The sequence below is a fragment of the Aquarana catesbeiana genome, linkage group LG03, assembly GCF_042186555.1.
Source record: "Aquarana catesbeiana isolate 2022-GZ linkage group LG03, ASM4218655v1, whole genome shotgun sequence".
Classification (NCBI taxonomy): Eukaryota; Metazoa; Chordata; class Amphibia; order Anura; family Ranidae; genus Aquarana; species Aquarana catesbeiana.
The window spans coordinates 191,192,199-191,477,096 of record NC_133326.1 but is presented as its reverse complement, the minus strand read 5'-3'; the positions used below and the strand labels follow the sequence as shown (position 1 = coordinate 191,477,096).

General features: G+C 42.6%; 1 protein-coding gene across 1 annotated transcript; it reads left to right on the top strand.

The window, feature by feature from the left end:
- Window positions 1-92,312: 92,312 nt before the first annotated feature.
- On the top strand, window positions 92,313-211,606 carry LOC141131882 (chloride anion exchanger-like). Its single transcript, XM_073619672.1, has 21 exons — window positions 92,313-92,365; window positions 95,883-96,119; window positions 104,038-104,177; window positions 124,199-124,309; window positions 128,003-128,175; window positions 128,271-128,435; window positions 130,121-130,273; window positions 138,098-138,180; window positions 158,482-158,629; window positions 158,773-158,886; window positions 162,661-162,738; window positions 173,430-173,525; window positions 176,039-176,145; window positions 184,704-184,773; window positions 184,866-184,958; window positions 185,035-185,130; window positions 185,488-185,718; window positions 204,091-204,145; window positions 207,550-207,695; window positions 210,308-210,373; window positions 211,583-211,606. Exons 1-21 carry the CDS (start codon window positions 92,313-92,315, stop codon window positions 211,604-211,606), a joined length of 2,439 nt encoding a protein of 812 aa, XP_073475773.1.
- The last annotated feature ends 73,292 nt before the right edge of the window (window positions 211,607-284,898 follow it).

The following is a 284,898-nucleotide window of genomic DNA, read 5'->3' as shown; positions in this document are numbered from 1 at the left end:
TATTCTAATCTTTTCTATTCAAATTCGAATTCATTCTATACGAAATTCTAATTTTAGAAGCCATCTTCCGAAATTCGAATTTCGCATAGAATTAATTCAAATTCGAATAGAAAAGTTTAGAATAGAATAGAAAAGAATAGCATAGAAAAACAATGGAACAGAATAGAAAAAAAATATAATATATATATTTAACCATCTTCCAAAATTGGAATTTGGTACAGAATGAATTTGAATTCAAATAGAAAAGCTTAGAATACAATATATTATATTTTTTTCTATTCTGATCTATTGTTTTTCTATGCTATTCTTTTATACTTTCTATTCTATCCTAATCTTTTCTATTGGAATTCGATTTCATTCTATACGAATTTCAAATTTCGCAAAATGGTTATATATAGTTTACTTTTTCAAATTCAGTTATTGTTTTTTTCGAATTTTATAGTTTTTTTCGAATGTGGTAGAAATTTTTCGAATTTGACAGTTTTTTTCGAATGTGGTAGAATCTTTTCGAATTTGACAGTTTTTTTTCGAATGTGGTAGAATTTTTTTGAATTTGACAGTTTTTTTCGAATGTGGTAGAATTTTTTCGAATTTGATAGTTTTTTTCGAATGTGGTAGAATTTTTTCGAATTTGACAGTTTTTTCGAATGTGGTAGAATTTTTTCGAATTTGATAGTTTTTTTCGAATGTGGTAGAATTTTTTCGAATTTGATAGTTTTTTTCGAATGTGGTAGAATTTTTTCGAATTTGACAGTTTTTTTCGAATGTGTTAGAATTTTTTCGAATTTGATAGTTTTTTTCGAATACGGTCGAATTTTTTCGAATGCGGTCAAATTTTTTCGAAAGCGGTCAAATTTTTTCGAATTCGAATACGAAACGAAACGAATTCCGAAAACGAATGTAATGAATGCAACGAATTTAACTAAACGAATTAAGTTAAATAACGAATCGAAACGAAACGAAACTAAACAAATTTTTTCATCCTGCACATGTCTAAAGAACACCACTAATTTTCTTCAGGTAGCTTTAGGTGCACACTGTGCAGAGGACACAGTACACTAATGGGGCATACACACGGTCGGACTTTTCGTCTACAAAAGTCCGACAGCCTGTCCGACAGACTTCCGTCGGACTTTCGGCGGACTTGCGGCGGACTTGTGGCAGACTTTCTAATGAACGGACTTGCCTACACACGACCACACAAAAGTCCGACGGATTCGTACATGATGACGTACACCAGACTAAAATAAGGAAGTTCATAGCCAGTAGCCAATAGCTGCCCTAGTGTGGGTTTTTGTCCGTCGGACTAGCACACAGACGAGCGGATTTCGGGGTCCGTCGTAGTTACGACGTAAAGATTTGAAGCATGTTTCAAATCTAAAGTCCGTCGGATTTGAGGCTGAAAAAGTCAGCTGAAAGTCCGGGGAAGCCCACACACGATCGGATTACCAGCCAGCTTTAGTCCGTCGGCGTCCGTTGGACTTTTGTAGACGAAAAGTCTGACCGTGTGTATGCCCCATTACTGTAAATACTGTAGCTTCCTGCCTGTGGTATTAATAGGATCAGAAGAACACCACTAATTTTCTTCAGGTAGCTTTAGGTGCACACTGTGCAGAGGACGCACTACACTAACTTGTAAATACTGCAGCTGCCTGCAGTACTGTACTTATAGGATCAGAAGAACACCACTAATTTTCTTCAGGTAACTTTAGGTGCACACTGTGCAGAGGATGCACTAAACTAACTTGTAAATACTGCAGCTGCCTGCAGTACTGTACTAATAGGATCAGAAGAACACCGCTCATTTTCTTCAGGTAGCTTTAGGTGCACACTGTGCAGAGGACACAGTACACTAACTGTAAATACTGTAGCTGCCTGCCTGTGGTATTAATAGGAGCAGAACAACAGCAATTGTCTCCAGGTAGCTTTAGGTGCACACTGTGCGGAGGACGCACTACACTAACTGTAAATACTGTAGCTGCCTGCCTGTGGTATTAATAGGATCAAAAGAACACCACTAATTTTCTTCAGGTAGCTTTAGGTGCACACTGTGCAGGGGATGCACTACACTAAATTGTAAATACTGCAGTTGCCTGCGGTACTGTACTAATAGGATCAGAAGAACACCACTAATTTTCTTCAGGTAGCTTTAGGTGCACACTGTGTAGAGGACGCACTACACTAACTGTAAATACTGTAGCTAATAGGACTAATAGGATCAGAAGAACACCAGCAATTTTCTTCAGGTAGCTGTAAATACTGTAAAAACACCTGCCTGCCTAGGAAGAGAATGACAGGAATGGATCTAGCTAAACTGAATACAGTGTATATATATATATATATATATATATATATATATATATATATATATATATATATATATATATATATACAACACCTAGGATGCATATATACATATATATATATACACAATACACTGTAAGTGCAGCTAACTGACTCACCTGCCTACTCTATCTAACTTATATCAAATGACACTGTCTCTCTGTCTATCTATCTCTCTCTCAACGCCGAAACACACTACACAGGGCCGCCGTGCAGGCGGCAGTGTGGGGCATGTACTAAACCCCCTGAGCCATAATTGGCCAAAGCCACTTTGGCTTTGGCCAATTACGGCTCTTTGTACAGACGGCGCTGTGATTGGCCAAGCATGCGGGTCATAGTGCATGCTTCACCAATCATCAGCCAGCAATGCACTGTGATGCCGCAGTGAATTATGGGCCGTGACACGCCACCCGAATTTGGCGTGAACGGCCCATATCTTTCGTAATTCGGCGAACGACCGAACACACGATGTTCAAGATGAACATGCGTTCGATTCGAACGTGAAGCTCATCCCTAGTGATAGGTACTCGGGTACTCAGATAAACTGTGACAGGTACTCATATGGACTGTGACAGGTACTCAGGTACTGGGGTACTCAGATGAACTGTGACAGGTACTTTGATGGGTGGTGACAAGTCGTCTTTATTGGGGGAGCAATCAGTGTGATTGTTGTACACTGTAAGCGGCAGCGGGATGTTACTGCAATCTCCTTCTCACACACGATCTGAACCCGGTAACATCTTGTTACCGCTCTGTGTTTACATTTAGTGATTGGCTGTGAAAGGATCACAGCCAATCACATGGTAAACAGCAGCATGTTTTTAAAGCAAAGTAATAATAGACAAACCTTGCGAGCCACTTACGGATAAATGCCCAATAAAATATCAAAATAGTATATAACCAATCCTGTATATCCAACCAGCTGCAAACACTCAATCACGTTTCATAATCGTGTAAGTAACAAAATAGAAAAAATGTGTCTGCGCTAGATAAAAATTAACATTTCAGTAATAAATACAAAAATAAATAAATGCGTAAAAAAGTGTTATAGCTAACCAATAATAGATAAAATAAATCAAAAATAACCCTAAGTACATAAACTTGTAAAGTGCTCAGTGCTATATCAAACATGCAATATAAGTGCTCAATCAGGAAAAATATCAAAAAATTCAATATAAGTGCTCAATCAAGAAATTGAATAAAATATAAAAGAAAAGAAAATATCTTCTTGTGAATCTAATAAAGTCCAAGACAATGTGCATCCAGAGATAAAAAAGTGCCCAAAAACATCGTCCATATTCAGTGAAGTTCACACATCTTTCCTTCTGAAGGTGTATCACCATAAAACGTGCTAAAGTGTCTTCCAGCGTTCCCCACAGGCATATATGCTCACCTTCTTGCGTGTGACACAGTGATTACACTCTGTCAAAACAAGCTTTGGAGACACTCCTGTGCTCTAATGGAAACCGCTGTGTAGACCTCCAATGCTCTCAATCAAGATTAAATATGCAAAAAGAAAAGAGACTCCATAGTGCAACATTGCATGATGTAATAAAACGTTTTATTAAGAAAAGACTATCTCCCCTTGCGGGGGTACTCACATATTGTGGGTGCGTTAGTGCACCATCCTACATAGATTAAAAACGGCCGATCTCGTGGTATGGCGTGCGGTGCGGTGTATCATTCGAACTCTCCCTCTCTCTCTCTGCTGACAGCTCCGTCCAGGGGAGGGGCCTGGACGGAGCTGTCAGCAGAGAGAGAGAGGGAGAGTTCGAATGATACACCGCACCGCACGCCATACCACGAGATCGGCCGTTTTTAATCTATGTAGGATGGTGCACTAACGCACCCACAATATGTGAGTACCCCCGCAAGGGGAGATAGTCTTTTCTTAATAAAATGTTTTATTACATCATGCAATGTTGCACTATGGAGTCTCTTTTCTTTTTGCATATTTAATCTTGATTGAGAGCATTGGAGGTCTACACAGCGGTTTCCATTAGAGCACAGGAGTGTCTCCAAAGCTTGTTTTGACAGAGTGTAATCACTGTGTCACACGCAAGAAGGTGAGCATATATGCCTGTGGGGAACGCTGGAAGACACTTTAGCACGTTTTATGGTGATACACCTTCAGAAGGAAAGATGTGTGAACTTCACTGAATATGGACGATGTTTTTGGGCACTTTTTTATCTCTGGATGCACATTGTCTTGGACTTTATTAGATTCACAAGAAGATATTTTCTTTTCTTTTATATTTTATTCAATTTCTTGATTGAGCACTTATATTGAATTTTTTGATATTTTTCCTGATTGAGCACTTATATTGCATGTTTGATATAGCACTGAGCACTTTACAAGTTTATGTACTTAGGGTTATTTTTGATTTATTTTATCTATTATTGGTTAGCTATAACACTTTTTTACGCATTTATTTATTTTTGTATTTATTACTGAAATGTTAATTTTTATCTAGCGCAGACACATTTTTTCTATTATGTTTTTAAAGCAGCTGTTTTTGGCTTCAGAAGTTTTTTTCTAAAGTCAATAAACTCCCCATCATGTTATCCTATGTGTCCATGCACACATAGGCTGTTATCAGCAGTTTTTGGCTGGGGCGTTTTTTGGCTTTAAAAAAAAACCAAAACCAGTGGGTATTGAGAGGAGTTTTTCAGCTGTAAAAACGCTTAAACGCTCAAAAACGCGGCTCACCACGTTTAACATTTTTGATCCATTAAAAAAAATAAATATATGTTTTTTTTCAACATAATAAAAAAAACACGCTAAAACACGTTAACGTGGAAAAACGCTAAAAAACGTTATTGCAAAAATGTTAAAAAACGTTGAAAAACTCACTGCAAAGCTACTGGCATTTTTATAATATTATTTTAACATCCAGTGTGCATGAGGCCTCATAGGCAGTGACAGGTACTCTTTATGGAAAGATCTGGGGATGCCCCCTCCCGCTGCTTGGGGATAACAACTGAGTGGCTTCTTAGCTGCATCAGTTGTTATCCAAAGAAAGCTGACCGTCAGCTCTACAAAAAATGTCCATGGGCCGAGTGCAAGTGAATTCATCACGTGCACTGATGGGCTGGACATTTAGTGGCGGCGTTGCCGACCCCTGCCCTATATAGTCCAAAACAAGAAGCCCATCAAGTTTAACCACCTCCCGCCCATCGTATAGACAATTGATGGGCCCAAGGTGGCTCTCATTTTCTGGGACGATGTCATATGATGATGTCCCGCGATCGGCAGCACACTGTGTCCCTGGGACACGGCGCATCCCTGATCTCGGTAAAGAGCCGATGACATGGCTGAACAGTGCATTGCAAGCCCTGATTGGCTGAAGCAGTGAAAGCTTCAGCCAATCAGGGCACAGGGCACTGTCAGAGTCATGATTGGACACTGTCATCATGACTTTAGCCAATCATGGCTCATTCCCGCCCCACAGTATAAAAGTATTCTTTCAATGGCAGCCATTTTCAGTGTGATTTCGGCATGGAGAGAGATAGAACAGGGCTCTGTTCAGTGCTATCAATTAGTTAGTGTCAGTCTAGGGATAGTGTGAGTGTAGTAAGGAGGACCATCATTCAGCTTTGCATAGTGTGCAGCTAGAGTAGGGACAGCTCAGATAGTTTCACTGTAGTGTAGTGAGACCATGTCATTCATACATACATTAGTGTGGAGTAGGGACAGCTCATAAAGTTTCAGTTTAGTGTAGTGCGACCGTATCGTTTTGTGTGCGTTACTACTAGTTTAACGCCATATAGTTTTGCGTGCGTTACTACTAGTTTAACGCCATATAGTTTTGCGTGCGTTACTGCCAGTTTAACGCCATATAGTTTTGTGCATTACTACCAGTTTAACGCCATATAGTTCTGTGTGCGTTACTTCCAGTTTAATGCCATATCCTTTTGCGTGCGTTACTGCCAGTTTAATGCCATATTGTTTTGCATGCGCTACTGCCAGTTTAACGCCATATAGTTTTGTGCGTTACCCCCAGTTTAACGCCATATAGTTCTGTGTGCGCATTACTGCCAGTTTAACGCCATATAGTTCTGTGTGCGCATTACTGCCAGTTCAACGCCATATAGTTTTGTGTGCGCTACTGCCAGTTTAACGCCATATAGTTCTGTGTGCATTACTGCCAGTTTAACGCCATATAGTTTTGCGCGCGTTACTGCCAGTTTGCGCCATATAGTTTTATTTGCGTTACTGCCAGTTTAACGCCATATCGTTTTGTGTGTGTTACTGCCAGTTTAACACCATATAGTTCTGTGTGCGTTACTTCCAGTTTAACGCCATATAGTTGTGCGTGCGTTACTGCCAGTTTAACGCCATATAGTTCTGTGTGTATTAATGCCAGTTTAACGCTATATAGTTCTGTGAGCGTTAATGCCGTTTAACGCCATATCATTTTGCGTGCGTTACTGCCAGTTTAACACCATATCGTTTTGCGTGCGTTAGTTCCAGTTTAACGCCATATAGTTTTGTATGCTTTACTGCCAGTTTAACGCTATATAGTTTTGCGTGCGTTACTGCCAGTTTAATGCCATATCATTTTGTGTGCATTACTGCCAGTTTAATGCCATATAGTTCTGTGTGGATTACTGTCAGTTTAGCGCCATATTGTTTTGCGTGCGTTACTGCCAGTTTAACCCCATATAGTTTTGTGTGCATTATTGCCAGTTTAACGCCATATAGTTCTGTGCATCACTGTACGTTTGGCGCATTATATTGCAGTATATTATTGTGTATCCGTGGAGTGTCTGTGTAGAGTGAGTACTCAAATTAAAGTGCACCAAACACCTCTTTACAATGATTTAAGTGCATTTACGTACAGATTTCAACTTCCTCTTCTCCCTCCCAATAATGTCTGAGAGGACAAGGAGAGGCAGACGTTGCCTTGGCACTGTAAGGGGGCCAGCAACAAATGAGTTCCCAGCCAAAGGTGGATGTGGTGGTCAGTCCTCAGGCAGGGCATCATTTCCTCTGTTTAGTGAGTTTGCCCGTGCTATACAGCCACAGCATGCAGAGGAGGTGGTGGACTGGACCTGAACCTACTGAACCTTCCTCATCCTCCTCATCCTCTGTCATGCAAGTAGAGACAAGTGTGCAGTCCCCTGCAGTTGCCAGAGTAGAAAAACTTGCCTCCTTGTCCACATCTATTCCTGCCATAGCCCCAACATCAGCCATTGAGGAGTCAGCTGAGTTATTTGACCATAGCGTCAGCCACTTGTTCCTTGATAATGCCCAGCCATTACTGGATTTAGATGTTGGTTCTGAGGTTGAGGATGACAGGAACATGAGCCTAGCAAAAGAGAAGAACACTGGTAGACAAATTGGCATTCATGTTCCCTAAGCCGCAGAGTATTGCCAAGTTGTCTCCAGTGGTAATGATGAAGATAGAGGAGATGGAGATGATGATGATGAAGACGATGAGGTCAATGATGCGACTTGGGTGCCAGATAGAGCAGAGGAGGAAACTGAAGGTGAGGAGGCACAACCCCAAGGAGGCCGAAATCAAGAAAGAGTAGAGAGCAGCCACTGTTGCTGTCTGCAAACTGTGTCTCAGGCACATCAAACGTGGCAAAAACACCAACCATTTGGGTACCACATGCCTAACAAGGCATTTAACATCTAACCACTCAGCCCGTTGGCAAGAGCACCTAAAAGCCACACAAAAGGGGCACAAATCTGTCCCTCCTTCTCCTCTTCCTCCCCCACTTCAGTCTGCCCCTGCGATACCGAGTCATTACCTTTCAGCAGCTTCCACTGACAGGGATGATGGTATAGAACAGGGTGTCCCAGGTCCTAGCAGCACATCTACCAGCAGCACACCATCAGCTGTAGACTGTAGCTGACAAATTTCTCTGCCCCAGTCCCTGCCACCCACATGCCCAGCATCTGAATGCAAGCTTGTCAAAGCTGTTGGACCTTCAACTTCTGCCTTTCAGCCTGGTGGATTCTGCCCCCTCCTGTGAATTTGCACAATGTGCTGTACCACAATGGCAGGTTCCCAGTCACTACTACTTTTCACGTAAGGCCGTTCCATCTCTCTACCATCACGTGAAAGGGAATGTTCTGGCATCGTTGGGCAAAGCAGTCAGCCGTAAAATCCACCTTACTGCTGACACGAAAGGATTCAGGACAGGGCTCGGTGCTGCAGCTTGTTGTGCCCCCAAGTCTCCATACAGCTGGTGTTGATGATGCCAGACCTGTGAGCTCTACCCCCTCCTCCTCTTCCTCCTCCTCCGCCACCTTCATGCCCTCCTCTGCAGAATTGTCCTATGAACATCAGGTCCCCCCTAAGCGTTCAAAGGGCTATTCCCAGAGCCAGGCTAAAAGGTGCCATGCAGTGCTTCAACTGGTGTGTTTAGGGGACAGGAACTCCACCGGAGCAGAGATTCTTGCAGCTCTGCAGGGACAGGCCCAGATTTGGTTCACACCACGCCAGTTGGAGCCAGGAATGGTGGTGTCCGATAATGGCTCAAACCTCCTGTCCGCCCTTAGAAAGGGAAAGTTGACACATGTGCCATGCCTGGCACATGTCCTCAATTTGGTGGTGCAGCATTTCCTAAGTACGTACCCAGGGTTGCAAGATGTACTGAAGCAGGCCAGAAGAGTCTGTAGCCATTTCAGGCGGTCATACACAGCGATTGCTCGGTTGGCTGAAATTCAGTGGAAATTCCACCTGCCTGTAAACTGCCTGATTTGTGACATGCCCACCAGGTGGAACTTAACTTTGGGAATGCTGCAGCGGCTATACATGCAGCAGAGGGCCGTAATTGAGTATCTGTGCCAGTACGGCACGATGACAGGCTCAGGCCGCATCTGCTTTTTTCCCCATGGCAATGGCTGATCATTAAGGATGCATGCACTGTATTGTCACTATTTGAGGAGGCCACAAGGATGGTGAGCAGTGACAGTGCATGCATCAGTGACACAATCGCTGTTGTGTTCCTGCTGGAGCAGACTCTGTGTGGCATTATGGACAGGGCACTGGAAGCAGAGCAGCAGGAGGAAGAGGAGTGGGCCTCTCAAGGCCCACTTTATCCAGACACCATCATTCCTATGTCACAGAACACACAAGAGGAGAGAGGGGAGGAGAATGAGGAGGAGAATTCTGGCACTTTCATAGGCTTCGAAGAAGAGGAAGACATGCGTCAATCTGTAAGCGATGGCTTTCCAATCCCAGGGCCCTTGGGAGTAGTACATGGCTGGGAGGAGGAAGTTCCAGATGCTGTCATCCTGAGTGACCCCGAGGAGTCTGCTTCTCAAGCCTCTGCAAATTTGAGGCGCATGGTCAACCTCATGCTTCAAAGCCTGCAAAAGGACCCAAGAATACGTAGCATAAAGGAGAAGGATGATTACTGGTTAGCAACCCTCCTTGACCCCCGTTATAAGGGGAAAGTCTCAGAACTCATCCCGTCCCCACAGAGAGTGCAGAAGATAAAATCTCTTGAGGACACATTAAAGAGGATTTTATTGAACGTTTCTCCTGACTCCAGTAGGTCAAACTCTGGTGGAAAACGTCATTTTGAGTCTTCTGTTGGTCAAGAGAGGAGCGTTGGAGAAGGCGCCCGCCTAAGTGAGGCATTTCGGAATTTTTTTAGTCCTCGCCGCCCAGGGCTGTCAGCTTCCACATCCCATCGGCACCGTCTGCATCACATGGTGGACGATTACCTTGGGGCCAAAACAGAGATGGAGAGCTTTCCAGCTGACGATCCACTGACTTACTGGTTCATGAGAATAGACCACTGGCCAGAACTTACCCAGTATGCTATTGAGTTGTTGGGCCGCCCTGCATCCAGCATGAATTCAGAACAGGCATTCAGTGCTGCAGGAGGTTTTGTTACTGATCATAGAACACGCTTGTCCACAGACTCCGTGGACCATTTGACTTTTATAAAAATTAATCAGTCCTGGATTACCAGCTATGAAGCCCCTGATACTGATATCACTGATTAAATCTTTTTGGGATGTGGAATCTCTGCAGGACTTCGAGGCTGCCTAGCTTTGAGGGTGTTCCATCATTTCATGTGGAAGAATAATTTTGGTATAGGTTTCAAGGCACAATTAACACCCAAAGAGTACATTTTCTGCACCTTTTGTGTACAGGTGCATATCATTGCAATTTTTTACAGCAAGGCCAATGCTTTCATCAAGAGTACCTCTATAGGGTTACGGTGGGAAGGCACCACCGACACCCAAAGACCAATTTTTCAGCACCTGTTTGACAGGTGCATATCACTGCAATTTTTTACAGCAAGGCCAATTCTTGCTTTCATTGAGAGTACCTCTATAGGGTTACGGTGGGAAGGAGCCCCCCACACCCAAAGAGTAATTTTTCTGCACCTGTTTGACAGGTGCATATCATTGCAATTTTTTACAGCAAGGCCAATTCTTGCTTTCATCAAGAGTACCTCTATAGGGTTACGGTGGGAAGGCACCATCGACACCCAAAGACCAATTTTTTTGTACCTGTTTGACAGGTGCATATCATTGCAATTTTTTACAGCAAGGCCAATTCTTGCTTTCATCAAGATTACTTCTATAGGGTTATGGTGGGAAGGCGCCACCGACACCCAAAGACCAAATTTTACGCACCCGTTACTTCTATCCAAAGTCAAAGTGACACCAGAATGTATGTTGCTGAGCAAAATAAAGGCAGCTTGAAGGGAAAATGTCCCTTCAATGCTGCGTACACACTATCAGACTTTCCGGCAGGAAAAGTCCGACGGAATCTTTTCATCAGACATTCCGATCGTATGTGGGCCTCATCGAACTTTTCTTTTCGAAAATTCTGACAGACCTAGAAATAAAAAATGTTTTAAATCTTTCAGACCGAATCAGTTCCCATCGGGAAAACCGTTCTTCTGTATGCTGTTCCGACGGACCAAAAATGACGCATGCTCTGAAACAAGCATGAGATGGCAGCTATTGGCTACTCGCTATTGAACTTCCTTTTTCTAGTCCCGTTGTACGTAACCGCGTTCTAGACGGTCGGACTTTGGTGTGATCGTGTGTAGGTAAGACAGGTTCAGCGGAATTCCGTCGGAAAAATCTTCAGAGTTCATTCCGATGGAAAAACTGGTCGTGTTTATGTGGCATAAGGGGACCCCTGAAGCACTATATTGGAAGGAATTTTTCATTTTTATGCTTTCTCACTTTAAAAATCAAAAAATCACTGCTCATTTAAAAATTATGTTTTTCACAAATTTTTTCTTTTATTGATACATGTCCCCCAGGGCAGGACCCGGGCCCCTATAACCATTGTATGCCCAATTATCAAGCTATCTTGACATTTCAGGGCCTCCGAAACTGGGTGCTTGGTATCCCCATACTCAGGAGAAGCATCAGAATGTATTTTGAGGTGTAATTTCACATATGCCCAGTGACAACATTATGTTTTCCCGAAACTTGTGGCAAAATATAAAGTATTCCATGGACTCAACATGCCTCTCAGCTTGGGGTGTCTACTTTCCAAAATGGGATCATGGGGGGGGGTTGTGCTATTTTAGCACCTCAAGAAATGAGATAGGCAGTCATAAACTAAAAGCGGCGTAAATTCCAGAAAATGTACCCTAGTTTGTAGACGCTATAACTTTTGCGTAAACCAATAAATATACGCTTATTGAATTTTTTTTACCCGACAAAAATGTGAATGCTCTTTACCTAAATTAATGACTAAAATTTAGTTTACTGTATTTTTTTATAACACAAAGTAGAAAATATCATTTTTTTTTCAAATTTTTCAGGTCCTTTTTTGTTTATATCACAAAAAATAAAAACCGCAGAGGTGATCAAATACCACCAAAAGAAAGCTCTATTTGTGAGAAAAAAAGGACGCAGATTTAGTTTGGGTACAGCATTGCATGACCGCGCAATTACCAGTTAAAGCAGTGCAGTGTCACATTGTAAAAAGTGCTCTGGTCAGGAAGGGGGTAAAACCTTCCGGGGCTGAAGTGGTTTAGGGGGTGTGGCAGGGGGGTGTTTCCAATGCCTACATACTTTTGCTAATGTATGGTGGGAGTTTCCCTCATTCCCATCTCAGAAAGTTGGGAGGTATGATGGTCTCCCGCTGGCAGGCAAATATCTAGACAGAGGTGCTCACTCCCCAACTCCCTTGTTGCCAAGAGGAAGAACTTTCCCAGACAGTTTAATAAAAATCATATCTCCACTTCTCCTACTGCTCAGTGCCTAATAGGGTCTGTATTGTAAGGTACCTATTCATCCCATTATATGGCTGCTTTTTTAAACTCCCAAGATTCTCAGCATTTTGCATAGCTTCTGACTGGGCTACACAGCATTCCTTATGAGCGCCTGTAAAAGCACTCTGCTTTCAAAGACAACTGGTGATTCCGGTGCTAAATCCAGCAGGGGCCACAGAAACTGTTGAAGCTAGGCTAGCTGTTTTGAAATGGCACTGGGATGGTTCTGGGATTATCATACCTCCTAACTTTTTGAGATGGACATGAGGGACACCTATCAGCAAAAGTATGTAGGCATAGGACACACCCCTTGCCACACCCCCTTAAAGGAGAATTGTACAAAAAAAACAAGATTGGTTAAACCCACAAGTGCTTTTTATACCACTACTATTCCTTTATATTGGCTTTTGGAATTTACAAATGCAGCAATTTAGAAATTAGATGAAAGGTTTAGCACTGGAAAACACTTTTTGATAGATAAAAAGTGCATTTTATATACAACTATATAGATCAGACCAAAATGATGAACAAATGAGGAGGAATGAGTGACAAAGGGACATTGCTCCAAATCAGGGACTGTCCCTCCAAATCAGGGACATTTGGGAGCTATGGGTTATTGCCCCCCTAAAACATTTTAAAACAATTCCAGGGACTCAGGCCTCATACACATGGAGGCTAAAAACATGCTGGCCATAAAATTCCTGCCCCTAAGGAGCTGCAGGGCCACCGTGTACAGCATATGATGTTGTGTTTAGTAAATAGATACCAAACATGTCAAGATTGCACACGCCTGTTAAATGATGACAAACTTTGGTAACGATACCTAAAATTGTCCATAGGCAACACTTTAAAATCCTTTACAGCTTACCAGTTTAGAGGTAAACAGAAGGTCTGGTGCTAGAATTATTGTTTTATTTTATTTTAGGAGTTGCACATCTTTGCCACACTCCCAAACACAAGTGTAAATGAGGCTTTTTTTTAATCAAATTATTTTTATTTTTATTTTTTATAGTTATACAAACAAAAATCAACAAAATTACTAAATATTAAAAATTATCAAATAGTATATAAAAAAAGATAAATAAACACAAAACAAGGAAAAAAAAAACATAAAACATAAACCAAACAAACCTTGCACCTCTCATACTAAAGTGGCATTCTCATATAATAGCCAAAACATAATAGGAGCATAAATACAATTTACTCATCCAATTAAGCTCCCCTAATATCAATCATCAGACTATGGTAGCTTCCTCCCTGCAGCTTCATCTTATCTTTCTTTCACATATATTTTTATTTTCTTCTCATCCACTTCCTTCTGCCTCAGCTCGTTATTCCCATCTACTGTATCTCCCTTGTTTTTACTCCTCTCTATTAGATAAACCATCATAAAATTCGTTACTAGGTTCTATCCACCATGACCATATTTTACCAAACTTTTGAAGTGTACCTCTATGCTTATATGTTAGTTTTTCTCTTTTAAGCATATAGTTAAGTTTCTTAACCCATTGTTTATGTGTTGGAGGATCAGCAGATGTCCATATTTGTAGGATGACTTTGCATGCTAAATATAACGATCTTGTCCACATAGTGTACATCTCTACAGGTAATGCTCCATCAGGTATTATTCCCAATAGTGTGAATTTGGGCATCCCTGTTATCTCAGTAAGGCATAGTATGTTTAAAGTTGTGAATATTTTTTCCCAATAACGATGGATCTTCGGACATCACCAAAGCATGTGGATAAGAGAACCATTAAATAAAGAGCATCGTGGACATAATGATGTGTTTTTTCCCCAAGCATGGAGTTTTTCTGGGGTGTAATGAGCCCTATGTATAATAAAAAGCTGAGAAAGCCTTTGAGAGTGCAAGAGGGATATCTTGGGAAGTATTTCCAGGGCTCGTGTCCAATCCACCTCATCTAGATCCTGTATATCATCTTGCCACCGGACAAAACTATTTTTATGTTTTTCAGAGTTCTCTATTTGTAGGTTGGAATAAAGATCTCCTATTAGTCTTCATTTCCTACAGGCAGTCGAAGTTGCCTTTGTTAATACTTTAGAGTGTTCATACTGTAATTGAATTTTTAACATATGAGTTTGTAATACATGACGTATTTGAAGAATTTTTTATTTGTTAACTGATAACGGTCCTTTAATTCATTAAAAGACAGTAAGACATCCCCTTCATAAAGCTGGTACAAAAATGTTATGCCTGCCTTTAATGAGACTTAACGCCCCTTTTACATGATTGGTCTGATCGGGCCTACGCTTCAGTTTTTCAGGCGGACCCAATCGGACCCTCTATTTCCCTCTGTGGAGTGGGGGGTGTAAACTGACTTGTGTCCATTTACACCTACCTACCTTCAATCCGATCCACTAGAAAGTAATGAATAGGGATCCATTCCCCTTCTGTCTAGGCGAGGGTAAACCAGACATCCCAAGTCTCTCGCGAGGTGTGGGAGTTTCCCGCATTTCTGCTGTGGCTCCCGGACACCTGCAAGCGCCTCCCAATATCCTGGGAATGATTGGTGCAACGGGAGGGACAACTGGGAACACCGATCTCCCTGTATAGCTTTTCGGTTGACAGCCGCTTCTCCTTCTCTCCCTCCCTTGGCTTTTGGCTAAAAAGCTATTCATGGAGATGGGTGTTCACAGCTGTCCCTCCCACCGCATCGATCTTTCCCAGCTTCTCCCTGTGTGCTGCTCCTCCGGCCGCTCCTCTGGCCCCCTGTCCTTCTCTGGCCCCACTCCGTGTCCTTCCCTGCCCCCCTGTTCTCCTCTGACCCCCTCCATGTCCTCCCCCGCTCCCCCTCATTCCCCACAGCCGCTCCCCTCCTCTCCTCTCCCGCCAGCTGCTGGGGGAGATCTGTCAGGATGAAGAGCGGCGGAAGGGACCATCATCTCAGCCTCACCAATGCCCATCAGCAGTGGTGTATTTACGTTACGTTATTTAGGTAAATACACCACTGCTGATGGGCATTGGTGAGGCTGAGATGATGGTCACAGGATTTGTTTGGAGAACCGAGCACTGAGTATGGGAGGCTGTTCTTTGAGGATCCTCATCTTCCGGTGTCTCTACTAGTGGATGAAACAGCATTGCAACGACCGCTGTCTGCTCTGCCATAAGCCTGCTTTGACTCCGAAGCCGCTGGCTGGTGAGTCCACCACCTCTGGTAAGAGTATTTTTTTACCTATCCCTATCTACATTAGCAGTTTGACCAGCAGAACATACGGGAACCATCCCTGCATTCCAAAAGAAGCCTCATTGGTCAAGTTTCCAGTTATATTTCTAGAGGACTTTTATTTGAACTCTCACTTCATTCTCATCCGGGCTATAGCAAAAACACCATTTGCATGGATGTTGTTGCACTTATATTTTTACATTTCCCATTTGCACTTATTGATTTAATATACATGCACCTGAATGTTGCCTGTTATGAGTAGGCAAACACATTTGCAGATCCGCTCATGAGCACAATAGATGTGTACCCACAATTTCTAGTGTTTCATATACTTGATTTTAATTTTGGCACTATGTTTTCTTTCTCCTTTTTTCTCCTTTTTACGTTTTAACTAGACACTTAATTAATATAATCTCACAGAGATATTACTTTGGGGTTAACGTAACTAATTTTCCATTTGATTGTTTTTCATTGGATCTTGTTTGTAATACACATTTTATATGTGGGATTATATGAGTGACCACTTCACGGCTATACTCTTTTTCCATTGCGTACAATTATTATTTACACACAGGATTAGCGAAAGTCCTGTTTTCATCAAACACCTTATTGGGCTAGATTTGGCCCCCAGACTGCTATTCTGGTGGGTCTTGCTCAATAAAGAACAAGTCTTTTTTAGCGCCACACTTTATTCCTTACTATCCTTCAATGATCATTATAATTATCATCATGTTTCATCACACAATACAGGTGCTGTGGCTCAAATCCTCTGTACTGCAGGGCCGTCTTTTCACATGGGCACACTGGGCAGTTGCCGGGGGCCCCACTTTTCTGGGGGGGCCCAACCTACCCAGCATCCCCAAAAAGCCCCGGGTGTCGAATTTCTCATTAGGCCCGAGTGTAAACATCCAGTGATTGGTGGGCAAGCTGGGGACGTGCGGCCGCAGTGAGAGTGGAGCTGTCAAATCTAAGCATCTAAACACTGATATCGGGGATGGGCGGGGCCCCGCCCATCCCCGACATCAGTGCTTAGATTTGACAGCTCCAGGGGCATACCAAACGGGGGGTGGGGGGGCGCCCCAGGTGCCACACATTGGGGGGTGTCAGTGGCCGGGTGGCATTTCTATGGGGGTACTCTCTGCACCAAGGTCGGGTGACACTGTCTGACAGAATCCTGAGGGCCTCCCTGGCTCTGGCTGCTCTGTTTAGTAGTTTTTTTGTCAGCTGGAACACCCCAAGCGCCTTGGCCAAAATAGTATGGTCTGATTACTGTTTTCCCTGGCTAGTTCCACCCACCACTGCTGAGCAGCCAATCATTCATCATTCAGCGCGGCAGCGGCTGCTGTTACACACTGTGTCCACACAGTCTTCCGGAGTCCGGACCTCCCCAGCTGAAGCTGAGAGCACGAGGTGAGCTGGTGATAGGGGGTGTGTGTGGGTTGTGAGAAGAGGCTGGAGGAGTGTTTGTGCCTGCCCTGCCACCCTGACTGTGCTGGTCTGACAGAGAATGGGGGGCAATTGCTGTGTCAACCACCACACAGGTATAGGAAGCTGACCTGATAAGGGGGGTTGCAGAATCCAGACATGTGCTATTTACAGGTTGCAGAATCCACACATGTGCTAAGTACAGGTTGCAGAATCGAGGCATGTGCTGTATACAGTTTGCAGAATCCAGGCGTGTGCTATGTACAGGTTGCAGAATCCAAACATGTGCTATGTACAGGTTGCAGAATACAGACATGTGCTATATACAGGTTGCAGAATCCAGTTGTTACTTGTTACAGCGCGGCCGCCGAACACAGACCCAGCCAGCTCCGTGATACACAGGAGGAGATACCTGCTGTGTGTGTGTTACCAGGCGATGGTGAGTCTGTATTAATTGGCACAGTGATGCTGCATTCATGGGCACAGTGAGGGTGCAATTGTGGGCACAGTGAGACTGCATTCATGGGTACAGTGAGGCTGTAATGGTGGGCACAGTGAAGCTGCAATGGTGGGCACAGTGAAGCTGCAATGATGGACACAGTGAGTCTGCAATGGTGGGCACAGTGAGACTGCAATGGTGGGTACAGTGAGGCTGCATTCACGGGCACAGTGAGGCTGCAATGGTGGGCACAGCGAGGCTGCATTTACGGGCACAGTGAGGCTGCATTCACGGGCACAGTGAGGCTGCAATGGTGGGCACAGTGAGGCTGCAATGGTGGGCACAGTGAGGCTGCATTCATGGGCACAGTGAGACTGCAATGGTGGGTACAGTGAGGCTGCATTCACGGGCACAGTGAGGCTGCAATGGTGGGCACAGCGAGGCTGCATTTATGGACACAGTGAGGCTGCATTTGATGGGCACAGTGAGGCTGCATTCATGGGCACAGTGAAGCTGCATTTGATGGGCAATCGTGCGTGATTGTGCAGTTAGGGCCCCAGTGCACTGTATTGCCCAGGGCCTATAATGCTCTTAAGATGGCACTGCTGTACTGTGTGACTATCATGATGATGATCACATTTGGCTGCTGTATAATTCATCATAGGCAACAGCCAGGTCATGGCATGGGGGAAAGGTGTGTGTGTATATTCAAGTACTGTACCTTTTCTGAGACTTCTCTGCAGACGATCCCTCGGTGTGGACTGCTGACTGCTAGGTCTGTGTGTCACAGTGTGTGAAAAAGGGGTGGATGGAAATGGACTGCTGCCTCTACTCGCTGCACCGATTGCTGCCAGTCTGTCACTGTTCTTCTGCCACTGCTCAGCTGGAGCTCACTCTCTCCTCAGCACTTACTTGTTGAAGGAGGCAGGCAGTGAGCAAGATGATATCACTCTGCCAATAGCACTGTGAGCCGGGACTTTAATTTAATGATCTGCAGCACTTGTCATTGTATACATCTGTCTGAGGACTGAAAAAGGAAAACAAGTCCCCTATCTACAGTCTCCCAGGCCCCTCTGGGTGAGAAGATGGGGCTCTCCAGCCCAGGGAATATGAATTTCCACCTGGGAGCCACGGGAAACAGCATTATTGCTCACAATATGCACGGATAATTATTTTTTATCCATCCACTAGGTGGTCCCTGTGCAGGTCCATCTGAGGCCGTTTGGCTTGTGTGACACCTTCACCTGTCCTATATATACCCCTGTCTCACCTGATACAATTCAGTAGGATACTACGCACAATCCAATAATAGGTATGTGATTTACTGATATCACAAGCTCCTATACTATCCTACTATCCCTATATACATAAATATGAGCATGACGTTTATGCCTCGCTGAACCCGACTCTCTCCTTATTTGATGCCAGGTGGTCCCAGTGCACATTTGACGACGCCCCTCCGGTCTGATCTCTGACGCCCCCTCTCCATCTCTCTCGTCATCACTCTTTGGGGCTATGATGTATGCCTACTGAAATGGCACCTGAATGAATTTTCTTCATGTTTTTATTTTCTGTGACCGTGTTTTAGCCATGAGTTTGAGGACACTGTAAGTACTGCATGGAAATCCACTCTCTGCTGTAGGAGTTGCCTATAACAACATTCAGATAGATGTTTTAACTTGATTTTAATTTTGTAGCCCATACCCACACTAACTGCAAAACTATCACTGAGGAAGGAGCCAAGTTACTCCGAATCGCATCGGATCTGTTTATGCAACTTTTCTTATAAATATTAGACAGTTTCTGTATGTAAAAATCATAGTGTGGTAAAATGTACCTAATTTTTTACGATGTATTTGATAATTACACATTTTTCGTTTTTTTGTAAATTTAACTCGATAATAAAATTTAAAATTTTAATGAAAATACTGAATACTCTCTTATGCCTTTAAAGTCCCATTATAGAGGGGGAATTTCATTTTTTCCACATATCCCAGGGATGTGGCTTTAGTAAGCAGATATTTGAACCTCCATTTTTTTTTTTTCATATGTAAGGAAAATGTACTACTGAAACTTGAAGCTGCACGCTGGCCAGGTCCCCTGGGTTAAGTGATGGGGCCTGGTCCCCGTACAAGAGGCCCGGTAGTACCCCCTTATCAGCGGCCCTGCCTAAATCCCAAGAGTACAGAGTTACCTGGGATCGTAATTCAGGGTTAAAAACATGGAAAAATTTCCCACTGGGTTTTTTAGCAGCAAACATGAACAGATATATATTATAAAAAATTAGTTATTACATTATTTTGTGAAAAAGATTCAATTGTACAAAAAACTTTTTAAAAAAGGGGCTCTGGTCAATACACATAAAACGGGGTACCCAAAATTGATGGTGACATTATACATCATAGAAACAATGTATTACAAGGTAAATTACACCATGGGATGCATGCGAAAACCCCAATGCATTTCAACCCCTACATTTGTGGTCTTCTTCGGGGGGTTTTCATCATTCTGGAGGATACATCAAAGAAAAGGTTTTCACCATTTTTACATTTAAACATTTTCAACAAGAGTAGAAAACGACTTCATGTGTATTATCATATATAAAACATACATTGCTTTATGTTTATAATGGTATATTTACCCCTCAAGTAGTGGACCTCCTATAACCAGAGACTTAAAAATGATTGTATTCAAGTGATCCAAGACCTCCGCATTCCTTCTCAGTGTCCACCTAGGTGAGCCCCCAATCCGCAGGGCTTAGAAGGAGTCACGTGTTATGACCCCAGGTGGGGGGAGGAAGTGAAGGTGAGGACACCTGCAATTTGTAATTTAGGGGATCAGAGTAGGATAAGTGGGTATTATTTTGTAAAAGTGCTAATAGTGGCTGTAAGTCCCAGGGATTGTATTGAATTAACCAATTGCAGTGACTCTCTATAATACTGTGTTTAACTACTTGCCAACTGGCCCATAGCCGAATGACAGCTACAGGGTGGTTGCATAACTCTGGGAGGGCGTACAGTGACATCCTCCCAGAATCCCGCTCTCGCGCGCCCCCTGGAGCGCGCACCCGGGAACATCTGTGACCTCCAGGTCCGGGGGACCCGGCGCATCACAGATAGCGGCCGTTTACCACGTGATCACTCCGTCAAATGACGGAGCGATCACTTGTAAACAAACTGGCATCATGTCATGACGCCGGTTCCTCTCTCCCCTCTGTGTACTGATCGGTACAGTGTGAGAGGAGAGGTCGGATGGCAGCAGCGATGTGGGCTGGATCTGTAGTGCCCACAGCGCAGCTCTACGACAATTGCAGTCACATCCAGCCATCCATGCTCAGCCATCCCTCCATACTCTGTAATACCTGCAATACCCTGCAATACCCTGCAATACTTTGCAGTACCCTGCAATACTCTGCAATACCCTGCAATACCCTGCCATACTCTACAATACTCTGCAATACTCTGCAATACCCTTCCATACCTTGCAATACTCTGCAAAACCCTGCAATATTCTGCAATACTCTGCAATACCCAGCAATATCCCGCAATACTCTGCAATACTCTGCAATACCCTGCAATACCCTGCAATACTCTGCCATACCCCGCAATATTCTGCAATACTCTGCAATACCCTGCAATACTCTGCAATGCCCTGCAATACCCCGCAATACCCTGCAATACTCTGCAATACCCTGGAATACCTGCCATAGTCTGCCATACTCTGCAATACTCTGCAATACTCTGCAATACCCTGCCATACCTTGCAATACTCTGCAATACCCTGCAATACTCTGCAATACCCTGCCATACCCTGCAATAATCTGCAATACCCCGCAATACCCTGCCATACTCTGCAATACCCTGCAATACTCTGCAATACCCTGCCATACCCTGCAATACTCTGTAATACCCTGCAATACTCTGCAATACTCTGCAATACCCTGCCATACCTTGCAATACTCTGCAATACCCTGCAATACTCTGTAATACCCTGCCATACCCTGCAATAATCTGCAATACCCCGCAATACCCTGCCATACTCTGCAATACACTGCAATACTCTGCAATACCCTGCAATACTCTGCAATACCCTGCCATACCCTGCAATACTCTGCAATACCCTGCAATACTCTGCAATAACCTGCCATACTCTGCAATACCCAGCCATACCCAGCCATACTCTGCAATACCCAGCCATACTCTGCAATACTCGGTGATACTCAGCCATACTCTGCCATACCCAGCCATACCCAGTCATACTCGGCGATACCCTGCAATATCCTGCAATACCCTGCCATACTTAGTCATACTCAGCCATACTCAGCCATACTTGGCCATGCTCGGCCATACTCTGCCATGCTCAGCCATACTCGGCTGTACACGGCCTCTGTATGTGGCCAGGCTGTAGAAGTCTCACACATGTGGTATCGCCGTACTCAGGAGGAGTAGGAGAATCTATTTTGGGATGTCATTTTTGGTATGTACATGCTATGTGTTAGAAATAGAAATATTGTATAAATGGACAACTTTGTGTTAAAAAAAAAATGTGTTTTAACCACTTCCCTCCCGCCGTCATATGACATCCTTGACTTTGTGTGGGGAAATCTGAATGATGCCTGCAGCTACAGGCATCATTCAGATATAAGTTTTTCATTCCCTACACCATAAGAACAATCATAGCAGCTGTTCCGCTGCTTGATCGTTCTTACGGGAGGCGAGAGGGGACGTCCCCCCCTTCCGCCGCCCTCCGGTGCTTCTACCGACTCAGCGCTACGATTGAAGCCAGGGTGTTTTTTTATTAACTTTATTTCAGGATTCCCAGCCTAGAGGTGAGATGTAAGGTCTTATTGACCCCATATCTCACTGTAAATAGGACCTGTCATGCCATATTCCTATTACAAGGGATGTTTACATTCCTTGTAATAGGAATAAAAGTGATCAAAAAATGTATTTTTTGGAAAAAAGTGTCAAACTAAAATAAATAAAGTAAAATAAACAATAAAAAAAAAATAAAATTTTGAAGTGCCCCTGTCCCCGTGTGCTCGCATGCAGAAGCGAACGCATACGTAAGTCCCGCCCACATATGAAAACGGTGTTCAAACCACACATGTGAGGTATCGCTGCGAATGTTAGAGTGAGAGCAATAATTTTGGCCCTAGACCTCCTCTGTAACTCAAAACATGTAACCAGTAAAAAATTTTATAGCGTCGCCTATGGGGATTTTTAAGTAGCGAAGTTTGGCACCATTCCACAAGCGTGTGCAATTTTGAAGGGTGACATGTTAGGTATCTATTTACTTGGCGTAACTTCATCTTTCGCATTATGCAAAAACATAATTTTTATATAATTTTAATTTTACTGTTTTGTTTTTTTTTTCCTTGTCAAAAGAAGTTTATTGAGTATACAATGTTATAAAGATACATAAATATACATAAAGTAAGTTTACAAGGATCTATAAAGTAAGCTCATTGTTTTACAGTAGGGTTTATATAGGTAAATATCATGAAATTTCAAATATTAAACATTGGGTTCACGTAAACCTAAATTAAAGATATATATCATTTCCTTAGTTACTTTTGTAGGTATTTAAATGATTTATACCTACTATACATATTGTTTACAAGTAGAGTGTATATAGGTCAAATAAGTTCTGGTAATGAGCTTTAATCGTAAGGTGGAGAAAAGGAAAGAGAAAGAAGAAAAAGGGTTGAAAGGTAGAGGTATGGTCCACAAGGTTGTCCCGCTCGTCAGTTTATTATTCTTTTTAGTTCCCTTTGAAGCCTTAGAATGGGTGTCTCTGTAAGTCATTTAATCTGTTACCATGGCAACAGGACAGAGTCATTGAAATTTGACAGGAACTGTTGTTTTATCCAAGGATGCCAAAGTTTTTCAAATTTTGGAATTTGATTTTGATCGATGGCTACCATCTTAGCATGGGACATTGTATTATTCATTCTGTGAATTGTTTCTGCTAGTACCAATGTAGGAGATTTCCATGCCTTGGCCACTGTTTGTTTTGCAGCCGTTATTAGTTGGATCATAAGTTTGAATTGAGAGAGTGTTAACCATTCCGGTTTTAGATTAAGTAAAGTTAAATATGGATCTGGTTGTATTATTTTTTTAAATATTTTAGATGCAATCACGAAGACTTCCTTCCAGAAGGTTTGGATTACTGGGCACGTCCACCATATGTGTAAATATGTGCCTATTTCTGGGCATCCTCGAAAACAAAGAGTTGAGGTATTAGGTGAATATTTTGCCACTCTAGCGGGTACAAGGTACCAGCGAGTTAGGACTTTATAATTTGTCTCTAGTGCCAAGATGTTGGGTGAAGATGACTTAGATGTGAGCCATATATTAGACCAGTCTGTGTCTTCTAAAGTTCGTCCCAGGTCCTCCTCCCACCTCTGAACGTAAGAGGGTCTATTAAGATTTGCTACTCCATATAATTGATTATAAAGTGATGAAATTGTACCTTTAGCAAATGGATCTTTTGTACAGATTGATTCAAAAATGGATAATTGGGATAATGGTGTATCCCCCTTTAGGAATGGTGTATAGAAATTTTTGATTTGGAGATATCTAAATATCTCAGAGTTTGGTAGATCATATTTTTCTCTAAGCGATGGGAATGAAAGGAATGATTTAGATGCTATGAAGTCATTTAGTGTCTGAATGCCTGATGTTGTCCAAGCTTTAAAAGAATTTGGGTAGATCCATGCCGGATAAAAGGCCGGATTTCTGATAAAAGAAAGGAGAGGATTGTGTGGAGATTGTAACTGATATTTGGTTTTTAGTTTATCCCAGAGAGATAAGAAGTGTTTAGTTATGGGATTATGAATTTTAAAGCGGTCTTTAGGATCAAGCCATAATAAATTTGATATTAATAGAGGGTCATTTTCTGAAGCCTCTATAAATACCCATAATGGGATTTCCTGTTTTGCATGGTATTTGGACAGACTGGCCAAATGTGCTGCTCTGTAGTAGTTAGTAAAATTAGGGTATCCCAGGCCTCCTTTATTTTTGGGAAGATGTAGTGTGTGTATAGGTATACGTGGTTTAGAAGAGCCCCATATAAACGAAGTTGCTCTTTTTTGTACTATTCTCAAAAAATAGGAAGGAATTGGAATAGGGAGGACTCTGAATAGATAAAGCAATTTGGGTAGAATAGTCATTTTGATTGCATTAATCTTCCCTATCCAGGATAAAGGAAGTTGCGACCATTGTTTTATTAGATTTGTGATCTGTCTTAATACAGGAGGATAATTGGTTGAGAATAAGTCAGAATGAGATGCTGTTAAATGAATTCCAAGATATGGGATTGATTTTTCTGCCCATGTGAATGGGAGTGCAGTCCTAGCCGGGATCAATTCCATGTTTGTGAGTGAAATATTAAGCACTAGGCATTTCTTAGGATTAATCATAAGGCCGGATAGGGCTGCAAATCCATCAAGAGCTGGTATTAAGTTAGGACCAGAGACCTGTGGTGATGATAGAAAAAGTAATATATCGTCTGCAAATATACATAATTTGTGTGTAATACCTCCTACTTCAATGCCAGTTATAGTTTGGTTTGTTCTGATGTATTGGGCCATGGGTTCGAGTATAAGGGCAAATAATAAGGGAGATAATGGGCAACCCTGTCGGGTACCTCTTTCGATATTAAAGGCTTCAGATTTGTATCCAGCATATTTTATATAGGCTTTGGGTTTATTATATAATGCTTTGATCCATGTTAAAAAGTGGGGTCCAAAACCCCATTTTTGTAATGAATATTGCATATATTGCCAGGATACTGTGTCAAATGCCCTCTTAATATCGAGAGATAGAAAACATAAAGGGATTTTCCGTTTTTTAGCAATATGTGCCAATAACACTGCCCTGCGTATATTATCGCCTGCCTGTCTATTTGGCATGAAGCCTACTTGATCTCTATGTATTAAGTTTCCTATAATGCTATTGAGGCGTTTTGCTATTATTTTTGCTAATAATTTAATATCGAGGTTTAACAGAGAGATAGGCCGATAATTCACACAGGAAGTATCATCAGAAAGGGGTTTTGGGATCATACAAACAATTGCCATTAGTGTTTCTTGCCGAAAAGAATGTCCATCTAGAAGTTTGTTAAAAGTTTCAGTGAGAATGGGAGAGAGTATTTCTGAGAATGTTTTATAGTATAAAGCCGAGTAGCCGTCTGGGCCTGGTCTTTTGTTAAGTTTTAGGTCTTTTATGGCGTTAGCAACTTCATCTATAGTTATAGGCTCATCCAAACTGCTTTTTTGATTCTGAGATAACTCAGGTAAGGTTATTTTTGAGAAGAAGGATTCAGCTTCTGTAGGATTAAATTCATTGTTTGTCTTGTATAAAGTTGCGAGATGTGAGTGAAATTTATGGACTATTTTAACTGGATTACAAGTGTAAACATTTTTTGATAATTTCAAACGTATTGGTTTGAAAGATTTGTTAGTTGAATTTAATGCCCGAGCCAAATATGTACCTGGTTTGTTTGTATTCATGTAGAAATTGTGTTTGGAGCGTTTGAGGGATTTATCAACTGACTCAGTGAGAAATAGATCGTATTCCAATCTAGATTTTTCCAGATGAGATTTTGTACTCTGAGATGGATTATCTTGAAATGATATGTAGCCTGCATTAAAATTGAGTTCTAGTTTTTTTGCTAGATTTTTGCGTTCCCGTTTAAATAGTGCCATTTGTCTTTGTATTGTACCACGCAAGACAGGCTTATGAGCTTCCCACAGTGTTATTGGGGAGATGTCTGTTGTATTATTAATTGATATGTATTCCTTTAAAGCTTGTTCAATGGCCATCTGATGTAGTGGGTGTTTGAGCATTATGTCCGGTAAGTACCACGTTGGGTCATGCGCTTTTGGTATGGCTGAGGCTATAGTAGTGTATACTGCATTATGGTCAGACCACGGAATCGGAATTATATCTGATGCAATAATTTCTGGTATCATTCCTATTGTTAGAAAAATATGATCTATTCTGGTGAAGGTTTGATGAGGGTGCGAGAAATAAGTGAATTTCTTTTTCATTGGGTTACTTTCTCTCCATGAATCTACTAGATTGTATTTGGAAAGAAGTTGAGAAAAAGGTGATCTAGAGGTTATTTTGGATGGTGTAAAAGGTGATTTATCTAGAAATGGGAGGAGGACCTGGTTCGAATCCCCACACATTATCACTGTTCCTATTTTGTGTGTATTAATCACTTGTAATATATGTGAGAGGAATGGTGTAGGTTGTTTGTTAGGAGCGTAGTAGGAAATCACCGTGATTGCTGTATCCATTATATAACCCATGAGTATCAGGTATCTACCTTCTGGGTCTTTAATTTCTGATGATAAGGTGAATGGTGTGGATCGGTGAAATGCAATTAGAGTTCCCCTTTGCTTGGTACAGGCAGAAGCCGTGTAAATTTGTTGATAAAAAGGAGAAATATATTTTGGAGTAGAATCTTTGGTGAAGTGTGTTTCTTGGAGGCATACTATGTGAGCCTTCTTGTTATGGAAAGTACGGAAGGCTTTGGTCCTTTTTTGAGGGACATTTATTCCCTGAACATTCAGGGAAAGTATATTCAGTGGTGCCATGGCAATAGATCAAATAGTTTTGACTTACTTTTTGTTATGCAGAGCTGACTGCGCAGATCATCCTGTGTGGACTGAAGAGATGAATAGATAGAAAAGAAACCAGTGAATTCTGGAGTAAAGAGTAAACAAAAAACATATGAGATTAGATGATACATTGTATAAATTATTTTTTGCAAGTAATCACAATTTACCCGTGAAAGAGAATAAATATCTCTCTCAGGGGAATAAGTGCCTTCGTCACACTCCCACATAATATGGTTGGGAGAATGAGGAGGGCTAATGGGGGTACACGGATCTTCCGCTTACAGGAGAGAAGTGCTATGTCAAAAGACATCAAAATGATGTTTCATTAATTGGAGTGCAGAATATAGTTTTTGTTGAAATTATTTATTCCAGGGTGGTTGTATATGGTTAGTCTTGCCCTAGGCTAAATAATTCAGTTAGAAAGGTACTGTTAATAACTTTGGTATTGATGAAGATAGTTTGAATTATTTTGGGATTTTAACCCTTTTAGAGTAAACAATTACATATTTTATTCATATGTAACTGTTTAGATATGTTAACTCATAAAATTGAGGTTATATTGCTTCAGATTAGAATAAACAAAAACATAATTCTAGGAACTAGTTAGGTAATAATATATTTGTGTTAAGAAAAGAAAGAAAAAGCTTCCATTACTTCTGGATTATTGAACATATTTGTCCTAAAAAGTAATAAATCTATTGTTATTACCTGATAATATATAACTGAACAAGAATTTCCTTATTTCACTTATATATTCTAAGGCTATATGAATCAGAAGTAATAAGAAATATAACTGGAATGTAACATGATCCCATACAGTGTGTGACTATCAGAATGCAGTTACATTCAGTTATAAATATAGGTTTTTTATAGAGAACCATCTCTTAGTATAATAAATGAAGAGATATCAGGAATTAGGATGTCAGTCCATTGAATCTTCTTGGTCCATGGATGATGTGGCATAACGGCCTCTTTTGTGAGAATGATGATTCCCATTTTGTTCTGAAATTTTCTGGGTGCTGCCTGAAAGTGAAGATGACGCCATTCTTCTGCATGTGGGAGTGTTGCTGCTTGTGGGTTCTGTCAGATTTAATTTTAAAAGGGTTTGTTGTAGTTCATCTGCTGATCTGCTTCTGTAAATTGTACCTTGGTAGTTAAATCTGACTGAAAAGGGGAAGCCCCATTGATACATAATGTTGTGGCGTTGCAGTTCCATTAGTTGGGGTTTCATGGATCGTCTTTTAGTAATAGTAAGTTGGGATAGGTCAGCAAAAATTTGATAATTGTGTCCTTGAAAATTAAGTTCTTTTTTTTCTCTTGCAGCAATTAGTATTTGTTCTTTCGTTCTGTAATAATGAAATTTTGTGATTATATCACGTGGGGGTCCATCTTTCTTTTTGGCTGTGAGGGCTCTGTGTACTCTGTCCAGTTCTAAACGTTCAATAGGGATATCTGGCTTTAGTTCTTGTAATAGAGCAGTAATAGTAGATTGCAGGTCTGTCACAGTTTCAGGTATTCCCCTTATGCGCAAGTTTGAACGTCTGGCTCTATTTTCGTAATCTTCGAGCTTAGTTTGAAGTATTAAATTCTCTTTTTTTAATTGTTCCAATTCTGTTATATTTTCTTGGGTTGTAATTTCAATTTCATCCATTTTTATTTCTAAGGCTGCGGTGCGGTTTCCCAGCTCTCTTATTTCTTTGGTTAGGCTTTTTGTTATTTGGTCTGAGGTTTGTTTTAAAGCCTTATGAAGCATCTTTTCAAATTGTAATAATATTACTGGGGATACTGAGGAGGCTTGTGGAGAAGTTTGTGAGAGGATTTGTTCTGTATCTGACTCAAATGGAGAGTCTTGCTGTGACATTTTTTGTCTGTGAGAGCGCCCTGATGCTGTATCTTGTGAGGTGACTGGAGCTGCTTCAGCTGCAGTGAGTGCCTGTGAGCTCTTTGTGAGGTGATTTTTATTTCTGCCACGGTTTCCTCCCAGTACCATATTTCCTGCCCAAACTTTCACAGTTTGTTCCCTGGGGCAAAAATGTTCAAATGGATACCTTTTGAGCCTGCAGGCTCCGCTTTGTCCTTCTCTTCTCTCCTCAGCGGTGTGGAGCTCTAACAATGCATGTCTGCTCTGCTAGGCTCCGCCTCCTGCCCCTCCGTTTTGTTTTTTTTTTAAGCACAAAACTTAAAAAAAAAAAAAAGCGTTTAAAAAATTGCTGCGCAAATACCGTGTGAAATAAAACGTTGCAACAACCGCCATTGTATTTTCTAGGGTCTTTGCTAAAAAAAAAATTTGGGCTTCTATGTAATTTTCTAGCAAATAAATGATGATTTTTATATGTAGGAAAGAAATGTCAGAATTGGCCTGGGTGCTCCAGAACGCCTGAAGGTGCTCCCTGCATGTTGGGCCTCTGTATGTGGCCACGTTGTGTAAAAGTCTCACACATGTGGTACTGCCATACTCAGGAGTAATAGCAGAATGTGTTTTGGGGTGTAATTTGTGGTATGCATATGCTGTGTGTGAGAAATAACCTGCTAATATGACAATTTTATGAAAAAAAAAAGAAGAAAAAAATCTTGATTTTGCAAAGAATTGTGGGAAAAAATGACAACTTCAAAAAACCCACCATGCATCTTTCTAAATACCTTGGAATGTCTTCTTTCCAAAAAGGAGTCATTTGGGGGGTATTTGTACTTTTCTGTTAGGGTCTCAAGAACTTAGATAGGCCATCAGTACTTCAGGTGTGATCAATTTTCAGATATTGGCACCATAGCTTGTGGACTCTATAACTTTCACAAAGACCAAATAATATACACCAATTTGTACTTATTTTTACCAAAGATATGTAGCAGTATCAATTTTGGCCAAGATTTATGAAGAAAAATTACTAATTTGCTAAATTTTATAACAGAAACAAAGAAAAATTCATTTTTTTACAGAATTTTCATTTTTCTTTTATAGTGCAAAAAATAAAAAACCCAATGGTGATTAAATACCACCAAAAGAAAGCTCTATTTGTGCGAAAAAAAGGACAAAAATTTCATATGGGTACAGTGTTGTATGACTGAGTAATTGTCATCCAAAATGTGAGAGCACCGAAAGCTGAAAATTGGTCTGGTTAGGAAGGGGGTTTAAGTGCCCAGTGGTCAAGTGGTTAACATTTAGAGAAATGCTCATTTATATATTTATTTTAGAGGGAGAAAACTGTTTAAGTTTACCCCTTGTAATGAATGAATGAGTGGCCCCTATAATCAGATAGTTTGTTATACTATCATGTGTGGGAGTGCAATGTGTAACCAGTGGGGAGTATAATGTGAATCATGGGAATGACAAAAGGAAGGGGAAAAGTGTGTAAAAATTAAAGAGGTTGTAAAGGTTTGTGTTTTTTCACCTTAATGCATCCTATGCATTAAGGTGAAAAAACACAAACCTTTACAATCTGGCAGTCACCGCCCCCCCAGCCCCCCGTCTTACTTACCTGTACCCCTTCATTCAGTCGGTGGGGAAGCGCTGTCTCTCTCTCCACGGGCTCTTGGCTCTTGATTGGATAGATTGATAGCAGCGCAGCCATTGGCTCCCGCAGCTGTCAATCAAATCCAATGGCGCCATGGGGTGGGTCTGAGTCCTGCATTCGTCCTCTATGGATGCCGAATGCTGGACTCGAAAGTACACCCACAAGGTAATCCCCCGGGAGAGCGCTTCTCCCAGGGGATTATCTGATGCGGGGAGGAGCCGTGAGAGCCACTGAGGGACCCCAGAAGACGAGGTTCGGGGGCCACTCTGTGCAAAACGAGCTGCACAGTGGAGGTAAGTATGATATGCTTGTTATTTTAAAAAAAATTACCCTTATAATCACTTTAAAGAGTGAAGTACTAAAGGGTGAAGTGCAATGTATATGTACAGAGGGTGATATGACATGCACAAGCAAAAAGTGAAACTAAATCTGAATAATGTGAGAATTAAGTGTGTGCTAGTGGTGATGCTGCAATAAGTGAACAAAAAATGTGCAGGTGTGAATAAATATAGATATAAATGTACTTTTGATCTTAAGGGTGTAGTATAGAATGCCAAGCCTGGCACAAGTGTAGGCGCTCATATACAAGGTTCAACATGGGATGTTAGAAAGCCAATCTATATAGGAAAATTAGTACGAGATATAAGTAATAGTTGGTATGCTAATCATTCAGCCAGTGCATCAAAAATACCACTTACCAGTCTGCTTTCCTCTCATAGTATGAACGCTGTTAATCCTCCAGGGATCACCTGCAGATCCACTAGGAGGAAGTACTGTAGCTGTTGAATACCCTCCAATCAATATTAATTTGAAGGTTGCAGGTGTGGACTCCCCTTCCTCCCAACCCACCATAGTGGCTCGTGCCGCCAAGTGGCGGCATCAACATGGCCCCCTCTGCATTCCGGAAGGCCGATCCACCGTTGTCCTCGCCGCAAACCGCGTGATTTCAGTGCGCCACGCGCATGCGCGGCAGGGGGCCGCGTACCCGCGTGACATCACAAACACGTCCGACGGCGATCACGGGACACCGCCAGTACAGTGTGGGCTCCCCCCAGTGGACAAAGGCTTAACTGCAGGAACACATTAAGGGAGAATCGTGAAGAACATAGCCCCCCACCGTGTAGGGAAGCCCACCCCTATGTCGAAACCTAGACGAGGACATCAAGAACAGAATGTCAAAAGGATCTGTTAAAAAAACAAACAAATTATACAACAATTGCACAGAATCATTTGCATGATATTACAGTCTTTGATTAATACACTTTTGTTCTTCATGTATTATATTGGGTTTTCCAATTTTTTTATTTTAATATGAGCAATATATAGAGTGCATATATCCAAAGAAAGGGATGGGAAAGAAAAAAGGGGAAAAAGAAAAAGTACAAGAAAAGGTTTCTGAAGGAAATGTATTATTATATGTATATATATGTGTGCAGTCCAAGGACAACTTTCCTGGGCTGGACATTGATAAATACAATTTATTGTAAATTCTACATTCATTTTCCCCATGGAACCTAGCTAGCTTTTCCTGATACATAACCTTTAAGAAAGGGTGCATAAGAGATGGACTCATTTAGGCCCGAAAAAACGGTAGCCCTGATTCCAAATATCCATCTTTGTTCATGTTGGAGTAATGCTTTATTCCAATCACCACCTCGATCTGGGATATGAACCGATCGAGGAAGATGAAGGAAATTTTAGGCATGCTGTAGTTATGCTGTAGGGCTATAGACATGTTTGGAGATTCTGCTCCAATATTTCTGCTTGGTTTTGCCTATATAAAATGCCCCACAGTTACATACTATCATGTAGACAACACCACACATTTGACAATTGCCAAAATGCTTAGTATTGAAAATTTGGCCATTTGGAAGAAGAAAGGTTCTTTCTTTTCTTATCTGAGAACAATGGGCACAGTTCCCACATGTTTAGGTGCCATAAAGGGAACAGTGTTGTTTGTTAGGCTTTTTCTGATATTCACTTTTGACTAGCTTATCTTTTAGAGAAAGAGCTTGTCTAAAGGTAATTGAAGGAATATCGGGTAAAAATTGTTGGACTTTGTAGTCATCTGTAAGTATGGACTTTGTAGTCATCTGTAAGTATGTGTTTCTCTCATGTTGTTGAGAGAAACACATAATCATGCACATCGAGTCAACATTCTTATCGCCCTTTGATTTATGTTTGAACAGGAGATCTTCCTGTGTTTGTTGGACCGTCCTATTGTAGGCTTTGCTCAAGCAGCTACGCCTGTAGGCTCATTCAAGCAGCCTGTTCTGAAGTTTTCCAACTTCTGATTAAAATAATATTTCATTGGAGCAGTTTCTCGACAAGTGAAGGTATTGTCCATAGGGAAATTATTTTTTTCAGGGGGATTGGGTGAAAGCTATCTGCATGTAACACTGTGTTTCCAGCAGTGCTTTTTCGGTACAGGGTACTGTTCAGATTGCCTATCTGATTCCGATCTATTCGAACATCCAAAAATGTGACCAACTTAGCATCATATGTCATAGTAAATTTGAGGTTGTGATTGTTGGCGTTAATTCGGTTAAAAAACTCAAAGGGGGTGTTTAGCTGGCAGTTCATTGAGAACTACAAGCCGGGGGGCGCATGTGCGGCAGCCTGAGGTGAAGGTAATGTTACCTTAGAGCTCCGCTCCTCTGGAGTTTTCATCGGAGGACTACAGGTCCCAGTGAACCAGCAAGTATCCCAAAACTGCAGAAAATCCTACCTAATACTGTCAGCTTCACTGACAATGGTCTTGAGAGCTCCTAAAATAATAAATTAAAGCAGGAAAAACAAAGGAAACGGCACACAGGCTGGCAGCTGGAATGGCGGCGGCATCCTCTCCCCCACAGCACAGCTAAAAAGTCACACACTAAAAAATCTTTACCTCACAGTCAGCACAGCGGTGAATACACTGGAAAATCTTTACCTCACAGTCAGCACAGCGGTGAATACACTGAAAAATCTTTACCTCACAGTCAGCACAGCGGTAAATACACTGGAAAATCTTTACCTCACAGTCAGCACAGCGGTGAATACACTGGAAAATCTTTACCTCACAGACAGCACAGCGGTGAATACACTGAAAAATCTTTACCTCACAGTCAGAAGACACAGAAGACACAGGCTGCTAACGGTGAGTCTGAGTCTGAATATGAATACTGTGAATTACAAGCTGCTACACAGTCTGACATCTTCAAAAAATTTGAACGTATGCTTCAGAAAGCCCTCAAACAGACTTCTGATCATATAACTGACAAACTGACTAAAGAAATTAAAGAACTAGGTCAGAGAACAACTGACTTAGAACTGAGGGTTGATGAAATTGATAATTTTACACAGAACTACATGTCTGAGATGAAGGTACTAAAAGAGGAAAACCTTACATTACAAAATCGTTTAGAGGACCAAGAGAACAGAGATCGTCGATCGAATCTGCGAATTAGGGGAATCCCTGAATCTGTTCTAGACCTGCAGGCTAATATCACGGCGCTCTTTCAAGAATTATTACCTGGAACCCCTATTGACAGGTTCAAAATGGATAGAGTGCATAGAGCGTTAGCCCCACGCAAAATAAATGGTCCCCCGAGGGATATTATAGCTAAATTGCACTTTTACAGAACCAAAGAGCATATACTAACAGCTGCCAGAGGGAGAGAATCTCTTAGCTTCCAGGGCAATACCTATCAACTCTTCACAGATTTGTCCCCACTAACGGTTGCAAAAAGACGTGCACTTAAACCTCAACTCCAGGTACTCCAGAGAAATCAAATTTCCTATCAATGGGGATTTCCTTTTTGTCTCAGATTTACTCATTTGGAAACAAAATATGTTTGTCGCTCTTCAGAGGACTTGAAATCAGCCCTATTTGATATGGGCCTAGCCGAAGCAATCTTACCAAATGACCAGTCTCATAGGCGCTCAGCTTTTCGTTCTACACAGCAAAACAAAGACCCAAAATCCAGCTATTCCACATCTTTCCATCAAAATCTTAACAAGCGAGGTCGATATGAACATTCACCACCAAACAATGAGGATTCAATGGACTGACAATCTAAGCCAGACTAGTTATTTGTCCTTGCTACTTTTTTCCAGCACAGTATGCTGACAGAGTTAATAAACTGGCCATATTCATGACTAAAATGAGTTATGGCTACATACTACTGTTATGTTACAAAAATTTTTTTTTTTTTTTATATTAACTTTTTTCATTTTTTTTTCCTCTCAAGTTTTTGAACTTTCTTTTTTTGTAACAATTTAAGCGAAATTTTTCCATGATAGTAATGGAATAGTTCCTGTGGTCCTCCGATGTTTTACATCCCTTAGGAATTTCTTGTTGCCCTTTATTCCACCTAAGGACTCCTACCATTGTTATGGGGGTCTCTATTGGTGGTCCCGGACCCTCTCAGAGAGTTCTAAAAACTCTCATGAGATGCTCCTACACCCTATTATTTAGCCTTTATATACTGCTAAATTGTCTTCATATTGGGTTTGTTCGATTCTCCTCTGCTTTTTTCTTTTTCTATTCTATTGCTTCTTTCTTTAATCTTTGCTATTCCCTCCTGACTCTCGGGTTGGTGATCCTGGCTCTCGGTGAGTACTCTGCTTGTTATGCTATAATATTCACATTCGTTGTTTTATGGCTCCTATAAATATCTTGTCATTAAATGTACAGGGGTTTAATACTCCACATAAGTGAACCAAGGCTTTACGCTCTTTTGCTATGAAAAAAGCTAATATTATATGTTTGCAGGAAACGCATTTTACTGACAAAGTTTATCCCAAATTTCTTTCATCATCATATCCACAATTCTATACTGCTTCAGCTATGCTTAAACAGCGCGGAACTCTCATTGGTTTTCACCGTTCCACTCCGTTTAACCTTGTATCCAAAATAACAGACCCTGAAGGACAATATGTTCTCCTAACAGGATTTATTTCTGATAATCCTATTACTATTGTGTCTTATTATGCCCCTAACAAACGCCCAACTGCTTTCTTATCCCACCTTTTTCAACTTATAGAAGTACATAAGTTTGGTACTGTTGTTATTTGTGGGGATTCTAATGCTACTATTTTCCCGTTCTTAGATAAATCTCCCCCTGGACCTACCACAAACTCAATAAACCTAACTTTTTTCAACATCTACTCACCACTCATAGCCTGGTAGATACTTGGCGAGAGATGAACCCTATTAGTAGGCGCTTCACTCATTATTCTTATCCGCATAACTCTTTTTCACGAATAGATCATATTCTAATCCCATCAAGTATGCTACCAGAAATCATATCATCCAAAATCATTCCTTTTCCATGGACAGACCACTGCGCAGCATTCATTATTGCTTCCACAATTCCTAGATCACACGATACCACTTGGTGTATAAACGATTCAATTCTGACCCACCCTTCTCATCGTGTTGAGATTGAAAAAGCACTTTCTAATTACCTAAAATCCAATGATACAGACGATGTCTCTGCTATTACATTATGGGAGGCACACAAGGTAGTCATTAGGGGTAGACTGATACAACAAGCAATTAACCTTAAAAGAGAACGCAAACTGTTGTTTGCAAAACTTGAATCTACCTTTAATGATTGTCATCAAACTTTTTAAACCTCCCCGAATGCTACCAACAGTACCAAACTAGAAAAAGCCCGCCTGGATCTAGACCTTTTTCTTACTGATACCGCAGATAAACTTATAAGTAAACGCCAGTATGTTCAATATCGCAGGGCAAATAAACCTGATACACCTATGGCCAGAATTTTAAAAAATTCACAACATATACATACGCCTATCAGATTGAAAGTATCCCGGGAATCTTACACTAGTAACCCAGTGAAAATACTTGAAATTTTTCGCTCTAAGTTATCTAAACTATATTCTTCTGCCTCAAATTTTGATAAAACTAAAGCAGACACACTGTTCTCCAATATCACGCTTCCTAACCTTGATCAACAACAGAAAGATCTTCTTGAATGTCCAATTACAGATACTGAAGTCCTTAATGCAATAAAATCTTTCAAATTACGTAAAAGACCAGGCCCAGATGGATTTTCGGCAACATATTATAGACAATTTGCATCAATCTTAACACCTGTCTTAACTAAAGCCTTCAATTTGATCCTTAAAGGTAACTCATTTAGAACAGAGACTCTCACCTCTATAATAGCAATGATCCCCAAACCACATTCTGACTCCACCTCCTGGACTAATTATCGTCCTATATCCCTCCTAAATCTCGATATAAAATTAATTGCTAAAATTTTGGCCACTAGACTGAATAATATTATTGGCCTACTAATCCATAAAGACCAAACAGGCTTTATGCCTAAACGCCAAGCTGGAGATAATATCAGGAGAGCACTCTTACTTATTAATGCGGCTAAAAGTAGACGAATCCCAGCTTGCCTTGTATCCTTAGACATAAGGAAAGCATTTGATTCGGTTACGTGGCCTTATATGTAATATGTCCTTGGTAAATGGGGATTTGGAAACAATTTTTGAACCTGGGTCTCATCCTTATACAATAATCCTAGAGCATATATCAAATATGCAGGCTATAAGTCAACAATGATTGATATCAAAAGAGGCACTAGACAAGGATGCCCTCTTTCCCCTCTACTTTTTGCCCTAATAATAGAACCCCTGGCACACCTTATTAGAACCAATCCTGACATTAAAGGTATCGAACTAGGTGGTTATCACCATAAACTATGTCTCTTTGCAGATGACATTCTCATATTTTTGTCTCATCCCCATATATCCACCCCTAATCTACTAAAAACACTAGATAATTTTGCCCAAATATCAGGACTACATGTTAATCCAACAAAATCAAATGCATTAAATATTTCCTTATCTCAATTAGAACTTCAGCAGGCACAAACTTCCTTACCCTTTACTTGGGTTCCAAAGCAGCTTCCATACCTAGGAATAAAACTCACAATCTCTCTTAAAGACCTTTTTGCAGCAAATTACTTACCCCTCCTTAAACAAACTTCCGGCTTCCTGAAACAATGGGCTCTTCTATCATTGTCATGGTTGGGAAGGATTAATGCGGTAAAGATGTCAATCATGCCGAAATTCTTATATTTATTTAGGGTACTCCCTATTTCTTTACCATCTTACTTTCTTAGACTTACTCAACATAGAGTTATGTCCTTCATTTGGGGTACCACCAAACCTCGTATACCTAAATCTACGCTTTACCTTAATAAATTGAGTGGTGGTTTGGGATTGCCCAACTTTTCCTCCTATTTCTATGCTGCACAGCTAGCACTTATACCCAAGTATCATACTTCTGTAGAAGCTCCCCTATGGGTAGCTATTGAATCAGTGGAAAGTGACCCTATCTCAGTGGCAAATATGTTTTGGCTCTGTCCTGATAGAATACATCTTTCTAATCCTATCACGAAACAGACCCTAGCAGTATGGGATAAATGTAAATTTTCACATAATCTTCAATCAACACATAATCCCTTGCTTTCATTTCTTAATAATCCAGCCTTTTATCCTGCCTGGAAATTCCCAAAATCATTCTCTGCATGGACCTCTATGAACCTGACTCGTTTATACAATCTTTCCTCGACTAAAGCTATTTATACATTTGCTGTACTATGTGAAACCTTTGGGTTACCTAAAACTGAAATATTTCGATATTTACAAATTAAAAATTTTTATGAACCACTTCTTAGTACAGGCTCAACTCTTAATCAAATGACTCAATTTGAGCGGATTTGTATAAGTGATCCACACATTAGAGGACTTATCTCAATATTATATTTCCAACTTAATATGATATCTAGTGAGTTTCTACCCTCATACACAACTAAATGGGCACAAGATATGAATCGAGTGTTTAATAAACAAGATTGGTCAAATATATGGTCAGCCACCAAAACTTCCTCTTCAAATTGTTTTTCTGTAGAAACTAATTACAAGGTTCTAGCACGCTGGTACCTTGTACCAGCTAGAATAGCTAAATTTGTCCCCACATATTCACCTAATTGCTTTAGAGGATGTGACACAGCAGGAACACATTTTCACATATGGTGGCAATGCCCCGTAGTTGAAAAATTCTGGAAGAATATATTTCTTATGGCTTCTAAAGCCCTGAAAATCACGATTCCTCCAGATCCTGCAACGGCACTCCAATTGTTTATCCAACTTAGCACTGCAGCTAAACAAATGATTGCCAAGGCGTGGAAGTCCCAAAATCTAATTCTTGCTGAAGCTAAACACAGAATGAACAGAGCACTTTTATACGCCAAGATGACAGCTATTGAAGAAAATAAAATAAATAAATTTCGCAAAATTTGGCAACCATGGGTTAAAAACTACCTCCCTACAGATTTTGACCAATCTCTGTTGTTACCACACTAAGATATATATCATATTATTACTGAAATATATATTATATTTGTATACCTAATGAGAGCTGGATCATCATCCCAGGAAACTCTCTTTTTTTTTTTTTTCTCTTCTTTCCTTCTTTCCATCTTTATCTCTCCTCCCTCTCCTTTTCTTTTATTATTTCCTAAAATATTCCTATGGATACTTAGTCTAATAACTTGATTTATTTCTCTAATCTTACATCTAGAATCCCAACTAGTGTATAGTAAATATGGTTGTAAGATATCTCTAAAATTACTTTATTTTATTAACTTATTTATTTATCTTTTTTATCATACTGCAAAGATCTTCTGATGATTGATATGTATCCATGTATTGTATCATTTTATTTCTTCTTCTGTGAAAACTCAATAAATATATTTAACAAGAAAAAAACTCAAAGGGGGTCTCTTCAGAGCCTTCCCATATGATGAAGATGTTGTTAATCTATCTGAGCCAAGTAGAAATATGGCCCAGGTACTCGACAAGATCCTCACCACTGACAAGGGACCGTTCCCACTCCCCCAGGTACAGATTGGCATAGGATGGGGCACAACATGTCCCTATCGCTACGCCCTGCACCTGGAAGTAGTGGGAGCCGTCAAAGGAAAAATGATTGTGATTTAGAATTCAGTCCAATCCATTCAGAATAAAGTCATTAAGTGCCCTATCATATCTGGAACCTTGTTGTAACACCTTTTGTACAGCTAATAGTCATATCCCATGTGGGACTGAGCTGTACAGGGCCTCAACATCAATAGTGACCAATATGGAATCTTCAGATAATGTTAATTGATTATTAGTCTGCAAAAAATGGATTGTGTCCTTTATAAATGATGGTAAAGCTACCACATATGGTTGCAAATACGAGTCAATAACCCTGCTCAGGTTTTCAGAGATACCTCCATTACCGGAGAAAATCGGTCATCCTGTAGGACAAGTGTAATTTTTGTGAATTTTGGGCAAACTAAAAAGGTAGGTATTTTGGGATACTTTGTTCTAAAAAACTCATATAGATCTTTGCAGGGCTGATCCTGGGTGGGTGCGCAGGGTGCACAACACCCAGGCGTCGCAGGGGAGGGGGCGCCAAAGTGCCAGGGCACCATCAGTTTCGAATGGGCACCTCCACCGCCCACTCACCCACCCCTGGCATGCCCGCTGCAGTGTGCACATCTCCCCCCCTGTATAGTCCGTACGAGGAGGGAAGAGAAGGTAGGCACCTCCTCCCCATGTCCCCCTTGTGTCCACCCACAACCCCTTCATGTCTGGAAGGGGTTGTGGGTGGGAGATTTCAAAGCAGCCATCCCAGTGCTCCAGTCCTAATGCCGCTGCCTGTGCCTCTGAAGACAATGCAGCATTGCAGCCCTGGATGAGTGATCTCTCCCCTCTCTGTCTTCCCTAAATGTGCCAGTGTTTCAGCCTCCCATGTGGCAGTTTTCCAGCCTCCCATGTGCCATAGTCTTCCAGCCTTCCATGTGCCAGTCTTCCATGTGTCATAGTCTTCCAGCCTTCCATGTGCCAGCCTTCCATGTGCCAGTCTTCCAGCCTCCCATGTGGTAGTTTTCCAGCCTCCCATGTGCCATAGTCTTCCAGCCTTCCATGTTCTATAGTCTTCCAGCCTTCCATGTGCCACAGTCTTCCTGCCTTCCATGTGCCATAGTCTTCCAGCCTTCCATATGCCAGCCTTCCATGTGCCACAGTCTTCCAGCCTCCCATGTACCATTCTTCTAGCCTTCCATGTGCCATCTTCTTCCAGCCTTCCATGTGCCAGCCTTCCATGTGCTATAGTATTCCAGCCTCCCATGTGCCAGTCTTCCAGCCTTCCATGTGTCAGTCTTCCAGCCTTCCATTTGCCATAGTCTTTCAGCCCTCAATGTGCCAGCCTTAAATGTGCCATAGTCTTCCAGCCTTCCATGTGCCATAGTCTTCCAGCCTCCCATGTGCCATAGTCTTCCAGTCTTCCATGTGCCATAGTCTTTCAGCCTTCCATATGCCATAGTCTTCCAGCCTTCCATGTGCCATAGTCTTCCTGCCTTCCACGTACCATAGTGCTCCTTCCTGCCTCCTATGTGCCATGGCGGTCCTTCCTTCCATGTACCATAGTGATCCTTCCTGCCTTCAATGTGCCATAGTGCTTAGGGTGTCAAAAATCCTTGCACCAGCCCTATTGCAATATCAGGTGGGTGGTGGTGGGAGCGTGGCGCGGCAGCATCCTCTGGGTGCAGGCATCTCCACATGATGAGTGGGTGGCCCCGCGGAAGGAGGCTGCATCCGCGTGGAAGGTAAACATAGAGGGCAGCTGGGAGCCCAGGGAAGAGAAGAGCCTCACAGCCTCCTTAACCCCCAGAGCGGCGTTCAGAAGCATCCTTGGAGTCTCAAAGCCTGGACTTCATCTCCTCCAACCTCCTCTCTGCTCCAGCATCAGTAGTGAGGCCTGGAGGACAGGGACAAGCGGAAGGCGCAAGCTGCCAGGGAGCTGCTGGAAGAAGCAGCAGAGCACCTCCCTAATCAAGAAGGTACTGGGCATCATACACTGATACAGACCTACCTGCAGATACAGACTGGGATGGGGGGCAGAGGAGGGACTGTGGCTAGGGACAGGGCTAGGGGTCTCTCTCTCATCTCCCCCATCTGTCAGCCGCCCTCTCAGCCACCCGCTCTTTCTCAGCTCCGCTCTCTGTCCACCAGCCTCCCTCTCTCTCTGCCCCACCTCTGTCTGAGACCCTTCTCTCTTGCTCAGCCATGCTCTCTCTGAGCCTGCTCTTTCTGTCAGCCCCCCTCTCTGTCAGTTCTCCCTGTCAGCCCCCCTCTCTGTCAGCCCCCTCTCTGCCAGCCCCCCTCTCTCTCAGCTCTCTCTCTCTTTCAGCCCCCCTCTCTGTTCACCACCCTCTCTGTTAGCCCCCTCTCTCTCAGCTCTCTCTCTGTCAGCCCCCTTCTCTGTCCACCACCCTCTCTCTCAGCCCACCTCTCTGTCCACCACCTTCTCTCTCAGCCCCCTCTCTCAGCCCATCCCTCTGTCTCAGCCCCCTTTCTCTCTCAGCCACCCTCTCCCTGAACTGCTCTTTCTCAGCCCCCCATGCTCTCTCTCAGCCCCCCTTCTCTCTCTCAGCCCCATCTCTCTCTAGTAGAGATGGAGTGCTCTGCAGTATGTAGAGGGATATCTAGGGGTGTAATCAGGGTAATGGTATCTGGGAAGGTGTGATCAGGGTGGGGTGGGTTATCTGAGGATATGATCAGAGTGGGGGTATCTGGGGGTGTAATCAGTGTAGGGGTATCTGGGTGTATGTGATCTGGGGGTGTAATCAGTGTGGGGGGTATCTGGAATTGCAGTCAGGGTAGGGATATCTGGGGAGGTGTGATCAGGGTGGGGGGTATATGGGGGTATACCATATACTATATGGGAGGAGTGATCAAAGTGGGTGTATTTGGGGGGTATGATCTGGAAGTTTGCTTATGGGGGGAACCCAGCCATTGTAAGTTTTAGTTGGCCTCAGCTGCCTGTGGCCAGTGAGGGTAAGCGAGGAATGCATAACCCCACCCCCTCATTACACACTGCCATTTAGTGGAAGTTCAGCACAGCTCCATTTACAGTGGTATGTGACATTCTTCACATTGCGCCCCATCACTTTACAGGTGCACTGTGAAGAAGGTACCAGCTCGGTTTTAGACAGGGAGTAGCAAGAGGATGGTGCGGATGTGTTGGGGGGGTGGCAAAATGTACCTTCGTCTATGTAGTCAAAAATCCTTGCACCGGCCCTGAGTGCCAGAGTGCTCTCCTCCCTCTTTCTCTCCTTGTGTATGTCACACACATCGCACAAGCTTTGGTCTGAAGTGCCCAGCAGTGCTGTAACAAATTCCCGCCTCCTAGACTGACTCCTGTGATAGACAGAACATTGATCCAAACAGAAATTGAATCAGTGTAACTTGTACCATAGGAGCCATGAGCCGGTCTAGGAGGCGGAACTTTGTTACGGTGGCCGCCCAGGCGATTCAATTACAAGCTCCGTGACAGCAGGAGATTGCCGCTCTGTGTGATCCAGGGGGACTGGTAGACCGAATTTAGTGGGTACTGGTAGGTTGAATTTTGTGGGAACTGATAGGCTCAGGCGTCTGTGACCCTAGGATCGGCCCTGGATCTTTGTTAATTGTCCCATTTCTATGGGCATTATCCACAAGGCTATAAAATTGTTGGTTAAATATGTCTATGTGCCTGAAATGGATAATTTTATACCAGTGCTTGTTGTCTAAGATTACCTGACACATTTGCTTATATGTAGTGTTGTCCATTAGGACAACGTTACCGCCTTTATCTGATGGTTTTATTATAAGTTATTCATTATTGCATAGTGATTCTAGGGCGTGATTTTCATCTACAGACAAATTTTGTGGAATATTCTTATTGCAAGGTATTTTAGCAATAACTTTAATGCTGCCTACACACGGTCGGATTTTCCGATGGAGCGTGTAGTCGGAAATTCCGACCGTGTGTGGGCTCCATCGGACATTTTCCATCGGATTTTCTGACACACAAAGTTGGACAGCAGGAGATAAAATTTTCCGACAACAAAATCCGATCGCGTCAATTCCGACCGTGTGTGGCCTGTTCCGACGCACAAAGTGCTACGCATGCTCAGAAGAAATTCCGAGACGGGACAGCTCGTTCTGGTAAACTTAGCGTTCGCAATGGATACAGCACTTTCGTCACGCTGCAATGTTCAAAATGGTTTAATACAGCGCACTCTCTTCTTCTTTATAATGTGACAAGAATTAAGTCGTTTTGCTGCTCATATTCACACACACTTCTCACAAACTTTTATTTGTGTTTTTTTAGTGGGATTCCCTGAATATATTGTTATTAGTTGTCACATCTGACAGTTTTATATATTTTTTTTTTTTTTTTTGGATTTTCTGCCTTTTTTTTTCTTTAATGTTTTGATTTTTTCCATGGCTGATCTTTGTTCAATGTTATTTTTATTTTTACTCCAGAATATTTTTGGGTGTGTTTTGTGTGTCAAGTTACCCCAACACCATTGATATCTTTTATTATTTAATCTCAAGGAGATTGTTTGTTGTTGGTGTCCCTTGTTCATTTCACATTGTATATTTGAAATGTACCTGAATCCTCACAAACCAACTGTCCTTTTTGAAGTAAAACACATAGGAGAGTATAATTCCAAACAAAAATCCTTTATTAAGGGCTCAGAACCAAACAAAGAAGAAGGCAACACTGGATCAACAGGAGAAATTAGCGAAGCCTGGGACCTCCACGGCAGACATCAATTCTTGTACATCAAAATTGGTGGCCTGAGGAGTCCATATGTAAGGGAGGGCAGTCTGGTCCAGAATTCGCAGAGATCCGGATAGCAGCAGATGACATCTGTGTCCCCAGGCTGTGGTACCACAAGAGGCTGCATCTTTTGGCCGACCAGACTGAACCCAGGGCAATCACTGTCTGGTCTTCCTTCCACACTTCCTTCCGGGCTGTGGCTGTGCAGTTGGAGATGTGGCAGGAGGAGGAGGAGGACCTGGAGGAGGACTGGGAGGACCTGGAGGACCTGGAGGAGGACTGGGGGGACCTGGAGGAGAAGGAGGAGGAGGAGGAGGAGACCTGCAGGAGGAGGAGGAGGACCATCCCAAAGGTGTGTCTGAGGTGTCATTTGGCCCCTCATACCTTTCTCAAGAGCCTCCAATATGAGCGCCTCACACATGACTTGTTGGCCCTCCTCCATCCTCTGCATTTTATATGCAATGAAGGCAGCAATGTTCTCCTCCATGGTGTGGGGTGCTCCCAGGACCTCTGTAGCCCTCCAAAAGAATCCTATAGCAGCTTCCTCTAGGGCACTCCTCCTACTGCCACTTTCTCTTTTCAGGGGGGTGGAGGGACCTGCAGATCAGCCAGCCGGCTTGGCCCGGCCACCTCCTGGCTGAGACTTCCCTGTGTATGAAAAAGGGACATGGTTGTAATGTTTTGCATCATCAATCACAATCCTAAATTAGTACTTCCAACTAACATCTAGTTAACATCATTGATTGGACAAGCAGAAATATTTAGAGGAATGCTATACCTGGCTCAATCTGGGCTCCTCTACATGTGGCCTGGAAGGCCCAGGTTGGGCGTCAGAAGCCTCAGCCGGGGGGAAGGAAGCGTGGAAGGAAGACTGGAGAGGGATGACCTGGGTTCAGTCTGGCCTGCCATAAAATGCAGCCTGTCATAGTACAACATCCTGGGGACATAGATGTCATCTGCTGCTCCGGATCTCTGCGAATCCTGGACTTTCTTGCGCTCCCTTAGATATGTGCTCCTCAGGCAACCAATTAATATCTTTAAATATGTGATGTCTGCCGTGGGGATCACCTGCGTCACAATTTCACACAATTGCACCAGTGCTGCCTTCCTCTTTGTTTGGTTCTTGAAATGGGGGTGGTTAATCTTCCACAGACAGGGCAGCTCCCGTAACATATCTATGAATACTGACATGGAGTCATTATCTTTGAGTAGCATATCCATGTTCACTGCAAGACACAACACAAGACAAAGCCTAATGTCAGACAAAACTCTCCTAATCTTGTTACAGCATAGGCCTCAATCTAGAAGCAGTATAGGCACAAGTTTGTCTCTTACCTTCGTTCTTACGATCGGCGCGTCCAATGCTCCTTCCTCCTCTCACAGATCGTACGTAATACGCACGAGTGTTACGCTTTATACACACTGCGCATGCGTGTAACTCCGCCCGCCCCTGACGTTCTTTCTAGTCTATTCCCCGCCCCTTTTCGTTCGGCGCAGTGGGTGAAGAACACATGGCGGAGTTACAGCAGGTGCATGCTAATTCTAGCAACGAGGAGGAGGAGGAGGAGGAGGAAAGCCCGGATCCGGACACGTCCCGATCCAGAAGGAGACGTTTTAAGGCCACAAATATGTCCTTTGGGGAGATGTTGGAGATGGTCGACATCATGAAGAAGTCCGACTATGACGGAAAGTATGGGCCTTACCCCAACCCCAACATCAGAAAGGCCAAGATCATGGCGAAAGTGGTCAAAAGCCTTCACAGGAATTTCGGAGTACGAAGATCTAAAGATCAGCTCAGGAAGCGGTGGTCGGACCTGAAATTGAGAGAGCCAGAGCAGTACCGAAAGATCCGGAGAGTGCTGCAAAAAAGTAGTTGTGCTGTGTTCCTATTCTTTCTGTCTTTATTACGTTTGTGCTGCTCCATATGCTTTGATTAATTGTAACGTTTAAAAGGGCAACTTTAATGTTCATGGGCCCATTATTCGTTCGTATCAAACATTTTTCTTTCGGCCTCTAGAACACCATTGTTTAGGCCACATGCATTTTCCTACATTTTTTTTGGGCCTACTTGGATGCCAAATAGTTGTTTGTGTAGATGGGTTTGTTACTAGAATGAAATGCAAACTAGATTGTGTGTAAGGAGAGGACACTGAGCAGCTGTTTTCACATCTGGACACTGGAGCACTAGTGTGGGACACAAGAACACCATTTTTATTAGGGGGCCACACAGGTGCTCCAGTGTATACTATAGGGGGGTCTCCATCTGTGAAGCTTGTACTAAACAGGTAAAGTATTGCAGCTTGACAAAGGGCAATAAAAAAAATACATCTTGGAACTCGGCTAAAATTGACAATTGTACCCCACTTCCAAGCAATGTTTCCTTTTTCTAGTTCTGCCATCAAATATCTGTGTGCTAATTATACCATTTTTGTTTTACATAGGGGAGAAAAGACTCGGAGGACACCCCTCATCCGAGGAGACCAGAGACCCCCCACCTCTGGAAGAAGGGGAACTTACACCAACACAAGCTGAGCAGGAGGAAGAAAAGGACGTGGTGGAGATTGGCACCACAACAGGTGAGTGTCTGCGACCACAGGCTCAGGTAAAAGAGATGGATGGTGGCAGATTTTTTAGACCTGTTTTTTTTTTCTTTATCTCTTTTTAGGTGATCGTGATGTGAGGGATAGAGAACGCTTTACTTCAGAAAGTGCCCAGATCCTGATCGGGGAGATCATGGGGTGTAATGCCAAACTGCAAAACATCCAGCAAAAAATCCATGATGTTATTAAAAAAAATAACATCATTGATGTTTTGGGGTGAATTTAAAACCCCACAAAATCACTTTTTGTATTGTGGTTCAATCTTTTAAATTTTTTGGAAATGTTTTGAAAAGCCAAATTTGGAGGATGCACACAGTGTGCCAACATGTGCTATCTGCCATCACGGGAGATCAATGGACGCGTTTTGGGGGTGCAACCCCTTCCTCAATTATAAAGTCGCGTTGAGGAAGGGCTTGCTCCCCCAAAACACGTCCCTTGATCCCCCCTGATGGCAGATAGCACATGTTGACATTGGTAAATTTGTGTGCATCTTCCAAATTTGGCTTTTCCAGGGGTGATTTCCCCCCATCTGAACGCTATATCAAACCCAGTTCCTAAATACTGATGTCTGATATAGCCTTCAGGTTTTACCTAATGTGAACTTTGTAAGTTCAAGTTTTTTGTCTTTCTTGTTGCTTTTACACAGGCCTGTTTTATCTGAAATTGACATTTCCATTTTTGATAATGCTACTGCAAAAATTGTTATACAACAAATATGTTGGTTTGTTTTAAAAACCTTTGGTAAATACACATGTGATTGTGCAGGTATAAAAAAGTGGCTTACTCAAGAATGTGTGGATTATTGTCTCAACACTACAACACTTTTGGTGTGATGTAATAGCTGTTTTATGCAAAAATGGGGGTTATTTCCTAAGGGCAAATCCTCTTCGCACTACAAGTGCAGTTTCAGTGCAGTTGCAAGTGCACTTGTAGTGAAATGTGTTTTTGCATTTAGGAACTAACAGACAACAGTGCTTTGTATAAGGTTACCCAATCACGACATTTTCTGCACTCAAAACATTTATGTCAGGGTCAGCTAAAACAAACACAAGCAGTAAATGTCCACAAAGTTTTTCTTTTTTTTTTTTATTTTAAAAAGGCTTCACATATTGTCTGGCATATTGATAGCCCCCTACCCGCAAAGAACTCCAGGTAGCGTAACCGGACATCACGGGCACTCAGGGAGGGCAAGCCAGGACGGCCACTTTCAAGTGCTGTCAGTGTGGTTTGATGTAGGATTCCGGCCTCAGGCCCAACTGAGCCAGCATAGTTGGCCGAATGTTTCCGTAAAAAGTTATGGAGAACACAGCACGCAAGTATTATATGGTTCAGTTTATACTCTGCCATATGGATAGGTGTCAGAAATAGGCGGAACCGGCTGGCCAGGATTCCAAATGTGTTCTCCACCACTCTTCGGGCTCTGGCCAGCCGGTAATTAAAAACCCTCTGTTCCGGGGTGAGGGTCCTCATCGGGAATGGCCGCATCAGGTGGTCCCCCAGCGCAAATGCTTCATCAGCAACAAACACAAATGGGAGTCCTTCCACATTGTCCTCTGGAGCTGGCAAGTCCAAGCTGCCATTCTGGAGACGCCTGTAGAACTCCGTCTGGGCGATGACTCCACCATCGGACATCCGGCCATTCTTCCCCACGTCCACATACAAGAAGTCGTAATTAGCCGACACCACCGCCAACATCACTATACTATTAAACCCCTTGTAATTATAATAGTACGACCCCGAGTTGGGTGGTGGGACGATGTGGACGTGTTTCCCATCAATTGCCCCTCCGCAGTTAGGAAAGTCCCACCGCTGGGCAAAGTGGGAGGCCACAGTCTGCCATTCCTGTGGCGTGGAAGGAAACTGTTGAGGAAAAAACAATAAACATTACTATTTTTACTCGGAAACATGGCAAGCAGATTAGACACAAACATTATGGGGCAACCTCCAGATAGCATTTATTAAGGGGAATTTAACAAGGCCAAAGTATAAGGTACACCTATCATATTCCCCCTCCCCCCCCCCCTCATGGGCCATTTCTAACATTATGGGGTGTGTGGAAATCTTGGACAGGTAACCCTCTTCACTTCATTGAGAGATGAATGCCTAAATAATGGGTCTTACTTGGAACAGCCCCTCCTTAGTTACACTATTGGCAGACCACTGGACAGGTAAGAAGTGTCATAATACAAAGATATAAATACACACTGTACACATTTGAGGACATTTGGACATTATGCTATTACCTATAAAGATAATAATAGGATACAAAAACTTTAAACAGTACCATTGGAAAGTATACAAGCAGGCCCTTGCACTACATGCTTTGGGTAATTCAGCCATAAATCTGACCACAAAAGAGATGGGTATAGTGTGTATGGGTTTGGCAAAGTCAGCAGATAGATGATTGAGCATAGAGAATTGGGATCAGCTGACTTAGCAGTTGGGGGAGGGAGGGTTACTAAAAATTATTTTGGGACACCACAAAAAAAAGCCTCTGGCACTCTGCCTGAATTTAAATCAAAAATAACATTACCAAACATTTTAGGGGGTGTTTGGGGTAAAGCACTACTATGGAGCAGAAAAAATACATTGTTAAGTGACTACATTAGGTGAATATAGGCCAGGAGACACCATGCTGGGGAGGTTATTGAAGGGCAAATATGTATGAAGGACATAAAATAATAATTACATAAAAATCCAGCATGCATGAGGACAAAGGGGACATTCACAGCATATTCCAAGCATGGTAATTAGGGAATGAGGAAAGAAATACAATATATTATCAAACATTAAAGACAATAAAATGTGATATAAAAGGATAAAAATCTTACCTTCATATACTCCTTCTGCAGGACCTGGATGATGGCAGAACAGGTCTCTGGGATGATGATACCCAGAGCCTGGGGGGAGATGCCTGTCGAGAACTTCAAGTCCTGCAGACTTCTCCCTGTGACCAAATACCGCAAGGTAGCGACCAGCCTCTGCTCCGGAGTGATGGCTTGCCTCATGCAGGTATCCTGCCTGCTAATATAGGGGGTCAGCGAAGCCAACAAACGGTGAAACACGGGGTCCGTCATCCTGAGAAAGTTCCTGAAATCATCAGGATTATTCTCACGGATCTCACGGAGCAAAGGCATATGAGAGAACTGGTCACGCTGAAGCAACCAATTCTTGGTCCATGAACTCCTCCCCACCCTGTTCATGGACTGGACTTGTGTCAAGGTCAGGACCCCAACACCAAGCCCCCGCACAGCACGAACCCTACGAGGAGTACGCATACGAAACATGGCTAGAAAACGGTCGGCTGCTCAGAACAAAGTAACAGAACGCACTGAAGAACAGCAAGGCCTGTGAAGAGCGACCTGAAAAACAGCAACGAGCAGGCAAGATCACACAGAAAACTCTGATACGAACTGACTGCACGCACTGAAGAGCAGATACAAACCCACAAGCACAAACTGAACGGCAGAAAACGATCTGAAAGCCACGAGTCTGAAAAAGCGCGAATCGTCTCTCAACAAACTTTTACTAACACGAGATTAGCAAAAGAAGCCCAAAGGGTGCCACGCTTGGTTCTGAACTGGCCTTTTCTAGTCTCGTCGTACGTGGTGTACGTGACTGCGTGGTTGGCGATCGGAAATTCCGACAACTTTGTGCGACCGTGTGTAGGCAAAACAAGTTTGAGCCAACATCCGTCGGAAAAAATCCTAGGATTTTGTTGTCGGAATGTCCGAACAAAGTCCGACCGTGTGTACGCCCTATAAGAGTTTGTTTTAGAAAGGTGGCCACACTGGGATTGGTATTTAGTGAGGGAAATTTTGTAGAAGGTTTTTTGAAAAGGCTAATGGGATTTTGGGTAGATTTATTTACCTCTTCAAACAGTTTGTCTAAATCTAATTGTCGATTAGGTTGTCTGAGTTACTCTCCTGAAGGAGGGTTAGGTCACGTAAGGCCTTAAATTCTCTCATGCTGTATTTTGACCAGTCTGTGGCATCTATATCTTTATTGCTTGTTTCGTATTGGCATTTTAGCATCAATTTGCAAGCAAAAAGATGAACGTCAGTCACAAGTTCAAAGATGTCAAAATTGTGTTGGGGACAAAAGCTCAAACCCTTTGATAGTAGTTGGGTTTCCGCTTGGGTTATAGCATGTGACAACAGGTTGATAATGTTTAGTGATTGTATTAGGTCCGAGTTACAAATGGTTCTATCCCCTTCCCTCCCTCGTTGGTCTGAGTTGAGCATGCTCCCTGTGTGAATTTTAAAGTTTTCTGAGTTACTATACGTTCAATGGGATTCGATGCTCTAGTGGAGACATTGGGAGCGTCGGAGAGTGATGAATCGGAATCTCCCATGGCTGCATTCGAAGACTGACCAACTCTCAATGAAGAGGAAAGGTGTTCATTGGCGTTCACCTGATGCACATAATCAGAATCAGTGTCTACAGTATGTTTTTGTTATCTTGTTTGAAGGAACCTGTCAGGGAATCAACAGCAGGAGAAGGGCTCTAGGACCCAGCATCTCTACCAGCACTTATGGCAGGAGAAGGACTTTAGGACCCAGCATCTCTGGCAGGAGAAGGACTTTAGGACCCAGTATCTCTACCAGCAGGTCACATGGGCCTATATAAGGAAGTCTGCTGGTGTCTGCAATTGCTGGTTTGTCTTCAGCTCCCCCTGTGTTCCTGTGCCCTGTATTATCCGCTGATCTGATCTCCTGTGTACCAACCCGGCTTGTTTTGACCTGCTCTTCCTGATCCTCTGGCTTGACCCTTTGGCTTGCACCTGACTTCCTCCTACCTGCTCCCAGCATCTGACACCGGCCTGGCTTTTGGACTCTGCTTATCTTGCTCCCTGTACTAAGACGCAGCTGATCTTAGGTCATTCTGATCCTGGACTGTCTCTCTGTGAATGACCCCTGGCCTGGCTCCCGGCTCCGCTATTCAGTTATTCCACTGGACTCTGTCTCCTGGACCTTTCAAGCACGCCTGTCCCCAGCAACCCGGCACCCGTGCTTCTGTGGGCACCACACCTGCTGTTCCACCTTCAGTGGTGTGCTGCGCTCGGCCGCAAGGGGAGCCCTCCCAGCATCTCGCCCTCCTACCAAGTTACTGATAGAACCTCTATTGTTCCTACTTCCTTTTTGCCATCCAAGATCTCGATTCTTGGAACCCTGGCTGTGATTTGGAGGGAGGGAGTTTGATTGGGAGGTGGGATTAAATTTATTTGATGGAGGGTAATCCCATGTTTGTTTTTTCGGGAATTTATTGTTACTAACCCATTTATATGCTCTCCCTACTGAGAAAGAAGTTTTATCTCTCCAGAATGTGGTTTCTTTCTTTTGTATAATATTCTTGTTAAATACAGATAAATGTTCCTTTAATTTAATTTGCAGTTTGGAGTATAGCACAATGTCCTTGAATGGGACCAGCGCCAATTCCACAGTGCCAATTTCTTTATCTAATTCAGCTATTTGGTTGGTATATTCTCTGGTGAGTATAGACATCATCTCTTGTGAGCAATTTTGCAGATTGCTCTCCCATTCCTTTTTACATTTCTCGCCAATTTGTTTGAGGTTGGGAAAAATCTGGATACGTAGCCCATATGGATACATTTTTTCCTTGATATAACGGTCAAAGGATTTGGTGTGCCAAAAAAGAGCAGACTTTTTTTCTAAAATTCTATTTAGTTTTTGAACAAGAGAGGAGATCTGTGTTTCCACTTGATCCCCTTGTTCGAAGTCAGTTTCATAACCAGACATTAGATTAATCCATTCTTCACCTTGAAAGTTACTCCAATTTATGAAATACAAAAAGAGATATATGGTACTTGGAGTGACAGGAAATTGTAGCTGGTATTTTTACACACACACAATTGTAATGCTCATATTTTAGCTCTCATGTGTTAAAAAGGGGGGGGGGGGGTGTTCAACCACCCAAAAAGTGAGAGTCAGAGGAGTTGCACATCCCTAAAGACTGAAAACATGGAAAGATTCTCCACTGGACTTTTTAGCAGCAAAAATTAACAGATATCTATTATAAAATATTTGTTATTTTATTTTGTGAAAAAGATTAAATTGTACAAAAGACTTTTTAAAATATAAGCTCTGGTCAATACACAAAAAGTGGAGTACCCATAATTGATGGTGACACCATGGGATGCGTGAGAATATCCCGATGCATTTTGACCCCTACATTTGTGGTTTTCTTCGGGGGGTTTTCTTAAGGGTGTATGGAATAGCAAAAGAGAATGGGACTTGGACTTTTTAGGCACAGTCAACAAATATTTTATACAAAAATAATTTTATTTTAATATAAACACATAAAAATACATGATCTCTAAAAACCCACGTTGATATTATGATACATGATATACACTACCGCTACTGCACAGAACCAACAATAACTACAAGGAGACAAGGAGATGAGTAAAAGTAATTCCGTATTATGTATGAATCCAGGAGTGTGGTTCAAAAACAGGTAGACGGTATAATGATGTTCAAATAAAGACAATTCGCTCTACATGTTGCGCGCTTATTGCGCTTCTTCAGGAGTTTTTATATTGATTATCAAAAAATGTAAGAAAAGAACATGTATTAAAAAAATGCATAGTACTACAAAACAACAGAATAACAATGTCATAAACATATGACTCTCTGGTGTAAGACAGTAGTCCCAGAACATGGGGCATAAGAATAGAATCAACTAGATGGCTAGCATTCTCAGTAAGAGAGCCAATACCCGTGACCATAGGTCTACCGGGAGGTAATAATGGGTGTTTGTGTATTTTGGGTGGGGCGTAGAATGTTACTTCCCTAGGAATACGTATGTTTAGATAATTATAAAGATCTTGGTCAATGAGGCCCTTCTGATGGGCAGAGCCAACGATAGATAAGAATTCAGTTTTAAACTTAGCAGTATGGGTGGCATTGATACATGCATACCAGTCTTTATTACATAGTATGTTCATAACCATTTGTTCATAGTTCTTTTTTGTCATTAGAACAATTTTTCCTCCTTTGTCCGCTGGCTTAATTACAAGGTCGGGGTGGTTCTGCAAATTATGAAGGAGTAAGATTATTCGGTTTGGAAGCAATGTCCATGCGTTTGATATCGTTGACTGTGCCCATCAAAAAGGCCCAGATATTAGGGTTTGTCATGAGGTCAGGGAACCGTTGAGATTTAGGTTTAAATTTAACTGAGGATACAGGAAAAGGTAAATGGCAATCTAGAGTGGTCTGGCTCATATCATCAGTAGGGTCATTTTCGTCTAGTAACAACATCAAATCACGGAGAGCTCGAAAGTCCTCCATAGTATAGTGCTTGACTGTTCTGATATATGTTTATCCTGTAAAGAACAGAGACGATCCCCATCAAATAGAAATTTGTATGTGAGATTGCGTGAAAAAAGATAAATGTCTTTAATGGCTTCGTACCTATCTATCTTAGTTGATGGGCAAAAACTTGATGACATCAAGACCTGACTTTACTTTAGAAGTGGGGTGGTCAGGTGAATCTGAAAATTTGACTGTGAAGGAGTAGTTTGGGTCATATGTGAATCCAGTGTACTTTGTCTAGTAAACATTTGTAACTGTGCCACTGGTGGTATATGCATCAATGGAGTGTGAGAATGTTGCTGTAAATTGTCGAGAGTAATCGCACAAGAGGGGACAAGTTTGTTACTAGCTGCCAGTGTAGCTACACTAGCTATAGTGGAAGTAAATGGTGTTTGAGTCTGTGATTGTGATTGGGGGTTAAGCATATGTATGGCTTATAAGGCCGTGGCACCCATATAATTCATCTGTGAGTATCCACCAGCACCATTAATTTGAGAGTCACCATGTACAGAGTTGTGATGATTTAAAGAGATATCTTGCGTAGGGGGGCGTTTTTTAGAATAGGATGTAAAAGACCCGCCACCATAGTCCTGCTTACGTGCTCCTTGGTGAGTATGAGGGAACGCTGAATGTCCTTTCCTCGGTGCTGACTGTAAAGGAAAAAGAGAAGAGTCAGATTCTGTGTCATCATCAGTTGTAAATTGATTTTTACTTTTATTTTTTGATGTATGATAATTAGGCCTGGAGCCTCTGTTTTGAGTAGGACGTTGCCACGATAGACAAAACCTTCAGAGAAGGCTAGCCTGTCTTTGGAAAGTTTGTTTTGTTTTTTGTAGATAATGTCTTTAGTGATTCTTGTAACATAATCTTTGATTTCTTGCCAACACTTGGTATATTATTGAGTATGATTCTTTAAACTTTCATTTTTAGATTGCAGCATGAGAATATCTTGATCTAGAGTGTTTAATTCAGATTGATACTGAATAATTAGTACTTTCATTAGATCTGTGCTGTAATTTATAAGTATATTCTCCCAGGCTACTTTAAATTCTGGAGTAGTGTTTTGAAAGGAAGGATAGACCTGTACTCTCACACCAAGCGGGCTTATATTTTCATGAACATATTTATGTAGAAATTCTATATGCCAGTGGAGATCCGCTTTCTTTTTTAATAACCGTTTCATTTTTGCCATATATTGATTTATACCAATTTCCTGCCCTGTATCAACATTGCAGTTAGTTTGTATTTCAGTCATGTAGCCCATCCAGGCTGAGCCCACAAAGTCCATGTTTTTAGAAAAAAAATTATTAATGACAAGAAAATATAGAAAAAATGTTGAATAATTAATGATATCAATAATAAATTACTACATTACACATTTGGACCTAGGTTGCCCGCTCTGGGCTTATGCCTGTATGATCTACATACGTGTTATATCATATTATGCATGCCCCCATAGTATTCTGGTTTGTCGCCTTCTTTTTGCCCGCACTAGAGTCGCTCTGGTATTGGCCACCCTGGGTGTAGATATAACAGCATACTATATGTTTATGACATTGTTATTCTGTTGTTTTGTACTACTATGCATTTTATTTATACATGTTCTTTTCTTCCATTTTTTGATAGTCGATATCAAAGCTCCTGAAGAAGTGCAATGAGCGCGCAACATGTAAAGCGGATTGTCTACCTGTTTTTGAACCACACTCCTGGATTCATACATAATACGGAATAACTTTTACTCATCTCCTTGTCTCCTTGTAGTTATCATTGGTTCTGTGCAGTAGCGGTAGTGTATATTATGTATCGTAATATCAATGTGGGTTTTTAGAGATCATGTATTTTTATGTGTTTATATTAAATTTATATTTATTATTATAATAATAAAATTATTTTTGTATAAAATATTTGTTGACTGTGCCTAAAAAGTCTAAGTCCCATTCTCTTTTGCTATTCCAAATTTATAGGATGTGGCACTTTACACTGATGCTGTATCCACAGAACCACTCTGTGGCTTGATACAATTAATAATTTCATTCTTAAGGGTGTAGTATAGGTGTCAAGCCCGGCACAAGTGTAGGCGCTCATATACAAGGTTCAAAATGGGATGTTAGAAAGTCAATCTATATAGGAAGATAAGTACGAGATATAAGTAATAGTTGGTGTGATAATCATTCAACCAGTGCATCAAAAAATAGCAGTCTACCTTGGTAAAATGTGACTGTCATGAAGCTTGGAATACTGAAGTATTTCTCCTTTGATTCTATTATACAGTGGGGGGGTCTTCTGCCCTGTTTTAAGGGTAACCCTCTCTAGACGGCTCCATGGTCTGGAAGGAAGGCATTGTTCTGTGTTTGACTGTTTGTTTATGTACTTTAATTACCCCCCTGGGGCTTCTCTGTGTCATTACACATATCAGTCCTCCTATTCAAGCTATCGGACCAATCCCTGCTGACCCTGTTTCAAGTCCTCATTTGCATGGCCAAGAGGACCTAATTGAGGACTAAAGTGTACTTTACAATTGACCAATAGGAAAGTGGTTGTTGGGGGCGGGGTGTTCAAACTGCTGTGTATAAAAGTGTGTTGTGTGCATCCAATAAAAGTGAGATTCCTGTTTGAACTTACATACAGCCTGCCTGGTGTTTGTTCTGAGCTATCACAACTGGATTCCATCGGCACATAGCTGTAGTTCGAAATACCCGGAGCATTGGATGACCTTACCATCAGACGTTGCGATCTGCAATCTGATTCAATAACCACAGAGGAGTGTCGGGAGAGTGGAACCGAGCGAGCAGGGGCTCGTTACATTGGTTGGCAGCGGTGGGATTTGCTCTCCAGTTACTGAGAAACTCCAAACCACCACAGTGAATGACTAGCTATGCAGCCTGCAGGAGAGCCACGCTGAAAGACTTACCTGAGAGCCAGGGAGGGACTGGTGGGATCGTGCTTCCTTGCCGTGAACACATCCAAACCATCACCTGGATCCAAGGTCCAGATAGCAGGAGAGGAGAGGTACAGATACGTCGTCATGGAAGAGGAATTCAGAAAGAGGTTGCGAGAGATGCAGATACAGCATAGAGGATCAGTATCAGAGCAGGTCCTGCTGGAATGGTTTGATTTTATCCGCTGCAAACTCTGGAAGGAAGCTCTAGCCCGTGAGCAGCGACACCAGGGAAAAGTTCTCCCCTGCATCCATGTAAGGTACTGGTTGCAGTATGAAGTGCGAATGCTGTTATTGGGGGAACAGTCGAACCAGGAGTGGACAGCTGAGTTAAGCAGGCTGATCCGGGCAGAAATGCGGTTGGACGAGAGCTACAGAGCCCTCCAGTGGTATTTAGCCCAAGTGTGCCCGTGGACAGCGTATGACAGCCCCACGGAAGGCTTTGACTACGATGGCCTGGCATTGTTGTACTGGAGGCTGTCCAGGGACCCTGACTTTGGGAGTGATCGAGAGTGGCGTTTGGAGGAAATAATGGAGCACAGAGAGTGAAGACTGAATGTCTCGGAAGTGCACTGGGCTCAGGAAGATTTGGAGTTTCTGGCCGTTCAGGAATGGGAGCTGGAGATCGCCTACAGACAGCTGCTAGACTCTGCTCAGCAGCAGGGTGGGGCTCCCTTTGCCTAGGACTATCAGGAAATACCAGTTGACAACTCTAAAATCCTGACTTAAGAGTTGACAATGTGGTAGAGTAACAGTGTGCTTTGCCAACCTGCCCCCGCAGCTATGGACGCGGAGGTCTTATGGCGGATGGAGCAAGTGCTGACTGACCTTGATGAACCTGTTTCTGCATTGGATGATCTTGGATGGAGGAATGTGCCTGTCCAGTAGAATGCCAGAGAATCGGCAGTGGAAAATCTGGAGATTGCTATCCCCAAAGCTGAAGTGCTGACAACAGCGCAGAGCTCTGCTAACCTCTGCCCATCACTGATAGCATCTTCTGGGTTCCACGGACAGGAGAGGGTGAACCTTTATCCCCAGACACCAGTTGCAGAGACATGGGATTTGATAAACTTTTCTGCTGAGGAAGAACAACCTGGTGAGCCTCCAGCAGAAGAAGAGCTGTTATTAGGGCCAAACTTCACTGTGCTCTGCCCAGCACCAACAGCAGTATCGGTGGAGTCACAAGGAACTTCCCCAGCTGAAGCGCTGGCCATCGGACAGAGGGGCCAAGACCTCTGCCCCACTTCTGTGGCGGTTCCAGAGGCTCAGGTTGAAAAGGAGGTGGTCACTTCCCAGCAGCAGATCAGGATACAGGGGGAGAAGGGAGAGGAGGTGTTCGTCGTCCCTCCCCAACAGTTGGCCAGGGTGGAGGAAGTAGTCTTTCCTCCCCAGCAAAGATCTGTGCACTTGGGAAACAGTACCACAGACATATCGTTCCAACAGCCAGATGAGGGAATGGAAAAGGAAGCAGCTGGCTCACCTCCCCAATGGCAGTTACACAGTTTGGGAGTGGAGGAAGCCAGCCTCCTGCCCCAATGGTTAGCCAGAGCGGAGGATGTGGAGTCCCTAGCAGAAGTGCTGACAACAGGGCAGAGTGCTGCTGGCCTCTGCCCTCAACTAACAGAAGAGGGAGTTTCTGTGGTAATGGATGGGACTTCGGTCTCCACTGACACAACCCCAGAAAATGGTGCGACACTGAGACAGGAGGATGTCAGCCATGCTTGGCAAGCACTGTGGGATTTTCACCTACTAAAAGTGGATGGGACTTCAGTCCCCACTTGTATACCCCAGGGATGCTGGGCAGTCGGCCCAGATCCTCAACAGCATGACGGAGTGAGCCCAGTCACCCTGTCTTCTCTCCAGCGGCTGAAAGGACTCCAGGGAGAAGGGCCAGTCCAGGCCTGTCCCCAGTGGTGGGCATGTTCTCTGAGAGAGGCAGAGGTTGGCTGGGTAAGTAATGCTCTGTATGGAACAATTTGTTTGGGGTACTGTGTGGGTACAGGCATTAGGGGACTGGAACTATGGACTAACTTCGGAGTAAATCCGTCTGGGGTCTCCTCCTGTGTTAGTCATCTGCCGACAAGGGAGAAATGTGACAGACCGAGCTAGGACAGAGGCTTTTGGAGGGGACTGAATGCTAGCCTCTTGCCGACCGATCGTGGGCCCTGGCATTTGGGGGAACGGTGCTCTTTGTGAGCTGTATGCCTGAGGACCCTTGAGGTGGTGTTACTTTGGATTCAGGTCCATATCCCCCCAAGAGACACAGACTCTGGGAGCCCTGTATTTGCCATATTACAAAGAGTGACTGATTCATACTATGGGAACTTTAAGGCTACTTTTCCAACATCCTCGAGTTGACCCGTTCGGGGTCCCACTGTGGCTGTTGGACTGTTTTCCAGGGGGGAGCTTGGAATACTGAAGTATTTTTCCTTTGATTCTATTATACAGTGGGGGGGTCTTCTGCCCTGTTTTAAGGCTAACCCTCTCCAGACGGCTCCATGGTCTGGAAGGAAGGCATTGTTCTGTGTTTGACTGTTTGTTTATGTACTTTAATTACCCCCCTGGGGCTTCTCTGTGTCATTACACATATCAGTCCTCCTATTCAAGCTATCGGACCAATCCCTGCTGACCCTGTTTCAAGTTTCCATTTGCATGGCCAAGAGGACCTAATTGAGGACTAAAGTTTACTTTACAATTGACCAATAGGAAAGTGGTTGTTGGGGGTGGGGTGTTCAAACTGCTGTGTATAAAAGTGTGTTGTGTGCATCCAATAAAAGTGAGATTCCTATTTGAACTTACATACAGCGTGCCTGGTGTTTGTTACGAGCTATCACAACTGGATTCCATCTGCACATAGCTGTAATTCGAAATACCCGGAGCATTGGATGACCGAACCATCGGACGTTGCGATCTGCAATCTGATTCAATAGCCGCAGAGGAGTGTCGGGAGAGTGGAACTGAGCGAGCAGGGGCTCGTTACAGTGATCGACTTAGCATCATGTGTCATAGTAAATTTGAGGTTGTAATCGTTGGCGTTAATTCGGTTAAAAAACTCAAAGAGGGTCTCTTCAGAGGCTTCCCATAAGATCGGGATCAGAAAGGCAATCTGAACAGTACCCTGTACTTCTGGAAACACAGTGTTACATGCAGATAGCTTTCACCCAATCCCCTTCAAAAAATCAATTGCCTATGGAGAATACGTTCGTTTGCGATGAAACTGCTCCAATGAAGTATCATTTAAATCAGAAGCTGGAAAACTTGAAAACAGGCTGCTTAAACGAGGCTACAGCCGTAGCTGCTGGCGCAAAGCCTACAATAGGACGGTCCAACAACCACGGGAAGATCTCCTGTTCAAATATAAATCAAAGGACGATAAGAATGTTGACTCGATGTGCATAATTATGCGTTTCTCTCAACAACATAGACAAATCAGAGAAATCATCCAGAAGCACTGGTCCATACTTACAGATGACTACAAAGTCCACCAATTTTTACCCGATATTCTTTCATTTATCTTTAGACAAGCTCTTTCTCTAAAAGATAAGCTAGTCAAAAGTGAATATCAGAAAAAGCCTAACAAACAACACTGTTCCCTTTATGGCACCTATCCATGTGGGCATTGTGCCCATTGTTCTCTAATTAGAAAAGAAAGAACCTTTCTTTCTCCAAATGGCCAAATTTTCAATCCTAAGCATTTTGCCAACTGTCAAACGTGTGGTGTTGTCTACATGATGGCATGTGAATGTGGGGCCTTTTATATAGGCAAAACCAAGCAGAAATTTTGGAGCAGAATCTCCAAACATGTCTATAGTATGGAAATCGGAAATAGGTATCTCCCTCTAGGCAGACATGTAGCCCTACAGCATAACTACAGCATGCCTATGTTGTGGAAAATTTTATGAAGATGTATTTTAATGTATTGTCATAAGTCTCCCATTGTTTGTTCTCTCGCAGCCCGCTCTAAAGAGCTGACTGGGGCAGACTGACACTGGTTGAGTCCTGTTTGGTAGTGGAAAGCTCCTTGGAGAGGTAGAGAAGTGTTTGCGGAGTGGGGACATTTTCTGCCAGCTAAGGGCCCCTGTGCAATGCACAGAACGATCATCTGGTGGGGGTGTGTACGCTCTGCAAAGACATTATCGGTTTAGTGGATGTGCGCTTTTGTCACCCCTGTATGCCTGATCAACATATTTGGGATGCCATGACGTACACCTGCCGATAATCCCTCATCCACAAGGACAGTAGAATAGTCCAGGTATGCATTGTTCTCTGGAACAATGTATAATAACAATAACAATGTATATAATCAGCAGAAATATGAGAGTCTTTTGGGTTGTTATGGTTGGAGACAGAGTCAATGTTTGAAAGCCATGTGGCTTCTAAAAACATGCATGCACCCTGTCTCTGCTCAGACACGCCCATAAGACTCCTGTAGTCATTGTTCATTGGTTGTTGTATTTTCTTATGTTGTTAAATCCTTATATGGTCATTTCCTCTGTTGTTCATTTCCTGTGAGGTCACAAACTTTGTAGGAGGCGTTTGGCTGTTGGTGGCAGACCCTCAAGTTTGGGACTTCCTGTTGATGTGTAAATAAAAGGGCTTGCTGGCTGAGAAAAAGCAGCCATGCTGAGATGAGAACGTAAGAATGCGGTGATGTCTGTTTACTGGGGAATGGGGAACCAGAGGGGAGACATACAATCAAAAGATAGGTTATATCATTAAGACGGAAATGGGTGCTTATTAGCACAGGAGATATGGCTGTGTGCATAGCTTACAGTCAAATTTCCCCAACACCTAAAATTTCCTTCACCGTCCTCGATCAGGATTCATATCCAAGATCGAGGCGGTGATTGGAATAAAACATGAATGAAGATGACTCCAACATGAACAAAGATGAATATTTGGACTCCAGGCTACTGTTTTTCCAGTCCAAATATTCAAGTCCATCTCTTATGCACCCTTTCTTAAAGGTTACGTATCAGGAAAATCTAGTTAGGTTCAATGGGGCCCAGGAAAGTTGTCCTTGGACTGCAGAAATATATATACATATAATAATACATTTCCTTCAGAAACCTTTTCTTGATCTTTTTCTTTTTCCCCTTTTTTCTTTCCTACCACTTTGGATATATGCACGCCAAATATTGCTTATATTAAAATTAAAAAAATGGAAAACCCAATATAATACATAAAGAACAAAAGTGTATTAACCAAAGACTTTAATATTATGCAAATGATTCTGTGCAATTGTTGTATAATTTGTTTGTTTTTTCAACAGATCCTTTTGACATTCCATTTTTGATATCCTCCTCTACGTTTCTCCATGGGGGGTGGGCCCCTGCCTTTGCTCGGCTTCCCAGCACGGTGGGGGGACGTGTTCTTCACGACTCTCCCTTAATGTGTTCCCGCAGTTAAGCCTTTGGCCACTGGGGGTAGCCCACACCATGCCGGCGACATGCCATGATCGCTGTTGGACGTGTTCGTGACGTCACGCACGTGCACTGCCCCCTGCCACACATTCGCGTGACGCACTGATGTCACGCAGTTTGCGATGAGGACAACGGTGGATACCGGGGCCCTTGGCCTTCCGGAGCGCCGAGGGGGCCATGTTGATGCCGCCACTTGGCGGCATGAGCCACCATGGGGGGGGTTGGGAGGAAGGTGAGTCCACACCTGCAACCTTCCAATCAATATTGATTGGAGGGTATTTAACAGCTACTTCCTCCTAGTGGATCTTCAGGTGATCCCTGGAGGATTAACAGCGTTCATTCTATGAGAGGAAGGCAGAGTGGTAGGTACTATTTTTGATATCTATTTTTGCACTGGCTGAATGATTATCATACCAACTATTATTTATATCTCATACCAATCTTCCTACATGGATTGGCTTTCTAACATCCCATTTTGAACCTTGTATATGAGCGCCTACACTTGTGCCAGGCTTGGCATCCTATACTACACCCTTAAGATCAAAGGTAAATTTATATCTAAATTTATTCACACCTGCACATTCTTTGTTCACTTATTGCAGCATCACCACTGGCACACACTTCCTTCTCACATTATTCAGATTTAGTTTCACTATTTGCTTGTGCATGTCATATCACCCTCTGTACATATGCATTGCACTTCACCCTTTAGCAGCCTCACTCTTTAATTAATACACATTTTTCCCCTTCCTTTTGTCATTCCGCTGATTCACATTATACTCCCCGCTGGTTACACATTTCACTCCCACACATGATAGTATAACAAACTATCTGATTATAGGTGCCACTCATTCATTCATTACAAGGGGTAAACTTAAGCAGTTTTCTCCCTCTAAATTAAATATATAAATGAGCATTTCACTAAATATTAGTCGCAGTATTATGGAGAGTCACTCCAATTGGTTGATTCAGTACAATCACTGGGACTTACAGCCAGGAGCCACTATTAGCACTTTTACAAAATAATACCCACTTATCCTACTCTGATCCCCTAAATTACAAATTGCAGGTGTCCTCACCTTCACTTCCTTCCCCCTACCTGGGGTCATAACACGTGACTCGTCGCAAGCCCTGCGGATTGGGGGCTCACCTGGGTGGACACTGAGGAGGCATGTGGAGGTCTTGGATCACTTGAATACAACCGTTTTTAAGTCTCTGGTTATGCGAGGACCACTACTTGAGGGGTAAATAAACCATGATAGACATAAAGCAATGTATGTTTTATATATGATAATACAAATTAAGTAGTTTTCTACTCTTGTTGAAAATGTTTAAATGTAAAAATGGTAAAAACCTTTTCTTTGCTGTATCCTCTAGAGTGCAAAAAAAACCCAGAAGAAGACCACGAATGTAGGGGTCGAAATGCATCGGGATATTCTCATGCATATACCAACAGACAAAAAATAAAAAACAAAAAGACTTCTACACACCCTAAAGAGTTAAACTACAAAAAAGATATTTATTGCTTTAAAAAGCTATGTACAACAATTTATTAGCACAATGACCCAAGATCCTCCAATAAAATCCAACCCTCCCAAAAAACTGCATGTATTCCTTCATCATCATAGAAGGCCTGGCCATCACTGCTTTTGTCTGAGACTGGATCTCCTGGGCCTTCTCTGAGGAAGAGAAACAAGACCCCGATCCATGTCGAATTGTACTCCGAAATACTCCAACATTTGGGTCAGATGCATCTGGCTTTTCCTAAAATTGATCAACCAACCGAAACAAGCTAGTGTTTTGCAAGTGAAATTCACATGAACTAGAAGGAGCTCATTTGACAGACCCTGAAGTAGCATGTCGTCTAGATAATGGAATATTTGCACTCCCTTGACCCTGAGAGTCGCGACGACAGCAGACAGTAGCTTTGAAAATGTTCTCGGAGTCGTGCAGAGACCGAATGGGAGACATTAAAATTGAAAATGAGAGCCTTCTACGGAAAACCTGAGAAAGCGATGGTGAGATGCATCTATGGAAACATGAAGATACGCATCTGCCAGATCGATGGAAGCCATCTAGTCTCCTGACTCCACAACCGAAATGATCATTTCCAATGACTCCATTTTGAATTTTGGAACCTTCATGTAAGAATTCAGGACTTTGAGGTCAAAAACTGGTCCGAGGGGAACATACTCTTTGACCCAATTTGTGCCTTGGAACCAGAAGGATTGCCCTTGCTGCCAACAGCTCCTCTATATATCGCTGCAAACATTGCTTCCTTTCCAAATCTGTAGGAAGTTCAGTTTCTACGAACAAGGTCTGAGGGGGCCTTGTTCTGAACTCGAGATGATAACATGATCGAATGACGGCTACAATCCAGGCATCCTGTAATTTGTCCGCCCAAACCCCCTCCGAATTGGGCTAGTCTTGCTCCTACTTGAGAGGGTTAAGCGGAGACACCTTCAGAAGGACTTATTTGAAGCCTTAGGAGCTTCATGGCCCTGGGCCTGGAAGGTTTCTAGAAGGTTAAACCGGCTCCCTTCCACTGTCTGAAAAACTGTCTATAAGCATTGGCCTTTCTGAATCCTTCTTTGGATCTGTTAAACCGAAAGGGCCGCTGTTGTCTTTTTCTTTTCTGCGGGATTAGGCCAGATATGGCACCGGAAACCCGCTGAATTACTGATTCTAAGTCTTCCTGAAGAGTAGCTTCCCGTTGAATGGAACCGAACACAGACTTTGCTTAAAAGCCTTATCGGCCGACCAATGCTTCAACCATAAGGCTCTGCGGGCTGTGACAGAATGAGCCATTATATTTGCTGTCATCTTGACCTGGTCGACAGCCACTTCAGCCACAAACTCTACAGCAGTCTTAAAAAATGCAAAGGAGAAGAACTGCCACTTCCCAGACTTTCATCCGAGCATCCATCCACCAGCTCCGCTACCCACGCTCTAAGGCTGGATTCACACCCATGCACTCCCAGCACTCCCTGCATTCCGCAGACCCGCACCACAGAACGTGTTCCATAGGAGACAATGGTAAATGGACGTTAGTGCAAATCCACAAAAAGCACCAAAAACGCACAGGTGAGAATCCAGCCCAAGTGCTGCTGCCACAGAAGTGAGTGCTACCGCCGGTCTGCAGGCTGCTCCGGCCAAACTATACAACCTTTTTAGGTCTGCGTTTATTCTGCGATCCATAGCATCCCTAAAAGAGACCGAATCCTCCTGCGGAAGCGTAATGTGGTGGGCGAATCTACGTAATGAAGCATTCAACTTAGGCGTAGTGTCCCAAGGGATACAGCTTCGATACTCTATTATGCACATTGAGCTTCTTCTCAGGCCCCATCCAATCATCATCAATACTTCTTTAATTTCAGAAATGAATGGGAAGGAAGGTAACGATTTCTTTAAATACGGGTAGTATCTTTGCTGTTTCTTTGGAGGCAATGATTCTACCTGCCACTTCATCGCATCTTTAACAGCCTCCACCAAGGGGGGAACTAGTGCAAAAATCAAATGTATGTGATTCCGAGACCATCTCAGTCTCAGATGGATCCAAATCGCTATCGATTTCAGAGTTAAAACGCACTGAAAACACATGATCTGAATCTGCAGATGCTGAAGATACAGCAGGATGAACAGGATTTCTTGAAAACACTCTTTAACCCTTCCTTGACTGCGTGCTTAATGTAGGATTTAACCTGGCGTGCTTTCGCAGCATTGTCCTGAGCCGCCTCCTTGAAGCAAGATGCACATACCCGCTTTCCTCTGAGGACCTCAGTTGAGCAGGCCCAACAGGATCTTTCTTCTGCCTGGGCTGGCAATGAAGACCTATCCGAAGGAGAGGATCTTCGTCCGTGTCTGCACCAAGGTTTGCTCTTTTTAGAGGCTTTCTGATGTCTTGACCTCTCTTGGCTCGGGTCCGAGCGACTAAAGTGAGGTAAAGGCGAGGGAGATCTAGAATACTGTGACAACAGGCGTCTATCCAGCTGCATGCGACTCTGCGATTTGTCATGTCTAGTCCCTTTTTTACTCCTTTGAGACTGGAATGCTGATTTGGAACCTCTTTGCGGGTGCTTATCCCGCACTGGGCCCTTCTCTCTGTAAAACACAGAGGATGTGCTTTCTTTTTTAAAAAATAAATAAATAAATAAACTTTTTTTTTTTTTAAAAAACAAAAAATAAATCAAATAAACAAATACAATTAAAATAAACTTCTCCATCCAAATCTTCAGTGCTAAGGCAGCTAGGCAGGCAGGCAAAATTGCTCAGACCTATAAGGCACAGGATAATAAAAACACTCTGACAGACAAGTAACACAGCAGTAAGTAATGAGAGTCCTGGAAGGAGGCTTATGCTGGCCATACACTATACAGAAAATCGGCCGAACCCATTTTCAAAAAAGAACGCTCGGTAATGACCGCAAACGATCACGCCATCAGGTAAGTAAAGATTTTCGATCGTTAAATCGTTTATGAACAGCAATGTATCGTTTTTTTCGTTCGTTTTTTTCATTTATAAAAGGAAGTGTCAAAATGTGTTTGACCTCTGTACTGTGGCTTCCTGTGTTTGACGAGGAGCAACATACGTTCGTGCGTACGTCGGAACGAACCCTCTACCTACAATATGGATGTGGATGAAAGGACCATTGGCATAGTCATGCTTGGAGTGATGGCTATACAACAAGCAGAGGAACCCATAATCAAAAGGCGAAGGTTATGGAGTAAAGAGTGGCTGAAGAACCGGGATGACTTCTCTCATATGAGATTGGTTCGAGAGCTCAAGGAAAACAATCCAGATGACTATCGGAACTATCTGAGGATGCCTGATGAGTCCTTTCAGCTCTTATTGAGTAAAGTGTCACCCCTTATTACCAAAAAAGACACAGTCTTAAGACCAAGCATCCCAGCAGAGCAGAGACTGGTAGCAACACTTCGCTTTCTGGCAACTGGCCGAAGTTATGAAGATTTAAAGTTCACTACCGGAATCTCTGCCCAGTCACTTGGCCGCATCATACCAGAGACCTGCCAAGCCATTATAAAGATCATGCAAGAGGAATACCTAAAGGTAATGACACACTGCTTTTATTTTGAACTCTCAAACACTGTACAGCTTGCTTTGTTTAACTTTGATTTTAGAAGTTCTAAACATATCAGTAAACTCAAACTAGTTCATAATATGTCAAACTGACAAACATAACATATTTAAACCCAAATGTATGTTATTCACAAAGATGTGTACTGATAATCATGTCCCCAGTTGCTTTGTTGACGATCCTGCTGTGGGAATGGTACGTGCCACTGATGCATTTGTTGAGGTACTTGCAATGATTGTGGGTGTGTGGTTTGCAATGATTGTGGGTGTGTGGTTTGCAATGATTGTGGGTGTGTGGTTTGCAATGATTGTGGGTGTGTGGTTTTGTGCTCAGCTAAGTGTGTATTTGTGGTCAGCTCCCCCCTTAACCCTTTATTAAGAAGTTGAATGAGTAATGGTTCCAGTAATTGTTTTTGGTCTTCTGACATCCTGCGCATTTTCTTTGCTGCAAATGCACCCAGGTCATCACATTCATCCTTCTTCTGATTTAACGCTGCAGATGCTTGTAGTAGAAAGTTGCCTGTTGCATCTTGATTTGTCTTTCTCTTTTTGGTAATGCTTACTGGTGGTGATGTGACAGTTTGTGTTTCACTGCCAAATAGATCCTGTATAATAAAGCCAATTGTTATAATTTTTGGACAATTAAGCCTTAAAATTTTTTTTAACATTTATTTTTATCTTTGCACAGCTGCCATCATCTGTGGAGGAATGGAAATTAACTGCCAAACAATTTGAAGACTATTGGAATTTTCCAAACTGTGGTGGTGCCATAGACGGCAAACATGTTCGGATAATACCCCCAGCAAACTCTGGCTCATTCTTCTACAATTATAAAGGCTACTTTAGTATTGTCCTAATGGCAATTGTCAATGCCAAGTATGAATTTATTTTTGTTGACATAGGGAAAAATGGCAGAAATTCGGATGGGGGAATAATAGAGAAGACCTCTTTTTTCCAGCACTTAAAAAATGGACTTCTACATCTCCCATCCCAAGAGGACACAGTTGAAGGTCTCAACTTCTCATTTGTTGCCGATGACGCGTTTGCGTTATCTGAGCATATTTTAAAACCTTTTGCCCTCAAAAACCTGACACCTGAGCAAAAAATTTTTAATTATAGGTTATCTCGTGCTAGACGAGTAGTTGAAAACGCGTTCGGTATTATGGCCAACCGTTTTAGAATATTTCACACAGCAATAAATGTAGCCCCCCCAAAAATTGACACAATAGTCCATAGTTGCTGTGTGTTACACAATTTCTTACGGCGTACTAGCTCCACGTACATGCCCCAATCCCAGTTGGACCGGGAAGATACTTTGTCTGGGGATGTCACGCCTGGTGAGTGGCGTAATGACACCGAAGGCTTATTAAACCTAGGCCGTGCCCCACCACGTCTCTCCAGTCAAGTCGCTCGCCAGAGTCGCATTGATTATATGCACTATTTTCTGGGTCCTGGAGCAGTAGATTGGCAAAACAATGTCTAAATGCTATGTCAATTTGAGTGGCTGCATTTATATATTATTTCATTACTAAATACAGATGTCATGTAAGATTTTTCTTTAAATAAAAAAAATTACCAAGTTACATGTGCTTTGATTTTTGTATGTATTCTCTTCAATTTTTAGTTTCAGATGTGTATAATAAAACATAATATTCTGACTTTACCTGACTGTCTGCCATTTCGTCAAATGTTCCATCTTCTTCATCTCCTGAAATATTCTCACTGATACTGTCTAAACTTGACACAGAGGGTCGTGCTTCCTCCTGGTCAGTCAGAAAACGTAGACTCTCGAAATACCACAGGCGTGGCACATATACTTCATCTGCACCTGCACCAGATCTTTTGGATTCATTAATTTTATTTAATTCTTTTTTGAAGATCGTACGCAGATTGGCAATTTTTTTGGTCACATAGGATATATCTGCTTTTGCATACACAACAGTGCATAGTTCCACTAATTTAGTATACGCTTCTTTACGTTTTTGACGATCTGAGTAGTCTTTGGAGCGCACTTTCCATAGACATGTAAGGTCTCGGTACATTTCAATGAATTGTGGCAGGAAATGTGGTGATGTAAATTTGTCCACCATTGCTCCTGTAATTATAAAAAATGCTGCATTGTTCAGTTGCCAAACTACACCTAACAATTAATACCCTATAACTATTGTACTGGTCTGCTTACCTTCAGTTCTTCAAAATCTTCTGTGTATTGGCCCGTGTAATCCTTTTGTCTGGTCAGTGGCAAGACAACGTTCTGTTCAGTGTGTGTTAAGCACCATACACACGATCGGACCTTGTACAAACTTTCCCGTTGTTTTTTTTTGGAAAAAGGGCCTTGTCTCTCTGAACTTGTATTGCATGCAGACGGTCTGACGTTTAGGCAACAAACACGAACGTAGTGACGTTACAACGTACGGATGAAACTTCCAAAGAAGACGTTAAATTCTTCGGCGTCACGCTTCGGGCTCCCTCTGCTAATTTCTAATTATTATACGTTTGGTCAGTGCAGATTCGTGCGTTACTTTGCGTTTACAACCGTTTGTAAAATTGTATGACAACCAGCCATGTTACACAATCCTAGGAGAGAGTGTGTTGTTTATGGGCTTGCAGTTCTTGCTGTGACTCTAGCCCGGTCCAGGAATAGTCAGAGTAGTAGGATGAGGATTATTTGGGCCAAAACTTGGCTACTTAATCATGACCAATTTAGCCATATGCCCTTGCTGCGTGAGCTGCAGGAGAATAATCCAAATGATTCTCTGAATTATCTCCGGATGACGGACTCCTGCTTTCAGCAACTATTGTAATTGCTGTCCCCCTATATCATGAAGCAGGACACCTGCATGAGGGCTGCTATTCCAGCAGAGCAAAAGCTCATAGCTACCTTACGTTATTTGGCGACAGGGAGGGGTCCCCAGGATATCAAGTTTACCACTTGGATCTCTCACAAGGCTCTGGGAGAGATTATTCCTGAGACATGTAGTGCTATTATCCAAGTCCTGCAGAAGGACTATATTCGTGTAATTTTTTGTATTTAATATCACCTTCGTGTTTTTCTAAAGTATTTTATAAATTTATTATTCCATCCTTCCCATTTTTGTAATATGCTGTGAATGAATGCCCTCTTTGTCCTCATGCATGCTGTAACTTGTTGGTGGCCTACATGCATATTTTCCTTCACTAACCTCCCCAGCATGCTACCCTTGGCCCACACACACCTAGCCTAGTAACTTAAAAGTGTATTTTTTTCTGCTTCATTTTTAGGTTTACCACAAACACCCCCTAAAATGTATCCCAATCTTATTCCTGTCCTATAAATTCATGCAGAGTGCAAGATTCCCTTTTTGGTTGTGCAAATACTTATCCCCCCCCCCTAAAAAAACACCCAAAAAACAGTCAACCGATATAGCTACTCTATCTGCTGATTTTGCAAAACACATACATAGTATACCTTATTTTTTTAGGTAAGATTGCTGCCTAAATTCTCCAAAGCATGTAGTGCAAGGGCCTGCAAGATTACCTTCAAAAGGTCAAAATGATACGTTCGTTATGATGATTATGAGGGGCTCACACCATCCCTGTGCTGTGCTGACTTCCTGTGTTTATAACTTTATCATAACGAATAATCCTAATTAACGAACATTGTAATTATTTTGTCCGATGTATGTCAAAATGTGTATAGATTTGAACAATGTGCCTTCTGATTTACGGATTTGCCCACTTCTTACCTGGCCACTGGCCTGACAATGTTCTAAAGATAGATGGTCAGGCAAAATAATAATTAATTTTTCATGCATTTAGCTCTCATGGAAGTGTAGAGGTTTACTTGTCAAAACCAGCTACCAATTCAACTCCCCCCCCCCCCTTAAAGTTTAGGAATGTGCCACCAGAGGGGGTGAGGGAGCATATAATTTGAATTTAGCCTTTTTTGGATGTTGGGATGAATGGACGCCACTCTGACGGAGATGTGATGATACGTACTGAATTTTAGGATCGTATACAAAAAGGGACCTTAATTTTTCCAAATGCTCTGGACAATATTGAGGTACTAAATTTTGTCTTTGGGGCAGATGAGGCTACATTGCCTCAGAGAAAAGTGATGAGCCTTTTTCCCGACCAGCTCAATAGGCTGTGATGCCAGCTATGGCAAGTGCATGTGCTGGTTTGGGCTCCCAGAATGCCCGTCTTGTCAGTGAACAATATATGGACTACTTTTTTACTTGCTGATTAATTATTTAACTTCTTAATAAAATGAGATTTTCAAGGAAATACTGTTGTCTGTTTACTAGCTTTGCAAATAGCCTTGATCTTTTTAATTTTTGCCACTAGTGCAAACCAACCTGATGTGCAACATGAGGTGACAATCTCACTTTGAGCTAACTATTATATTGTGCTGTGTCTCAGCTACACACATTTTAGAGTAGACTGTCAATGTAACCACAGCAACTTAACAAATATACTGGTATTGAGCACTGAAATAAAAAAACACACATTGTTTTTTTAAAAAATGTTTTTATATGTGCACATTCCTGTGCGTTTTTTTCTTTGTACAAACAGGCATATTATCAAACTGAACTTGTATGACAACGACGAACTTACAAAGTTCAACATTAACAAAATATGTAAATTTTTTGGGGAATTTTTTTTTTATATTTTTTTTATATTTTGTGTGTAATTATTTTTTGATAATAATTTTTTTTTTTTTTTAATTTTTATATCATTATTTTTTTTTCATTTTTTTGGTCATTATTTTTTTTGGAAAATTTTGTTGATTAGTTTAGAAATTTTTTTTTTAATTTTTTTTTTTTTTTTTGAATTAACAAACAGAAACAATAATTTGGACATAATCATGCAGCAGGAAATGAAGAACATGATAAATGTTTATGGACGTCAAAAGTGTTTAGATTCTACCCAAAACATCTATCATGTCCTTCATTTCCTGCTGCATTGTGTTAAGACGAGCTCTCATGGCATCTATTTCGCCATTCCATAACATGATCTGAGCTATGAGCCTTTGGGCGCTGTCTGCTGTAAAGTGGTCAGGTGGCTCTTCCACAACCAGAACATCACCTAAAAAAGTGAGAAAAAACATGTATTTAGAAATATGCAGGCATACATAGATTACCTGAAGCTGGGGTGTCAGACACTCACCTGGTGAGGTACAGGCTCCCACTTCCCCCACCTCTCTTTCATCATGTGTGATGCTGGTGCTGGGTTCAGGTTGGGGGTCCCAGCGATGTTGTGGCTCCCGGCGATGTTGTGGCTCCCGGCGAGGTTGTGGGTCCCGGAGATGTTGGTGGTCCCGGCGAGGTTGGGGGTCCTGTTGACCCTGTTGTCTGCGTCTTTGATTCCCTATGAACAATTAAAAAAAGGTATACTTAGCACACATATATTTATGGCCCGAAATAGGAATATGAAACATTGCTTTCAAGTGGTGTACAATTGTCTGTTTAGGAAGAGAACCAAGTTGAAGACATGAAACCGAGCCCTTTCTTTGATGGCCTTCTCCATCCAGCCTACCCTACCGCATTTGGGTCGCACGCAATATCTATGCTTCTTGGTTGTTAACCATTTTATTGCTCTCTCTATGTATTTAATATTGTGAAATAAAAAGTTTTTAATTTGACATTCTTTTCTCTTATTGACCTGGAATACTTTAGCACCGCTATAATCCCCTGTCCCTTTACTCATTGGTTATGATTAAAAAGACCTTTGACCCCAAATTCAATACTTACCTTTTTGTGCCAAGTTTTTATGGTGTCCCACACTAGTGCTCCTGAGTCCAGATGTGTAACCAGCTGCTGTGTCCTCTCCTTACATTCCACTGAATCTATTTATCAATTAATTAAAATTTCAAAGACATCTAGACAACAATGTCTTTTAAATTCGTTCAATCACATAAATGATCATGACCAAAACAGTCATAAGCCTACATCAGTTTAAAAAAGTCGTATTCATTGGCAAACGATCACTGTTGGTCTTTACGAACGTTATTTCCTACCCGCGAACGTTATTTAACACCTACGAACATTCAGTATAACAGTCCAGAAAAGCACATGGAGAAGCAGGCAAGTGAAGAATCATAAATGGGACACACAAGTACTTACTTTTTCGAAGTTCCTTCCTTATTTTGAGGTACTGATCTGGCTCCCTGTTTTTCAAGTCAGACCAGCGCTTCCTCAGCTGGTCCTTCTTTCTATGGACCCCAAACTTCTGCTCCAAGGCCTTCACCACATCAGTCAGGATTTTGTCCTTTACCAAATTGGGATGGGCATATGGGCCATGTTTCCCATCGTAATCTTGCTTTTTCAAGATTGAAACCATCTCCACCATCTCCTCAAATGACATGTTGGTGGCCTTCCTGGATCTGTATTCTGACACATGTGTCTCCGCCATGTTTGCTCCTCACTACGCACCGAAGAGAAAAGGGGCGGGCAATATTCAAGAAAAAGAACGTCAGGGGCGGAATTTCAGGCATGCGCCGTCTATGTCAAGTTAACACGCGGTACGAACGAATGCGTGATGCCGATCGGGTAGCGGAGTTTTCACGCCTAGATAGTGTATATCAATCAAACGAGCGTGTGATGTAAGATTACGTTCTGTTTGTGTGCGAGACAAAGGCAATCCGAGAGTCCCCGCGAAAAGAAGCTGGTTCAAAATTCTGTCGCTACCGTTCGTAATTTTTAATGACATTTTTTAATTTGAAATGTCATTTTGCTCTCTGACTGTTTTAAACAGGGGAAACATGCGCCCCTTTACAGGCATACTATAGACACCCCCCCCCATGGTACTAAATTTAAAGGAATATTACACTTTTATTGTTTGACTTTATTCATTATTAAAATCACTGTTCATGAAAAAATGGGTGTTTTGTAAACTTTTCTGTCCATTCATACATGTCTCCTGGGGCAGGACCCAGGTCACCAAACACTTTTTTTGGCAATACCATGAATATAAGCCTTTAAAATTACCACTTATAATTATTCATGTTCAACTCCCTTAGACTTTAATGGTGTTCACGTGTTAAAATCAATTTTTGGCCTGTTCAAATGTTCTGTTGCAAAACTAACAGGGGGGTGTTGGTCTCATCCCTAATGGCAATTAGCTTGCATATTATCTCTTAAAATTATCACTTTGGAATTCTACCATAGACTTTTATAGGTTGGCAAATTAGAAAATGTTGTATAGGGCACACTGCAAACAGCCCCCCCCCCCACAGCTGCCCTACTGTCAATGCAGCGTGACCTGTGCCACATACAGCATGACCTGTGCCCAATACAGCCTGGTCTGCCTGTGCACCATACAGCCCCACCTATGCTGAGGAAGAGGTAAGCTACTAGGATCAGCAGAGAGCAGGATTGGCCACTGTACTAGCTTTCATTTGAATTTCTCCTCTTCCCGGGGCTCATCACATAGCCCCACCTCTTGGCCCGACGCCTTTGATGACGTCACATGTCCCGCATTGGATCGGCGTTCTATCAAATGCACTGGCCCAAAAGGTGGAGCTATGTGATGTGAGCCCCGGGAACACTGGAAGTCCTAATGAAAGCTCTTACATCGGGCAATTCAGCTCTGCTGATACAGACAGCTCGCCTCTTCCTTTCCTCTCTCTTCCTCTGGCTGGGAAACTGTGCCGGCGGTGCTCTTATCCTCACTGGGCCCCACTCGGCTGCGGGCCCCATAGCGCCCGCATGGGTCAATATGGTGGTAGTTACGACCCTGAATGCATAGTAATTTTTTTGGGTTCAAAAAGTGAGTCCCATATCAATAGACAGCAGTGGCCAAAAAGGATTAGGACAAGAATGAGAAATGCTGGAGTCAGAATGATCTTCTTTCCTATTTGGATACATTACAAATTAAAAAGTCATGACATCAAAATTGTTGATGAATGATGTCCAAAAATTAAAATGATGTTGTTTTTTACACACACAGGAACTTTAGAGCCAAGAAGAGCCTGGGCCCAGCAGCCAGACAACAGGATCCCTCCCCTGCGTCCTCCCAAAAAAAGGGCCAGGAAGAGCCAACATCTGGATGAGGCCACAGCTGAGTTCTTAACTAGGGCTACCTCTCTGATAAACACAGCACCCGATAGTGCTGAAGGGTTTGGCAGTTTTAATGCTAGTAAGCTCCGTGAGCTTGACGCAGATCAAAGGGAGCTATGTGAGGCTCTAATCATCCAGCTCTTCAGCAAGGCCAGGAAACAAGAGCTAACCACTAAATCTCATGTGTGTCATTTGAACAACACTCCTCCACAACAAACCTACCCACCCCAGCAAGCCCACCCACCTGAGCAGCATGGTGGTCAGTGGCAAAAGCAGCCCCAAGGATCCACAACAAGGCCACTGGTGTGGGGAGTTTAGGGGCTAATAATTTAGCAGGTTGAATTTTTTGATTTCAGTATGATTTAATAAGATATATTTTTTCTTTTGATGTGTATCGTTTGCTCTTTTTCTTTTGAAATTCTAATTTTTAATTGTGAGGACAGAGAACATGTCTAATAATTTTGTAAGTTTATTTATGTTGTGAAGGCCTTAAAAAAAAAAAAAAAAAAAAAAAGGATTGATATCACTAGAACACAAATCCTAACTAAAATATGTTTGTCTGTACTCTGTCAGTATAACCAGCAAAGCAGATTTATTCTTAAGCCATTAAAAATTCGCGATGGTCCTTGCTTCCGACCATGCGTGTTTGTACTTTGGACTAAAGTCCGATGGTATTTTGTGCACACACGATCAGAGTTTTGTTGACAGAAAGTTTGTCCTTTCGTAGCCAACAAAAGTCCGAATTAAAAAATAATTTGTCCGATGGAGCATACACACGGTCAGATGTTGCTCCAGAACTGCTAATTTGCATGTTTGTTGTCAAAAAGTCCGATCGTGTGTGCGGGCCTTTATATAGTTGGTGTTGACGATTGGTCATGACGTTTGGACGCGAACGTATTTGACACGAATATTTCCCTTCCGGGTTAAATTATTTTCAACCATGCGCAGTAGCAACCATTCGTTTTTTCACGGACGAAGAAAGCATTAAACTTGCAATTTATCGTACGTTCGGCAGAAAATTTCCAAACTTGCCGTTCGTTTTTTTTCCACAAAAACGTCACAAACGATTATCGATTTGTGCCCATTAACTTGCCGAAAAACGAACGAAGTGTCTATATGAACGATTTTTCGGCCGATTTTCTGTATAGTGTATGGCCAGCATTACCAGAGCAGAGTAGCAGATTGATCAGCTGGAGGCTGAGATTAGCCTAGAGCAGTGGACATCAATCCTTGATCGCATGTTCGACTGTTCGTCGAATTACGAACATTATGGGCAGTTCGCGCCAAATTCGAGTGGCGCGTCACTGCCCATAATTTCACTGCGGCATCGCTGGGCATTGGTGGCTGATGATTGGCCAAGCATGCACTATGACTCGCATGCTTGGCCAATCACAGTGCCATCTGTACAGAGAGCCGTAATTGGCCAAAGCCAGGGTGGCTTTGGCCAATTATGGCTCAGGGGGTTTAGTACATGCCCCACACTATATAAGGCCGCCTGCACGTAGATAGAGAGAGAGAGAGAGACAGTGTCATTTGATTTAAGTTAGAGTAGGCAGGCGAGTCAGTTAGCTGCACTTACAGTGTATTGTGTATATATATACATCCTAGGTGTTGTATATATAAATATTATTATGTATTATAAATATTACTACATTTCTTTGGTAAAAAAATAACCCAAATCAGTGTATATTATTTAGTCTGTGTGAAAGTTATAGAGTCTATTGTATATATACTGTATATTTGAAAATTGATTAGTCCTGATGTATTGACAGCCTGTCCCATTTCTTGAAGCCCCAAAATGCCAGGACATTACAAATAATTACATTACAATGACCTCTTTCTGGAACATAGATAATCCAAGGTATTTAATAAAATGCATGGGGAGTTTTTTGAAGTTGTCATTTTTTGACACAATTTTTTGGAAAATGAAAAAATTAAATACAATTCAGGGTTTTTTTTTTTTTACTTTTTTACATACTGACACTAGTGTAAATCATTTTTTATTCAATTCTTTAAATTTCTTTTTTTTTTTTTTAAGATTTTTTTTCTTTTTATAAGATTTGTTTTACATACTCTCATCAGAGTAGTTCAGTGTCCCCATAGTGACACAGAACTATTCTGGCAGGCGGTTATCAGGTTTTTTTTTTCCTTTTTTACACTGTTATTACTTATACCAGTGATGATCACTGGATCACTGTTATAAGTGAACATTTTAACTGTCATGAATGGCTTTCATTCATGGCAGCTTGCGTACTATTGTGATCTGTGATTGCCTACAGCTAATCATATACTATATAGAAACAAATCTATGCTAATGTGTTATCAAAAGTAAATACAGCAGCTGTGCACTAAAACCTAAACATCAGGTCAATCAAAAATGTACGTCCTAAAAGTGCAGCGCTAAATAAAATGACCATGTGCAAAACACCATACTGTATATGTCATAGTGCAAAACCTTGTGAACAGTGAACAGAAAATCCAATCAACATATTATTCGATCCAAAAATGTCCTTATGCAAAGTTCAAAATATATTATAGTGCAAAGTTCATAAATTGATCACTAAAGTGCTTCTGTGCAAACAATTAATGCAAGCCAGTGTCCCACACTGGATAGATCGATCCTGACGGCGCAGTGCTCAGACATTCACCGTTGTGACACCTTCACCATAAATCAGATGGGGGCTTACCAGATCACCAGGGATCTTCCTTACTCAGGAAGATTATTCAGCGCTTATTGGGATCTCTGATCCTCAGATGGAAATCCAGAAATGTTCCCCCACCAGCCTCACTGTCTTCCCTTTATGGTGACAAGATGATCCAGCTCACTGTCTCATATGGGATGGATGAATCCTCAGAGTTAAAATGGGTAAAAAACAGGGAGACTCCATAGTGTAATATGGTCTCAAGCGTTTTATTTTAAAATCAGTGCACTTACGTATAAAACAAAAAATGATGCTGGCTGTTAATCTCTCCACTATAGCCAGTGCTATCCTTCAAACAGTCATACTGTAAATTAAAAAAAATGCAAAAAGCATCTGTGCAGCAGCGTGTGTGCATTGTCCCTATGATCGTTCACCATAAGGTGTGACACCTAATGGTGAAGGTGTCACAACGGTGAATGTCTGAGCACTGCACCGTCAGGATCGATCTATCCAGTGTGGGACACTGGCATGCATGAATTGTTTGCACAGGAGCACTTTAGTGATCAATTTATGAACTTTGAACTTTATGAATATAATATATTTTGCACTTTTGCATAAGGACATTTTTGGATTGAATAATATTTTGATTGGATTTTCTGTTAACTTCAAAGGTTTTGCACAATGTCATATATAGTGTTTTGCACATGGTCATTTTATTTAGCGCTGCACTTTTAGGACATACAGCTAATCATATGGCACAGGGTTCGGTGATTGGCCTCCATACCATGTCATAGCTGTGGGCCAATCACAGCATCGCAATAGTAAGCAAGCAGTCATGAATGAAAGCCATTCATGACTGTTTTGCTTATATGTCATCATGTGATTGCTATGATTGGTCATAGCAATCACATGATACCCCAGCCCCTCACAACACCAGTGTGCATGTGGTAAGAGATGTACCAGTACATCGCTTAGCCTACAGCTGCCGCCTGCTCACATTAAATGTACAAACTGAACTTTGCTTGCCTATGCCTGGTGACAGGGTCACAATGCAGGAGCACAATGGCGAAACAGTTGTCACCCTATAACAGGGAAGGGTGTTCTTAGCATGAGCTGCAGATTTAAAAAAAATTTAAACAAGCTTTGGTATTACACTAATATGGTAAACCTCCTATGAAATTTAAGATATTGGATGTAGAGTGGTGCATGTTTCTAGTCAAGGCAAGCATATGCATATTTCTCCAAAAGAAATAAAAGAAACACCCTATTCTAATAGATGGGATCTTACTGAGAAAGGCCAGTATGCCTATTGTTTTTTTTTTGTTTAGTATAGATGGTATATTGCATAGTAAAATCTTCACACTGATCCCATTTTATTCTGATCCCCATCTTAAACAACCCAGTTTTTTGACTCTAACTTCAATTTTTACTAGACTTCTAGTCTGATTGACCCCATCAAATTTAGAAGGCTTATTATATAGACCAGTTCATCCAAAAGTGATATTTCAGATACAAAATGAGCCCGTGAGATGGGTCATCCCCTGGCTTTGTATATGTTTTGGATGCCCAATCAATGAGATCTGTCTGCTACAGCTGGCAACTCTGAGCACTTGGGACTTTTGGGAGTTGCCATCCTCGTCTGCATTTTCCATCTCCTGCTTTATTCTCTGTAGTATAACATAAATTAAAAATCCAACAGGTTAGGTTAGGAACACATTTTTATTAGGATTTGTATTGATTCTACTGTACATTCATAGGCGTGCGCACAGGGTGTGCCAGGTGTGCCTGGGCACACACTACTCACCCACAGTTGCCAACTGTCCTGGGTGACATGCACATTACTGGAATGAATTTCATCCCTCTTACCTCCTCCCCCAGCAGTTTTAGGTGCTCCCAGCTCTCTGGAGGACTGCAGGAACAAGGCCTCCTCCGTGCTTTCTTCTAGTATTGCAATTAAGTTTCAGTGTGCAGGATGAGGATGCGCCAGCATTGGAAATCGTGCTGGGCCCGCCTTCTTCTGGTGGTGTGTCGTCTGTGCGCTGAGCAGAAGAAGTCAGAGGGAGTGTGTGCGGACTATATGTATATATATATATATATATAAATATATGTATAACTATATATATATATATATATATATATATATATATATATATATCTATATAAATCTCATTAAAAATGTATGCGTTTGAGCTTTGGGGTGCACACCCTAATGCAATAGGCTGCGCACACCTATGCTGTACATTGAGTATTATTTGTTCACATTTTTAGCCCTACTCATGATTGAAGCAAAAGCAAATATTCCTATAGTATCAATGGGTGAATGGTCATAAATCATTTCCTTGAATTCCTATGTTGTTATAAGTACATTTATAAGGCTGACTAACAAGGAAAATGTGGCTGTAAAATGTTTTATTGATAACAGTGGGATTATATCAGCATTTGAAAGATGAACAAAGAAAACCAAAATACAATTTTCTAGAACACATCAATGATTTCACAGAAATGCGATACTGTTGGGTACATATTAACTGAAAATTTATTACTTTAAGCCCATTGTACTAGATTTCCATTCTGTAAAAAGCAAACATTTGTGTATTTAAAAATATACCATATATAAAATAATATTTTTATCCTATGACTATTACATCTTATTTCATATATTGGCATGGTGCAGTAAACATAACGATTTGCAATTAAGTAAAAATTTTGGCATCATTACCAATACCATTGTCTTATGAAAATATATTACATTTTTTGGTAAACAATTAACACTATAATCAATACACTGAGTTATTACTATTTAAATGTATACAAATGATGGTTGCATTTATGGATGATAATACTGAAGTCTAAGGGGTTGATTTACTAAAACTAGAGAGTGCAAAATCTGGGGCAGCTTTGCATAGAAGCCATATAGCTTCCAGGTTTTTTTTTTGTCAAAGCTTCACTGAACAAGCTGAAGTTAGAAGTTGATTGGCTGCACAGCTGCACCAGATTTTGCACTCTCTAGTTATGGTAATTCAACCCCTTTCTCTTGCCAAAACCTCTTTATTTGGTGCATTCTATGCATTAAGGTAAAAAAAATACATTCTCTGTGCAGCAGCCCCCCAGGCCCCCTTATACTTACCTGAGCCCCATTGTGATCCAGCAATGATCACGGGAGCCTTGGCTCTCCAGGGACTCTCGTTCCTCATTGGCAATTTGCTCCCACTGCTGTCAATCACAGACAGCGAGCCAATGAGGAGAGAGAGGGCACAGGGCCGAGCCATGGCTCTGATTGTGAATGGACATGCAGAGCAGCGGCTCTGGAGAGAGCCTGCTTGAGTACCCCCATAGCAAGCTGCTTGCCCTGGGGATAATTCGGTGGGAGGGTGGGTCCAGGAGTGTCGGCGGGGGACCACAGAAGAGGAGGATCGGAGCTGCTCTGTGCAAAAACACTGCATAGAGCAGGTAAATATAACATGTTTGTTATTTTTTTTTAAATTGCCTTTAATATCACTTTAACTTCTTAGATTCCCATTTTAGCCATTGTGACTTGATCGATAAAGTGCAGTCCATCACCAGCTCAAGGACATACACTCACTAGCTACAGATGCCCAAAGTCTGTAAATTTTGGCTCAAACAGCATAAAACATGCATGAATGGATGGATGGACCAATCAAAATCCTCAAAGCATGTCTCTCTTTGAATCAAGATATCTCATGGTACCATCATCTTGTCATATACCCAACATGGATGTTCCAAAAGAAATCTAAGTGGTTGTAAAACTTTACAGACCACTTTGACCTACAGGTAAGCCTAGATTAAGGCTTACCTGTAGGTCCAAGAAATATCTCCTAAACCTAAACGGTTTAGGAGATATTTGTAAAAAGACAGGCACCACTGTCTACGGCGCATGCGCCATAGACAGTGGCGCACAGGTGCACTGAGCATGCCGCTGAGCATGGCGCTGCTAACAGCGATATGCTGTTAGTGGCGGCTCATGTGCGCATGCGCGGGAGCGACGTCATCACGGCTCCGGCCAATCACAGCGCTGGAGCCACGATACCCGGAAAGAAGATGGACGCTCCGTAGCACAGGGGACAGCGGTGACATCGCAGGCTTCTGTGTCAGGTGACACATAATGGGCTACTATGCGCTGCGATGCATAGTAGCTCATTATGCTTTACCTTTGCAGGGAAACAAAGAGGAAGTAAACCCATCAGGGTTTACTTCCTCTTTAAGTACACAATAGTGTAATACTATAAAAACATTTTTCATTTATTAAAATTGCATTCACAATTTTTGTAGATGATAATTTTGTTTGCATTCCTGATAGGCAACTTTCCTAGGACAGATACAGTGGATAATAAAAAAAAAAACAAAGATGGTTCTATCCCCTCTATACTCTATACAAAACTAAATTAAAACTTTTGGCTAGAGATACACGATAATATTAACGTGGTATTAAACCTAAAAACAAACATCAATGTATTATAGTGCAGCTTATCAGTACTTAGATGGTGGCTGCATTTGTTTTTAGGCTTTTTTTCTTTTAATTAATCCCAAGGCAAATTTTTAAGATACAGTTACATTCAAAGAAGACACAATAAGGAACGGAAACAAGACACAATAACAGGCAATAAAATTACCATCAACAGTAAATTAATAGTAATTAACAAACAAGTTAAAATTAAATTAATGCTATACTGTAATAAGCCATACTATCCTATTAAAACACTCCATATAAAGGTAGTGGCGGCTGGTGCTCAAAATTTTTTGGGGGGCGCAAAAAAGTTTTAAAAAAAAATCATCAATTGCAGCCACTGTGTCATCAAACACTGCCACTGTGCCCATCAAACACTGCCACTGTGCCATCAATTGCAGCCACTGTGCCATCCAACGCTGCCACTGTGCCCTTAACAGCTGCCAATGTGCCAACAAATGCTGCCACTGTGCCATCAAATGCTGCCAATGTGCCCATCAAATGCAGCCACTGTGCCAAGCGCTGCCACTGTGCCCATTAAACGCTGCCACTATGCCCATTAAACTCTGCCACTGTGCCATCAACCACTGCCACTGTACCATCAAATGCTGCCACTGTGCTCATCAAATGCAGCCACTGTGCCAAGCGCTGCCACTCTGTCCATCAAATGCTGCCACTGTGCCATCAAATGCTGCCAGTGTGACCATCAAATGCTGCCAGTGTGCCCATCAAATGCTGCCAGTGTGCCCATCATATGCTGCCAGTGTGCCCTTTAAATGCTGCCAGTGTGCTCATCAAATGCTGCCAGTGTGCCCATCGTATGCTGCCAGTGTGCCCTTTGAATGCTGCCAGTGTGCCCATTAAATGCTGCCAGTGTGCCCTTGAATGCCCCCAGTGTGACCACCGCCCCTTCGCCGCCTGCCTGGCACTTACCCTGTCTTGGTGGGGCAGCGGGTGATGGCGACGAGCGGGATCCTTCCTGCATCTTCTGCCGTTCTCATCTCCCGTCCTCTCCTCCTGATAGGCGTCCAATAGCGGTGCCTGTCATTTCAGCCAATCAGGTAACAGACCCGGGCAACTAATTGGCAGAGAGGTGGTTTAGTGTTAGGAAAGCGAATATTTATTCGCTTTTCTAACACACAGCTGAGTGACCTGCGAGTGCCCAGCATGGCGCTCGCAAGTCACCTTTTTTGACACCTATTAGAGCCTATGGATATGATCAGGTGCCTCAAAAACACCCCCCCGCCGCTGTAATTCAGACACCCTGCGCCCGAAGAGGGGCCGGGCGCCTGAAAAGGGGGTGGCAGCGGCGGTCATAGATAGATTTATGCAATGCATGAATCTATCTATTGGTGATAGAGGGGTGGCTGGAGAGAAGGGGCAGTGCCCATGCACCCTTAATGCACAGGCCCCCACTGCATACAGAAGAGCATTGACCTCCACAGACTCATAAAACATCTTCAGCATCATCTGGCAGATGTTATAACACCGACCTCAGCCTCCTCAAAAAGTAAAATCGGCTTTGGCCCTTCCCATAGAGCACTTCAGTTATTACTCCGGACAAGTTTATTATCTATCTTTTCCCCCAGATAATTGTAACTACATCCACACGAACTCCTCAGATAGAAAAAGGGGTCACTGGTGCATTTCTTTTTCTCAAATCCACAACCAGCTCCTTTATCTTAGTCACGTTTTTATACAAATGACTATCCACACACCATGTGACAGAGTTCCCCACCACAGTCCTATACTCAGTCTTTTCCCCATCCCTAATACATCCCACTACTGCAGAGTCATCAGAAAACTTCTAAAGATGGTAATTGGTAAAACTCTATCTGGTAGCTGAAATCAGTGCTATAGACAGTGAGGAGAAAGGGAGAATGAACTGTCCCCTGTGGAACCCTAATAATGCTGACGACCCTATCTGACACACAGTCTTTAAAATGCACATACTGTGGTCTTCCAGTCAGGTAGTCAACAATCCGTGACACTAGGGAGGCGTAAAAAAACATGACCCTCAGTAGTTCTTATAAAAAGAACAGATAATGGGGGTTATTTACGAAAGGCAAATCCACTTTGCACTGCAAGTGCACTTGAAAGTGCACTGAAAGTGCACTTGGAAGAGCAGTTGCTCTAAATCTAAGGGGTAGATCTGAAATGAGGGGAAGCTCTGCTGATTTTATCATCCAATCATGTGCAAGCTAAAATGCTGTTTTTTATTTTCCTTGCATGTCCCCCTCGGATCTGCAGCGATTTTACTTCCTAGTGCACTTTCAGTGCACTTTCAAGTGCACTTGCAGTGCAAAGTGGACTGTGTTTCCAACAGGGGGAAGCAGAACACACAACAAAGGAGGAAGGATATCTAGTATGAGAAGTGAAAGGCACTTGCCTCAACACTGGGGGGTTGATTTACTAAAGGCAACTAGACTCTGCACTTTGCAAAGTGCAGTTGCACTCTGCAGGTGCAATTGCTCCAGAGCTTAGTAAATTAGGTAAAGCTTCACTTTGCAAAGAACACCCAATCACATGCAAATAAAAAAACAGCATGTTTGCTTGCACGTGATTGGATGATGGAACTCAGCAGAGCTTCTGCTCATTTACTAAGCTCTGGAGCAACTGCTCTTGTAGAGTGCAACTGCACATTGAAAAGTGCACAGTCAGTTTGCCTTTAGTAAATCAACCCCAGGGTGTCTATAGCTTTGTGTTAAATCTGGGGGAGTCAAGGCAAGAGCCACCAAATTAAACCTATTAAAAAGCAGTTCAGTTAATTTGCCCTCTCCACACTTCCCCCATCTATTGATCCTACAAATAAGTCTGTTACTTTTCAACAGACCAAGATTACATGGCAGTTAGAGCGTTTAAACAAACCATTTAACACTGACAGGGGTACTTTCAATGGCCAGCTTTAATTAGTTTACTATGTAAAACCTTTATTCTAAAAAGGAAAAACATGTTGTTATACTTGTTTTAAAAAGAGTTAGTGCTGCTCTCACCATTGTGATACCTTAAGACAGAAAGTGTTACTGGCTGAATCACCGGGTGAAAAGAAAAGAAAAAAGCCTAAAAAAAAGAAAACAAATGTAGCCACCACTTTTTAGGGATTGGGCAAACAACAATATTTTGCTCCAGGGGCGTTGCTAGGGGGTGGCTATTGGGGCTATAGCCCCGGATCTTGGGTCCATAGCCCCGAGTCTCTTGCTGCAGGGTCTCTGCCTAACCAGCGGGTTGCAGGCTGGCTGCATGAGAGAGGCTGGAGGAGAAGAGATAAGCGAGCGGGCGGACGAGCAGAGATGACATCTCTCTCTGCCTGCTCCACATCAGCGCTCTTCACAGCCGGGCCTCTTCAATTTGGGAGTGAGGTGCGGCGAGCAGCAGAGAGATGACATCATCTCTCACTGCCTGTCACACATCAGCGCTCTTCCACCCTCACAGCACGGTGGAGTGGAGGTCACATGCTTCCTGTCATCGTGGAGCTCCACTTTGCAGCCAGACCCCCTTGCTTCAGTGTCGGAGGTGCAGCAGGGAGCAGCGAGATGACATCATCTCTCACTGCCCGCCCTGCATCACCACTCTCCTGCTCTCATTAAATGGACAAGTGCTGTCAGCCTGCCACCAATGCAGCGTCAATGCACATTTGGTAGCACTGGCTGGCATGGCAAGTTACAATCCACATCAGGTGGCAAGTGACAATCTGCAAATGGTGGCAGGAGATGTGGCAATCTGCAAATTGAGCCAGGAGACATGGCAAGTGACAATCTGCAAATGGTGGCAGGAGATGTGGCAATCTGCAAATTGAGCCAGGAGACATGGCAAGTGACAATCTGCAAATGGTGGCAGGTGACGTGGCAAGTGACAATCTGCAAATGGTGGCAGGAGACGTGGCAAGTGACAATCTGCAAATGGTGGTAGGAGATGTGGCAATCTGCAAATTGAGCCAGGAGACATGGCAAGTGACAATCTGCAAATGGTGGCAGGTGACGTGGCAAGTGACAATCTGCAAATGGTGGCAGGTGACGTGGCAAGTGACAATCTGCAAATGGTGGCAGGAGACATGGCAAGTGACAATCTGCAAATGGTGGCAGGAGATGTGGCAATCTGCAAATGGTGGTAGGAGATGTGGTAAGTGACACGCCCAGGGCTCCCACTGATTCTGCAGTATGGTGAGTTGATTCACTTCATTATATATTAGAAGGTAACAATAGAATAAAGCACTTTAATCACCCTGACACCATATCAACCATGGTGCCATGATGATTGAAGCGCCAACACCAGCCATCACCCGTGAAAAATTGCTTAGGTCTCCCCCCAAACCCCCCCCCCCCGTGGGCATGCAAAAAGGTTGGTGATCGCTGCTATGGGCTCTAGCCCCAGATCTTTTGCAGATCTAGCAACGCCCCTGTTTTGCTCCAACAATTATTCTATGGTTTAATGCCCATGGTCATGATCAAAAAATGCCCTATTAGATAACCAATAAATAAACGTCTTGACTATGCATGTCACAAACTTAAACAAACATTACATCATCCAGCGTGTATATCTATTAAAGGAATCCCTGGATTATACTATAAATGTATTCAAAAAATGTTAATTTTTGTGTAATTACTACTGATCATAGAGTTGCAATTACATGATCATTAGATTTAAACACACTTTTCACATTTTATTTAATAGATTCATTAGATTCATAAACAGAGGTATGTCTGACTTCTCTAACTAAAAAGAACATAGCTGAGGCCTCCCATGTAGAGCATAAATCCCAGCAACTACTGTATATAATACAGCTGTCCATATGGGAGTTGACACAGAGAAGGAGACACCTTTACTCCAAGATCCCAAAAAACTGTGCAATTCCAGGGGTTGACAGAATATACTGGTGTCAATTCAAATGTAGCTTTGTATGCTAATTGTTCAAAATTGTTCTGTTACTTTGCATGCCTAAGGCAGGCCATACACAGTTCAGCAGGAAACGGACGAAATTCAAACCGCGTATGGGCAGGCTGAATGTACCAAGTTGATCGATCGATCAATTTGGGTACAACCAGCATGCTCAATTATACCTGCAATTGTTGCTAGTGTCTGCTATAGCCACTAACAATAATCACTGTCTTCTCCCGGAGGGGACGGCTCCCCCCGTACCCACGCCGTAAGAAGACAATGGCATGGCAGGAGTAATTCCCGCATCAGCACTGTTTATGTTAATGGGAAAATCAAGCAAAAATGTGGTTGCAGGAAAGAAATTCACTCTGTATATGGCCGGCCTAAGTCAACAAGTCACATTTAACGCTTCATTACATTTCACACAAGTAAAAATGGGATCCATTCGGTATTGTTGATATTGTGTAATTATCATACTTCATATTATTATTATTATTATACAGGATTTATATAGCGCCAACAGTTTACGCAGTGCTTTATCATATCCCAGATGAAACATAGGGTTTACGATCTAATTCCAGGTATCAGCAATACAGCATTATGCAGCAGTTTAACAGAAAAAGAAGGAAAACTGTACTGGTATCTGAAGTACAAAGCCAGTAGCTAGAATGATTTTTTCAAATACAGTCAGTCTATTATAGCACTGTTCAGTATCAACCAGCAATTACATTTTCTGTTCGGCTACCTCGTTTATTCTAAGTACTATCAGGTTCTTCAATCCTTATCTAGTGTGGCGTAAGAGTTCATGTAGAATACAACATTACATCATAATATAAACCCAATGTCTTATATTTTGCTATTTATAACAGTCTATAAATGTCTTCCTGCACAGTACAGACAGGGTTAATCATGGTAAACGCAGCTTTCCAGCCTCCTCACACCAAATAGAACTAAGTAGATGTTTTTCTTTCTAGAATTTTTAGAAGAGAGCATCTAAAAAGGTAAGCTGTAATGTTTTTGATTTTGTTTTTTTATTTATGATATTTGAATGGGAACATGTAACAAGTAGAAAGCTGATAGTATCCCAATTTTGCTGCAAAGGTGGAAATACCCTTTAGGTAATCAATCTGATGTGATTCGCCTTTGCAGCATGAAAACAGAACATATCATGTAATTCTATACTATGTAGATGACTCTCTCCAAAACAAAGTGTGATTTCTCTCTGCTGTGTCTTTCCTCTACTATCGGCATGAGTCACTGCTGATGGGTTTTCCTGACGCCCTGTGATTGACAGCCTCAGCTGTGAATGTTTCTTATGTGCTGAGTAGAGGGAGATGTGTCCCTTTTCTCCAATCCAGGGTAAAATTTCACTGAACTCTGTTCTCTATCTGTGCAGTGTATTTGTGGCATCATATCCACACCCTCTGCTTTCTGCTGCTGAATTAAAAACATTTGATCTGTGTGTATTACAAGACTGTAGAAGACAGAGGGCTGCAGATAAACAGGTACAATGTATGCAGGGAGATATGTTTCATCTATGTGTATCACCTGAGGCTAGTCACTTCACTAGGTATATGAAAGGCTTTACAACAACTGTAAACTACATTTTCATGTTGCGTTGAGTTTGTCCATGCTGTGTGTGTGTGTGTGTCTGTCCAAATCATTATTGGATGACATACAGCCTGATGGGGACATGACCTTAAACCAGCAAGAGGAAAGTTCAAAACTAACCTTTGAAAGTATAATTTTTCTAAAAGAGTAGTTGATGTTTGGAATAGACTTCCAGAAGAGGTATTGAGTATGTCAACAGTAAGTGGATTCAAAAATGCTTGGGACAAACATTGATCAAATATCAATCTATACCAGGGGCGTATCCGGGGGGTGGCAATGGTGGCCTCCGAGAATGTGGGTGAGTGAGTGGGCGGGCAGTTCCGCGGGTGAGAGAGCGGGCAGGCAGCTCCGCAGGTGAGAGCATGGGCGGCTCAGTGAGTGAGCAGCTGGACGGCTCGGTGTGTGAGCGGGCTGCTGGCCAATCGGGGAGCCGGCGGGCAGGGGAGCAGAGAGATGACATCATCTCTCACTGCCCGGCCCCCGCCCTGCATCCCTGCAGTTCTACCCTCACTGTGCAGGCAGCCGCGGGCAGCAGAGAGATTACGTCATCTTTCTGCTGCCTGACTGGTAATCTGCTGCCTGACTCTGGGACACAGCAAGAGACCACCTTAGCAGGAAAGTGGCACAGCAAGTGACAATTGTAGCAGGCAAGTGACAATCCGCAACGTGTGTCAGATGACAATCCGCAACGTGTGGCAGGTGACGTGGCAAGTGATAATCCGCAACATGTGGTAGGCAGTGCTTCCCTAGGCCTGACTAAACTCATGCACCCTCTAATTTAAATACAACCCTACCCTGCCCCACCCCTAAACACGCCCTCGTAAGTTATCTCATGAAATTACATTGTTAAATGTTTTATGCAGAATTAAGTTAAAAAAAATAAATAACAACTTTTGAACAATATCAACATAAAGCCCATCAGTGCAGCCCTATCAGTGCCCATCAATGCAGCCTTATCAGTGCACATCAGTGCGGCCCATCAGTGCAGCCTTATCAGTGCCCATTAGTGCAGCCTTATCAGTGCCCATTAGTGCAGCCTCATCAGTGCAGCCTCACTCTGCCAGAGACAGAGAGGTACACGGTGCGATGGGGACAAAGAGGGACGCTGGGGACAGAAAGAGAGGGATGCAGTGCGATGAGAACAGAGGGGGACACCAGGGACAGAGGGTCGCTGGGGACAGACAGAGAGGGATGCAGTGCGATGAGGACAAAGAGGGATGCCGAGGACAGAGGGATGCAGTGGGGACAGAGAGGGATGCTGAGGGCAGAGAGGGACGCAGTGTGATGAGGGTAGAGAGGGACGCAGTGTGATGAGGGTAGAGAGGGACGCAGTGTGATGAGGGTAGAGAGGGACGCAGTGTGATGAGGGCAGAGAGGGACGCAGTGTGATGACAGAGGGGATGCAGTGCGATGACAGAGGGGGACGCAGTGCGATGACAGAGGGGGGCACTGTGCGGACAGGGGACACAAGTGAGGGGGGGACACCATGGGGGAAGACGAGGAGAGTATTATGGGTCCTCCTGAACCTGTACTCGCTCCCCTCCCATGGTGGCGACCCTGGTGTCTCTAGACTCCTGTAACAAATAAAGTACACAGCCTCACCCCATGACTGTGATGACACCGCTCACGGCACGCTGCTCCCCAATGGCCCCTCTCTCTTTCCTCCTCCTCCTCCTATCGTCACAGCCCCCGGGACGGGGAGAAGATGGTGTTGATGCCACGCGGAGGAGTGTAGGCGGAGCATTAGGCTCCGCCCACCAGAAGTTACGTGCACCCGGTCTGGCCAGTCATCAGCCATCTTATGGGGGTTCCAGTAGCTCCCCTCCCCCGGCCAAGTATACCGAAAAACTTCCTATTAGCAAGTGCCGCACTACAGCAGGCCGATGTTGCTGTATTTGTATGGGAGGCGGCCGCGGGAGGACAGGTTGGGGGGATTTTGTGATGGGGGGGCGCCTTTTTTGCTGCCCCCTGCAAAATGCTGCCCTAGGCCTGGGCCTTATTGGCCTAGGCCAAGAAACAGCACTGGTGGCAGGTGACGTGGCAAGTGACAATCCGCAACGTGTGGCAGGTGACGTGGCAAGTGACAATCCGCATTTGGTGGCAGGCGACGTGGCAAGTGACAATCCACATCTGGTGGCAGACAAGTGACAATCTGCATCTGGTGGCATGCGACGTGACAAGTGACACACTGAGGGCTCCCACTGATTCTGCATTATGGTGAGTTGAACTATTTCATTTTATATTACAATGTAATAATAGAAATAATGCACTTCAATCATCCTGACACCATGACAACCATGGTGCCGGGATGATTGAAGCCAACACCAGCCATTTCCCCATTAAATTGCCCCCAAAAAAACGTATTTTCTGGCAGTGCCCCTCCCAAGACTAGACTCTGGATACGCCCTTGATTTATACTCAGCAAAGTTTAAAAAAATCATATAAATAAAAAAAAATTTAAAAATGAGGCAGACTTGATGGACCCCTTTGTCTTTCTTCTGCCAAAGACAAAAGTATCTATAAAAAAAATAGTCATAATAGATGGAAATGAAGGAACAGTGTGATGTATGATACTACCAAAGAAATATGTTAATGTTTATTCTCCACACTTACATCCAGGTATATATCCTAAACCATTTAAAAAAATGCCTATAGTGCAGGCTTGTTTAAGTTGACATGCCCTTAATGACAAAGTATTATGGAGCTTGAAAAGAAATAATGATAACTTTCTAATAAATCGTTTTTTGATTACAACCTTGTGAACTCAAAGTTCAAGAGTAGACAGACTTCTTGTATGTTAAAAATATAAAGTTAATCATTACCTTTCTGACAAAATATGGCAACACCTCCAACATTATATGAAACACTCTTTAATGAAAACCATCCAGTTCTTAGTGGAATACCAAGAAAGGTAAGCAAATGGAAATTTACATTGGCTTTTATAAAGTGTTTAAGGAAATGCTAGGTACAAATTTAAATAGAATAAGTAACACTATATTAAGCAATTTTATCGCTTTATATTACATGCTATTATATTATATTTTTCATTGATTCGTGGTTATGTGAACATGACCTAGCATTATTGAGCCATATGTTGGCTACATACCTAAAACACATAGAATATAATAATGCAAATAATTTTGTCTTACTAAGTTATCTTTATTTAGTAAAACACATTTAAAATAATTCAAGAGAAGATATAACCAAAATTCTGTATAATTCTATTTATTTCCTTATAGGATTTGCTATTGATAATGTAGTTTTCCTCCACCATCCTCTGTAACTATTACTATTATCATAGTTTATTTATCTAAATAGCATCTTTAATTTAGATCATACTATAAGAAATTGCTTTATAGTAGGGCAATTTGTAAATGCATATTAGTAATCATATAGTGCTATGAATAATAGAAGTATGAGGGTCCTGATTATTAGTGCTTACAATTTAGAAATAAAAAATATAAATATAAAAATTTATAAATAAAAAATGTTAAAAATACATAAGAAATATAAAGTCCTATTTGTAAACCTGTCACACGTGTGATGCAAGATCATGGTGTTCTAAATCAGGCCGAGACAATAAAAAATTTACCTTTACTTTTTAAATCCATGATGCTGTTTACCAGTAACCAGCAATGGAAAGTCAGCAATTACAAACATTCTGCTTAAATTATTGCAGATTATTATTATTGTCACTCAAAACTCTTCTGTGTTTGAATGTTTTAGATAATTTAACACACACTATATTGACAAAAGTATTGGACCGCCTGCCTTTACACGCACATGAACTTTAATGGCACCCCAGTCTTATGCCCCGTACACACGGTCGGACTTTGTTCGGACATTCCGACAACAAAATCCTAGGATTTTTTCCGACGGATGTTGGCTCAAACTTGTCTTGCATACACACGGTCACACAAAGTTGTCGGAAAATCCAATCGTTCTAAACGCGGTGACGTAAAACACGTACGTCGGCACTATAAACGGGGCAGTGGCCAATAGCTTTCATCTCTTTATTTATTCTGAGCATGCGTGGCACTTTGTCTGTCGGATTTGTGTACACACGATCGGAATTTCCTACAACGGATTTTGTTGTCGGAAAATTTTATAGCCTGCTCTCAAACTTTGTGTGTCGGAAAATCCGATGGAAAATGTGTGATGGAGCCTACACACGGTCGGAATTTCCGACAACAAGGTCCTATCACACATTTTCCATCGGAAAATCCGATCGTGTGTAAGGGGCATTAGTCCGTAGGGTTCAATACTGAGTTGGCCCACCCTTTGCAGCTATAACAGCTTCGACTCTGCTGGGAAAGCTGTCCACAAGGTTTAGGAGTGTGTCTATGGAAATGTTTGACCATTCTTCCAGAAGTGCATTTGTGGGGTTAGGCACTTATGTGGACGAGAAGGTCTGGCTCACATTCTCGCTCTAATTCATCCCAAAGATGTTCTATCCGGTTGAGGTCAGGACTCTGTGCAGGCCGGTCAAGTTCCTCCACCCCAAACTCACTCATCTATGTCTTTATGGACCTTGCTTTGAGCACTGATGCGCAGTCATGTTGGAACAGGAAGGGGCCATTCCCAGTCTGTTCCCACAAAGCAGGGAGATGAAATTGTCCAAAATTTCTTGGTATGCTGATGCCTTAAGAGTTCCCTTAGCTGGAACTAAGGGGCCAAGCCCAACCCATAAAAAACAGCCCCCCCACCATAGTCGCCCCTCCAACAAATGATTTGGACCAGTGCACAAAGCAAGGTTCATAAAGACATGGATGAGCCAGATTTGGGGTGGAGAAACTTGGCTGGTCCTGACTTCAACCCGATAGAACACCTTTGGGATGAACTAAAGCAGAGACTGCGAGCCAGGCCTTCATGTCCACATCAATGCCTGACCTCACAAGTGCGCTTCTGGAAGAATGATCAAACATTCCCATAGACACACTCCTAAACCTTGTGGACGGCCTTCCCAGAAGAGTTGAAGCTGTTATAACCGCAAAGGGTGGGCCAACTCAATATTGAGCCCTACAGACTAAGACTGGGATGCCATTAAAGTTCATGTGCATGTAAAGGCATGCATCCCAATACTTTTGTTAATATAGTGTAGATACACAAATACTACAAATGTTGATACTATAGATCAACATTTTAGAAAAGCGTTTAGTGTGTTAATGAATGCCTTTAACCGCTGAAGGTGTTTGTTTATGCCTTCTATCACAAATGCTTAATAATTGTACACAATGCCCAAAATCAGAAGCATCAGTTCCAGTAACGTAAATATTAGCATTGGGTCTGGTTAAATAAATAACATAATTAGAGACACAGATGTCATGGGTACGTAGTAGTATAGATTGTGAAGAGAAGTCACCAATAAATAAGTAGGAGAAAATTAAAAAGTGAATTGGGATGCACAGTGTAAGAGAATGCAAACATAACAGATAAGCTAGAATGCAAAAGGGTTTCCTTAAGTGGTGTATTTTCTAAGGGAAAACTTGAGGTATTCATAATTATAAAATGGTCTGATACATGGAGAGAGAGCATTCCAGATTTAGGTACAGCACAGCAGACTTTTATGTCATGACAATCATTAGAACTGAAGAACTGATTTGGACAAGCTGCAAAACGTCCTTAACATTACGGAGCATGTTTACTTGAATGTGGCTGACTACTACTAGTTATACCATGACCTCGATACATGAGAACTTTCACAGACACATTATGGTTTTAAATCTGTAAAAATCTTATAAAGATTCTCATCATAATAAATCGATTTATCAGTATTTGAAATAATATAAAAATACAGTGGATGGTACATCTTTTCCTACCTGATTCCACATTGATGGTCACCTACTTTCTTTTCTACTCGTACATACGGTAAGACATTGGTCTCTTATCATTTGTGCCTAACATGTCTATATAAATATAGTCTGTACATATTGTCCTATCCCCTTTTTTCCCATTTGGTAGTTCCTTTTTTATATTCTATTTAGAAGTTTTAAAGATCCTTCCCTATAGTCCTTCTTATTTACCATAATTTTGCTGTAATTATATCTTCACCCTGTGGCTTGTTTTATTCCACATGTTAAATGATTTACAGTATAATGCAGCATATAACCTGTGAGTGTAGTATTGGATGTTTATTGTCTGAGCTCTTAAAGAAATATTCACAGGCCATTTTGTCTGTTATTTTCCTATTGAAAAGTGGAATCCTGAGGTTACCCAATAAAATACAAAGCTTTACCATGTGCCAAGATTAGTATGTATGTAAAAAAATGCTTACCTTAATGATAATCATATGAGTAAAATTAGACAGTTGATATATTCTTACTAGAGTTTAGTTTTGTTTAAATACGTGTGAACCTTTATTAAAAGATACTGCTTGGTAATTCAATACTTTACATCTATTTACATTGTCTTTTCTTGTTCTATCATAGAACTACAAAAATGAGCAACATCCGGAACTGGTTTGATAGGAACAATCCATTGAATCGATTCAAAAAAGGAAATGCCAACTCTACAGAAGAACCTCCAGCTGAAAAAGCGAAGATACCTTTGGAGAATAAATACTTGGTGGCCAGACCCATCTATTCAGACGATGGCTTCCATGAACAAAATGAAATAGTAGACAGACATCACACCTCCGTATTAGACCATTTAAAGAGGACATGTGGGCAAGTAACACTTGATTATACTGTGAATAAAAAATCTTTGTCTACTAGGAACGAATATATTTAGATATCAGCAATATAAGCAAACGTGGTTTGGTTTTTTTTTGTATTTTGAGATTTTTACGCTGGATTTTTTTTTTCTTGTAACGCACTGAAATATGAAAAACATTACCTAGCAGTTTCAGCATTTCCTAATCTTTTTCCCTTTCTTCATTTATCTTTGGGTCAATCACCCTTGTGTGCCCCTTAGGCAATTCACTCATTGGATAACATTTATCACTTTTTACTAAGAAAGGCCAAAGATTGCTTGTGTGTATTATTATCCTTATTGTCTTATAATATAATAACATTTGATAAACTATGCTTACCCAGTTTACATTTCACTCCATAAATTTATAGGTCCATGTATGAAAGAAGGTAAGGGAAGATCTCATACTGTAAAAACTTCCAGCCAAACTATTAATATAAAAAACAATGCATAAAACTTGCATTTGATGAGTTTTATCAGGACTCCTATTATCCTGAACACTGAAAGAAAACACGGATGATGTTTATAATATAATTTTAGACTAGGTTCACAGTATTGCAGGTCCTGTATGCCATGTTTGCGTGGGCACAGCAGTCCATTTAGTGGAATGGGCTGCTGTTCCTGCGAGAAATGCAGAAAAAAGCTTTCTAAAATGCACCGGCAGAGCAGCGGGTGCATTTTGACCAAGAAATTTTGCACACCCAAAAAAATGCTACATTTTCAGATGCATACGTTTGCCATTAAGCGCATTTTGGCTGTGGGTGCAGGAATGTGTGTGATTTGTACCCGCAATAGTGTAAACCTAATCTTGAAATGGTTTCTTTTCTTTCTCAAAGATATTGCTTTTGCTTGGTTTATGTAAAAATAGAAAACATAGATTTAGAGCTAATGTTTGCATGTATATGAATTTTGTGTACATTATATTATTATATATTGTAAGTAAATATCTTCACAAAATGAAATTTGAAATCTGGGGAAATTAAAAAACTACCTTTGCAGTGGGGATTCCCCCTGTACTGCAAAGTTTAAATGCTTGTTTTTGCCTAGGCTAGCATTGAAAAGCACTTTTGCCTTCCTTATCTCTCACTGTCACAAACTTCCTCCTCTCTATGCGACCGGAACCCCAAACCTCTGCTCTTTGCCATCACATCTATCTGGTTGCACGCTGATTTCATCACGTATAATGCAGGATCTGCATTGTAAGTGAGGACATTGAAAGCTCACCCACAAAGTAGAGAGTTAGAGGAAATCGGAGAGTGCCAGCTCCTAGGAGAGCAAGGAGTAATGGCCGGTACACACGATCCGAAAATCGCACGACAGATCGTCTGTTTTTTTTTGCATGCCAGTCGCACATCCTTGCCACTCCTAAAACTACGTAGAGGGTTCTTTACTGTAAGAGCGGCAAGGATGTGGAATTCCCTTCCACAGGCGGTGGTCTCAGCAGTGGGCATCGATAGTTTAAAAAAACTGTTAGATAAGCGCCTGAACAACCGCAACATACAGGGATATACAATGTAATACTGACATATATATCACACACATAGGCTGGAATTGATGGACTTGTGTCTTTTTTTGACCTCCCCTACTATGTAACTATATAACTATATCAAAAATGAAGAGGTTACTAAAGTGACTAAAATTCTCGTACGACAGAATAAAAAATAGGAAATTATGTCATGTGTTGTAGTGTATTTCTATTTATTGTATTGTATTTTCGGAGGACAACTATACTGACTAAACGAAAATTGTACGATCTGGTATCGTGTGAAAAAATTTTTTGTGTTTGTCCGATCAAATAATATCAGATGAACTGTCATGATCGGCTCTCGAAAGCTCTGTACCAACGATCAGATTATCGTACAATCGCTTTGAAAGCGGTATTTTTTGTTCGATTTTGGATCGTGTGTATGGGCCAGAAAGTGAAAAATTTGCATTTAACCCTTGCAGTGCTAGGAAGCCCTACTGCAAGGGTGTTTTTTTAATTCTTCTGGAGCTCACCTTTAAGGAATATGTGTAATGTAGACGTTACTATACTCACTCCCCACCCCCACCCCAACAAAAAATATTAAATAAAACTGTGGAAAGAGAAGGACTGATGTGAAAATTGCATTTGCCATATCCATAAATGTCAGTGCCTCCTTCAATCATAGTCAGGAAAACGATTACATTTAAGCAGTGGCTACAAGTAACAGCAGTGTCCTCACTGCTATAGGCTCAATTCAGGTGACTTTAACACTAATCATTCATTTAGCCATGACTGTCATTTTCTAATTACAAAGATGAAAACAAATGTCACTTTTAAAAAAAGGCACATTGTAATGAGAGGATTAGTGTGTATATTTTTAGTCACATGAGTATAATTTTCAAATCCTATTTAGCTTGACTTAAAATACCTGTCACAAAATATCGTATCTTTATCCTAGTGTTTTAGCTTTGTGAATTGAGTTTTACATGTTTTAATAAATCAGTTCCTATCTTATAAATTTAATCCAGAGCGATAAACATAGGCAACATCCTGTCCCTACTCTACTCTCTCTCTCTCTCTCTCTCTCTCTCTCTCTCGCATTCTTTTGTGTCCTTTAACCAGTTGCCAACTGCCCTATAGAACTTTTACAGCTACAGGGTGATCGCGCTGCGCTGCATTTCCAGGTATCGGGTGCAAGCATGAGCTGCCGGCGGCTCACTCCCACTGTGATACATAGTCACATAGTAGGTGAGGTTGAAAAAAGACACAAGTCCATCAAGTCCAACCTATGTGTGTGATTATATGTCAGTATTGCATTGTATATCCCTGTATGTTGCTGTCATTCAGGTGCTTATCTAATAGTTTTTTTAAACCATCGATGCTTACCGCTGAGACCACCACCTGTTTAAGGGAATTCCACATCCTTACCGCTCTTACAGTAAAGAACCCTCTACGTAGTTTAAGGTTAAACCTCTTTTCTTCTCATTTTAATGAGTGGCCACGTGTCTTGTTAAACTCCCTTCCGCGAAAAAGTTTTATCCCTATTGTGGGATCACCAGTAAGGTATTTATAAATTCAAATCATATCCCCTCTCAAGCGTCTCTTCTCCAGAGAGAAGTTCAGTGCTTGCAACCTTTCCTCATAACTAATATCCTCCAGACCCTTTATTAGCTTAGTTGCCCTTCTTTGTACTCACTCCATTTCCAGTACATTCTTCCTGAGGACTGGTGCCCAGAACTGGACAGCATACTCTAGGTGTGGTCGGACCAGAGTCTTGTAGATCGGGAGAATTATCATTTTATCTCTGGAGTTGATCCCCTTTTTAATGCATGCCAATATTCTGTTTGCTTTGTTAGCAGCAGCTTGGCATTGCATGCCATTACTGAGCCTATCATCTACTAGGACCCCCAGGTCCTTTACCATCCTAGATTCCCCCAGTGGTTCTCCCCCTAGTGTATAGATTGCTTTAATATTTTTGCCACCCAAATGCATTATTTTACATTTTTCTACATTAAACCTCATTTGCCATGTAGTTGCCCACCTCATTAATTTGTTCAGATCTTTTTTCCACATCCTGCGGAGAAATTATTGCCCTGCTTAGCTTAATGTCATCCGCAAATACAGAGATTGAACTGTTTACCCCATCTTCCAGGTCATTTATGAACAAAATAAATAGGATTGGTCCCAGCACAGAACCCTGGGGGACCCCACTACCCACCTCTGACCATTCCGAGTACTCCCCATTTATCACCACCCTCTGCACTTGCCATTGGAGACAGTTTTCAATCCATGTACTCCCCCTATGGTCCATGCCAATGGACCTTATTTTGTACAATAAACCTTTATGGAGAACTGTGTCAAATGCTTTACCTAATTCCCGATACACCACCTTTACGGGCCTTCCTTTATCTAGATGGCAACTCACCTCCTCATAGAAGGTTAATAGATTGGTTTGGCAAGAACGATTCTTCATGAATCCATGCTGATTACTGCTAATGATACAGTTCTCGTTACTAAAATCTTGTATATAGTCCCTTATCATCCCCTCCAAGAGCTTGCATACTATTAATGTTAGGATAACTGGTCTGTAATTCCCAGGGGGTATTTTGGGCACTTTTTAAATATTGGTGCTACATTGGCATTGACTGTCAGTAAAAATTAGGAACAATGGTTTGGCAATTACTTGACTGAGTTCCCTAAGTCCTTTCGGATGCAAGCCATCTGGTCCCAGTGATTTATTAATGTTAAGTTTCTCAATTCTAATTTAAATTCTGTCCTCTGTTAACCATGGAGGTGCTTCCTGTGATGTGTCATGAAGATAAACACTGCGGTTTTGGTTACTGAAGCCCCCGATTCCCTCGTGAAGACTGAGGAGAAGAATAAATTCAATACCTTCGCCATCTCCCCATCCTTTGTAACCAGATGTCCTTCCTCATTCTTTATGGGACCACTCTAGTCTATCCTCAATTTTTTAGTGTTTACATACCTAAAGAATGTCTTGGGATTTTTTTTGCTCTCCTCCACTATGTATCTTTCGTGTTCTATCTTAGCCGCCCTAATTGCACCCTTACATTTCTTGTTTCATTCTTTATAAAGTCTGAATGCTGATGACAATCCCTCAACCTTGTATTTTTTGAAGGCCTTCTCCTTTGCTTTTTGTGCATTTTTACATTGGAGTTAAGCCATCCGGGACTTTTGTTTGCTCTTTTAAATTTATTACCCAATGGGATGCATTGGCTAATGCCCTTATTTATAATGCTCTTAAAGCAAAGCCATCTCTCCTCCATGTTCCTTGTTACTAAGATTTTATCCCAATTCATGCCTTCTAACAAGGTTCGTAGTTTAGGGAAGTTAGCTCTTTTGAAATTCAATGTCTTTGTATTCCCCTTATTCCTATTTGTGTGATTTATACTGAAGCCAATTGACCTGTGATCGCTGTTTCCTAAATGTCCCCGTATTTCCACATCAGGTCTGTATTGTTGGTAACCAGTAGATCCAGTGACACTTTATTTCAAGTTGGTGCATCTACCCTCTGAACCATGAATATGTCCTGCAAGACATTTAGGAACTTGCGAGCCTTAGACGAATGTGTGGTTCCCTCCGCCTAGTCTTTGTCTGGGTAATTCAGATCCCCCATTATAACACTTCCCATCCTTGCTGCTAATCCAACTTGTGATAGGAGATCCATCTCCCTCTCCTCCCTCTGGTTAGGGGGCCTATAGCATAATCCCAGTAATATTTTCCCCTTAGCTTCATCCCTTTGGAGCTCTACCCATAAGGATTCCACCTCCTCCCTAGCTCCCTTAGTGATGTCATCTCTCACATTCACTTGTACATTATTCTTAATATATAGGCATATCACTCCCCCTTTTTTACCCTCTCTATCCCTGCGATAAAGGGTATACCCTTGAATGGTTGCCAGCCATTCATGAGAACTGTTGAAACAGGTCTCTGAAATTCCCACAAAATCCAAATCCTCCTTGTACAACGGTATCTCTAGTTCACCCATCTTGTCCGCCAGGCTCCTGGCATTGGTGAACATGCCACATAGTTTAGACCGGTCGCATACTATCCTCTTATTGGGTGTTCCGAGATTGCAACTAGGACTTGTTACTATACTTACCTTGGGTTTATGTGCTTTAGTCAACCTACCACTAATGAAAGCTGATCAGTGGGTCCCACGGACCCGATGTCCGCCGCCACCCACTTATCGTTCTGTACACAGGCAGAACGGTGATCTGCCTATGTAAACAAGGCAGATTGCCGTTCTGTCTGTAAGGAAGGCATGGATCCTGTGTTCCTGGAAAGCAGAGACATGGATCTATGGCTTCCCCTAGTACAAGCACCTCCCACACTACAGTAAAACACCAGCTAGGCACACAGTTAACCCTTTGATCACCCCTAATGTTAACCCCTTCCCAGCCAGTGTCATTATAATGAAAGTACATATTTTTAGTACTGATCACTGTATTAGTGTCACTGGTCCCCAAAAAAGTGTCAGTTAGGTTATCCGTTTTGCCAGCCGCAATATCGCAGTCCTGCTATAAGTCGTTGATCGCTGCCATTACTAGTAATAAAAATTACAATTCCAGAAATATATCCCATAATTTTTAGACACTAAAACTTTTGCGCAAACCAATCAGTATACGGGATTTTTTGTAACCAAAAATATTTAGCAGAATACATATTGGCCTAAATTGATGAAGAAAATAGATTTTTTTTAAATACTTATGGCATATGTTCTATAGTAGAAAGTAGAGAATATTGTTTTTTTTTTTTTCAAAATTGTCGGTTGTCTTTTGTTTATAGTGCAAGAAAAAAACAGAGGTGATCAAATACCACCAAAAGAAAGCTCTAATTGTGGGAAAAAAGGTACATACATTTTATTTGGGTACAGTGTCGCACGACCACGCAATTGTTGGTTAAGGTGATGCAGTGCCGTATAGCAAAAAATGGCCTAGTCGGGGGGGGGGTAAATCTTCTGGAGCTAAAGTGGGTAATTACCAGAGCTCATACTAATCTGGAGCACAACTTCCCCATCAGTAGATAGATGGTGATTTAGCTCCTAGACAACAGGCTACAGCAGGCTGTCCTAGACCCACATCCAGGGCTGGGACAAGGGGTGGGCAGGAAGGACAGATGCCCTGGGCACTGTAATATCATTTAAGGTGGGGGGGCACCATAAGGAGATTGAGAGGGGATTTTTGTTGGGAGGTGGAATTTGGGAGGCAGCAGGGAGTAAGAATTGCTCTAGGAGGGGACATCTGGGGGGGCGGGTGCCAGAAGTGTTTTTTCAGGGGTAATTTGTGTTGGGAGTGGAATGGGAGAAGAGGATTTGTATTAGGAGGGTTGATTTGGGGGGTTTGTGAGGGAATTTGTGCTGGGGGAGATTTTTGCTGACACATAATGCTCATCCCTCTTTGGGGGGGGTGGCAGTTTGGCACGTTCGCCCTGGGCTCTACATGCCCTTGCCCCAGCACTGCCCACATAGCTAACCTTTCTCCCTCTCTTCACATCATTGGTTCATTCTTGACACTCTCTGGACTAATAAAGCGAAGGTAAACCCATTGATTTAACTGTTTCTCAAGACAGTTACATTCAAGGCATATGTGAATGGTGGGACTGAGACAGCTGCTTGTGCCCTCAACCAAACTATCAAGCCCATGGAGACTTAAGGCTAAGATGGCAGCTCCATTAGCTGCATAGGATAAAAGGGTTTTAGGTGTCCTTTACCAACATGCCTTTAATTCAATTGGAGCATGTCAAGTTTGAATGGTAGATCAGTAATGTAACTTAATTCATAAGCATAATTAGCTCAAAGCTCATAAACAAAGAACCCTGGGAAAGCACCTAATAATTATATATATTATAATTATATTATATATATATATATATATATATATATATATATATATATATATATATATATATATATATATATATATATATATATATGTTTATATAGTGTAAAACGTTGTTATGGGTATTGTGGCTACAACAAAGACATTTCAGAATTGTTGTGCCATCTACTCAAATCATCTACTGCAGCTACAGTTTAAATTGTCATTTTAGTGCCATTACATTTCAAAAAAGAATTGTGTAACAGTTTTATTACTTTTTTAAATTAAAGGAGCGTTACCTTTTAAGTAGAAAGTTGCATGATTTGGTGATATGTGTTGACATGGGCCTTTTTCTCTGTTTTAAATGTTTATAAAATGTGCCCCCAGGTTTATTGGGAAAAAAAACACTAGTATTTATTGCAATATACAAGTAAAAATGTATTGGTTTCAATGACCGGTTTCCTTTAAGCCCTAACGTAATTGGTACTTTGGTGATCTGCAGGTTTCTGTACATTTATGTTGTCAAATGGATCAAACTACGCAAAAAAACACATTTAATAATTAAACTGTTATTGTCTTCATACATAGGTGTTCTGCTCAGAAAGCAAAGAGAATTGCATTTACTTTTTTTCCAATTATATCCTGGCTTCCACAATATACATTCAAGGAATGGATTCTCAGTGACATCATTTCTGGGGTGACAACAGGGCTTGTTGCTGTTTTGCAAGGTTTGTTATTTTCATGTTTTTTTTATCCAAAATACTCAGTAATAAATAAAATGGCTATAGCTATAAGAAAATATTTCTTCTCTCAACAACGCTAACAACATTCAGTAACACTGTTCCATGGGTCAGTGGTGGATGGTATATATGTCACTGCCAATGGTAGAGAGGTCAGTAACCCCCTTATCCACACAACTTGTGCTTAGCAGACACTTAAAGCAACACTAAACCCACTGATTTAAGTGTTTTACAAAATAATTCAGTTGGAAACAGGCTTCTGTTGATCTATCGCAGTTTTCAGCAGAACTGTCAAGCCCTCAAATGACTGAAGCCATAATTGGTCATGTGCGCAGCACTATGCAACTGCAGATCTAAATAGGTGCTAAGATTGGGCCATCTTCAGCTGTAAATGATATAAATGTTTAGTTCTGCTTCAAATATCTAAACTGATCAAGCTGCTGGTATGGATGTAATCCAAAATATGGGTTTAGGAAATATTTTAATTTTAGTGCAACTTGAACCTTGAAACCATTGGGCAGACAGGATAACATGAAGTACCATGGTCCTGAATACCAGGCCACTCTGACCAGATGTAGAATGCAGCCTGCATGTACAACAAGAAAATCTGAGTTCATAATGAGCACAATTGTGTCAGGAATCATGAATCAGACTGAGACAGAAATGCAGTAAAAATCACAACTTTTAATGTAATTGTAAAAATGATACAGATCAGAAAACGTATGGCAAAACTTAGTCAGGGATTGGAAGCCAATGCGGATAGTCAGACAAGACAGTAATAAGGAAACCAGAGATCAGAGGCAGAAGAACAAGATCAGGAACTAGAAGGGACATCAGCCGGCAAAGTCTTTCACAGGAACACAGCAGAGAATCTCCAGATATGTTGACCAAGGCGAAGGCACAAAAGAAATGAGCAAGGCAGTTTAAATTGCCAGAAGAGGCTGGCTGTAGGCAGGACTGATGAGCAGGAAATGATCACCAGGTGAACCACTGTGGAAACCATGAGTGCTGACAATTATCTGATCTGACAGCTGAGCAGTCTGAGCACAGAGAAGAGAGCTTGCTGAGAGCCCAGCCCTGACAGTACCCCCTCTTCAACTACCCTTCCCCCTCGGAGGCACCAGGTTTGAGGGGAAAATGTCTATGGAAAGCAAGGAGGAGAACAGGAGCATATACGTCCGAGGATGAGACAAAAGAGTGTTCTTCCAGACCGTACCCTTTTGTCAGGGCTGGGCTCAGCCCTTCCTTCTCAGAGCAGGCCGCTCAACTGTCGGTTAATTGCCAGCTCTAAATCTTTCCACAGTGACTCACCTGTTGATGATATCCTGTTCGTCAGTCCTGCTGGTTACTGTCAGGGTTGGGCTCAGCCCTTCCTTCTCTGACCTGGCCGCTCAGCTGTCGGCTAATTGCCCATCTCTCTCCACAGTTACCCAGCTGTTGTTGATTCTGCTCGTCAGTCTTGCCTACTTAAAGCCTTCCAGCTCACTTGATCTCTGCCTTCGCCTTTGTCAACATCACAGAGACTTTCTCCTGCGTTCCTGTTGAAGACTTACTCGGCTGACGTTCCTTCTGGCTCCTGATCCTGCTTGCTGTACTACTATGTTTATCTCTGGCTCTCTGACATTTGCTTGGCTGACTACCCGATCCGGTCCTGAACTCTGGCTTGTTTTGAATACGTGTACTTTGTTTACCTTATTATTATTATTATTAAACAAGTGTGATTTAACTATACTTCTGTCTCGGTCTGATTCATGGTTCCTGATAGCTACTTAAGCTTTTCAGTTCAGATCATCTCTGCCTTCACCTTGGTCAACACATCCAGAGACTTTCTCCTGTGTACATATTGAAGACTCGCTTGGCTGATGTTCCTTCTGGTTCCTGATCCTGCTTGCTGTTCCACTACGCTGATTTTCCAGTTTCCTGATTTCCTGTACTAGCCTGTCCTGAACTCTGGCTATGTTTTGACTCTGTTTGCTCCGTTTACCTTTCATTATTATTATTATTAAACAATTGTGATTTTTACTGCACTTCTGTCTCGGTCTGATTCATGGTTTCTGACACCTTTCCAATGCACAAGGTACTGTATGCGCCCACGGAACCTACGGGAGTCAATGATAGATTGTATCTCATACTTCTCATGATTCTCAACCTGAACCGGGAGAGAATGTGGTACCGAGGTGGTAAAAGGTTTTATTAATGAAACATGGAATACATTAGAAATATGCATGTTGAAAGGAAGATCTAAAGCGTAGGTGTCAGAAACCATGAATCAGACTGAGACAGAAGTACAGTTAAATCACACTTGTTTAATAATAAAAATAAATACAACAAACATAGTCAAAACATAGCCAGAGTTCAGGAACCGGAATGGATAGTCAGACAAGCCAAACGTCAGGGAGCCGGAGATGAGCATAGTAAATTAGCAAGCAGGATCTGGAGCCAGAAGGGATGTCAGCCAAGCAAGTCGTTTAACAGGAGCAGGAGAGCATCTCTGTGATGTTGACTAAAGCGAAGGCAGAGGTCCTCTGGGCTGAACGGCTTAAGTAGGCAGGACTGACGAGCAGGATATCATCAACAGCTGAGTACCTGTGGAGAGATAGGAGCTGGCAATTAGCCAACAACTGAGCGGCCAGCTCAGAGAAGGAAGGGCTGAGCCCAGCCCTGACAGTACGCCCTCCTCAATGACCCCTCCCCCTCGGAGGACCACCAGGCTTGAGGGGAAACCGTCTAAGAAAATCATGGAGGAGGACAGGGGATTGTACGTCTGAGGATGAGACCCAAAAGCGTTCCTCCGGACCATACCCCTTCCAATGCACCCGGTACTGTATGCGCCCCCGGGACCTACGGGAGTCAACAATGGACTGTACTTCATACTCCTCATGGTTCTCAACTTGTACAGGGTGAGGACGTGGTACCGAGGTGGTAAAGCGGTTGCAGACCAAAGGTTTTAATAAGGAGACATGAAATACATTCAAAATACGCATGTTAGAAGGAAGGTCTAATGTGTAAGCCACTGGGTTAATCCTGAGAAGAATACGAAAAGGCCCAATAAACTGAGGTGTACACTTCAGTAAGGGAACACAAAGTCGGAGGTTGCGAGATGACAGCCAGACCCTGTCTCCAACATGGTAGGAAGGCGCGGGCAGGCGTCTGCGGTCAGCATGGAGTCTGTACCTATCATTAGCATGTCGCAAAGCACACCTGAACTTGTGCCCAAGTGGAACGAAGACCACGGAGATGCTCCTCTAATGCAGGAATACTCTGCGGAAAAAATGAATCAGGCAACATGGAAGGTTGGAAACCATAGTTCGCCATAAACGAGGAAGCAGAATTCAAGGCACAATTGTGAGCAAACTCTGCCCACGGTAATAGGTCTGACCAGTTGTTATGATGATCAGAAATATAGCAACGTAGGAATTGCTCCAAGGACTGATTGGCTCATTCTGCTGCCCCATTAGACTGCGGGTGATACGCAGAGGAAAAAAGCAAGCTGAATTCCCAGCTGTGCACAAAAGGCTCGCCAGAACTGGGACACAAAATGACTACCCCTGTCCGAGACAATCGCCTTGGGTAGCCCATGTAAGCGAAAGATCTCCCGAGTAAAAATGGAAGCCAGTTCCTTAGAAGTGGGCAACTTCTTAAGTGGAATACAATGAGACATTTTTGAGAACCGGTCAACCACCATAAGGATAACTGTGTTGCACTGGGAGTTGGGTAACTCCACAATGAAATCCATAGACAGGTGTGTCCAGGGCCTCTCTCCATTGGGTATGGGTTGTAGGAGGCCCACAGGAAGATGTTGTGGAATCTTACTCCGAGCACACACGGAACAGGCAGCTATGAAGGCGGTTACATCAGAACGTAGACTAGGCCACAAGAATTGTTGGGAAATGGCCCAAAAGAGCTGATTCTTCCCAGGGTCGCCAGCAGCCTTGGGAGAATGGTAAGTCTGGAGCATGGCAGTATGGAGACTCTCTGGGACAAAGCAGCAGTCAGTTTCTTAGGAGGAGCATGGACCTGAGCAGCAAGAATTTTGTCACCCAAAGGAGAAGTAAGACTGGTGGGAACCGTAGCCAATATGGTCAGGAGGCATCACAGGAACAGGAACCAACTCCAACTTGGAAGTGGAGGAAAATTGTTGTGACAAGCCGTCAGCCCTTACATTCTTAGTAGGGGGAAAGAATGAGACAATGTAATTGAAACTTGACAAGAAAAGAGCCCATCGTGCCCTTCTGGAAGAGAGGCATTTAGCCTCAGACAAGAATGTGAGATTCTTATGGTCAGTAAGAATGAGAACCGGCACAGTGGTACCTTTGAGAAGATGTCTCCATTCTTTCAGGGCTAAAATGATCGCCAACAGCTCTCTGTCACCAAACTTGTAATTGCACTCCACAGGTGATAATTTCTTGGAAAAGTAGCCACAAGGATGCAAAGCGCTCTCAGAGGTAGGACGTTGAGACAGAAGGGCGCCAACTCCAGTCTCAGAAGCATCAACCTCAAGGATAAAAGGTAACGTAGGATCAGGATGTGCCAACACAGGAGCAGAAACAAAGGCAGCCTTGAGACTCTCAAAGGCCTTAATGGACTCCGGAGACCAACTCTGTGGGTTACCGACTTTTCTGGTCTTATCAGTCAGGGGCTTGATGTCTGTTGATAAAGGAGTGCGGCTTGCCAGTACACCGCAGTGCGCCTACTCAAGAAACGCGTCCACTACTGGTGACATCATCCCCTGCAGCTTGCTGTTCCCTGCGCTTCACACCTCGTCTCGAGTTTGTCTTCCGGAGCTGGCATAACCATCCTAACAGTGGACACCTCTCTGACCAGACTGTTTTGACAGAGGAACTATAAGGTCCAGGACTCAGGATCGCCACCGTGACATAACCATGTCTATACTTTTATGCCTATCACTTTCTGCTGAAATGTGAGTTTGACTAATTTATGTGTATTAAAGGTTGTTAAAAACATCTGCACCCAGAGGCGCCTCTCTCCTTGTTTTTTTGCAGCTCCCTGGAACATGGTTTCTGTTCTGATATGATGGCAGCCCTGTTTGGTCTGGACTTTTAACCCCTTCTCACCATCCGTACATAGACTTATATAGACTTTGTATATAAAACAAAACGGATTGACCACAGATCTATGATTGATCGTTTTACAGTTTTATTGCAGATTTTTATTCGTTTTTTTATGGTTTTAGTTGTTGCGCCTCCACTAGTTTTATCAGTCAGGGGCTTGACCAGAGATGAGAAGTTACGAATAAACTTCCGATAATAGTTGGCAAAGCTCAGGAAACGCTGCAGAGGATGTAAACCCACGGGTCGGGGCCACTGTAGGACTGCCAAAAGTTTCTCTGGGTCCATCGAAAAACCAGCAGTGGAAATGACATACCCCAAGAATTTAACCTGTTCACAATAGAACTCACACTTCTCCAATTTACAATAGAGATTGTCTCTCTTAGTTTCTGAAGCACACTGGAGCCAGAAGGGATGTCAGCCAAGCAAATCTTTTAACAGGAATGCAGGAGAGTGTCTCTGTGATGTTGACTAAGGCGAAGGCAGAAATCCTCTGGGCTGGACGGCTTAAGTAGGCAGGACTGATGAGCAGGATATCATCAACAGCTGAGTACCTGTGGAGAGATAGGAGCTGGCAATTAACCGACAGCTGAGAGGCCAATTCAGAGAAGGAAGGGCTGAGCCCAGCCCTGACAGTAGGGCACTGGGTTGATCCTACGGAGAATACGGAAAGGCTCAATATACCTCAGTGCCAGTTTTAGTGAGGGAACATGGAGTTGGAGGTTATGAGATGACAGCTAGACCCTCTCTCCAACTTGGTAGGAAGGCACCGGTAGGCGTCGGCGGTCAGCATGGAGTCTGTACCTATCAACTGGCACGTCGAAAGTATTCTTGGACCTGCACCCAAGTGGAATGGAGATCGCGGAGATGTTCCTCTAACGCAGGATTTCTTTGAGGAACAAATGTGTCAGGCAACATAGATGGCTGTAACCCATAATTTGCCATAAATGGAGACAATCGGGAAGCGACATTGACGGCACTATTGTGAGCAAACTCTGCCCAAGGTAAGAGGTCTGACCAGTTGTTATGGTGGTCAGAAATATAGCAACATAGTAACTGCTCCAAGGCTTGGTTGGTTCGTTCTGCAGCCCTATTGGACTGCGGGTGATACGCCGAGAAGGAAAGTTGAATTCCCAACTGTGCACAAAAGGCTCGTCAAAACCTGGACAAAAACTGGCTACCCCTGTCCAAGATGATAACCTTGGGTAGCCCATGTAACCGATATATCTTCTGAGCGAAAATGAATGCCAGTTCTTTGGATGTAGGCAACTTCTTAAGTGGAATACAATGTGACATCTTCGAGAACCGGTCAACTACTATAAGAATAACTGTGTTGTCCTGGGAGTTGGGTAACTCCACAATAAAATTCATAGACAAGTAGGTCCAATGACCTCTCTCCATTGGGTATGGGTTGTAGAAGGCCCACTGGAAGGTGCCGTGGTGTTTTACTCTGGTGTTTCACACACAGAACAAGTGGCTACGTAGTAGCCACAAGGGTGCATATCGCTCTCAGAGTTAGGACGTTGAGACAGAAAGGCGCCTACTCCAGTCTAAGATGCATCAACCTCAAGAATGAAGGGTAATGAAGGATCAGGATGTGCCAATACAGGAGCTGAAATTAAGGCAGCCTTGAGAGACTCAAAGGCTTTAAGGGAATTCGGAGACCAATTCTGTGGGTTACCGTCCTTCCTGGTCATATTAGTCAGGGGTTTGACCAGAGAAGAGAAATTACCAATACATTTCCGATAATAATTGGCAAAGCCAAGAAAACGTTGTAGCAGATGTAGACCTATGGGTCGAGGCCACTGTAGAACAGCAGAGAGTTACTCTGGGTCCATCAAAAAACCAGCAGTAGAAATGACATAACCCAGAAATTTAACCTGTTCACGATGGAACTTGCAATTTTCCAACTTACAATGCAGGTTATTATCTCTCAACCTCTGTAACACACAGGAGACGTCTGTGTGGTGGCTCTCTAGGGATTTTGAATATATGAGAATATCATCGAAATAAACCACCACACATTGCTGCAACATATCGTTGATGAATTTCTGAAAAACTGCAGGAGCATTGTCGAGACCACAGGGTATTGTAATTTCTGGTCCTGGTATTAAACGCAGTTTTCCATTCATCGCCCTCCTTAATCCTCACGAGATTGTATGCCCCTCTCAAATCGAGCTTAGTAAAAACCGTTGCTCCCTTGAGGCAGTCAAAATTCCATAACCAATTGAACTGGGTAAGCGTTCTTAATCGTGATGAGATTGAGACCCCCTCTATAATCGATACAAGGTCTCAGTTCACCACTCTTCTTTTTCACAAAGAAGAAGCCAGCATCGGCAGGAAACAAGGATTTGCAGATGAACCCTTGAGAAAGTAAATTGGCAACATGGTCCTCCATGGGTTTATCCTCCAAAACAGACAAAGGGTAGACCCGGCCACAAGGGGGCATGGCACCAGGTTGAAGGTCAATTGCGCAATCATACGACCGGTGTGGAGGCAAAATACAGGCTTGACCTTTGTCAAACACATCACTAAATTCACGGTACTCCTCTGGCATGGAGGAGAGTGAAGAGGTGCTCAAGACCTTAACCACTTTCTGAAAACATGTGTTAATGCACTGTGGCGAGCAGGAAAGAACCTCAGCACGATTCCAATCAAAATAGGGGTTGTGCCTCTGTAACTAAGGATAATCAATGACCACCGGGTAATGAGGTGAGGAAATGACTTGAAATTGAATTATCTCATGGTGAAAAGTCCCTACGGCCATGGTCAACAGAGCAGTCTCATGAGTCACATAGGCAGGCTGTAAAGGTCTCCCATCAATAGCCTCAATAGCAAATTGAGTGGCATGAAGCTGCAGTGGAATCGAGTGCTTAGACACAAAGGCACTATCTATGAACAGGCCTGCAGCCCCAGAGTCAATTAGATCCTGTGTATCAATGGACGACTCAGACCAAGAAAGGGTAACTAGAACTTCAGGATAACTGGGGACGCAACACCGCCACCTAAGGTCTGTCCCTTACAGGACTTCAAGGTGCGGGCGTTTCCTGGACGAGTAGTAGAAGACTTCAGAAAGTGACCTGCCTGGCCACAATAAAGGCACAATCTCTCCCTCCTCCTAAAGGCCATCTCCTCCGCAGAGAGACATGTGAAGCCCAACTGCATGGGTTCTACTTCACTGGTGGACTCGGTACCAGGAGGCATGGGAGGTGAGGAGGCTTCCGCAAGCGCTCCTTAATGGAAGGTCTCTCTCAGAGTCTGGAGTCAATGCGAATGACAAACATGATTAACTTCTCCAGATCTGTAGGTAGGTCTCAGGCTGCTATCTCATCTTTAGTGTTATCCGAGAGACCATGAGAAAAAGCAGCCATGAGGGCCTCATTGTTCCAAGCAACCTCTGCTGCCAGAGTACGGAATTCAATGGCATAATTTGCAACAGTTCTCATACTCTGTTTGATGGACATGAGGCTCTTGGCAGCAGAGGTGGAGCGAGCATGAACGTCAAATACCCCTTTAAAGGACACCACAAACTCAGGGTAACTCAGGACAATGGGGTTTTGTATCTCCCATGGAGGGTTTGTCCAGGCCAAGGCTCTATCAGAAAGCAAAGAAATTATGAAGCTTACTTTGCTTCTGTCCATGGGGAACGCCTGGGGCAGCATCTCAAAGTATATGACAACCTGGTTGAGAAACCCTCTGCATTGAACTGGATGGCCCCAAAACAATGGGAAAGCAGAGCGGAATCAGACATACCTTTTACAGAGCTAATATTCGAGGCAAGTGCCTGCACAGAGACTGAAGCAGCAGCAGGGATGGCCTGCAACACTGGTTGTACCAGAACAGCCACAGTGGGAAGATCCAAGTGAGCAGTGCGAATCAGGAGCATCTGTAATGCTATGGCAAACTGATCCATGCGGTGGTCCTGCTCATTCAATCTGGAAAAATTATTACCACTAGATGGATTGCCTGCATCTTCTGAATTCATGGTTTTTGCCTAATGTCAGGAACCATGAATCAGACTGAGACAAAAATGCAGTAAAAATTACACTTTTTAATGTAATGGTAAAAATGGTACATATCAGTAAACATAGTCAAAACATAGCTAGGGATCAGAAGCCATTGCGGGTAGTCTGACAAGCCAGAAACCAGAGATCAGCTTAGTTAGAGGCAGAAGAACAGGATCAGGAACTAGAAGGGACGTCAGCAAAGAAAGTCTTTCACAGGAACACAGCAGAGAATCTCCAGATATGTTGACCAAGGTGAGCATGAAAGTAATGAACAAGGCAGTTTAAATAGCCAGAAGGGGCTGGCTGTAGGCAGGACTGAGGAGCAGAAAATGATCACCAGGTGAGCCACTGTGGAAACCCTGAGTGCTGACAATTATCTGACAGCTGGGCAGCCTGAGCACAGAGAAGAGAGCTGCTGAGAGCCCAGCCCTGACAGTATACGCCCACAGAACCTATGGGAGTCAATGATAGATTGTATCTCATACTCCTCATGATTCTCAACCTGAACTGGGCAAGAATGTGGTACCAAGCTGGTGAAGCGGTTGCACACCAAAGGTTTTATTAATGAAACATGGAATACGTTAGAAATACGCATGTTGAAAGGAAGATCTAAAGCGTAGGCCACTGGGTTGATCCTACGGAGAATACGGAGAGGCCCAATATACCGCAGTTCCAGTTTTAGTGAGGGAACATGGAGTTGGAGGTTACGAGATGACAGCTAGACCCTCTCTCCAACTTGATAGGAAGGCACAGGTAGGCGTCGGCAGTCAGCATGGAGTCTGTACCTATCACTTGGCACGTTGCAAGGATTCTTGGACCTGCATCCAAGTGGAACGGAGATGTTCCTCCAATGCAGGAATTCTTTGAGGAACAAAGGAAACATGCAACATGGATGGCTGGAACCCATAATTTGCCATAAACTGAGACGATCGGGAAGCGGCATTGACAGCAGTATTATGAGCAAACTTCGCCCAAGGAAAGAGATCTGACCAGTTGTTATGGTGGTCAGAAATATAGCAACGTAGAAACTGCTCCTAGGCTTGGTTGGCTCATTCTGCGGCCCCAATGGACTGCGGGTGATACGCCGAGAAGGAAAGCTGAATTCCCAACTGTGCACCAGGTGAGCCACTGTGGAAACCATGAGCGCTAACAATTACGCAACAGCTGAGCAGCCTGAGCACAGAGAAGAGTGCTGCTGAGAGCCCAGCCCTGACAAATTGTCAATATTTTTCGATAAATAGGAATGCGAGAATGTTAATTAGTGTTCCAATAGTGCTTAATGTGCAATGTCACATATAATTTATGTCAATTTGATTTAATGGGCTCCTGTATCTTGTTTTAATGATCAACATGTAAGTATTATGTTTGGAATTTCATATATGTATGTTTTATGTATTATAATGTAATTTGCAGTGTTTATGTATATTATTGATGTAAAATGAATGCAATTATCAATCAAGGTAAAATGCAAAGGTGATCAAAGGTCCTAAAATATGTCAGATAGAATGAGTCACTTCTTAATTGCTACAGTATATGGAAAGCCAAGAGCAATTTGTGGCAGAAGATGACATTGTAAATGTGTTTAAAGTCTTACAGGAAACATTACAATTTGTTATTTTAACATAGTACGAGAAATGTAATGTATGTACTAACAGGGGATTGAAAATGTACTGCCTGCTGTGGGTCCTGCAGATCACCTTCAGCATCCTACACTGTCCCCCGCACATTTTCCTTGCTGGTGAATGGGGCCAATGTCTGGCTGCCGATGCAGCCAATTAGAGTTCCCCTGTCTCTGATGCACTGTGCTGCCAGTGCGGAGAGACACAGAAGAATGCCTAGGCAGTAGGACCCCAGCTTATAATCTATGCCTCTGTAAAACTATAAGTCAGCCCATAACACTTTTTTATATCAATGTATACTTCTTCAGTATAGTTACGGTTGCTATAAATATTAAGGAAAGACCACTAAACCTCTACGATTAAACATGACATATTGTAGAATGTTAATATAGTATTAACAACTATGCTTAAAAAAGTACCCTCATCTGTTGATGATTTAAGAAATTGTTGTTAAGGTTGCATAAAGACTCCAGTCTATCCAGTTCAACATGACTGTGTGTGTGTGTTTATGTCACTACCATTTTCCATATTCCTCTACATTGTAACACATCTAAAAGTTTGTCTAAACTCCCCACTGACACCACCAATTGTGAATGGAAGTTCCACATTCTTATCACTCTTAGGCTACTTTCAGACTGGGGCAGGCTACTTTCAGACTGGGGCTCCTACAGTGCTGCAAACATGCTGCTTGCATTACTTTTTTGACCGTCCTGCAAGCGCATCGCTCCGGTGTGAAAGCCCTTGGGCTTTCACATTGGAGTGAGAGGAGAGGCTCTTTACAGGCACTATGAAGGCACTATTTTTAGCGCTATAGCACCTGTAAAGCGGCTCAGTGTGAAAGTAGCCTAGCAGTAAAGGACCTCTTACGCAGTTTAACCCTTTCATGCCTAAGCCTATTTCTGACATTTGTTGCTTACAAGTTAAAATCCGTATTTTTTGCTAGAAAATTACTTAGAACCCCCAAACATTATATATATATATCTATATATATATCTACATATATAGATATATATCTATATATTTGTAGCAAAGACCCTAGAGAATAAAATGGCGATCATTGCATTATTTTATGTCACACGGTACTTGCGCAGCGGTCTTTCAAACGCAATTTTTTGGGAAAAAAGACATTTTCATTAACTAAAAAAAAAAATAAACAGTAAAGTTAGCCCAATTGTTTTGTATAATGTGAAAGATGATGTTACGCCGAGCAAATAGATACCTAACATGTCATGCTTTAAAATTGCGTACCTTAAAATCTCCATAAGTGACCATTTAAAAAAATGTAACAGCTACCAGGTTAGAGTTACAGAGGAGGTCTTTTGCTAAAATTATTGCTCTTACTCTGACAATCACGGTGATTCCTCACATGTTAACACCGTTTACATTTGCAGGCGCGACTTATGTATGCGTTTTCTTTGCTGCACGAGTACGTGGGGATGGAGGCGCTTTTAAAAAAAATGTTTTTCTTATTTTTTTTTTTTTTTACATTGTCCCTTTAAAAAAAAAATTCTGAATACTTTTATTGCTGTCAGTGACAATGGGCAGTGACAGGTACTCTTTATAGAGGCATCGGGGGTCTAAAAAAAAACCCATATCCTTTGCACTTAAAAGTATTCAGAATGCCAAAATCTGCGTTTCTGAATACTGTCATTTTTATCTTAAATTGGTGCCATTGGGTTTCCGATGGATTCTACATCGGAAACCCTATCAAAGCCAAATCCGGCTTTGTTTGGGTCTCAGCCTAGGCGACAGACACACCGGCTGGTGGATCGGGTCTCCCGGTGGGACGGGAGGCCCGGGAAGAGCAGTGGAAGGCGTTGGGAGTGGGGGACTCCCGCTCCTTAGGATAACAGCCGAGTGCTTTTTAGACACGTCAGTAGTTATCACTAAAAAGCCAACCGCCCACTCTAAAAAACAGTACAGCTGACTCAACCCAAAATAGATATTTTAGTTACACTGTGATTGTGTTCTGAGTAGAGTATGTAAAGGTTCATAAATGAAAACCCTTTCTTATTTCTACTCTATAGTAAGTATTAATAAAGAGTATTTTTTGGATATATTGTTTTAATACATTACAGTCCTCTTAGAAAAGGTAAAACAGAGTTTTATATATTGAGCAGTGCAGCGCTGGACATACAAACAAGTGAAACCAATGAATCTAAATAATACTTAATACATCCAATGTATATAATGAAAATAGTAAAAATCCACCAATGTGTTACTATCAGTCAGTACATTTGTTAGTACCAGACTGTAAATGAATAAAAAGTTCAAATAAAGTGAAACAGTCAAAAAATAAGTGTCCAAAATAGTTTTGTGAAAAATGTGAAATCTTGATGCGATAATCCACTCAATAGTGCTGCCCGTCACCAAGTGAAAAAAGATGGAGGCTTACCAGAAAGCCTGCGACCGCCCTTATTTAGGGGGGTCAGTACAGGCTTAGTAGATCACCGCGAATATGCCGACAGAATGACGACCAATATCCCTCTTTGTTCCTTCCTGGATAGCTTGTTAATAGCAACAGGCAGGGGCGGAAGTATAGGGGTCGCAAAAGTCGCCATTGCGACTGGGCCCCATGCTGCAAGAGGGGGCCCGTGTGCCCCCCTCTTCCCGAGTGGTGGCTGCATATGGGACCGAGTTCCCTGATCCTCAGCCGATGCATAAATCATTCGGCAGTGCAGGAGCTCGGTCACAAAGTGAAAGTAAGTGAGACGTGTCTAGCACACTGTGTGCTGTGCTCTCTGCCTCCCCCTACAGTGCAGTACCCGGCATGGAGAGTTTAAAGTACAGGGCTGCAGCTGCAGATTTTTAAAAAGGCGATCTATATATGTTTTTATGCATGTGTGTGTGCTTATATGTGTGTGTCTGCATGTTTGGGTGTGTGCATGTGTGTGTGTGTTTTATATGTGTGTGTGCGTTTATTTGTGTGTATGTGTATGTTTACTTGTGTGTGCGCATGGGTGTGCATGTGTATAGAGTTATATGTGTATGTGCATGTTTGCTCGTGTGTGCGTTTATGTGTGTGCGTTTGTGTGTGCATGTTTTTTTATGTATATGTGTGTATTTGCATACGTGTGTGTTTATATGCGTGTATGTATACACATTACTTGTAATTCTGACCCCCTTTTTCTTTAAGATCAGAACAGATTTTTTTAGGGTGGGTTCATAATACCAACAAGAAAATACCATTCCTCTGAAAAGCGATGCAGATCGCTTTTCAGAGGCATTTGACAGGCAGTGAAGAGGCAATATGTTGCACCTTGACTAAAATGTTGAAGAAATGTTGAGAAACACTGATACAGAGAAACTGATCTCTCCATTCTCCTCCTGCAGCTGCTGAAAGGAGATGAGAAGTAGGGGAAATGGAAAGATCAGTTCCTCTATATGCAGTCGCACCCACCACGCCTCCTATGTAGCTTCTTTCTGCTGCCCCCGTGTGCTCTCCAGCCCCCCTGTACTTTTTCCTGCCCCCCCCCGCTCCCTCCTAGCCCCTCCCCTTGTCCCCACAGCTCAGCAGAGTTCCCCCCTCCCCTCACCTGCCAGCTGCTGTAGGGTATCTGCATGGAGAGTCAGTGATCCATACCGATCACGGACTCAATCCATTCATAACTGAAACATAGTAAACTGTATTTACTATGCTTCAGTTTGCGAATAAAGGGGCAGCTCTATACATAGCTATTCCTGTCCATTCATTCTGTGCAGCTGAGGCTGTGCTCTCAATCTCCTTTCTCGTTCTCAAAGGTGAAACATCAGAGGTCTGCTTAGACCCCTGATATCTCACCAAAGCCCCCCAACTCTTAAAAAAAAAATTAAAATATTTTTTATAAAATAATATTGTAAAACAATAAATAAATGGTAGAAAAATACAATAAAAATTAAAAAAACAGACGCCAGTGGCAGAACTACCAGGGTCACAAACATCACACTTGCAACCGGGCCTTGGCATTTACGCCATCGGCTCGGAGGGAAGGGCCCCAGCTGGGGGTCAGGGAGGCCCTTCTTGATTTCTTGCACCGGGGCCCTGAAGGTTCTAGTTACGCCACTGGCAACAGGGGACACTCAGGAACACCGTAGTGATAAGATGATTCCAGCGATAAGTACTGAGTATACAGCCGGAGCTCTGAGTCCGCTATGCCAGCCCGGGACGGAGCACTGAGGAGGAACACACTCTTGGTACAGAGTGTGTTCCTCCTCAGTGCTCAGTCCCTGGAATCATCTTATGACCATGGTGTTCCTGAGTGTCCCCCGTTGCTATTAACAAGCTATTCAGGAAGGAACAAAGAGGGATATTGGTCGTCATTCTGTCGGCATATTCGCGGTGATCTACTAAGCCTGTACTGACCCTCCTGAGCATCGGGGGTCTAAAAAAAACCCATATCCCTCCTTTGCACTTAAAAGTATTCAGAATGCCAAAATCTGCGTTTCTGAATACTGTAATTTTTATCTTAAATCGGCGCCATTGGGTTTCCGATGGATTCTACATCGGAAACCCTATCAAAGCCAAATCCGGCTTTGTTTGGGTCTCAGCCTAGGCGACAGACACACCGGCTGGTGGATTGGGTCTCCCGGTGGGACGGGAGGCCCGGGAAGAGCAGTGGAAGGCGGCGGGAGTGGGGGACTCCCGCTCCTTAGGATAACAGCCGAGTGCTTTTTAGACACGTCAGTAGTTATCACTAAAAAGCCAACCGCCCACTCTAAAAAACAGTACAGTTGACTCAACCCAAAATAGATATTTTAGTTACACTGTGATTGTGTTCTGAGTAGAGTATGTAAAGGTTCATAAATGAAAACCCTTTCTTATTTCTACTCTATAGTAAGTATTAATAAAAAGTATTTTTTGGATATATTGTTTTAATACATTACAGTCCTCTTAGAATAGGTAAAACAGAGTTTTATATATTGAGCAGTGCAGCGCTGGACATACAAACAAGTGAAACCAATGAATCTAAATAATACTTAATACATCCAATGTATATAATGAAAATAGTAAAAATCCACCAATGTGTTACTATCAGTCAGTACATTTGTTAGTACCAAACTGTAAATGAATAAAAAGTTCAAATAAAGTGAAACAGTCAAAAAATAAGTGTCCAAAATAGTTATGTGAAAAATGTACTAATAATTCTAAATAATACTGATAATCCACTCGATATTGCTGCCCGTCACCAAGTGAAAAAGATGGAGGCTTACCAGAAAGCCTGCGACCGCCCTTACTCAGGGGGGGTCAGTACAGGCTTAGTAGATCACCGTGAATATGCCGACAGAATGACGACCAATATCCCTCTTTGTTCCTTCCTGGATAGCTTGTTAATAGCAACAGGGGACACTCAGGAACACCGTGGTCATAAGATGATTCCAGCGATAAGTACTGAGTATACAGCCGGAGCTCTGAGTCTGCTATGTCAGCCCGGGACGGAGCACTGAGGAGGAACACACTCTCGGTACAGAGTGTGTTCCACCTCAGTGCTCCGTCCCTGGAATCATCTTATGACCACGGTGTTCCTGAGTGTCCCCTGTTGCTATTAACAAGCTATCCAGAAAGGAACAAAGAGGGATATTGGTCGTCATTCTGTCTGCATATTCGCGGTGATCTACTAAGCCTGTACTGACCCCCCTGAGTAAGGGCGGTCGCAGGCTTTCTGGTAAGCCTCCATCTTTTTCACTTGGTGATGGGCAGCACTATCGAGTGGATTATCGCATCAAGATTTCACATTTTTCACATAACTATTTTGGACACTTATTTTTTGACTGTTTCACTTTATTTGAACTTTTTATTAATTTACAGTCTGGTACTAACAAATGTACTGACTGATAGTAACACATTGGTGGATTTTTACTATTTTCATATTTTATATTGGATGTATTAAGTATTATTTAGATGCATTGGTTTCACTTGTTTGTATGTCCAGCGCTGCACTGCTCAATATATATATGTTTATCTTGCCCTTGTATCGGGGTTATAGTGCTAAGCAGCAGGACTCCTATCACTGTGTTTTTTTGTTTTTATAAAATCTCACATTTTCAGTTTTATTTTTTACACCTAGCGCAAAATTTCTTTTTTATTTAAAACAGAGTTTTGCTAAATGTTAATCCTTCAGGAAAACCTGTTTGATTTTTAGCACTAAAGGATTTCACTAAATCAATCATTAAAGCGGAGGTCCACCCAAAAAAAATCAAAAGCCAGCAGCTACACATACTGCAGCTGCTGGCTTTTAATAATTGGACACTTACCTGTCCTGGAGTCCAGCAATGTTTCCATCTGCTGTCGGGTGCTGCCGCCGCCATTGCGGCTAAGGGAACCCGGCAGTGTAGCATTACGGCTTCACACTGGGAACCCTACTGCACATGCGCTAGGCCCTGCTCCTATCTCCTACTGGCCCGGCGACAGTGGGAGGAGGAGGTAGCCCCACGGTGAAGTAATGTGCCGCGGTGCGGACTCCCGGGAGTGGGAACAGGACACCTGTCAAAGACAGGTATCCTGTCCCCCCTCCCCCCAAAAGGTGCCAATTGTGGCACCGGAGGGGGAGAGGAGACAAATGAGCGGAAGTTCCACTTTTGGCTGGAACTCCGCTTTAAGAAAATGCCAAACTGCGCTCTATGACTTGGCATCATTTTCTATCTGTAAAGCCGCGTACACACGAGCGGAATGTCGGACAGAAAAAGTCCGACAGAAGCTTTTCATCGTCTATTCCGATCGTGTGTATGCCTCATCGGATTTTTTTTTCGAAACTTCTGACGGACATAGAAATGGAACATGTTCTAAATATTTCCGACAGAACCAATTCCCATCGGGAAAACCACTCATCTGTATGCTGTTCCGACGGACCAAAAACGACGCATGCTCTGAAGCAAGTATGAGACGGAAGCTATTGACTACTGGCTATTGAACTTCCTTTTTCTAGTCCCGTCGTAAGTCTTGTACGTCACTTTCGTACGTTCTTGGCGGTCGAACTTTGGTCGGACTTTGGTTTGACTGTGTGTAGGCAAGACCACTTGAATGGAATTCCGTCTGAGTTTAGTCAGAGAAACCTTTGGAGTTTATTCCGATGGCAAAACCGGTCGTGTGTATGCGGCATTATAGCCTGCCTAAAGCATGACGTGGAGATTTCTCTATACGCTATGCGTAATCCATGTCTCCTGTGCTAATAGGCGTCCTTTCAGCCTTCTGGTATATTGCATCTTAGTACAACCCTGTTTCCCGAGTAAAACAGACATAACCACCATCCTCACATCTGTAGCTCCACCGACAGCCCTGTGTCCATGGGCATTCCGTTTATTCATAGTACATTGCATAGTCAAAACAATAGAGCTTGGTAGCTTCACAATCAGCCAATCAAGCACAGGCAAACAGGAGGAGTTATACAAATCTCAACCAATGAACAGTAACTAGGGGAGTGTATGGGCGTGTCCATGCAGGGCAGTGTTGCCAACCATCAGTATTTTTACTGGCGGCCAGTAAAAAACAGGCAATAGGCCAGTAAATGCCAGTAAAAAGAAAAGGTTGCCAGTAAAAAATATGGCTGACACGCTCGGCCCGGAGCCAGCCAAGACCATACGAGTGCCTGTTACAGTGTGTTCGGGCGGCTCTGGTGGAGGCGGTGCCTGAGCATGTCCTGGGATGTCATGGTGCAAGGGAGCCATGCAGAGCGGCCAGAGCCTTGTGTGTGGGTCTGCACATTGAGAGCAAAGCAGGCCAGGAGCGGGACCATCAGTGATGTTTGGACTGGAGGGACCACCTGGCTTGGAGAGAGACTGTCACTGTGACTCAGGAGGGGACGTGTCCTGTCGGTAATCTGTAGTGCTGAACACTGCTGTCAGTATCACTGTGAGAGTAAATTTCATGTGTGTGCCGCCCATTCTAATTTCTTGCCCTCCTGAGTCCTGTCCCTGAGCTATTTACTTACTATTTCGAAAATAAAATAAGAAATATGTTTTTTGCCTTATTATCTACCTTAAATCACACTGCTAATCACATATTGTACTTGTTTGTAGCCTAAATAGTAAAATTTGTACTTAAAACTTTAAATTTGGAAACTTTTGGAAATCCCAGTAAAAACTTGGCTGTGCAAGTAAATTTTGGGTGTCGTGTCAGTAAATTTCAGTCTGTTAGGTTGGCAACACTGATGCAGGGCAGTGTGTATGATTCCCTGCCCCTTGTACCTCTAAGTTGTGCTCTCCAGTAAGACAAAGAAAGCCACATGGCTGGCCTAAGAACCCATGAAAACTGCCCCGACCAAACGCACACAAACACTACCGTTTTTACCATTGGCGTGAATCCTTATTCTGCATTGTTCAGAGAACAACACATACCCGGATTATTCTGCCATTCCTGCTGATGGGAGATTATCTGAAGGGACACGCCATAGCCACCCCATGTGCTGATCAGACACATGAGAGACATGAGCATACATCCCCCCATAAACAATAATGTCTTTACAGAGTGAACACATCCCCCCCAGACGATTGTCTGTGCATTGCACAGGAGTGCTTCGCTGGCGGACATATCCCCACTCTGCAAACACTTCTCCGAAACTTACTGGGTTCTTTTCACTACCAAAACGGATCTCAACTGGCGTCAGTCTGCCCCAGCCTGCTCTGTAGAGCAGACTGCAGGAGAACTAATACTGGGAGACACTGTGACAAAACATATTAAATACTGTATTTATTGGCGTATAACACTCACTTTTTCACCCTAAAAATTGGGTGCAAATAGCACGTGCGTGTTATACGCCAATACTTCTATTTTAGATGCCTCGGAGGGGACAGGGAGGGGGGCGGGATAAGCGCTGTCAGATTACATACAGTGTAATCTCCTGTTTACTTGGTGGCCTCTGTAATAGGAAGTCCCGTCTCCTGGGCCACCATTGGACGACTGTTCTGTCTATCATAGGAGATTCTCACTGTATATAATCTTTCGACACTCGTCCCGCCCCCCTCCTTGTCCCCTCTAGGCTGCAAATGGGCATCGATCAGGCTGCATTGATGGCAATGGTGAGGCTGCTGCATTGATGTGGACTGATGAGGTCGCATTGATGGCACTTGTGAGACTGCAGATGGGCATTGATGGGGCTGCATTGGTGGCAATGATGAGACTGCAGATGGGCACTGACCCTTATTTTGCTTCAAAGTTCCTTATTTAAAATTAAATTTTTTTTCCCTGAAACTTCCCTCTTAAAATTAATGTGCGTGTTATACACCTGTGCGTGTTATACGCCGATAAATACGGTATATCTTAATAAAATTTCCACAACAAGCACCAGTGTTTTTATGTAATGGTCAATATTGCATACAATATAACTGTCTGGTTTATTTAGGTTTGGCATATGCCCTGCTAACAAATGTACCACCAGGGTATGGACTGTATGCAGCATTTTTTCCAGTTGTGGTTTATTTCTTCTTTGGAACTTCTAGACATATTTCTGCTGGTGAGTATTATTTCACATTTTCCTGTTTAGATATACAGTATGAGTAATATATTTTTACGTTAAACATAATATGCTGGATACAAACCTTGTCTCTGTTAAGGGCTAAACTACATGGGCAATTTTTAGCTATGTAATTGCATTACTAACCCCCCCCTCTATTTTGGAGCACACTGCTTTCAGTGGGGTTGGCTACATGGGAACTTAATGTAACCTCATGTATATTTGCAGGGTTTTAACAAGCAATGCACTGTTGATGGGTCCTACATCATTTAGCCAAAGCCTGAAGAAAGTTTATTTGCATAGATTTCCTAGAAAGCACCAATATTTCATACTTCCTTTAGTTTTCTTAGCACATGCAAAGCCTAAGCGTTTTTAGTTTTGAGTGGTGAGAGTTTAAAACCTCTCTCAGTTTTTCTCTGCTGTCTGTGTTCAAACTGAGGAAATGTACACTCTCAATATGTCACCATGATGGAAATTAAGGGAAAAATGGCAAGTTTAAGTTGTCACTGAAACAGGGAGAGGGGAAATCTCCCAAATGGCCCACAGCCATACACTAGTAGAATTTTTAAATTGTTAATTTTAGTATGTCCATTTCATTTTCAAATCATTAGTAGAGTCAGATTGATGTTTGATGCTGACCGCAGTGACAAGAGTATCAAAACATTTTTCTTGAACGAACACATTTTTTAACAACATATGCTTTTTTATTTGGTAAGGTCCATTTGTTCTGAAATTGAATGTTAAAAGCAATTGAAATTTTAAAGCACTTTTGAACAAAACTCAGCAAGTAATTAAATGTATTTGTAATTTTGTATGAATGTTCACACTGTTGTTTGTAAGAATGTTCCCTTGAAAATCTACAATCAATGGCCAGCTTAACATGAGCTTTCCCCTACTTTGGAAAAGTTTTATCTCACTTCCTGCACTGTCTACAAGACAAAAGTGAAGGGAAAACTGGCACACAGATGGCAAAAAAAGAAAAAAGAAGAGGTTTTAACCATTTCTTTCGTTATCCAAAATTTAAAAAAAAAATGTTTTTGACTTTAGATCCACTTTAATTGTTGTTGGCACAAGACCACCATGTACGAGCAACATCAATCTCAAGCTTCCTTCCTGTTGCTTATTTTAAAGAAGTATATACTGTATGTTCTTGTTTATTTTGCCCTTTTGTATTCCGTCTCTAATGCAAAAAAGTAGAATATAGAGAGCTCTAATGCACCAAGAACAGCCATAATAAGGCAGCACTGTGGTTAAAATAATGAGATACCTTTGTTTTAAAAATATGGTTCAAGATGTCAGGACTATATCTTTAATCCTAATCATTAATAAACTTTGTCCTAATCATAATCCAAAACAGTCTTATCACAAGTAAATACAGGGGGTATAGCAAAGAATCACCCTCTTTAAAATAATAACATTTTGTTGCTTTGCAGTCTGAAATGAAGACAGACACTTTTTTTTGTTTTGTCCAGCTGTATTTACTTAGTGTAACTTATAACATCCAAGTGAAAGATGTAACACCAAAATGTCAGAAAAAATAAACAAAAATTCAAAAACTGAATCACTTAGTTGGAAAAAGAATCACCCCCTCCTAAAAATGACTTAATCGGGTGTAGCTAATCACCTTCTCAATGGCACGCAAAGCCATTTGACTTTCAGCTGTGATCAGCTGTGGTTATTTTGATTAGCTCAGCATGAAAAGAGCCTTCCTTGAGCATTTCAATCCCTGGTGGTGCAACTGAAGCAAACAATCAACTATATGTGGCAAGGCACTGTGAAAAGATCTTGGTGATAAAATTGTGAACATGCACAAGTCAGGAGATCCAAAAAAATTCAAAAGCTTTATCAATGCCTAGAAGCACAGTGAAGTCTATTATTAAGAAGTGGAAGGTATTTGGTATAATACACACCCTCCCTGGATCAGGACGTTGCTCCAAACTGGATGAAAGAGCCAGGAGAAACTGGTCAGAGAGGCTACCAAGAGGCCTACAGAAACTCTGAAGCAGTTGCAGGAGTTTATGACAAAGCGTGGTCATTGTGTGCATGTGACATTAATATCACAAATTCTCCACAAATGTGGCTTGTATGGGAGGGTTGCAAGCAAAAAGCCAATCCTCATGAAAGGCCACAAGCAGTCATGACTGAGCTTTGCCAAAACGCAGCTTAAAGTTTCTGAGGCCATGTGGAAAAAGGTGTTATAGTCAGATGAGACTAAAGTTGAATTATTTGGCCTCAACATCAAACGATATGTCTGGCGGGAATCCAATACAACTCGCCATCCAAATAACACCATTCCTACAGTAAAGTATGGAGGTGGTAATATCCTGTTATGGGGGTGTTTCTCTGCAGCAGGGACTGGAGCACTTGTCAAGATAGAAGGAAAAATGGATGGGGCAAAATGCAATAAAAATTCTTGAGGAAAATCTATTTCTCTCAATTTTCCAGAAAATTGTCAATGGGAAGAAGGTTTACCTTCCAACATGACAATGACCTAAAGCACACAGAAAAAATGACCACACAATGCTTGAAGAAGATAAAGGTGAATATCCTTGCATGGCCTAGTCAGAGCCCAGACTTAAACCCCCATTGAAAATCTGTGGAATGACTAGAAGACTGCAGCCAAAAAACGGTCACCATCAAATTTAACTGAATTTGAGCAGTCCTGCAAAGAAGCGTGGGCAAATATTGCAAAGTCTAGATGTGCAAAGTTAGTAGAGACATATCCCAACATACTAAAGGCTGTAATTGAATCAAATGGTTTTTCAACATACTGACATAAGGGGGTGATTCTTTTTCCAACTTAGTGATTTTGTTTTTGATTTTTTTTTCTGACATGTTGGTGTCATATCATTGGATAAGTTGCACAGCAGTAAATACAGCTGGATAAAACAAAAACTGTGGCTGACTTCATTTCAGGCTGCAAAAGCAACAAAATGTCATTATTTTAAAGGAGAGTGATTCTTTTCTATACCCACTGTAATTATAAATGACACACAATTATTTAACACTGTCTGTATTTGGAGATGCTCACCAGAACCCATAAAGCTGGCAAACTGGCATGAGCAGCTGTGCTCGTGCAGACGTTGCATTACCCATAGGCATGAAAGGGTTGCCTGCATGCAGAACCTGCATAAAGACATGGCCCATTCATGGACTACAGGTATAAGTGCCTGTGTTAATGAGGTCTTACAAAGACAACTGGTGTGCAGTGACTAAGTTTAGCCAATGAAAAATCAAATGTTCGCAACTTGAATTTGCAATTGTATTTTCCAATTCAGCTAAGTTCAAGATAATTTGTTGTGAAATCTCATTGTGATTGTTCTAAAAAAAGATCCAAATAAATTAATTCATATAAGAATACTTGGAAAAGCAGCTGTTCAATGTTTAATTTGCTTGTGTTTTATGAATGTAGAATCCTGCATAACACTTCCTTTGGCAATTATTTGGATTGTACAATCAGATGTGCAGAAAATCTTAAAATCCTTCCACAGAGTGGTTATCATATGCAGTTTATTTTTCATGCTGTGTCAGGTGACTTTGCATACAAATATGTTGCAATCTGTAAATTGAATAGTAGTAGATTTGTTGTTACTGTGGGTTACTGCTCATCGATGTGCTTTGTATTTTGCTGCTAAAAAACGCATTCAACTTTAATCTCCAAACTGCCTAAATCACTGATGTTTTTCTGTGTAGGTCCCTTTCCTGTCACATGCCTAATGGTTGGCTCAGTGGTGACCAATCTTGTAGGCAGTGCATCCACGAGCGCTGGCAATTCTACTCTAGGCAACAGCACAGATGAAAATTATATAAATGAACAAAAAGTTATGGTGGCAGCATCTTTAACTTTTCTTGTTGGAATAGTACAGGTTTGTTTTGTCCATTGTTAAGAAAGCTCAAACTTTGCAAAAATATTTCCAAACAAACTTTTCTGACAACTTTTTTTTTTCTTTCTTCGATATAGTTGGTTTTGGGGTTCCTTCAGTTTGGTTTTATTGTTATATATTTGTCAGAGCCATTAATTAATGGATTTACAACTGCTGCAGCCATTGAAGTTGTGATATCTCAACTAAAATATGTTTTTGGATTAAAAATTCCTGCTTTCAATGGACCAATTGCCAATTTTAGGGTAAGTATTAATTTTCATGATTCATAATTCAACAACATTTACAATACAAAGATTTACATACATTGCAGATTTTAGAACACTCATAAAGATATATACCCCCATTAGAAATTTTGTAAAATTTTAATATTTCCACAGTTTCAAACAAAATCATGGGATTTTGGAGAAATTTTACTATTTGGTGAATTGCATTTGAATCAATAGGGAAAGTAAAGTTATAGTGGTTGTAACCCTTAAAACGCCCTTCACTGGCAGCCCCTCTCCTTTATCTGGCAATAACTCACTCTGTAAGAGTTTGTTTAAAAAGATGCCTCTAAATACCTTTTTCTGTTATCTTCAGGCTGGTCATGTGACTCCCGGCTGCTCTGCTACTACGATCCAGGGCGACAGCGGGAGGTGCTGAGATCTCCCTCTGACATCGGCCGGTAGTCATGTGACCACCCCGTTGGCTGCTCTGCACCTCCCACTGTAGCCTTGGATTGTAGTAGCAGAGCGGCCGGGAGTCAAGTGACCAGCCTGAAGGTAACTGGAAAAAGGTATTAAGAAGCATCTATTTAAACAAACACTTACAGTGAGCTATTGCCAGATAAAGGAGAGGGGCTGACATACAGGGAGGGAGGGGGTGAGGAGGACAGAGGAGAGCTGCGGATGATCAGCCAGGTTTTTTGCTGTTTAGAGAGGGGCTGATTAGACAGCACAAGCACTGTGCTGTTTAATCTGCTATAAGGGAACAGGATCTCTTTTATTTTATTTTTTAGGGTTGCAAACACTTTAAAGTGTTTTTTTTGGTGATTCATAGGTGCAATGGGCTTTAAAAAAAAAAAAATATTGGTGGTACTAGAAGCTCCTTTCAATTATCTCGTACCAGTTCCTGTGCCAAAAGTCATTAATCTCATTAAAAATGTACTGACGCTATATACTGTAAATAGTAATCAAATACACCAAAATTAAAAAGATACAAACAAATCAAATTAAATAAGCTAAATGACCCTAAATATACCCCCACCCCAAAAAAGATAAAATAAATAACACCCTCCAAAGAAAATTTTTTAGAGAAGATTGTTGTTTAAACTTCTCAATATATGAAATGTAGAATTTCCACACCGGGCACACATTTACAGATAAGATAAGATAAGATAAGATAAGATAAAATAAGATTTATTGTCATTGTAAAACAAATCACAATGAAATTACATTTCTGCTCCATACATTATTCATACATAACAATTTTCAACCATGCGTTTACCACATAGGATTTAATTATACCAAAAAGTGTATAATATATATAAATATATAAAATTGTCCCCATATTATAAAGGTATAAAAAGTGCCCTCATATTAAAGAAAAAAAAGAGACAGCTTAATCAGTAATTTTGCAGTGCATTCATTCAGCTTATCCCTATTTTCCGCAATCAAATGAATATATAATGCAATTAGAGCATTTGATGGTCAATCTAAAATTCACATCTGTCTCTGTTAATTACAATGACTGAATAAATACTGCAGAAAATAATGCAGAATGTAATTTATGGGTATATTATATTCATTACCATGAAAGTATTTCCTAAAGTTTTGGTGATTGTTCTTAAATATTGTCAATAGGTACGGTTTTAGTTATTTATTTTTTCAGTTTAAATTCATATTTCTACATATTTGTTTTATTTATTGCTATTCTGTATTTGTTTTAGGTGCTTCAAGCAATTTTTGATAATTTACGAATTACAAATATCGCATCTCTAATTATTTCCATTGTTGTAATGGTTGTAGTTTATATTGTGAAAGAATTCAATGATTATTTTAAAGCAAAAATGCCTGTTCCTATTCCAATTGAAATCATACTGGTGAGTATCAGATTTTCCTACCACACCCTATCATTACAAACATGTCTCTCAAATTTTTTTTTTTCAGTAATTCTCAATGGGCAAAAGGAAATAAAAAAGTAAGTCATTAAAGTTAAAATAAAATATTTGTTGGGCTTTACTCATGCATTTAGGGTTGTCCAGCCATACAGACCAGAATTTTTTGAACTGGGATGTAAACAAATTTTTAGTTGCTAGCAGTCTCTCCATGGTATTGGTGAATTAGGGTTAATGACATGTCTCTAATAGTAGGTGTGTCAGGGGATTTCCTAAGTTTAGTGATATGAAGTTTGGCCACCAGGAAAAGATGGATAAGTACCACCCTAAAATGGGAAGGAACTTGATCAATCCATAAATGTAAAATTGCAAGGGAAGGAAGAGTTCTATTTTTATTCCTACAAGGTCAGACGCTAAAGAATAAAAATGTATTCCAATACGAGTGCAGAGATTTACACATCCACAGAGCATGAAATATAGAGCCAGTATCCCCACATAGCCTCCAGCATTGGTCTCTCATATTTCTTAAAGGAACAATTTACATAGGAATGGATAATAATAAAGGGGAAAAGTTTGAAACATTAAGGGGGTAGTAAACTCTGTTCTACCACTTGTGCATACAGGCAAGCCTATAGTAAGATTTACCTGTAGGTACTGTGAACATCTCCTAAACTTGCACAGTTTAGGAGATATTCGGAGTGAGTACAGCTGGTGATGTTACTAGCGTATGCACTCTGAAGGTCTGGCATACCGTGCCAGACCTTCAAAACCCCTGCCGTAAACAGCGGCTCAGGCGCATGCACGGGAGTGACTTCATTGTTCCCCTGGCCACTCATGTAGCTGGAGGACGCGAACCCAGAAAAAAGACCAGGGGAATATGTCAGCCCTCTCAGCAGTGACAGTGTGGCACTGGAGGGCTTCGTTCTAAAGTAAGTCTCTCATAATGTGCTAGTATGCAAGGCATACTAGCACATTATGACATTGCCTTGCAGGGGATTTTTTTCCAACCACTGCGGTGTACTACCGCTTTAACTGTTTTGTTTTGGGGTTTTTTACCCTTCAAAGTATTTTTAAAACTACATGTTTATCTAAGACTATCCAGAGGGTGACAACGTTGCTGCATGATTTAAATGAAGAACAAACAGCATTGTTACCCTATTAAGTGGAAACATAGCAAATCTATACTATTAATATTAACAAAGATTACCATAGTGGCAACAGTTTACCCCACTTTACAATTAAAGGGAGACAGTAAAGATTAAAAAAAGGACAATTCAAGAGAACTTACAATTTAAAAGGGAACGGCAAGTGTTACAAAAAGGTAATAACTATGAGCAGTTAGTTCATCTCTTCAAGGAAGCCTATCCCCCTTAGGCTTCCTTGAAGAGATGCATTGTCAGGATTGCCTAAAACAGGGTTGTCCAAACTTTTTTCAAAGAGGGATTTGATGAAGTGAACATGCGTGAGGGCCGACCATTTTGTCTGACATTCTTTGAACCATAAAAATTTGGTCTAAGTGTGTTTGTCCGAGCACTAATACACTGCCCAACAAAAATTCTCTTGCCTTTGTGGCTGTGTGTGTTGAAGAGATGAGCTTGGGCGTGTTTTTTTATATACCGTATTTATCGGCCTAAAACACACCTTCACTTTAAGAGGGAAGTTTCAGGAAAAAAAACCCTTAAAATTTTAAATAAAGAACTGTGAAGCAAAATAAGGGTCAGTGCCCATCTGCAGCCCCACTGTTGCCATGAATGCAGCCCCACTGTTGCAATGAGTGCAACCTTACCATTTCCATGAATGCAGCACTCCCATTGCCATGAATGCAGACTCACCATTGCCATGAATGCAACACCACCATTGTCATGAATGCAGCACCACCATTACCATGAATGCATCTCCACCATTGCAGCACCCCCGTTGCTATGAATGCATACTCACCATTGCCATCAGTGCAGCCTTATCCATGCCCAACTGCAGCCTTGGAGGGGAGAGGAAGGGGACGGGAAGAGTGCACAGGAGTATTTCCTGTTTACAAGGTGGCCTCTTTAATACAAAGTCCCGCCTCCTATGATGGACAGAACAGTCGTCCAATGGCAGCGCAAGAGACAGGACTTTCTATTACAGAGGCTGCCCCGTAAACAGGAAATGCTCCTGTATGTACGGCACTCGTCCTGCCCCCTCCCTGTCCTCTCCAAGGCAGCCAGCATATATACAAAAGATATACATGTCCAAATTACCAGGCGGGCCATTTGAAACCGGAACACGGGCCGCAAATGGCCGAACTTTGGACATGCCTGGCAGGAAGTCTTAGAAGGACTGAAGATAATGGTTTGGGTGATATCTTGAGACCATTTTGGTGATATAAAAGTCAAAGAGCAATGGTAGGATGGAGTGGGACTTTAAATGTACCTTGTAGGGCTCAATAAACACATATACTAAGAGGTAAAAATATGACTATCTTTATTTTCCATGTAACAAATAGTTAAAACTCACATTGCATTTTAAACAGGTTATAATCACAATTACTGTTATTTGGTCCAGGATGTGCTGGTCCTGACTGAATAGAGCAGAGCAGATGGCCTACGTGTTTCGCGGGGAATCCCGCTTAGCCAGGGCCTTGAAACAGCACGAATGTTGTACAAATATTGTGAATAACCTATGAAAGAGATGTTAACAAATTTATAAATACATATTGATAAATATTTTTTAATTATTACTGACTATAAGGGAAACATATAAAAGACTTCATGAATATTTAAAATAGCGACGTCAGCTCATAGCCCCACCCCGACATGTTTCGTGCCAACGCACATATTCAGTGAGTCGATATCAACATTCAACACCCTTAAATAACCTGTGCAATTAGCTAAAACAAACACTAGAGCCAGAGGAACGATCCGGCACCATTTTCCCTTTAGTCAATATAGTGTATAGGATTAGCACACAGATGCTAGAGTCAAAAGGAGCAAAAATCGGGCAGAATTTTGATGTAAACCCGTGTGCAAGGTAATTTTTCTTTATTTCACATAGATCATTAGGACTTCCTGGCCCCATCTTAAAGAAGTCATAACGACAGAGGTCCAACTTTAAGGTATAGACCTTAAAAACAATTCCTGGTGAATCAAAAAGATATTATTATTACAAGAAACCATTCACAACCATTCACATTATAATATAACATTAGGAAAAGACTATGCATAAAGAATGCAACTTATGAAGATTTTTTTTAAAAATACCTTATGTTAAATAGCAGTCTCTTGTAAAATACTAAACAGAATTTTACCTAGAATACTGTGAAGCTTCGAACAGCAATAAAATCATGATTAGATCATTAAATAATTAATATAAAGGCTTCCCACCAGTAAAGAGGAAATACCATAAATTGCAATTATAAATGTATTGTAAGTCCTCTGTACTGATGAGCAGTTCCCTCTAGTGGACACTTTAGTAATCAACCACTGTTTTTAACATAATGGTCTTAGTGCTTAACCATGTCATCAAATATAATTAAAAATTAAAATCACTCCAAATTTATACACTATAAGCAACAGGATAAATGGACAGGGTGTATACATTAATAGAATGAACTGTTTACAATAAAACCATTGATATCCAAATCAACGTTCAATCCAAAAGGGACCAACTTATTCATAGTGTAGATCAAGCAAATCCCCATCTTTGAGATCTTTTGGGTTCTATTACAACCCATCCAATGAGGTTTTCATTTTTCTATAGCCATAAAGCTCAATCTCGAGGAATCTCTATTATGGTACCTCTTAAAATGAGCTGATAGGCTGTGGGTATGTAAACCTTTCCTAAAATTATATACCTGCTCCCTCAGCCTATCCTTCAGCATTCTGGTGGTCCTACCAAAGTACTGTTTATTGCAGGAACATTGGAGGAGCTATACAACATGTCTAGTTCTGCAAGTAATGAAAACTTGTACTTCATATTGAATACCTACCAGTACTGGCTGAACTAAAGGTAGTGCATTTCTTTTTTTCTAGAGCCATCTAGTTTACAGATTGTGCAATTGTTACACAGGTAAAACCCTTTCATGTTTAAATAATTTTGCTCTCGCTGAGGGTTCAATAACATTGGGTGCTATTTTATCCCTTAGGGCCCTTTCACACTGGGGCGGGGGCGGTAAAACGCCGCTATTGTAAGAAGCGCTTTACCATCGGTATTCGGCCGCTAGTGGGGCAGTTTTACCCATTGATTTCAATGGGCAGGAGCGGTGAAGGAGCAGTATACACTCCGCTCCTTCACCGCCCCTAAGATGCAGCTAGCAGGACTTTTTTTCCCGTCCTGCTGGCGCACCGCTCCAGTGTGAAAGCCCTCGGGGCTTTCACACTGCAGAGACAGCAGCGGCCGTTTCGGGTCAGTTTGCAGGCGCTATTATTAGCGCAATAGCGCCTGCAAAGCGCCCCAGTGTGAAAGGGCCCTTAACAACTTCAATACCAGGCACTTAGACACCTTCGCGCCCAGGGCAATTTTCAACTTTCAGCGCTGTCGCAATTTGAATGACAATTGCGCGGTCATGCTACACTGTACTCAAACAATTTTTTTATCATTTTGTTCCCACAAATAGAGCTTTCTTTTGGTGGTATTTGATTATTTTTTGCGCAACAAATACAAAAAGACCGAAAATTTTGAAAAAAAACACGTTTTTCTTTGTTTCTGTTAAAAATTTTAGTAAATAAGTATGTTTTTTTCTTCAATGACGGGCACTGATATGGCTGCACTGACGGGCACTGATAGGGCGGCACTGATGGGCACCGATGAGGTGGCACCAATGAGGTGGCACTGATTAGGTGGCACTGACGGGCACTGATGATGGGCACTGATAGGTGGCACTGATGGGCACTGATAGGTGGCACTGATGGGCACTGATGGGTGGCACTGGTATGCGGCACTGATGGGCACTCATAGGTGGCATCGATGGGAACTCATAGGCGGCACTGATGGGCACTCGTAGGTGGCATTGATGGGTACTTATGGGTGGCACTAATGGGTACTTATGGGTGGCACTGATAGGTGGCACGGATGGGCACTGATGGGCACTGATAGGTGGGCACTGATGGGCACAGATGGGCACTGACAGGTGGCACTGATGGACACTGATGGGTGGCACTGATGACACTGATTGGTGGCACTGATGCCCCTAAGGGTGGCATTGCTGGGCATCACTGCAATATAATAGTGCCAATCAGCGCCCATTTGTGGGCACTGATTGGCACAGATTGGGCACTGACTGGGCACATTGGGCACATGTGGATGGCCATGGGGAACATACCTGGCCATCCACATGTTGCCCCCTTCCATGGTGGTCCTAGTGGTGATCCCTGGTGGTCCAGTGTGGTCACCTGAGGGGGGCTGCGCTAATAAACAATCAGCGCAGACCCCCCCTGCCAGGAGAGCCGCCGATCGGCTCTCCTCTACTTGCGTCTGTCAGACGCGAGTGAGGAAAAGCCATCAATGGCTCTTCCTATTGACATCGTGATCAGCCGTGATTGGACAGGGCTGATCACGTGGTAAAGAGCCTCCGCCGGAGGCTCTTTACCAAGATCGGTGGAGCGGTGTGTCAGACTGACACACCGCTCCACCGTTCGCCGCGATGCACGCCACCGCAGGCACACGGCGGCATGTTATCCTGCTGCACGTCATATGATGCCCAGTCAGGATAACGGAACCACCACCCGGCCGTCAATCCGCTATAGGCCGGGCGGGAAGTGGTTAAGTTAGGTGTTCTATAGGAAATTATTTTAGGGCTTTCAGGGAGTAATGTGTTTGAAATAGGGTCCCTCTTCAGAATATCCCAATGTTTAAATATTATATTTTTAATCTGTTTCTATTGAATGGAAAAATTAGCAATAAAAGGGAAGACTATATCAGGATTAGGTATGAGCCGAACACCCCCCTGTTCGGTTCACACCAGAACTTGCGAACAGGCAAAAAATTTGTTCGAACACGTGAACACCATTAAAGTCTATGGGACACGAACATGAATAATCAAAAGTGCTAATTTTAAAGGCTTATATGCAAGTTATTGTCATAAAAAGTGTTTGGGGGCCTGGGTCCTGCCCCAGGGGACATGGATCAATGCAAAAAAAGTTTTAAAAATGGCCGTTTTTTCGGGAGCAGTGATTTTAATAATGCTTAAAGTGAAACAATAGAAGTGTAATATCCCTTTAAATTTCATACCTGGGGGGTGTCTATAGTATGCCTGTAAAGGAGCGCATGTTTCCCGTGTTTAGAACAGTCTGACAGCAAAATGACATTTCAAAGAAAAAAAAAGTAATTTAAAACTACTCGTGGCTATTAATGAATTGCCGGTCCGACAATACACATAAAAGTTCATTGATAAAAATGGCATGGGAATTCCCCACAGGGGAACCCCGAACCAAAATTTAAAAAAAAAGTGATGTGGGGAGTCCCCCTAAATTACATACCAGGCCCTTCAGGTCTGGTATGGATATTAAGGGGAACCCCAGCCAAAATTTTTTTAAAAAATGGCGTGGGGTTCCCCTCAAAATCTATACCAGACCCTTCAGGTCTGGTATGGATTTTAAGGGGAACCCCGCACCAAATTTTTTTTTTTAAATGGCGTGGGGTCCCCCCAAAAATCCATACCAGACCCTTATCCGAGCACGCAACCTGGCAGGCCGCAGGAAAAGAGGGGGGACGAGAGAGCGCCCTCCCTCCTGAACCGTACCAGGCCACATGCCCTCAACATTGGGAGGGTGCTTTGGGGTAGCCCCCCAAAACACCTTGTCCCCGTGTTGATGGGGACAAGGGCCTCATCCCCACAACCCTTGCCCGGTGGTTGTGGGGGTCTGCGGGCGGGGGGCTTATCGGAATCTGGAAGCCCCCTTTAACAAGGGGACCCCAAGATCCCGGCCCTCCCCCTTGTGTGAAATGGTAAGGGGGTACAAAAGTACCCCTACCATTTCACAAAAAAACTCAAAAATGTTAAAAATGAACAAGAGACAGTTTTTGACAATTCCTTTATTTAAATGCTTCTTCTTTCTTCTATCTTCTATCTTCTTTCTTCTATCTTCTATCTTCCTTCGGTTTCTTCCTCCATCTTCTTCTTCTTCTTCTGGTTCTTCTGGTTCTTCCTCCGGTGTTCTCGACCGGCATCTTCCTCCGTGGCGTCGGCGTCTTCTTCCCTTCTTCTCCTCGGGCCGCTCCGCATCCATGATGGCATGGAGGGAGGCTCCCGCTGTGTGACGCTTCTCCTCTTCTGACGGTTCTTTTGTGGAGCAGTGCTGAGTATAACATTTTTACACTTTATTCACTTGTTTTTTTTACCTTAAACTACAGCAGCAGCCCTTAGAGTTATTTTTATTTTTATTTTATTTCTGTTTCTATATAGTATTTGTTTCCATAGCGCGGGTATTTCTCGTATTATTATTTACACAAAGACCAAAGGAGTAATGTTTTTTTTGAGGAGGGAGTGATCAATCCTATTAAAGTCAGTCGAAACTTCTAGAAGTAGGAGTACAGCATCTTGCTGCAATCGCACCAAAGTAGCACTGGACCCTGTTCCAAAAACTTGTTGTGCTGCATTGAGGTGAACCACAGAGAATAATGTGATTTCCATCGCTATACGATTCTGTGAAACTCAAATTACATCTGAAATCGCACAAGTGTGAACCAGGCCTAAACAAGCACACATTGGTAGAAGTAGATGTTCTCAAATCATCCATCAAATACATGTCCAGAACTATGTTGTTTTCTGTTTGCCTTTAGCTGCTTTGGCTTGTCACCTTACAAATTTTTTCATAGAGTCATTTTATTTTGCAGACAATAATTGGCACTGGAGTGTCTTATGCATTTGATTTCCAACACAGATTTGGTGTAGAAATTGTAGGAACAATTCAAAGAGGGTAAGGATTTCAATTAATGTATTGCTGTTTGATTAATGACAAAGTATGGTGATACTACATGCAAACACCAGCATAATCTATGCTCACTATACCCAATACCACTTATAGCGCTCAAGGTGCTCTGGTAGGTCTCACAGAAGTATAAGGGTGCAGGCTGTCTTATGCTTAATCCAGAAAGCTGGGAAGTATGAGGGGATGAAAGACGGCACACACCACTAGCTCAACAGGTCAAAAAAAATGTGAAGGGCCTCAGCCTTGAGCTCCACCTGAGCCCTATTTCTGATGCATTTCTCTCACTCATCGAGGCTTAATCATAGAGACGAAGGAGTGGAGCAAGACAATTCTATTCATACATCATCAGCCGGTTGTAAAGCATAAGATTAATTGTACAGGCAACACATGGAAATGATGCTGAGAAAAGCTAGAAAAAAGGGGACCTCTATCCATGCCATATCCAAATAATATCTTGAATACTACAAAGTTTGCAGGAACAAGTCCTGCTGGTGTATGGATTTTACTGGAAAAAACATGAGACAGACACAAATATTTAAAAACATGACAGTCTTTACTTATAACATTGTTAAAACAATGCCATTGCATGTACAAACTATTTTAAAATCAATAGTGTCACAATTTGTCATATGAAACATATGTCCTAATTGGGACCACAATACAAACACCTCTTTCTTGTAGGGTATATACTGTAACTTATAAGTAGATGTGTATTGAGTATCATATTCTGCTAAATATGATAAAATATGTGTTACTTGTTATGTATACACAAGATTCGTAAATCAGAATTCATAATCATATTATTAAATAGCACTCACATATAACATGGTAGAAAGTCACACGTGCCAATTATGTCTGGTGGGCGGAAACCTTTGGCTCAGCTCCTCAGTGTGTATCAAGATAATTGCCATACTAAAGAGAGGAACAACCATCCCTCATGGGAGTAAAATAATAAAGATGCTGAAAAATGTTTTTTAAAGAGATAGCTGCCTTCTGACAATGATGTGACCAGATTATGATGTGTCATTATGATGAAAGATTTTTAAATATACAGTATCTCACAAAAGTGAGTACACCCCTGACATTTTTGTAAATATTTTGTTATATCTTTTCATGTGCCAACACTGAAGAAATGACACTTTGCTACAATGTAAAGTAGTGAGTGTACAGCTTGTATAACAGTGTAAATTTGCTGTCCCTTCAAAATAACTCAATACACAGCCATTAATGTCTAAACCGCTGGCAACAAAAGTGAGTACACCCCTAAGTGAAAATGTCCAAATTTGGCCCAATTAGCCATTTTTCCTGCAAGTGTCATGTGACTCGTTAGTGTTACAAGGTATCAGGTGTGAATGGGAAGCAGGTGTGTTAAATTTGGTGTTATCGCTCTCACACTCTCATACTGGTCACTAGAAGTTGTATATATGGCACCTCATGGCAAAGGACTCTCTGAGCATCTGAGAAAAAGAATTGTTGCTCTACATAAAGATGGCCTAGACTATAGGAAGATTGCCAAGACCCTGAAACTGAGCTGTAGAATGGTGGCCAAGACCATACAGTGGTTTAACAGGACAGGTTCCACTCAGAACAGGCCTCGCCGCGGTTGACCAAAGAAGTTGAGTGCACATGCTCAGCATCATATCCAGAGGTTGTCTTTGGGAAATAGACGTATGAGTGCTGCCAGCATTGCTGCAGAGGTTGAAGGGGTGGGGGGTCAGCCTGTCAGTGCTCAGACCATACGCCGCACACTACATCAAACTGGCCTGCATGGTTGCCATCCCAGAGGGAAGCTCTTCTAAAGATGACATGCAGACAAAGAAGACATGCAGACTAAGAGCATGGATTTCTGGAACCATGTCCTGTGGTCTGATGAGACCAAGACAAGTGTATCTGATGATTAGGGATGAGCTTCGTGTTCGAGTCGAACCCATGTTCGACTCGAACATCGGCTGTTCGATCGTTCGCCGAATTGCGAACGATATGGGCCGTTCGCGCCAAATTCGTGTGGCGCGTCACGGCCCATAATTCACTGCGGCATTGCAGTGCATTGCTTGCTGATGATTGGCCAAGCATGCACTATGACCCGCATGCTTGGCCAATCACCGCGCCGCCTTAACAGAGAGCCATAATTGGCCAAAGCCAAGGAGGCTTTGGCCAATTATGGCTCAGGGGATTTAGTACACGCCCCACACTATATAAGGCCGCCTGCACGTCGGCCCTGTGCAGTGTGTTCCGGTGTGCTTAGAGAGAGAGAGAGAGACAGTGTCATTTCATTTGAGTTAGCTAGATTAGGCAGGACAGTCAGTCAGTTAACTGCACTTAAAGTGTATTGTGTATATATATGCATCCCAGGTGTTGCATATATATATATATACACTGTATTCAGTTTAGCTAGATCCGTTCCTGTTATCTTCTAGACTATTTACATTTAGTGCAGTGCGTCCTGCTCACAGTGTTCAGCTAGATCCGTTCCTGTTATATTCCTACTGACAGGCAGGTTTGTCTTGTTACAGTATTTTGAAGAAAATTACTGGTGTTCTTTTGATCCTATTAGTACCACAGTCAGGCAGCTAGACTATTTACATTTAGTGCAGTGCGTCCTGCTCACAGTGTTCAGCTAGATCCGTTCCTGTTATCTTCTTACTGACAGGCAGGCTTGTCTTGTTACAGTATTTTAAAGAAAATTACTGGTGTTCTTTTGATCCTATTAGTACCACAGTCAGGCAGCTAGACTATTTACAGTTAGTGCAGTGCGTCCTGCCCACAGTGTTCTGCTAAACCTACAAGTAAGTGGGGTGCGTCCTGCTCACAGTGTTCAGCTAAACCTACAAGTTAGTGGGGTGCGTCCACCTCACAGTGTTCAGCTAAACCTACAAGCTAGTGGGGTGCGTCCTGCTCACAGTGTTCAGCTAGATCCGTTTCTGTTATCTTCTTACTAACAGGCAGGCTTGTCTTGTTACAGTAAATACAGCTACCTGAAGAAAATTGCTGGTGTTCTTTTGATCCTATTAGTACCACAGTCAGGCAGCTAGACTATTTACAGTTAGTGCAGTGCGTCCTGCTCACAGTGTTCTGCTAAACCTACAAGTTAGTGGGGTGCGTCCTGCTCACAGTGTTCAGCTAAACCTACAAGTTAGTGGGGTGCGTCCACCTCACAGTGTTCAGCTAAACCTACAAGCTAGTGGGGTGCGTCCTGCTCACAGTGTTCAGCTAGATCCGTTTCTGTTATCTTCTTACTGACAGGCAGGCTTGTCTTGTTACAGTAAATACAGCTACCTGAAGAAAATTGCTGGTGTTCTTTTGATCCTATTAGTACCACAGTCAGGCAGCTAGACTATTTACAGTTAGTGCAGTGCGTCCTGCTCACAGTGTTCTGCTAAACCTACAAGTTAGTGGGGTGCGTCCTGCTCACAGTGTTCAGCTAAACCTACAAGTTAGTGGGGTGCGTCCACCTCACAGTGTTCAGCTAAACCTACAAGCTAGTGGGGTGCATCCTGCTCACAGTGTTCAGCTAGATCCGTTCCTGTTATCTTCTTACTGACAGGCAGGCTTGTCTTGTTACAGTAAATACAGCTACCTGAAGAAAATTGCTGGTGTTCTTTTGATCCTATTAGTACCACAGTCAGGCAGCTAGACTATTTACAGTTAGTGCAGTGCGTCCTGCTCACAGTGTTCTGCTAAACCTACAAGTTAGTGGGGTGCGTCCTGCTCACAGTGTTCAGCTAAACCTACAAGTTAGTGGGGTGCGTCCACCTCACAGTGTTCAGCTAAACCTACAAGCTAGTGGGGTGCGTCCTGCTCACAGTGTTCAGCTAGATCCGTTCCTGTTATCTACTTACTGACAGGCAGGCTTGTCTTGTTACAGTATTTTAAAGAAAATTGCTGGTGTTCTTTTGATCCTATTAGTACCACAGTCAGGCAGCTAGACTATTTACAGTTAGTGCAGTGCGTCCTGCTCACAGTGTTCTGCTAAACCTACAAGTTAGTGGGGTGCGCCCTGCTCACAGTGTTCAGCTAAACCTACAAGTTAGTGGGGTGCGTCCACCTCACAGTGTTCAGCTAAAGCTACCTGTAGAAGGTTGGTGGTGTTCTCATACTACAGGCAGGCAGTTGATTTTGCTAGCTGCAGTATCAGTACATATATATATATATATATATATCCCAGCTTAGTGCAGCTACAGGCCATTAGTATGTCTGGAAGGCCAAGAAGGAGAGGCAGACAGTCACAAGCCAATAAAAGAGGGCAAGCAGGCTCTGTGTCTAGTGCTGGTCGTGGAGACAGTGCATCCTCATCAGCACGTGGCCATGGGACACGCTTGGCCTTTTTTTCGGCAGCTGGCCATGTTGAGCCGCAACATGCGGAAGACTTGGTCGAGTGGATGACCAAGCCGTCCTCATCCTCCTCATCCTCTCTCACCCATGCCCAGGGTACTTTGTCTGGCAAAGCAGCGGCCTCTTCCCTTGGCTCAATGTCATCAGTGACTCCTTCCCTAGCCCCACCATGTCCTCCTGAGGAGTCCCTCGAACTGTTTGACCACAGTGTTGGGTACATGCTCCAGGAGGATGCCCAGCGTTTGGAAGGCTCTGATGATGATACTGAGCTCGATGAAGGCAGTAACACGAGCACGGACAAAGGGGGTGCCCAAGAAGGACAGCAATCTGGCAGTCATGCTCCCCCTGCTGCAGCATACTGCCAGGTTTGCTCCAGTGATGAGGAGGAAGGGGATGATGAGGTCACTGACTCAACGTGGGTGCCTGATAGGAGAGAGGAGGAGGAGGAGGAGGAGGAGGAGGAGGAGGAGGCGGCACATCACCAACGAGGCAGGATGCCCTCCAGGGGCCAGCCTAAGGGCAGCACATTGACTGCATCACACCCCAAAGCTCCACATGTGCAGGGCGCTGCAGTCTCTGCGCGTTATTCAAAAAGTTCTTTGGTGTGGGCCTTTTTTGAGACGAGTGCATCAGATCGCACCGCTGCTATTTGCAACATATGTCTCAAGCGTATCTCGCGTGGCCAAAACATCTCCTGCTTGGGTACCACATGCTTGACCAGACATATGTTGACCTGCCATGCAGTTCGTTGGCAAGCGTATCTAAAAGACCCACACCAAAGAACAAAGAGGACCTCTGCTTGCTCCTCATCAGCTGAGATTTCCAACCCCACTAGACCTTCAGTCCTCTCTGAGACCTGCACTGAGAGGAATGAAGGTGTAGAATTAGGTGTGTCACAGCCACGTACTTGTGGGCAATCTGATTTTGGTACACCGACGTCAGATTGTACCAGGCAAATTTCCCTGCCCCAGCTGCTGCACCGCCGAAAGAAGTTTGCTCCCAGCCATCCACATGCCCAACGGTTGAATGCTAGCTTGGCAAAATTGCTAGCACTTCAACTGCTGCCTTTTCAGTTGGTAGACTCTGCCCCCTTCCGTGAGTTTGTGGAATGTGCGGTTCCTCAGTGGCAGGTACCCAAACGCCACTTTTTCTCACGGAAGGCAATTCCGGCTCTCTACCAGCATGTGGAAGGCAATGTCCATGCCTCGCTGGACAGGGCGGTCAGCGGTAAGGTGCATATTACCGCTGACTCATGGTCCAGCAGGCATGGACAGGGACGTTACCTAAGTTTCACGGCGCATTGGGTGACTCTGCTGGCAGCTGGGAAGGATGCAGGACAAGGTGCAGTAGTGTTGGAGGTTGTTCCGCCACCACACCTCCAAAATGCTAATGATTGTGACACACCTCTCTCCTCCACCCCCTCCTCTTCTTCTTCCTCCATGGCCTCTTCCTCGGAATCAGCGGTGCTCCGTAGTCGTTCAAGGGGCTACGCAAGTACGCAGGCCAAAAGATGCCATGCGGTGCTTGAGCTGGTGTGCTTGGGGGACAGGAGCCACACTGGGGCAGAGGTTCTGTCAGCTCTGCAGGGGCAGGTTCAGACGTGGTTGACGCCACGCCAACTTAAGGCAGGAATGGTGGTTTGCGACAATGGCACCAACCTCCTCTCTGCCCTCCGACAGGGACAAATGACCCATGTGCCCTGTTTGGCTCACGTCCTTAACTTGGTGGTGCAGCGGTTCTTGGGCAGGTACCCGGGCTTACAGGATGTCCTGAGGCAGGCCAGGAAAGTCTGTGTGCATTTCCGCCAGTCATATAATGCCAGTGCTCGGCTGACGGACCTCCAAAAGGAGTTTAACCTGCCCAAGAACCGCCTAATCTGTGACATGTCCACCAGGTGGAACTCAACGTTGGCCATGCTGCAGCGGCTGCACACGCAGCAGAGGGCCATCAATGAGTACCTGTGCGACTATGGCACCAGGACAGGGTCAGGGGAGCTTGGTTTTTTTCCCCACGCCAGTGGGCCATGATCAGGGATGCATGCACTGTCCTGTCACCATTTGAGGAGGCCACGAGGATGGTGAGCAGTGACAGTGCATGCATCAGTGACACTGTCCCCCTTGTCCACCTGTTGGAGCACACACTTCCTTAGCTCTCAAGGCCCCCTTTATCCAGACAGTGTTCCTGCGTGTCCGCCGATCACACAGGAAGAGGACGAGGAGGAAGAGGAGGAGGAGGAGGAGGAAGATTGTGTCAGTATGGAGGTGGAGCCTGGCACTCAGCATCAGCAGCAGTCTTTAAGGGATCAGTCCCAAGAAACACATGGACTTGTACGTGGCTGGGAGGAGGTGGCTGCGGACCATGTCGTCCTTAGTGACCCAGAGGACTCCGGACCGAATGCCTCAGCAAACCTACGCTGCATGGCCTCCCTGATCCTGCAAAGCCTGCGTAAGGATCCTCGTATTCGTGGTATCAAGGAGAAGGACCAATACTGGCTGGCAACCCTCCTTGATCCACGTTACAAGGGTAAGGTTGCGGACCTTATCTTGCCATCGCAGAGGGAGCAGAGGATGAAACATCTTCGGGAGGCCTTGCAGAAAGGTCTGTGCAACGCGTTCCCAGAGACTGGGAGGTTACAAACTCCTGTTTCTGGACAACGTGTTGCTGAGGCTTCGGTCAGTCAAAGAAGGAGCGGTGGAGAAGGTGGCCGTCTGACCGATGCGTTCAGACAATTTTTTGGTCCGCAGCCCCAAGGTATGATCGGTTCCAGCAACCATCGCCAGCGTCTGTTTTACATGGTGCAGGAATACCTAGGGGCAAGATCAGACTTGGACACCTTTCCCACCGAAAATCCTCTGGGTTACTGGGTCTTGAGGATGGATCACTGGCCAGAGCTTGCACAGTATGCAATTGAGCTACTGGCCTGTCCTGCATCCAGCGTTCTTTCGGAACGCACATTCAGTGCTGCTGGAGGCGTGGTAACCGATCACAGGGTGCGTCTGTCCACTGACTCGGTCGATCGACTGACCTTCATAAAAATGAATGAGTCTTGGATCACCACCAGCTACCAAGCACCTGATGCTGATGTAACCGAATAATTTTTTTTGAAATCTCAGATCCCTTCAAAGACTGCCTATGCTGATGCTGAGTGACTATCCCTGAGTAATTATCCTCTTCCTCCTCAATCATCACGCTGATAGCTTGTAAGAACATTTTTGGTTCTGGGTGCCACCACCAGTGCCTAAGGCACAATTTTTCAGCCCCTGTTTAACAGGGGCGTGTAATTACGATTTTTGATGTAATACTTTGCAGCAGGGCTCGTTCCTGCGTTCCAACTAGAGTGTCTGTGAGGGGTTGCAGTGTTGTGGCACCAGCACCAGTGCCTAAGGCCCAATTTTTCAGCCCTTGTTTAACAGGGGCGTGTAATTACAATTTTTGATGCAATACTTTGCAGCAGGGCTCGTTCCTGCATTCCAACTAGAGTGTCTGTGAGGGGTTGCAGTGTTGTGGCACCAGCACCAGTGCCTAAGGCCTAATTTTTCAGCTCCTGTTCAACAGGGGCATGTAATTACAATTCTTGATCTAATATTTCACAGCAGAGCCCTGTGAGGGCTTACAGTGTTGTGGCCACAGCAACACCTAAGGCCCAAATTTCTGCTGAGTATATAGGGCAGGACCCTACTTTCAAACAACTAACTTACAAACGACTCCTACTTGCAAACGGAAGGAGACAACAGGAAGTGAAATCTACCCCTAGGAAGGGAAATTCTCTCCTGTAAGAGTTAATATGGGAAAAACATTTCTCCTTTCCACTGATGCTTTCCAATCCATTGGGACAAAAAGTGAGGTGAAATCTTCTGAAGAGGAGGAAAGACAGCAAAACAAATGTCACAGGGGTGATAACCCTTCCCTATGTTTTCCAAAAAGCTTAAAAAAGATTTTTTGGCTGGAGCTAAACACGTTAAAAATGTACCCGTTCAAAATTACAAAGAGATTCTACTTAACAACAAACCTACAGCCTGTATACTGCTGTTCAGAGTATATAGGGCCTGGTGGCCCCACACCTTTCCTTATTTTAATTTGGGTGCGGGGTTCCCCTTAATATCCATACAAGACCCAAAGGGCCTGGTAATGGACTGGGGGGTACACATGCCGTTTGTCTCACTGATTTTCATCCATATTGCCAGGACCCGACATTACATTAAACCCGCAAGCAATTTTAAATGAGATTTTTTTCCTTTAAAAATGACATTTGGTGCAGGGACTGTTCTAAACACGGGAAACACGCGTCACTTTACAGGCATACTATAGACACCCCTCAGGTACGATATTTAAAGGAATATTTCACTTTTTTTTTTTTTTACTTTAAGCATCATTAAAATCACTGCTCCCGAAAAAACGGCCGTTTTTAAAAGTTTTTTTTGCATTGATACATGTCCCCTGGGGTAGGACCCGGGTCCCCAAACCCTTTTTAGGACAATACCATGCAAATTAGCCTTTAAAATGAGCACTTTTGATTTCGAACGTTCGAGTCCCATAGACGTCAATGGGGTTCTAACGTTCGTGCGAACTTTCGGTCCGTTCGCAGGTTCTGGTGCGAACCGAACCGGGGGGTGTTCGGCTCATCCCTACTGATGATGTAAAGCGTGTGTGGCGGCAACCAGGTGAGGAGTACCAAGACAAGTGTGTCTTGCCTACAGTCAAGCATGGTGGTGGGAGTGTCATGGTCTGGGGCTGCATGAGTGCTGCCAGCACTGGTGAGCTACAGTTCATTGAGGAAACCATGAATGCCAACATGTGCTGTGACATACTGAAGCAGAGCCTGATCCCCTCCCTTCGGAGACTGGGCCGCAGGGCAGTATTCCAAAATGATAATGACCCCAAACACACCTCCAAGACTACCTTGCTAAAGAAGCTGAGGGTAAAGGTGATGGACTGGCCAAGCATATCTTCGGACCTAACCCCTATTGAGCATCTGTGGGGCATCCTCAAGGTGGAGGAGTGCAGGGTCTTTAACATCCAGCTCCATGATGTCGTCGTGGAGGAGTAGAAGAGGACTCCAGTGGCAACCTGTGAAGCTTTGGTGAACTCCATGCCCAAGAGGGTTAAGGCAGTGCTGAAAAATAATGGTGGCCACACAAATATGGACACTGCGGGCTCAATTTGGACATTTTCACCTAGGGGTGTACTCACTTTTGTTGCCAGTGGTGTAGACATTAATGGCTGTGTGTTGAGTGTATAAAGAGATGCTCAATGTCATCCCATTCAAGGAGGCAAAATAGAGGATGGCAAATTAGAAAAAATAAATACTTTTTAAATTTTCATAGAAAAAACTGTTCTACCCTTGGTAGTTCTCTATTTTTGCTCTTCCTGTGTCTTGCTAAAGGAAAAGATTTTGCCATAGTGTTGAAACCCTGCGGTGTTAGATCCCTATAAAATACTAGAGATGCACCAAAATCACAGGTGCGTTATTGATGCGTTTTCAATGCATTTCAATTGGGAGGTGCATTTTTGGTGCGCTTTTTTTAACTGACCAAAAATGCAGCAAGCAAGATTTTTAACACCACGGAAGTGCAATGGACCAGTGTGAGGACATACATAGAATTTAAAGGGATGCATTTTTCTTGAGCTTTTCTTGCGCGAAAGGTGCCAATAATGGCCGACAATAAATTAATATTTAATTAAATTCACGATATTAATTAAAAAGCCAAATATGCAATTATATATATAATTTTTGTAAATATTTTATTATATCTTTTCATGTGACAACACTTTGCTACAATGTAAAGTAGTGAGTGTACAGCTTGTATAACAGTGAAAATTTGCTGTCCCCTCAAAATAACTCAACACACAGCCATTAATGTCTAAACTGCTGGCAACAAAATTGAGTACACCCCTAAGTGAAAATGCCCAAATTGGGCCCAATCGGCCATTTTCCCTCCCCTGTCATGTGACTCGTTAGTGTTACAAGGTCTCAGGTGTGAATGGGGAGCAGGTGTGTTAAATTTGGTGTTATTACTCTCACTCTCTCATACTGGTCACTGGGAGTTCAACATGGCACCTCATGGCAAAGAACTTCCTGAGGATCTGAAAAAAAGAATTGTTGCTCTACATAAAGATGGCCTAGGCCAGGGATATGCAATTAGCGGACCTCCAGCTGTTGCAGAACTACAAGTCCCATGAGGCATAGCAAGACACTTGACAGCCACAAGCATGACACCCAGAGGCAGAGGCATGATGGGACTTGTAGTTTTGCAACAGCTGGAGATCCGCTAATTGCATATCCCTGGCCTAGGCTATAAGAAGATTGCCAAGCCCACAAACAGTTTGCTGAAGACAAGCAGACTAAGGGCATGGATTACTGGAACCATGTCCTGTGGTCTGATGAGACCAAGATAAACGTATTTTGTTCAGATGGCGTCAAGCATGTGTGGTGGCAACCAGGTGAGGAGTACAAAGACAAGTGCGTCTTGCTTACAGTCAAGCATGGTGTTGGGAGTGACATGGTCTGGGGCTTCATGAGTGCTGCCGGCACTGGGGAGTTACAGTTTATTGAGGGAACCATGAATGCCAACATGTACTGTGACATACTGAAGCAGAGCATGATCCCTTCTCTTCAGAGACTGGGCCGCAGGGCAGTATTCCAACATGATAACGACCCCAAACACACTTCCAAGACGGCCACTGCCTTGCATAAGAAGCTGAGGGTAAAGGAGATGGACTGGCCAAGCATGTCTCCAGACCTAAACCCTATTGAGCATCTGTGGGGCATCCTCAAACGAAAGGTGGAGGAGCACAAGGTCTCTACCATCCACCAGTTCTGTGATGTTGTCATGAAGGAGTGGAAGTGTGGACGGCTTTACTTTAGCGGCCACAGCTCCACTCTAGCTTTAGTCCTCAGGCCGTTTCACAGCCTCTTGCAGTCAAACATGTTCTGGCTGCCTTCTGCAGCCCCTCTGACTCCTGGAGACCTCTTGTCTCTCTTGGTGTGGAGCAGTCTCCAACTAGGAGCCCTGAGGTATTCCCATTAACTCATTATAAGGGCTGTGCTCACCTCAGCACACACCCTGCTGGTCATCTACAAAATCTGGACACAGGGTTGGAGATCCCGTCCCACCCAAGACACTGTGGAATCTCCAAACTACAAAACCCCATTCCGGGAATACCAAAACCTGGAGAAAGCTGTGAAAGCAGTTTTCTCCAGTCCACATCTATGCTCTGCAGTCCTGCACCAAGCAAATGAGCACACCCTTTGTTCCCCAAACTACCATTTTTACCGTGACAGCATCTCCTACTGTCACAATATAAATTTAAAAAACTGTTGTTTTCGGTTTCGGTTTTCGGCAAAGTGCATCCTGCATTTTCGGTTTCGGCACCAACATTTCCGTTTGGTGTACCTCTATGAAATACCCATGTCTTCTGTGAGTAATGCACCATTTCAAAAATGAAAAATAAAAAGGTAAACAAGGAATATAACATAATATTTTAATTTAAACAGGGAAATCACTCGGTTAATAGGCTGTAAGGCTAAATTTAAATGACTGAAAAAATGTGTTAGAGTAAAAAAATGTACACGATCTACACCAAGAGAAAGCAAAGGATAACATTACTAGCAAGGAAATGTAAGGTACACATGTGGTTTAACTTAAGATAGATCTGTGTCTCTACAGCCTATGAAAAAATGCCAATATGATCTTTACTGAAAATAAATCCTGTTTCCTGGTGCCTCCATGGCAGCATACAGATGATAGAGCTTCGCCTCTACTCCTCCCCCAAGACTATTGAATAGCATAAATTAAAGACACAGTCCCTCCCCCAACATTCTCCTTTTTTTCCTCATATCTCTTGAGCTGGTGAAGAGTAGCAGTATGTCCATACCTCTGCCTTTGGCAGCTCCTGCCGAGTTCAGCCCCTCCCGGGTGCAGTCCTTGTTCTTGGCCTGCTCACAGTGCTGATAAGACTGGGAACCCATTCTGTGAGTTTCCCCACAGGAATGCAGTCTGCCATCACATATCATGGTGAATTCAGGAGGATTTGCAGAAGGATCAGCTCTTATATCCCAGGCCTGTTGCTTTTTCTTTCTTTTTTCTCCCTTTTTTGTTTTTCATTCTTCCCCTGTATTTTTTGTTATTTTTTTGTGTCATTTCCCCTTAAATTTTTCACACGTGTGCAGTGCGGCACTCATCGGCCTCTTCTTGGTGGGCTCTCTAGGGCTAAGTGTTAGTTTCTGGGGCGGCTGGGGGCTTCCCCTTGGGGGGGTTGCTCGTGTTCCCCCGCTCTGGAGCTTTTATTGTCCGGTACACAACGGCGGTCCTGTTAGCTGATACGCTCCCATGGCGTGACCCGGCCGACATACTGCTGCCTGGCAGTTTTGGTTGGCATTGGGATCGCGAGGCCGCCTCGTGTGCGGTCCTGTGGTGGGACGCGCACACTCTGGCCAGCAGTGTCTGTGCATCCATAATGGCGCACGTGTGCTGCCCCCTCTCTCCTGCCACCCCCTCTAGCACCAATAGATAGATTTATGCATTGCATAAATCTATCTATGGCTGCCGCTGCCACCCCTATTCAGGCGTTCGGCCCCTTTTCGGGCGCCGGGGGCCTGAATTACAGCAGCGGGGGGGTGTTTTTGAAGCACCTAATTAGAGCCATAGGTAATTGGCGTAAAAAAAGGTGACCTGCGAGTGCCATGCTGGGCGCTCGCAGGTCACTCAGCTGTGTTAGAAAAGCAAATTAATATTCGCTTTCCTAACACTAAACCGCCTCTCCGCCAATCAGGTGCTTGGATCTGTTACCCGTCACCTAATTGGCTGAAATGATCAGGCGTCCAATCATAGCAGAGGATGGGAAGAGAGGATGGGAGAAAACATCGAGGAGCTGTCCCACCACCACTGAGACAGGGTAAGTACAGATGGCGGGCGGAGGCACACTGGCAGCATTTGATATGGCACAGTGGCTGCGTTTGATGGGGCACAGTGGCTGTATATGATGGGCAAAGTGGCTGCATTCGATGCTGCACAGTAGCTGCATTCGATGCTGTACAGTGGTTGCATTCAATAGGGCACAGTGGCTGCATAAGATGGGCACAGTGGCTGCATAAGATGGGCACAGTGGCTGTATTTGATGGGGCACAGTGGCAGCATTTGATGGCACAGTTGGCACAGTGACAGCATTTGATATGGCACAGTGGCTGCATTTGATATGGCACAGTGGCTGCATTTGATGGGCACAGTGGCTGCATATGATGGGCACAGTGGCTTCATTCAATGCTGCACAGTGGCTGCATTCGATGCTGCAGAGTGGCTGCATTCGATGGGGCACAGTGGCTGCATTTGATGGGGCACAGTGGCTGCATTCAATGGGCACAGTGGCTGCATTTGATGGGCACAGTGGCTGCGTTTTGATAGGCACAGTGGCTGCGTTTGATAGCAAAGTGGCAGCAATTGATGGCACAGTGGCTGCGTTTGATGGCACAGTGGCTGCATTTGATGGCACAGTGGCTGCATTTGATTGTACAGTGGCGGCAATTGATGGGCACAGTGGCTGCATTTGATGGCACAGTGGCTGCGATTGATACTGCGATTGATACTGCAATTGATGCGTTTTTTTTTTCAGAATTTTTCAGTTTGTTTGCGCCCCCCAAAAAAATTTGGGGCACTAGCCTCCACTGCCAGCCAGCAATGATCTCTGACCGTGAGATGCTGTCTGTGGTAGGCAGTGCACATGCGCGGGAGAATGGAGAGGAGCACAGGGTGAGAACAGCCCAGGACGGGGAAGTGTCTGTGCTGTGTGCTGGCAACATGGAATGGTAACCGTGTTAAGAGGAGGAGAGTGCCATCCTGTAGCTACAATGGGACCAATGACACTGGTGAGGTAAGACACCGCTCAGTGTCTTCTAGCCACTAGCTGGCATTCTCTGTACCCACCCGGGGATGTCTGCTTACCCCACTTCCCTGACAACTGGGGAAAAGACACGCACCACTGGGAGGTGACCTTCCCCCAACACCTGCCAACACTGACAGAGAAACCTTCAGAAATTACTAAAACAAATCCCTTAACAGCCCCTGAGGGGCTGCAGGCTCCAGATTTCGCTTTGCCCCCCCAGATCTAATTTGCACTGCCCCCAAGCCCCCTGACCACCCCCTCCACCCTGGATGCTATGTTGCCGCTGCTGAGCTTCTTTCCCAATACAGCACTCTATACTGCTCCTCCTCCAGGGCTGAAATCACATTCCTTTTCAACACAGCCAGTCAGCCATGATCTGCATAGGGTGTAACTGCCTACTGCAACTACATTGCCGTTCCGACCAGGGGATTTCACAGGTAAGACAGCAACATAAAAGCCAGATATGTGAAGGCTGGTGGACTGTGTGTAAAGGAATGTGATTTTAGCCTTGTGTATTGTGGGGGGGACCTGTTTACAGTGCTGGAATGGGAAGGGAGCTCTGCCAAATGACCTGCCTGTCCTCTGATTCTCCAGCGGTGATCCCTGTCCTCTGATTCTCTAGGGGTGATCCCTGTCCTCTGATTCTCCAGGGGTGATCCCTGTCCTCTAATGTAAGGAGGAACTCAAAACTCTTAAGCCACTTTGAGTATCTTGCGGTAGGGGTATCTGCACACACAGTGGAAGTGGTGAGTGGTAGTGGGGGGCCCAGGTCAACTTTTGCATCGGGGCCCACAGGCTTCAAGCTACGCCTCTGTATGTATGTAAATATATAGATATATATACATGTATTCGGAGTCAACTCTTATTGAATCTTGTAGTTCTTTCTATCTCTTGCTATATTTCCACAGCTGATCCTCCTGCCCAAATCCGCCATGAGCCATTCTTCTCATAATCAAGATCCTCCCACTTCCAATAGGTATGAGACCAACTGTACGTGAGTATAAAAAAAAAGGAGTGTACATTGCGGTCTAACGAAGATTCCTTTCATCGCAGCCCTGTGCACTACAAAAGGTCCAGAATGTCCTCAAGACACCATGATGATTACACCCCAGACCACAGGTCCCGTTCCTCACGCCATAGGTCAACAGGGAGGTCGAGATCCAAAAGACTATATCGTTCACCCACTCCTCCAATGTAAGCAAGAAAGAAGTGCTGGGCATTTTGGACTACACCACTACCAGACAAGCTGGTCTTTAAGGACCGTTTCAGGGACTATGCGGCCATCCGCAAGCTGGAGAGTCAACAGGTTGTTGACCTGCTTAAGCGGATAATGAAGGACTCCTTTTTGGAGTTAGTGGCCTTAGTTCTCCCTCAGCCAGTCCCGCAAGCATCCCAGGTGCAGGATGTGGACCCCAATACTCCAGGTCCATCAGCAATGAGCACTCCTCTGCCTCCATCAGGCCGACCATTACATGAAGATCTCTCAAAGGACTCTTCACAGGAATCAGATGCTTCTGGGTTCAGTTATGCTCTGGGGCAAACTTTCATCCAGGCAGTCAAGACCGCAATTTCCTGGGAGGACCCCAAGGAACCACCTCAAAAATCCAAGAGGTATTTTCCATTCCTTAAAAGGAAACAGATTGTCTTTCCTTTAATGGGCAAGATCAGAGAAATCATCGAAAACTAATGGACAAAGACGGATAAGAAATTTACCTTGGGTCGGCTTAACAAGTTGTATCCAAGGCAGTTCAAAGACAACAGAAGGCCTTGGAAGGGAACTCAGGCATCCTTTTTGAACACCCGGAAGAATAAGACTCTTGCTACTCCACAAGAGCAAGAGCAGTCTTTTTGATGCCAGGTTAGCCCCGACACTCCCGGTAGGGGCCAGACTAAGATTTTATGTTCCGGTCTGGACTTCCCATTGCCAGGACCCCTGGGATCTGTTAACAATCCAGTGGGGGGCACTTTTGGAATTTTCTCATCTTCCTCCTCGGACATCTTTCAAAGGAACAGGGGTTCCAACCTCTCCACTAAAGGCCCTGGCACTACACAATTTATGACATCACTCCAGCTTCAGGAGGCCCTGTTTCTGGTGCGAAAAAGGACAGGTGGGTGGAGGCCTGTGATAGACCTAAAGAGGCTCAACCAGTACATCCACCTCGAGAGTTTCAAGATGGAATCTCTGCGGACGATTATTCAAACAGTCCAGCAAATAGATTGGATGATCTCAGTCGATCTGCAGGATGCTTACCTGCATGTCCCAATTCTTCCTGCATTCCAGAAGTACTTGAGGTTTGCAGTGGGACGGATTCACCTACAGTTTCAGGCCCTGCCTTTCGGTCTGTGCACCTCTACCAGAGTATTCACCAAAATACTAATATCCACTCTCGCCCCACTGCGGAAGAAGGGCTTAAGGTTATACCATGATATCCTCCTCCTGGCAAGCAATCCGGATCAGCTGATATACCACCAAGAGATACTGCTGTAGTCCCTGATGGAACTAGGCTGGCTTATAAACTTCGACAAGAGTCAACTAGTGCCAACACAGCAGATGGTCTACCTGGGCACAATGTTCGACACGCAACAAGGGACAGTGTCATTACCACCTCTGAAAATGAGGATCGTCATTAAGAGGATGATCAAGGTCATCTGGAACCCACATCTGACGGCTTCACAATGCCTGAGCCTCATTGGCACAATGTCCTCATGCATACCCCTAATTCCTTGGGCCCATTGGCACTTGAGGTATTTCCAGGCAGGTTTCTTCGTGCAGTGGAGGAGACAACGACTCTCTCAGATGATCCTACTGACGGGAGTAATGCGCAGGAGTCTACACTGGGGACAGTTCCAGAGAATCTCTCCAAACCTCGCACCTAGGCTCCCTCTCCTGGACCATAGTTACGTCTGACTCAAGTGCACAAGGCTGGGGAGCCCATTGTGGGGACACCAGAATACTGGGAAGATGGTCTTTTCCCACCCAGGGAATGGTATCCAATATCTTGGAGATGAGAGCAGCATTCCTAGTGCTGACTTCATTGGCATCTCAAGTCAGAGGGCAGAGAGCACTGCAAAGCCTGGACAACAGGGCAACAGTCGCATATCTGCAAAAGCAAGGAGGCACTCGCAGCAGAACACTTCTCAGGGAGGTAGAGCCAATTATGCTCTGGGCGGAGAAGAACCTCCTGGACCTCAGAACGGTGTATCTTCCAGGCAGATTGAACACAGAAGCCGTAGACGCTGTAAAGAAACTTCCTGGACAACAATGAGTGGGCCCTTTATCCCCATATTTTCCATCAGATTGCCAGCCTTTGGGATCCCCCTCAGTTGGATCTGTTCACCACTGTCCAATACCTGGTAGGAAGAGCCTGGTATGCAGGAAAAGACTTCTTTTACTCCTCTGACTTGGGGCTCCTAATTGAGCAGACAGGTGGTGCAGGAGCGCAGAGTCACACGAGGGCTGGTAGTCGTGCTAGCTGCTGTGCTTCCGGTTGAGTGGTGTGCCAGATGACAGCAGATGCAGGTATGCTTTGGATGCAGGACAGCGGATGCAGGCAAGCTGTAGATACGGGAAAGCGGATGCAGGTATGCTGTGGATTCAGGTCAGTGGTGTCGGAGCTATACAGGCCGGAAGCAGAAGACTGGGGCAGGGTCTGACAAGCCGGGTCATATACAGTGTGGTCAGATAAGGTACAGATGCGGAGATTGGAGAGTGGTCAAAGTTCAAGCCGGGGTCTATGCAGGTGGAGAGCAGGAATAGTCAAAGCAAGCCGGGTAGGTAACTGGAATTAGATGCAGATAAACAGGATAGAGGACACTAACAGGAACGCTGTAGATAAGACAGCACTGGATCTGTGTACTGATCTGGTTTAAATAGCCCATTTGGCGCCCTCATCTGTCACAGGATGTGCCACACGCGCTAATGAGCATGCGCATAACCGTTCATATTCTGGTGCATTTTTGTGCGTATGTGCTAACCTACGTTAGCACCTGCTAACACAGCTTCCCTAAGATAAGTTTGAGGAACAGGGGTTAGCCTGCAGGGAATAGAAGTTAGCCTGCGGGGAACAGGAGTTAGCCTGCGGGAAACATTTCTTCCTCTAGTAAACCTTTCATGACAGCCACTCCGGAGAATGCCAAACTAACCAGGTTCTTCTCTCGGCTCCCGCATCCACAAGCAGAGACAGTGGATGCCCTGTCATGCTCCTGGAGGTCCGCCATGACATATGCCTTTCCTCCTCGACCACTAATATTCAAGTTCCTCCTGAGGCTCCTCAGAGAGTCGGTCCAAGTGGTGGCAGTTCTACCGTATTGGCTGAAGAGACCCTGGTTCCCTCTAGCTAAGCGCCTCAGTGTGAGCTCTCCAATCAGGATCCCTCCTTTTTCTGTCTCAGGGCAGACTAACTCATCCAAACCCTCAGAAGTTGAAACTTCGAATCTGGAAGTAGAGGCGAAGGTGCGAGGCCCTAGGTTGTTCCCCAGGGATCATATCCACCCTTCTAAGATCCAGAAAACCAGCAACAACTGCAGTATATACAAGGATCTGGGACAAGTTTTTGTCATTTGCTGCCGGGAATGACTTTAATCCAATCTTCCCCTCTACGTCCAATATTCTGGGATTTCTTTAGACGGGTCTTGATATAGGACTTGGCCTGAGCTCACTCAAGGTGCAGGGAGCAGCAATTTCTGCTGCAACAAATAAAAATTGGGCAGAGGATCTTTTGGTGGTCACTTTCCTCAGAGGAGTGTTAAAGATTCGCCCACCTGTCAGACGTTCATTGCCTAAGTGGAATCTGTCCATAGTCCTTGAAGTTCTGTCTGGCCATCCATTCGCTCCAGTGGAACAGGTAGCGATATGGAAACTAATGCTGAAGACTGCTTTGCTTTTGGCCATTGCATCCGGCAGAAGAATCTCAGAGATTCAATCTTTAGGGATAGGTGACGACCATATCTCCATTTTCCCAGACAGAGTGGAATTCATACCTAAAGTCGCTACTCCAAGCCACCTGTTGGAACCCTGGGCATTACCAGTATTTACAGATGCAGATTCAGAGTCCTGTCACGAACTGGACATCTTCAGAGTGCTCAGGGCCTACTTAGAAGCCACCAGATCCTTCAGAAACTTTGAGAGACTATTCATTGTACCATTTGGTAAATACAGAGGTAAAGAAGCTTCCATCAGAACTCTGGCATCTTGGGTTGTAAAGTTGATTCAGATGGCCTACAGGGCAAAGAATATTGAGCCTATGTCCAGAGTGAATGCTCATTCTACGAGGGCAGTCTCAACTCTTTGGGCAGCAAGGGCTATTTGGAGACAGTTTGCACCACCTGGTCTTCTCATCATACGTTTCTCAGACACTACCATATTGATCCGGGTGCTCTCACGACTGTAGTGTTTGGAAGGAGGACAGTTCAGGCTGCAATGTCCTTTTCTAATTAAAATACTTATTATTGGCATTATCCCACCAGTGTCAGCTAGTTATTTATCATCTGTATGCTGCCATGGAGGCACCAGGAAAATGGAAAATTGTATCATACTTATTGTAATTTTCCTTTCCTGGTGCCTATCCATGGCAGCATATACTCCCACTCTCGGTATTTTATGTTACGAAGAATGTTGGGGGAGGGACTGTGTCTTTAATTTATGCTATTCACTAGTCCTGGGGGAGGAACAGAGGCGGAGCTCTATCATCTGTATACTGCCATGAATAGGCACCAGGAAAAGAAAATTACTGTACGTATGATGCAAGGCCTATGTTTTCATACAGCTTTGCTGAAAACATGCTGTTCCTGGTCACCACTAGAGGGTGCTGTTAGGACACGAGTGGTCTACTTGCCTATTTTACATGGAGATAAAAGCTAAATGGTAAACCTGCTTCCCGAGAACAGGGCTTTTTCAGTAAACGTGATCAGTCATACTGACATTTTCAGACACTGCTGGCACAAAAACAAATGCAAAATTTTTTAGGGAAAGTGTAATTATACCTTCTTTTCCATAACTACTATTTTGTTAAAGCATTCTCAGTAGAATGAGTTATGTCCTTGTTGTTTTTTCAATGTACGCAATGTTATTTCCAACAGTTTCCAACCTCCTGTTTCCCCAAGTACTGCTGTTTTCCAAGCAAGCATAGCCAATTCCATCTCCACTGCTATTGTTGGTTTTGCTGTGGCTTTTTCTGTGGCTCAGGTGTATGCAGTGAAGCACAATTATACCATTGATGGTAACCAAGTAAGACACAAAATCATATATGCAAATCAAGTATATATATTTAAATAATTATTTAATTAAATATATATTTCAAATCAATTTCCTTTACAGTGTTTATATATAACCAGAAAACAAATGCACATGTTTTGTCTGTCCTATTGTAGGAATTAATAGCATTTGGATTGTGTAACGTAGTATGTGGCGCATTCAAAGGCTTTGTAGCAAGCACTTCGTTAGCCAGGTCATCAGTGCAAGAGAGCTCAGGAGGCAAAACCCAGGTATGTATCTCTTTATCAAACTTACTTATTTACTTACTTATACCATACCTCCCAACTTTTTGAGATGGGAAAGAGTGACACCTATTAGCAGAAATATGTAGGCATAGGATCCACCCCCTGCCACGCTCCCTTAAAGGAGAATTGTACAAAATAAAAAGGGATTGGTTAAACCCACTAGAGCTTTTTTACCACTACTATTTCTTTATATTGGCTTTTGGAATTTACAAATGCAGCAATTTAGTATTTGGATGAAAGGTTTAGCACTGTAAAACTTTTTTTGATAGATAATTAGTGCATTTTATATACAACTATATACTGTAGATCAGACCAAAATGAGGGACAAATGAAAAGAAAAGAGGGACAGGGGGTTTTGTGGTTGTGCCATGATCTAAATGGTAAAGTCATAGGGAGGGGATCCAGGAGGAGGACATATTACAAGCTAAGTTTTAGAAAGATTGAGCTTGAGGAAGTGGTGTGTGATGCGTGAGGAAATTGAGGTGCTGAGTTGAAGAGTCAAGAGATAGATCTGGGTGTCATCAACATAGAGGTGGTATTTGAAGCCATGAGAGGTTATCAACTGGCCCATGGAAGAGGTATAGAGAGAGAGTGAAAGTGCGCTGAGATAAGTAGGAGGAGAACCAGGAAAGAGCAGAGGCCAAGGGAGTGGAGTCTTTGAGGAGGATTGGGTGGTCAACTGTGTCAAAGGCAGCAGAAAGGTCTAAGAGTATGAGTATGGAGTACTGGCCATTGGTTTTAGCAGTTAGAAGGTCGTTGGTGAGTTTTAGTGGGGCAGTTTCAGTGGAATGTTGTGGGCAGAAGCTGGACTGTAGGGGATCAAGAAGGTTGTTGTCAGTGAGGTAGCAACTCATACGGTTGTAGACAAGGCGTTCAAGAAGCTTGGAGGAAAACAGGAGCATGGAAGTGGGTCTTAAGTTATTCAAACAGGTGGGGTCCAATGAATGTTTTTTTAAGTATGGGGCTAATCAGTGCATGTTTGAGCGGAGAGGGAAAGGTGCCGGAAGAGAGGGAAAGGTTGAAGATGTGGGTTAGAGAGTTTAGGATAGAGCAGGAAGGTGGTTGCAGTAGTTGCGAGGGGACAGGGTCCAGGGCATAGGTGGTGGGGTGGGCTGTGGAAAGAAGTTTGACAACTTCCTCAGAGCTAACAGGATTGAAGGAGGAAAGTGTTGAGTGTGGTGTTGGACTTGGTGTGTTGGTTGGTGGAGGAAGCTGGATGCTGGATATCTCATGACGAATTGTGCCAATTTTGTTTTTGAAGTGATTGCCAATTTCCTGGGCAGTAAGCAAGTTGGTGGGTGGAGTAAGGAATTAAAGGTAGAAAAGTGTTGACAAGGCTTGGATGAGAGGGATTTGATGAGAGTGGTGTAGTAGATTTGTTTAGCGGAGTGGAGGCAGGAGTTATATTTGAGAAGGGCAGATTTGTAGAGGGTGAAATCTTGTAGGGATTTAGTTTTACGCCACCCTCATTCAAGAGCACAACTGTGTTTCTTAAGACTTCTGGTGTCATCTGTTTGCCAGGGTTGTAGCAGGCGAGGCCTGGTTCTGCGTGTAGAGATGGGGTCAAGTGTGTTCAGGGAGGATGACAATATGTTGTTGTAGACAGAAGTGGCCAGGTCTGGGCAGGACAGGTGTGTGATTTTATCATAAAGGCAATCAGTAGCAGAATGAAGAAGGAAAGGATTGAGGTGGCGAAGGTTCCTGTGGGTGACTGTTTGCAGGTTGGCGGCATGGGAGGTAGGAGACAGGGAGAGTTAGAAACAGATGAGGTTGTAATCGGAGAGAGGAAAGGGGGTGTTAGATTTGCATGGAGTGCAGAGGTGGGAGACTATGAGGTCAAGAGTGTTGCCATTGGAGTGAGTGGTGGTTTGTGTCCATTGTGCTAGGTTGAAGGAGGACGTTAAATTGAGTAGTTGAGAAGTGGCTGATGTTATGTGGGTGATGGTATTGCAGCAGAGGAGAGCTTGCTTCAAATAGCATGTATTTTGGAAAGGAAAGGGGGGCGGTGTAGTGCAGGGAGGGGGGTCTGACAGTTATGTGTTACACAGAGATAAGGAAAAATACACTATTCCTGAAGAGCTTCCTCATCTCAAAAAATATTACTCTTTTATTATTAATTAAAGTTAAGAATAGCCAAGTTAAAGGAAACCTAACATGAAACAGAGAGGCTGGCATTGCTTTTTTTTCTGAAAATGCTAGCTGTTTGGTTGGCATGCTGACTGCATTGTTCTGATTCAGTGGAGGTATACAGATTGGGACATGTGAATTTTTGCAGACTTTACTGACATACAAGTTTTAGGTCAGAATGTATTAAAGATAGTGGGTCAGCATAACACCAACTGACCATAGGCATGCACAGGGGGTGTGCCAGGTGTGCCTGGGCACACCCTAATCATGACATGTGGTGCAGATTCCCCCTAGTGCCCGGGCTTCCTTCCCACATGTTGGCCCCCTGGCTTCCATCTTCTCCTCCTGGTTGCTGCGGGGGATGTTTCAATTTGGAGAGCAGGGGAAGGGGCTAGTAAATATGTCATTTACTGGCCCCTTCTTTTTCTAAATGAACACAGTGAACACACTCACTGTGTTCATTCATAACTGTGTAGTAAACAGTGTGTACTATGCTTCAGTTTGTGAATGAACAGGAAGCCGCTCGACACAGAGCACTTCCCGTTCATTCACTCTCCTGTGCAGCTGAGGCTGCATAGAAAGGTATTTGTGTTTGAGCTTTGGGGTGCACACCCTAATGCAATAGGCTGTGCACACCTATGCAACTAACAAGCATTCTCAGGAAGAGGTTGACAGTAAAAGGGCTTATAGTTCGCTATTCATACCTAGCCCCCCCTTTCCCAAACACACACAAATTCACAGGAATCTGCTAAGGGGTAGGGGTATTATAAGTAAAGTGTAATATGCTATATTGCAGGTGCTTAGGAAACATTATGTTACCTTTTCTCCACCTGTTTTAGGCTGGGTTCACACTATTGCAATGATAGACATTACATGTGATCCACACTGCATTGCTGTACAGATCACATGTGATGTCTGTGCCAGTTTGTATGGTTGAATTTGCATCACATTTGGACCAAAATGGTGCAGAACCCTTTACATTCTAATGCATATCAGGCCTGACATCTGTATTACTAATCTCTAAGAATAAGGATATGGGTATACTCTGATAGGTGTAGACATACATAAGAGGAAGCATGTCAGACTTGGTATGCATTAGAATGCATACCTCCACATAGCTGCTTTTGCAACTTAGGAGGCCATTGGGTGAAATGGTAGGTTGTAATCAATGCAGCACATGCTGTAACCAGTACATAGATTTCAGCACTGCATATACTTCTCTAACCCCTCTCCCAACTCCTTGGGTGGGGGCGCAGTTTGCCATTTTCGACCTGGGCACTAGTTGACCTTGTCCCGCCACTGATTGTGGGTTCAGTGTAAGTATTGGAATTTGAACAATCTCTGGTGTCCTGGCAAAGAGCAGGTTTAGGAATCCCTATGTCACACAGCTTGGTGATAAATTGCCACAATTTTAACAAATGACTGTAAAACGGCTGGATTTTCTAACACTGATTATTAGGCATCAGCAGCATAGATATAAAATACAAAAGAGGGTTCTATAATGTTTACGTTTTTTTAAAGACCTGGCTTTGTATGTAAAAGGATCACTTTTAAACTCCTGATCTGTAAAATGTGTGCACAGGCATAACTTTCAAAATGAGTTCAATTTAAATTACATTCATATTTCTACAGATTGCTGGGATACTATCAGGCGTAATAGTTTTGATAGTAACACTCGCTCTCGGATATCTTTTGGAAACTCTACCAAAGGTAATGTACATGTTTTTCTTATTATAAACTTGTAAGCCTAGGTTTGCACTGTGAAACACATATGAATTACACAGGAATGGCACAGCATTCCTGTGCAAATCACATGCGATTCTATGCAGTGTGATTTGAGCCAATTCATTTTTGATGGCTCAAATCGCACCATATCCAAATCAAAAAGGCTCAGGCACATTTCTGTGATCCGGATCAGGCAAGCACATTGTGCCCTGCTTTTGGGGTGTCATTAACTTTGAGTTGACAAAAAAGGTGGGGAGATAGTGATAGAACACACTATCTAAAAGTAGGCATCTGTAACCAGGCAGTTTGATAAAATTAAATTATTTTATTTAAAAAATTGTATAAATGGCAAAATTCCAATTTAGATCACCTTCATACTGTAGAAAACATAAAACATACAAAAACATTTTTTAAAAAGACAATCCGGATTGTTATCCCACATGCTGGAAATTCTATGATATAATTAAATATCTAAAATGGAAGATTCTGGAAATTCCTATCGGATATAAAGTGCACAGTCAAAAGTACAAGGCTATATAGCAATTATACTAACTTATGGATAAAGGACACAAAAAAAACGCAATCAATTGCCAAAGGATATCTCATGTGCGGCCACAGTTTAGGTGTAGAGCAAATCCTGATTAAACAATTATCTTGAGGAATTGCGATAACTTTTCAAGTGTGACAAAATTGGATCTCCAATTAGCCAATAGTGGGCCAAAGGTACATAAATGGATACAAATGGTGAATGTAAGTGCTAAGACACAAAATAAGAATAATATAATATTCAAAATCCTTATAAAGGTAAGGAGAAACCAATATTGTGTTGTAACAATAAGAGCCGGTTCACACTGAGGCAGCACGACTTGCAGCACGACTGCCTCAGGCGACCTGGACACGACAGCAGCGGCGACTTGCAAAACAACTTCTATATAGAAGTCAATGCAAATCTTGTGCTCAGTCTTTGGCTGTGGAACTTTGTGTAAGTGGAATTTGGTATAAGTGGGAGATAAAAACTAGAGTTATAGAGTGAATAAGTCTTGCTTGTTGATTGCTGGGTTTGCTGGGGTGCATTTTTGGGGCTTTTCCTTTTAGTTTTTCATTTGCCTTTTTCTGTCACTTTTTAAATAGCTTTTTTTCTTTTTTTTTTTTTTTCTCTGGTTCCTTCAGCCTATCAATTAAGGGGGGTGGTTAATTGCTCACAGGTGCCTATTTAACTGGGTGTAGAACTCAGTCTGAGCGTGCTCAGTCTTTGGCTGTGGAACTTTGTGTAAGTGGAACTTGGTATAAGTGGGAGTTAAAAACTAGAGTTATAGAGTGAATAAGTCTTGCTTGTTGATTGCTGGGTTTGCTGGGGTGCATTTTTGGGGCTTTTCCTTTTAGTTTTTCATTTGCCTTTTTCTGTCACTTTTTAAATAGCTTTTTTTCTTTTTTTTTTTTTTTTCCTCTGGTTCCTTCAGCCTATCAATTAAGGGGGGTGGTTAATTGCTCACAGGTGCCTATTTAACTGGGTGTAGAACTCAGTCTGAGCGTGCTCAGTCTTTGGCTGTGGAACTTTGTGTAAGTGGGAGTTAAAAACAAGAGTTTAAAACAGGAGGTTATAACAGGGGTCATAGTACCTGTGTAGTGTGAGTATCTGAGTGTTGTCTGAGTAGTGTGTGTGGATCGTTAGTACTTGTGTATTGTGTACTGTATACTTGAGTATTGCGAGTGCACATAGGTCTGCAACTGTTCTGCGATTGCACGTAGGTCTGTGAGTACCTGTGTATTGTCTTGTTGTGTACCTGTGTATTGTCTTGAGCATTAGTGCCAGGAAGCTAGCTGTTAGGTAATTTGGACAGGGTAAAATCCCCAAATCCTCACTAAATTTAATAGGTACGATGCCCGGCGGGTGTGGAGAGGCGACTCTTTGTACATCTTGCCGCATGTATGCGTTCCTTGATCATCCGATCGAGGGTGAATACTGCTGTGCAAAATGTAAGCACATTGTTTCCCTGGAAGCCCAGGTTCTGAATCTAGGGGAGCAACTGTCAGCACTGAGAAGTCCCTCCATACTAAAGGTGAGCCAGGAATGTACACGGCAGGTGCAGGCAGGGGCCAGCACAAAGGCGGGTGGAGACAAAGAGGCGCAGGCACTAGCAAAGAGTAGATGGGTGACAGTCAGGAGGGGTAGAGGTGGAAGTGCCAGAGAGGCCGATCCAGGACTGGAGCATCCCAATAAGTACGCTCCATTGAGTGTCATTGGTGAAACCAGTCAGGGATCAGCATTGCTGGAGATGAGGGACTCTCCTAGCTGCCAGGGGAAGAACTTCTCCAGTGAGAGTGGGGGGGCAGCAAAGGGAAAGGAAAGACAGATTCTGGTGGTAGGGGACTCAATTCTTAGAAGGACAGAGAGGGCAATCTGTAACCAAGACCTGAAGCGCCGAACAGTATGTTGTCTACCGGGCGCTCGGGTTCGGCACATCACGGATCTTGTGGACAGATTACTGGGAGGGGCTGGGGAAGACCCGGCTGTCATGGTGCACGTTGGCACCAATGACAAAGTCAGAGGCAGATGGAGTGTCCTAAAGAACGATTTTAGGGACTTAGGTGCTAAATTGAGGAAAAGGACTTCCAAGGTAGTATTCTCAGGAATACTACCGGTACATCGAGCCACACCAGAAAGGCAGAGGGAGATTAGGGAAGTAAACAAGTGGCTGAAGAGCTGGTGTAGTAAGGAGGGGTTTGGGTTCCTGGAGGACTGGGCCGACTTCTCAGTCGGTAACCGGTACTATAGAAGGGACGGACTGCACCTAAATGAGGAGGGTGCAGATCTGCTGGGAATGAAGATGGCCAAAAAGTTAGAGGGGTTGTTAAACTAGGCGATGGGGGGGAGGGTCCAGAGACAGTGATAGCCAGCGCGGATGATATTCCAGAGGGTAGTGTTGGGGGCATTAGTGGTAGGTTAACCAAAGCACAAAAACACAAGGTGAGTATAGTAGCAAGTCCTAGTTGCAATTTTGAAACACCCAATACGAGGACAATATGCGACCGGTCTAAACTATGTGGCATGTTCACCAACGCCAGGAGCATGGCAGACAAGATGGGTGAACTAGAGATACTGTTGTACAAGGAGGATTTGGATTTTGTGGGAATTTCAGAGACCTGGTTCAACAGCTCTCATGATTGGCTGGCAAACATTCAAGGGTATACCCTATACCGCAAGGATAGAGAGGGTAAAAAAGGGGGAGGGGTATGCCTATATATCAAGAATAATGTACAAGCGAATGTGAGAGATGACATCACTGAGGGAGCTAGAGAGGAGGTGGAATCCTTATGGGTAGAGCTCCAAAGGGATGAAGCTAAGGGGAAAATAATACTGGGAGTATGCTATAGGCCCCCTAACCTGAAGGAGGAAGTGGAGACGGATCTCCTATCACAAATTGGATTAGCAGCAAGGATGGGAAGTGTTATCATAATGGGGGATTTTAATTATCTAGACATAGACTGGGCGGAGGAAACCGCGCATTCATTTAAGGCTCGCCAGTTCCTTAATGTCTTGCAGGACAATTTTATGGTTCAGATGGTAGACGCACCAACTAGAAATAAAACATTACTGGATCTACTGATTACCAACAATACAGACCTGATCACAGATGTGGAAATACGGGGCAATTTAGGTAACAGCGATCACAGGTCAATTAGTTTCAGCATAAATCACACAAATAGGAAACATAAAGGGAATACAAAGACACTGAATTTCAAAAGAGCCAACTTCCCTAAACTACAAACCTTGCTAAAAGGCATAAATTGGGATAAAATATTTGGAACAAAGAATACGGAGGAGAGATGGGTTTGCTTTAAGAGCATATTAAATAAGGGCATTAGCCAATGTATCCCATTGGGTAATAAATTTAAAAGAGCGAACAAAAATCCTGGATGGCTTAACTCCAATGTAAAAATGCATATAAAAGCAAAGGAGAAGGCCTTCAAAAAATACAAGGTTGAGGGATCATCCTCAGCATTCAGACTTTATAAAGAATGCAATAAGAAATGTAAGGGTGCAATTAGGACAGCTAAGATAGAACATGAAAGACACATAGCGGAGGAGAGCAAAAAAAATCCCAAGAAATTCTTTAAGTATGTAAACAGTAAAAAAGGGAGGACAGATCATATTGGCCCCATAAAGAACGAGGAAGGACATCTGGTTACAAAGGATGGGGAGATGGCAAAGGTATTGAATTTATTCTTCTCCTCAGTCTTCACGAGTGAATCGGGGGGCTTCAGTAACCAAAACTGCAGTGTTTATCCTCATGACACAACACAGGAAGCACCTCCATGGTTAACAGAGGACGGAATTAAAATTAGACTTGAGAAACTTAACATTAATAAATCACGGGGACCAGATGGCTTGCATCCGAGGGTACTTAGGGAACTCAGTCAGATGATTGCCAGACCGTTGTTCCTAATTTTTACAGACAGTCTATTGACTGGAATGGTACCAGCTGATTGGAGAAAAGCCAATGTAGCACCAATATTTAAAAAGGGCCCAAAAAACATCCCTGGGAATTACAGACCAGTTAGCCTAACATCAATAGTATGTAAAATCTTGGAGGGGATGATAAGGGACTATATACAAGATTTTAGTAATAAGAACGATATCATTAGCAGTAATCAGCATGGATTCATGAAGAATCGTTCTTGCCAAACCAATCTATTAACCTTCTATGAGGAGGTGAGTTGCCATCTAGATAAAGGAAGGCCCATAGACATGGTGTATCTGGATTTTGCAAAAGCATTTGACACAGTTCCCCATAAACGTTTACTGTACAAAATAGGGTCCGTTGGCATGGACCATAGGGTGAGTACCTGGATTGAAAACTGGCTACAAGGGCGTGTTCAGAGGGTGGTGATAAATGGGGAGTACTCAGAATGGTCAGGGGTGGGTAGTGGGGTTCCCCAGGGTTCTGTGCTGGGACCAATCCTATTTAATTTGTTTATAAACGATCTGGAGGATGGGATAAACAGTTCAATCTCTGTATTTGCAGACGATACTAAGCTAAGTAGGGCAATAACTTCTCAGCAGGATGTGGAAACCTTGCAAAAAGACCTGAACAAATTAATGGGGAAGGGCGACTACATGGCAAATGAGGTTCAATGTAGATAAATGTAAAATAATGCATTTGGGTGGCAAAAATATGAATGCAATCTATACACTAGGGGGAGAACCTTTGGGGGAATCTAGGATGGAAAAGGACCTGGGGGTCCTAGTAGATGATAGGCTCAGCAATGGCAAGCTGCTGCTAATAAGGCAAACAGAATATTGGCATGTATTAAAAGGGGGATCAACTCCAGAGATAAAACGATAATTCTCCCGCTCTACAAGACTCTGGTCCGGCCGCACCTGGAGTATGCTGTCCAGTTCTGGGCACCAGTCCTCAGGAAGGATGTACTGGAAATGGAGCGAGTACAAAGAAGGGCAACAAAGCTAATAAAGGGTCTGGAGGATCTTAGTTATGAGGAAAGGTTGCGAGCGTTGTACTTATTCTCTCTGGAGAAGAGACGCTTGTGAGGGGATATGATTTCAATTTACAAATACTGTACTGGTGACCCCACAATAGGGATAAAACTTTTTCGCAGAAGAGAGTTTAATAAGACTCGGGGCCACTCATTACAATTAGAAGAAAAGAGGTTTAACCTTAAACTACGTAGAGGGTTCTTTACTGTAAGAGCGGTAAGGATGTGGAATTGCCTTCCACAGGCGGTGGTCTCAGCGGGGAGCATTGATAGCTTCAAGAAACTATTAGATAATCACCTGAATGACCGCAACATACAGGGATATGTAAGGTAATACTGACACATAATCACACACATAGGTTGGACTTGATGGACATGTGTCTTTTTTCAACCTCACCTACTATGTAACTATGTAACTATGTAAAATCGCATCATGTCGCCCCCAAAGTCGTACTGGAACCTTTTTCTAAGTCAGAGCGACTTGCTATTAGAATGGTTCCATTGTACAGAGTCGCCTGACAAGTCGCCCCAGTGTGAACCGGCTCTAACATAAAAAAGTCCAAACACTAAAGAAAGAAGTATTGATAAACCTCATTGGACATATGTCCAATCAGATGACTGATGTTAATTCCTTAGTGACAAATGATGTGGTGGAACAGACAAGGAACTGGCTGCGTGGCACATTCAAAAGGGGATAGACATTCTTCTAATGGAAAGTTGCAGATAAATACTTCTTACCAGACAAGATGGACTCACCTGTCATATGACAATGGGTCAATCAGGCTTGTATCGGCCGAAAGCCAGATGGTCATCAGTAGTGCCAACTCAGATGCAAATGGAGTCTGTAGAGGGATCACTCTAAATGCAGACGTTCAATCAATCAACAGGAATGAATCCAGACATGGCACAGCCAAGTGTCCAGAGCTCAAACAGATCTGCAAAGCAGATGCAGATTGGACCTCAATGGAGGGCCCGTGCCGGGAGCCAATGACAAATGGAAAAAAAAAAAAAAAGGCTCTCAGTCCTCCCACAGTCTAAGGCACTACAAGTTCCAGCATAGGAGGCTGCCATATCTCAGCCCCCACAGAGGTCACTACAAGTCCCAGCATAGGAGGCTGCCACCAGTCCTCCAAACACAGTATGAGGAGACTGCGCAGCCTTCCAACCCTTGACACTCACTTCTTGGCTGCCATACACTCCTCCCCACTCTCCCCTTACAATGGTGTCCTATCTGAGTCTAGGCGGCATGTTGCGCTGCCATGTCATGCTGCATGGTGAAGCAAAGGGCAGGATTTCCCGATGTCTGAAGGCAAGTCTTGGCTCCCAGACCCCGGCACAGCACACAAGGCTACCGATCACCACTGGTCAGGCACCTCAGTGGCTGTGGGTGACGGATGCTGCCACCAATGCCACGTGTGCACACACGGGAGGCTGTATCGGAGCGGGAGGAGGCTGCGGAAGCCGGGACTCGGGGGATGTTTTTGTGCGGGGGGCGGCTTTTTTGCTGCCCCCTGCAAAGTTCCACCCTGGGCCTGAGCCTTGTCGGCCTAGACTAAGAAACAGCACTTGTATGTCTACAGGAGATAAGGGAAACTTTCCAGAGACATAGAGAATATGGCAATTCTGTAAAGTCATATTGCCAAGGACATCTTCCAGTGGAACAGCAGAGACTGATAACCCATTACTGCTTACATCTAACTTGTCCCCGTTGATACTGGGCTCATGTAGAAATGAAAGCTATATAATTAAAAACAATAATAAATACAAACACAGCCACAATTTATTGCCCATGGGACTTTAACAAGTCACACTACAAAAGGTATAAAAATGTACAAAAAAGTATTATTCCAAAACACAAATGTTACATACATTTAAAAACATGTTGTCATATATAGTAGTCACAAATAGAAGTATGTTCGTGAACACCATTAGAACGATTCAAATTAAATACCTTTCATCAAGTTAGACAATTTGCGCTCCTTTCACTACGCATTTCGCGAGATAAAAGACTTGCAACCACAGGAGAGGCACAGATGAATATCTGGAGATAGAAACAAAATAATTTTAAAAAAGGAGGGGGGGAGCAGAGGGGAAAGGAAAGGGCACCCAGCCCCACAGTTCGAACTTATGGTTATAAGATAATTTCAGAAGACCTCCACATATGTACAGTGGTCGTATCAATAAACAAATGAATAAAATTAGCAGATCCTCCAAATGTAACTCGACAAGTCAGACTGAACAGGAACACTCAATAGTTCTCAAAGTACATCCTGGGAGTTGAGGAGGGAGGGGAGACCAGACACTTACTGAGCATGCCCCCTACACGATCCCAAGGGGTGCAGTGGAAATCTGCGCAGGTCCTGAAACTGAAGAACATCAAGATAAGCCTCCGAACAGGGAAGGAGCCAGAATTGATCACAACACAAAGCAGTGCTCTAGTGTGCTGTGAATGGTGCCACAATCCAAAATAAAATAAATGAAGATAAAAAGGAAGTGCACTTCACTGTACAGCTGCTAAAGAAATCAGTGACCAATTGTGATGAGTGATAAATAAGCAAAGGTTAATACATGTTAGCATAAATGGACACAGCTGCCAGCAAAACTGAGAATGAGTGATTAGAATGCAAATATGAAAGTGAGCATAAAGATAAGGATGATAAAAAAATTTGACCATAGAAAGGGTTAACGGGGGGGGGAAGAATCTCAGTTCCCCCTACCGACCAGAATACCAAAATCCGTGGAAAGGGAGAGGGAAGTAAAACAAATCCCATAGAGTGCAAACCAACACGTAAAGACAAACCAAAATCATAAAAAAGTAAAAGTTATAGTAATAATAAATACAATTTCCTGTTATAGATCCAGGCAAATAATATATTTCACTGCTGTATGCCTGCTACCCCACTGCAGTCCATCCTGGGTAAGCTCCTCTGATGTCAGAATCTTACCCAGGTGGATGATGGTGATAGGTCACTCTGGCCTTAACATTGTCACATGGGGGTTCTCCCATACAGGCATGTGTCATGGTTATGCAGTAATCTTTCTCTGTCAGCTTACCTTCTCCTCATGTGTTTAGACTAAGAGGCCAGCCTCTCACACCTGGCTGGTTTTATAACCTCTCCTCTAAGCATGGCCCCACCACAAGCCCTATCAGGGAACCCTATATTAATCTGTGTACTACCAGCGGTGCTGATCATCCATTGTGTGTTAGCTTTCGTGTGTACTTGCTGTGTTTCCTACGTCTGATTCCAGTTACTGACTTTGGCCTGTTCTCAACTATTCCTGTCTGCTTGTGACCCTGACCTTTGGCGTGTACTCGACCATCCCTGTTTGCCTGTGACCCTGAACCTTGGCGTGAACTCTGTTGTCCTTGTCTGCTTGTGGCCCTGATCTTGGCTTATCCCTTTTTCTCCTATAGTCTACCGTGAGTGTGAGCTGTGAGACTCTGGGGGCTGCAACCTGGAGCCAGACTGCAGTGCAGTCCATGCTCACCACTGGAGGCTCTGGTGAACACCTGCTGGCTTTTAGACTCCGCGCCCTGGGGAATCTATGCTCTAGCTCCCAGTGGGATCTGTGTTAGTGATCCAGTAGACCTGCTTCCTGAACCTCCCAGGGTTCAATCCACAGCAGCCAGTCCTGGGGTCCACTACCTTAGCGGTGCACTTCCGACTCCTGCAGAGTGCATCTGTCACCTGGTCTCAGGTGACCTGACAGCATGCCTGTTCTGTTGGAGCAATTCAGAAAGGGCAAAACAGGGAGGGAGCAAAAGGCCGCTGGTTCCATGTTACAGAATTGGCATATTTGCAGATTTGCATATTTGTGGGTGCAAGGTGGACAAAGTTATTGGGCGCCAGACACTTCTTGGATGTAAAAGAGGTTTTATTTTTCTTAACAATCCTTTTAGTATTTGTGGAGGAAAGAGGGTTAGGGCCAGGACATCCTTATGTAGTAGTAGATTCGATTGGCAGACTCTGAGACTTCAATAGGAGGATAACCATACAGGGAAAGGCCCCAGCAAGGTGCATGAATGCTGTCTCCTATGGCAACAGTCTTTAACAGAAAAAGGAATGTTTCCGCGCAAAGGAATAAATGCCAGCTCAAGGGTTGGAACTGGGAACTAATTAATGGAACTGCTGCCTCTACCAGTTACTGCCACTAGGTGGAGTAAGTGAAAAGGTAAAAGAAACCAAAGTAGATATGGCGCTGTTCTATTTATATATATTTCTAATATCAGGTGTTTTAGTTTGAATGCATGAAGGTAAAAAACCTTGAGCCTTTAGAACAACTTTAACTTTGTCACCAACAGTGGCTGCAGCCCCCCAGCCCGCACAATCTGCCCCCTAGACTGCACAATCAAACATCATGTGTCTGCGCACTGTGTGGGGTGCCAGACCAACAGGCCTCTACCAGGTCAGTCACCCCCTCACAAGCACGTGACCAGAGCCCGAGGCTCCAATTGGCTTGTTTCATGATGCCTTCTGTCCACTGCTCCCGAAACCCTCCCACTCTGCGATACCAACAAATGAACATGTGGCTTCCGGCTTCCTGCTCCAGCCACTCAGGACAGGAGGTGGAAGACCCAGAACCCCGAAAGAAGACCAGGTCAACACAGAAGTCACGACCCCGGGCACCAGGGGAACCGGGACTTGGAGGGGCCCGCCCCCCCAAAATCCTCCAGCACCAGCCACCACTGGTCACCAATAGTTGTTGGTAGCAACTTACCTATTCCCACAGGAGGGCAGAATCGTACAAGTTATCCACCAAATGCCCACCCTTCCTTTTTCTGGCACATAGACTGATATCTGTGGGGCAGTACCCCATGTGTAATTGCATTCAGCAAGGGAAATAGCATCTTGTACAAGCCAGACTGGTGCTATCCTGAGGTGAGGACAGCATATCTTTCTTTATAATTTAAAAACATGGAAAAGCTGTGAAAGTAAAAAAAAAAAAAAAAAAGATGGCAATTTTTTGTAAGAATAATGGATGAGAACCCAACACATTGGAATGTGGGAATTGCTGGAAATGTGGGCATTTTAGGTATTTGCTCTGTAATATAATGTTTATTGTTACAAAAATAATTTATTGATAAAATACTGGTTCACTCTATTAAAGATTTGTTTTTTTCAAATTAAATTTATAAGGAAATCATGTATTGTGTTTTTAATATTTTCCCTTTATTTCAGGCTGTTCTTGCAGCTATTATTATCATAAACCTGAAAGGAATGTTGATGAAATTCAATGAAATTCCCATATTGTTCAGGAGAGATAAGTATGATTTTGTAAGTAAATGATATGTAGTAAAACCCAAGTGACTCATAACTGATCTCCACAGGTCTTCCTACAGTTTGTATTAGAAAACAATGGTGGTGTTTCGGAGTAAATTTTTTTTTGCTGTGTATAAATATGTGCTTTTCAGATACATTTCCTGGATACACCCTGAAAAGGGAACCTTTTGCTGCGTACACACGGTCGGACTTTTCGACTGGATTTGTCCGACGGACGCCAACAGACCAAATCCGGCGGACAATCCGATCATGTGTGGGCTTCACCGGACCTTCAGCGGACTTTTCCAGTCGCAAATCTGACAGACTTTAGATTTGGAACATGCTTCAAATCTTTACATCGTAACTCCGCCGGACCCAGAAATCTGCTCGTCTGTATGCTAGTCCGACGGACACAAACCCACGCTAGGGCAGCTGTTGGCTACTGGCTATCAACTTCCTTAATTTAGTCCGGTGTACGTCATCACATACGAATCCGTCTGACTTTTGTGTGATCAAGTGTAGGCAAGTCCGGTCGTTAGAAAGTCTGTTGAAAGTCCGCCAAAAGTCCCTCGAAAGTCTGTCGGACAGGCTGTCGGACTTTTGTAGCTGAAAAGTCCGACCGTATGTACGAAGCATAAGAGGCTATGATAGCTTGCATCTTTAACCCAGGTAACACATATGTGCGGCAGCAAGGAGCGTGCGCCTTGATAACCACATGCCATACATATCTGTCAAAGAAGGTGCCATCTGAGACCCTATTTCTACTGCTGCCATGGTGCTACAATAGGAACCAGCTATGACACCAGTTATTTGAGGCTTGAAAGATTATGAGCTGACAGAAGCACACAGACAACTGTGAAAGTTATCCAGAGTCATGCATTGAATGCCTTGAATGTAGCATACATTGTCCATGCGCTAGTAGGCAGAATGTAAATGAAAACATTTTAGAAAACAACTATGAATTATTTGATTAAAGTATAACTAAAGAAAAACTTTTTGTTTTATTTTTGAAGGAGTGGGGAGAAATTAGACCACCTGTCAGGCTTTTATTGCTGTCTGTGTCTCCATTAGGGAGATTCATCCTGTCTATTTGTCCTATTTACTGTTATGATTGAAAGTGAAAGTGAAAGAAAATCCCAAATTTTAAATTATCCCCAGAAACGTAAAATCTTCCAATGGGGGCACTAGTTGTGGTGACCTTGGGGTCCCCAAGAGATTCCCTTAATTTTCATGAATTTCCTCCCACGTCTTGCTTTGACTATGGGACAGGAAGTGAAGCGAAATTTTCCCAATGGAACAAAGAGGGCAAAAATAAACCTTTCATGGGTTATAACCCTCCCTTACTCTATCCATAGTGTTAAAAAAAAAAAAACATGTCCTATAGTTCTACCTTCAGGACTGAATAGCAGTAATACCATGTATTGATAATTTGAGCTTCCTTTTGGGAAACAATTAAATTGATGGGTTCAGTTTTATTTAAGTTAAAGAGTATAGCTCTGTGACATTGGTAAAATCAAAAGATGTTGCACAGATAGTAATGTGGCTAGATTTAAAATGTCATAACAAGAATAGACTTCAATCATCAGTAATGTAGGACAGTAATGTCTAGAGTAAAAATAATTGCATAACGGTTGAGCTAGTTTTAGCAATTTGCCATTGTGCTACTGCATGGTGGAAAGCTAATTTACAATGCTTGTCACTGTCTTTATGCAAGTGGCTAGCATTTATGGAAGTCTGATTGTTACAAAAAAGAAAAAGGGCTGAGTGTGTATCTTTACACATACTGTGTTTCTTCGTTATGTACCTTTCCTCGTGTCTGTATGAAGTTGCCCCCCTCTACAATATTTCAGTATTCATGAACATAATTAGATAAATGCATGCATTTTAGGCATGTGTCTCTTTCTACAGTCACACAGTGTTAAGATGATTTTTTTCTTTATATTAATAAACGTCCAAAGAACTGGGAACACATAATGTGCTATTATTTATGTACAGCTTTAGGTTAGGGTCACATTAGTTAGGGCTGCGGGAAGATGTGTATTCCATTAATGCAAAAGCTGGTCATGAGACTAGCTTCTGTTGGACAGGGAGCTGTTTGCATGGGTCGAAAGTCAGCTGGTTCCTGCTTAACCAACTGTTTTCAGCCGATTATTGGCCTATGCGTACCCATGTCTACAGAGATCACAATTGCTGTAACTTTTGAATTTGTGCTGGAAAAATGCATTTCAAATTATTACACTTTTGTATAGTGTGACCAAAAATCTCCTCCAATTGGTCAGGGATCCCGTTAACAATCACACTGATCTATTCTCATGTGTTACTATTGTGTTCCTGTGATTATCCAGGATTGACCTGCAATGCTTTAAGATCAGCGATGGACAGTCATAGGAAACCTGCACATTGACACGTTCTTTCCTTGATCACCTGGAATTAATTGCACAATGACATGATTTTATATTCAAAAGGCTAATAACATTAAATGGAAAGCAAGTGTGTAGTAACTACAGTATTTTTTTTTTTTTTTACAGGTTGTGTGGGTAGTAACATTTTGGGGTTCAGTCATTCTTGGCCTGGATCTTGGGCTTGCGGTGGGTGTTGGAATTGAGCTGCTGACAGTGGTTTTCCGCGTGCAGTTGTAAGTACCTGAATAAATCATGTGGGATTCATATGTAAAAGCACAAAACATTGCATTTCAGTACCTGTTTTTCAGCTGTGCTTAATTTTAAAGTGTATGTTACCCAAACATTTCATATTCCTGATATGTGTATCATATACCATGTACATGTATTAACCACTTGCCTACTGGGCACTTTCACCCCCTTGCTGCCCAGGCCAAGTTTCAGCTTTCAGTGCTCTCACACTTTGAATGACAATTACTCAGTCATGCAACACTGTACCATATGAAATTTGTGTCCTTTTTTAACACAAATAGAGCTTTCTTTTGGTGGTATTAATCACTAGTGGGTTTTTGTGCTATAAATAAAAAAAGACCGAAAATTGTGAGTAAAAATGCCTCTTTCTTTGTTTCTGTCATAAAATTTGCAAATTAGTAATTTTTCTTCATACATTTCAGCCAAAATTTATACTGCTATACATCTTTGATAAAAATAACCTAAATCAGTGTATATTATTTGGTCTTTGTAAAAGTTATAGAGTCTACAAGCCATGGTGCCAATCATTGAAAATTGATCACACCCGATCACACCTAATGTGGCAATACCGCATGTGTGAGACTTTTTCACAGCCTGGCCACATATAGAGGCCCAATATGCAGGAAGAACTGTCAGGTATTCTAGGAGCATAAATTACATATCTAACTCGTTGACTACCTATTACAATTTTGAAGGCCCTGGAGCACCAGGACAATGGAAACGCCCAAAAAATGACCCCATTTTGAAAAGAAAACACCCCAAAGTATAATCTATGAGGCATAATGAGTCTTTTGCACGTATCATTTTTTCCAGAAGTTTTTAGAAAATGTGGAAAAAAAATGAAAACGCATATTTTTCACACAAAGTTGTCCATTTATAAGATATTTCCAACACATAGCATGTACATAGCAAAAATGACACCCCAAAATACATTCTGCTACTCCTCCAATACTACATGTGTGAGACTTTTACACAGCCTGGTCACATACAGAGGCCCAACATCCAAGTAGCACTGTCAGGCATTCTAGGAGCATAAATTACACTGACAACCTATCATTTTTGAAGGCCCTTCATATTGATAACACATAGCATGTACATACCAAGAAGTACAATCCAAAATAAATTCTATTGAGAAAGGGTAAAAAAAAAAGTATTACCTGTGGTTTTAGCAGTGTCCACAGAGGAGAGCATTGGTCCAGGCAGCAGGCAGGGATGTGCTTAGCGACAGCAATAGTAATTATCCAGGCAGCAGGCAGGAATATTGTCTATAGTGAGTACAAGGATATTGTCAGCACAGCCAAAGCATGTGTCCATAGGAATTGTCCAGGCAGAGACAGCCAGCACAGCCATAATATTGGTCCTGGTACACTGCTACCTGCAGACACTCATTATTGTACTGCTCTCCAGCCCTTCATAAACATACTGCCTCTTGCTACAGCTAATCATTTCCATAGTTCAGGTAGCAGGCAGAGGTGTGGTCAGTTCATGCTGCAGGCAGAAGCATGATGGCAGTAAGTCAGCAGCAGGCTGAGGGCCTAAGTAAGATAAGACCTGGGCACAGGGGAACAGGGGTAGAGGCTTCTCCCACCCAAATCTCTTTGAAGTCTTCAGACTCCAGACCCTAATCTGGAAATTATGAAACCCGGAGAAAACAAAAAAAAAAGTTTTCTCCATCTGGAAAAACATTTCTGGAGCTCCTCACATATGTGAGACTCCTGTGTACTACAGTAGCAGGGCAACAGATCAGTCCAAGCGGTAGGAGCAAAAGCATAGTTGCTAAAACAGGCCAGGGTAAGTTCACGTGGAAGCAATCCAAACGGTAGGCCGAGGCATATTCGGAAAACAGGCCAGGGTCAGTTCACATGGAAGGCAGTGGTATGGTTGCTTGAGGAAGCATGGAAAATGGTCAGCACAGATGATGAAAATGGGAAAATGGTTAAAAATATGGCCTAATATTTTAGGGATGTGTGATAAAGTCGGAAGCATTCACCAATGCAAAGGGCGGGTTGGTAGGGACACTGGGGACAATGGTAGCAGGTATCTCTTCGAAATCCTCTTTTGCTGCATACACGACATCTTTTTTGGAATCTTCAGCCTGCTTCAGATGGTGGAATGTTGTCCAGGAAGTGGCGCTCATAAAGTCGGCTAATAGCATCAGAGCGAAGGTTTTCTGGGGGAGGGGTCTTTGTTGATAGATGAGGGACGTGACAACTTCTTTGATGAATTTTAGGAAGGGGATGGGGCTTTCCGTGGTTTTGGTGTAGATTGTGTATGCATTATAAATGGCCAAATGGATGAGATAAATTGCTACTTTCTTGTACCAGAAACCTATTGCCAAATAGGGCTGAAGCATTTGGTCATTGAATTCCACCCCCCCATGTAGAGATTGTAATCTTGGACACATGTTGGCTTTTGAATGTCTTCTCATCTGTAGTGTCATCATGGATGGTGGACATCATGTACACATTTCTGCTATCCTTCCACATCAAGGCCAGCACTTCGTTGCTTCTCAAAGTTGCTTTTTCCCCTTTCACTGTTTTTTGTTCACTATGGATTGGGGGAAGCCCTTCCTGTTCTTTCTGGAGGTTTCGCAGGCCAGGATTTTAACCACTTGCTGACCAGCTACCGTCATTTGACGAAGGCAGTATGGCGCTTTAAGGGGTATACGCGATCGCTCCTGACAGAGCCAGAACAGGGATCTGTGTGTGTAAACACACAAATCCACATTCTGTCAGGGGATGGGAGACAGATCATGTATTCTTAGTATATAGGAACAGCGATAGGTCTCCTCCTCCAGTCAGTCCCATCCTCCCCCCCACAGTTAGAACACACACTGAGAGATCACATTTAACCCCTTGATAGTCACCCCCTTCCAGTGACATTCATACAGTAATCTGTGGCTATTTTTAGCTCTGTTCGCTGTATACATGTCAATGGTCCCAAAAATGTGTCAAAAGTGTCCGACCTGTCCGCCACAATGTCGCAGTCCCAATAAAAATTGCAGATCACTGCTATTACTAGTAAAAAAATAAATAAATAATAAAAATGCCATAATTCTATCCCCTATTTTGTTGACGCTATCACTTTTACGCAAACAAATCAATATACGCTTATTGCAATTTTTTTTTTTTTACCAAAAATATGTAGAAGAATATACATTGGCCTAAACTGATGAAGAAATTTGTTTTTGTTTTTTTAAATTTGAGATTTTTATTATATCGCAAAAGTATATAGCAAAAAGTAAAAAATATTGTGTTTTTTTTCAAAATTGTTTTTTGTTTATAGCACAAAAAATAAAAACCGCAGAGGGGATCAAAAGAAAGCTCTATTTTATGGGGAAAAAAAGGACATAAATTTTGTTTGGGTACAATGTCGCACGATCGCGCAATTGTCAGTTAAAGTGGCGCAGGGCCGTATCGCAAAAAATGGCCTGGTCATTAAGAGGGTAAATTCTTCCGGGGCTGAAGTGGTTAACAATGTATAGATGTTTGAAAAGGGGCAGGCTGGTGTAATAGTTATCAAGGTATATGTGATAACCTTTGTTTAGCAGTGGGTATTCCAGGTCTCATACAATTTCTCCAGTTATGCCCATGTAGGCTGGGCACTCAGGGAGTTGGAGCTGGGAATCTCTTCCTTCATATATACGGAATGCATACAGATATCCTGTGGCTCTTTCACAAAGCTTGTAAAATTTTACTCCATATCTGGCCCTTTTGCTAGGAATATATTGTTTTATTTCTAGCCGGCCTGAAAAGGGTAGCAGGGACTCATTCACACATATATGCTGATCGGGGACATAGAGTTCTGCAAATTGTTGGGAAAATAAATTTATGAGTGGCGAATTTTACATAATTTATCATAATTTGGATGATTTTGGGGAGGACACTGGGTGTTGTCGCTGAAATGAAGGAAGCGCATAATCATCTCATATCGGGACCTGGGCATTACAGCAGAATAAATGGGCATGTGGTGGATGGGGTTGGTGGACCAGTAGGCATGCCCTTCATTTTTTTTTTGTAAGCCTCATGTTTATGGTGAGGTCCATAAACAATTTGAACTCCTCCAACATCAAATCTCTCTGCTCAAACGGATGGGCATATGTTGATTGGGAGTTGTTGGCAATATACTGCTGGGCATATAAATTGGTCTGGTCTACAATAAATTGCAGCAAAGTGTCGGGCAAAAATAGATAAAAGCAATCAATTTTGGATACATTTTGGGTATTGGCCTGCACACCTGGCTGTGCGGTGAAAGGGGGAATACTTGCTGATCCTGAGTCGGAAGGCAGCCACGTTGGGTTGGCAATACCATCTGGGAGGTATGTAGCTGCCCTGGTTCTTGGGAGACATGACACTCCAGTGCTGGTAGTTGGGGGATTTGAAGTTCTTGTGCTGGTACTTGGACGTGATGTGGCAGCGCTGGTATTGGGCCTGGGCATTTGTTCCCAGGGGCCTATCGCTGGCAGAAGCGCTGGTACTGGGCCTGGGCATTTGTTTCTGGGGCCTATCACTGGTGCAGCCCTGGTACTGGGCCTAGGAATTAGTTCTCGCGGCCTATCGCTGGCTGCAGCGCTAGTACTGGGCCTGGGAATTTGATCCTGGTTGCTGGCGGCTGCCTGGTTGCCAGAGCGCCGTGCCCTTTTAGCAGGGACCCATTCTTCCTCCGATTTATTTGCTGATCTGCTGCTATCAATTAGTTCAAATGCTGAATTTCATTCGGAATCAGAATTGGCAATGGAATCTGATGAGAACTTCCCGCTGCTCACATCAGTCATGGAGAGGATCTGGAATGCCTCCTCACTGCTATATACTTTTTTGGACATGCTGCTGATGGCTGTGCGATGGGTGGCAGGTGACGTCACTGATGGGCTGTGCGACGGGTGACAGATGGGTGGCAGGTGACGGTCACTGAGGGGCTGTGCGATGGGTGGCAGGTGACATTCACTGATGAGCTGTGCGATGGGTGGCAGGTGACGTTCACTGATAGGTGATAACGGTGTGACTGGCAATGGTCACTAACAGGTGACAGGTGCCCGGCGATGGTCATTGATGGGTGATGGGTGACTGGCAAAGGTCACTGATGGGTGATGGGTGACTGGCGATGGTCACTGATGGGTGATGGGTGACAGAACACAGTCACTGATTGGCGACTGGCGATGGTCACTGACGGGTGATGGGTGACTGGCGATGGTCACTGATGGGTGACTGACGATGGTCACTGGGTGATGGGTGACAGGCCACAGTCACTGATGGGTGATGGGTGACTGGTTATGGTTACTGATGGGTGACGGCTGACTGGCTATGGTCACTGGGTGACGAGTGACAGGCTACTGTCACTGGTGGGTGATGGGTGACAGGCCACAGTCACTGATGGGTGACAGGTGACTGGTGACTGGCGATGGTCACTGATGGGTGATAGGCCACGGTGACTGATGGGTGACTGGCGATGGTCACTGGGTGATGGGTGACAGGCCACGGCCACTTATAGGTGATGGGTGACTGGCGATGGTCACTGATGGGTGACAGGAGACAGGCCACAGTCACTGATGGGTGACTGGTGATGGTCACTGGGTGATGGGTGACAGGCCACGATCACTGATGGGTGACAGGTAACTTGCGATGGTCACTGATGGGTGATGGCTGACTGGCTATGGTCACTGGGTGACGGGTGACAGACCACTGTCACTGATGGGTGACTGACGATGGTCACTGATGGGTGACAGGTCACAGTCAGTGATGGTGACGGGTGACTGGCGATGGTCACTGATGGGTGATGGGTGACAGGCCACGGTCACTGATGGGTGATGGGTGCACCACTGACGGTCATTGATGGCAGTCTCTGATGTGACAGGTGCATTTTATGGGCACTGATGGGTGACGGGTGCACTTTAGGGGCACTGATGGACACCGATGTGGTTACTGTTGGGTGACAGGTGTTGTGCTTGGTGCATTACACTAAACAGGACACAGATCAGTAACTCACTGCTCCTGGCTCTTCTCTCCTTGCACTGGAAACAGTGTGTGAGGAGGGAAGAGCTGGTAACAGGCAGTTACCGGTCTTTGTTTACATTTGTGATCGGCTGTGAATGGATCACAGCTGATCACGTGGTAAAAGCCGCCAGCCAATGGATGTTTACTGGTGTCGGTGATGAGCAGTGTTCCCGGGAACACGCCGACGAAATGCAAGTGCAGCGCGTTAGCGATCGTCCGCATGTGCCGTGTGCAAGTGGGAAGTACCATATGTGATTAGCCTTGACTGGATCAAGGCCGATGACATGGTAAACAGCCATGACCATTGGTGACGAGCTGTGTCTCAGGGACACGCCGCCACTGACATCGTAGGGCTGCGTGTGTGATCCATTGAGAGCTGGGAAGCCTCATGACTTTGACACACTGGCTATTGTGTGTCCTCGGTCCACAGGAAGTCTGCTAATCGTAGGGACCAACACAGATCGGGTGAAGTGGCTGTTACCCCTGTTGTTCCCAGATGTGATCCCTTACCCTCACTGCCAGAAAGAGGGCCAGAAGTGTCTCCCTCTTTCACAGTGGATGAAGAAGGATCCATAGCAGAAGTGGAAGAAACTAATTTGCAGGAGACAGAAGAAGTTAAACAGGAAGAGGAGGCTAGTGAGCCTAACGTGCCTGAGCCAGTGGAACAGAAAAAGCAAAGAGTTAAGCATGCTCTCAAGAGACCAACTTGTGATGTGTGGGGTGAGAGCGCCAAAGAAGTAATCCTCACCCCTCAAGGAACTCTTGTAGAGCCTAACCTTCTCACCACAGATTTGGTGAAAGGCAACCTTAACTCACCCCTTGGCACTTCTAGCTGGCCATTTCAATTAAGGTGACCTGTAGGCAGGACAACCTTCCTTCCTATGCTCATTGGTGAGAGGTTCCTCTGCCAGGTTCTTATGCAAATGCAAACTGTTTGTTTTTCTGTGTACATTAACCTGTTTTCCTTATGTGTGTATTCTACAAGCATGTACCAGGTCAAGGACTGTTACTTCCTTTGGAGGACCAAAGGTTCTTTGGTGGGGGGGTGTGTAACGGTTGTCTCATTTCTCCTACGATCCGCCAAGCTGGCCATATTAAGTACACAAGCTTTTCACAGAGGGAGAGCTGCCTGTCAGTTTCTGAGAGAGGGGGATTCCCCCCTCTCTTTTCTCTTCACTTACTGCATGTTAACAGAGGTATCCGCCCACTCTCTGCCTTCCTCCCATGTGCTCCTATTGGCAGGAGAGGAACCAATTAAAGCCACAGTTACAGCAGCCAATGCGAGGGACTGTACTAGCAGCTGCAAAGGACTCTGGAATATGAAGTCTCAGCACAGAGTGGCCTCACTGACTTTTAAAGAGGCAGGACTACAAATCCCATCATGCTCAGCTGGCAGGAAAGAAGAGACTCTATTTTGATTCCCTTAAGGGACGAGGCAGGGAAAGAGATCAGACTTCCAGTATGAGGTGACTAGTCGGGCTGCCAGGAGAGCCTGCTGTTCCAGGACGTTTAGGATTTGGTGAGAGGGCTTTTGCTTTTGCCCATTTGCAGGAAACAGGGACACTGCACCACAGAAGGAGTTAAATGAACACTGTATACAGGTATCATTGCTGGTAGTCATCTTGCTGACACTTTTAGTGCCACAGGGATAAAAGATAAGGCCATCAATTTCTGGGGACACTGTATACAGACATGATTGTCCTTTCACCTTGCTGAGAAAGATCCTGTGTCAGGAACCATGAATCAGACTGAGACAGAAGTGCAGTAAAAATCACACTAATAAAATGGTAAAATGGTATAAACAAAGCATAGTCAAAACATAGCTAGAGTTCGGTAACCAGGATGGGTAGTCATAACAAACCAGAGAAACAGGGGTCCAGAGATCATCATAGTCGGGTGCAGCAAACAGGATCAGGAACCAGAAGCGAAGTCAGTCAAGCAAAAGTCTATCACAGGAAAACACAGCAGAGAGTCCAGATATGTTGACCATGGCAAAGGCACAGACAATATGATCCAGGGAGTTTATATAACCAAAAGCTCCACCCGATGAGCAGGAAATGAAGACCAGCTGAGTCACTGTGGAATGAAGAGTCTTTGGCAATTAACCGACAGTTGAGCACAGAGCTCTGAGAAGGAAGGGCTGAACCCAGCCCTAACATCCTGCCTGCTTCACTTGATAATCTGGGCCAGTTGTGGTGTTTGTTCCTGCTATCCAGGCATTTAAGTGCACCAACGAAAGTAGCTAGCTGAAGACACAAAGTTTTATCCTCTCTTAAAAAGGACTGAAGCTACTAGTGCCATACGGACCTGCACACACATATTCAGGGCTCAGGGCTAAAGTGTTTAAAGTTGGGCCTGTGGTGTCAGGGGACAGAAATGAGAGGCCTGTCACAAAGAGGGTCATTCCTCTGCTGTTCTCCTGTCTAGACTCATAGAGCCAACCTGAGTAAAGTATATATATCTATATCTATATCTATTTACTACTGTTTACTATATTTAATTAGTAGCTTCTATTAAGTTTATTTCATTTAACATCTTTTTTTACTTTACAGCCCGAAATATGCATTATTAGCTAGCGTTAGAAGAACAGATATCTATAAAGACAAAAAGGATTACAGCGATGTAAGTTGGTCAATCTCAATCAAAAACGAGCATTGAAATAATTTCAATACTTAATACCATGTATATATAATATGTGTTCACACTGTCCACAGATCTATGAGCTAGATGGAGTGAAAATATTCAGATGCCCATCTCCTGTCTTTTTTGCTAACATTGATGCCTTTAAAGAAAAACTTATTACCTGTGTAAGTTTATATTTATTCGTTTTCTTTTTTTTTAAATACATTTTAACTACTGCCTACTAACAATGATATCTTGTAGGTTGGGTTTAATCCACTGTGGCTCCTTCGTAAACGCAATAAGGCTCTCAGGAAAATTACAAAATTAGTCAAAAAAGGAGAATTACGGATGACACCAGTAAGTCTAAAAAATAACCTGTTGTATAAAACTGTCCAAAGTCTTACACCAACTTTAGATAGATAGATAGATAGATAGATAGATAGATAGATAGATAGATAGATAGATAGATAGATAGATAGATAGATAGATAGATAGATAGACAGATACCACTAAAGATTGTTATACATAAAACACAACAATTCAGAATGAACATTATAATGCAAATAGTATAATGCAAGAATAATATTATATATTTTTTTATTGTTTTTTTATGTTCTCTCTTATTTGTAAAATGAATGATCTACTAATACAAATACAATACAATACATATACAATACAATTAATACAAAATTATTTTTGAAATTCACTCTAAAGAAAGGTTTGGTACCAACATCAAATGACATTGATATATCTGATGATGAAGAACTACACAATAACAGAATAGAAGAGTTGGATGAACCCCCTGAGGATTTGCCCATTGAAGTGAACTGGAGTGAAGATCTTCCAAATAACATCCAAGTTCCAAAAATTGATCTCCATACATTGATTCTGGATTTTACAACAGTGTCATTTATAGATATGTCTGGAATGAAGGTTCTTAAAGCGGTAAGCACATTCATTTTATATGTAAGCAATAAAAACATCTGTGCTTCTGTGCTAACCCAGTTTATCCTTGTTCCAGCAAGGATCATTTCATATAAAAATCAGACACAAAGAAAAAAGAATTTAATAGTGATGATCAAATTGTCTCACACCAATTCATATTTGCTGCAATCTGGGGCATTATGAAGTGACTAGATGTTCGCTAAAGATCATTGATTTACTGAACCAGGTGATCCAATAAATGAATTGGTAAAGGGATCTTGTGGACCTCTCATCAGTCCACTTTTAATTAGAGAGTGTGTAGCCTGTCCCCTATATATAAAGCCCACATTTCAATGGATCATGGACTCTTTACCCCTTAGTGACCTTCAGTAACCAGTGTAAGCAGGATCCAGGAGGGATTCCCCTAATTTTGTGGCACCAGAAAATCATGTTCCAAAATGTCTTGCCCTCTAGATATAACAGGATTGTTTATGACATTCCACCTGCATTTCTAACTGGAGGTCAATGGTGAGTAGCTAGGAGACCTGTGCTCTAAAATGGACTGTGGCATGCTAACTGTATTTTACACAATATCATTGGTACAGTTAATTTGCTGAGATAATACCCTCCAAACTTTAATTGCATCAACATATACAGTATCTCACAAAAGTGAGTACACCCCTCACATTTTTGTAAATATTTTATTATATCTTTTCATGTGACAACACTGAAGAAATTATACTTTGCTACAATGTAAAGTAGTGAGTGTACAGCTTGTATAACAGTGTAAATTTACTGTCTCCTCAAAATAACTCAACACCTAGCCAATAATATCTAAACTGCTGGCAACAAAAGTGAGTACACCCCTAAGGGAAAATGTCCAAATTGGGCCCAAAGTGTCAATATTTTGTGTGGCCACCATTATTTTCCAGCACTGCCTTAACCCTCTTGGACATAGAGTTCACAAGAGCTTCATGGGTTGCCACTGGAGTCCTCTTCCACACTTCCATGACGACATCACAGAGCTGGTGGATGTTAGAGAGCTTGCATTCCACCACCTTCCGTTTGAGGATGCCCCACAGATGCTCAATAGGGTTTAGGTCTGGAGACATGCTTGGCCAGTCCATCACCTTTACCCTCATCTTCATCAGCAAGGCAGTGGTGGTCTTGGAGGTGTGTTTGGGGTCGTTATGTTGGAATACTGCCCTGCGGCCCAGTCTCCAAAGGGAGGGGATCATGATCTGCTTCAGTATGTCACAGTACATGTTGGCATTCATGGTTCCCTCAATAAATGGTAGCTCCCCAGTGCCGGCAGCACTCATGCAGCCCTAGACCTTAACACTCTCACCACCATGCTTGACTGTAGGCAAGACACACTTGTCTTTGTACTCCTCTCCTGGTTGCCGCCACACACACTTGACACCATCTGAACCAAATACGTTTATCTTGGTCTCATCAGACCACAAGACATGGTTCCAGTAATCCATGTCCTTAGTCTGCTTCTCTTCAGCAAACTGTTTGCGGGCTTTCTTGTGTATCATCATTAGAAGAGGCTTCCTTCTGGGATGACAGCTATGCAGACTAATTTGATGCAGTGTTTTCGGCGTATGGTCTGAGCACTGACAGGCTGACCCCCCCACCCCTGTAACCTCTGCAGCAATGCTGGCAGCACTCATATGTCTATTTCCCAAAGACAACCTCTGGATATGACACTGAGCACGTGCACTCAACCTCTTTGGTCGACCATGGCGAGGCCTGTTCTGAGTGGAACCTGTCCTGTTAAACCCAGTCCTGTATGGTCTTGGCCACTGTGCTGCAGCTCGGTTTCAGGGTCTTGGCAATCTTCTTATAGCCTAGGTCACCTTTATGTAGAGCAACAATTCTTTTCTTCAGATCCTCAGAGAGTTCTTTGCCATGAGGTGCCATGTTGAACTTCCAGTGACCAGTATGAGAGCGTGAGAGCGATACCACTAAATTTAACACACCTGGTTTCCATTCACACCTGAGACCTTGTAACACTAACAAGTCACATGACACCAGGGAGGGAAAATGGCTAATTTGGCCCAATTTGAAAATTTTCACTTAGGGGTGTACTCACTTTTGTTGCCAGTGGTTTAGACATTGATGGCTCTGTGTTAAGTTATTTGAGGGGTCAGCAAATTTACACTGTTATACAAAATATACACTCACTACTTTACATTGTTGAAAAGTATCATTTCTTCAGTGTTGTCATATGAAAAGATATAATAAAATATTTACAAAAATGTGAGGGGTGTACTCACTTTTGTGAGATACTGTAAATGCAAGGGAAGAATTTAGAAAGCACAGAAAGGACATAAGCTCTACCATAGACATAACCAAGTGATTGCAGAGGTTATATATAAATGAATAATGCTGACCATACATGAGCAATAGCTGCTGCATGAAATAGATGATTTGAACAGAAATTGGTTAAAATGTCACCATATATTTGATATGAGCATACTACCATCTATGGTTAAATAAAGAAAAAGGGAACCAATTAGACTTATAGGTACAAGATAGTACCGCTATATACTCATCCATTCGTAACTTTGGATGAATTCATATTCATTCCGTTCACTAAAAGCCAAATCTGAAAGGAAATTCCAATACCTATAATTTAATAGTTAGTAATAGTTAAGTTATTATTAGTTTGTTATTATTTCAGATTTTCGAATTTTCAGGTTTTTCGAATTCACAGTTTTTTTCAAATTTACAAATTTTTTCAAATTTACGAATTTTCAAATATTCAAATTTACGAATATTCGGAAAAGTTAGCTAAACAGGTTTTCGTTAATTCAGAAATTTTCGCGTTAACAAATTTGTCAAAATTCGTTAAAAAACTAATTTGGAACAAAACAAATTGCACATGTCTAGCATAAAAAAAGAACAGAACTGTACCAAGGTAGAGGGTACGGTTCAAAGTACCACATAATAGTACCACAGGGACATAGTATCTCAATAATACAACAAGTTGTCTTTAGATGGTGGTAGGTGTAGGATGTGCATATACATACTATTGTTTTTCCCGTTAATTGGTTGCTAATAAATGTTTGTATTTTTTGATCACTGTTTTTGTATTGTTGAGATACTATATCCTTGTGGCTCTATTGTGTGGTACTTTGAACCGTACCCTCTACCTTGGTACAGTTCTGTTCTTTTTACCATCTATGGTTATCTGACTTGTTGAATATTGTTCTGAGTGGAATATTGTTTTTTGATAAGCTGTTTTTTACTTGGGATTGAAAGTCTGATGTATAAATGACTACTTAAACTACCTAAAAGTGCAAAAAAGCGTGAACTATGTGTATCATCACATGGTGACCCTTCGGATACACAAGCAACAGTGCGCCAACGTCCCGATATTGTTTGGAAGAAATTAGAGTAGAAACATGGACTTTATAGGCACACGTGAATATTAGGTAGAAAAATTGAAAGTTTTTAATAGGATGAAGTTAAAACCATTATATACAAACACATTATAAAACATAAGATTGAGTGACCTCAAGGACTCTCATAATACCTGTAATATATAAATATATATATATATATATATATATATATATATATATATATATATATATATATACCACATGTAACAAACACAAAGGTTTGGAGCGTGTAGAATGATATGAATCCAATAGTTGTTTGGATGCGTGAAGAGGTTGAGTCGTGTTTGGAGGTCGCTCAGAAAATCGCGCTACATGTTATGCGCATTAATGCGTTTCTTCAGGAGCTTGCATATCTAATAGACATGTAGGAAGGTATTATAAGAATACATCAAAATATCCAAAAAAAAACATGATTATATATAAATAAAAAGATGATAGTCACTCTGGTGAGGCCCAACAGTGCATCATGCAGCCCAGAACAGGTAGCCAAAGAGGGGACAAGAAACAGGGCCCCTCCATGTGGGGACATATATATATATATATATATATATATATATATATATATATATATATATATATATATATATATATATATATATATATATATATGTGTATATATATATATATATATATATATATATATATATATATATATATATATATATATATATATATATATATATATATATATATATATATATATATAGCAGGGTAGCATATTCGCAGAAAAATATATAGTTGAACATACGGCTGATATGTACCTAAAAGAGCAGACAAGTCACTGTCTCTGCATTGTTAATAGGACTTATTACATCATGATTTGTTTTTGATGCTGCAAAGGGTTATCATCCTTATAATTTATTCAATAGTAGGTCACCAACCTGGAACATCAAGCATGTGCTTCTCAGACATAGTACATCTGCTTGTTCCAGGTTAGTTACTCATTGGGTAGTGAAGCTAGAATCAAGATGACAGCCCTGGAGTCTGCTGCTTCAAAATAAGGTCAGCAATGACAGTTCCCCATGTCCAGTGGCAGCCCATCTGTGTGCCGTAAAGCCCCCCCCCCCCCCCCCCCCAGTCAGCAGTCACAAAAAAAAACATTTTTATTAAAAAGGCCCTTAAAAAAAAAAAAAAAAATAGAAAAAAATGTCCTTTAAGTGCACTGTGTTCGGGCGCCGGACACAATGCACTATGGGAAGCGCCATGTCAATGCAATCATGAGATTGCAGATGGGGCGCTTCATTTGCAGGGTTTTGACCTGCTTTGTGGCGCATTCTATCACGCCAGACACCTTCCAGTAGTATCAGTACGGGCGGGTGCTTTGTTCTTCGAGTAAAGAGGTTACTTACGGTTTCCCTGTACTAGTGGTAAACCGGAACGTGACGTCAGCAGCTCCGTGGAATGCACGGCCCCAACGGAGCTGCTGTAAGGTAAGTAATGAGACTCAGCACGCTGTATGAAAAACGAAAATGTAACCCCATATATCTGCCTCTCACAGAGGACTGCACTTTAGCAACAAATTAAAATGATGATCTTTTTTAAATATTCCAGTAATGACCTGGTACACTTGCAGCATTTGATGGGCACACTGGTGAGGTTTGATGGGCACAGTGGCAGCATTTGGACACAGTGGCAGTGTTTGATGGGCACAGTGGCAGCGTTTGATGGGCACAATGGCAGCGTTTGGCACAGTGGCTGCATTTGATGGGCACAGTGGCAGTGTTTGATGGGCACAGTGGCAGTGTTTGATGGGCACAGTGCCAGCGTTTGGCACAGTGGCTGCATTTGATAGGCACAGTGGCAGCATTAGATGGGCACAGTGGCAGCGTTTGATGGCACAGTGGCAGCGTTTGATGGCACAGTGGCTGCAATTGATTTTTTTTTTTTTCAAAATTTTGTGTAAGAGTGTAAGAATTTTTTTTTTTTATTAGATTCAGAAGGTAGTATATGCAAAGCAATTTCAAGGTCATCTGCTGTTATCAAGAATATTGCCGCACACAAAGCATAATAGGCTGACATATTTTCATTATTTAATTTGTTTTATGCATGCATTACAAAACTGAGCTAAACCCCAGGCTTGGTCATTCTTGAACATCCAAATGTGCTAGCTACAACTGTAAAAGTGAAAAACACAAACAATCCACAATCAATCTTTGATAGGGGTTATCAACTCATGATTACAATCCTGGTGTGGATTAAATAAGAGCTATCACTATTTTTCACATTATTTAGTTGATGGGACCTGTGTGCCTAATTCTAGCTCCCAGCAGTTGCCCAAGGCGAGCGCTGGCATGAAGAATAACACACTTCACCTTCATGTGCATTCCTCATGCTGGTGCTTGCCTCTGGCAAGTGCTGGGAACTGGAGACAGCAGCTGGGTCTGTGCAAGCTGCAGTGCCTGGTGGCCATACACCAGGAGGAGCTAGTGCTAGAAGCACCGTGGCTAGTGTTTTAGGACATCTAGAAAAATCAGACAAAGTATTATATGTACTGTGTCCTACCGGGAAATAATGTAAAAAAAAATGATAGTTCTTCTTTAAAGAATAACGCCACTTTTGCTGAGAAAAACAATCCCTTGGTGTTCAAGGTACACTACAAGGATTTTAATAAACTTTGCTGCAGATTTCTACCCGTTTCTGCTCTGAAGAAACATCTGTTTGTTTTGTGCAGTGTGAATCTAAATGAGAGTGATGTTTTCAATATTAATCAACTGATACGCTTGCAGCATTCTAATGAGGACAGTTTCAGGGTCTGCATCGCTACAGAAGTGCTTTAACCCTTGGGAGTATTGTTACCCGTATACTATATTTGAGATTTAATATCGCTCAGTTATGATTTGGGTTAAAGGAGAGTTCTTTGACCATGAGTGAAAGCTTTAACACAATAACAAAAATGTATTGGTATATAGTAAAGTAGGCCTAGACTAATACACAGCAATCTATCTAATTGTACAGGAAAATGGTAAAAATCATGGATTACATGAAGGAATACAGAGTATATTCCTTAAAACATTCATCTACAAACAGTAGGACAGAAAATACATAAGACCAACATATTTAGATAAAAGTACAAGGGAGATTTCTCATATTTACAATTTCCCTAGAGGTTCCATTCACGTGACTGCTCTGGCATAGCGTGTGTGTGTTTCCCTCACATCTAGTATGTGTATATGTTATGTACCAGATAAGACAGAACTGTGTGGACTGCAACAGAGGAAACCCAGATGTGTATAAGTGAAAATATGAATGATTTACTAAAGATAAATGAATGAATATAACACAACCACCTTCAATATCACTCAGTGCACCACAACCAATACAAACAGAACTCCACAAATAATAATAATAACAGAACAAATATATACAAGTAAAGGAAATACCGAGATCTTAAACATAGCCAGGCCAGGGTCATCAATGGGAGGTCAGCAGCTGGGGAAGGGAAACAAACAGGACTAGAGAGGATGAATGGATCACAGGAGGGACGGGTCAGATAAAAGGCTCAGGGTCCAGAGCAAGGAAACAGACAGGGAACAGGAACAACATGCTCCAGGAATCGGGTCTCAGGTACAGGAATCAGGTTTCAGGAATCAGGTAAACGGGATACAGGCTGCAGGTCAGGGCTCAAGGAAAATACCAAGGCAAGATATGTGTGTACCTACCGGGTATTTATACTGCAGCTGCTAATTAAAGTCAGGTGACACCTATCTGCAGTGGGGAATACCTGCTCCATACTGCCAGGATTCCTCCGCTGGTGGACGCCAGTGCTGCGGCCCAAAGGTGACAAAATACCAGCAGGGAAAAGCTCTTCTGACAGCTCCAAACTGCCAGGAGACACCTGCTGGTGGACCTCAGTACTGCACGCCAAATGATCGATATTACCAGCGGAGGGGACCTTTCCTGACAGTATATCATTACAGGCTGATGCCTCATTGGTTGGCATGGCGTAGCTCTGATTGGTGGGCTTCCCTATTCCTGGTTCAGGATTGGCTACATCTCCAATCCCTATACTTTGCATAAGTCAGCCCCCTTTAATGCAAATCTTTGGCACCGACTATTTTGAGTGGGAGACTTAACTTGTAGGTACATGACCTTCAGAAAAGTTAAGTATTGATGACGGTTGATCCTCATTGCATATTTAAACATGGGAACCTTTGAAGTGAGTATGTGTAGAACAATGAGGTTTGGGCCCCATTGTTTGTATACACAAGCTTAGGCATCGAATTGTCTGTCTAACAGACACTTCTGTGAAACTATGTTGCACGCCCTCCATAGATATAAGCTAAATGAAATATATTCATAATTGCAATATTTTACAGCTATTAACCACTTGCCGACCGCCGCACGACTATATACGTCGACAGAGCGGCACGGGCAGGCAAAAGGACGTATATGTACGTCCTTGCCTGCCCGCGGGTGGGGGGTCCGATCGGACCCCCCCCCCGGTGCCTGCGGCGGTCGGCAAATCTCCCCCGGCGATCGGAGGTGAGGGGGAGGCCATCCATTCGTGGCCCCCCCCCTCGCGATCGCTCTCAGCCAATGGGATCATTTCCCTGCCTCTGTATTGTACACAGAGGCAGAGGAAATGATGTCATCTCTCCTCGGCTCGGTATTTTCCGTTCCGGGCCGAGGAGAGAAGACTGCAATGTAAGTGCACCAACACTACACACACAGTAGAACATGCCAGGCACACTAAACACCCCGATCCCCCCCCCCGATCGCCCCCCGATCCCCCCCCAATCACCCCCCCCCCCCTGTCACAAACTGACACCAGCAGTTTTTTTTTTTTTTTTTTTTTTTTTTCTGATTACTGTATTGGTGTCAGTTTGTGACAGTTACAGTGTCAGGGCAGTGAGTGTTAGGCCCCCTGTAGGTCTAGGGTACCCCCCTAACCCCCCCTAATAAAGTTTTAACCCCTTGATCACCCCCTGTCACCAGTGTCGCTAAGCGATCATTTTTCTGATCGCTGTATTAGTGTCGCTGGTGATGCTAGTTAGGGACGTAAATATTTAGGTTCGCCGTCAGAGTTTTATAGCGACAGGGACCCCCATATACTATCTAATAAATGTTTTAACCCCTTGATTGCCCCCTAGTTAACCCTTTCACCACTGATCACTGTATAACCGTTACGGGTGACGCTGGTTAGTTTGTTTATTTTTTATAGTGTCAGGGAACCCGCCGTTTATTACCGAATAAAGATTTAGCCCCCTGATCGCCCGGCGGTGATATGCGTCGCCCCAGGCAGCGTCAGATTAGCGCCAGTACCGCTAACACCCACGCACGCAGCATACGCCTCCCTTAGTGGTATAGTATCTGAACGGATCAATATCTGATCCGATCAGATCTATACTAGCGTCCCCAGCAGTTTAGGGTTCCCAAAAACACAGTGTTAGCGGGATCAGCCCAGATACCTGCTAGCACCTGCGTTTTGCCCCTCCGCCCGGCTCGGCCCAGCCCACCCAAGTGCAGTATCGATCGATCACTGTCACTTACAAAACACTAAACGCATAACTGCAGCGTTCGCAGAGTCAGGCCTGATCCCTGCGATCGCTAACAGTTTTTTTGGTAGCATTTTGGTGAAATGGCAAGCACCAGCCCCAGGCAGCATCAGGTTAGTGCCAGTACCGCTAACACCCACGCACCGTACACCTCCCTTAGTGGTATAGTATCTGAACGCATCAATATCTGATCCGATCAGATCTATACTAGCGTCCCCAGCAGTTTAGGGTTCCCAAAAACGCAGTGTTAGCGGGATCAACCCAGATACCTGCTAGCAACTGCGTTTTACCCCTCCGCCCGGCCCAGCCCAGCCCACCCAAGTGCAGTATCGATCGATCACTGTCACTTACAAAACACTAAACGCATAACTGCAGCGTTCGCAGAGTCAGGCCTGATCCCTGCGATCGCTAACAGTTTTTTTTGTAGCGTTTTGGTGAACTGGCAAGCACCAGCCCCAGGCAGCGTCAGGTTAGTGCCAGTAGCGCTAACACCCACGCACGCACTGTACACCTCCCTTAGTGGTATAGTATCTGAACTGATCAATATCTGATCCGATCAGATCTATACTGGCGTCCCCAGCAGTTTAGGGTTCCCAAAAACGCAGTGTTAGCGGGATCAGCCCAGATACCTGCTAGCACCTGCGTTTTGCCCCTCCGCCCGGCCCAGCCCAGCCCACCCAAGTGCAGTATCGATCGATCACTGTCACTTACAAAACACTAAATGCATAACTGCAGCGTTCGCAGAGTCAGGCCTGATCCCTGCGATCGTTAACAGTTTTTTTGGTAGCGTTTTGGTGAACTGGCAAGCGCCAGCGGCCTAGTACACCCCGGTCGTAGTCAAACCAGCACTGCAGTAACACTTGGTGACGTGGCGAGTCCCATAAATGCAGTTCAAGCTGGTGAGGTGGCAAGCACAAGTAGTGTCCCGCTGCCACCAAGAAGACAAACACAGGCCCGTCATGCCCATAGTGCCCTTCCTGCTGCATTCGCCAATCCTAATTGGGAACCCACCACTTCTGCAGCGCCCGTACTTCCCCCATTCACATCCCCAACCAAATGCAGTCGGCTGCATGAGAGGCATTTTTATGTCCTCCCGAGTACCCCTACCCAACGAACCCCCCCCAAAAAGATGTTGTGTCTGCAGCAAGCGCGGATATAGGCGTGACACCCGCTATTATTGTCCCTCCTGTCCTGACAATCCTGGACTTTGCATTGGTGAATGTTTTGAACGCTACCATTCACTAGCTGAGTATTAGCGTAGGGTACAGCATTGCACAGACTAGGACACACTTTCACAGGGTCTCCCAAGATGCCATTGCATTTTGAGAGACCCGAACCTGGAACCGGTTACAGTTATAAAAGTTACAGTTACAAAAAAAGTGTAAAAAAAAAAAAAAAAAAAACACAAACAAAAATATAAAATAAAAAATAATAGTTGTCGTTTTATTGTTCTCTCTCTATTCTCTCTCTCTCTATTCTCTCTATTGTTCTGCTCTTTTTTACTGTATTCTATTCTGCAATGTTTTATTGTTATTATGTTTTATCATGTTTGCTTTTCAGGTCTGCAATTTTTTATACTTTACCGTTTACTGTGCTTTATTGTTAACCATATTTTTGTCTGAGTACAGCATTCACGACTTTGAGTGGTTATACCAGAATGATGCTTGCAGGTTTAGGTATCATCTTGGTATCATTCTTTTCAGCCAGTGGTCGGCTTTCATGTAGAAGCAATCCTAGCGGCTAATTAGCCTCTAGACTGCTTTTACAAGCAGTGGGAGAGAATCCCCCCCCCCCACCACCGTCTTCCGTGTTTTTCTCTGGCTCTCCTGTCTCAACAGGGAACCTGAGAATGCAGCCGGTGATTCAGCCAGCTGACCATAGACCTGATCAGAGACCAGAGTGGCTCCAAACATCTCTATGGCCTAAGAAACCGGAAGCTACGAGCATTTTATGACTTAGATTTCGCCGGATGTAAATAGCGCCATTGGGAAATTGGGGAAGCATTTTATCACACCGATCTTGGTGTGGTCAGATGCTTTGAGGGCAGAGGAGAAATCTAGGGTCTAATAGACCCCAATTTTTTCAAAAAAGAGTACCTGTCACTACCTATTGCTATCATAGGGGATATTTACATTCCCTGAGATAACAATAAAAATGATTAAAAAAAAAAAAAAAATGAAAGGAACAGTTTTAAAATAAGATAAAAAAGCAAAAAAATAATAAAGAAAAAAAAAAAAAAAAAAAAAGCACCCCTGTCCCCCCTGCTCTCGCGCTAAGGCGAACGCAAGCGTCGGTCTGGCGTCAAATGTAAACAGCAATTGCACCATGCATGTGAGGTATCACCGCGACGGTCAGATCGAGGGCAGTAATTTTAGCAGTAGACCTCCTCTGTAAATCTAAAGTGGTAACCTGTAAAGGCTTTTAAAGGCTTTTAAAAATGTATTTATTTTGTTGTCACTGCACGTTTGTGCGCAGTTGTAAAGCATGTCATGTTTGGTATCCATGTACTCGGCCTAAGATCATCTTTTTTATTTCATCAAACATTTGGGCAATATAGTGTGTTTTAGTGCATTAAAATGTAAAAAAGTGTGTTTTTTCCCCAAAAAATGCGTTTGAAAAATCGCTGCGCAAATACTGTGTGAAAAAAAAAAATTAAACACCCACCATTTTAATCTGTAGGGCATTTGCTTTAAAAAAATATATAATGTGTGGGGGTTCAAAGTAATTTTCTTGCAAAAAAAAATAATTTTTTCATGTAATCAAAAAGTGTCAGAAAGGGCTTTGTCTTCAAGTGGTTAGAAGAGTGGGTGATGTGTGACATAAGCTTCTAAATGTTGTGCATAAAATGCCAGGACAGTTCAAACCCCCCCAAATGACCCCATTTTGGAAAGTAGACACCCCAAGCTATTTGCTGAGAGGCATGTCGAGTCCATGGAATATTTTATATTGTGACACAAGTTGCGGGAAAGAGACAAATTATTATTATTTTTTTTTTTTTTTGCACAAAGTTGTCACTAAATGATATATTGCTCAAACATGCCATGGGAATATGTGAAATTACACCCCAAAATACATTCTGTTGCTTCTCCTGAGTACGGGGATACCACATGTGTGAGACTTTTTGGGAGCCTAGCCACGTATGGGACCCCGAAAACCAAGCACCGCCTTCAGGCTTTCTAAGGGCGTAAATTTTTGATTTCACTCTTCACTGCCTATCACAGTCTCGGAGGCCATGGAATGCCCAGGTGGCACAAACCCCCCCCCAAATGACCCCATTTTGGAAAGTAGACACCCCAAGCTATTTGCTGAGAGGTATAGTGAGTATTTTGCAGACCTCACTTTTTGTCACAAAGTTTTGAAAATTAAAAAAAGAAAAAAAAAATTTTTTTTTTTGTCTTTCTTCATTTTCAAAAACAAATGAGAGCTGCAAAATACTCACCATGCCTCTCAGCAAATAGCTTGGGGTGTCTACTTTCCAAAATGGGGTCATTTGGGGGGGTTTTGTGCTACCTGGGCATTCCATGGCCTCCGAAACTGTGATAGGCAGTGAAGAGTGAAATCAAAAATGTACACCCTTAGAAATCCTGAAGGCGGTGATTGGTTTTCGGGGTCCCGTACGCGGCTAGGCTCCTAAAAAGTCCCACACATGTGGTATCCCCGTACTCAAGAGAAGCAGCAGAATGTATTTTGGGGTGCAATTCCACATATGACCATGACCTGTGTGAGCAATATATCATTTAGTGACAACTTTGTGCAAAAAAAAAAAAATAAATAAATAAATTGTCACTTTCCCGCAACTTGTGTCAAAATATAAAATATTCCATGGACTCAACATGCCTCTCAGCAAATAGCTTGGGGTGTCTACTTTCCAAAATGGGGTCATTTGGGGGGGGTTTGTGCCATCTAGGCATTTTATGGCCTTCAAAACTGTGATAGGTAGTGAGGAGTAAAATCAAAAATGTACGCCCTTAGAAATCCTGAAGGCAGTGATTGGTTTTCGGGGCCCCGTATGCGGCTAGGCTCCCAAAAAGTCCCACACATGTGGTATCCCCATACTCAGGAGAAGCAGCTAAATGTATTTTGGGGTGCAATTCCACATAGGCCCATGGCCTGTGTGAGCAATATATCATTTAGTGACAACTTTTTGTAATTTTTTTTTTTTTTTTTTTTTTTTTTCATTATTCAATCACTTGGGACAAAAAAAATGAATATTCAATGGGCTCAACATGCCTCTCAGCAATTTCCTTGGGGTGTCTACTTTCCAAAATGGGGTCATTTGTGGGGGTTTTGTACTGCCCTGTCATTTTAGCACCTCAAGAAATGACATAGGCAGTCATAAATTAAAGACTGTGTAAATTCCAGAAAATGTACCCTAGTTTGTAGGCGCTATAACTTTTGCGCAAACCAATAAATATACACTTATTCACATTTTTTTTACCAAAGACATGTGGCCAAATACATTTTGGCCTAAATGTATGACTAAAATTGAGTTTATTGGATTTTTTTTAGAACAAAAAGTAGAAAATATCATTTTTTTTCAAAATTTTCGGTCTTTTTCCGTGTATAGCGCAAAAAATAAAAACGGCAGAGGTGATCAAATACCATCAAAAGAAAGCTCTATTTGTGGGAAGAAAAGGACGCAAATTTCGTTTGGTTACAGCATTGCATGACCGCGCAATTAGCAGTTAAAGCGACGCAGTGCCAAATTGTAAAAAGTGCTCTGGTCAGGAAGGGGGTAAATCCTTCCGGGGCTGAAGTGGTTAATGGATATTTCACATAAACTCATAAGGCAACAGTATCTGGCCAAAAATTGTATTTTTGTTGCATAGGATGCCTAAAGTCTGAAATTTCAGACTCCCCCACTCCCTCCTCCCTGGATTTGATTATTAGCAGCAGGAGCCAATGGATCTTGCAGATTCCTTGTCCATTGAGGAGTGAGAGAGAGAGAGAGAGAGAGAGAGAGAGAGAGAGAGAGCAGCACTCGGGCACAGTGCTGGATCAAGATCAGACTCAAGGAAGTATTTAGGGGGAGCTGGGGGGGGATATTTACCTTAATGCAGAGAATGTATTAAGGTACAAAACAAAAAGAAACCCCCGTCTTTACAAATTATTTAAGTTGCAAGTTAGTTTTTGGTTTGTCTTTTCCCCTTTCAATCAACTATAGCCGCTAGCAATAATCATTGTCTTCTCCTGGTGGCTTCCCCCACCAGGAGAGGACAATGGCTCAGCAGGAGGGATTCTGTCTGTGTTGATGGGGGAATCGAGAGATTTGCTCTGTGCATGTCCAGTCTTACCCTTTTAACCAGTATTTGGAGTACGTCTGGTGAATTCAGCTGATATTTCATTTCCCAGACCACACAGGCCTAATTGGCATAATATAGGGCGCTCTTTATACCTTCTGTACAGTACATCTAATCTTTAACAGCAGTTTGCCCTAATACTTCAGATACTAGGTAAATATAACTCAATTTACTTGGCAACATTGATAAGGTATCAGCTGGATGTAGGTGTGTTTGGTGCAAGTTCAGTAATGCATCCTACACTTTGCCAAATTTGTTGAGACATTCCCTAGATTCACAAGTGGCTTTGGAAAGCAGTAGCGCTGCATTAATCAAGGTTTTGGAAAAGCTTTTGAGGTTCAGGTTTTTCCACCGTATAGATTACTTTTTTTTTTTTAGCAAAGTAAAGTATGGAATCATATTAACAACCTGAAAGAGAAACTCTTTCCTCTATAAAAGAAGACTATATATCCAGAGCACTCTCATTTCCAGAAGCCACTGTAACACTGAGGGGGAAAATCAGGAAGAAGAGTCTCATCTGTGATATGAGCCCAGAGGTGCTCAGCTCTTAGGACTGCGGAATTCATAGGATCAGTATACCAGTGGTAGCAATCTGGGCTGGGGGTTAAAAAGAATACCTGTCTTTGCCCGTGTAATATATGTAGGTTGCCAGCCCCCTTGTGATTGTAATAGGTGTACACATGCATGTGTTTGACTGCAGCGTCTTAGAGAATTGCTGATTTACAGTTTTGGGTATTGTGTTATTCTGGGGTTTCACAAGAACATATGATCCTGACAATAGATATATTTAATATTTGTTACCTTATCGCAGTCTCATATTTTTTAGTATGAAAAATAGATTTTATAAACATTTGTGCAAATACTGTGTACTATAAAAATATGAGATTACCATCTTCATACTCTAAAGGTCCTTTTCTTCACAAAAATATATTGTTTTCATTAGTACGTTTTTAATCACTAATGTGCATTTTAGTATATGAGAAAAAGGAAAATTTGACCGGCAGTAATAGGTTAAGTAGTTGGATCATGTTCACAAACTAATCCACCACATAATGTCTATAGCCAGCTTTGCCTTCTATCTACAACCTATTTATAATCTTCTTCATTTTGCTATATACAATATATTAATTACTATTTGATTATTATTATTTGATTACTATAGCTAACAGGAATGTAAAATTATAAGCTAATATTCTCTTAGCACACTAATTGAAAAGTGTAACGGCAGCAGCTGAGTGATAACTGACCACCTCTAAGAATAATCATACATAAATATCATATCTAATTTATCATGCGGCACTCGCCTTTAAAAATACTTTTTTTCATAAAATGTTTACAGCATTGATTGAAAATAAATGTTATTTTATGTAACTAACTTCAAACAATACGTCAGAATGTTGCTGCATCCATAGGGATAATGCTCAATATGTAATCTTTTGACAATGACAGGTCACCTCTAAATCCAAAAAAGTTCAAGAATACATAATATGTAAATAGTCAGTTCTTTAACTGCTTGCCAACCGCCCTATAGCAGATTTATTGCTACAGGTTGGCTGTTCTATGCAGAAACGTGTACAGTATAGATACGTGATTCTGCACTTCCTGGCAGGGGGCATGCGCTTGTGCCGTCAGCCTGTGGCTTCTGCTGCAATTGGATTTGGGGATGTGCTGGATTTTGTGCTGGATTTTGTTTCACTGCTGGATTTGCTGGATTTTGTGCTTGATGTGCTGGATTTTGTTTCCCTGCAAAGTAGGGAATAAAATTTAGCACCTCCCTTAGTAAAAACAGCATGCTGTGTACACAAAAACACTGGTTAGGCGCACAGTTAACCCTTTTATCGCCTTAGATGTGTAACCCCTTCCCAGCCAGTGTTATTGGTACAGTGATAGTGCATATTTTTAGCACTGATCACTGTAGTAGTGTCACTGGTTCCCACAAAGTGGCAGTTAGTGTCAGATTGTCCTCTGCAATATCGCACTCCCACTAAAAGTCGCTGCTCACCGCCATTACTATATGTATAAATAAATACAAATTTTAGCATATATACAATAGTTTGTAGACTCTAACTTTTGCGCAAACCAATTAATATACGCTTATTGGGATTTTTAAAATCAGAAATATGTAGCAGAATATATTGTGGTCTAAATTTGAGAAGAAATCTAATTTTATTTATTTTTTTATTGGATATGTTTTATAGCAGAAAGTAAAAAATATAGTTTTTTATTTTCAAAATTGTCAGTCTTTTTATAGCGGCGCAAAAAATAAAAAATGCAGTGGTGATCAAATACCACCAAAAGAAAGCTCTATTTGTGGGAAAAAAATGACATAGTTACATCGTTACGTAGTAGGTGAGGTTGAAAAAAGACGCAAGTCCATCAAGTCCAACCTATGTGTGTGATTATATGTCAGTATTACATTGTATATCCCTGTATGTTGTGGTTGTTCAGGTGCCTATCTAATAGTTTTTTGAAATTATTGATGCTCCCCACTGAAACCACTACCTGTGGAAGAGAATTCCACATCCTAACCGCTCTCACAGTAAAGAACCTTCTACGCAGTTTAAGGTTAAACCGCTATTCTTCTAATTTTAGTGAATAGCCACGTGTCTTATAAAATGACATACATTTTATTCACAGCGTTATAACAGCGCAATAGTCAGTAAAAGTAATGTAACACAGTGCTGTATAGCATAGTCATGAAGGGGGTAAATCTTCCAGAGGTCAAGTGGTTAAAAAAAAGGACACCCTTTACCTTTATACCCTTTGTAAACTGTTCATTGCTAGTTGCAGTAATACACAGAGTAGGTGTGCTGGATGGTCGCAACACCATTCTCTCCCTATGTTTTGATACAAACAGTGTATTGAGACCTACATTTCCTTGATGTGATGTCACTCAGTTGGTTTGCATACAGCACAGTGTCGCAACAGATGTGTTTAGACAAATCAGCTCTTTTTCTCAAGAATGGCTGTGCAGGCCAGTGGTCAGACTTTCTATCTAACAGATTGTCTGCTGGGTCCATTTATTGGTCAAAGCCATATAAAATTAGTATTTATTAAAAAGAAAGATAATCTTTATTAGAAGAATATGTAAATAGTTTAAAAGCTAAAAATATTAAAACAAATATTAAACTCTAAATTCTATTCAAATGCAAATAATATTATATTCATGTTTAATCCTTTAGGAGAAATAATGTCCATTTCATAAATCTATTTAGATTCTTGTCTCAACATCTTATACATATAAATGCCTCCTTGCCAAGTTGTTTTCACTGCCTCTATTACACTTAATTAGATCCTTTAAAACTACCTTTATCCATTGTTTTAAAATGTTTAGAGGGTGGGGATTTAACATTTCTTGATAGGATGTTACAGAAATGTTCCTTGGTTTTTTACATTTTTATTCTTAACTCCTTGCACGGGCATTATATACCATAGATAACTTCTTTGGTGGTAAAGGTAATATAACTTTTAATATGATATTTCCTTTTACCCTGTTACATTGTAAAGCCCTTCATTTACCACTCCTTGTAGCTTGTTTGCATGGCATACATACATTACTCGTAAATGTTATCTTATTTCTTAGAGTATGTGTCGTCTTAGTTTTTGCCCATGTAGATGGTGTAAGACTCAGATTATTGTCCTTAAAAATAAACATCAGCCTTTCTGATTATAGTTCCAACAAACTATGTTTGTGCTTTAGGATTGGCCAATTACGTTCTCTTGTAATATACCCTTTCTCACTAAATTGTAAAGTCAGCTCTTTGTCACTTTACTGCATGTACACCTTAGATGTATAAATTGGCCTCTTGGAATGTTCATTACGCATTTTAGAAGATGACAGCTAGAATTCTAGAACTGTTACAGTCGGCTTCTTTTTTGTAGATGTTTGTTCACAGTCTATTATTTTCTACAAAAATGTTTAAGTCCAAGGAACTAACCTCAGGATACATAAAGTGTAATAACATTAATGTTTTTAAAGTTTGTTCCACTATGACCACAACTAAACACAATTCAGACAACTGGACAACTAGGAATAAATAACGCAATTGTTTTTCTACACATGGAATGTATAACCATAGCAAAATTATACTTAATACTCTATATCTGAATTAGTTACAGGATAGAAAATGCTCTATGCCTGGCACTTATTTTTTATAGCAATTTCCTTTTCATTATTTTTAATAGATATTAAAGGAATTCAATAAAGTTGAAGTGGACACATATATTGCGGGTGCTGATTGTAAGTATCCTTTTGTAAATTAAATTTGGAATCTGCTAAAACCAATTAGATTTTTGCAATGCAGATTCACAGTCTAAAAAGAATGCCTTTGTGTATCATTTTATCCTATTCACAAACATGTGGTTCAGTTTGCAATACTCTGATTTTCTTTTCTAACTTATTTATTGTATTGAACTCTCTATGTGTTACCTTGCAAAGGTCCCCTACTCCCTAGCACTTATTATATGCATCAGCATAGGGTTGCCAACTCCACACAACTTTTTCTACCAACAAACCAAGAAAAAATTAACTTACAGAACACATTTTTTTTACTGACAACCTAAAATATGACAAACTCTTGATACAAACAACAATCTTGCTTTATAGTAAGTCAAACAGTCAACAGTCAAAAAGTCAAACAGTGAGTGTGACGAAAATGTAACATGTTTTTTTTTCTTGGTTAATTGGAGGCTTTGAACTCATTATTGAGAACTGATGTCTAGACTGCTATTTGCATCTCTTCTTTGTTGCACTGATTATTTGCTGTTTATCATACATTATTATTTTAATGTCACTGAGATAAATGTGCAATATTTTGAGTGATCTAATGTTTCACCTTGAAACTATTGATGAGGTTGATCAAAGAAGGAATGAAACCTACACTGGACAATGACTGCAAATAGTCTGGGCTGATCACACATAATTATTAATAGCAAAATTGGGCAATGCAATTTGATCCTTCAGGTTAGCATGGTAAACAAATACTACATAGTACTATGGCCTTATCCAGCCATTTAATCTATGACAAAGATGTTCAGTTACTGATAATCTATTGATTACCTACACAATAGAGTTTAAATGACAACAAATTGGTGATAATAAATAAATATATAGAGAAATAATAGGGTTGATTAACTTAATAAGTTGATCATCTTAAAGCAGAACCTACGTTCCACAGTCACAAACTGTGAGCAGGTAGGCTTTTTATTGCAAAAGAGACATGTAATGTCTCTTCTACAATAAGATGCACCTACCTGCCTGCTTGGTGTCTTCTCTAGCATGTAACATGAGCTGCGCATGCGCCGTTCAGCTGACACTACTGGCCAGGACTCTGCGGGCAGGGATGACTGACTCCTGCACATGCGCAAGAGTCTAATAATACTATGAGGGCACCATCCTTCAAAAATAGTAAATAAATTATAATTTAAAAAGTCTATGTGAGCAAGAGCAGCTGCCCCTTTTAAATGTATGACACTTCAACCATACAAAAAGCAACAAAAGGTAGGCGCTAGCCCTTCTATTCAATTAATATACAATAACCTGTGATAAAATCAATCAAAATGCCCTTATGTGTAATATAAAGTCCAGCTATTTTATAAGGAAATCCCCAATCATGTGATCTTGTGAAATCATGTGCATAAACATAAACAGTGATTTTTCTTCTTAATATAACAAAGTGCTCTTCCACGTGACGGAGTGAATTTTACACTCACCAGATGGTAGCAACTGTCAAAGCAGCCAACAAGCCTTATGTATTAAAACACTGGCTCCCAAATCTTCACCAAAGAAATCCAATCATCAGCTCACTTGTGGATGTTTCTAATTTAAATTCTCGTTCACTCAAGAAGAGTGAGTAAGAAATCCCAGAGATAGTATCATAGTGTAGTAGGTTTTATTAAAAATCACAACAGTAATCATATAATAAATACACTCACATTTGGTAGGTGCCAGGTTTCCTTGCACCCCCCCTCGTGTGTTCCTAGAGCTGTTCCAATAGACTGGATATGACGTGGGGGGAAAGACCTTACTTGATGTCAGTGCCAAAGCCTCAATGCATTTCACATGCAGTGCATCCTCAGGAAGCTCAACCGTCGCCGTTTTGTTGGAGTCTTAAATAACAGAGAGTCATTGATGATTGGTAATTTACATAATCCTGTGGGAAAAACTAAGTTTATAAACCAAATATTGGTCCAAAAATGAGCTGTGTGTGTTGGTGCTTACGCTATTCATAATCCATCAATAAAATCATACAATTTTAATAACACTTTAAACAACCTAGGTTGACTAACAATAATTTCAATCTTTTCTAATATAAAACCACATTTGTACATTTTTACACCAAGTTGCCACCCAATCCTACTCTTGGAAGATATGCCCAAAATTAATATTTTACAAATTTATACAATATTCACATATAAAGGACCCTTGTAGCTTAAAATACATAGCGCATAGCACATGATGTCTTTATAAATGTGTTAATGAACACGTTTATAATATTCAAAAGAGACTGTGTTCACAGTGTATCCAATCACTTTAGATTAGCACATAATAGGGACCCATCTCTTTTAAGTTTCTATGGTATACATAGGGTGGTAAAAAATTAGAGGGGGAGTGATTTGCATCAGCAGGTCTCTCAAAATGAGACCAGATGGATAAATGGGCTCAACACTTTTGCTCCATCTGGTCTTAACATTGATATAGACCTCAATTGTTTCATTACTGATTTTTGAAGATCCTCAGACAATTGTTATGGGTGGTTTTGTATTCTATTTTGAATTATGGGTATATGTTTTTTGGTTTGAACCCAATCTACTATTATTTAATACAGGATTTAAGTCTACCCTCATTAGATGATATCTGGGGACTTTATATAATTTATTTGTTGGTATATTTGGGGTGCTTATCACTATTCTTATTTTAAATTTACCTTTTTTGATAGTTTCAAATGTTTGTACATTATACTTTTTATGTCAGATTTGTATATACATATTTTTTGGTGAGGTGGTTTTTACAGCCCACTGAAATATATATTCTTTGGTGGATTGTATCCATAATATATTTTGTATAATACATATATTTATATGTGAATATTGTATAAATTTGTAAAATATTCATTTTGGGCATATCTTCCAAGAGTGGGTGGCAACTTAGTGTAAAATTGTACATATGCAATTTTAAATTAGAAAAGATTATTGTTAATCAACCTAGGTTGTTTTAAGTGTTATTAAAATTGTATTAATTTATTGATGGATTATAAAGGGAGTAAGCGCAAACACAAAAAGCTCATTTTGGTCCAATATTTGGTTTATAGAATGGCCTGAGTACATGTAATCAGTGTTATGCATCTTAGACTCTTAAAAATACTGAAACACTGCAATTTTGAGATTCATACCCTACTGTGAGGACTTAAATGTTATCATCACAATGTTTTTATGATTTGTGACTGGAAAATAAGCAATCAGATTTCTTCAACAATAATCCTATAGGTGAAATATGAAATCATTATGATTTGTGGAGAAATTTTGACTATGCAATAAGTACAAGAGTTGTCCAAAAACACAAAATTTAAAATACCGGTAAGTTGATAAATAGAAATGTCTTAGGCAACCACTAGTTTTAACATTTGTTTTATTTTGTTTCCCCAGGTTCCGTTCTGGACAAATTAAAGAGAAGTGAATTTTTTGATAAAGACATCAAAACATCAATATTTTATGTCACTGTCCACGATGCAGTTTTAGATGTACTTGAAAAAAAAGGCATAGAGGATGCATTCAAGTGTGACCCAGAAAAGGTAGCATCTGATTTAAATGTTCATAGTATGTTTAAGATGAAGAATACATGATAAAGTACTTGTCAATTGGCCGGGACCTTCTCATTGTCCTGGGAAAGCACCATGGGCTTGATCCCACCTCCAGCAAGGACCATGAAGTTCTCAGTAAAGAGTGTATTCCAAATGTTAGGGCTGGGGATGATCACATAATCCGTATAGAAGGCATGGCTCCAACCTTAGCAGGAATGAGAGTTCCAACCATTGCTTCCTTGCATCTTGCCTTAGTTGCTAGGCAATCAATCATGCCTTTCAAGATACAAAGACACAGGCTGAAAACAGCCAGTGAGTCAGTGCTCCACTGATATACAGACAGCAATAAACTGATAGCAATTAGTGGCAATGAATAATAACCCAAAGTCCAAAAATATAGTGGCATCCAAAAAGGTCCATGTAGAAACAGTGTGGATACTATTATCTGCAGTCTCTGGCAGCTCCTTACAGGTATGGGAATCCCACAGGAACATGCAACAGAAAGAAAGGATGCCAGATCAGCAGGAGTAAGAGATAGGTCAAATTATTACATAGTCACTTCCATACAAACTTTCAGAGTCTGGTGTACAGGGTGGGTGCGAAGAGCAAAGCAAACAAACAGCCTGGATGGACTGGAGAAGCTGCAAGTAGTATGACCGGGACGCATTGTGGAAGATGGAAACTGGTGGCATCTCCAGCAAGCACGTACGCACCCAACAGAAGCTGGGAACAAACGGGGCGGCCCACAATGTGTTTACGAGGCCCCACTTCCTTCATCAGGCAAATCTGAAGTGACTCTGGAATAATTTTACCTGAATCATGCCTTTCAAGTAGAAATAAGGGCAAAACTTTTCTTTAAATTTTTGATAAAGTAAGGGAGGGTTATAATCCCTGTTACATTTTTTGCAACCTGTGTCCCATTGGAGAGACATCCCTTCACTTGCTGTTCTATAGCCAAAACAGCAAGTCAGAAGAAATCCCTCCAAAGTGAGAGAACCAGGAACTCTCAGTTTTGACCAGGGACACAAGATTTAGTGTCCCCATAGGAAGATTTCCCTCTATAACTGTTCTGAGGACAACCTAACATTTAGGATTTACTTTCACTATTGATGATAATGATTAACATAACAAACAGGGTAAATCTCCCTAACAGGGACACACACAGCAATACAAATCTGACAAGTGTTCCAATCCCTAACAACTAAAACGAAAAAGTTATACTTTAACTTTGCACATTACTCTACAAAAAGCCTTAACCCCAGGAAGGCCATGGAGACATAAATGTTTTTGATTTTCATGTCGTCAGTCCACCAGTACCCTCTTTAATTTACAGGCCTTTGCCAAGACATGTATCCTACACCAAAATTGGCTGAACCACAAAGGCTGAAGTTTAAATAGTGTGTTATAGGAAAGTTCCTTGTTGCCCAAAGCGATCAATCAACTGCCATTCCTGCAGTCCATGTTTGAAAATGATACATTCTGACTGGTTGCTATTGGAAACGGACATTTTTTCTGTAGCACACTTTTATACAGCAGCCCTTAAAGGGGAAGGTTAAAACAGAGGTTGGATATTGCATACAGCATAAAGTAGGTAAACATTACAGCCCAAAGCCCATTCATTAAATGCAGGCTGCCATGTGGAGCCTGCAGTCTGTACAAGAGACCGGCTGTGACCTCTCACCAGGAAACTCTCCTCCATTATTTTTCCCTTTTGCCACAACCAAAATGGTGCCTGGTGGAGTCCTTTCTCTCTCCCAAGCCGTGCTTCTGCCCGTCTCCAGCAACATGACATGCACAGCATCTTATGGCAACAGGTTGTCTTTCTGCGCAACTTTATTGAGGTCACTGAAATATAGACAGAGGTTGCAGCCCGAGACAATGGTGTGCCATGGGATAGAGGTAGATGCACTATCCACTGGAAACACACATGGCTGACTCTAGTAATGTGTCTATGTTATTGGTGCACTATACATTGCCAATGATGCCCAGGGATGGAAAGTCAGGTCATCATCTTCCCTGACTAGGGGAAAGAATATTCAGAACTACCTGAAATTACACAGTGTTCGGGCACTCTTTCTTCCACTTACCAGGTAACAAGTTCAAGCAACACCAGTATCTCCTGCATGTGGATTGGTGCAGCTGTGTGCACCCTCCAAATCGGTCCCCAGTGTACCTTGTCGCTGAAAGAAAAGTTCTGGGTTTTCCATCCATAGGATGTGTTAGTACGGTGCTGACAAGTGTATGGAGTTTTAGATTTTGTAGAGGACATGCAAACGTCCGGTGTGCCCTATGGCCAGTCCAGGCCTGATGTGATATAAGAGCAAGTTATATATGTAGATAGTGTAGAAGTGGGCCACTTCACAAGCTTGTAGAGATATTGGCCCGGGTGCAATCCATGGAAAAAGTATTTAAAATATAAAGCAGGCAGTAGTGGGTACTTACAAAAGGAGGAATTTCCCAAGGTTTATTAAACTATGTTGGAAAATTCCTCCCTGTTGTAAGTCCCACTAAGTGCACCTACTGTCTGCTTCATATGTATGTATGTTTGCAATGTATGTAAGTGGACATTGCTTGTGAATTTAAACTTTTTTGGTTATTCATAGGATCCTGGAACCATTTTATCTTTATATGGTGTTACAAATGGAACCAACTACATCAAAGATCACGTTGTAAGTAAAATAAATATGTCAGACTTCATATTTGATACCCCTCATTTTGAATTAGTGTGCATACTCTACTGCAACAAAAATTCTTTAGAGCTCTGACATGACCCAAACAACAGATGTCTTTTTAGGTTGACAAAGTCATGTACCTGTTGTAAACTGGTACATAAATTTTGAGGCATGCACCACATTCAGAGGTGCACTGATACAAGCATCTGTACAGGAACTCTTTGCTTAAAGTGGAAGTAAACCCATCGATTTAACAGTTTAAAAAATGCTTACATTCCCGGTATGCAGGGAATGCTAACTGTCACATTGGATGCACTCTCAATCAAACTGTTAAACCATCCAATGGCTGGTGTCATAACTGATCATATGTGCAGCACCATGGCAATTGAAGATTAAAGAGAGGCCAAGATGGCAGCTTCCTTGGCTAAAAATGATAGGAGGGTTTACTTACACTTTAATGGAGCTGAGCTTCCTCCCTGCAACTGCAGCTGTCACACAGATAGTGCAGCAGCCAAGGAGTTGTAAAGCCAGGTGGGTGGAGCCTGATGGGGATTCACAAACATTAGTTTCCCATTAGGTCCACTTCCTTTGTGATTAACAGCAGGCAATGGGCAGATGCATAGCCAATAGAAAGCCTGCTATTGGCTATAGAATCTGCCTACTACCTGCTGTAGAGAGAGGAGAGAGTGGACCTGATGGGGAACTAATGTCTCAGCTTCCTCCTCAAACCCCACCCACAGTCAACATCACTAGTTGGCTAGAGGCTGTCAGCCAAAAAGCCAACATTGTTCTTAACAAGCAGTGACAGGTGAGGAGGGCAGGAAGTAGTGGAAGCATATATGTTGTCTGCTACACAGCATACAGAGACAGGTACTCTGCCTCTCTGTATGCCAACTTAGAGTTTGTCTTAATTACCTGCAGTTTTATTATCTTCAAACATGAGATAATTAATTTTGAATTTGATGCAGTAATGGTGAAATTCTGTAAATGTGGCACTAATAAGAACTACCTGGCTCTGAAGCATGTATTTATAAAGCCATCAAAATGGACGGCAGGGACTTTTTTTAAGCTAGCAAAGACCATTTTAAAAGTCCATACTGCCAGAAAAGTGTTGCGAAGACTTTATTGAATTTCCCCAATTAACTTTTGTTTATATTTTTTATTGTATATATACTTGTGAACTGACATTGTCTTTCTCTCTTCCAGGTCTCCTCTGAAACTAAATTCTAACCTGTTGACTGTATTATAGATAAATCAGTGAAGCATTTTCTGCTGGAATCACAAATGCTTCTGTCCTTTATATTGTATATGATGAGTAAAAATGGAGCCTAAATACACCAATCTGTTATCTGTTATTTTACCTAATATGTTATCTATGTTATGCCATTATTGTTAATAGGAATCATTGTGTACATTATTTTCTTTTACCAACATATGCAACAAAATGTTCTTCTTATCAATCAATATCCTAGAGTTTCTAGCGGAAACTCATACTCATGTTTGCGTCAGTATAACACTTGTTTACCACCTCCTGTATTCAACATTCAATCAAAGTATAACTGTTCTTGGTCATCACTGAATATCAGTTAAGACATTACATCCAACTGGTGTTTTTTGGGCATGTGACCCTGCATGTGACCCTCCCATTCCTTTAGTGGCTTAAGGATTAAAAAAAGGAATGCACCCCAGTTGTTCATTATCTGATAAATTATATGTCCTTACATAATTTTGCAGTTTAATATTTCAGGAAATATTTCATTGCCCTTTTCTCTTGGAATACATATTGTAAATTGAAATTTTACCAAATAATATTGAATTACAAAGTGCCCTAATCTTTTTCTGGAATTAGGTAAGTACTGCTCCTAGGAGACAAAATGTGGCCTTCTTAAAGATTTAATACCCTGGGTCCTGGAAAATTATAGCTGGGGATTTTAATAACATATTAGATGGGGCGCTAGACATTACTAACCCATCCAGACTTCCCAATTCAGACCTGACACATTGGGCACAGCTCTTAATCTTACAGAGATCTGGTGGTGGAAACATCCCCAGGATAAAAGGTTCTTGCGCCTCTCTGCTGCCCATCTTTCTGGCTCCAGGATAGACCTCGTTTTTTGCACCACTTCCACTCTATCCATTGCCTCCTCGGCAGTGTATCTGCCAGCTGAGATCATTCTCCACTAGAGGTCGTCCTGCGACTGGGCGGGAGCAGAGGGGGAGGTTACTGGAGGCTTAATACCGGCAGGCTCCGGCATAGTAAAGTGGGGCAATTTATGAATGGGAAAATTGCCCAGTATTGGGAGCTAAATGAAAATACAGCGCCCCCCTGGTGACCTGGGAGGCCTTTAAAGCCACTGTGAGAGGCGACTACATTTCAGCTGGTAAGGGGACCAGCGTTGAGTATGCTTCCTAGTTGGTCAGACTGGAGTCGCAGGTGTGGGATGCTGAGGATAATTTTGCAACAGACCCTTCTTTGGAGTCGTATGCGTCTCTTGCTCAGGCAAGGAGATTTCTCTCCATTCATTACACTGAATCGACCACCTCAGATGCCAAGCTTTTGAAGGCCAGACTTTTCGAGTCTGGGGATAAAATCCTGGGGCTCCTGGCCAATCTGGTGGCTGACCCTAAGTTCCAAATGGTGGTACGGTAGTTCCTCCTGTCTATATGACAGGGGGCGAAGATCCCACTGTTATATTGCAAAAAGTCTGTTCCTATTATACTTTTTGTATCGTACTGTTCCATTCCCCCCCCCCCCCTCGGATGACATACATTCTATTTTGCAGCAGCTATCTTTACCCTAACTAACAGCAGCAGATGTCTCTCTGTTAGATGCTGTGTTTTCGGTGGAAGAAATTTAGGCAGTAATTCACTACCCCCCCAATAAAACTCCAAATGGTATGAATTGTATGTCTCTGAGCTTGTACCATGTCTCCAGCAGCTGTACACTGCTTGCCTGGAGGAGAGTTGCTTGCCCACCACCACGTCTTAAGCATAACCTTTTGATACCTACACCTGGGAAAGATAGCACATACTGCTCCGCATATCGACCCATATCTCTCCTCAATTATGAATTGAAAATTCTTACGAATATGGTCTAAATATAGACCAAAAAGCGGTTCATGCTGGAGAAATCCACAGATGTCAATCTCCGTAGGGTATATAGGTGTCAGGGCTGGGCTCAGCCCTATCTTCTCAAAGCTGGCTGCTTAGCTGTCGGCTAATTGCCAGCTCCTTTCTCTCCACAGTGACTCGCCTGTTGATGATATCCTGCTCGTCAGTCCTGCCTACTTAAGCCGTCCAGCCCAGGTGATCTCTGCCTTCACCTTGGTCACATCTCTAGAGACGCTCTTCTGTGTTCCTGTTAAAGACTTGCTTGGCTGACATTCCTTCTGGCTCCAGATCCTGCTTGCTGTTCTACTAAGCTCATCTCTGGCTCCCTGACGTTTTGGCTTGTCTGACTATCCGTTCCTGAACTCTGGCTATGTTTTGACTACGTTTACTCTGTTTACTTTTTTATTATTTTTATTATTAAACAAGTGTGATTTAACTGTACTTCTGTCTCAGTCTGATTCATGGTTTCTGACAATACATATGGTATATATCTTTTAAGCGGCTTCCTCCATGAGGGCCGCTTAAAGGACCTGTACCCATACCTAGGCTTGCAGATCACTCCAACCTATACTTCCCTGTATCAGGCCAACTATGTTCCCCTGCTTAACAAAGTCACTGATATGTTAAAGCGTTGGAACCCACTCCCGATATCTTGGATAGGTAGGATCAATGTATTGAAAATGACTGTCATGCCTAAACTGCTGTATCTTTTCGAGACCCTACCATTTCCTATCCCCATGTCACAATTAAAACGAATCAAGCGTTGGTTCCTTAATTTTATTTGGAGTGATAAGGCTCATAGAGTAGCAAGCTCTGTGATTTCCTCCCCAAGGCATCGGGGTGGTCTGGGGGCCCCGGATATTTATAAATATTATTTGGCATCCCACCTTCAGGCAGTGGTTTCCTGGACCAGCTTAGAAGCACAGAATCAATGGGCAGAAATCGAGATGGGCTCATTGTTTCCCACACACCCCATTCCCTTGTCTGTTCGCCCACCCTGATTCAGGACCCCAAACTCCATAGTTTACGTTTAAGTTCTATGTTGTTCACATTAAGGATATGGCACACTTGTATCACTAAATCCTCTCTCTCTTCACCATGCCCCCCATTATCTAATGTTTTCTTCAACCCACTACTCCCAGACAGCCTCATATGGTCCCCTGGGTACAAGTTGGCCTGTTTTAACTTCACCATTTTGTTCACCCAGCTACCCGTAAATTCCGAACCTTTTCTAACCTCCACTCTAAATATCAACTCCCCAAAAATTTGCACTACTCTTACCTCCAAATAAGTCATTACCTATCAGCTCTCTCTCCTACCATTATCTTACCTAAGCCAATGACCTTAGAATTAATTTGTTCCCAAGGTCCCCATCAAACATGATTAATTTCTGCTATCTATCAAACACTTCAGGAATCATCCCTACTTTCTGATTATCTCCATACTTACATGTGAAAATGGTCTCAAATCATGCAAAAAACAGTCTCTCTCCCTCAGTGGTACAGGATTTCTACCTACACCTCCAAAATACCCCAATACGTGGTGCAGAGAGAGACAGCATTCAAAATACTGTTCTTCTGGTATAGGACACCAGAGATCATGCACCGTTATGATCCCTCCCAGTCCCCTCTTTGCTGGAGATGTGGTAAGGCTAGAGGTACCCATTACCATATATTCTGGCAATGGGAGTTAATTATGCCTTTTTGGTTCATGGTGATGTCTCTGCTCCAAAGATTATTTGAGTCCCCTCTCGTTGGATCCGTTACATCTCCTCTTGGGCCTCCCCTTTCCAGGTTTGGGGAAAAAAATCTAACAAATTAGCTTCATACATTTTATTAGCTGCTAAGAGAGTTATTCCAATGTGTTGGCTGGCCTCCATGCCACCCTCTCAATAACAACTTCTCAATGTCATCGCCGAAATTCACAGAATGGAGCACATGACGGTATTAGTAGCAAATGCTATTGACAGGTTCGACGGGGTCTGGGACTTCTGGGACAAATCTGAGTATGGTTCTCCTCCCTGACTCTCTCTGAATCACATCAATCCTTTCATTCCTGCCCCTTCCTGATTTAGCTCCCCCCACATCCCGTTCCCTTGCTGATTTCTGCATGCCACCCAGTTTACTACCCCCTTACCCTATGGCAGTAATGGCAAACCTTGGCGCTCTAGATGTTTTGGAACTACATTTCCCATAATGCTCTTGCACTCTGCAGTGTAGTTAAGCATCATGGGAAATGCAGTTCCAAACCATCTGGGGTACTAAGGTTCGCCATCACTGCCCTATGGTATATATACGTGTTGTATAATTTTGCTAAACGTTTCTAGTTGTAATCAAGAGAAAAATTGTTATAGCCTTTAGATGGTTTGCTCTACACAGTTCTTTATCTAGATACATATCTTTACTCAACCTAGATTCTTTTTTTATTGTTTTCTTTTTCTTGTTAGATTCTTCCTAGCTCTCACCAAGCTTAATGTGCTTTATTTGTAATGTAAAAATCTTATATAAAAAATATAATTTAAAAAAAAAGGATCTGTACCCCACTGGTTGCCCTGATCTTGCAAGTCCCCCGACACGTCTGACACTCTGGGTTCCGACATTCTTGTTGTGACAAAAGATACACTATATTGCAAAAAGTATTGAGACACCTGCCTTTACACATGCATGAACTTTAATGGCATCCCAGTCTTATGCCCCATACACACGGTCGGACATTAATCGGACATTCTGACAACAAAATCCATGGATTTTTTCCGACGGATGTTGGCTCAAACTTGTCTTGCATACACACGGTCACACAAAGTTGTCGGAAAATCCGATCGTCCTGAATGTGGTGGCGTAAAACACGTACGTCGGGACTATAAACAGGGCAGTAGCCAATAGTTTCATCTCTTAATTTATTCTGAGCATGCGTGGCATTTTGTGTGTCAGATTTGTGTACACACGATCGGAATTTCCGACAACGGATTTTGTTGTCGGAAAATTTTATAGCAAGTTCTCAAACTTTGTGTGTCGGAAATTACTATGGAAAATGTGTGATGGAGCCTACACATGGTCGGAATTTCCGACAACAAGGTCCTATCACACATTTTCCATCTGAAAATCCTATCGTGTGTACAGGGCATTAGTCTTTAGGGTTCAATATTGAGTTGGCCCCCTATAACAGCTTCAACTCTTCTGGGAAGGCTATCCACAACGTTTGGGAGTGTGTCTATGGGAATGTTTGACCATTCTTCCAGAAGCGCATTTGGGGGGTCAGGTACTAATGTTGAATGGGAAGGCCTGGCTTGCAGTGTTCAATCGGGTTAAGGTCAGGTTAGTCAAGTTCCTCCACCCCAAACTCACTCATCCCTGTCTTTATGGACCTTGCTTTGTGCACTGGTCCAAATCATTTGGTGGATTGAGGATTATGGTGTAGGGTTGTTTTTCAGGGGTTGGGCTTGGTCTCTTAGTTCCAGTGAAGGGAACTCTTAAGGCATAAGCATACCAAGACATTTTGAACAATTTCATGCCCTGACCTTTGTGGGAACAGTTTAGAGATGGCCTCTTCCTGTTCCAACATGAGTGCACACCAGTGCACAAACCAAGGACCATAAAGACATGAATGAGCAAGTTTGGGGTGGAGAAATTTGGCTGGCCTGCACACAGTCCTGACCTCAACCTGACAGAACACCTTTAGGATGAATTAGAGCAGAGACTGAGAGCCAGACTTTCTCATCCAACATCAGTGTCTGTCCTCACGAATGCACTTTGGGAAGAATGGTCAAACATTCTCATAGATACACTCCTAAACCTTGTGGACAGCCTTCCCAGGAAAGTTGAAGCTGTTGTTGCCACAAAGGAGGGGGGGGGGGCAAGTCAATTTTGAACCCTACGGACTAAGACTGGGATGACATTAAAGTTCACGTATGTGTAAAGGCAGGTGTCTCAATACTTTTGAAAATAGTGTATATGTCCCGATGCATGTGTGGGACATCTGGTTGGATTCAGATGCCACTGCTGTAGTCCAACATGACTCTGAGGCTACTGGCAATCTCCCTTAAAAAATATTTTTTAAAATGGCCTAGGGGTTATACTGTATCTAAATAGTCCCCTGCCTTTTATGGCTCAATTGACAATTGTACGGTTCATGGCTCATGGTTTTTCAATGACTCAGCACTTAGGATAGTAGAGAGGGGATAAATTCCCCAGGATACATTATCCTATCGTTATACTGGCCCTAGAAGTCTGGGGGTTTTCCTTGAGTTCTATGAGTTGCAAGGGTGGGGTTTCTTCTTCATTTTTTACTTTAAGTTTACCTGTTAATGTTTTTGTTTCTTTGTTTAGCTATGACGGTTATTGTATTACCTTGGGCCGGGGTATACCCAGAGGCTCTGTTTTGTACCTTACCTTCCCTTATTTTCGAAAACAATAACAAGTAGTTAAAAAAAAAAAAACTCCCCTAATTCGGCCTACTGTTGCATCTGAGTTTGACATGCCTGTTCTAGACCCTATTCAGAGGTAAATCTATATTTTGTGTAACTATTCTGTGTTTTCTCCACTCCAGCAGATACATGTACAGTATGTGTCACATATGTTAGGGAATGACTGCTGCAAGTAGACGCATAAGGTTTTCTTTTTGATATTCCCTAAACATGATGCAAGCCTTCTTTGCTCAGCATTACTGCCTTGTGCACTTTTTTTTTGTTTTAGAGAAAATCCAGAATAGAATACTTGCCACCAACTTCCACACTGAGCCTGTTCAGTTTTTGATGTGATGGCTTCATTACTCTACACTTTTTGTATGTTTTGCCACAAGGTGGCAGAAAGGTTAAACACCTGTGAACATTTTCCATGGAAATTAAAGGAAACAAAAAACATGCATTTCATTTTAAAAAAAGGCAGGGAAATGTACAAATTAGGAATTTAGTTTATATTTAGTGTATTTAATATTCTTTGGTATTTAGCTAAAGTAAATAATATACATGGCTAATAAAATTTTATTTTCATTAATATTAGGGCCAGATATAGCCTGTCTGATGTAGGAGTGCAGTAAAAAATGTCAGTGGGGCCGAGGATGGGAGGTCAGCAGGGCAATGGATAGGGTTGGCAGGTTGTAGGACAGTGTACCGAGGTCATTTGTTTGTAGGGCAGTGTACAGGGGTCAGCATGATGGAGGACAGTGGTCTGAAAAGAAAGCCCGGGCAGTAGGGGGAATTGGCACCGCACATTGTGTGCATGCCTATGGCAGGACGGAAGACAATGATCAACAGGGCAGTGTACAGAGATCTACAGGGCAGAGCACAGGGGTCAGCCGGACAGTGTATAGGGGTCAGCAGGGTGCAAGACAAGGGTCAGCAGGGTGCAGGACAGGGGTCACTGCTGGCAAGGCATGGGACAGGGTTGACTGCTGGCAGGGCACTCAGCTGATCTCCTTCTCCCATCCCTGCACTGCATACAGCCTGGGCGCATTAAGCAGATTTCCTCCTCCCCACACAACACATAGCTGAGATTGGCTACCCTTACACACAACCACAGCATGGTGTGAAGCTGGCTACTGCAGCTGCGCTGCCATTCCGACCATGGAACTTCACAGGTCAGAACTGCAACATTGCAGACAGCTACAGACTCATAGCCATAGATATTTTTTTCCTAAAGGGGGAAGGGGTTCAAGTCTGCCAAATGCAAGAGTGACACAGGATGGTACCTTTTGCACCCGCTTAGTGGGGTTGGCTGTCAGGGTGTTTTCGCAACACAGTGGGTCTCTATGCAAGGTCATAAGTTGGGCTCTCTTGCCTGTGAAAAAGAAAGTGCGGTGGTAAAAGTTGGATGTGGTTTTCATTATGCTAAATATAGACTGTGGCTTAAAGGGACACAGAGTGCAGGGGTTTATTAGTAAGAGATGCAAAGGTTAGGTAGTAAGTGAGGCAGAGTTCCAGGGTCAGTAGTAGATCAGGCAGCTTTCAGGGGTCGTTAGTAAATGAGGCAGAGTTCAGTGATCAGTAGTAAATGAGGCAGAGTTCATGGGTCAGTAGTAAGTGATGCAGAGTTCAGGGGTCAATAGCAAGTTAGACAGAGTTCAGGGGTCAGTAATAGATGAGGCAGAGTTCAGGTGCCTGTCGTAGATGAGGCAGAGCTCAGGGATCAGTAATAGATGAGGGAGAGTTCAGGGATCAGTAATAGATGAGGGAGAGTTCAGGGATCAGTAATAGATGAGGGAGAGTTCAGGGATCAGTAATAGATGAGGCAGAGTTCAGGGATCAGTAATAGATGAGGCAGAGTTCAGGGATCAGTAAAACATGAGGCAGAGTTCAGGGATCAGTAAAACATGAGGCAGAGGTCAGGTGCCAGTCGTAGATGAGGCAGAGTTCAGGAATCAGTAATAGATGAGGCAGAGTTCAGGGGTCAGTAGTAAGTAATGCAGAGTTCAGGGGTCAGTAGTAAGTGATGCAGTGTTCAGGGGTCAGTAGTAAGTGATGCAGAGTTCAGGGGTCAGTAGTAAATGATGCAGAGTTCAGGGGTCAGTAATAAGTGAGGCAGAGTTCAGGGGTCAGTAGTAAGTGATGCAGTGTTCAGGGGTCAGTAGTAAGTGAGGCAGAGTTCAGGGGTCAGTAGTAAGTGATGCAGAGTTCAGGGATCAGTAATAGATGAGGCAAAGTTCAGGGGTCAGTAATATATGAGGCAGAGTTCAGGGGTCAGTAATAGATAAGGCAGAATTCAGGGGTCAGTAATAGATGAGGCAGAGTTCAGGGATCAGTAATAGATGAGGCAGAGTTCAGGGGTCAGTAGTAGGTGAGGCAGAATTCAGGGGTCAGTAATAGATGAGGCAGAGTTCAGGGGGCAGTGGTAGATGAGACAGAGTTCAGGGGTCAGTAGCAGTGTTAATTTTGTCGACTAAAATATTTTCGTTGACTAAATTAACACTATTTTGGTCAACTAAAATACGACTAAAACTAAAACAATTCAGATGACTAAATCACGACTAAAACTAAAATAGCATTTTAGTCAAAATACTATGACTAAAACTAAATCAAAAATTGACATCAAAATTAACACTACTCTGCTGGCCATTTCTAAATCGGCAACACAATTCCATCCAGAGTCTATAATGATAGCACATTAAAGTTTAAACATATTTTGCATCTGCTAAGCTGCTGAAAGAGAAAAATTAAGAAAAGGGCTTTTCTTTAATTTTGTCTTAATATTTGTTGTTATGTGCAATGGCATTACAGCCAATAGAGTTTACAGTTAGGGATGGGCCAAATGGACCCCTGTTCGGTTCGCACCAGAACTTTCGAACACCGCGAAAGTTCGGACCCGAATAACGAACCCAATTAAAGTCAATGGGACCGAACGGCAAAAATTAAAAGTGCCCATTTTGAAGGCTTGTACGCAAGTAATTGGGCATACAATGGTTATAGGGGTCAGGGTCCTGACCTGGGGGACATGTATCAATAAAAAGAAGTTTGTGAAAAACGTAATTTTAATGCCCTGTACACACGATCGGACATTGATCGGACATTACGACCACAAAATCCGTCTGATTTTTTCAGACGGATTTTGTGCCAAACTTGTCTTGCATACACACGGTCGCACAAAGTTGTTGGAAAATCCGATCGTTCTGAATGCGGTGATGTAAAACACGTACGTCGAGACTATAAACGGGGCAGTAGCCAAAAGCTTTCGTCTCTTAATTTATTCTGAGCATGTGTGCCACTTTGTGCGTCGGAATTGTCCACATACGGTCGGAATTTACGCGAACGGATTTTGTTGTCGGAAAATTTTATAGCCTGCTCTCAAACTTTTTGTGTCGGAAATTCCGATGGAAAAAGTCAGATGGAGCCCACACACGGTCGGAATTTCTGACAACAAGCTCCGATCGCACAAATTCCGTGTGTACAGGGCATTAAACGAGCAGTGTTTTTTGATTTTTAAAGTGAAAGCATAAACATGAAAAATTCCTTCCAAAATAGTGTCGGGGGGTCCCCTTAGTCTACCTGTAAAGTGGCCGATATGTCTAGAATCTGCTGCAGCAATAATTGCATTTTTAAAGCCAAAAAAATTACATTTTCCCTGCAAGCTGCCTTTATTTTGCTCAGCAACAGCTGAGGAGCCAATGTGTATGATGAGGCCACAATGTAGCGCACTGGGTACAAGATTAGAGATTTTTTGGATACATTCTGGTGCCACTTTGACTTTGGATAGAAGTAACGTGTGCATAAAAATTGGTCTTTGGGTGTCGGTGGCACCTACCCACTGTAACCCTATAGAGGTAATCTTGATGAAAGCAAGAATTGGCCTTGCTGTAAAAAAATTGCAATGATATGCACCTGTTAAACAGGTGCAGAAAAATTGGTCTTTGAGAGTCGGTGGCGCCTTCCCACCGTAACCCTATAGAGGTAATCTTGATGAAAGCAAGAATTAGCTTTGCTGTAAAAAATTGCAATGATATGCACCTGTCAAACAGGTGCAGAAAAATTACTCTTTGGGTGTCGGGGGCGCCTTCCCATCGTAACCCTATAAAGGTAATCTTGATGAAAGCAAGAATTGGCCTTGCTGTAAAAAATTGCAATGATATGCACCTGTCAAACAGGTGCAGAAAAATTTGTCTTTGGGTGTTGGTGGCGCCTTCCCACCGTAACCCTATAGAGGTAATCTTGATGAAAGCAAGAATTGGCCTTGCTGTAACAAATTGCAATGATATGCACCTGTCAAACAGGTGCTGAAAAATTGGTCTTTGGCTGTTATTTGCGCCCATGAAACCTATACCAAAACATTCTTCCAGATAAAATGTTTGAACACTCCCAAAGCTAGGTAGCCTCGAAGTCCTGCAGAGATTCCACATCCCAAAAAGACTTAACCAGTGACATTGGCATCAGGGGTAATCCATTATCTGATTCATTTTTATAAAAGTCAAACGGCCCACGGAGTCTGTGGACAGACGCGTTCTATGATCAGTAACAAAACCTCCTGCAGCACTGAATGCCTGTTCTGAAAGCATGCTGGATGCAGGGCAGCCCAACAACTCAATAGCATACTGGGCAAGTTCTGGCCAGTGGTCTATTCTCATAACCCAGTAAGTCAGTGGATTGTCACCTGGAAAGCTCTCCATCTCTGTTTTGGCCCCAAGGTACCACCATATGATGCCGATGGGATGTGGAAGCTGTGAAATTCTGAAATGCCTCACTTAGGCGGATGCCTTCTCCAACACTCCTCTCTTGACCAACAGAAGACTCAAAACTACGTTTTCCACAACACTGTAACCTACTGGAGTCAGGAAAAACGTTCAATAAAATCCTCTTTAACGTGTCCTCAAGAGATTTTATCTTCTGCACTCTCTGTTAGGACGGAATGAGTTCTGAGACCTTCCCCTTATAAAGGTGGTCAAGGAGGATTGTCAACCAGTAATCATCCTTCCCCTTTATGCCACGTATTCTTGGGTCCTTTTGCAGGCTTTGAAGCATGAGGTTGCCCATTCACCTTAAATTTGCTGAGGCTTGAGAAGCAGACTCCTCTGGGTCACTCAGGATGACAGCATCTGGAACTTCCTCCTCCCAGCCACATACTACTCCCAAGGGTCCTGAGGTTGGAAAACCATCACTTACAGATTGACACATGTCTTCCTCTTCTTCGAAGCCTATGAAAGTCCCAGAATCCTCCTCCTCATCCTCCTCCCCTCCTGTGTGTTCTCTGACATAGGAATGATGGTGTCTGGATAAAGTGGGCCTTGAGAGGAAAGGAAGTCCTCCTCTTCCCTCTGCTGCTCTGCCTCCAGTGACCTGTCCATAATGGCACGCAAAGTCTGCTCCAGCAGGAACACAACAGAGTTTGTGTCACTGATGCATACACTGTCATGGCTCACCGTCCTTGAGGCCTCTTCAAATGGTGACAATACAGTGCATGCATCCTTAATGATCAGCCATTGGTGTGGAGAAAAATAGCCGAGGTGGCTTGAGCCTGTCGTTGTGCCATACTGGCACAGGTACTCGTTGACGGCCCTCTGCTGCATGAATAGCCACTGCAGCATTCCCAAAGTTGAGTCCCACCTGGTGGGCATGTCACAAATCAGGCGGTTTATGGGCAGGTGGAATTCCCGCTGAATTTCAGCCAACCAAGCACTGGCTGTGTATGACCGCCTGAAATGGCTACAGACTCTTCTGGCCTGCTTTGGTACATCTTGCAACCCTGGGTATGCACCACCAAATTAAGGACATGTGCCAGGCATGGCACTAGGGTGACCACATTTGCAAACTGCTATTCAGGGACCCCCCTTCCCAAAAATCAGTTTGTGCTGTAACAAATCACAGCACAGCCAGGGCAGTGGGTGTGCGTTCTACCCAGAAGCACTGATCACGCCCCCAAAAAAGGCCGCTGCATCGCCACTTTACTCACTGACAGTACTTGTCCTGGCCGTCCGAGACCCGTTTTACCTTGTTCCAACGCTTGGCTCTACACTGCACTGCAGTGATTGGACACAGGAAGCAGGATTTATGATTTCTCCAATCACAAGCAGGGGGCGGGGATTGTGCATCTACAGACATTCCCAGCAAGGACAAGTACTGTCAGTGAGTAAAGCAGCAATGTGGAGGTCTTTTTTGGGGGCATCAGACTGGCCCACGTGTGGGGGGGTGACTGCGTCAGTTTCATTCTGGGACACTCTATTGTCCTGGAATGAAGGTGCCCGAGACAGACCTGCAAAATGCGAGACTGTCACGGGCAATCCGGGACACGTGGTCACCCTACATGGCACATGTGTCAACTTTCCCTGTCTAAGGGCGGACAGGAGGTTTAAGCCATTATCGAACACCACCATTCCTGGCTCCAGCTGGCGTAGTGTGAACCAGCCAGGGCAGCGGGTGTGCACTCTACCCAGAAGCAGTGATCACGCCCCCAAAAAAGGCCGCTGCATCGCCACTTCACTTACTGACAGTACTTGTCCTGGCCGTCCGAGACCCGTTTTACCTTGTTCCAACGCTTGGCTCTACACTGCACTGCAGTGATTGGACACAGGAAGCAGGATTTATGATTTCTCCAATCACAAGCAGGGGGCGGGGATTGTGCATCTACAGACATTCCCAGCAAGGACAAGTACTGTCAGTGAGTAAAGCAGCGATGTGGAGGTCTTTTTTGGGGGCATCAGATTGGCCCAGGTGTGGGGGGGGTGACTGCGTCAGTTTCATTCTGGGACACTGTATTGTCCTGGAATGAAGGTGCCCAAGACAGACCTGCAAAATGCGAGACTGTCACGGGCAATCCGGGACACGTGGTCACCCTACATGGCACATGTGTCAACTTTCCCTGTCTAAGGGCAGACAGGAGGTTTAAGCCATTATTGGACACCACCATTCCTGCCTCCAGCTGGCGTAGTGTGAACCACCTCTGGGCCTGTCCTTAAGAGCTGCAAGAATCTCTGCTCCGGCGTGCTTCCTGTCCCCTAAACACACCAGCTGAAGCACTGCATGGCACCTTTTAGCCTGACTCTGGGAATAGCCCTTTGAATGCTTAGGGGTACCTGATGTTCATAGGATAATTCTGCAGAGGAGGGTATGGAGGTGGAGGAGGAGGAGGAGGAGGAGGGGGTAGAGCTCACAGGTCTGGCATCATCACTACCAGATGTATGGAGACATGGGGGCACAAAAGCTGCAGCACCGAGCCCTGTCCTGCATCCTATCGAGTTGCAAGCAGCGTTACCCAGTGTGCTGTGAACGAAATATATCATTCCTGCCCATGCTTGCTGGACCACATGTCAGCAGTAAGGTGTATTTTTTGGCTGACTGCCTTGCCCAAAGATGCCAGAACATTCCCTTTCACGTGATGGTAGAGAGATGGAACGGCCTTACATGAAAAGTAGTAGCGACTGGGAACCTGCCATTGTGGTACAACACATTCACGCAAATTCACGGAAGGGGCAGAATCCACCAGGCTGAAAGGCAGAAGTTGGAGAGCCAACAGTTTTGACAAGCTTGCATTCAGACGCTTGGCATGTGGGTGGCAGGGACTGTATTTTTTCCATTGCAGCAGATGGGGCAGAGAAATTTGCTGGCTATAGTCTACAGCTGGTGGTGTGCTGCTGGCAGATATGCTGCTAGGACCTGGAACACCCTGTGCCATACCATCATCCCTGTCAGTGGAGGCTGCTGAGAGGTAATGACTCAGTATCGCAGGGGCAGACTGAAGTGGGTAAGGAAGAGGAGGAGGAGGGACAGATTTTTGCCACTTTTGTGTGGCTTTTAGGTGCTCTTGCCAATGGGCTGAGTGATTGGGCGTTAAATGCCTTGTTAAGCATGTGGTACCCAAATGGTTGATGTTTTTGCCAAGTTTGATGTGCCTGAGACACAGTTTGCAGATAGCAACAGTGCGAACTGCTGCAGATTTGCTGAAAAAGGCCCAGACAGCTGAGCTTTGGGGAGTGGGCCGGGAGATAACAGCTGCAGAATGTGATGGAACAGGGTGGCTGCTCTCTACTCTTTCTTGATGTCGGCCTCACCTTCAGTTTCCTCCTCTGCTCTATCTGGCACCCAAGTCGAATCAGTGACCTCATCATCATCATCATCATCATTATCTCCATCTCCTCCATCTTCATCATTACCACTGGAAACAACTTGGAAATACGCTGTGGCTTGAGGAACATGAATGCAAATTTGTCTACCAGTGTTCCTCCCTCTCTCTAGGCTCATGTTCCTGTCATCCTCAACCTCAGAACCAACATCTTAATCCAGTAATGGCTGGGCATCATCAAGGATCAAGTGGCTGACATTGTGGTCAAATAACTCATCTGACTCCTCAATGGCTGATGTTGGGGCTATGGCAGGAATAGATGTGGACAAGGAAGCAGGTTTATCCACTCTGGCAACTGCACACTTGTCTCTGCTTGCGTGACGGAGGATGAGGAGGATGAGGAAGGTTTACTAAGCCAGTCCACAACCTCCTCTGCATGTTGTGGCATGGGCAAACTCAATAAATAGAGGAAATGATGCCCTGCCTGAGTACTGAACACCACATCCACCTTTGCCTGTGGACACATTTGTTGCTGGTCCCCTTACAGTGCCAAGGAAACGTCTCCCTCTCCTTGTTGTCCTCCCAGACATTATTGGGAGGGAGGGGGTGGTGCTTATAAGAAAATGCAAAGAAGAAGTTGAAATATGTACATAGATACACTTTAATCAATGTAAAGAAGTGTTTGGTGCACTTTAATTTATTTGAGTAATCACACTACACAGACACACTCCACAGATACACTATAATATACTGCAATATAATGCGCCAAATGTACAGTGACGCACATAACTATATGGCGTTAAACTGGCAGTAACGCACACAAAACTATATGGCATTAAACTGACAGTAATGCACATAAAACAATATGGCGTTAAACTGGCAGTAACGCACACAAAACTATATGCCGTTAAACTGGCAGTAACGCACACAGAAGTAAATGGCATTAAACTGGCAGTAACGCATACAGACGTAAATGGCGTTAAACTGGCAGTAATGCATAAAACTATATGACGTTAAACTGGCAGTAATACACTCAGAACTATATGGCGTTAAACTGGCAGTAACACACATAAAACAATATGGCGTTAAACTGGCAGTAGCACACACAAAACTGTATGGCATTAAACTGGCAGTAACACACACAAAACTATATGGCCTTAAACTGGCAGTGACGCACGCAGGCGTCAATGGCGTTAAACTGGCAGTAACGCACACAGAACTATATGGCGTTAAACTGGCAGTAATGCACGCAAAACTATATGGCGTTAAACTGGCAGTAATGCACACAGAAGTAAATGGCGTTAAACTGGCAGTAACACACACAAAACATTAAGGCGTTAAACTGGCAGTAACACACATAATACGATAAGGCGTTAAACTGACAGTAATGCACACAGAACTATATGACGTTAAATAGGCAGTAACACATACAGAATGATATGGCATTAAACTGGCAGTAACGCACGCAAAACTATATGGCGTTAAACTGGAAGTAATGCACACAGAAGTAAATGGCATTAAACTGGTAGTAATGCACACAGAACTATATGGCGTTAAACTGGCAGTAAGCATACAAAACAATATGGCGTTAAACTAGCAGTAACACACAGAAGTAAATGGCGTTATACTGGCAATAACACACGAAACTATATGGTGTTAAACTAGCAGTAACACACACAAAACTATGTGGCATTAAACTGACAATAACGCACACAGAAGTAAATGGCGCTAAACTGGCAGTAACGCACACAGAACTATATGGTGTTAAACTGGCAGTAATGCACACAAAACTATATGGCGTTAAACTGGCAGTAACGCACACAGAACTATATGGCATTAAACTGGCAGTAATGCACACAAAACGATATGGCATTAAACTGGCAGTAACGCACACAAAACTATATGGCGTTAAACTGGCAGTGACGCACACAAAACTATATGGCGTTAAACTGGCAGTAATTCACACAGAACTATATGCCGTTAAACTGGCAGTAACATACACAGAAGTAAATGGTGTTAAACTGGCAGTAATGCCCTAAACTATATGGCGTTAAACTGGCAGTGATGCACACAAAACTACATGGCGTTAAACTGCCAGTAACGCACACAGAACTATACGGCGTTAAACTGGCAGTGATGCACACAGATGTAAATCAGCAGCCAGTCAGCAGGGTGCAGGACAGGGGTCACTGCTGGCAAGGCATGGGACAGGGGTGACTGCTGGCAGGGCACTCAGCTGATCTCCTTCTCCCATCCCTGCACTGCATATAGCCTGGGCACATTAAGCAGATTTCCTCCTCCCCACACAACACATAGCTGAGATTGGCTACCCTTACACACAACCACAGCACGGTGTGAAGCTGGCTACTGCAGCTGCGCTGCCATTCCGACCATGGAACTTCACAGGTCAGAACTGCAACATTGCAGACAGCTACAGACTCATAGCCATAGATATTTTTTTCCTAAAGGGGGAAGGGGTTCAAGTCTGCCAAATGCAAGAGTGACACAGGATGGTGCCTTTTGCACCTGCTTAGTGAGGTTGGCTGTCAGGGTGTTTTCGCAACACAGTGGGTCTCTATGCAAGGTCATAAGTTGGGCTCTCTTGCCTGTGAAAAAGAAAGTGCGGTGGTAAAAGTTGGATGTGGTTTTCATTATGCTAAATATAGACCGTGGCTAAAAGGGACACAGAGTGCAGCGGTTTATTAGTAAGAGATGCAAAGGTTAGGTAGTAAGTGAGGCAGAGTTCCAGGGTCAGTAGTAGATCAGGCAGCTTTCAGGGGTCGTTAGTAAATGTGGCAGAGTTCAGTGATCAGTAGTAAATGAGGCAGAGTTCATGGGTCAGTAGTAAGTGATGCAGAGTTCAGGGGTCAATAGCAAGTTAGGCAGAGTTCAGGGGTCAGTAATAGATGAGGCAGAGTTCAGGTGCCTGTCGTAGATGAGGCAGAGTTCAGGGATCAATAAGAGATGAGGGAGAGTTCAGGGATCAGTAATAGATGAGGCAGAGTTCAGGGATCAGTAAAAGATGAGGCAGAATTCAGGGATCAGTAAAAGATGAGGCAGAGGTCAGGTGCCAGTCGTAGATGAGGTAGAGTTCAGGGATCAGTAATAGATGAGGCAGAGTTCAGGTATCAGTAAAAGATGAGGCAGAGTTCAGGGGTCAGTAGTAAGTGAGGCAGAGTTCAGGGGTCAGTAGTAAGTGATGCAGTGTTCCGGGGTCAGTAGTAAGTGAGGCAGAGTTCAGGGGTCAGTAGTAAGTGATGCAGAGTTCAGGGGTCAGTAGTAAGTGAGGCAGATTTCAGGGGTCAGTAGTAAGTGAGGCAGAGTTCAGGGGTCAGTAGTAAGTGAGGCAGAGTTCAGGGGTCAGTAGTAAGTGATGCAGAGTTCGGGGATCAGTAAAAGATGAGGCAAAGTTCAGGGGTCAGTAATATATGAGGCAGAGTTCAGGGGTCAGTAAGAGATAAGGCAGAATTCAGGGGTCAGTAATAGATGAGGCAGAGTTCAGGGATCAGTAATAGATGAGGCAGAATTCAGGGGTCAGTAGTAGGTGAGGCAGAATTCAGGGGTCAGTAATAGATGAGGCAGAGTTCAGGGGGCAGTGGTAGATGAGACAGAGTTCAGGGGTCAGTAGCAGTGTTAATTTCGTCAACTAAAATATTTTCGTTGACTAAATTAACACTATTTTGGTCAACTAAAATACGACTAAAACTAAAACAATTCAGATGACTAAATCACGACTAAAACTAAATATGGCATTTTAGTCAAAATACTATGACTAAAACTAAATCGAAAATTGACATCAAAATTAACATTACTCTGCTGGCCATTTCTAAATCGGCAACACAATTCCATCCAGAGTCTATAATGATAGCACATTAAAGTTTAAACATATATTGCACTATTGCACTACTGCATAAGGATAAGCAAGGGGCATCTGCTAAGCTGCTGAAAGAGAAAAATTAAGAAAAGGGCTTTTCTTTAATTTTGTCTTAATATTTGTTGTTATGTGCAATGGCATTACAGCCAATAGAGTTTACAGTTAGGGATGGGCCAAACAGACCCCTGTTCGGTTCGCACCAGAACTTTCGAACACCGTGAAAGTTCGGACCCGAATAACGAACCCCATTAAAGTCAATATGACCGAATGGCAAAAATCAAAAGTGCCCATTTTGAAGGCTTGTACGCAAGTAATTGGGCATACAATGGTTATAGGGGTCCGGGTCCTGACCTGGGGGACATGTATCAATAAAAAGAAGTTTGCGAAAAACATAATTTTAATGCCCTGTACACACGATCGGACATTGATCGGACATTACGACCACAAAATCCGTCTGATTTTTTCAGACGGATTTTGTGCCAAACTTGTCTTGCATACACACGGTCGCACAAAGTTGTCGGAAAATCCGATCGTTCTGAATGCGGTGATGTAAAACACGTACGTCGAGACTATAAACGGGGCAGTAGCCAAAAGCTTTCGTCTCTTAATTTATTCTGAGCATGTGTGCCACTTTGTGCGTCGGAATTGTCCACATACGGTCGAAATTTACGTGAACGGATTTTGTTGTCGGAAAATTTTATAGCCTGCTCTCAAACTTTTTGTGTCGGAAATTCCGATGGAAAAAGTCCAATGGAGCCCACACACGGTCGGAATTTCTGACAACAAGCTCTGATCGCACACATTCTGTGTGTACAGGGCATTAAACGAGCAGTGTTTTTTGATTTTTAAAGTGAAAGCATAAACATGAAAAATTCCTTCCAAAATAGTGCCGGGGGGTCCCCTTAGTCTACCTGTAAAGTGGCCGATATGTCTAGAATCTGCTGCAGCAATAATTGCATTTTTAAAGCCAAAAAAATTACATTTTCCCTGCAAGCTGCCTTTATTTTGCTCAGCAACAGCTGAGGAGCCAATGTGTATGATGAGGCCACAATGTAGCGCACTGGGTACAAGATTAGAGATTTTTTGGATACATTCTGGTGTCACTTTGACTTTGGATAGAAGTAACATGTGCATAAAAATTGGTCTTTGGGTGTCGGTGGCACCTTCCCACTGTAACCCTATAGAGGTAATCTTGATGAAAGCAAGAATTGGCCTTGCTGTAAAAAAATTGCAATGATATGCACCTGTTAAACAGGTGCAGAAAAATTGGTCTTTGAGAGTCGGTGGCGCCTTCCCACCGTAACCCTATAGAGGTAATCTTGATGAAAGCAAGAATTAGCTTTGCTGTAAAAAATTGCAATGATATGCACCTGTCAAACAGGTGCAGAAAAATTACTCTTTGGGTGTCGGGGGCGCCTTCCCATCGTAACCCTATAGAGGTAATCTTGATGAAGGCAAGAATTGGCCTTGCTGTAAAAAATTGCAATGATATGCACATGTCAAAAAGGTGCAGAAAAATTTGTCTTTGGGTGTTGGTGGCGCCTTCCCACCGTAACCCTATAGAGGTAATCTTGATGAACGCAAGAATTGGCCTTGCTGTAAAAAATTGCAATGATATGCACCTGTCAAACAGGTGCAGAAAAATTGATCTTTGGGTGTTGGTGGCGCCTTCCCACCGTAACCCTATAGAGGTATTTTTGATGAAAGCAAGAATTGGCCTTGCTGTAAAAATTGCAATGATTTGAACCTGTCGAAAAGGTGCAGAAAAATTATTCTTTGGGTGTCGGGGCACCTTCCCACCATAACCCTATAAAGGTACTCTTGATAAAAGCAAGAATTGGCCTTGCTGTAACAAATTGCAATGATATGCACCTATCAAACAGGTGCTGAAAAATTGGTCTTTGGGTGTTATTTGCACCCATGAAACCTATACCAAAAACATTCTTCCAGATAAAATGTTTGAACACTCTCAAAGCTAGGTAGCCTCGAAGTCCTGCAGAGATTCCACATCCCAAAAAGACTTAACCAGTGACATTGGCATCAGGGGTAATCCATTATCTGATTCATTTTTATAAAAGTCAAACGGCCCACGGAGTCTGTGGACAGACGCGTTCTATGATCAGTAACAAAACCTCCTGCAGCACTGAATGCCTGTTCAGAAAGCATGCTGGATGCAGGGCAGCCCAACAACTCAATAGCATACTGGGCAAGTTCTGGCCAGTGGTCTATTCTCATGACCCAGTAAGTCAGTGGATTGTCACCTGGAAAGCTCTCCATCTCTGTTTTGGCCCCAAGGTAATTGTCCACCATGTGATGCCGATGGGATGTGGAAGCTGTGAAATTCTGAAATGCCTCACTTAGGCGGATGCCTTCTCCAACACTCCTCTCTTGACCAACAGAAGACTCAAAACTATGTTTTCCACAACACTGTAACCTACTGGAGTCAGGAAAAACGTTCAATAAAATCCTCTTTAACGTGTCCTCAAGAGATTTTATCTTCTGCACTCTCTGTTAGGACGGGATGAGTTCTGAGACCTTCTCCTTATAAAGGTGTTTAAGGAGGATTGTCAACCAGTAATCATCCTTCCCCTTTAGCCACGTATTCTTGGGTCCTTTTGCAGGCTTTGAAGCATGAGGTTGCCCATTCACCTCAAATTTGCTGAGGCTTGAGAAGCAGACTCCTCTGGGTCACTCAGGATGACAGCATCTGGAACTTCCTCCTCCCAGCCACATACTACTCCCAAGGGTCCTGGGGTTGGAAAACCATCACTTACAGATTGACGCATGTCTTCCTCTTCTTCGAAGCCTATGAAAGTGCCAGAATCCTCCTCCTCATCCTCCTCCCCTCTCTCCTCCTGTGTGTTCTCTGACATAGGAATGATGGTGTCTGGATAAAGTGGGCCTTGAGAGGAAAGGAAGTCCTCCTCTTCCTTCTGCTGCTCTGCCTCCAGTGACCTGTCCATAATGCCACGCAAAGTCTGCTCCAGCAGGAACACAACAGAGATTTTGTCACTGATGCATACACTGTCATGGCTCACCGTCCTTGAGGCCTCTTCAAATGGTGACAATACAGTGCATGCATCCTTAATGATCAGCCATTGGTGTGGAGAAAAATAGCCGAGGTGGCCTGAGCCTGTCGTTGTGCCATACTGGCACAGGTACTCGTTGACGGCCCTCTGTTGCGTGAATAGCCACTGCAGCATTCCCAAAGTTGAGTCCCACCTGGTGGGCATGTCACAAATCAGGCGGTTTATGGGCAGGTGGAATTCCCGCTGAATTTCAGCCAACCAAGCACTGGCTGTGTATGACCGCCTGAAATGGCTACAGACTCTTCTGGCCTGCTTTGGTACATCTTGCAACCCTGGGTATGCACCACCAAATTGAGGACATGTGCCAGGCATGGTACTAGGGTGACCACATTTGCAAACTGCTATTCAGGGACCCCCCCTTCCCAAAAATCAGTTTGTGCTGTAACAAATCACAGCACAGCCAGGGCATCGGCTGTGCGCTCTACCCAGAAGCACTGATCACGCCCCCAAAAAAGGCCGCTGCATCGCCACTTCACTCACTGACAGTATTTGTCCTGGACGTCCGAGACCCGTTTTACCTTCTTCCAACGCTTGGCTCTACACTGCACTGCAGTGATTGGACACAGGAAGCAGGATTTATGATTTCTCCAATTACAAGCAGGGGGCGGGGATTGTGCATCTACAGACATTCCCAGCAAGGACAAGTACTGTCAGTGAGTAAAGCAGTGATGTGGAGGTCTTTTTTGGGGGCATCAGATTGGCCCAGGTGTGGGGGGGGGTGACTGCGTCAGTTTCATTCTGGGTCACTGTATTGTCCTGGAATGAAGGTGCCCGAGACAGACCTGCAAAATGCAAGACTGTCACGGGCAATCCGGGACACGTGGTCACCCTACATGGCACATGTGTCAACTTTCCCTGTCTAAGGGCGGACAGGAGGTTTAAGCCATTATCGGACACCACCATTCCTGGCTCCAGCTGGCGTAGTGTGAACCACCTCTGGGCCTGTCCTGCAGAGCTGCAAGAATCTCTGCACCTTTTAGCCTGACTCTGGGAATAGCCCTTTGAATGCTTAGGGGTACCTGATGTTCATAAGACAATTCTGCAGAGGAGGGTATGGAGGTGGCGGAGGAGGAGGGGGTAGAGCTCACAGGTCTGGCATCATCACTACCAGATGTATGGAGACATGGGTGCACAAAAGCTGCAGCACCGAGCCCTGTCCTGCATCCTTTCGAGTTGCAAGCAGCGTTACCCAGTGTGCTGTGAACGAAATATATCATCCCTGCCCATGCTTGCTGGACCACATGTCAGCAGTAAGGTGTATTTTATGGCTGACTGCCTTGCCCAAAGATGCCAGAACATTCCACGTGATGGTAGAGAGATGGAACGGCCTTACGTGAAAAGTAGTAGCGACTGGGAACCTGCCATTGTGGTACAACACATTCACACAAATTCACGGAGAGGGCAGAATCCACCAGGCTGAAAGGCAGAAGTTGGAGAGCCAACAGTTTTGACAAGCTTGCATTCAGACGCTTGGCATGTGGGTGGCAGGGACTGTATTTTTTCCGCTGCAGCAGATGGGGCAGAGAAATTTGCTGGCTATAGTCTACAGCTGGTGGTGTGCTGCTGGCAGATATGCTGCTAGGACCTGGAACACCCTGTGCCATACCATCATCCCTGTCAGTGGAGGCTGCTGAGAGGTAATGACTCAGTATTGCAGGGGCAGACTGAAGTGGGTAAGGAAGAGGAGGAGGAGGGACAGATTTGTGCCACTTTTGTGTGGCTTTTAGGTGCTCTTGCCAACGGGCTGAGTGATTGGGCATTAAATGCCTTGTTAAGCATGTGGTACCCAAATGGTTGATGTTTTTGCCAAGTTTGATGTGCCTGAGACACAGTTTGCAGATAGCAACAGTGCGAACTGCTGCAGATTTGCTGAAAAAGGCCCAGACAGCTAAGCTTTGGGGAGTGGGCCGGGAGATAACAGCTGCAGAATGTGATGGAACAGGGTGGCTGCTCTCTACTCTTTATTGATGTCGGCCTCACCTTCAGTTTCCTCCTCTGCTCTATCTGGCACCCAAATCGCATCAGTGACCTCATCATCATCATCATCATCTCCATCTCCTCCATCTTCATCATTACCACTGGTAACAACTTGGCAATACGCTGTGGCTTGAGGAACATGAATGCGAATTTGTCTACCAGTGTTCCTCCCTCTCTCTAGGCTCATGTTCCTGTCATCCTCAACCTCAGAACCAACATCTTAATCCAGTAATGGCTGGGCATCATCAAGGATCAAGTGGCTGACATTGTGGTCAAATAACTCATCTGACTCCTCAATGGCTGATGTTGGGGCTATGGCAGGAATAGATGTGGACAAGGAATCAGGTTTATCCACTCTGGCAACTGCACACTTGTCTCTGCTTGCGTGACGGAGGATGAGGAGGATGAGGAAGGTTTACTAAGCCAGTCCACAACCTCCTCTGCATGCTGTAGCATGGGCAAACTCAATAAATAGAGGAAATGATGCCCTGCCTGAGTACTGAACACCACATCCACCTTTGCCTGTGGACACATTTGTTGCTGGCCCCCTTACAGTGCCAAGGAAACGTCTCCCTCTCCTTGTTGTCCTCCCAGACATTATTGGGAGGGAGGGGGTGGTGCTTATAAGAAAATGCAAAGAAGAAGTTGAAATATGTACATAGATGCACTTTAATCAATGTAAAGAAGTGTTTGGTGCACTTTAATTTATTTCAGTAATCACACTACACAGACACACTCCACAGATACACTATAATATACTGCAATATAATGCGCCAAATGTACAGTGACGCACATAACTATATGGCGTTAAACTGTCAGTAATGCACACAAAACCATATGGCATTAAACTGACAGTAATGCACATAAAACAATATGGCTTTAAACTGGCAGTAACGCACACAGAAGTAAATGGCGTAAACTGGCAGTAACGCACACAGAAGTAAATGGCGTTAAACTGGCAGTAACGCACACAGAAGTAAACGGCGTTAAACTGGCAGTAACGCACACAGAAGTAAATGGCATTAAACTGGCAGTAATGCACACAGAACTATATGGCGTTTAACTGGCAGTAACACACACAAAACAATATGGCGTTAAACTGGCAGTAGCACACACAAAACTGTATGGCATTAAACTGGCAGTAACTCACACAAAACTATATAGCCTTAAACTGGCAGTGACACACGCAGGTGTAAATGGCGTTAAACTGGCAGTAACGCACACAGAACTATATGGCGTTAAAATGGCAGTAATGCACGCAAAACTATATGGCGTTAAACTGGCAGTAATGCACACAGACGTAAATGGCATTAAACTGGCAGTAACGCACAAAACTATATGGCGTTAAACTGGCAGTAACGCACACAGAAATAAATGGCGTTAAACTGGCAGTAACACACACAAAACGATAAGGCGTTAAACTGGCAGTAACGCACACAGAACTATATGACGTTAAATAGGCAGTAACACATACAGAACGATATGGCATTAAACTGGCAGTAACGCACGCAAACTATATGGCGTTAAACTGGAAGTAACGCACACAGAAGTAAATGGCGTTAAACTGGCAGTAACGCACACAGAACTATATGGCGTTAAACTGGCAGTAACGCACACAAAACAATATGGCATTAAACTGGCAGTAACACACAGAAGTAAATGGCGTTATACTGGCAATAACACACAAAACTATATGGTGTTAAATTGGCAATAACGCACACAGAAGTAAATGGCGTTAAACTGGCAGTAACGCACACAGAACTATATGGTGTTAAACTGGCAGTAATGCACACAAAACTATATGGTGTTAAACTGGCAGTAACTCACACAGAACTATATGGCATTAAACTGGCAGTAACGCACACAAAACTATATGGCGTTAAACTGGCAGTGACGCACACAAAACTATATGGCGGTAAACTGGCAGTAATTCACACAGAACTATATGCCGTTAAACTGGCAGTAACATACACAGAAGTAAATGGTGTTAAACTGGCAGTAACGCCCTAAACTATATGGCGTTAAACTGGCAGTGATGCACACAAAACTACATGGCGTTAAACTGGCAGTAACGCACACAGAACTAAAAATTGAAATGATACCCGTAAATACACTTCATTTTGCTGGGAGCTAAGCTATCTATTGCCAAGGCATGGAAACAACCCAAGGTGTCCTTCAAATCGGCTATCCGCAAAATCTCTTGGATCATGGCCCAAGAGAAGCTTGCCAGTACCCTGAACAACACCAAAGAGAAATTTGAAGCTATTTGGGAACCCTGGGCTAATTTCATGGGCATTTCCTTGATTCCAGGGGTTCAACCTTGATGCGTATAGCTGTCTCGGGGTCTGGTGGGACTCCTCCCGTGGATTGGCTTTCGACTACTCTCTCCTCTCTCTCTCTCTCTCTCTCTCCCCCTCTCATTTCTACTTTTTTTCTTTTCCTTTCTTTTGTTAATTGTTAGGATGATTTAACAAGATGATGTTTTGTCTGTTTTAGTTCAAACCGTAGTAGGGACCCCTGGGGGTCTTGCTCCCAAGGGAAGCATACGACGTAGGTTTTTATTTCCTTGTTCGATGCCAATAGATCTTTAGTATTAACTAAGGGGGTGCTAAGGGGGAGTTGGAGTGCTCCGTTCAGGCACAGTGTGTTCCCATTTGGGGTGCAGACGGTCTCTCCTTCCTCCCCTTCCCCCAACCATTCCAAGTCTCAGGGTTCTATGGTTTCAGTGAACGAATTTTGGTCTATGAAGATATTAATGTACGGTCACAGACCAGAGACATACTTATATATACTGTCGTAAGTTTGACTTGTAACCCCAAGGGGGTTCGAATTTTTTCTGCTTTATACTCCCTCATTTAATGCTGATGATTTGTATGCTTTTTCTTGAAAATTCAATAAAATATTTTGAAAATAAAAAAAATTTAAATGATATGCACTTGTCAAACAGGTGTGAAAAAATTGGTCTTTGGGGGTCGGAGGTGCCTTCACACCGTAACCCTATAGAGATTATATGATATGCACTTGTCAAACAAACCAAATACACCAAAACATTTCTTCCAGATGAAACCAACACCCACAATGCTAAGCAGCCTAGAAGTCTTGCAGAGATTCCACATCCCAAAAACACTTAATCATCAACATCAGCATCAGGGGCTTCATAGCTGCTGGTAATCCAGGACTGATTCATTTTGATAAATGTCAGCTGGTCCACAGAGTGTGTGAACAGACGCGCTCTATTATCAGTAACAAAACCTCCGGCAGCACGCTGGATGCAGGGCAGCCCAGCAGCTCGATTGCATACTGGGCAAGTTCTGGGTGGTGGTCTATTCTCATTACCCAGTAACCCAGTGGATCGTCAATTGGAAAGCTCTCCATCACTGTTTTCGCCCCTAGATAATCGTCCACCATATGCTGCTGTCAGGAACCATGAATCAGACTGAGACAGAAGTGCAGTAAAAATCACACTTTTTAAATAAAATGGTAAAATGGTACAAACAGAACAAACATAGTCAAAACATAGGACTAATGGATATATGGACAGGGGATTATAACGGTGCTAGGGTCAAAAGGTATAAAGGAGAAATACACGAAAAAGAGAGGTGTAAAAGGCAAAAAATTACAAAGTTTATTGATAATAATACATGGGTAGAAAATTACACTTAAAGCACTTAACATTTAAAATAAGTACGTATACTGTATGTGACCCAAAGAATGATGAGGTAGGCCAGATGGAGATGGCCGTCGAGTGGGGAGGGCTCGATTTCCTACATGTTTCGCCAAGACATTGGCTTCTTCAGGGAACAAGAGCTCAAAAACTGAATATGTAAAACAGTTCTGTATATGGGATATAAAAAACATCATGTAAGCAAAATTGTTTATCGGTACAGTACTTGGTATACACAAAAAAGAGTTAATATTGTGGCTGGACAGTCATGCGACCCACAGGTCCCACTGAACTCCGGTGACGCAAACGTACCTGGGACGTCGGCGCCAAAGGGGGGGGGGGGCGCACGGAGGCGTCACCGCGGGGGAGCAAGCAGGCCACGCCGTATAATGTGCCTGCAGGGGGTATACAGTAGACCTGGCGATGGAATGTATTGACAGTATATGAATAATTATACACTTTTACATACGAGAGACTAGAAATAAAACAATTACGCATAAATCGCATTAGGCTAAAAAGATATATAAAAATATATATATGGATCAGTGTATCTGTATCTCTAGGAAAGGTATAAACTTACGTCTTTCTTTAAAAACGGTAGAATGGAGTGGACACTAAGTGCCTGTGGATAGGTGCACACACACAGCAAGGTAGTCGCCAAGGTAAACGAGATCAGCAATCAGTTGAAAAAGGGCCTAAATAAAGGAGTGGATTGCTTTAGGGGTAATACTGGTGATCACTCTGAACTTCAGGAGAGTCAAGGAGGTACTTACTTAGTAAAGTGAACTGTCAAATAGAAATCTCATGTTGGTGCAGTCACATACATGAAATGCTTAGCTTGAAGATTATAAATCGATTTTTTGAAAAGGGCAGTAATCACAAAATGTCCTACAGAGAGTAGATGTGAGAGAAAGAGAAATTGGAACAATTGGATTTTGTTGAGCAAAGACAGGACTGCTGAGAAGACAGAGAGCATATTACCTAGTCCGCCATATAGCAGACGATGTTGCTCAAGGGGATCGATGCTGACTGAAAAAGTGAATGACAAGTCCAGAGTGACTCCTGTAAAGGATGTTTAGGAGCATGGTAAGTGATACACTAGGGAAAAAGTTGTTGTTAAATGCCATAAAGGAAAGAGATTACCTTATTGCTGTGTGCAGAGCGAGTGCAGGCACGTCCCTCGTCCAACAAGGAACTGAGGGACTGGCCGGTTACTTGTATACCCCCCACACCTGATCAGATGCTGATCAGGTGTGCGGACGCCAAGTGAGGGGCATCCGCGCCTGCGCACAGCGCGATGCCACGGAACTACACGTTCCATCATGCACCGCGCGCGCATGCTCAGAACAGGCGGACCGTGGGGCGAATGGGAGAGCGAGACGCCACGGAATGGGAGGTACCAAGGCGGAATGGGAGGTACCATAGTCAAAACATAGCCAGGGTTTAGTAACCAGAGCGTGTAGTCAGAACAAGCCAGTGAAACAGCAATCCAGAGATCAGCATAGTAGAGGCAGTAAACAGGATCAGGAAGCAGAAGGGAAGTCAGTCAGGCAAAAGTCTTTTACAGGAAAACACAGCAGAGAATATCCAGATATATAAAATAAAACTTAATTGCGCTAGCAGTGATAATATAATTGAAAAAAAGTGTTTAGGACACACAATATATGTATGTAAGTCCCAATCAAAAAGTAACAATAAGTGCATAAACCTTATAACAGAAAATAGTTATGTGCTAAGAGTCGATGTTCAGGCAACAACACCACCTATAATATGTCCATAAACAATAATTCCAATAGGGATAAAAGTCCATTTAATTTGTCTAGTCTTCAGACTATAAGGGCTGATAGATCAAAGAAGCTTTCTATCGGACGTGCATTGATTGCAGAGAGAGTAATAGGTGTGCGCTTACCCCTATTGTTGGACCTCCTCTGTGGCAAGGTCTTACGAGCTTGCAGATTTCGCCCTCTGCAGGGACCAAATGTTGGTAACCAGATCTTGACAGCGTACACCGCAGACTTCCAGATGGTCGGGATAGTCCAACAGCTCCAGCATCAGAGGGGGGACCCGAAAATGGAGAGGCCCATGGACAAAAAAGACATAAGGAGAAAGGAAGAAGCTCCTCATAATCTGTAGCAGGTAATTCTGCCAGAATTACCTGCTACAGATTATGAGGAGCTTCTTCCTTTCTCCTTATGTCTTTTTTGTCCATGGGCCTCTCCATTTTCGGGTCCCCCCTCTGATGCTGGAGCTGTTGGACTATCCCGACCATCTGGAAGTCTGCGGTGTACGCTGTCAAGATCTGGTTACCAACATTTGGTCCCTGCAGAGGGCGAAATCTGCAAGCTCGTAAGACCTTGCCACAGAGGAGGTCCAACAATAGGGGTAAGCGCACACCTATTACTCTCTCTGCAATCAATGCACGTCCCATAGAAAGCTTCTTTGATCTATCAGCCCTTATAGTCTGAAGACTAGACAAATTAAATGGACTTTTATCCCTATTGGAATTATTGTTTATGGACATATTATAGGTGGTGTTGTTGCCTGAACATCGACTCTTAGCACATAACTATTTTCTGTTATAAGGTTTATGCACTTATTGTTACTTTTTGATTGGGACTTACATACATATATTGTGTGTCCTAAACACTTTTTTTCAATTATATTATCACTGCTAGCGCAATTAAGTTTTATTTTATATGTTTATCACTTCATGGATATTTGAAGTTTTTTTTGCTGCTGCAATTTTTGCGAATACACATTATTTTCACGTATTGCTCACTAGCGCAGGTTGACCCCACCAGTTCCTAATATCCAGATATGTTGACCAAGGCGAAGACACAGAAGATCTGATCCAAACAGCTTAAATAGCCAGCAGGCTGATTGATGAGTAGGATGTGATCATCAGGTGAGTCACTGTGGAATGAAGAGTGCTGGTAATTAACTGACAGCTGAGCAGCCTGAGCTCTGAAAAGTGAGGGCTGAGCCAAGCCCTGACACTTCCCCCTCCTCAAGGACCCCTCCCCCTCAGAGGGCCACCAAACATCTATGGAAAGCACAGAGGAGGACAGGGGCATGTACGTTTGAGGATGAGACCCAAGAGCGCTCCTCCGGACCCTACCCTTTCCAATGAACCAGGTACTGTATGCGCCCACGGAACCTACGGGAGTCAGTGATGGATTGTACGTCATACTCCTCATGATTCTTAACTTGTACAGGGTGAGGACGTGGCATCGAGATGGTAAAGCGGTTGCACATCAAAGGTTTTAATAAGGAGACATGGAATACATTTGAGATATGCATATTAGAAGGAAGGTCTAAAGCCTAAGCCACTGGATTATTCCTGTGGAGAATACGGAAAGGCTCAATAAACCATGGTGCCAAATTCAGTTAGGGAACACGGAGTCTGAGGTTGTGAGATGACAGCCAGACCCTCTCCCCGACTTGGTAGGAAGGCACAGGTAGGCGTCTGCGGTCAGCTATAAGTCTGTACCTATCATTGGCACTTCGCAAGGACTTTTGGACCTGTACCCAAGTGGAACAAAGACCACAGAGATGCTCCTCTAATGCAGGAATGCTCTGGGGAACAAATGAGTCCGGCAATATGGATGGTTGGAAACCATAATTCGCCATAAATGAAGACAATCGTGAAATGGTATTAACATCACTATTGTGAGCAAACTCCGCCCAAGGTAGGAGGTCTGACCAGTTGTTACGGTGGTCAGAAATATAGCAACATAGAAACTGCTCCAAGGACTGGTTGGCTTGTTCTGCGGCCCCATTAGACTGCGGGTGATATGCAGAAGAGAAGTAAAGCTGAATTCCCAACTGTGCACAAAAGGCTCACCAAAACCTGGATACAAACTGGCTACCCCTATCCGAGACAATAACCTTAGGTAGCCCATGTAATTGAAAGATCTCCTGAGCAAAAATGGACAGCAGTTCTTTGGATGTGGGCAACTTCCTAAGTGGAATGCAATGTGACATTTTCGAGAACTGGTCAACCACCATAAGGATAACTGTGTTGCTCTGGGAGTTGGGCAATTCCACAATAAAATCAACAGACAGGTGGATCCAAGGCCTTTCTCTATTGGGTATAGGTTGTAGGAGGCCCACTGGAAGGTGTTTTGGTGTCCTACTCATAGCACAGATGGAACATGCAGCTACGAAGGCGGCTACATCAGCGAGGAGAGTGGGCCACCAGAATTTTGGGAGAATGGTAAGTCTGGAGCACAGCCGTGCGTAGACTCTCAGGAACAAAGCAGCGGTCACAAGGTTTCTCAGGAGGAGAACAGATCTGAGTGGCAAGAATTCTGTTACCCAAAGGTGAAGTGAGAGTGGTACAAACGGTAGCCAGAATACGTTTGGGAGGTATCACAGGAACAGGGATCGACTCCATCTTGGAAGTGGAGGAAAGCCCCCTGACAATGCATCAGCGTTTAGCCTCAGACAAGAATGTGAGATGCTTATGGTCAGCCAAAATGAGAACCGGCACAGTGGTATCTTCGAGGAGATGCCTCCATCCTTTAAGGGCTCTCTGTCCCCAATCTCATAATTGCATTCCGCAGGTGACAATTTCTTGGAAAAGTAGCCACAAGGATGCATAGCGTTCTCATAGGTAGGACGTTGAGACAGAAGGGTGCCAACTCCAGTCTCAGATGCATCAACCTCAAGGATAAAGGGTAACGTAGGATCAGGATGTGCCAACACAGGAGCTGAAACAAAAGCAGCCTTGAAACTCTCAAAGGCATTAATGGAATTCGGAGACCAATTCTGTTGGTTACCGTCCTCTCTGGTCATATCAGTCAGGGGTTTTACCAGAGACAAGAAGTTACGAATAAACTTCTGATAATAATTGGAAACGCCAAAAAAAACATTGTAATGGACGTAAGCCCACGAGTCTGGGCCACTGTAGGACTGCCGAAAGTTTCTCTGGCTCCATCGAAAAACCAGTAGTGGAAAGGACCTAACCGAGGAATTTAACCTGTTCATGATGGAACTCGCACTTCTCCAATTTACAATACAAGTTATTTTCTCTCAGCCTCTGAACCATACGACAGACATCTGTGTGGTGGCTCTCTAGGGAATTGGAAAATATGAGGATATCTTTGAGATAAACCACCACACATTACTGCAACAAATCTTGGAGGACATCGTTGATGAATTCCTGAAAAACTGCAGGAGCTTTGCAAAGGCCAAATGCCATTATGAGGTGCTTGTAATGGCCTGTTTTGTTATTAAACTCCTTGATCTTCACAAAACTGTATGCCTCTCTCAAATCAAACTTCGGGAAAACTGTTGCTCCCTTGAGGTGGTCAAATAACTCCATAATCAATGGAATCGGATAAGCATTCTTAATCGTGAAATGATTGAGACCCCTATAATCAATACAAGCTCTCAGTTCACCACTCTTCCTCTTCACAAAAAAGAAACCAGCACCATCAGGAGACAAGGATTTGTGGAGGAAACTTTGAGAAAGTGTGTCAGCAACATACTCCTCCATGGCTTTGCCCTCGAGACAGACAAAGGGTAAACCCAGCCACAAGGGGGTACGGCACCAGGTTAAAGGTTAATTGCGCAATCATATGACCGTGTGGAGGCAAACTACCGGCTTTACCTCTGTTAAAGACATCGCTAAAATCACGGTACTCCTCTGGCAGGGAGGAGAGTGAAGAGGTGCATAGGACCTTAGCCACTTTTGGAAAACATGTTTTACTGCATTGTGGTGACCAGGAAAGAACCTCAGCACAATGTCAATCAAAAGAGGGGTTGTGCCTCTGTAACTAAGGATAACCAATAACCACCGGAAAATGAGGTGAGGAAATGACTTGGAATTGGATTATCTCATGGTGAAGAGTCCTTATGGCCATTGTCAACAGAACAGTCTCATGAGTCACATGGGCAGGCTGTAGAGGTCTCCCATCAATAGCCTCAATGGCAAGTGGAGTAACACCATTCGAGTACTTAGACACAAAGGCACCATCTATGAACAGGCCTGCAGCCCCAGAGTTAATTAGAGCCTGTATCTCAATGGATGACTCAGACCAAAAAAAGGTAACCAGAACCAGGGGCTTAACCTTCTGGATAACTGGGGACGAAACAATGCCACCTAAGGTCTGTCCTCCACAGGACCTCAAGGTGCGGGCGTTTCCCGGACGGGAAGGACAAGACTTCAAAAAGTGACCTGCCTGGCCACAATAAAGGCACAATCTCTCCCTCCTCCTAAAGTTCCTCTCATCCGCAGAGAGATGTGTGAAGCCCAACTGCATGGGTTCTAACTCACTGGCAGACTCGGTACCAGGAGGTATGGGAGGTGAGGGAGGCAAAGGTGGGACTACAAAGCTCGGAGCCAAATGTACAGGAGGCTTCCGCAAGTGCTCCTTAAAGGAAGGTCTCTCGGAGTCTGGAGTCAATAAGAATGGCAAACATGATCAACTCCTCCAGCTCCGTGGCAAAGAAGCAGCCACGAAGACCTCATTGTTCCAAGCAACCTCTGCTGCCAGAGTACGGAATTCAATGGCATAATCGGCAACAGTTCTTGTACCCTGTTTGACGGACATGAGGCTTTTGGCAGCAGAAGTGGAGCATGCGGGTAAGTCAAATACCCTTTTAAAGGAAGCAACAAACTCTGGGTAACTCAGGACGACGGGTTTTTGCATCTCCCATAGAGGGTTTGCCCAGGCCAAGGCTCTCTCAGAAAGCAAAGATATCACGAAGCCTACTTTGCTTCTCTCCATGTGAAATGCCTGGGGAATCATCTGAAAGTATATCCCAACCTTCTTGAGAAACCCTCTGCATTGAACTGGATCACCCCCAAATTGCTGGGGAAGCGGGGTGGAACCAGACATACCTCTTATAGAGGTACCATTCGAGGCGGGTGCCTGAACAGAGACTGGAGCAGCAGCAGGGGCGGCCTGCAACACAGGTTGAACCGGAACAGCCACAGTGGGAGGATCCAGGTGAGCAGTGCAAATCAGGAGCGTCTGTAACGCTATGGCAAACTGATCCATGCAGTGATCCTGCTCATCCAATCTGGAAAAAATATTGCCAGCAAGTGGATTGCCTGCATCTTTTGAATTCATGGCATTCGCCTACTTTCAGGAACCATGAATCAGACTGAGACGGAAGTGCAGTAAAAGTAAGCCAGTCCACCACTTTCTCTGCATGCTGTGGCTGGATAGAACAGGCAACATCACCCAACAACAGAGGAAATGATGTCATGCCTGAGTATTGACCATGTCCACCTTTGCCTGTGGACACATACGCTGCTAACCCCCTCACAGTGCCATGGGAACATCTGCCTCTCCTTGCTGGCCTCGCAGACGTGATGGGGGGGGGGAGTGCTTATTAACAAAATGTAATAAAGATGTGGAAATGTGTACGTGGATACGCTTTAATCAATGGAAAGTGGTGTTTGATGCACTTTAACCTGAGTACTCACTAAACAGACACATTCCACTGACACACTACAATATACTGCAGTAAAACTGCACTGACGTACTGCAGAATACTGCGTTAAACGGCACATAACGCACTGAAATATACTGCGTTAATGTGCACTAACGCATTTAATACACTGCGTTAAAAGGAATGTAACGCACTGAAATATACTACATTAAAAATGCACTAACGCACTGAAATATACTGCGCTAAATGGCACATAATGTACAGAAATATACTGCGTTAAACGTGTAGTAACACACACAAATATACTGCGTTAAACGTGCAGTAACGCACTGAACTATACTGCAGTAAACCTGCCCTGACAAAATAAACTGACACTAATGTAAAAATGAATGGTCACTACACTCACACTGACTGAACTATCACTAGATTCACACTAAAGTGACACTAAATTAAAAATGAATGGTCACTCACTATACACACTGATTGAACTATCACTAGATTCACACTGATATTCTACACTGACAATAGAATCACAATAGCACACTACAGTATAGCACACTAAAAGTCTAATAGCACTGAACAAAGCCCTGTTCTATCCCTCTCCATGCCGATATCACACTGCAAATTGCCAATATTGAAAGAAAAAGTCATCATGACAGCGTCCAATCATGACTCTGACAGTGCCATGTGCCATGATTGGGCAAAGCTTTCATTGCTTCAGCCAATCAGGGCTTCCAATGAACTGTGTGGCGGTGCAGTGCATTGTAGTCGTTCGGCGGGCCGAACAAACGGTCGAACCCCCCCGATAGTTTGTCAAAAACCAATATTTTTGCTTGTTTATGAAACTTGGTTTTATTCATACAGATATTATATATATCACAAGGGCTAAATCTGTGTCTGTAGTGCGTGTTCAAACCTTAATACCATAAATAATAACATGTTATTAGATTTATACTCCAGGAGTATATAATTAGTTTGGTAATTCTAGAGAAATGTTTAAATAATGCATTACAATTACAAACCCATTAGATTTTAGTTGACTAAAATGTACTGGAGATTATATGACTAAAACTGAAACAATTCAGATGACTAAAATACAACTAAAATTAAAATGGTATTTTAGTTATAACAGGGCTCAAAATTTCAAGTCCCGAGCTATTAGCCAGGCCTTAAGGCTTACTCGCCACCAGTTGCCCCACCCAACCCCTACCATGCCCCGCCCCTAATCCCGCCCATATACACAACCTCATAAATTCTCATGAAATTACACTTAAAAATTCTCAAAAGCCTCCCTTACCTAAGAGTCCGCTGAGTGAAGATGTGCAAGATCTGAATTTAGAATATAAGAGTTTTGCCTTGTTATAGCAGAAAAACACAAAAAAGAGTATCCAGCGCTAACCCAGGAGGACCCAGGCAATAATAAACTGCTAGCAGACGCTAAAGGCTAATTCAATAAAAACCTCATATAAACATCAGTAAATAAAGTGCTGCGCAATTCATAAGAGTCCATAAATTGATAAAAACACAAGTGGTGTTGGTGTAGATAAATGAGCAAATTGAAGTGCAAGTGACACGCAGGAAACAAATCTCAAAGACGGGTGTCAGTGATCCCTCCACCGCACACAGATGGCCTCTCACCTCCCAAATTCGACCAGAAACAGGTCACACAGCGAGAGTCAGTATAGCTGACACAGCAATCCAGGCAAACACTCCGGACATAGTCGCTCCAGGATGCGTCTCAGTCAACATAATATGGCATGTGGAAGGAGATAACAAAGCGATCTAATGCTCTCTGTATGTTCAATCTTTTATTAAGGTAAAAAAGATAAGTTGCACTTACATATAACGGCACTCATGTCTGAGTGCCGGCGGACAAACGAAACTGATAGTGAACGAGATGGCCGCGGGTGACGTCATGCGCATGTCGGGGGTCAGGTGTTCGCATGACATCGGGCAAAGTGTCAGTTAGTGTCATATTGTCCACCGCAATATCGCTGTCCTACTATAAATCGCTGATCGCTACCATTACTAATATAAAAAAATTAAATAAATAAAAATTCCAGTATGTAAACAATAGTTTGTATAAGCTATAACTTTTGCGCAAACCAATCAATATACGTTTATTGGGATTTTCTTTTCCGAAAATATGTAGTAGAATACATATTGGTCTAAATTTATGAAGAAATTAGATTTTCTTTTATTGGATATGTTTTATAGCAGAAAGTAAAAAATTTAGTTTTGTTTTTTCAAAATTGTCGGTCTTTTTTGTTTATAGCGCAAAAAAAAAAAAAACCCCAGTGGTGACCTCTTTTGACCACCAAAAAAAAGCTCTATTTGTGTGGAAAAAATGACATGCATTTTATTTATGTACAGCGTTGCATGTCGGCGCAATTGTCAGTTAAAATAACGCAGTGCCGTATAGCAAAAAATGGCCTGATCAGGAAAGTAAAGGGGGGTAAATCGGGTAATCATCCTTGCTTAAAAATATAAATACCGTAAATAGGTTTTTCTTTTCTTGAACAGTGTGCAAAGGCAATATATTATTCATTACCTCTAAGCATCTAAAAATCAATTGTGACCTTTGATAAGAACGGGACATCAGAATGTGTATTGATTGAAACACTTTTACTTACACATATGTGGAATTTTTATTATGACATCTAATCTCTCAGTATCATGGGATAAAGGATATGTGAGCTCACTGCTACTCAACAGGTCATCAACTTTTGCAAATGGTTATGACCTGGCTGGCCTTATGGAAAGTTTTACATAACTGATAACAGGAGATGGAGGTGTTACTGGCTCATCAAGTATTACAGTTTGGGACACCAGATCTTTGCATAATAACACACAATGTATTTGCTGAGTTATGATTTGGCTGGATCTTGGTACGATTTGAATACATTTTAATAATTCTTACAGAAAGGTAAAACTTCTTTCTTGTGACAGGATTTAACTATTGATATTCAGATTATCAAGTTTTCGGAACATTTCCCATGTCTGTGTCTTAAATCTCTGACATTTTGCAGATCTACCTCTACTTGTACTTTCAGGTGTCTAGAATGTCTTCTTCCCCACCATTCCCTCTGGCTCCTCACTGCCCCCTATATGCCCCCCTCCTCACTGCCGTCTATATCCTTTAATTACGTAGGAGGAAATGGAAAGAATCACAGTGGACCAGGGATCTGACACTCAGAATATCTGCAGTGGCCAGAGATACAGACATACAGCAGTTTTAGGACTCGTGACATTGGAAAGATAAGCATACAACTTCTTTTACAGGCTGCTTCTGGCTTACATTAGAGCTCTAATGCCCTGTACATGACCGGTTTGTCTTGTCCGTGTCTTAAATCTCTGACATTTTGCAGATCTACCTCTACTTGTACTTTCAGGTGTGTAGAATGTCTTCTTCCCCACCATTCCCTCTGGCGGTTTTCCCGATAGGAATTTGTTCCGTCAGAAAAATATAGAACATGTTCTCTATCTAAGTCCGTCTGAATTTTCAAAGTAAAAAGTACGATGGGGCCTACACACTGTCAGAATATACGATGAAAAGCTCCCATCGGACTTTTTCTGTCGGAAATTCCGACCGTGTGTATGGGGCATTAATGTTAGAACCTCTATCTATTTTTTATTGTTGTATTTCCTTACTTCCATTCTAGGTTAGTGCAGCGATCTCCCCTGCTGAGTTGTCATTTTCTGACAGGAGGACGCTGTCCCCGCCAGAACACTCTAATCAGCGCTCTATGCCATTGGCTGCCATTGCCATTGGCTACACAAGGGCCGAATGCTGGACGTTTTTTTTTTAACTGGCCGTCGTCTCCCGACATTCGGCCCGTGTGTACCCGGCTTTAGCCTCACTTTCTGTCCAGGTGATAAGCATCACAAAGAAGAGACAGAAATGATAAACCTCCTCACTGGGAACACAAATAGCCTCACAACTTACAGAAAGGTCAACTCAATGGAAAGGAAGAGTATCTAAAACCTGATGGAAGTTGTAACACTCTCCCTCTCTTCTCACTCTTTTTTAACCACTTGGCACCTGCGCTATAGCCGAAAGATGGCATGCTCTGTAATCGCCGAGTCCTTGGGACTCAGCTGATCACAAATCTAGCTAAAGGACCAATCACAGCAGGCCCTTTACCACATGATCAGCTGTAAGCCAATGACAGCTGATCACGGAAGTAAACATAAGCCACTTATCAGCTTTTTTTTTCCTCACGCTGGCACCGTGAAGGAAAGTAGAAAGCCGTTAACCAGCTTCTGTTAGAGGGACATCGGTTCCCTTAGTGCCATCCAGTGCTGCTAATTAGTGCCCACTAGTGCCATCTATCAATGCCCATCAGTGCAGCCTATCAGTGCCCATCAGTTCAGCCAATCAGTGCTCATCAGAGTATCCTCATCAGCGCACATCAGTGAAGGAGAAAAATTACCTGTTTGCAATATTTAATAACAAAATATGAAAAACTTTTTAGTGTTTTTTTTTTCAGAATTTTCAGTCTTTTTTTTGTTTGTTTAGCAAAACATACAAAAACCCAGCAGTGATTAAATACCACCAAAAGAAATCTCTATTTCTGTGAAAAGAAAGATAAAAATTTCATACAGGTACAGTGTTCCATGACCGCGCAATTGTCATTCAAAGTGTGACAGCGCTGAAAGCTGAAAATTGGCCTGGTCAGGATGGGGGTATAAGTGCCCAGTAAGCAAGCGGCTAAATACATTTTTCTTATGTATTATATTCAGAATGAAAAAAATGCATTTATGTATTTATTTATTTCCAATCTGGTAGATATGACATAATAAGTATGAATAAGTCTTCTCTCTGTCGCTGTTAACCTAATTCCCCGTACACACGGTCGGACATTGATCGGACATTCCGACAACAAAATCCTAGGATTTTTTCCGACGGACGTTGGCTAAAACTTGTTTTGCGTACACACGGTTGCACAAAGTTGTCGGAATTTCCGATCGCCAAGAACGCGGTGACGTCAACCACGTACGACGAGACTAGAAAAGGCCAGTTCGGAACCAAGCGCGGCATCCTTTGGGCTCCTTTTGCTAATCTTGTGTTAGTAAAAGTTTGGTGAGAGATGATTCGCTCTTTTTCAGACTCGTGGTTTTCAGATAGTTTTCTGCTGTTCAGTTTGTGCTTGTGGGTTTGTATCTGCTCTTCAGTGCGTGCAAGCAAGCTACGCGTGACTTTGTCATGGTGTTCTTGTTCGTTCGTTACTGTTTTTAAGGTCGCTCTTCACAGGCCTTGCTGTTCTTCAGTGCGTTCTGTTACTCCGTTCTGAGCAGCCGACCGTTTTCTAGCCATGTTGCGTATACGTACTCCTCGTAGAATTCGTGCTTGGTTTTGGGGTCCTGACCTTGACACAAGTCCAGTCCATGAACAGGGTGGGGAGGAGTTCATGGACCAAGAATTGGTTGCTTCAGCATGACCAGTTCTGTCATATGCCTTTGCTCCGTGAGATCTGTGAGAATAATCCTGATGATTTCAGGAACTTTCTCCAGATGACGGACCCCGTATTTCACCGTTTATTGGCTTTGCTGACCCCCTATATCAGCAGGCAGGATACCTGCATGAGGCAAGCCATCACTCCGGAGCAGAGGCTCGTCGCCACCCTGCGGTACTTGGCGACGGGGAGAAGCCTGCAGGACCTCAAGTTCTCGACAGGCATCTCCCCCCAGGCTCTGGGGATCATTACCCCAGAGACCTGTTCTGCCATCATCCAGGTCCTGCAGAAGGAGTATATTACGGTAAGATTTATCCTTTAATATCACATTTTATTGTATTTAATGTTTGCTAATATATTGTATTTCTTTCCTCATTCCCTAATTACCATGATTGTAATATGCTGTGAATGTCCCCTTTGTCCTCATGCATGCTGGATTTTTATGTAATTATTTTTTTTGTCCTTCATACATATTTGCCTTCACTTACCTCCCCAGCATGGTCTACAGGCCCTATATTCACCTCATGTAGTCACTTAACAATGTATTTTATCAGCTCCATAGTAGTGCTTTACCCCAAACACCCCCTAAAATGTTTTAAATGTGATTTGTGCTTTAAATTCAGCAGAGTGCCAGAGGTTTTTTTTGGGGGGTCCCCAAATCATTTTGAACCCTCCCTCCCCCCAACTGCTAAGTCAGCTGATACCAATTCTCTATCTATCCTCAATCATCTATCTGCTGACTTTGCCAAACCCATACACACTATACCCATCTCTTTTGTGGTCTGATTTATGGATGAATTCCCCAAAGCATGTAGTGCAAGGGCCTGCCTGTATACTTTCAAATGGTACTGTTTAAAGTTTTTTTATCCTATTATTATCTTGATAGGTAATAGCAGAATGTCCAAATGTGCTCAAATGTGTACAATGTGTATTTATATCTTTGTATTATGACACTTCTTACCTGTCCAGTGGGCTGTCAATAGTGTAACTAAGGAGGGGCCGTTCAAAGTAATACCCATTATTTAAGCATTCATCTCTCAATGAAGTGGAGAGGATTACCTGTCCAAGAGCTCCCCCCCCCTATAATGTTAGAAATGGCCCATGAGAGGGGGGGATATGATAGGTGTACCTTATATTTTGGTCTTTAAAAAATCCCATAAAGAAATGTTATCTTGATGTTGGCCAAGAATGTTTGTGTCTAATCTGCTTTCCATGTTTATGTGCAAAAAGACTAATTTTTTTTATTTTCCGCAACAGTTTCCTTCCACGCTACAGGAATGGCAGACTGTGGCCTCCCACTTTGCCCAGCGGTGGGACTTCCCTAACTGCGGAGGGGCAATTGATGGGAAACACGTCCACATCATCCCACCACCCAACTCGGGGTCGTACTATTATAATTATAAGGGGTTCAATAGTATTGTGATGTTGGCGGTGGTGTCGGCTACTTATGAGTTCCTGTATGTGGACGTGGGGAAGAATGGCCAGATGTCCGATGGTGGAGTCATCGCCCAGACAGAGTTCTGCAGGCGTCTCCAGAATGGCAGCTTGGACTTGCCACCTCCAGAAGACAATGTGGAAGGACTCCCATTCGTCTTCATTGCGGATGATGCCTTTGCGCTGGGGGACCATCTTATGCGGCCATTCCCTATGAGGACCCTCACCCCGGACCAGAGGGTTTTTAATTACCGGCTGGCCAGAGCCAGAAGAGTGGTGGAAAGCACGTTTGGAATCATGGCCAGCCGGTTCCGCCTATTTCTTACACCCATACACATGGCGGAGTATAAACTGAATCATATTATCCTGGCGTGCTGTGTTCTACACAACTTTTTACAGCAACATTCTGCCAACTATGCTGGCTCAGTTGGGCCTGAGGCCAGAATTCAAAATGAACTAACCCTGACGGCGCTTGAAAGTGGCCGTCCTGGCTTGCCCTCCCTGAGTGCCCGTGATGTCCGGCTAAGATACCTTGAATTCTTTGCGGGTAGGGGGGCTATCAATATGCCAGACAATGTGTGAAACCTTTATCAAATAAAAAAACATTAAGCAAATCTTTGGTGACATTTACTGCTTGTGTTTGTTTTAGCTGACCCTGACAGAAATGTGTTGAGTCCTGAAAATGGCGTGATTGTGTAACCTTATACAAAACATTGTTGGGTGTTATTTACTAAAGGCAAAGACACTTTGCACTACAAGTGCACTTGAAACTGCACTTGTAGTGCAAAGTGGATTTGCCCTTAGGAAATAACCCCCATTGTCACTGAAAACACCAATTAGAGCACAACAAAAGTGTTGTAGCGTTGAGACAATAATCCACACATTCTTGAGTAACAATCTTTTTTAATACCTGCACAATTACATGTGCATTTAGAAAAGGTTTTTTTAAAACAAACCAACATGTTTGTTGTATAACAATTTTTAGGGTCACATTAGAAAAAGTAGAAATGTCCATTTAAGATAAAACAGGCATGTTTAAAACCCACAAGAAAGACACAAATCTTGAACTTACAAAGTTCACATTTGGTAGAACTTGAAGGCAATATCAGACATGAGTATTTAGGAACTGTGTTCGATATTGCGTTCAGATGGGGTGAAGTCACCCCAGGAAAAGCCAAATTTTGAAGATGCACACAAATAGCCGAATCTCAACTTGTGCTAGCTGCCATCACGGGGGATCAAAGGACGTGTTTTGGGGAAGAAACCCCTTCCTCTCAGCTACTTTATTATTGAGGAAGGGGTTCCACCCCCAAAACGCGTCCATTGATCTCCCGTGATGGCAGATAGCACATGTTGACACACTGTGTGCATCCTCAAAATTTGGCTTTTCTCCAATTAGACAAAAAATGTTAAAATTGTAGCACACCATAAAAGAAAGGGCTTTGGAGGGGTTTTAAACATTGCCCAAAACATCAATGATGCTCTTTTTTTTTGAAGATCATTGATGCTTTTCTTGATGTTTTCCAAGTCCCTATTACACCCCATGATCTCCCCAATCAGGATCTGTGCACTTTCCGAGGTGAAAGGATCTGGATCTACAACATCACAATCACCTAAAAAGAGATAAACCAAAAAAAAACCATGTATTATAAATATGCCAGCATCCATCTCTTACCTGAGCCTGTGGTCGCAGACACTCAACTGTTGTAGTGCCAATTTCCACCACGTCTTCCTCCTCCTGCTCTTCTTGTCTTTGGGGGATCTCCACTTCTTCCAGAGGTGGGGGGTCTCTGGTCTCCTTGGATGAGTGGTGTCCTCCGAGTCTTTTCTCCCCTATGTAAAAAAAAATGGTATACTTAGCACACTGATATTTGATGGCAGAACTATAAATATGAAACATTGCTTGGAAGTGGGGTACAATTGTCTGTTTTGGCAGAGTTCCAAGATGTAGAATTTTTAGTGTCCTTTGTCAAGCTTCAATACTTACCTGTTTTGTACAAGCTTCACAGATGGAGACACCCCTATAGTATACACTGGAGCACCTGTGTGAGGCCCCCTAATAAAAAGGGTGTTCTTGTGTCCCACACTAGTGCTCCAGCGTCCAGATGTGTAAACAGCTGCTGAGTGTCCTCTCCTTACACAGAATCTAGTTTGCATTTCATTCTAGTAACAAACACATCTACACAACCAAATTATTTTAAGACAAGTAGGCCCTAAAAAATGTGGGCAAATGCATATGGCCCAAACAATGGTGTTTTATAGGCCGAAAGAAAAATGTTTGATACGAACGAATAATGTGCCCATGAACATGAAAGTTGACATTTTAAACTGGATTAACAGTTAAGAAAAGCACATGGAACAGCATGAACGTAATTAAGACAAAAAGTCTAGGAACACAGGACAACTATTTACTTTTTTGCAGCACTCTCCGGATCTTTCTGTACTGCTCGTGTTCTCGTAATTTTAGGTCCGACCACCGCTTCCTGAGCTGACCTTTCGATCGTCGTACCCCGAAATTCCGGTGCAGACTCTTGACCACTTTCGCCATTATCTTGGCCTTTCTGACATTGGGGTTGGGGTAAGGTCCATACTTTCCATCATAGTCGGCCTTCTTCAGGATGTCGACCATCTCCAACATCTCCCCCAAAGGACATATTTGAGGCCTTAAATCGTCTCCTTCTGGATCCAGACGTTTCCGGCTCCGGGCTTTCCTCCCCCTCCTCCTCGTTGCTATAACTAGCACGCACCTGCTGTGTCTCCACCATGTGCTCTTCCCATACTGTGCCGAATGAAAAGGGGCGGGGAATAGACTAGAAAGAACGTCAGGGGCGGGCGGAGTTACACGCATGCGCAGTGTGTATAAAGCGTAACACGCGTGCGTAGTACGTACGATCTGTGAGCGGAGGAAGGAGTATCGGAGGTGCTGATCGTGATAACGAAGGTAAGATCTAAACTTGGGCCTATACTGCTTCTAGATTGAGGCCTATATTGTAACAAGATTAGGAGAGTTTTGCCTGACAATAGGGTTTGTCTTGTGTTTTGCAGATAAAATGGATGGCTTCAATGACCACAACTTCCTCCCCCTGTTCATAGACAAGTACAGGGAGCTGCCCTGTCTGTAGCAGGTGAAACACCCACATTATAATCATAAACAAAAGAGGCAGGCAGTGCTGGAGAAACTGCTGGAGTTGGTGAAGCCGGTGGTCCCCACAGCAACCATCCCCTATTTAAAAGCCAAAATTGGTGGCCTGAGGAGCACTTATCTTAGGGAGCGCAAGAAGGTCACGGATTCCCAGAGATCTGGAGCTGCAGCAGATGAAGTTTATGTCCCCAGTCTCAGGTACTATGAGAGACTGCGATTTCTGTCAGACCAGACTGAAGTCAGGGAATCCCTCTCAACCCTTCCTTCCACTCTTCCTTCCACCCCAGCTGAGGCTTCCGATGTCCAACCTGGGACTTCCAGCCAGGAAGAAGTGGAGGAGTCCAGATGGAGCCAGGTATAGAATTCTTCTACAGATTTCTGGTCAATAAATAAATGATGTTTACTAGATGTTATTATTGATCACTAATTGCTGATTTAAGAAACTGTTTTACATATCAATAGACAGTAGTGGGCACAAAAAATTGGGACAAGAATGAAAAATGCTGGGCTCAGAATGATAGTCTGTTATATTTGTTAACATTCAATTTGCAACAGTCATGAGATGAAAATTTTGTGTGATTGATGAAGAAAAAACTCAAACTATGTCCCTTTTTTATACACAGGAAGACCTCAGCCACGATGAGGCTCTGGAATGTGGCACACAGGAGGAGGCTGTGAAATGTGGCAGCCAGGAGGAGGCGGGGGTTAGTGGCAGCCAGGAGGAGGCAGGGCTAAGTGGCAGCCAGGAGAAGCCTGGGACCAGTCGGAGCCTGACCAAATCGCAGGTTCCTCCCCTCCGCCTTCCATACAAAAGACCCAGGAAGGGGACTCACGTGCAGGATTCAGCTCTCAGGCTGATTCAGGAGGCTTCTGCATCCCTCAGAGCCTTACCCACTCCTGAAGAGGCCTTTGCCTGCATGGCTGCCACCAAACTGAAGGGCATGCAGGAGGGTCAATGCCTCCTGTGTGAGAAACTTATTTATAAAGTCCTAACTAAGGGGCTGAGTGGCGAAATCACACCCAAGACAGACATGATTGAGTTGGACCATCCTCCTCCTCCTCCTGCCACAACTCCACCACCACAGCCACAGCGTGGAAGGAAGTGACTCGGTTAAATTGATGGTAGGCAACTCCTATCCTCATACTGATTAGTGGTTCCAAATTAATAATAACTACTGCAGTTTGGAACAGACACAAAAGATATGCTCAGCATCTTTCCAAATAACTGTTCTGCTTTATTATGACGCAATTGAAGGTTTTTATGTACATGATTACGTAGGTATCACATTAATATTACAATTTACGTTTATGGTAACAAGGGGCGATACATAGGCAGGCTAATTCTAATCAGGACTCGAAAGAATGTAAACATTTACTGAAAAAATTATTAGTGCTGTGTGCACAGTGAGGGCAGTGTGCAATACATACAAAAATACAATACAATTATATACAGAACTTACAAATTTCCATTACAGTCTCCCCTCTTTTGATCAATATTTTGATCACTAACCATACCTGCTATAACCTTTAACCTGGAACCTCCACACACTTAGGTGTAGGTAGTCCTGGCCAAAGAGGCAAAAAAACTCCACTGTGGAGAAAATAATAGCTGAGCAACATTTTTCATTACCAAATGACTTTTCATTGTGAAAAACAAATGATTGATAAGGCATATTTACAGAGTACTGGCTGTACACTCCTGTGGCCAGAACGGCCTTCTAGCTGAATTGTGGGCATGCTGACTTATCAGCATATGTAAACACAGACAATTCTACATAAAATGGAAAACGTACAAAAGACAAAATATGACTTCAAAATGGCTGAACTACTTTTCAAATATATATATCCCGTACAAATAAAGTAATTGAATCAAAAAGTACCCTAGACTGTGATCACAAGAGGGAAGCAAATCAAACACAGAGATTTCTTTAATTTAGTCATTTTTGCAGTGTCTGGTGTGGATCCAGGTGACTTTTCCTTCAAGTTTTGCAAAAACTGTACATGAAATAGATGCTGTATTGAGTCTCCAAACATTTCCTTATATATAAATGTCTCTTAACAATCCACAAGTCATCTGGCTTTAGTTTTAGATCCTTCTAAACTTTTAGGATCTGGAATTGGGGAGAAAACACATAAATGAGTTTGTCAAAAACCTTAAAAGATCAGCAACGTTCTCTGTGAGATCCGAATGGAGGACTTCAGCTGCTGAGACAAAATATAAGCAAGTGAGTAACACACTCCCACACAAAATCCCATAGGGAGAGAGTCCAACATCCCCCTTAGGGGCTTCATAAAATATAAGAAAACATTCAGGCAAAAGTTTTCTAGTTTCTTACTCTACTTTGTCCGCTACATTGTAGACAGTAGGGGGTGTAAAAATAAAACCTCAAAACTTCTAGTATAGACTCTCCTATAAAAAATGATTTCTTTTGTTACTCTCTGTACTTTCTGCACTCTATATTTACAAACTACTTCTGATAACACTTTTTACTGTGGCCTTTGCAGTAGCATTTGCACTGGACATCCAGAAAACATGTCCATACAGACAAAATGCATACTCGTAAGATCCTGACTTGGGCATCTGGATATATGTTTTTGTAATCTCTGGAAGGGATGTTCAGCTTTTGGTAACACCTTTGGTAACAGGTAAAACAAGAAGTGGTATGTTATAAAAACAACTGTGGAGAACCCTGGCTCTATCCCATGCTCATTTACTAAGGCAGCCATAACTTCTTGTGACTGATGACACGGTCCATGTGTCAAGCTGAAGGGAAAAGAGTGGCTGGCAGACAAAAATGATCACCTTTTCCAAAGTCCTGTTTCATAAGAAGTTGCCCCCTGTGGACCACTTGTTCTTCTCGTCCTGGGGTCCTTAAAGTTGAATTATTAATCCCAGCTATACTGGGCCAGAACTAGGGTGGAATCTGTGAGTTGCACAGACCCATAAAGTGTCCGGGGCTGTAATGCAGCATCCTTAGAGTCACCTGGTCTGCTTCCATGTGTGAGTTTTAAAGTTAATATGGCTACCTCACCAAGAACCTGGAAGGCTGAAAACAGCCGATCAAATTAACTTGGCATGCTTGATTGGTTTACCTGCCGAAGTAAAAACAAACTTCTGGCCCTTTAAATGGAACCAAAAGCTCTCTATATCTCGACTATCTATATAAATATACACTCTTTTTATAGCTCACAGGCTTTGCTAAAACATGGAGCTCTGCTTCTGGAGCTGGGGAAAAAGGATCCAATGACTTTGAATACAGAGTATCCTTCTGGGTGATAAACTGCATACTCAAATCTACAAAAAATTTAATATCTGGGTCTTCAGGGAGTGTGTCCCGCACTGGGCTCACAGCAGCTGATTCCCACATCAATTTAACACACGTGTCTTCCTTTGTCTCCAGCCTCCTCCAAAAGAGGCAATAAGGATGGCTGGATTCAAATGTACGCATTTTTCATTGTTAGATTTGTACATAAGCAAACTCATATTTTAAACCTTTCATTAGACAAACATTTAGTTAGCTGTATATTTGCTGTGCAGAATGTCGGACCATTAAAAATTAAATGTTTGACCAAAACAATATCTAACTTTGTCTAATAGCACCTTTGCATAAAAGCTACAGCTCTGATATATCGGGGTGAACCCTTCATTACTGGGTCCAGCTACATAAATATATTACAATGGCTTGTTTTCTATCACGCTGTTTGTGTAAGAACTCCAGTTTCATGTTTCAAAAGACAACTTTTTCCTGGCAATATTATAATAAATGATAACAACACCCTGCGGTCATGCAGAGATGCCCATAAATCCAAAATATTCTTCTGCTTATACCACTGTACTTACAAGAAAAAGGGGCACATCATTTCACAATCCACACATTCTGCTTTGGATTTCAAAAATAAAAATAAATAAAACAAAAGGATCAACAATCTGTATGATGGACCAAAAAGAATCAAAAACTATAAAACAACTGGCTGCAGGTGGCATCTATCCTAACAGGGTGTGTGGACTTGATGTGATGGGTCTGTCACATCCAAATTCCACTTATTATTACTCTCACATCATGGACCGCACATCAAGTTATTATCAAAAACCTTAAAATTTCATTTTTGTAGAAAAACTTCTTATGTATCCCATCCATCTTGGCTTTGTTAAATATTATGGCAGCTTTATTCAAAATAACAACCTCATCTTAATCTTTTTTTCTCTCAATAAGGGCTTATTGTATAAATGTAAAATTACAAAATTGTTATCTTAATCTAAACTAATCCAATTTTTACAAATTTCCCCATTAACCTGAATTTCATTTCCAACCAAAGCTTGTCTAAACCAGTTTCAATATATCTATATTATTAATAAAATTGTTAAACTCATATTAGAAATGAATACTCATTATTACCTAATTTTACTTAATTTCCCTTTTTTAAATGCAGTGTTTCCACTATCAAAGGATATTCAATTTGTGCAATACACGGTTAAATGTAACCTTCATTTTACCATGTCTGGAAAACAGATTCAAAATAATTGTGATCACATTGTTTACCATTAGATTCCTTAACCCAGCACATTTTGTTATAAATGTTTTGTCTAAAAAACTGGAATTGGCATGGTGTCCTTCCAGCTTATCACTGACCTCTCATCTCAGCCACATTTGTTCATGAGAGCACAAAGGAGGGGGTCACATCTGCGTACATGACACACACAAGCAATAGAACTAAAGGTTCCAGCATTCGCACACACATACACAAATATCTCTCTAAAATCGCTTACTTTTTCCCATTTGTACACAACACATGCATATCATTCTCTCACTTTCTTTTAACTCTTTAATATTTCCCTGCCTTAAATTCTGCATTCCTTATTTTGTTCAGATATCTTTTATATCTAGCTTCTATGATCAGACAGGCAGCCAGAGTGCTCATCCCATCTTCCCTCTCTGACAACATATAAAGTATTCTGTTTTAATTCTCATTTCTCTGTTGACTTACTAGTGGTAGTGCCTGACTCCAAATTCATCCCACAACTTAACATGAAAATGTCCCTTTCTGTCTAGTGTTAATGTCACCCTTGATCCATCCTGCTCACATAGATAGCTGTTTCTCTAGCTGTTTACTCTGCATGATTCTTAGTCCCTGTGGACCTTGGTAACCCAGTTACCTATTGTGGATCCCTGTCCACTTTAACCATTAATCTAGGGGCTCAGTATAGGTGGAACCACACCTTCGGTTCATATATAGCGCTCCTCTTGCGCTGGGCATTTTTGAGGGTCTCTTACCCTTCATTCCCTTACTTAATTTAATGCCCATAATGACTGGCCAGTCTTCTCTCTTCTCTACGTGTGTCTATACCCTCTTGCCTCTAAACTACTTTATCTAGCAGATGTACTACATATACCTGTGAACAGCACTATTCTTCCCTTTCTTATCTATAACACTCCGATGGACAATAGACAGTGACAACATAACATATAACCACCAATCAATACAGTTCGATTAAGGGGAGTAAAATAGGTACCCTTTGTCCCAAAAATGCCTTACCGATCAAGGAAGTCTGATAACTCAAATGTAAGCAAAAGGGTTACCTCAGCCGGCTGATTATCAGAAATTCCCGGATCGTCTCAAGCTCCTCGTTTCGGATACTCAGGGTCACCTAAGGCAAAGCTCACCATGCTGACTCGGTTAAATTGATGATAGGCAACTCCTATCCTCATACTGATTAGTGGTTCCAAATTAATAATAACTACTGCAGTAGGGAACAGACACAAAAGATACGCTCAGCATCTTTCCAAATAACTGTTCTGCTTTATTATGACGCAATTGAAGGTTTTTATGCACATGATTACGTAGGTATCACATTAATATTACAATTGTACGTTTATGGTAACAAGGGGCGTTACATAGGCAGGCTAATTCTAATCAGGACTCGAAAGAATGTAAACATTTACTGAAAACATTATTAGTGCTGTGTGCACAGTGAGGACAGTGTGCAATACATACAAAATACAATACAATTATATACAGAACTTACAAATTTCCATTACAGAAGCGTGGAAGGAAGACCAGAGAGTGATGGCCCTGGGTTCAGTCTGGTCTGACATAAGATGCAGTCTCTTGTATGACCAAAGCCTGGGGACACAGATGTCATCTGCTGCTTTCATGATCTCTGGGACTTCTGGACCAGACTGGACTTCCTTACATATGGACTCCTCAGGCCACCAATTTTGCTGTAAAATAATTGATGTGTGCCCTGGGGGCCAAAGGCTTCACCAATTTCTGCTGTTTCTCCAGTGTTGCCTCTCTCTTTGTTTGGTTGTGAGCCCTTAATAAAGGAATTTTTGATTCAATTAGACTCGCCTATGTGTGTTTTCCTTCAAAAAGGACAGTTTGTTGGTGAGGAGGCAGGTACATTTCAAAAATACAATGTGAAATTAACAAGAGACACCAACACCAAACAATCTCATTGAGATTAAATAATACAAGATAATAATGGTGTTGTGGTAACTTGACACACAAAACACACACAAAAATATTCTGGAATAAAAAGCAAAAAAAAGTAAAAAAAAAAAAACAGCCTTGAAAATTTTTTTTTTAAATTAAAAACAAGCAAAAAAAAAAATGGTCAGATGTGACAAATCAAAATATATTGAGGGAATCCAGAAAAATAATAAAGAAAAAAGTTTGTGAGAAGTCTGTGTGAATATGAGCAGCAAAACTACTTCATTCTTCTCACATTATAAAGAAGAAGAGAGTGCGCTGTATTAAACCTTTTTTTACATTGCAGCGTGTCGTAAGTGCTGTATCCATTGCGAACGCTAATTTTAACAGACCGAGCTGTTCCGTCTCGGAATTTCTTCTGAGCATGCGTGGCACTTTGTGCGTCGGAACTGGCCACACACGGTCAAAATTGACGCGATCGGATTTTGTTGTCGGAAAATTTTATAGCCTGCTCTCAAACTTTGTGTGTCGGAAAATCCGATGGAAAATGTCCGATGGAGCCCACACACGGTCGGAATTTCCGACAACACGCTCCGATCGGATATTTTCCATCGGAAAATCCGACCGTGTGTATGGGGCATTAGAATAACACCAAACAGCAGATACTCCACCCACCCCTAGTAGAGGCAGCAATGTCTTAAAGTGGAACTAAACCCTCCTATCTTTTACAGCCAAGGAAGCTGCCATCTTGTACTCTGTTTGATCTGCAGTTGAGATGGTGCTGCACATGTGATCAGTTATGACACCGGCCATTTGATGGTTTGATGGTTGGCTCGGTTGAGAGCACAAGCAAATGTGACAGTTATCATGAATGGCATACCTTGAAATTAACTGTTATGGAGAAACAGTTAATTTGATAGTGTGGTAGGACGTGGTTATGCCAGTCTTTTATATGGCGGTCTGGGCCAGGTTTTCTAGGAAACAAGCACACTAACAACCCAGGTGTGTGCTGGCGTCATGTTAGAGGTCAGTGCCCCACCCTCCCGAAGGGAGCAGTGAGAGGTGCACATCTGAACTGTACTGTCAATTTTGGCCCTACTTCTCCTATGGAAGTTCAACATGGCACTCAACTTCTTTGGTCAACTATGGCGAGGCCTGTTCTGAGTGGAACCTATCCTGTTAAACGGCTGTATGGTCTTGGCCACTGTGCTGCAGCTCAGTTTCAGGGCATCTTTATGTCAAGCAAGAATTCTTTTATTCAGATCCTCAGAGATTTCGTTACCAAGAGGTGTCATGTTGAACTTTCAGTGACCAGTATGAGAGAGTCGAGAGCGATAACACCAAATTTAACACACCTGCTCCCCATTTACACCTGACACCTTGTAACACTAACGAGTACCATGACACTGGGGAGGGAAAATGGCTAACTGGGCCCAATTTGGTAATTTTAACTTAGAAGTGGACTCACTTTTGTTGCCAGCGGTTTAGACATCAATGGCTGTGTGTTGAGTTATTTTGAGGGCACAGCAACTTTACACTGTTATACAAGCTGTACACTCACTACTTTACATTGTAGCAAAGTGTCATTTCTTCAGTGTTGTCACATGAAAAGATATAATAAAATATTTACAAAAATGTGAGGGGTGTACTCACTTTTGTGAGATACTGTACTTGCAGTTCAAAATCTATTGCTAATTGAAGTTTAGGCAGCCCAGCAAAAATTGACACAACTTAAACCCGCTCTGAATGATTACCACTGGGATTTTGAACCAGTTTGGTTCAAAGATGCTATCAGCACTGCCAACAAGCTTATCCAACTTAAATTCATACACCAGTTATATTACACTGGAGAAACTGCATAAAGTAGATTTAATAGCTAATTCTGCATGTCAAAGATGTTCTTTAGACATGTGCTCCGTCAATAAATTTGTTTAGTTTTGTTCCGTTACGTTTCTATTAGAATTAATTTTTATTTTGTAATTCGTGTCCAAAATTCAATTTGGATTCGTACGAAATATGAATTTTCGTTAGGTTTGTTAACTTTTCGTAACAATTACGAATGTTCGTTATGATGAATTTATCATTATGAGGGGCTCCCACCATCCCTGTGCTGTGCTGAGTGCTGACTTCCTGGGTTTTACTTTTTAACTTTTAGGTTGTAAAAGTCACATGTCTAATGTTCTTTATCCCCAGTGGACATGTTTTGCGTGTTTTGGACCTTTTGTATCAGCAGTCTAGTCTCAAGCCTTCCATTTTCCATTTTTGGTGCTGGAACTGGTAGATGCCTTTGAACCTCTTGTTGATGGTTTTTTACCCAAATTTAAGATAATATATAACAGCAGAGCCTGTCCCCAAAAATGTTACAAAATTTGTCATTCTTAGATTGATGAACTTGGTGTACTGATCTGACAGACTAATAATGGGAATGGATCATTCTTTAATTAGTGAACCCCTTTGTGTTGATATGTGCATTCTCTTGGTCCCTGGTCATTCTTGTCTTATTCGGTTGTGCGTGTGTGTGGTTCTGTACGTGTATGTGTTTCCATATTAAAAAATGCATTAATAAAAGCCTTTTTTAAAAAAAGGAGAGTCCAGCAGGCTTTACAAACTTGATGCATTCTATAGTAAATGTTTATTCGTAAAATAAAGATGTTAAACAAATAATAAAAAAATGACATTTAAAAAGACAATTCTTAGTAAGTAAATTTTCTCTACCCTGTGTTCAAAATACCATACTTTTCAAGGGCAATTTATTAAAACATACATTTACCATGACACAAGACACTTGTGTTTTCTGCTATCATCAAATATTGGACATTTTAAATGACTACAGATTGTTTTGGTCATGGCTCTGTAAAATCAATGTTAATCTTTAAAATTCCTTTCCAAAATTGTATTTGTAAAGTATGTAAGTATTTGTAAACCCTAACTGTATTACATTAGCTTGTTAAGACATTATGGGGTTGATTTAATAAAACTGGAGAGTGCACAATCTAGTGCAGCTGTGAATGGTAGCCAATCAGCTTCTAACTTCAGCTTGTTCAATTACGCTTTGACCAGAAAAAAAAACCTGGAAGCTGATTGGTTTTATGCACAGCTGCACGGGATTTGACATTCTCCAGTGTTAGCAAATCAATCACTATGTATCATAAACAAATGCCATGTTTTAAATAAAATACCTTTCTATACTTTTTGTCATCTCAGTTCTACTGATCTCCTGCAGCCTCTTTGTAGCCACTTCATGTCTATATTCATGCATTCCAGCATGTGTATGGGTTTGCAAGCCCATGTAATAAGGTCAACACAGGAGCACTTTTGGGAGACAGGGACAGTGCATTGTCACCCTATAACAGAAAGCGCCCTGAATGAGGAACTCCATGGCAAGATCAACAGGTTATTTTAACCACTTCAGTACCATGCTATAGCCAAACACGGCTACATGCAGTACTATAGTTCTGCGAAGGTGTCCCTGGATATCCTCCCAAAACCCTGCCCCCTGCGCACCCCCTGTGGTCCGCATTGGGCGCGCTCTGTGTCCTTGATCACAGATTGGGGTAAAGGGCTAATCACAATGACCCTTTACCTTGTGATCAGCTGTGTCCAATCACAGCTGATCACATGTAAACAGACTTGCCGGTTATAGGCAGTCCTTTCCTCACTCACTGTGTCTGTGTGAGGCAAGGCAAGGCTGTCAGCGCACTGTTTATGCTGATAATCAGGGCACTGATCATCAGTGTCCTGATGATCAGTGCAGTCCCATCAGTGCCAATTAGTGCCTATCAGTATAGCTTATCAGTGCCCATCAGTGCTACCTATCAGTGCCACCTATCAGTGCTGCCTGTCAGTGCCCATCAGTGCCTCATCATCAGTGCAGCTTATCAGTGCCACCTCATCAGTGTCGCCTCATCTGTGCCCATCAGTGCAACAAAATTACTTATTTGCAAAATTTTATAACAGAAACTAAGAAAAAATGTTTTTTTTCCAAATTTTTAGTTTTTTTTCCGTTTGTTTAGCAATAAATAAATAAAAAAAAACAGTGGTGATTAAATTCCACCAAAAGAGAGCTATATCTCTCTCAAAAAATGATAAAAATGTCATATGGGTACAGTGTTGCATGAGCGCGCAATTGTTATTCAAAGTGCGACAGTGCTGAAAGCTGAAAATTGGCCTGGGCAGGAAAAGGGTGATGAAAGCAACAAATATAAACATACTGAACATGACTTTTGAAATATATTATTATGTTAAAGATACCATGACTATGACTTTTAAAATTACGTTAACTTGATTGCTTCTACTGTAGTAAACTTACAGAGGTTGCTTAACTGCAAACACATTCATTTTAACAACATTTTGAGTGGGTAATGCCGTGTACACACGGGCGGACTTTTTGATAGACTAGGTCCGGTGGACTTTTCGACGGACTTTACGACGGACTTTATGATGGACTTTCGAATGAACGGACTTGCCTACACACTATCAACCAAAGTCCGATGGATTCATACGTGATGACGTACGACGGGACTAAAATAAGGAAGTTCACAGCCAGTAGCCAATAGCTGCCTTAGCGTCGATTTCATTTCCAGGTCCGTCGAACTTTTGGGGGAAAAAAGTCAGCTGGAGCCCACACACGATCGAATTATCCGACAGAGTCCGGTCCACCGTACCAAGTCTGCCGTAAAGTCCGCTCGTGTGCACGTGGCATTAGTCATATAGGGGGCATGCGCCACATTTCCTGCAGGGTGCCCAGGGTCCACAACACTAAGATCTCCTACTCTATGGCAGCTAGCATCTCTTCCTGCTAGTTCCCTGTCACAATGATGAAAAGTCAAATCTGAGGGAAGCTTCCTCTAGGCCAGTGATGGTGAACCTTGGCACTCCAGATGTTTTGGCACTACATTTCCCATGATGCTCAACTACACTGTAGAGTGCAAGAGCATCATGGGAAATGTAGTTCCAAAACATCTGGGGTGCCAAGGTTCACCATCACTGCTCTAGGCTAATGTGTCTCAACTCCAGTCCTCAAGTACCCCCAACAGGTCATGTTTTCAGGTTTTCCATTATTTTGCACAGGTGATTTGATCAGTTCCACTGCCTTAGTAATTACCATAGCCGTTTCATCTGAGGGAAATCCTGAAAACATGACCTATTGGGGGTACTTGAGGACAAGAGTTGAGAAACATTTCTCTAGGCTATTTCTTGGCTCTGACATGTCTTATGACACAACACAAGGAGGAGCCCAGGTGAAGAGGACCTGGAGGCACAATGACAGGGTAAGATTTGTAAGATAGCAAAGATGTGTGCTTGGAGTGTAAAATTTCCATCCAATCATAAGATCATAAGGAGTTTTTTTCTTTGGGGGGGGGGGGGCTTTAGTATAAAGAGTTCTTTGTGTGTGGGGGGGGTGGGGGGGTGGGAGTGATTTGTCCTGAAAGGAAAGGGTTTAAGGAGAGGGACATTTTGCTAGAAGGGGAGAACATTTGTGCTGGAAGGGTGGAAGGGGTGATTGGGGAGGGAGAAGAGGATTTGTATTCAAAGGCCTATTGGGACTAGGGGAGTTGTGCCGGGAGGGGGGAAGGGACTTGCCTATTTGTTTGTGCACAAAAATAATTCCTGTAGTTTTATTGTACTAAATAAAAATAATAATTTTTTTGATAAACATTGATTATACAAAGGCATTGACATACCATAATAACGTTGCTTAAATGTTTGAGCATTTAAGCATTACCCTATGGGGTTGATTTACTAAAGGCTGTGCACTATTGCACTCTGCAAGTGCAGTTGCTCCAGAGCTTAGTAAATGAGGTAAAGCTTCACTTTGCAAAGAATGCCCAATCACAAACAAGGAAAAAAAAACTGAATTTGCTTGCACATCATTGGATGATGAAAGTCAGCAGATATAGGCGTGCACAGGGGGTGTGCCAGGTGTGCCTGGGCTCACCCTAATCACCCTGTGCGCCAGGACAGATGATAAGGCAGTACAACCTGCCCTCCTGTACTGGGCCTGTGCCTTTTTAGTTAAATTTAGGGCCTGGGCCCTTGCCAAGCAGGAGGACTGGCAGTACTGCCTTATTGTAGATACAGATCCTTTTGTTCCTCCCCCTGCAGCGCTGACAGCTTCTCCTCTACTCCCTCTGGCTGCGCTGCAGGGGGATCAGGTCTAGCATTTGCACCTTCATCTTTCTCAGTCTTAAATGTAAGACATCAGGGGTCTGATTAGAACTCCAATATCTCACTAAAGTCCCCAAAAGGGCAGTTAAAAAATGTAAAAAAAAAAAAAAAAATCTAAAAAATTTACAAAGATAACATTTTAGAAAAGTATTTTAAAAAAAATAAGGACTCATTAACATGTGCTTTACACTCTGTAATTTTTGCCATGGCTGTGAAACATAGCATCATGGCCATGGCAGGTATACATCTCTAGCCTCTGTCGCTCTGTGTTTGAGATTTAGGGTACACACCCTAATGAAATAGGCTGCGCACACCTACAGTGCCTTGAAAAAGTATTCATACCCCTTAAAATTTTCCACATTTTCTCATGTTACAACCAAAAACGTAAATGTATTTTATTGGGATTTTTTATGTGATAGACCAACACAAAGCAGCACATAATTGTGAAGTAGAAGGAAAATGATAAATGGTTTTAATTTTTTTTTTTACAGATAAATATCTAAAAAGTGTGGCATGCATTTCTATTCACAATAGGCTGCGCATACCTATAGTGCCTTGAAAAAGTATTCATACCCCTTAAAATTTTCCACATTTTGTCATGTTATAATCAAAAACATAAATGTATTTTATTGGGATTTTTTATGTGATAGACCAACACAAAGCAGCACATAATTGTGAAGTGGAAGGAAAATGATAAATGGTTTTAATTTTTATTTTTTACAAATAAATATCTAAAAAGTGTGGCGTGCATTTGTATTCACCCCCCCCCCCCCCCCCGAGTCAATACTTTGTAGAACCACCTTATGCTGCAATTACAGCTACAAGTCTTTTTGGGGACCTCTCTACCAGCTTTGCCCATCTAGGGAGTGAAATTCTTGCCCATTCTTCTTTGCAAAAAAGCTCAAGCTCTGTCAGATTGTCTGTGAAGAGCAATTTTCAAGTCTTGGCACAGATTCTCAATTGGATTTAGGTCTGGACTTTGACTGGGCAATTCTAACACATGAATATGCATTGTAGCTCTGGCTGTATGCTTAGGGTCATTGTCCTGCTGGAAGGTGAACCTCCGCCCCAGTCTCAACTCTTTTGCAAACTCTAATGCCCTGTACACACGATAGGATTTTCTGATGGAAAATGTGTGATAGGACCTTGTTGTAGGAAATTCCAACCGTGTGTAGGCTCCATCACACATTTTCCATAGGAATTTCCGACACACAAAGTTTGAGAGCTTGCTATAAAATTTTCCAACAACAAAATCCATTGTCGGAAATTCCGATCGTGTGTACACAAATCCGACGCACAAAGTTGCCACGCATGCTCAGAATAAATTAAGAAATGAAAGCTATTGGCTACTGCCCCATTTATAGTCCAGACGTACGTGTTTTACGTCACCGCGTTCAGAACGATCAGATTTTCCGACAACTTTGTGTGACCGAGTGTATACAAGACAAGTCGGAAAAAATCCATGGATTTTGTTGTTGGAATGTCCGATCAATGTCCAACCGTGCGTACAGGGCATAACAGGTTTTCTTCTAAGACTGCCCTATAATTGGCTCCATCCATCTCCCCATCAACTCTAACCAGCTTCCCTGTCCCTGCTGAAGAAAAGCATCCCCACAACATGATACTGCCACCTCCATGTTTCACGGTGGGGATGGTGTGTTCAGGGTGATGTGCAGTGTTAGTTTTCCGCCACACATAGCCTTTTGCTTTTAGGCCAAAAAGTTCATTTTGGTCTCTTCTGACCAGAGCATCTTCTTCCACATGTTTGCTGTGTCCCCCACAAGGTTTCTTGCAAACTGCAAACCGTACTTCTTATGGCTTTCTTTCAACAATGGCTTTCTTCTTGCCACTCTTTCATAAAGGCCATATTTGTGGAGTACACAACTAATAGTTGTCCTGTGGACAGATTCTCCCACCTGGGCTGTGGATCTCTGCAGCTCCTCCTACTCTGAATGCTCTCTTAATGATGGGTTGAACTGTGTTCCATGAGATGTTCAAAGCTTGGGATATTTTTTTATAACCTAACCCTGCTTTAAGCTTCTGCACAACTTTATCCCTATACCTGAAATGACTGTTATTTGGGCCTTCTCAAATGAACCTGGATTTTTCGGGAATATTTCTTGTCATAATAATATATCTATTCCACCCCCATCAAATCATTCCCCGCATCTATTACCTTTTGTATCACCACCCCCTCCCTTTAGAATGTAAGCTCTACAAGCAGGGCCCTCCTGTCCCTTCTGTATTGAACTGTACTGTAATTGTGCTGTCCCCCTCTACATTGTAAAGCGCTGTGTAAACTGTTGGCGCTATATAAATTGCGAATAATAATAATATTCCTTTAAAATAATGACACAATCATTGCAAACCCAGCACACGAGTTCCTTAATTGTAGCCATCACTTGTATAACTCATTTCCATGTCGTTGGACACACATTCATTTATGACTAAATCGATAATCTAATAAGTAATTAAGATAAAATACTGGGAATACTGAGACTGCAATTATTTCATCATTTGTTACATGTAGAAAGTGATGTGAAAAAAAATAGACGTGATTCCTTTCTATTGGCAAAATCAATATATTTCAGTCAAAGCTTCTAGGAGTACTTACTTTTCCTTGCAAGGAATGGTGACTTAAAAATAATTAAATATATACATACATGTACATGTACAATCATCAAAGAGCAAATATTAAATCAACAAGTAAGAACAAATGGATGTGGATAGATATACAGCAGTGAGAATAGTGGACTATTTATAATTGAGCCCCTTAAAAAATGCAATGATTTGAAAGCAGTATTGTTTCGTCAGTTCATGACTATGGGGTCAATTCACTAAGAGTTAAATAACGGTAAATAAAATGCGGTAAAATAATGCATGCGGTAAATCATTTGTGAAAGTTCAATTCACTAAGAATTTAGCGTTGAATAACGAATGCGATATTTTGATTGTTCGGTGACTACCGCATTTTCTCATGCAGTAAGTTTTTTTGTAAATGTATGGCTTACTAGAGTTGTTGAAAGTTCTCTTTTCTATGTTTTTTGGCCAAATTCTGTGCTGCTGCTTATGTTTATATTGTGGAAACTAAAGAAAACTTGACTATATATTTTTTATAATTTTTTTAAATGTTATGTATTTTTCATTTTTTTTTATTGTTTACCTCAAAATTGTTTTTTGTTTTTTTGTCCTTAACTTACCACATGCAATAAGTTATGCAAATGAGTAACATGATACCCTTATCGCATGCGGTATACATTAGTGAATCAACCCCCTTTATTTACTATATCTATTTTGGTTAACCATGCTTATGTCTTAGCTTTACCAAGCAAATGCAGATACATTTTACTTCCTAGGATACCAACAGATATTAAATAACTCCTGACCTGTCCATTTTCTTCCAGTTAGACAAACTTTATGACATGGATATGATTTTTTTAAATTTTCACCATGCAGTTTTTATTCTCAAATCTTATTAGACTCAGATGAAAACAACTGTCCCATTTTTAGGTAATTATCATTTTACTGATATTTCAGCTTTGTGAGTTGAACTTTAAAGTGTACCTGTGCCCAGACTTTGGACATTAAAATATGCACACATACTTAACAATCAGTAGATGAGATTTAGGCCTCATGCACACAGGGAGTTTTTACAGCTGCTTTTACGAGTATCAATTTATTTTTTCTTGCAGCTTAAAAAAGCCTCTCCATGTTATTCTATGTGTCCATGCGCACATAGGCTTTTAGGAGCTGTAAGTGGCATAGGCATTTTCAAGCTGCAAAAAAAAACCTAGGGCCAACATGTTCTGAAGACTGGCGTTACAGCTGTAAAAACGCCTGATGCGGCTAAACGCAGCTAAACATGCATTAACGCCAATGCAAAAAGCTACTAAAAGCGCGTTTTTACAGCCGCTTTTTCCTGGTGTCTGTACTGGCATTGAAGCTCATTTTTTTAATGCCCTGTGTGTATGAGGTCTTAAAATGAGTCATCCCTGACCTCTCTAGCTACTCTCTAGTACTGTCAGGTAATTCATTCTCAAGATGCTCAGAGATCACAACAAAACCTCTGAAGTAAACTTTAGGCAGCCTGCCAAAACGCTGCAGCAATAGAAAATAATTGGCAAAAAGCTATCAATTCGGTGCCTCTGTTGTGAACTTTGAAGATTAATTTCTTGATTACTGCTTTGCTTCTTACTCAGAATATACAAAGAGCAGCTATTGTCAGGGGCAAGGATAGACTTCATATTCTCCTTCCCCCCATTAAGCCGCACCAACAGCATCTTTTTCTTCTACTCGCTTTCTAACCTTCCTCCCACATTTGAAAAATAGATCGCAATTTATGAAGCAGAAAATACCATAGAAGATACTTACTAGAAAACAAAGATCAAGAGGAATGAAGGCATTTGGCACATGCCCACTGAAAAGTTAAAACACCTGAATGTTTCTAAAATCACTTCAGGTTTTTATTGATGAGACCTAGGTGCTTAAGATTCTGAGTCTAAGCGACAACCATGGCCAATGTGAGGAGTTTTCATTTTTATTTTTTGAGGATACGGCAGGAAAAGCTAGCCAAAACTGTCACACATGGAGGATCAGAGCAGCAATGGAATGGAAAGCACTGAAGCTGCAAGTAGAACTATATGAAACAATAATTGGAGTTGATTTAGTAAGGCTTAACAACTGTTCACTTAGCGAAGTACATATTCACTTTGAAAAGTAAATGTACACTTTTTTTTTGTAAACAAGGAGCTGCTGTGTTCACTTCAATCATCCAATCATGTACAAAAAAAAATCCTGTTTTTATATCTCTTGCATATGATTGTGTTTTTAACTGCTTCAATACTGGGCACTCTCACCCTCCTTCCTGCCCAGGCCAATTTTCAGCTTTCAGCGCTGTCAAATTTTGAATGAGAATTGTGCGGTCATGCAACACTGTACCCAAATGAAATTTTTATCATTATTTTCACACAAATAGAGCTTTCTTTTGGTGGTATTTAGCACTGATGAGGCAGCACTGATGGGCACTGATTAGGTGGCACTGATGAGGAGGCACTAATATGCCGCACTGAGTGATGGACACTGATAGGTGGAACTGATGGGCACTGGTAGGTGGCATTCATGGGCACTGATAGGCGGCACTGATGGACACTGATGGGCAGCACTAATGGGCACTGATCGGCAGCACTGACAGGCACGGATGGGCGGCACTGATGAACAGGCACTGATGGACACTGAAAGGCAACACTGGTGTCACTGCAAGGGCTGGGACAGTGATAATAATGGGAGATTTTAACTACCCAGACATTGACTGGAGTAATGGCACTGCTGGGACAGTTGAAGGGCAAAAATGTATTAACCTATTACAAGACAATTTTATGGTCCAGTTTATTGAGGCCCTGACTAGGAATGACACTCTGCTGGTCCTGGTAATCTCAAACCATGAAGAGCTTATTACCAATATCCATATAAAACATCTGAGTAGCAGTGACCATAATATGATTTAATTTAATGTTAGCTGTAAGCAACAAACACATACGGGAAAGATAAAAACACTTAACTTTAAGAGAGCAAATTTTCCAAGGATGAGGGCTGCTCTCCAGGATTTAGACTGGGAAGGAATATTGGCATCAATGAACACAGAAATGGGAATTCTTCAAAAAAGACTGTATGCAAACTCACTGCAAAGTTTAAAAGGCTAAAAATAAAACCTATGTGGCTCATGGCCAAAGTTAAAAAAGCTATAAATGGTAAGAAAAGAGCTTTTAAAAAATATAAAAATGAAGGAACAATATCATCGTTTTAATGTTACAAAGAATATATCAGAATATGTAAAAAGGAAATCAAGGATGCAAAAATTCAAAACGAAGGACAGATTGTAAAAGATAAGACAAACCCCAAAAAATTCTTCAAATATATTAATATTAAAAAGGTCAGGCCTGCGCATGTAGGCCCCTTACAAAATAATCTGGAGTGGGTGACTGGGGACAAAGAGAAGGCAAATGTATTACATACTTTCTTCAGCTCTGTGTATACAAAGGAGCATGGGAGAGCTCAGCCATAATGGGGATGGTATTGACACAGCCCCAAATGATCCACAATAGCTCAAAAGTGATATGGCCCAGAAATATTTAGACAGAATAAAGGTTGATAAAGCATCTGGACCAGATGGCATCCACCCACAGATCCTAAAAGAATTGAACTCTGTTATTTCAAAGCCATCGTTTCTAATTTTTAGGGACTCGTTAATGACTGGAATGGTACCACTGGATTGGCGTAGGGCCAATGCGGTGCCCATATTTAAAAAGGGATCAAAGTCTTTACCAAGTAACTATAGACCTGTTAGTTTAACTTATATAGTCGAGAAGATACTGAAGAGTTTACTAAGAGACCACATAGAAGAGTTTTTGTTGAAAAAAATATTTTAAGCAACATACAGCATGGATTCATGAAAGACAGAAGTTGTCAAACAAACCTGATTTCTTTTTATGAGGAGGTAAGTAAAACATTGGACAGAGGGGTGGCTGTAGACGTGGTATACTTGGATTTTGCAAAAGTGTTTGACACAGTTCCCCACACACGGCTAAGGTGTAAGGTAAAATCTACAGGCTTGGAAAGATCAGTTTGTATTAGGATATAAAACTGGTTAAAAAAACTGAATTCAGAGAGTAGTGGTTAATGATTGTTACTCTGAATGGTCTAAGGTTATCAGTGGTGTACCCCAAGGTTCAGTGTTGGGACCCTTACTTTTTATTATCTTTATAAATGATATAGGATCTGGGATTAAAAGTACCATTTCGGTGTTTGCAGATGACACCAAGCTACGGAGTGGATTAATGTCCTTACAGGATGTCTCCAACTTACAAGCCGACCTCAATGCATTGTTTAATTGGGCAACTGTGTGGCAAATGAAGTTTAATGTTAATAACTGAAAAGCTATGCACTTGGGGGCTAAGAATTTGCATGTATCATACATCCTAGGCGGTGTACAACGGGAATACATAGTGAGAAGGACCTGGGGGTTTTGGTAGATCATAAGCTTAATTGCATGCAATGCCAAGCTGCGGTTTCCAAAGTAAGCAAAGTCCTTTCTTATATTAAGAGAGTTATGGACTCCAGAGAGAGTGATATCATTTTGCCCCTGTAAAAAACATTAGTAAGACCTCATCTGGAATATGCAGTTCAGTTTTGGGCACCAGTTCTCAAAAAAGGTATCGAGGAACTGGAGAAAGTGCGGAGAAGGGCAACCAAACTGATAAGAGGCATGGAGGAACTCAGCTATGAGGAAAGATTAGAGGAACTGAATTTATTCTCTCTTCAGAAGAGGAGATTAAGGGGGGGTATGATCAAAAAGTACAAATACATAAGTGGTCCATATAGTGAACTTGGTGTACAGTTTTTCACTTTAAGGTCATAACAGAGGACAAGAGGGCACTCATTACATCTAGAGGAAAATTGATTTAACCTCCAAATACGGAAAAGTTTCTTCATAGTAGGAGCTGTGAAATTGTGGAATAGACTTCCTCAAGAGCTGGTTCTGGTCAACTATTCATAGGTAAAGTTGATCCAGGGAATATCTGATTGCTTCTTGGGGAATCAGGAAGGATTTTTCTTGCTGGAGCAAATTGGATCATGCATTATTGGGGATTTTTTTTTGCCTTCCTGGATCAACTGTTGGTGTGAGATTGTGTATATAGAGTTTATAGAGGTTTTCAATCTGTGTGTGTGTGTGTTTTTTCTCTGTGAGTTTAACTGAATGAACCTGTATCTTTTTTCCACACTTGATCTAAGCCAAAAGGCTGAGAAGCAATGACTTGTGTCGTTGTTCAACCAAACCAACCATGTAACTATGTAATAAAAAAATAAAATGTCATACTTTTTATTTCCTGTGATATAAATGTGAACTATTGCAAAACAAGCAGTAATCACAAAGTAATTTAAAACAATAAGTAAACTATTTATTTACAAAAAGTAAAAGTTGTTGAATTAGGGGTTACAAAATAATCAAATTGCCTAGATATACGAGCACCGTATTTTGTTGGTAATAGTGAAAGTCAGGGACATAGAAAGACATATAGGGGTTTATTTACTTTGCAAGGGATTGTTTTACTTTTCAAATTAATTTACTCTTAGCCTAGTGAATGTGATGAAAATTCACTTTGCAAATAATACCTAATCACTCGCAAGACAAAAAAAAAAAAAAAAAAAAAAACAATATTTTTTCTTGCACATGACTGGATGATGGAAGTCAGCAGATCTTCAATGCACAGTGAACAGCCTCTCTGTCTTTAATAAATCAACCCCATAGGTGAAAACCACAAAGCTTTACACAAGTACAACAATCTTAAGCCATGTGACTGTCATTTTCAGGTCTTATTAGAGACTTCAATAAAAATGACATTCACTTTTTGAAAATTCCAGTATTTTAGTTGTGTAAATGAAGTGCATAAAGCAACATTTCAAAATCTTCATTCATTCCTTCCAAATACTTGAAGTGAAAACACTGCTGTGTACATCTAGTTAGCACATTAGTAATGATGACAATACATATATTGCTAACATTACAGAATACTTACAACATTGAATATATTGCCAAAAAATGTATAATTAAAGTATTGTATAGTACACATGAAGACCATAAAAAAAGTGAATATGCACTTACTGTGCTGGAGGACCTAGAAAGCTTTTAAATAGTAGAATTAGGCAAATCAATGCACTTAAGTCAGATAATTTGATGAATTCTCGCTGTTTCATTGGAGTTACTGTAGTTGTATGTTGATAGTAAGCAATCTGCACCACTGCAATTTGTGCCATATTTGGGCTAAATTTGCAATTGATATAACTAACTTTGGCGGGTCTCACCAAAATCCCTAGTGTCCGATAGCGTTCAGCTTTAGCATTACAGACCTAGACTACAGTGCCATTCACAGACAGACTTGGATATTTTGTTTTCTCTTTTTAATGGAAAAAAATAGCTTTATGCTATTTTTTGACAGTAGCAGAAGGCTCATTGTACTGTGTTAGACTGTGTGCTTTTAATGTGTTGTCCCTGCAAATCTGTAAATCTGTGTATATATATATATATATATATATATATATATATATATATATATACTGTATATTTTTTTTTTTCACTGGGAAGTGGAGAGCAGCATCTCCACCCTTCCTTTCAGCTACATAAACTGCTGCACAGTGGAGATAAAGTGGGATAGTCACTATCATGGCCCATTACAGTTTCAGAAATGGACGCCTCTGGTGGTATAATAAACAGTTGTTCTCCCAACTTTTAAAGCCACTGCCTCCACTCCACAAGCACACACATATGAACACGAACATAGTGTGCTCACACATATGTAAACAATGCCTGCACACCCCATATGGAGTACTGCCCCACATGTCAGAGTGAGAGGAATAATTCTAGAGCTTGTATCTTGAGTTAAAGCGATTGAAGTGTTTTTTTTTTACACAGAGTAGCCCCAATCTTCCTCTTCTCAAGTCCCCTACTATCAGGGACTCTCCCTCCTGATTGACTGAGACACAGCAACGGTGCCATCATCTCCCACTGCTGTCAATCAAAGTCAGTTAGCCGATGAGGAGAGATGGGGGTGAGGCCAAACTGCACCTCCGTGTCTGAACGAACACACAGAGCTTCAGTGCCCCTATAGCAAGCTGCTTGCTGTGAGGGCACTAAACAGGAGGGAGGAGCCAGTAGCACCGGTAAGGGACCAGAAAAGAGAAGGATCTGGGCAACTATGTGCAAAACCACTGCACAGGGCAGGTAAGTATAACATGTTTGTAATTTTTAAAGAAAAAAAACAAGACTTTAGTATCGCTTTAAGTCTTGACATATTTGGAATATTTTTACTTGGCTCTATTTTATTTTTTATATTTTATATAAAATTTGGAGAGTTTATTGTAATTGTGTCCATTAAAATTACTTTTTGTGTATTTTTGCTGAAAATAGAGGTTTTACAAACAGTTGCACTAATATAGTATGAAATAACGAATGCAACGACGATTATTTAATTGTAGCAGTCCTCTGTTACCATAGAATAAATAATGATTGAGCTCTTAAGTGCATTTTCATGAACGCAATGCAAATTTTAGCATGTTTGCGCAAAATGAAAAGAAAATTGGCTCAGGCAGAGAAAAGTAAATTAGTATGGCAGTCAAGCATTAATTTGCATTTGAATGTTGTGTAAAAATATATGCTTTAATATTTCAGGCGATTCATAATCACCATACACACATAGGATACTGCTGACTTTTAAATAAAGCCCCATTTATGATGGAAGATATAGACTTATCGTTAGCAAAAGTTCAAAAGGAAAATAATTAATTTTTCAATAGCCCATTAGTATAGGTAAAAACTTTAGCAATCCAAAAAGAAACAGGGCTCACCAGCAAGGAGACATTCCAGAGAAATCTATGTCTCATGCCGCGTACACACGATCGGAATTTTGGTCGGAAAAAGCTATGATGGTTTTTCCGATGAGATTCCGCTCAAGCTTGTCTTGCATACACACGGTCACACCAAATTCCGACCGTCAAGAATGCGGTGACGTACAACACGTACGACGGGACTAGAAAGAGGAAGTGCGCCACCCTTTGGGCTCCTTCTGCTAATCTCGTGTTTATCTCATGTTAGTAGAAGATTCATGCTTTTCAGATCGTTTTACTGCTGTTCAGTTGGTGCTTGTGGGTTTGTATCTGTTTTTCAGTGCATGTAGTCAGTTCGTATCTTTTTTTTTAAAGTGCGTTCTTGTCCGCTCGTTTCTGATTTTCAGCTCGCTCTTCACAAGCCTTGCTGTTCTTCAGTGCATTCTGTTAGTTCGTTCTGACCCGTCGACCATGTTGAAGCCATGCTGCAGGTACATACTCATCGTAGAGTTTGTGCTATGGGGGGGCTTGGTGTTGGGGTTCTTGCTTTGACCCAAGCCCAGTCCATGAACAGAGAGAGCAGGATTTCATGGACCAAGAATTGGTTACTCCATCGTGACCAATTCTCTCATATGCCTTTGCTGCGTGAGATCCAGAAGAATAACCCTGATGATTTCAGGAATTTTCTCTGGATGAGGGACCCCCTTTTACACCGTCTGTTGGCTTTGCTGTCCCCTTATATTACGAAGCAGGACACCTGCATGTGGCAAGCCATCACTCCAGAGCAGAGGCTAGTCGCCACGTTGCGGTACTTGGCGACGGGGAGAAGTCTGCAGGACCTCAAGTTCACTACAGGCATCTCCCCCCAGGCTCTGGGGATCATTATTCCCAACAGAGACCTGTTCTGCTATCATTCAGGTCCTGCAGAAAGACAATATTAGTTTAAGTTTTCTCCTTTAACATCACATTTTATGTATTTAATGTTTGCTAATGTATTGTATTTCTTTCATCATTTCCTAATTACCATGATTGTAATATGCTGTGAATGTCCCCTTTGTCCTCATGCATGCTGGAAGCTTTTAATGCTCTTTTTTGTCCTTCATGCATATTTGCCTTCAGTAACCTCCCCAGCATGCTATCCTGGGCTCATACACACCTAGCCTAGTCACTTAACAATGTATTTTGTCAGCTCCATTGTAGTGCTTTACCCTAAACAACCCCTAAAATGTGTACAAATGTTATTTGTGTCCTTAAATTCAGGCAGAGTGTCAGAGGCTTTTTTTTGGCTCCCAAACTCATTTATAACCCTCCCCCAAAATGTTTACAATGGGCCATCAGAGTGGGTGAGGAATCTGATAAGTGGACCCTATACTTTTGTCTTTAAACACTACTTAAAATAAATGTTATACTGATGTTGGCCAAGAATGTTTGTGTCTAATCTGCTTGCAATGTTATGCGCAAAAGTACTAATAACTTTTTTCTTTTTTGACTACACAGTTTCCTTCAGTGCCACAGGAATGGCAGACTGTGGCTTCCCAATTTGCTCATCGTTGGGACTTTCCCAACTGTGGAGGGGCAATCGATGGGAAGCACGTCCACATTGTCCCACCACCCCACTTGGGATCATACTATTTTAGCTATAAGGGGTTTCATAGTATTGTGTTGATGGCAGTGGTGTCGGCGACATACAAGTTTCTCTATGTGGACGTGGGGAAGAATGGCCGGATGTCAGATGGTGGAGTCTTTGCCCAGACCAAGTTCTACCAACGTCTCCAGAGTGGTGGCTTGGGATTGCCACCTGCGGAAGAGAACGTGGAAGGACTCCCATTTGTTTTTATCGCTGATGAAGCATTTGGTCTGGGTGATCACCTGATGAGGCCATTCCCCCAGAGGACCCTCACCCCGGAGGGTTTTTAATTACTGGCTGGCCAGAGCCAGAAGAGTCATGGAGAATGCCTTTGGGATAGTGGCCAGCCAGTTCCGTCTATTTCTTACGGCAATAAATATGGCGGAGTACAAACTTAACCACATAGTTCTAGCATGCTGCATACTTCAAAACTTTTTGAAGAGAAATGCTCCAAATTATGTTGCCTCAGTTGGGCCTGAGGCCGGACTTCCAGAAAATACACTGATGGCCTTGGAAACTAGCCGTCCTGGCTTGCCCCCCAAAGCGCCCGTGAAGTGCATCAAAAATATCCCCATTATTGAAACATGTGCTGATTATATGAAACATTGCTTGGAAGTGGGGTGCAATTTGTTTTGGCAGAGTTCCAAGCTGAAGACATGATTTTTTCACTTACCAAAGCTGGAATACTTACCTTTTTTGGACAAGTTTCACACATGGAGACACCCCAAGTATCCACTGGAGTACCTGTGTGGGACACCCTAAAAAGTTAGTTCTTGTGTCCCACACTAGTGCTCCTGAGTCCAGATGTGTCCTCTCCTTACATTACACGTAATCAAGTTTGCAATTCTTTCTAGTTTCAAACACATCTAGACAACAATATCCTAAACTTCTTTTAATACAAATTAGCACGACCAAATGTAGTTAACCCTGTATCTTCCCAAAACATCGTATTTAGTTGACAAACGAACAATGTTTCCTACGACCAATTACTGTGCCCATGAACATGAAAGTAGCCATTTTAAACTGTACAACAGTAAAGAAAAGCACATGGAGCAGCATGCAAGTAATACTATAAAAGGAAAACACACAACAAGTACTTATTTTTTAGAAGCACTTTCTTGATCCTTCTGTACTGATCCTGCTCCCTCAATTTCAGGTCTGACCAGCGTTTCCTCAATTGTTCCTTGGATCGTCGTACCCCCAAATTCCTGTGCAGACTCTTCACAACTTTAGTCATGATCTTGGCCTTTCTCACATTTGGGTTTAGGTACGGTCCACACTTCCCATCATAGTCGACCCTCTTCAAGATGTCCACCATCTCCACCATCTCTATAAAGGCCACATTTGAGGCCTTAAATGTCCTGCGGGATCGGGATGTTTCGGGCTCTGTGCTTTCCTCCTCCTCGTTACTGCTATTACGCACCTGCTGTGTCTCCGCCATGTTCCTCTCCCACTGCGACAAAAGCGAACGGGCAGGGAATATTCGAGAAAGAACGTCAGGGGCGGGCGACACGGGTGGAGTTTCACGCATGCACAGTGTATATAAAGCTAATATGCGTGTGTCGTACGTACGATCTGTGAGTAGAGGAAGCGCTGAACGGTATAATGAAGGTAACATTTTAACTTGGGACATCAGTGGCCTATACTGATTCGAGATTGAGGCCTATATTGGGATAAGATTAGGAGAGTTCAGCCTGATATTAGTGTTTTTGTCTTGCAGCAAATATGAAACAATTCAAAGACCCTGAATTCATGGGTCAGTTCATAGACAGATACAGGGATATGAGAAATTAGTGGGAGGTTAAAAACCCCTTATATCGAAATAAACCAGCTAGGAAGACATCACTGGAGAAACTGCTGCAATGTGTGAAGACGCAGGTCAACGACACAGACATCGAGTTTGCGGATAAGAAAATTGGTAGCTTGAGACGCACATATAGGAAGGAGCTTAATAAGGTCCAGGCTTCCATGAAATCAGGAGCAGCAGCAAAGGATGTGTATGTACCCAGTCTGTGGTACTACAACAGGATGCGGTTTCTGGAAGACCAGATTGAAGCCAGGGAATCACTTTCTACACTTCCATCCACCCTTCCCTCAACCCCAGCTGAGGCTTCTGAGGACCAGCCTGGGCCTTCCATCCTGGAAGAAGTTGAGGAGCCCAGCTGGAGCCAGGTATAGTATTTTTGAACATATTTATTGTCCGAAAATGATTGTCATTAACTAGATGTTATTATTGATAACAAATGAATGATTGAACAAAAAGTGTTTTACATATCAATAGACAGTAGGGGCCAAAAATGATTGGGACAAGAATGAAAAATGCTGGGCTCAGAATGATAGTCTTTTCTATTTGTTAACATTCAATTTGCAACAGTCATGACCTGAAAATTGTGTATGATTGATGAACCAAAAGCTAAAACTATGTCCCTTTTTCATACACAGGAAGACCTCAGCCAGGACAAGGCTCTGGAATGTGGCAGCCAGGAGGATGCGGGGGTAAGTGGCAGCCAGGAGGTGGTCAAGCCCAGTAATCTCACCCAATCCCAGGTGCCTCCCCTCCGCCTTAAAACAAAAAGGGCCAGGAAGGGGAGTAACGTGGAGGAGGCAGCACTGGGCATCTCTAAGGACGCTAATGCACCCTGAAAACACCCCCCAACACTGAAGAGGCCTATGGCTGCTATGTAGCCGCAAAATTGCAGTAAATGGAGGAGGGCCAATGCTTCATGTGTGAGAAGCTTATTTTTCAGACCCTTCAGAAGGGGTTGAGGGGCCAAATTAGTGAGAACATGCACTTATGTGCGCTCGCCCATCCTCCTCCTCCTCCTGACACAAGTCCACCTCTAGAGCCACAGCCTCCAAGGAAGGCTGCAGGGATCGCTGCCGGGAAGGCTGCAGGGAAGCGTGGAGGGAAGGCTGCAGGGAAGACAAGAAAGTGATGGCCCTGAGTTCAGCCTGGTCTGACAGAAGACACAGGCTGTGGTGGTACCACAGCCTGGGAACATATATGTCATCTGCTGCTGTTCATGATCTCTGGGAGTCCTGGACCAGATTGTGCTCTCTATTATATGGACTTCTCAGGCTACCAATTTTTAGTTACAAAGAGTTGATGTGTGCCCTGGGGTACAAAGGCTTCGCAAATTCAAGCAGTTTCTCCAGCGTTGCCTTCCTCTTTATTTTGTTATCAGCCAGAATAAATGTAGATTTTTTTATATGAAAATACTTGCCTATGTGTTTTTCTTCAAAAAGGACAGTTTGTTTGTGAGTAGGCAGGTACATTTCAAAAATACAATGTCGAATTAACAAGGGACAACAACCAACCTCCTTGAGCTTTAAAAATACAAGATAATAATGTCGTTGTGGAAACTTGACACACAAAAAAAAAATCGAGATCACTAGAAAATTATTTAAAAATAATCAAAAAAACAGGAGATCTTGATTAAAATAAAAAAAAAAGAAAAAGATGACTATAAAAAATAATTCTAAACATTATTATGGAGATCTGGCTTTAAAAACAAAAAAGATTATTCAGGAGATCACGAGAAATAATAAAGAAAAAAGTTTGTGAGAACTCTGTGTGAATATCAGCAGCAAAACAAATTCATTCTTCTAGCATTATAAAGAACAAAAGAATGCGCTGCATTAAAAGATCCAAAAATTTACAGCGTGACGAATGTGCTGTCTCCATTCCGAAAGCTTGTTTTACTAGAACAAGCGCTTCCGTCTTGTACTTGATTCTGAGCATGCGTGATTTTTTGCGCGTCCAAACTGCATACAGACGATCGCATTTTCGGATAGGAACTTTTCCTGACCGAAAAATAGAGATCAGTCTCATAATCTTTTGCTTGCTGGAATTCCTCCAGCAAAAGACTGATGGAGCATACACACAGTCGCATTTTCCGACAAAAAGCTCTCATCTGAGTTTTGCTGGCGGCATTTCCGATCATGTGTACGCAGCTTTAGGCTTATGTCAGATGGTTGACTTTGCCATCGGTAATACAATGCCAGCAGCAGAGCTATAGGGGAGAGACTCCTTACCTCTGTGGAATTTCTCCCTCACTGGCCCTGAAAGCTGCCAAAATGAATTTGCTAGCAATGGGGCAGCAAGAGAGCAACATCTCTTGCCTTACTAGCATAGAGATTGGCAGGAGGTCTTTTAGTGAACGTGACCCTGACAAGACCCCTAGGTAGCTCTGTTCAGGGCTGCCCAAGGGTTTAGATTTTTCAAGTAGGTCTCACCAGTTCAATAATACATACACACATAAACACACACACGTCTGGAAGTCTGGAAAAC

Coding starts and splice junctions, on each gene's coding strand:
- LOC141131882 (XM_073619672.1), top strand. CDS start 92,313: ATGAAACACTCTTTAATGAAAACCATCCAGTTCTTAGTGGAATACCAA. Junction 158,887..162,660: donor GCTCAGGAGGCAAAACCCAG/GTATGTATCTCT, acceptor ATATTTCTACAG/ATTGCTGGGATACTATCAGG. Junction 210,374..211,582: donor ACTACATCAAAGATCACGTT/GTAAGTAAAATA, acceptor TCTCTCTTCCAG/GTCTCCTCTGAAACTAAATT.